Source organism: Hevea brasiliensis, chromosome 17, assembly GCF_030052815.1.
Source record: "Hevea brasiliensis isolate MT/VB/25A 57/8 chromosome 17, ASM3005281v1, whole genome shotgun sequence".
Classification (NCBI taxonomy): domain Eukaryota; kingdom Viridiplantae; phylum Streptophyta; class Magnoliopsida; order Malpighiales; family Euphorbiaceae; genus Hevea; species Hevea brasiliensis.
The window spans coordinates 28,979,538-29,267,895 of record NC_079509.1 but is presented as its reverse complement, the minus strand read 5'-3'; the positions used below and the strand labels follow the sequence as shown (position 1 = coordinate 29,267,895).

The following is a 288,358-nucleotide window of genomic DNA, read 5'->3' as shown; positions in this document are numbered from 1 at the left end:
CTTCAAATTGTGTTTCTCAGTTAACAAGGACTCAGCAAAAGGGAAGGAAACACCGAGTCCAGACCAGGGGGACAGTCATCAGAGATTTGTGCACAACGGCTATTTCTTTTGAATTTTTCAATTGAAATAAATTATGACTATTTGTATATTATTGTTTTAAATTGTGAAAATGTGTTTGGTGGACACTTATTGATTGAAAAACATTGTGAATGGTTTGAAACTGTGAAAAATTGTTTCAATGATATTGATGGATACTTATTGATTGAAAAGCACTGTAAATGGTTTTTGTGGAAATTGAAGTGAATTACGAATTGTGTTGCCATTTTGTGAATGAAATTATAACTTTGGAAATTTATTGGATTCTTACGGATCATTTGAATAAAATGTTTGGAATTGTTTTGACTCACAATTGGCATGACACGGATATTATGTTCCTCCTCCATTAATGGGGTGAGTGTGATTATTCCTCCCTCTTGACTTATCAGTCTGGGGTGAGTATGATTATGTTCCTCCCTCTTTGACTTGCCAGTCTGAGGTGAGTGTGGATGAGTACTCATTAGATAGCTAGCTTCCTCCCTCATTGATTTCGATTATTGGGGTGAGTATGTCTTGTCGTGGTGTACAACACGGCATATATGGAGAAATTTGTGTCATGACCTAAATTGTGTTATTGATTGGCAACATTGTATTGTTCAGTTATTTGATCAATTGTGTTATTGATTTGCAAAAAGGTATTATTCAGTTATTTGATCAAATTGTGCATGAATTGGCAATACGGTATTCTTAAACTATTTGACTAAATTGTGTTATTATGAATTTTGATAATTTGTGAATTGGAGTTTAAATTCCTTATGACATTCATTGTCTTGAATTTAACTATGGTTTTAAGTATCCACTATTGATATGATTTATGAATTGTGAATTAAAATTGTATTTGGTTAATGTTGTGCACCACTGAGACATTGTCTCAAATGATAGCTTTTATTGCCGTCGCAGTAGAGACAGAGCAGGCAGCAGACTAGGCTGCTAATACATCCAGTGAGGGATTACCTGGTATAATGAGTATACCAATATTTTGCATTTTGTACTATAATGTATGACACTGTATGTACATTTTGTTTTTGGTTTTGAGCAGTTGTAAATTAAAATTGTACCTTGAAGTTGTAAATTTATTATGAGTTATTTGACTTATAAAAATTGTATTATATTTCCTTATCTCAGACTTTGAAAAATTTCTATGGAATTGAGTTGAGAAATGTGTTGTATTGAGAAAAATGTTGGAGTTGAGATTTGGAAAATTATTGAAGTGCTTTTTTACAGGTTTTCTGAAGAACTGTTTTATCCAAAATACAAAGGGCACTCTGCCAAAATTTTTACAGAAATTCCAAATAAACCAAATGAGTTAGTTATTTCACTCAGTTCACCAAAGTCTTTAACACCTGTAAATAGTGCTCACCACTGTAAAAGAAGTAAGAAAAGTTTTTAAAATCTCTTGTAGTGTATTTAATGGGTTATCAGTAGACGGAGTTGGTAATTCATTAGGTATACTACGGGATCATGTTATGCCTTACAGAGGGGTAGGGTGTGACACAGCAGATAGGCCTGAGGGCAGACCACTTGCCAGAGCCTATGCCATGAGAGCTCAGGAGGAGCAAGATGCCCCAGACATCATCAGGGGTACGTTCTCCCTCTACAATACATCTGTGCATGTATTGGTGGATCCAGGATCCACTCATTCATATATCTGCATCAACCTACCCGTAGAAAGCGGGATACTAGTAGGGGAGAGTGACCAAGACATCCTAGTCACTAATCCATTGGGCCACAATGTAGTGGTGAATAAAGTGTACAAGGGTTGCTCGTTAAGAATTCAGGGGTATGAATTCTTGGCAGACCTGATTGAGTTACCCTTCCATGAGTTTGACTTGATTTTGGGAATGGACTGGTTGTCATGTCATCAGGCAATGGTTGATTGTAAACTGAAGAGGATTTCTTTGAAAACTCATGAAGGTAATGAGATCATAGTTGTTGGGGAAAGGATAGATTTCTTGTCCAATGTCATCTTAGCCACAGTTACAAGAAAACTGATGAAAAAAGGCTGTGAAGCCTACCTAGCACATGTGGTGGATACTAGGCAGGCTAAGCCAGATCTGTGTGACATACCCATAGTAAAAGACTTCCAAGATGTATTCCCTAAAGAATTGCCTGGCTTGCCACCAGAAAGGGAAGTCGAATTTGCTATTTAGATACTGCCAGGTACAGTACCAATCTCTATTGCTCCTTATAGGATGGCACCCACTGAATTGAAAGAACTGAAAATCCAGTTACAGGAGTTGCTAGATAAGGGGTTCATATGCCCCAATGTGTCACCATGGGGAGCTCCAGTGCTATTTGTGAAAAAGAAGGATGGGACTTTGAGGTTGTGCATCGATTACCGGCAGTTGAATAAGGTGACAGTGAAGAACAAATATCCGTTGCCTAGAATTGATAATCTATTTGATCAGTTGAAGGGAGCAGGAGTATTTTCCAAAATTGATCTCAGATCAGGGTATCATCAGTTGAGGATTGTAATACCCTCCCGGTAACTACTCCGTACATCCTTCTGTTCCGGTGACCGGTGTCGGTCCGGACAGCTAGAACGTCCGGAAAAATATTTAAACTAAAGTCAGGAACCATAATTAACTCAAATATTAATAAGAAACACTTAGTAAAAATTTTAGAAATAAAATACAACCAAGCAAAACGAGCCGGTGCCCAAGCGATGGGTAACCGGAGGGAAGTTGCGGTTCTCGCAACGAGGAGCCCTAGACCCGGGGGAAAAATTATAAAATAATTTTTGGAACTCCAGAGAAGGGTAATTGAGGTTCCCATGGCATTAGAATGCCAAGAAAATACCTAGAAAAATTTTTCAATCGGTACAGACGATTTTGACCCGTTAAGCCAAACGGAGGGCATTTTGGTCATTTCGCCTTCCGAGGTGATTTTTGGCCGACTTGTCCAGTTGAGTAAATAATTAATATGACATAAAATATGAAGAAACATTACTAGAAATTAAATTGAACTTGAGTAGTGGAGGAAAGAAAAGAAAATGAGGAAAAGGGGCATTTATGACATCATGGTGATGTCATTAAGAAAATTTTGACCAATCACACTTAAGCCATTGTTTGACTAACTATTAAAAGAGATTAAAGAAGACCAAAATAACACAAATTGTAGCAGCTATCTCCCTCCCCAAAGGCCAGCCGAAACTGCCCTAGACACCTCCATGGATTTTTTCTTCAATCAAGCTCAATCTCTCCCTTTCTTACACCACTAAACCCTAACCCCTTTCATTAAACCTTGACCATATCACTTGGAGAAGCTCTTGGCAGCCAAGAAGAAGAAGTAAAGTGAGGTTTAGGGGCTTGGAAAATTCTGCCCATTCAAGGTTAGTGCACTTATACCCATTAAACTCTCTATTTCCATGATTTTGGACTTAAACTTAGTAAGATTTGTAGTTTAAATGAACAAAAAAAACCTATGAGTATGAACACTTGAATTTCAGCTACCCTAGTAAAAGAATATGTAGGAATGTTTTTGATGAGCTTGAAGTGAATTAGAAACCATATTTGAAGTTATAAACATATGAGTAATGCCTTAGTAGCTAGCTAAGGTAAATGGCATAAATTATGAATTTGAATTAGGGTTTTGGGGAGTGAAAAATTGATTTGGCTTAGGAAATTGTTAGAGCACATTTTCATGGTCAATTAGTGACCATTTTAGGTATGTTGACCATAATTAGAACTGAAAAATGGTATGGCAAAGTCAAGGTAAAAACTGCCCTAGGACAGCAGCATAGAGACTGAAAATTCAGTCCCTTTGCATCGTCATAACTTGGGCTGTGTTAGTCCAATTGAAGTTTGGCCAATTGGACATGAAACTAGGCTTATAATGACACATTTTTGCTGAAGAAATCATGCCCAAAAGACCAAAGCAAGAGGACCAAAACTTGGCCCCAATCCGGAACCCTGAAACTGATTCTGCAGAATTTGCCAAATGAACAGTAACTGTTCATTTGGCCATAACTCACTGTAGATTTGGTCAATTGACCTGAAATTTTTACAGCAACAAGTTAAGACATAGAAAAACAACTTTTATGAAGGAACCTACCCCAAATTATGGCCATAACCCATCCAACCAAGTGACTCTAGTTACTGTTCATGCACTGTAGATATGGTAATTTTCTGCAGAATGCACATTCGGCCAGCTTGGGTCTTTGGACCATATCTAGAGCTACAAAACTCCAAATGGAGTGATTCAAAAAAGGAAATTCAACTAGACAAAATAAGGAATAACTTTCATGTTTTACATTTCTTCAAATTCCCACAGTAACAGTGTCCAATGGAACAGTGAAGTTGACTCACCAAAACTAAAAATTCTGCTTGTGTTGAGTTACACTTTGAAATGGTATTAACACTTAATGCCAACAAGTTTTAAATACTAAATGTGGTATATTGGGAGTGCCAAAGTCAATGTACATATTTGCTATCAAAAAGTCAACATTTTAGTTGACTATAGAGGTGAATAGTAACACCAAAACTTGAAATTCAAAGATTGAAGAATTTAAAAGTTTCAAATGCCCTAGTATGCCTAACAAGATTGGTTTGGATAGTTTGGCATGCCAATAGGGTTCAGTTAGCAGTACTGCATATGGCAAAAATGCCATTATGTGATTTCATGGCTTTTAGCCATTCTGACTTTGCATTGAGACTTGGCCTTGTGCCTGAGATTATTCTGACTTTGGTAGTCATTGCACACCGGGTGATGCATATGCGACCGATGGTGTGACGGCCCGAGGTACTAGATACCCAGTGCCAGTTTACCCGTTATCCAGTCCAGTCGTCTAGTGTAGGTTACTTGGGCAACCAAATGAATGAAAATGAGCAATGTAGAAGAAATAAATGAATGGATATACAAATACATGACAAACAAAACATTTACATGCAATACATATTTATATCTGTTATTTCTTGTTATTTTATTATTGCACCACTAAGCATTATTGCTTAGCGCGTTGCTTTTGCCACGCGTAGGTACTGGAGATCCTGATCGTGAGCCCAGTAGACCACAGACTGGGTGAGTCCATCCTGCAGTTCTGCGCAGTGTCCGTGTCACCTCACTACCTGCAGTGCATTGGTAGGGCACTAGGTGTCATTTTGTCATTTTGATATTTTGTAGCAGATTTTTATTTTTTTTCATATGTATTTGAACTCATGTAATATATTTTGATGTCCATGTAAATAATGAAAGTTATGACTATGAATGCAAAATTTGAGCATGTATTTATCGCTTGTATATGAGAAATGGATGTTTGTGAAATGAAAAGATTATTGAGAATTTGCTATTGAGAAATATTGTTGAGTTTTTGGATATTGGAGTTTGATATGATGGAATAAAAATATTGGAAGTGTTTTTAACAGGTTCCGAAGAACGGTTTTCTCCATTTTTAGCCGGTACTCTTCCGGACTTTCTTTAAAATTTTCGGAACCTTAAATGAATGATACTTTTGATAAATGGTTTAAATAAATTGTATTTCATAAATTATATGCAAAAGCATGATATAAATTAATTGAGGAATATTAGAGTGTGCCAGTACACCGTGTGGCATTACTTACTCGGGTATCTTGTACGCAGTAAGGGTGTCACATTTAGTGGTATCGAGCACGGTTTAGGCGTTCGGGCTAGATTGAGTCCATACCATGCATTGCATTTGTAAGAGTCGAGGTGACACTAACGCAGATCTGTTTATCCTTCTTATTTTGAATAGGATATGGACCCTTCATCTCAGAGAGCCGTTGAGGAGGAAGTGGAGAGTCATGCTCCACTGCGACAGAATCGAGGCTGGGGCATGAGAGAATCTGCTCCGCCAGCTCAAGCAGAGCCTGCTCAGCCTCCACAGGCTATGTTTCAGCAAATGGCCGACTTTTTTAGACAAATGGCCGGGGTAATGCCAGCACCACCACCACCACCACCAGCTCCACAGCAGAAATCACACCTAGAAAGGCTAAGGAAGTTTGGAGCTGTGGAGTTCTATGGCAAGAGAGAAGATGACTCTGTTGCAGCCGAGAATTGGTTGAACAGAATAGGCAGAGTACTAAAACAACTTCACTACACTCCAGAGAAAAACCTAGAAGCTGCCATCTCTTTACTGCAAGACGATACTTATGAGTGGTGGGACACTGTGTCCAGTGAAGTGCAGCCAGAAGCGGTAACCTGGGACTTCTTCCTCTCTGAATTCAAGAAGAAATATATGGGTACTGTATACCTGGAAGAGAGAAGAAGAGAGTTTATTAACTTGAGGCAGAGACAGTTGTCAGTGACTGAATTGTTAGTAGTATGCCCTAGAGCATATCATTTAGTATGTATCTTGTACATATTTTTAATAATAAAAGGCATTTCCACTTTTCCGTTTACATAATATATTTATGTGTAATAGAAAAGGTCCATTGATATTTTGTTAGAAATATTATTCTTAAGTTGTTAAGAATATGAGTGACAATATTTCTAGCACAAAGTATCATAAATAGGTTCACAATCGAGGATACTTCATAATAAGGACATGACTTATCCAGAAAGATTGTATTCATGTTTGTTCCCAAGTTATTTATATGAGATATAAATAAGATGGAATGGTGAGTCTCATGCCATATAACAAACATGATAGGCACTTATAAATGATAAGTAGGCCGAACCGGTGACACTTATGACAAGCACATGGAGTTTACTCTTGTCAATGTTTTGTCATAAATCATATCAGTGCATATAATCTTTAGACCTGAGATAGCACAGTTATCTTGTATATAGGTAGTTTGAGTTTGATACTGCTTTCATACTTGTACTATGTATGGGTATATGGGCATGTGTTGGCTCCTGCTAGTTATATATGGAGGTAGGTGTTGATCAAGAAGGAATCTGTTCCTCTAAGTAAATAGAGATAAAATCCTATGTTCATTTAATTGTTCTTGATGTTTCAAGTTCCTGGCCAGGACAGATAGATTTATTTCGAAAAGAGTTTCTGATGAGAAAAATCTTTTAATCAAGAACTGGAATTAAAAGAGAACATAATATTCATAGCAAATGGAGTTTGACATAAACCATGACTCCAGCTTGAGTTGGGATTTTGTAACAGAGAGATTCTAGTGCATGGTAATATATGATTATAGGTTCATTTAAGGTAAATCTTATTACTAATTGGGTGGCCATGGCATGCTATGCTAGGTGTTAACCATGGTCTATGAGGTTCATAAAATGATTTAGAGAAATCATTTATGGTAAGAAAGAGTTCTGATGATATTAAGAGTTGATATCATGTCTCATTGCCAATTAGTGATGAGCCTAGTAAGTCACACACATACACAAGTTATCACCTATTTAAATATGATTTAATTAATTAATTAAAGAGTTTAATTGATTAATTAAATAGATTTGGTTTGCAATTAAATTGCAAAGTCCCTAGCATGACTTGAAACCAAATCTAGATTATTGGATGTGTAGTATAAATTAAATTTATATTTAAAGTGTTTAAATATGAATTTAATTGATGAGAAATTAATTAATAGAGATTAATTAATTAATTTATATTTGATATAAATTAATTAGAAGAAGAAAATAATTATTTTGGGTTAAGAACTCAAAATTAAGACACGAGGGCATTTTGGTCATTTTGCGGTGTGACACGTGGCACCATGAGATGGTGACACATGGCATAACACATAAGCTTGCCAAATGTTTTTAATCAGGTAAGATGATTAAAATCAAGATTAAATATAGGTTTGACACTTGGCACAATGTGATTGGGTCACTTAAACCCAGAGCTAATCAAAAGGTGACATGTGGCTAGGGTTTAATGTGTTAACCTAGCTATTTAAGTGGGGTTATGAAAGAAAACACAACCAGCAGCCTCTCCTCTCATATGTCACGCCACTTTGAGCCTCTCCAGCTATTCTTCTTCATCTCTCATCAATTCAAAGAGATTAGCCATCAATCTCTTGAATTAAGAACACTAGAAATTGTTTCTAGTGTCTGTTTGCATCTCTAATCTCTTAAAAGGCAGAACTTGAATTTCTAATTAATAGAAAAGGCTTTAGAAGCTGTTCAAGGACTGCCATAGGTGTTCTTGGTGTGGACAAGCTAGAGGGACAACATCCGGTGTCTGAAGACGAATCTCAAAGCGCGGCAAAGACATCAAGAGGTTAGTGTAATCGTTCTTGATTTAATCTAGGGTTCTAAAATTAATCTGATTAATTTTAAAATCTTAAATGGCAAATACAGATCCAAAAACATATTAAAAGAGTTTTAATATGTTGTTTATCATTGAAATCAAATAGATAAAAATAAATCTTGCATGGTGCATGTGACCCTAGGTGAAAATTTTTGAATTCAATGATATAATCTTGTGTTTTTCACGCCTTCCGTTCCTTCAATTGGTATCGAGAGCCACTATATTTGCCATTTAGATTGTTGATTATATAATTTAATTGTGTGTTTGATCATGAGATCAAGAGATTCATTGCTGGTTGGATCATGAGATGTGGCGTCACACATGGAGAAGCCACCATTGGTGGCGGCAACAATGGTTCCATGGGTGATTCAAGGTTTGGCTTTTAATTCTGCAATTGTTGTATGATCTAAGGCCTATTCTTTGACTAATTAAAGTGTTTAATTAGTTGTTTTAATCACACAATTAAATTATGATTCAAATCAGAATTTTAAAAATGTTTGAATGTGATTCAAATCTGAATTTTAAAAGTTGTTTGAATGAGATTCAAATCTGAATTTTTAAAGTTGTTTGAATCATATTTAAATCTGATTTTTAAAATTGATTCAATAAAATTCAGATCTGATTTTTAAAAATATTTGAATGTGATTCAAATCTGATTTTTTAAAAAATGTTTGAATGTGATTCAAATCTGAATTTTTGAAGTTGTTTGAATGTGATTTAAATCTGAATTTTTAAATTTGTTTGAATGAGATTCAAATCTGAATTTTTAAATTTATTTGAATCATATTCAAATCTGGAATTTTAAGTTGAATATGAGATATTCAATTTAATTTAAGTATGTATGTTTTATTTAATTGTTAAATATTGATATGCATGATGGATGATCATGGACTATAAAAGACCAATGTGATTGGATTTATTTCTTTTATGTTTCTTTGGGCTTGTAAATTAATTAATTTATTTTAATTTATTTTGGGCATGTATTATTAAGTTTGTAATAATTTTTGGGTTGTAATTTCATTTATTTAAGTTCTTGTAAATTCACCTTGGTATGCCAAGGATTACTATGTAATATTGGATTGCAAGAAGTTCAAGGAGGTCAAGAGCATTGGTGGGACCAGTGGGAGGAATTCAATATCAAGTGTTGATTATGTACTCCTTCAACTCTTGTAAAATGAATAAATGAAATGCACCTAGGAATGCCACGATTCAATTCTTGGTGGCTCAATTGAATCCCTTAGAAAGTCCATGATCATACCATATTTAGTGCTTATCCATGAATGCATGAGATGTATGGGAATGTATGCAATTATATGATATATGCATGCTAAATGGATAATGTGCAAAGTGAGACCTTAATAGTAATTAGGATGGCTATAAAATCTTCCAAACAAATGATTAAGTTGGAAATGCTATAATTAAAGTAATTATAACATAAGCCCTCCATTGGGGCAATTATTTTAAGAAATTTTAAATAGTTGCATGAGATGCAATTAATTTAAGAGATTTTCTTAAGAATAATTGTTAAGCATGAGATGTTGTAAATATGTAAATGGTTTGGTGGCCAATATTGGATGTACCTGAGGACATTAAAATTATTTGCATAATTACTGGCTCAATGGGATCAACTTAACTAATGCAAGATAAGTCAATATTGGATGTACATGAGATTTTGAGCATTAGGGGCTAGCAAAAGGATTGAACCTCACATGAGATGTGATGGGCAAGGAGTTGCTCACTTATAGTTTATTGTAATTCCAATAATGGATGTACCTGAGGATGATCAATAGAATTATAAGAATTCAATCACCCACTAGAAATCCATCCAACTAGGATTTCCGTTTTCTACTTTGGAAGTGTAGGATTCGCTAAGTTAGTGGGAGGACCAATTTGATTAAAAGACCATAATCATATTTGGTTAATTACATGATACATTTACTAATTAATCTGGTTATTTCTGCAATTAATTTTCTGATAAAAATGAGCACAAAACAACCACCACCATCCAATATTCTTGCAAGCATACTTGATCACAATAGGTTGACAGGACCTAATCTGTCAGATTAGCTAAGAAAATTGAAACTTGTCCTGAACCTTGAACATATAGGATATGTTCTAGATTCAAATGTTCCTGGTCCCTTACCTCCAGAGGCCACACAAGAGGAACATGAAACTTTGGACAAGTGGAAGGAGCATAATATGAGAGCTAAGTGTTACATGCTTGCTTCCATGAGTAATGAGTTACAGAAGCAGCATGAAACATACAGAGTGCAAGAGAGATCCTCCTTCACCTACAAGAGTTGTATGGTGAGCACAAAGAGAATGCTAGGTATGAGATATCTAGACAGCTATTCCGTATGAGGATGTCTGAGGGACAGAATGTTGGGGATCATGTCCACAAGATGATTCGGCTGATTGAGCAGTTGGAACATCTTGACTTCAACATGGATTTCCAACTACAGACGGATTTGATCCTTCAGTCCCTTCCTGAGTCTTTTGGGAATTTTGTGACAAATTTCCATATGACTAAACAGGAATGCACCTTAGCTGAATTACTCAACATGCTGGTTATTGCCCAAAAGAATATGCCAGGCAATAAAGGAAAAGAGGTAGCTTTGGTTGCATCTTCTTCTACTGGAAAGTCCAACAAGAAGAAGGGCAATAAGAAAAAGAAACCTCAGATTCCTGGTCCTTCCAAGAAAATAGCTAAACAGAAAAGGAAGACTAAAGCTGAAAAAGGCAAAGGAAAGTGTTTCCACTGCCAGCAGGAAAGTGTTTCCATTGCCAATAGGAAAGTGTTTCCATTGCCAGTAAGAAAGTGTTTCCACTGGCCAGAGTATAGCAATAAAAAAGAATACAATGCCATGGTGAAAACCAACTCAAGTTCAAAATATATTTGGCACTTAAGGTTATGTCATGTTGCAGAACATAGGATTGCAAAATTGGAGAAAATGGGGATTCTATCCTCATTGGGCTCTGAGCCTACTCCAACTTGTGAATCTTGCCTTCAAGGCAAAATGACTAGATCACCCTTTGTTGGACAAGGGCTAAGAGCTAAAAATATTTTGGAACTAATACATAGTGATGTATGTGGTCCGTTTAAAGAAATGGCTAGAAGGGGTTTTCATTATTTTATTACCTTTACTGATGATAAATCAAGGTTTGGGTATTTGTATTTGATCAAATACAAACATGAATCCTTTGAAAAGTTTAAAGAATTTAAATCTGAAGTAGAAAATCAAAAAGGAAAAAATATTAAAGCTCTTCGATCAGATCGTGGAGGTGAATATTTGAGTACTGAATTTGATGAATACTTGAGAGAGCATGGCATTGTTTCTCAGCTGACTCCTCCAGGAACGCCACAGCTGAATGGTGTATCTGAAAGGAGAAATCGTACCTTATTGGATATGGTACGTAGTATGATGAGCTATACTGATATGCCAATCTCCTTTTTGGGGATTTGCATTAGAATCAGCTTTATATATTCTGAATAGGATTCCATCAAAATCAGTTTCTTCCACACCTTATGAGATATGGCATGGAAGAAAACCAAGTCTTAAGCATGTTAAGATTTGGGGTTGTCCAGCTTATATCAAAAAGCTGAACACTGATAAATTGGAGACCGGATCGAGAAGAGGTCAATTTGTTGGATATCCAAAAGATAGTTTTGGATATTATTTTTATTTGCCTACTTCACAAAAGGTTGTAATAAGTAGAGATGCCACATTTCTTGAACAACAGTTTGTTCAAGAAGGAGGCAAAGGAAGGCAAATAGAGTTAGAATTGGAGAATTCTAACCAACCAACAGATTATATGGATATAGATCCATCTAGTCAACCTATACCCATTGATGAAACATCTACAGCTGTTCCTCGTAGAACAACCAGGGTATCTCACCCACCAGTGAGATATGGTTTTCTTCATGAAGAAGAACAAGAGTTGTCTACTCATGAAGAAGTAGATCATGGAGATGATCCACTTACCTATGAAGAAGCTATATCAGATATAGACTCTTCAAAATGGATTGATGCTATGAAATCCGAGATTGATTCCATGTATAAGAATCAAGTTTGGGATCTTGTTGACCCACCTGAAGGTATTGTACCTATAGGGAACAAATGGGTTTTCAAGAAGAAAATTGGTTCTGACGGAAAGGTAGAGACCTATAAGGCAAGGCTAGTAGCGAAAGGGTTTCGCCAAAGGCAAGGAATAGACTATGAGGAGACTTTCTCGCCTGTTGCCATGCTTAAATCAATTAGGATTTTATTAGCAATAGCTGCATACTATGATTATGAAATTTGGCAGATGGATGTCAAAGCGACTTTTCTCAATGGATACATTGAAGAAAACATTTTCATGGAACAACCTAAGGGATTTGAATCCCAAGATGGTTCCAAGGTATGCAAGCTAAAGCGATCCATTTATGGGTTGAAACAAGCTTCGAGGAGTTGGAACATCCGTTTTGATGAAGCCATTAAATCTTTTGGTTTTATAAAAAATGAGGATGAGCCATGTGTATATAAGAAGGTTAGTGAGTGCTATCACTTTCCTTGTCTTATATGTGGATGACATCTTGTTGATGGGTAATGATACGGTATGTTGACGACTATAAAGGTATGGTTGTCAAATACATTCTCCATGAAAGACTTAGGGGAGGCAACCTATATTCTTGGGATTCGCATCTATAGAGATAGAGCGAAAAGAATAATTGGTTTATCCCAAAGTCTATACTTGGAAAAGGTGTTAAAGAGATTTAACATGCTTGATTCCAAGAGAGGATTGTTACAGTGAGACATGGTATCCACCTTTCTAAAGAGATGTCTCCAAAGACACGAAGAAAGAGATAAGATGGCAGGATTCCATATGCTTGGCTATTGGAAGTTTAATGTATGCAATGTTGTGTACTAGGCGGATATCGCATATCTCGTTAGTTTGACTAGCGGTATCAATCCAATCCAGGTTTGGAACATCGGATAGTCATCAGAATATTCTTAAGTACTTAAGAAGAACTAAGGATTTATTCTTGATTTATGGAGGTGGAGACTTGCAATTGGATAGTTATCACGATTACGATTTCCAATCGGATATCGATGATAGAAAGTCTACCTCTAGATATGTGTTCATTTGTAATGGAGGTGTAGTCGGTTGGAAGAGTTCCAAGCAGAGCACATTGCAGATTCCACTACAGGTCGAGTATATTCTTGCATCGAGATCTTGCAAAGGAAAGCTATTTGGATAAAGAAGTTCGTGATAGAACTTACAGTAGTTCCTTCCATTGAGTCGTGCAGTTCCACTACCTTTGTGACAACAATGGAGCGATCATCTGAGCTAAGGAACTAAGGTCTCACCCAAAATCCAAACACATAGAAAGGCACTACCACATTATCAGACATATAGTTGGGCAAAGGCGATATAGCCATGCAGAAAAATAACATCAGCTGAAAAACCCGCTGATCCATTCACTAAGCATTTGTCACAAGCTCAGTTAGACCGACATCTTGTGAAGATAGGTCTAAGATATTGTAATGAATGGCTCTAGTGCTAGTGGGAGATTGTTAGTAGTATGCCCTAGAGCATATCATTTAGTATGTATCTTGTACATATTTTTAATAATAAAAGGCATTTCCACTTTTTCGTTTACATAATATATTTATGTGTAATAGAAAAGGTCCATTGATATTTTGTTAGAAATATTATTCTTAAGTTGTTAAGAATATGAGTGACAATATTTCTAGCACAAAGTATCATAAATAGGTTCACAATCGAGGATACTTCATAATAAGGACATGACTTATCCAGAAAGATTGTATTCATGTTTGTTCCCAAGTTATTTATATGAGATATAAATAAGATAGAATGGTGAGTCTCATGCCATATAACAAACATGATAGGCGCTTATAAATGATAAGTAGGCCGAACCAGTGACACTTATGACAAGCACATGGAGTTTACTCTTGTCAATGTTTTGTCATAAATCATATCAGTGCATATAATCTTTAGACACGAGATAGCACGATTATCTTGTATATAGGTAGTTTGAGTTTGATCTGCTTTCATACTTGTACTATGTATGGGTATATGGGCATGTGTTGGCTCTGCTAGTTATATATGGAGGTAGGTGTTGATCAAGAAGGAATCATTCCTCTAAGTAAATAGAGATAAAATCCTATGTTCATTTAATTGTTCTTGATGTTTCAAGTTCTGGCCAGACAGATAGATTTATTAGAAAGAGTTTACGATGAGGAAAATCTTTTAATCAAGAACTGGAATTAAAAGAGAACATAATATTCATAGCAAATGGAGTTTGACATAAACCATGACTCGGCTTGAGTTGGGATTTTGTAAGAGAGATTCTAGTGCATGGTAATATATGATTATAGGTTCATTTAAGGTAAATCTTATTACTAATTGGGTGGCCATGGCATGCTATGCTAGGTGTTAACCATGGTCTATGAGGTTCATAAAATGATTTAGAGAAATCATTTATGGTAAGAAAGAGTTCGATGATATTAAGAGTTGATATCATGTCTCATTGCCAATTAGTGATGAGCCTAGTAAGTCACACACATACACAAGTTATCACCTATTTAAATATGATTTAATTAATTAATTAAAGAGTTTAATTGATTAATTAAATAGATTTGGTTTGCAATTAAATTGCAAAGTCCCTAGCATGACTTGAAACCAAATCTAGATTATTGGATGTGTAGTATAAATTAAATTTATATTTAAAGTGTTTAAATATGAATTTAATTGATGAGAAATTAATTAATAGAGATTAATTAATTAATTTATATTTGATATAAATTAATTAGAAGAAGAAAATAATTATTTTGGGTTAAGAACTCAAAATTAAGACACGAGGCATTTTGGTCATTTTGCGGTGTGACACGTGGCACCATGAGATGGTGACACATGGCATAACACATAAGCTTGCCAAATGTTTTTAATCATGTAAGATGATTAAAATCAAGATTAAATATAGGTTTGACACTTGGCACAATGTGATTGGGTCACTTAAACCTAGAGCTAATCAAAAGGTGACATGTGGCTAGGGTTTAATGTGTTAACCTAGCTATTTAAGTGGGGTTATGAAAAGAAAACACAACCAGCAGCCTCTCCTCTCATATGTCACGCCACTTTGAGCCTCTCCAGCTATTTCTCTTCATCTCTCATCAATTCAAAGAGATTAGCCATCAATCTCTTGAATTAAGAACACTAGAAATTGTTTCTAGTGTCCTGTTTGCATCTCTAATCACTTAAAAGGCAGAACTTGAATTTCTAATTAATAGAAAAGGCTTTAGAAGCTGTTCAAGGACTGCCATAGGTGTTCTTGGTGTGGACAAGCTAGAGGGACAACATCTGGTGTCCTGAAGACGAATCTCAAAGGCGCAGACACGCTGCAGCACATCAAGAGGTTAGTGTAATCGTTCTTGATTTAATCTAGGGTTCTAAAATTAATCTGATTAATTTTAAAATCTTAAATGGCAAATACAGATCCAAAAACATATTAAAAGAGTTTTAATATGTTGTTTATCATTGAAATCAAATAGATAAAAATAAATCTTGCATGGTGCATGTGACCCTAGGTGAAAATTTTTGAATTCAATGATATAATCTTGTGTTTTTCACGCTTCCGTTCCTTCATGAATATGAGAAGGAATTTGTCCGATTGAGCCGTTATGGAAGGGAGATAGTCCCTAATGAAGCTGAAAGATGCAAGAGATTTGAAGAGGGACTAAATGATAACATCAAGATCCAGCTCACTGCCTTGGGAATCACAGAATTTACCAAGTTAGTGGAAGCTACAATAAAGGTGGAAAAAGTAAGAATCAGTGAGCAGACCAGCAGGGATAGACAGCAGAAGAGGGGACCAGGTCAGTCTAGTTCCGCTCCTGGATTTGGGAAGAAGTTTAAGGGTCCTCCTGCACAGAGTTCGGGTCAGCCACAGGGCCGTGGTCACCTCAGGGGCGGGCCACGATTCACCCCTAGGAGAGGTCAGTCCACACCATCAGTGGGCAGCTCTCCAGGGATGGGGTTCAGGGGACCAGCCCCAGCATCTTCTGCGTGTCCACACTGTTAGAAATGGCATAAGGGGGAGTGTTGGAGAGTGACTGGTGCTTGCTTGAGGTGTGGGTCAGCAGAGCATCAGTTGAGAAACTGTCCACGCAGAACTACTACAGCTGCTCCAACACAAGCAGACAGACCTGCTCCTGCACCATAGAGAGGTAGAAAATCTGGCAAGTTTGAGGCTGTTGGACCATCACAGAGGCCTGCATCTGAGCCAGCAGAGAGGCCTGACAGTAGACCACCAGCAAGGGCTTATGCTATTAGAGCTCAGGAGGAGCAAGATGCCCCGGACGTCATAAGGGATACGTTCTTCCTCTACACTACAACTGTGCATGCATTGGTGGATCCAGGATCCACTCATTCCTACATTTGCATCAACCTACCCGTAGAAAGGGGGATACTGATAGGGGAGAGTGACCAAGACATTCTGGTCACTAATCCATTTGGCCACAGTGTAGTGGTGAACAAAGTATACAAGGGTTACCCGTTAAGGATTCAGGGGTATGAATTCTTGGCAGACCTGATTGAGTTGCCTTTCCATGAGTTTGACGTGATTTTGGGAATGGACTGGTTGTCACGTCATCAGGCAATGGTTGATTGCAAATTGAAGAGAATTTCTTTGAAAACCCCTGAGGGTAATGAGATCACAGTTGTGGGGGAAAGGACAGATTTCCTGTCCAATGTCATGTCAGCCACTGTTGCAAGAAGAATGATGAGAAAAGGCTGTGAAGCCTACCTAGCACATGTGGTGGATACTAGGTAGGCTAAGCCAAACTTGAGTGACATACCCACAGTGAGAGACTTCCCAGAAGTATTTCCTTAAGAGTTGCCTGGTTTGCCACCAGAAAGGGAAGTCGAATTTGCTATTGAGACACTGCCGGGTACAGCACCCATTTCCATTGCTCCTTATAGGATGGCACCTACTGAATTGAGGGAGTTGAAAACTCAGTTGCAAGAGTTGCTGGATAAGGGGTTCATACGCCCCAGTGTGTCACCATGGGGAGCTCAGGTCTTTGTTTGTAAAGAAGAAGGATGGGACTTTGAGGCTATGTATTGATTACCGGCAGTTGAATAAAGTGACTGTGAAGAACAAATATCCATTGCCTAGAATTGATGATCTGTTTGATCAGTTGAAGGGAGCAGGAGTATTTTCTAAGATTGATATCAGATTAGGGTATCATCAGTTGAGGGTGAAGGATGCAGATGTGCCAAAGACTGCATTCAGGACCCGATATGGGCATTATGAGTTCTTAGTGATGCCCTTTGGCCTAACAAATGCACCAGCAGCATTCATGGACCTTATGAACCGTATCTTCCATCCATACTTAGATCGGTTCGTAGTGGTCTTTATTGATGATATTTTGGTGTATTCCAAGACCAGGGAAGAACATGATGAGCATTTGAGGATTGTTCTGCAAACCCTGAAAGAAAAGAAGCTGTATGCTAAGTTGTCCAAATGTGACTTTTGGCTGAATGAGATTGCATTCCTTGGACACATAGTGTCAGCTGATGGGATTAGGGTGGATCCCAAGAAAAATAGAAGCAGTGATGGAATGGAAGCCTCCCAGAAACACAACTGAGGTCAGAAGCTTCTTGGGGCTAGCTGGGTATTACAGAAGATTTGTGAAGGGATTTTCCCTAATAGCTGCTCCAATGACCAAGTTGTTACACAAGAATGTCAGATTTGACTGGAATGACAAGTGTCAGACCAGTTTTGAGAAATTGAAGGCTATGTTAACAGAGGCACCAGTGTTAACACAGCCAATGTCCGGAAAGGACTTTGTGGTCTATAGTGATGCCTCACATAATGGGTTAGGGTGTGTATTGATGCAAGAAGGGAAAGTGATCGCCTATGCTTCTAGGCAGCTAAGGCCACATGAGCAGAATTACCCTACCCATGATCTAGAGCTTGCAGCAATTATCTTCGCACTGAAGATATGGAGGCACTACTTGTATGGTGAAAAGTGCTATATTTACACTGATCAGAAAAGCCTGAAATATTTACCAACCCAGGAGCTCAACCTTAGACAGAGGCGATGGATTGAGTTCCTGAAGGATTATGACTGTGTAATTGACTACCATCCTGGGAAGGCAAATGTAGTTGCTGATGCTTTGAGCAGAAAGTCCATCACAGCTTTGAGATCATTGAATGCCCGTCTAACCTTGATTCGAGATGGAGCTATTTTGGCTGAGTTGCAAGTGAGGCCAAACCTGCTACAACAGATACTAGATGGGGCAGAAGGTAGATGAGAAGCTAATGGCTATTATGAGCAAAATCCCAGAGGGAAAAGCAGCTGACTATGAGGTGAAAGCAGACAGGTGTCTGCACTACAAAGGAAGACTGTGTGTACCAGATAACGGGGAATTGAAAGCCAGTATTCTAAAAGAGGCACACACTAGTGTATATGCTATGCACCCAGGAAGTACAAAGATGTATCATGATCTGAAGCTCCAATATTGGTGGCCTGGTATGAAGAAGGACATAGCTGACTACGTGACTAAATGCTTGACATGTCAGCAAGTCAAGGCAGAACATCAAGTTCCATCAGGTTTGCTACAGCTTATACGCATACCTGAATGGAAATGGGATCGGGTCACCATGGATTTTGTAAGTGGGCTACCTCTCACCCGGAAGAAACATGATGCAGCATGGGTGATAGTTGATAGATTGACGAAGTAAGCACACTTTCTGCCAGTTAGGACTGACTACTCACTAGAGAGGTTAGCAGAATTGTATATCAGTGAGATAGTTAGACTGCATGGAATCCCACTTTCCATCATATCTGATCGAGACCCAAGATTTACATCGAGATTTTGGAAGAAGTTGCATGAGTCCTTGTGTACACAACTCCATTTCAGCACAGCTTTCCATCCTCAGACGGATGGGCAATCAGAAAGAGTAATCCAGGTAAACAATTGAAACCCATGAAATTGATACAAATATAGAACTGAAATGATAATAATAACATGAAATATTTGTCAGGTCCTTGAGGATATGCTGAGGAGTTGTGTCATTGAGTTTGAGGGAAGTTGGGATAGATACCTCCCACTGGCAGAATTTGCATACAACAATAGCTACCAAGCTAGTATCCAAATGGCCCCGTATGAAGCACTGTATGGGAGAAAATGTATAACTCCAGTGTGCTGGACTGAATTGGGCGAAGACAAACTGGTAGGGCCAGACCTGGTGAAACAGGCTGAGGAAAAGGTGAAATCAATCAAAGCCAACTTAAAGGTTACCTCAAACAGACATAAATCTTATGCCGACCAGAAGAGGAAAGAAATAGAATATGGGGTTGGCGACAAAGTGTTCCTCAAGGTGTCACCATGGAAGAAGGTATTGAGGTTTGGAAGGAAAGGTAAGTTAATCCCTAGGTTCATTGGCCCATATGAAGTCATTGAACGTGTGGGTCCAGTGGCCTATAGGCTAGCATTACCACCAGAGCTGGACAAGATCCACAATGTGTTCCACGTATCCATGCTTAGAAGATATCGCTCAGACCCTTCACATGTCATCTCCAGAGAAGAAATTGAAATACAACCGGATTTGACATATGAAGAAGAACCTCTACGAATCCTAGCTCGGGAAGTGAAAGAGTTGAGAAACAAGCAAATTCCATTGGTGAAAGTGCTTTGGAAGCACCACAACACCGAGGAGGCAACTTGGGAAAGTGAAGAGATGATGAGGCAACAGTTCCCTCAAATGTTTGCATCAGGTAAATTTCGAGGACGAAATTTAAATTAGAGGGGAAGAGTTGTAACACCCTCCCGGTAACTACTCCGTACATCCTACTGTTCCGGTGACCGGTGTCGGTCCGGACAGCTAAAACGTCCGGAAAAATATTTAAACTAAAGTCAGGAACCATAATTAATTCAAATATTAATAATAAACACTTAGTAAAAATTTTAGAAATAAAATACAACCAAGCAAAAAGAGCCAGTGCCCAAGCGATGGGTAACTGGAGGGAAGTTGCGGTTCTCGCAACGAGGAGCCCTAGACCCGGGGGAAAAATTATAAAATAATTTTTGGAACTCCAGAGAAGGGTAATTGAGGTTCCCATGGCATTAGAATGCCAAGAAAATACCTAGAAAAATTTTTCAATCAAGATGCATTTATTTTGACCCGTTAAGCCAAACGGAGGGCATTTTGGTCATTTCGCCTTCCGAGGTGATTTTTGGCCGGCTTGTCCAGTTGAGTAAATAATTAATATGACATAAAATATGAAGAAACATTACTAGAAATTAAATTGAATTTGAGTAGTGGAGGAAAGAAAAGAAAATGAGGAAAAGGGGCATTTATGACATCATGGTGATGTCATTAAGAAAATTTTGACCAATCACACTTAAGCCATTGTTTGACTAACTATTAAAAGAGAATAAAGAAGACCAAAATAACACAAATTGCAGCAGCTACCTCCCTCCCCAAAGGCCAGCCGAAACTGCCCTAGACACCTCCATGGATTTTTTCTTCAATCAAGCTCAATCTCTCCCTTTCTTACACCACTAAACCCTAACCCCTTTCATTAAACCTTGACCATATCACTTGGAGAAGCTCTTGGCAGCCAAGAAGAAGAAGTAAAGTGAGGTTTAGGGGCTTGGAAAATTCTGCCCATTCAAGGTTAGTGCACTTATACCCATTAAACTCTCTATTTCCAAGATTTTGTACTTGAACTTAGTAAGATTTGTAGTTTAAATGAACAAAAAACCTATGAGTATGAACACTTGAATTTCAGCTGCCCTAGTAAAAGAATATGTAGGAATGTTTTTGATGAGCTTGAAGTGAATTAGAAACCATATTTGAAGTTATAAACATATGAGTAATGCCTTAGTAGCTAGCTAAGGTAAATGGCATAAATTATGAATTTGAATTAGGGTTTTGGGGAGTGAAAAATTGATTTGGCTTAGGAAATTGTTAGAGCACATTTTCGTGGTCAATTAGTGACCATTTTAGGTATGTTGACCATAATTAGAACTGAAAAATGGTATGGCAAAGTCAAGGTATAAACTGCCCTAGGACAGCAGCATAGGGACTGAAAATTCAGTCCCTTTGCACTGTCATAACTTGGGCTGTGTTAGTCCAATTGAAGTTTGGCCAATTGGACATGAAACTAGGCTTATAATGACACATTTTTGCTGAAGAAACCATGCCCAAAAGACCAAAGCAAGAGGACCAAAACTTGGCCCCAATCCGGAACCCTGAAACTGATTCTGCAGAATTTGCCAAATGAACAGTAACTGTTCATTTGGCCATAACTCACTGTAGATTTGGTCAATTGACCTGAAATTTTTACAGCAACAAGTTACGACATAGACAAACAACTTTCATGAAGGAACCTACCCCAAATTATGGCCAGAACCCATCCAACCAAGTGACTCTAGTTACTGTTCATGCACTGTAGATATGGTAATTTTCTGCAGAATGCACATTCGGCCAGCTTGGGTCTTTGGACCATATCTAGAGCTACAAAACTCCAAATGGAGTGATTCAAAAAAGGAAATTCAACTAGACAAAATAAGGAACAACTTTTATGTTTTACATTTCTTCAAATTCCCACAGTAACAGTGTCCAATGGAACAGTGAAGTTGACTCACCAAAACTGAAAATTCTGCTTGTGTTGAGTTACACTTTGAAATGGTATTAACACTTAATGCCAACAAGTTTTAAACACTAAATGCGGTATATTGGGAGTGCCAAAGTCAATGTACATATTTGCTATCAAAAAGTCAACATTTTAGTTGACTATAGAGGTGAATAGTAACACCAAAACTTGAAATTCAAAGATTGAAGAATTTAAAAGTTTCAAATGCCCTAGTATACCTAACAAGATTGGTTTGGATAGTTTTGCATGCCCATAGGGTTCGATTAGCAAGATCGCACATGGCAAAAATGCCATTCTGTGATTTCATGGCTTTTAGCCATTCTGACTTTGCATTGAGACTTGGCCTTGTGCCTGAGATTATTTACAGCTTGGTAGCTGTTCTGTTGCACACCGGGTGATGCATATGCGACCGATGGTGTGATGGCCCGAGGTACTAGATACCCAGTGCCAGTTTACCCGTTATCCAGTCCAGTCGTCTAGTGTAGGTTACTTGGGCAACCAAATGAATGAAAATGAGCAATGCAGAAGAAATAAATGAATGGATATACAAATACATGACAAACAAAACATGTACATGCAATACATATTTATATCTGTTATTTCTTGTTATTTTATTATTGCACCACTAAGCATTATTGCTTAGCGCGTTGCTTTTGCCACGCGTAGGTACTAGAGATCCTGATCATGAGCCCAGTAGACCACAGACTGGGTGAGTCCATCCTGCAGTTCTGCGCAGTGTCCGTGTCACCTCACTACCTGCAGTGCATTGGTAGGGCACTAGGTGTCATTTTGTCATTTTGATATTTTGTAGCAGATTTTTATTTTTTTTCATATGTATTTGAACTCATGTAATATATTTTGATGTCCATGTAAATAATGAAAGTTATGACTATGAATGCAAAATTTGAGCATGTATTTATCGCTTGTATATGAGAAATGGATGTTTGTGAAATGAAAAGATTATTGAGAATTTGCTATTGAGAAATATTGTTGAGTTTTTGGATATTGGAGTTTGAGATGATGGAATAAAAATATTGGAAGTGTTTTTAATAGGTTCCGAAAAACGGTTTTCTCCATTTTTAGCCGGTACTCCGCCGGATTTTCTTTAAAATTTTCGGAACCTTAAATGAATGATACTTTTGATAAATGGTTTAAATAAATTGTATTTCATAAATTATATGCAAAAGCATGATATAAATTAATTGAGGAATATTAGAGTGTGCCGGTACACCATGTGGCATTACTTACTCGGGTATACTGTACACGGGTAAGGGGTGTCACAAGGATGAAGGATGCAGATGTGCCAAATACTGCATTCAGGACCCGGTATGGCCATTATGAGTTTCTGGTGATGCCCATTGGCCTAACAAATGCACCAGCAGCATTCATAGACCTTGTGAACCGTATCTTTCATCCATACCTAGATCAGTTCATAGTGGTCTTTATTGATGATATTTTGGTGTATTCCAAGACTAGTGAAGAACATGATGAGCAGTTGAGGATTATTCTGCAAACCTTGAGAGAAAAGAAGCTGTATGCTAAGTTTTCCAAGTATGACTTTTGGTTGAATGAGATTGCATTCCTTGGACACATAGTGTCAACTGATGGGATTAAGGTGGATCCCAAGAAAATAGAAGCGGTGATGGAATGGAAGCCTCCCAGAAATACAACTGAGGTTAGAACTTTCTTAGGGCTAGCTGGGTATTACAGAAGATTTGTGAAGAGATTTTCATTAATAGCTGCTCCAATGGCTAAGTTGTTACACAAGAATGTCAGATTTGACTGGAATGACAAGTGTCAGGCTAGTTTTGAGAAGTTGAAGGCTATGTTGACAGAGGCACCAGTATTAACACAGTTAGTGTTGGGAAAGGACTTTGTGGTCTACAGTGATGCCACTCATAATGGTTTATGGTGTGTATTGATGCAAGAGGTGAAGGTGGTCGCTTATGCTTCCAGACAGCTAAGGCCACATGAACAGAATTACCTTACCCATGATCTAAAACTTGCAGCAATTATCTTCGCATTGAAGATATGGAGGCACTACTTGTATGGTGAAAAGTGCTACATTTACACAGACCATAAGAGTCTGAAATACTTGCCAACCCAGAAGGAGCTCAACCTTAGACAGAGGCGATGGATTGAGTTCCTAAAGGACTATGATTGTATAATTGACTACCATTCTGGGAAGGCAAATATAGTTGTAGATGCTTTGAGCAGAAAATCCATCACAGCTTTGAGATCATTGAATGGCCGTCTATCCTTGGCTCGAAATGGAGCTATTTTGGCTGAGTTGCAAGTGAGGCTAAACCTGCTACAACAGATTTTAGATGGGCAAAAGGTAAATGGGAAATTAATGACTACTGTGAGTAAAATCTCAGAAGGGAAAACAACTGACTATAAGATGAAAGCAAATGGGTGTCTGTACTATAAAGGATGAGTATGTGTACCAGATGATCGGGAATTGAAAGCCAGTATTCTGAAAGAGGCACACACCAGTATTTATGCTATGCACCAAGGAAGTACAAAAATGTATCATGATCTGAAACTTCAGTATTGGTGGCCTGGTATAAAGAAGGACATAGTTGACTATGTGACTAAATGCTTGACATGTCAGCAAGTCAAGGCAGAACATCAAGTTCCATCGGGTTTGCTACAGCCTATACGCATAATGGAAATGGCATTGGGTCACCATGAATTTTGTAAGTGGCCTACCTCTCACCCAGAAGAAGCATGATGCAGTGTGGGTGATAGTAGATAAATTGACGAAGTCAGCATACTTTCTGCCAATAAGGACTGACTACTCATTGGAGAAGTTAGCAAAATTGTATATCAATGAGATAGTTAGACTGCATGGAATTTCACTTTCCATCATATCTGATTGAGACCCAAGTTTTACATCAAGATTTTGGAAGAAGTTGCATGAGTCCTTGGGTACACAACTCCACTTCAGCACAGCTTTCCATCCTCAGACGGATGGGCAATTAGAAAGAGTAATTCAGGTAAACAATTGAAACCAATTGAACTAATGCACATATTAATCTGAAATTGTAATAATAATGTGGAATATATGTCAGGTCCTTGAGGATATGCTGAGGAGTTGTGTCATTGAATTTGAGGGAAGTTGGGATAGATAACTCTCATTGGCAAAATTTGCATACAACAATAGCTACCAAGCTAGCATCCAAATGGCCTCATATGAAGCACTGTATGGGAGGAAATGTCGAACTCCAGTGTGCTGGACTGAATTGGGCAAAGATAAATTGGTAGGGCCAGACCTAGTGAAACAGACTGAGGAGAAGGTAAAACTAATCAAAGCCAATCTGAAGGTTGTCTCAAACAGATACAAATCTTATGCCGACCTAAAGAGAAAAGAAATAGAATATGCTGTTGGTGAAAAATGTTCCTCAAGGTGTCACCGTGGAAGAAGGTACGAAGGTTTGGAAGAAAAAGTAAGTTAAGCCCTAGGTTCATTGATCCATATGAAGTCATTGAACGTGTGGGTCCAATGGCCTACAGGCTAGCTTTACTGTAACACCCTCCCGGTAACTACTCCGTACATCCTACTGTTCCGGTGACCAGTGTCGGTCCGGATAGCTAGAATGTCCGGAAAAATATTTAAACTAAAGTGAAAAACCATAATCAACTCAAATATTGATAAGAAAAATTTAGTAAAAATTTTAGAATTAAAATACAACCAAATTAAACAAGCCGGTGCCCTAGCGATGGGTAACCAAGAGGGAAGTTGCGGCTCTCGCAACTAGGAGCCCTAGACCCAGGGGAAAAATTATAAAATAATTTTTGGGACTCCAGAGAAGGGTTATTGAGGTTCCCATGGCATTAGAATGCCAATAAAATACTTAGAAAAATTTTTCAATCGGTACAGACAATTTTGACCCGTTAAGCCAAACGGAGGGCATTTTGGTCATTTCGCCTTCAGAGGTGATTTTTGGCCGACTTGTCCAGTTGAGTAAATAATTAATATGACATAAAATATGAATAAACGTTACTAGAAATTAAATTGAAAATGAGTAGTGAAGAAAAGAAAAGAAAATGAGGAAAAAGACTTATTTATGACATCATGATGATGTCATTAAAAGCTATAACCAATTGCATGCAAACAACCAATTCATTAAGTAATAAAAGAGACAAAATGAAGACCAAAATAATCAAAAGCAAACAGCAGCCATCCTCTTCCTCATGCAGCCGAAACCCTTGCACATAGCCCAACCTCCATTGACAACTTCAATCAAAGCTCAATTTCTCTCTTCTTTTCACTATAAACCCTAAACCCCTTTCATTAAAATTTGTCCACTCATCTTGGGAGAGTGTTTGGCAGCCTAGAAAAGGAAAGAAAGTGAAGATTTAACTTAGGAAAAATCTGCCTACAAGAGGTTAGTGCACCTATTTACTTAAAACTCTTATATTCCATGATGGTGACTTGAATTGAGTAAGGATTTGTAACTTAAATGAACAAAAATTATGTGTATACATACCATGGATTTCGGCAGCCCTATTGAAGGAACAATAATGGAGTTTTTTGATGGATTTAAAGTGGATTAGAGATTATGTTTAAACCATGTATGCATGTGGTTAATGAATGAGATAGTTAATTAAAGCATGTTGTGAAAACTCATATGGAAATTAGGGTTTTGAGAAGTGAAAATTTGGCTTGGCTTAGGAAATTGTTAGAGAACATTTTAATGGTCAATTAGTGACCATTTTAGGCAAGTTGACCATAATTTGGGCTGAAATATAGCATGGCAAAGTGAATGAGTATGCTGCCTAGGGACAGCAGCAAAGGTGGCTGTGATTCCAGCCCACTTAGACAGCCATAACTTTGGCTGTGTTGGTCCAATTGGTGTTTGGCCAATTGAACATGAAACTAGGCTTATAATGGCACATTTTTTCTGAAGAAACCATGCCCAAAAGACCAAAGCAAGAGGACCAAAAGTTGGCCCCAATCCTGATACCCTGCAACAGCACCTGCAGAAATGACCAAATGAACAGTAACTGTTCATTTGGCCATAACTCACTGTAGATATGGTCAATTGACCTGAAATTTTTACAGCAACAAGTTAAGACATAGAAAAACAACTTTCATGAAGAAAGCTACCCCAAAGTATGACCAGAACCTAACCCAAATGGCAGTCACAGTCACTGTTCATGGTACTGTAGATTTGGTAATTCTGCAGTTTTGGCAATCCGGCCAGCTGTGGTTTTTGGACCATTTCTGGAGCTAAAAAACTCCAAATGGAGTGATTCAAAAAAATAAATTCAACTAGACAAAATAAGGAATAACTTTCATGTTTGCCATTTCTTCAAATTCCCACTGTAACAGTGCTTAATGGAATAGTAAACTTAGGCTTCGAAAACTGAAATTTCCGCCCTCTTGGTTTTAAGTTAGAAATGGTAATGGTGACCAATTCCAACAAGTTTTAAATGCAAAATGTGGTATGTTTTGGGTGACAAAACCAATGTACCTAATTTCTACCTAAAAGTTAATATTTTTGTTGACCAATGAGGTGAATAGTGATGCCAAAACTTGAAATTCACGAAGTGAAGAATTTAAAAGTTTCAAATGCCCTAGTATACCTAACAAGATTGGTTTGGATAGTTTGGCATGCCAATAGGGTTCAGTTAGCAGTACTGCACATGGCAATATGCCATTCTGTGATTTTATGGCTTTTAGCCATTCTGACCTTGTATTGAGATTTGGCCTTGTGCCTGATGTTATCACAGCTTGTTAGTCATTGCTGCACATCGGGAGATGCATACGTGACCGATGGTGTGACGGCCCGAGGTACTTGATACCCAGTGCCAGTTTACCCGTTTATCTAGTCCAGTCATCTAGTGTAGGTTACTTGGGCAACCAAATGAATGAAAGTGGACAAAGTTATTGATATACAAACTCAAAACAAATAAAACATATACATTCACTACATATTTATTTTCTGCTATTTTCTTTTATTTTATTATTGCACCACTAAGCATTATTGCTTAGCGCGTTGCTTTTGCCACGCGTAGGTACTGGAGATACTGATCGTGAGCCCAGTAGACCGCAGACTGGGTGAGTCCATCCTGCAGTTCTGCACAGTGTCCGTGTCACCTCACCACCTGCAGTGCATTGGTAGGGCACTAGGTGTCATTTTGCCATTTTGTAACTAAATTTTTATTTTCTCATATGTATTTAGAATTATGTAATGTATTTTGATGTTCATGTAAAGTATGAAAATTGTATTTGTGAATGGAAAAGTAAATATCTAATTGTGATTTATATTTGATTATCACATGTGATGGATGATTGAGAACTGAAATTGAGAAATGTTGTTGAGATTTTGATATTGGAATTTGAGATGATGAGACATGAATATTGGAAGTGTTTTTTACAGGTTCCAAAGAACTGTTTTCTCCATTTTTAGCCGGTACTCTGCCGGATTTTCTTTAAAATTTTCGGAACCTCAAATAAATAATACTTTTGATAAATGGCTTAAATAAATTATATTTCATAAACTATATTCAAAACTATGACAAAAATTAATTAAGTTAAAATAGAGGGTGCCGATACACCGTGTGACATTGCTTACTCTGATATACTGTACACGGGTAAGGGGTGTCACATTTAGTGGTATCAGAGCACGGTTTAGGCATTTCTGGGCCTAGATTGAGTCCATACCATGCAATGCATTTGTAAGAGTCGAGGTGACACTAATGCAGATCTGTTTGTCTTGCTTATTTTGAATAGGATATGGACCCTACGTCACAGAGAGCAGTTGAGGAGGAAGTAGAGAGCCATGCTCCACCTGCAGCAGCTGAGACTGGGGGTATGGGAGAACTCGCCCGCCACTCAAGCGAGCTGCTCGGCCTCCACAGCCATGTTCCAAAGAAATGGCCGATTTCTTCAGACAAATGGCTGGAGTAATGCCACCACCACCACCACCAACTCCACAGCAGAAATCACACCTGGAAAGGCTAAGAAAGTTTGGAGCAGTGGACTTTTTCGGTAAGAGAGAAGATGATTCTGTTATAGCCGAGAATTGGTTGAACAGAACAGGCAGAGTTCTAAAACAACTCCACTGCACTCCAGAGCAAAACCTGGAAGCTGCCATATCTTTGTTGCAAGATGATGCCTACGAATGGTGGGATACTGTGTCCAGTGAAGTGCAGCCAGAAGCTATAACTTGGGACTTCTTTCTCTCCGAATTCAAGAAGAAATATGTGGGTACTGTATACCTGGAAGAGAGAAGAAGAGAGTTTATTAACCTGAGGCAGAGATAGTTGTCAGTGGCCGAGTATGAGAAGGAATTTGTCCGATTGAGCCGCTATGGAAGGGAGATAGTCCCTAATGAAGCTGAAAGGTGCAAGAGATTTGAAGAGGGATTAAATGATAACATAAAGATCCAGCTCACTGCCTTGGGAATCACAGAATTTACCAAGTTAGTGGAAGCTGCAATAAAGGTTGAAAAAGTAAGAATCAGTGAGCAGACTAGAAGGGAAAGACAGCAGAAGAGGAGACCGGGTCAGTCTAGTTCATTTCTTGCACCTGGGAAGAGGTTTAAGGGTCCACCTGCACAGAGTTTAGGCCAGCCACAAGGTCAGGGTCAGTCTCAGGGGCCCAGGCCACAGTTTACCCCTAGGAGAGGTCAGTCCACACCATCAGTGGGCAGCTCTCCAGGGATGGGGTTCAGGGGACCAGCCCCAACATCTTCTGCATGTCTACACTGCCTGAAATGGCATAAGGGGGAGTGTTGGAGAGTGACTGGTGCCTGCTTAAGGTGTGGGTCGACAGAGCATCAGTTAAGGAACTGTCCACACAGAACTACTACAGCTGCTCCAACACAAGCAGACAGACCTGCTCCTGCACCACAAAGAGGTAGAAAATCTAGTAAATCTGAGGCTGTTGGACCATCACAGAGGGCTGCATTTGAGCCAGCAGAGAGGCCTAACAGCAGACCACCAGCAAGAGCTTATGCTATTAGAGGTCAGGAGGAGCAAGATGCCCCAGACGTCATTAGGGGTACGTTCTCCCTCTACATTACACTTGTGCATGCATTGGTGGATCCAGGATCCACTCATTCATACATCTGCATCAACCTACCCGTAGAAAGGGGGATACTAGTAGGGGAGAGTGACCAAGACATTTTGGTCACTAATCCATTGGGCTACAGTGTAGTGGTGAACAAAGTATACAAGGGTTGCCCGTTAAGGATTCAGGGGCATGAATTTTTGGCAGACCTAATTGAGTTGCCCTTCCACGAGTTTGACGTGATTTTGGGAATGGACTGGTTGTCACGTCATTAGGCAATAGTTGATTGCAAATTGAAGAGAATTTCTTTAAAAACTTCTGAGGGTAATGAGATCACAGTTGTGGGGGAAAAGACAGATTTCTTGTCCAATGTCATCTCAGCCACAGTTGCAAGAAGAATGATGAGAAAAGGCTGTGAAGCCTACCTAGCACATGTGGTGGATACTAGGCAGGCTAAGCCAAACCTAAATGATATACCCACAGTAAGAGACTTCCCAGAGGTATTTCCTGAAGAATTGCCTGGTTTGCCACCAGAAAGGGAAGTTGAATTTGCTATTGAGACACTGCTGGGTACAGCACCCATTTCCATTGCTCCTTATATGATGGCACCCACTGAATTGAGGGAGTTGAAAACTCAGTTGCAAGAGTTGCTTGATAAAGGGTTCATACGCCCCAGTGTGTCACCGTGGGGAGCTCCAGTGCTGTTTGTGAAAAAGAAGGATGGGACTTTGAGGCTATGCATCGACACGGCGATTGAATAAAGTGACTGTGAAGAACAAATATCCGTTGCCTAGAATTGATGATCTGTTTGATCAGTTGAAGGGAGCAGGAGTATTTTCTAAGATTGATCTCATATCAGGGTACCATCAGTTGAGGGTGAAGGATGTAGATGTGCCCAAGACTGCATTCAGAACCCGATATGGGCATTATGAGTTCCTAGTGATGCCCTTTGCCCTAACAAATGCACCAGCAGCATTCATGGACCTTATGAACCGTATCTTCCATCCACACTTAGATCGGTTCGTAGTGGTCTTTATTGATGATATTTTGGTGTATTCCAAGACCAGGGAAGAACATGATGAGCATTTGAGGATTGTTACGCAAACCACGAGAGAAAAGAAGTCAGATGCTAAGTTGTCCAAGTGTGACTTTTGGTTGAATGAGATTGCATTCCTTGGACACATAGTGTCACTGATGGGATTAGGGTGGATCCCAAGAAAATAGAAGCAGTGATGGAATGGAAGCCTCCCAGAAACACAACTGAGGTCAAAAGCTTCTTGGGGCTAGCTGGGTATTACAGAAGATTTGTGAAGGGATTTTCTTTAATAGCTGCTCCAATGACCAAGTTGTTACACAAGAATGTCATATTTGACTGGAATGACAAGTGTCAGATCAGTTTTGAGAAGTTGAAGGCTATGTTGACAGAGGCACCAGTGTTAACACAGTCAGTGTCAGGAAAGGACTTCGTGGTCTACAGTGATGCCTCTCTTAATGGGTTAGGGTGTGTATTGATGCAAGAGGGGAAGGTGGTCGCCTATGCTTCCAGGCAGCTAAGGCCACATGAATAAAATTACCCTACCCATGATCTAGAGCTTGCAGCAATTATCTTCGTACTGAAGATATGGAGGCATTACTTGTATGGGGAAAAGTGCGACATTTACACAGACCACAAAAGCCTGAAATACTTGCCAACCCAGAAAGAGCTCAACCTTAGACAGAGGCGATGGATTGAGTTCCTGAAGGACTATGATTGTGTAATTGACTACCATCCTGGGAAGGCAAATGTAGTTGCTGATGCTTTGAGCAGAAAGTCCATCACAGCTTTAAGATCATTGAATGCCCGTCTAACTTTGATTCGAGATGGAGCTATTTTGGCTGAGTTGCAAGTGAGGCCAAACCTGCTATAGCAGATTTTAGATGGGCAAAAGGCAGATGAGAAGCTAATGGCTATTATGAGTAAAATCTCAGAGGGAAAAGTAACTGACTATGAGGTGAAAGCAGATGGGTGTCTGTACTATAAGGGAAGACTGTGTGTACCAGATAATGGGGAATTGAAAGCCAGTATTCTGAAAGAGGCACATGCCAGTGTTTATGCTATGCACCCAGGAAGTACAAAAATGTATCATGATCTGAAGCTTCAGTATTAGTGGCCTGGTATGAAGAAGGACATAGCTGACTATGTGACTAAATGCTTTACATGTCAGCAAGTCAAGGCAGAACATCAAGTTCCATCAGGTTTGCTACAGCCTATACGTATACCTGAATGGAAATGGGATCGGGTCACCATGGATTTTGTAAGTGGTCTACCTCTCACCCGAAAGAAACATGATGCAGCATGGGTGATAGTGGACAGATTGACGAAATCAGCACACTTTCTGCCAGTTAGGACTGACTACTCACTGGAGAAGTTAGCAGAATTGTATATCAGTGAGATAGTTAGATTGCATGGAATTCCACTTTCTATCATATCTGATCGAGACCCAAGGTTCACATCGAGATTTTAGAAGAACTTGCATGAGTCCTTGGGTACACAACTCCACTTCAGCACAGCTTTCCATCCTCAGACGGATGGGCAATCAAAAAGAGTAATCCAGGTACTTGAGGATATGCTGAGGAGTTGTGTCATTGAGTTTGAGGGAAGTTGGGATAGATACCTCCCATTGGCAGAATTTGCATACAACAATAGCTACCAAGCTAGCATCCAAATGGCCCCATATAAAGCACTGTATGGGAGAAAATGTAGAACTCCAGTGTGCTAGACTGAATTAGGCGAAGACAAACTAGTAGGGCCAGACCTGGTGAAACAGACAGAGGAGAAAGTAAAACTAATCAAAGCCAATCTGAAGGTTGCCTCAGATAGACAAAAATCCTATGCCGACTTGAAGAGAAAAGAAATAGAATACACAGTTGGCGACAAAGTATTCCTCAAGGTGTCACCGTGGAAGAAAGTATTAAGGTTTGGAAGGAAAGGTAAGTTGAGCCCTAGGTTCATTGGCCCATATGAAGTCATTGACGTGTGGGACCAGTAGCCTACAGGCTAGCTTTACCACCAGAGCTGGACAAGATCCACAATGTGTTCCACGTGTCCATGCTCAGAAGATACCGCTCAGATCCTTCACATGTCATCTCCAGGAAAGAAATTGAAATACAACTGGATTTGACATATGAAGAAGAACCCATACGGATTCTGGCTCGGGAAGTGAAAGAATTGAGGAATAAGCAGATTCCACTGGTGAAAGTGCTTTGGAGGCACCACAACACCGAGGAGGCAACTTGGGAAAGTGAAGAGACGATGAGGCAACAGTTCCCTCAACTGTTTGCATCAGGTAAAATTTCGAGGACAAAATTTAAATTAGAGGGGAAGAGTTGTAACACCCTCCCGGTAACTACTCCGTACATCCTACTGTTCCGGTGACCAGTGTCGGTCCGGATAGCTAGAATGTTCGGAAAAATATTTAAACTAAAGTGAAGAACCATAATCAACTCAAATATTGATAAGAAAAATTTAGTAAAAAATTTAGAATTAAAATACAACCAAATTAAACGAGCCGGTGCCCTAGCGATGGGTAACCCAGAGGGAAGTTACGGCTCTCGCAATTAGGAGCACTAGACTCGGGGGAAAAATTATAAAATAATTTTTGGGACTCCAGAGAAGGGTTATTGAGGTTCCCATGGCATTAGAATGCCAAGAAAATACTTAGAAAAAATTTTTAATTGATACAGACAATTTTGACCCGTTAAGCCAAACGGAGGGCATTTTGGTCATTTCGCCTTCAGAGGTGATTTTTGGTCGACTTGTCCAGTTGAGTAAATAATTAATATGACATAAAATATGAATAAATGTTACTAGAAATTAAATTGAAAATGAGTAGTGAAGAAAAGAAAAGAAAATGAGGAAAAAGGCTTATTTATGACATCATGATGATGTCATTAAAAGCTATAACCAATTGCATTCAAACAACCAATTCATTAAGTAATAAAAGAGACAAAATGAAGACCAAAATAATCAAAAGCAAACAGCAGCCATCCTCTTCCTCATGCAGCCGAAACCCTTGCCCATAGCCTAACCTCCATTGACAACTTCAATCAAAGCTCAATTTCTCTCTTCTTTTCACCATAAACCCTAAACCCCTTTCATTAAAATTTGTCCACTCATCTTGGGAGAGTGTTTGGCAGCCTAGAAAAGGAAAGAAAGTGAAGATTTAACTTGGGAAAAATCTGCCTACAAGAGGTTACTGCACCTATTTACTTAAAACTCTTATATTCCATGATAGTGACTTGAATTGAGTAAGGATTTGTAACTTAAATGAACAAAAATTATGTGTATACATACCATGGATTTCGGCAGCCCTATTGAAGGAACAACAATGGCGTGTTTTGATGGATTTAAAGTGGATTAGAGATTATGTTTAAACCATGTATGCATGTGGTTAGTGAATGAGATAGTTAATTAAAGCATGTTGTGAAAACTCATATGGAAATTAGGGTTTTGAGAAGTGAAAATTTGGCTTGGCTTAGGAAATTGTTAGAGAACATTTTAATGGTCAATTAATGACCATTTTAGGTAAGTTGACCATAATTTGGGCTGAAATATAGCATGGCAAAGTGAATGAGTATGCTGCCTAGGGACAGTAGCAAAGGTGGCTATGATTCCAGCCTACTTAGACAGCCATAACTTTGGCTGTGTAGGTCCAATTGGTGTTTGGCCAATTGGACATGAAACTAGGCTTATAATGGCACATTTTTTTCTGAAGAAACCATGCCCTAAAGACCAAAGCAAGAGGACCAAAAGTTGGCCCCAATCTGGATACCTTGCAACAGCACCTGCAGAAATGATCAAATGAACAGTAACTGTTCATTTGGCCATAACTCACTGTAGATATGGTCAATTGACCTGAAATTTTACAGCAACAAGTTAAGACATAGAAAAACAACTTTCATGAAGAAACCTACCCCAAATTATGACCAGAACCTAACCCAAATGGCAGTCACAGTCACTGTTCATGGTACTATAGATTTGGTAATTCTGCAGTTTTGGCAATCCGGCCAGCTGTGGTTTTTAGACCATATCTGGAGCTAAAAAACTCCAAATGGAGTGATTCAAAAAAGGAAATTCAACTAGACAAAATAAGGAACAACTTTCATGTTTGCCATTTCTTCAAATTCCCACTGTAACAGTGCTTAATGGAACAGTAAACTTAGGCTTCAAAAACTGAAATTTCTGCCCTCTTGGTTTTAAGTTAGAAATGGTAATGGTGACCAATTCCAACAAGTTTTAAATGCAAAATGTGGTATGTTGGGGGTGCCAAAACCAATGTACCTAATTTCTACCTAAAAGTCAACATTTTTGTTTACCAATGAGGTGAATAGTGACGCCAAAACTTGAAATTCACAAAGTGAAGAATTTAAAAGTTTCAAATGCCCTAGTATACGTAACAAGATTGGTTTGGATAGTTTGGCATGCCAATAGGGTTCGATTAGCGATCGCACATGGCAATATGTCATTACGTGATTTTATGGCTTTTAGCCATTCGACATTGTATTGAGATTTGGCCTTATGCTCGATGTTATCACGCTTGTTAGCCGCTACATTACACTGCCGGGAGATGCATACGTGACCGATGGTGTGACGGCCCGAGGTACTTGATATCCAGTGCCAGTTTACCCGTTTATCTAGTCCAGTCATCTAGTGTAGGTTACTTGAGCAACCAAATGAATGAAAGTGGACAAAGTTAATGATATACAAACTCAAAACAAATAAAACATATACATTCACTACATATTTATTTTCTGCTATTTTCTTTTATTTTATTATTGCACAACTAAGCATTATTGCTTAGCGAGTTGCTTTTGCCACGCGTAGGTACTGGAGATACTAATCATGAGCCCAGTAGACCGCAGACTGGGTGAGTCCATCCTGCAGTTCTGCACAGTGTCCGTGTCACCTCACCACCTGCAGTGCATTGGTAGGGCACTAGGTGTCATTTTTCCATTTTGTAACTAAATTTTTATTTTCTCATAAGTATTTAGAATTATGTAATGTATTTTGATGTTCATGTAAATTATGAAAATTGTATTTGTTAATGGAAAAGTAAATATCTAATTGTGATTTATATTTGATTATCACATGTGATGGATGATTGAGAACTAAAATTGAGAAATGTTGTTGAGATTTTGATATTGGAATTTGAGATGATGAGACATGAATATTGGAAGTGTTTTTCACAGGTTCCGAAGAACTGTTTTCTCCATTTTTAGCTGGTACTCTGTCGGATTTTCTTTAAAATTTTCGGAACCTCAAATAAATAATACTTTTGATAAATGGCTTAAATAAATTATATTTCATAAACTATATTCAAAACTATGACAAAAATTAATTAAGTTAAAATAGAGGGTGCCGATACACCGTGTGACTGTTAGTAATATGCCCTAGAGCATATCATTTAGTATGTATCTTGTACATATTTTTATTAATAAAGGCATTTCCACTTTTCCGTTTACATAATATATTTATGTGTAATAGAAAAGGTCCATTGATATTTTGTTAGAAATATTATTCTTAAGTTGTTAAGAATATGAGTGACAATATTTCTAGCACGAAGTATCATAAATAGGTTCACAATCGAGGATACTTCATAATAAGGACATGACTTATCCAGAAAGATTGTATTCATGTTTATTCCCAAGTTATTTATATGAGATATAAATAAGATGGAATGGTGAGTCTCATGCCATATAACAAACATGATAGGCACTTATAAATGTTAAGTAGGCGAACGGTGGCGCTTATGACAAGCACATGGAGTTTACTCTTGTCAATGTTTTGTCATAAATCATATCAGTGCATATAATCTTTAGACCTGAGATAGCACAGTTATCTTGTATATAGGTAGTTTGAGTTTGATACTGCTTTCATACTTGTACTATGTATGGGTATATGGGCATGTGTTGGCTCCTGCTAGTTATATATGGAGGTAGGTGTTGATCAAGATGGAATCTGTTCCTCTAAGTAAATAGAGATAAAATCCTATGTTCATTTAATTGTTCTTGAAGTTTCAAGTTCCTGGACAGTACTGATAGATTTATTCAGAATAGATTGTGTTATTAGAAAAATCTTTTAATATAGTACTGGAATTAAAAGAGTACATAATATTCATAGCAAATGTAGTTTGACTTAAACCATGACTCTAGCTTGAGTTGGGATTTTGTGCAGAGAGATTCTAGTGCATGGTAACATATGATTATAGGTTCATTTAAGGTAAATCTTATTACTAATTGGGTGGCCATAGCATGCTATGCTAGGTGTTAACCATGGTCTATGAGGTTCATAAAATGATTTAGAGAAATCATTTATGGTAAGAAAGAGTTCTGATGATATTAAGAGTTGATATCATGTCTCATTGCCAATTAGTGATGAGCCTAGTAAGTCACACACATACACAAGTTATCACCTATTTAAATATGATTTAATTAATTAATTAAAGAGTTTAATTGATTAATTAAATAGATTTGGTTTGCAATTAAATTGCAAAGTCCCTAGCATGACTTGAAACCAAATCTAGATTATTGGATGTGTAGTATAAATTAAATTTATATTTAAAGTGTTTAAATATGAATTTAATTGATGAGAAATTAATTAATAGAGATTAATTAATTAATTTATATTTGATATAAATTAATTAGAAGAAGAAAATAATTATTTTGGGTTAAGAACTCAAAATTAAGACACAGGGGGCATTTTGGTCATTTTGCAGTGTGACACGTGGCACCATGAGATGGTGACACATGGCATAACACATAAGCTTGCCAAATAATTTTAATCATGTAAGATGATTAAAATCAAGATTAAATATAGGTTTGACACTTGGCACAATGTGATTGGGTCACTTAAACCTAGAGCTAATCAAAAGGTGACATGTGGCTAGGGTTTAATGTGTTAACCTAGCTATTTAAGTGGGGTTATGAAAAGAAAACACAACCAGCAGCCTCTCCTCTCATATGTCACGCCACTTTGAGCCTCTCCAGCTAATTCTCTTCATCTCTCATCAATTCAAAGAGATTAGCCATCAATCTCTTGAATTAAGAACACTAGAAATTGTTTCTAGTGTCCTGTTTGCATCTCTAATCTCTTAAAAGGCAGAACTTGAATTTCTAATTAATAGAAAAGGCTTTAGAAGCTGTTCAAGGGCTGCCATAGGTGTTCTTGGTGTGGACAAGCTAGAGGGACAACATCTGGTGTCCTGAAGACGAATCTCAAAGGCGCAGACACGCTTAAGCACATCAAGAGGTTAGTGTAATCGTTCTTGATTTAATCTAGGGTTCTAAAATTAATCTGATTAATTTTAAAATCTTAAATGGCAAATACAGATCCAAAAACATATTAAAAGAGTTTTAATATGTTGTTTATCATTGAAATCAAATAGATAAAAATAAATCTTGCATGGTGCTTGTGACCCTAGGTGAAAATTTTTGAATTCAATGGTATAATCTTGTGTTTTTCACGCTTCCGTTCCTTCAATTGGTATCAGAGCCACTATATTTGCCATTTAGATTGTTGATTATATGATTTAATTGTGTGATTTGATCATAAGATGATTGATTCATTGCTGGTTGGATTAAGAGGTGTGGCGTCACACATGGTGAAGCCACCAATGGTGGCGGCAACAATGGTTCCATGGGTGATTCAAGGTTTGGCTTTTAATTCTGCAATTGTTGTATGATCTAAGGCCTATTCTTTGACTAATTAAAGTGTTTAATTAGTTGTTTTAATCACACAATTAAATTATGATTCAAATCAGAATTTTAAAAAAATGTTTGAATGTGATTCAAATCTGAATTTTAAAAGTTGTTTGAATGTGATTCAAATCTGAATTTTTAAAGTTGTTTGAATCATATTTAAATCTGATTTTTTAAAATTGATTTAATAAAATTCAGATCTGATTTTTTAAAAAATATTTGAATGTGATTCAAATCTGATTTTTAAAAAAATATTTGAATGTGATTCAAATCTGAATTTTTGAAGTTGTTTGAATGTGATTCAAATCTGAATTTTTAAATTTGTTTGAATGAGATTCAAATCTGAATTTTTAAATTTATTTGAATCATATTCAAATCTGGATTTTTAAGTTGAATATGAGATATTCAATTTAATATAAGTATGTATGTTTTATTTAATTGTTAAATAGTAATATGCATGATGGATGATCATGGACTATAAAAGACCAATGTGATTGGATTTATTTCTTTTATGTTTCTTTGGGATTGTAAATTAATTAATTTATTTTAATTTATTTTGGGCATGTATTATTAAGTTTGTAATATTTTTGGGTTGTAATTTCATTTATTTAAGTTCTTGTAAATTCGCCTTGGTATGCCAAGGATTACTATGTAATATTGGATTGCAAGAAGTTCAAGGAGGTCAAGAGCATTGGTGGGACCAGTGGGAGGAATTCAATATCAAGTGTTGATTATGTACTCCTTCAGCAACTCTTGTAAAATGAATGAATGAAATGCACCTAGGAATGCCCTGATTCAATTCTTGGTGGCTCAGAATTGAATCCCTTAGAAAGTCCATGATCATACCATTTTTACTGTTTATCCATGAATGCATGAGATGTATGGGAATGTATGCAATTATATGATATATGCATGCTAAATGGATAATGTGCAAAGTGAGACCTTAATAGTAAATAGAATGACCATAAAATCTTCCAAACAAATGATTAAGTTGGAAATGCTATAATTAAAGTAATTATAACATAAGCCCTCCATTGGGGCAATTATTTTAAGAAATTTTAAATAGTTGCATGAGATGCAATTAATTTAAGAGATTTTCTTAAGAATAATTGTTAAGCATGAGATGTTGTAAATATGTAAATGGTTTGGTGGCCAATATTGGATGTACCTGAGGACATTAAAATTATTTGCATAATTACTGGCTCAATGGGATCAACTTAACTAATGCAAGATAAGTCAATATTGGATGTACCTGAGATTTTGAGCATTAGGGGTTAGGTAAAGGATTGAACTTCACATGAAATGTGATGGGCAAGGAGTTGCTCACTTATAGTTTATTGTAATTCCAATAATGGATGTACCTGAGGATGATCAATAGAATTATAAGAATTCAATCACCCACTAGAAATCCATCCAACTAGGATTTCCGTTTTCTACTTTGGAAGTGTAGGATTCGCTAAGTTAGTAGGAGGACCAATTTGATTAAAAGACCATAATCATATTTGGTTAATTACATGATACATTTACTAATTAATCTGGTTATTTCTGCAATTAATTTTCTGATAATAATGAGCACAGAACAACCACCACCATCCAATATCCTTGCAAGCATACTTGATCGCAATAGGTTGACAGGACCTAATCATGCGATTGGCTAAGAAATTTGAAACTTGTCTTGAACCTTGAACATATAGGATATGTTCTAGATTCAAATGTTCCTGGTCCCTTACCTCCAGAGGCCACTTAAGAGGAACATGAAACTTTGGACAAGTGGAAGGAGCATGATATGAGAGCTAAGTGTTACATGTTTGCTTCCATGAGTAATGAGTTACAGAAGCAGCATGAAAACTTGCAGAGTGCAAGTGAGATCCTCTATCACCTACAAGAGTTGTATGGTGAGCACAGCAGGAATGCTAGGTATGAGATATCTAGACAACTATTCCGTATGAGGATGTCTGAGAGACAGAATGTTGGGGATCATGTCCATAAGATGATTCGGCTGATTGAGCAGTTGGAACATCTTGACTTCATCATGGATTTCCAACTACAGACGGATTTGATCCTTCAGTCCCTTCCTGGGTCTTTTGGGAAAATTTGTGACAAATTTCCATATGACTAAACAGGAATGCACCTTAGCTGGTTTACTCAACATGCTGGTTATTGCCCAAAAGAATATGCCAGGCAATAAAGGAAAAGAGGTAGCTTTGGTTGCATCTTCTTCTGCTGGAAAGTCCAACAAGAAGAAGGGCAATAAGAAAAAGAAACCTCAGATTCCTGGTCCTTCCAAGAAAATAGCTAAACAGAAAAAGAAGACTAAAGCTGATGAAGGCAAAGGAAAGTGTTTCCACTGCCAACAGGAAAGTGTTTCCATTGCCAATAGGAAAGTGTTTCCATTGCCAGTAAGAAAGTGTTTCCACTGGCCAGAGTATAGCAATCTAAATGAAAGCAATGCCATGGTGAAAACCAACTCAAGTTCAAAATATACTTGGCACTTAAGGTTAGGTCATGTTGCAGAAGATAGGATTGCAAAATTGGAGAAAATGGGGATTCTATCCTCATTGGGCTCTGAGCCTACTCCAACTTGTGAATCTTGCCTTCAGAGCAAAATGACTAGATCATCCTTTGTTGGACAGGGGCTAAGAGCTGAAAATATTTTGGAGCTAATACATAGTGATCTATGTGGTCCATTTAAAGAAATGGCTAGAGGGGGCTTTCATTATTTTATTACCTTTACTGATGATAAATCAAGGTTTGGGTATTTGTATTTGATGAAATACAAACATGAATCTTTTGAAAAGTTCAAAGAATTTAAATCAAGTAGAAAATCAAACAGAAAAAATATTAAAGCTCTTCGATCGGATCGTGGAGGTGAATATTTGAGTCTTGAATTTGATGAATACTTGAGAGAGCATGGCATTGTTTCTCGGTGACTCCTCCGAGGCATACGGTGAATGGTGTATCTGAAAGGAGAAATCGTACCCTATTGGATATGGTGCGTAGTATGATGAGCTATCTTGATATGCCAATCTCCTTTTGGGGATTTGCATTAGAATCGACTTTATATATTCGAATAGGATTCCATCAAAATCGGTTTCTTCCACACCTTATGAGATATGGCATGGAAGAAAACCAAGTCTTAAGCATGTTAAGATTTGGGGTTGTCCACTTATATCAAAAAGTGAACAACGATAAATTGGAGACGGATCGAGAAGAGGTCGATTTGTTGGATATCCAAAAGATAGTTTTGGAGATTATTTTTATTTGCCTACTTCACAAAAGGTTGTGATAAGTAGAGATGCCACATTTCTTGAATAACCGTTTGTTCAAGAAGGAGGCCAAGGAAGGCAAATAGAGTTAGAATTGGAGAATTCGACCAACCAATGCATCGGATGGATATAGATCCATCTAGTCAACCTATACCCATTGATGAAACATCTACGGTGATCCTCGTAGAACAACCGGGGTATCTCACCCACGGTGAGATATGGTTTTCTTCATGAAGAAGAACAAGAGTTGTCTACTCATGAAGAAGTAGATCATGGAGATGATCCACTTACCTATGAAGAAGCTATATCAGATATAGACTCTTCAAAATGGATTGATGCTATGAAATCCGAGATTGATTCCATGTATAAGAATCAAGTTTGGGATCTTGTTGACCCACTTAAAGGTATTGTACCTATAGGGAACAAATGGGTTTTCAAGAAGAAAATTGGTTCTGATGGAAAGGTAGAGACCTATAAGGCAAGGCTAGTAGCGAAAGGGTTTCGCCAAAGGCAAGGAATCGACTATGAGGAGACTTTCTCGCCTGTTGCCATGCTTAAATCAATTAGGATTTTATTAGCAATAGCTGCATGCTATGATTATGAGATTTGGCAGATAGATGTCAAAACAGTTTTTCTCAATGGATACATTGAAGAAAACATTTTCATGGAACAACCTAAGGGATTTGAATCCCAAGATGGTTCCAAGGTATGCAAGCTAAAGCGATCCATTTATGGGTTGAAACAAGCTTCGAGGAGTTGGAACATCCGTTTTGATGAAGCCATTAAATCCTTTAGTTTTATCAAAAATGAGGATGAGCCATGTGTGTATAAGAAGGTTAGTGACAGTGCTATCATTTTCCTTGTCTTATATGTGGATGACATACTGTTGATGGGTAATGATACAGGTATGTTGACGACTATAAAGGTATGGTTGTCAAATACATTCTCCATGAAAGACTTAGGGGAGGCAACCTATATTCTTGGGATTCACATCTATAGAGATAGAGCGAAAAGGATAATTGGTTTATCACAAAGTCTATACTTGGAAAAGGTGTTAAAGAGGTTTAACATGCTTGATTCCAAGAGAGGATTGTTACCAGTGAGACATGGTATCCATCTTTCTAAAGAGATGTCTCCAAAGACATCTGAAGAAAGAGATAAGATGGCCAGGATTCCATATGCTTCGGCTATTGGAAGTTTAATGTATGCAATGTTGTGTACTAGGCCGGATATCGCATATGCTGTTAGTTTGACTAGCAGGTATCAATCCAATCCAGGTTTGGAACATCGGATAGTCACAAGAATATTCTTAAGTACTTAAGAAGAACTAAGGATTTATTCTTGATTTATGGAGGTGGAGACTTGCAATTGGATGGTTATACTGATTCTGATTTCCAATCAGATATCGATGATAGAAAGTCTACCTCTGGATATGTGTTCATTTGTAATGGAGGTGCAGTCAGTTGGAAGAGTTCCAAGCGAGCACGATTGCAGATTCCACTCGAGGCCGAGTATATTGTTGCATCGAATCCGCAAAGGAAAGTCGTTTGGATAAAGAAGTTCGTGAATGAACTTATAGTAGTTCCTTCCATTAAGTCGGTTCCACTAATGTGACAACAATGGAGCAGTCATGCAGGCTAAGGAACTAAGGTCTCACCCAAAATCCAAACACATAGAAAGGCACTACCATATTATCAGGGATATAGTTGGGCAAGGCGATATAGCCATGCAGAAAATATAACATCAGCTAAAAACCAGCTGATCCATTCACTAAGCCTTTGTCATAATCTCAGTTAGACTGACATCTTGAGAAGATGGGTCTAAGATATTGTAATGAATGGCTCTAGTGCTAGTGGGAGATTGTTAGTAATATGCCCTAGAGCATATCATTTAGTATGTATCTTGTACATATTTTTATTAATAAAGGCATTTCCACTTTTCCGTTTACATAATATATTTATGTGTAATAGAAAAGGTCCATTGATATTTTGTTAGAAATATTATTCTTAAGTTGTTAAGAATATGAGTGACAATATTTCTAGCACACAGTATCATAAATAGGTTCACAATCGAGGATACTTCATAATAAGGACATGACTTATCCAGAAAGATTGTATTCATATTTGTTCCCAAGTTATTTATATGAGATATAAATAAGATGGAATGGTGAGTCTCATGCCATATAACAAACATGATAGGCACTTATAAATGTTAAGTAGGCCGAACCAGTGACGCTTATGACAAGCACATGGAGTTTACTCTTGTCAATGTTTTGTCATAAATCATATCAGTGCATATAATCTTTAGACCTGAGATAGCACAGTTATCTTGTATATAGGTAGTTTGAGTTTGATCTCGCTTTCATACTTGTACTATGTATGGGTATATGGGCATGTGTTGGCTCCTGCTAGTTATATATGGAGGTAGGTGTTGATCAAGATGGAATCTGTTCCTCTAAGTAAATAGAGATAAAATCCTATGTTCATTTAATTGTTCTTGAAGTTTCAAGTTCCTGGCCAGGACAGATAGATTTATTCAGAAAAGAGTTTCTGATGAGAAAAATCTTTTAATCAAGAACTGGAATTAAAAGAGAACATAATATTCATAGCAAATGGAGTTTGACATAAACCATGACTCTAGCTTGAGTTGGGATTTTGTAACAGAGAGATTCTAGTGCATGGTAACATATGATTATAGGTTCATTTAAGGTAAATCTTATTACTAATTGGGTGGCCATAGCATGCTATGCTAGGTGTTAACCATGGTCTATGAGGTTCATAAAATGATTTAGAGAAATCATTTATGGTAAGAAAGAGTTCTGATGATATTAAGAGTTGATATCATGTCTCATTGCCAATTAGTGATGAGCCTAGTAAGTCACACACATACACAAGTTATCACCTATTTAAATATGATTTAATTAATTAATTAAAGAGTTTAATTGATTAATTAAATAGATTTGGTTTGCAATTAAATTGCAAAGTCCCTAGCATGACTTGAAACCAAATCTAGATTATTGGATGTGTAGTATAAATTAAATTTATATTTAAAGTGTTTAAATATGAATTTAATTGATGAGAAATTAATTAATAGAGATTAATTAATTAATTTATATTTGATATAAATTAATTAGAAGAAGAAAATAATTATTTTGGGTTAAGAACTCAAAATTAAGACACCGGGGCATTTTGGTCATTTTGCAGTGTGACACGTGGCACCATGAGATGGTGACACATGGCATAACACATAAGCTTGCCAAATAATTTTAATCATGTAAGATGATTAAAATCAAGATTAAATATAGGTTTGACACTTGGCACAATGTGATTGGGTCACTTAAACCTAGAGCTAATCAAAAGGTGACATGTGGCTAGGGTTTAATGTGTTAACCTAGCTATTTAAGTGGGGTTATGAAAAGAAAACACAACCAGCAGCCTCTCCTCTCATATGTCACGCCACTTTGAGCCTCTCCAGCTATTTCTCTTCATCTCTCATCAATTCAAAGAGATTAGCCATCAATCTCTTGAATTAAGAACACTAGAAATTGTTTCTAGTGTCCTGTTTGCATCTCTAATCTCTTAAAAGGCAGAACTTGAATTTCTAATTAATAGAAAAGGCTTTAGAAGCTGTTCAAGGGCTGCCATAGGTGTTCTTGGTGTGGACAAGCTAGAGGACAACATCGGTGTCCTCAAGACGAATCTCAAAGCGCAGACACGCAAAGACATCAAGAGGTTAGTGTAATCGTTCTTGATTTAATCTAGGGTTCTAAAATTAATCTGATTAATTTTAAAATCTTAAATGGCAAATACAGATCCAAAAACATATTAAAAGAGTTTTAATATGTTGTTTATCATTGAAATCAAATAGATAAAAATAAATCTTGCATGGTGCTTGTGACCCTAGGTGAAAATTTTTGAATTCAATGGTATAATCTTGTGTTTTTCACGCTTCCGTTCCTTCAGTGACATTGCTTACTCGGATATACTGTACACGGGTAAGGGGTGTCACATTTACCACCAGAGCTGGACAAGATCCACAATGTGTTCCACGTATCTATGCTAAGAAGATACCGCTCAGATCCTTCACATGTCATTTCCATGGGAGAAATTGAAGTACAACCGGATATGACATATGAAGAAGAACCCATACGGATCCTAGCTCGGGAAGTGAAAGATTTGAGAAATAAGCAGATTCCACTAGTGAAATTGCTTTGGAGGCACCACAACACGGAGGAGGCAACTTGGGAAAGTTAAGAGAAGATGAGGCAATAGTTCCCTCAACTGTTTGCATTAGGTAAATTTCGAGGACGAAATTTAAATTGGAGGAGAAGAGTTGTAACACTCTCCCTGTAGCAACTCTGTACATTCTATTGTTCTGGTGACCAGTGTCGGTCCGAACAGTTAGAACGTCTGGAAAAATATTTAAACTAAAGTAAGGAACCATAATTAACTCAAATATTAATAAGAAAAATTTAGAAAAAATTTTAGAAATAAAATACAACCAAGTTAAATGAGCCGGTGCCCAAGCGATGGGTAACCTAGTAGGAAGTTGCTGTTCTCGCAACTAGAAGCCCTAGACCTAGGGGAAAATTCATAAAATAATTTTTGGGACTCCAGAGAAGGGTCATTGAGGTTTTTATGGCATTAGAATGCCAAGAAAATGCTTAGAAAAATTTTTCAATCGGTACAGACAATTTTAGTCTGTTAAGCCAAATGGAGGGCATTTTGGTCATTTCGTCTTCAGAAATGATTTTTCGCCGGCTTGTCCAGTTAAGTAAATAATTATTATGACACAAAATATGAATAAATATTGCTAAAAATTAAATTGAAAATGAGTAGAGAAGAAAAGGAAAGAAAATGAGATTAAATGACAATTTTGACATCACATGATGTCATCAATCCTTTCCCCACCAATCACAATTAAGCTAGCCTATTAAAAAGGGATAATTTAGACAAAAATAAACAAAAGCAATCAGATTCATCTCCTTCCTCATTTCCAGCTGTTTCCTCTTCCACACCCAAAACACCATTGAAAGCTTGTCAAAGCTTCAATTCCCACCTTAAACCACCTCAAAATCCTAACTTGCCTTCATTAAAAATTATCCCTACCACTAGAGCAAGCTTTGGGCAGCAATTTAAAAGGAAGAAAGTGAAGTTTTTAAGCTTTGGAAAGTGCCTAAGTCAAGGTTAGTGCTAATTTATTCTAAAAATTTTGTGTATGGCTGCCATTGAACATGATGTTGGTGTTGTAAACTATGGATTGTATGTGTATGAAAATTTTAGTTGTTGGAGTAGGGTTTGAGGAATAAAACTTAAATTTTGTTCATGTGTTAGTGAATGAAAGTTTAAATGGTCAATTAGTGACCATTTGGCTGTGTATGATGAGGAAATGAAGAGAGTTGTGGCTTTGTATTTGAGATTGGTAAGCTACCTTGGCTGACCTGCAGGACTGACCATCAGTCCAGCAGGTTTGGACAGCCATAAATAGAGTTGTATAGGTTCAATTGGTACAAGGATAATTGGGCATGAAACTAGACACATAATGGCACAACTTTGGTGAAGAAACCCTACCTAGAAAACCAATCCAAGTTGGCCTAAAAATTACCCTAATCCGAGTGACTTGCATTCTGCCTGGGCAAAATGACTAAATGAATAGTATTTATTCATTTGGTGATAACTCAGGGTAGAAAGGTCCAATTGACCTGAAATTTTATCAGCAAAAAGCTGAGACATAGACCTACAACTTTTATAAAGAACATGGATAAAACAGTTCTTCAGAAAACCTGTAAAAAGCACTTCAATTATTTTCCAAATCTCAACTCCAACATTTTTCTCAATACAACATATTTTTTAACTCAAATCCACAGTGATTTTTCAAAAGCTGAGATATAGGAAATATAATACAATTTTTTACAAGTCAAAATAACTCATAATTATTTTACAACCTCAAGTTACAATTTGAATTTACAACTGCTCAAACCAAAACAATATGTACATACAGTGGTCATACATTACAGTACAAAATGCAAAAAGCGGTATACTCATTATACCCGAAAAATCTCTCGCTGGAGGTACTAGCAGCCTAGTCTGCTGCCCTGTCTATCTGTCTACCTGCGACAGTAATAAAAAGCTATCGCTGAGACAATATCTCAGTGGTGCACAACATTAACCAAATACAACTTTAAATCACAACTCATAAACCATATAAATAGTGGATACGTAAAACCATAGTTAAATTCAAGACAATGAATGTCATAGGGAATTTAAACTCCCATTCACAAATTATCAAAATTCATAATAACACAATATAGTCAAATAATTTAAGAATACCGTATTGCCAATTCATACACAATTTGATCAAAATACTTAATAACACAGTGTTGCCGATCAATATCACAATTTAAGCCAGGACACGATTTTTCCACACATGCCGTGTTGTACACCACGACAAGACATACTCACCTCAATAATCGAAATCAATGAGGGAGGAAGCTAGCTATATAATGAGTACTCATCCATACTCACCTCAGACTGGGAAGTCAAAGAGGAGGAACATAATCATACTCACCCTGCATCGATAAGTCAAAGAGGGAGGAATAATCACACTCACCCCATTAATGGAGAAGGAACATAGTAACAGTGTCATGCCAATTGTGAATCAAAATAATTCCAAACATTTTATTTAAATGATCTGAAGAATCCAATAAATTTCCAAAGTTATAATTTCATTCGCAAAATGGCAACACAATTCGTAATTCACTTCAATTTCCACAAAAACCATTTACAGTGCTTTTCAATCAATAAGTATCCATCAATATCATTCAAACAATTTTTCACAGTTTCAAACCATTCATAATGTTTTTCAATCAATAAGTGTCCATCAAACACATTTCCACAATTTAAAACAATAATATAAAAATAGTCAATATTTATTTCAATTGAAAAATTTAAGAGAAATAGTTGTTGTGCACAAACCTCTGATGACTGTCTTCCTGATCTGGACTCAGTGTTTCCTTCCCTTTCCCTGAGTCTTTAGTAACTGAGAAACGCAATTTGAAGTATTTCAGTACTAAATTAAATTGTCTCTATCGATGGTGTTTGGTAAATAATGCACTGAACTCAATTATTCACTTAATCACCTAATATACCGACCCTCGTTGCGTTTTAGGTAAATTAGGTTTTAGTGTCGTTAATATGTCTCATTCGATAGGGTTTTAGGTTTGGTACATTTTACCAAACTCGTTTCTATGTATACTGCGTTTCCTTGCATTTTATTGCAATTTGTCGGATTCCGGGATACTGGTTTGACCTAGCCGGACGATCTAGTTCCCTCGGTTTTCGGGTCTCGATCGAAACTACAAACTTGTAGATCTAGGTCTTATTGCACGCGGGGCAAAATTTCAGGTCAATCCGAGTTAAGTAGACCAAGTTATGGTCATTATACTATTGCTGGTCAAATGGTACCATTTTAGGTCAATTTTAGGTCAATTTGGTCAACTCTGGTTCGGCCAGTTTTTAGACCCGAACTTTTGTAAGCTTTTTGACTTGCTTCTGGTCATTTCTGGGCTTTGGTGTCTTCATAAGACTTGTAGGTATGGGCCTTAACTATTCGTGGTTAAAATTTCAGGTCAATTGGACCTGGTTTGAGTGAGTTATGGCCTAAACACTCACTGCTGCCCAATTGGTCATTTTTCAGGTCCTAATTGCACCTAATCCGAATTGGTCATTTTCTTAGGTCACCTTGCAAGCAGAATTTTGGTATGTTTTCTCAATGAAAGTTGGCACATTTTGTGCCTAGTTCCACCTCCAATTGGTCTCATACCAATTGAGGTTACACATTTAAACTTATTGGCTAAAATGTACACTGCCCTTGGTTACTTTGCTTAACACACATCAATTACACACATTTACCTTGCAATATGTTTACTTCCCTACCAAATCTGTTTTGGTACATTACCAAAAACACATTCCCCTTTACATTACATCATTTTGGGCAGATTACAATTATCCTCAATACACCAATTAACACTCAATTTACAAGTTCTAAGTACAATCACATACACACCTAACCATTACAAATCTTACATACACTTTTCAATATCAATCTACATACATATCATCAATCCTTCTAGGTCAATATTCTGCCCACACTTCCTTCAACACATACAATTACTCAAGTGTTCCCAAGCTGCCGCAAACTTTCTTCAACATCAAAGTGCCGTCCAATTTACCAATTCCCATCCAAGTGCATAAATCACCATATAAACATGAAATAATTCACTAGGTTACTAAATCACCATGATCAACATTATTTCTCATCAATTATATGCACAAATATCTCATCAAAAACGTGACTCATGGCTGTCCAAAATGAAAACAACAATAACTCTTCAAACTCAAAATTTTCTTTCACCAAACCAACACCCATAACATGCACACAAAACTTAACAAAGGAATTCTCAAAAAATGTAAACTTACCTTTGATTGTAACTTGCTAAACCTTCACCAAATTTCTCAAAATTGGTATCAATATCTTCCTTGTGATGTGTAGAAAAAGTTTAATGAAGAAACCTAAGAGGTTGGAGTTGAAAATGGAGAGTTAAGAAAGCTTGCATGAAAAATGGCTATGGAGTTTCCTCTCACCTTCATTCACGGCAATGTTGAATTCATGTGGAGAAGATGGAGTTTCAGCTGCATATTAAGTGTACACATGTCCCACTATGTGTTTAATTAATTCCCTTAGTGGTCCACTAAAAAATTTAAATCATATTATAAGTTAAACTTTCACTTAATCCCACATTAACCCATGATTTTAGCTATTTACTTTAGGTACCACCAAATTAATTTTTCATTTCATTTTCTAAGTGTAATATTATTTATTTTTAATGGACATTTAGGTCAAAAGACACTTCAGGATGTCAAATGACCATAATGCCTGTTCAGTGGCATTCGATTTTTCAGGTATTCTGGGTTTTGTCTGTTTTTCGATTTCTCACTTTTCTTTGTACTAATTATTTAATTTTTCTTTGATCTTTCTAATGATATTTATTCTTCAATAAGGTTCTATTTAAGTCTTAAAAATGTTTTCCAGGGTTCCCCGCAGTCCAGGGCTAGTCAACGGTCCACGCCGTGGCTTCCCGGTGCGGTCACCCATCGCTAGGGTTTTCGGCTCGCTTAACTTGGTTACATTTCTTTGCTATGATTTTTCCTTTGTTTTTCTTGTATTTTCTTTTCTTGTATTTCATTATTTATGTCTCCTCATTCATATTGAAGTGTGGTTCTAGGCGTCCTAGCTGTCCGGACAGTACTGGTCACCGGAACAGCAGAACGCACTACCGAACTTAGGGGTGTTACAATTCTCCCCCCCTTACATAAATTTCGTCCACGAAATTTTTACCCAGTAGCCATCTTACAATAGTCATACGTTTATTTCTCCTTTCTATATGATCGTATAATCTTCTTTTTCTCAAATTTGTATAAGACTTTTAACAATCTAATACAATGTTTACTTTGTTTGGATAACACCAATCTCCTCTTACTATTGTGTTGTCTAATATTTCGGTTCACCTTCCTTCTTGAATGACTCTTGAGGTCATGTTAGAATCATTTATCAGTCATTGGTCCTCTGACCATTCTAGTCCGTAGTCTTCCTCACATTCGTAATATTTCTTTGTTATATATGAATCAACTGTTCAAATCTCTACTTCCATAACTCTTTTTATCTGTCAATATTCTATAACTTCTTTTTTGTACTGAACTATAACCTTTCGATATTCTAACTTTTAAGTTTTAGATCCCTAAGTAGGATTTTCAAACTTATTTCTAACAATTAAATTATGTCCTGGCATAACTATACAAAAACAGATGCCGTTGGTAACTATTCTTAGCTAGGTATACTATCGGGTAGTACGTAGCTCTACACAATAATCTCAAATCAGTACTGTAATCTGCAGCTTACAGTATAAACATCAAGAACATTGCATAGTTACTACGATACATCCCAATAGATCAAATTTTCCTATCTTTTATCCTTTTTGAATTCACTGATATTCGAATCTTATTCTGATTACAATATCCATTAGCAATTTCTAACAGTAACCTCCTTGCCCTTATCAAGAGCAATTCCATTACTGCATCTTACTTTTATGTCCTCTTGCCTTACATTAAGTAGGCTCACTAATTAGCTTTATAATTTATGGTGTGTTAGAAAATACTTTTCGCCGATAAACTCTTTCAAAACTAATTTCACTTATTATCACAATCCTTATCTTAAGGACTAATCACTAATGCATCAAAATTTATTCCCCTGTAAAGGAATAACAACAGAACATGTAGTTCTAACACTAACATAAAAATATGCAAACTCCAGGTCAAACACTACATATATATATCTTAGTTGCTAATTGAGAAAGTACCAGCAATGATGTCAAAAGTCTCAGTCTCTTTTCTGTCGTATAGCGTATACTCTAGTTGAAGCATCACCCTGTTTTGGCTGATTCACAGTAGTCTGACTTCTAGGTGTACTACCCCTACCTCTACCTTTGCCTCTACTAACTGATGGTGAACTATTTGGGGTAGAAACTTGGGTTGATCCCTTTGGTGTAGTAAATGATCCAGAACGACCTGGATTTACACAATCCCTAGCAAAATGGCCAGTCTCTCCACAGTTAAAACATGCTCCTACGGCTCTATAACATACCCCACTATGTGGTTTACCACAAGTTTCACAAAGTCGATCTGACAGCGCATTCCTGGGTTTCTGTTGAGTTTGCTGATCCGATCGAGGTGGTTTCTGTCCAAAAGATCTATCTCTACCGGACTTCTTACTATCTCTGTCGTATCCCCCAAAGGAACCCCCAAAGTTTTTCCTCTTTCCAGTAGGACCATAAGAACTCTGTTCTGCTGACTTTCCCTCTTTTTCTGTCTTCTCTGATTTCTTTTTCTCAAGAGCCGCTTCAGATTCAATTCTTTCTAATTCTAGTGCTTGAGAAATAAGTTCAGAGAAGTTATTATGTTTGAATTCGACCACTTGTAATCTGATACTAGGCTTCAAGCCGGTTTCAAACCTCTTACATCTCTCCCTACTGGTAGAAAGTTGACTTATTGCATAATGGCTCAGGCGGAAAAATTCCCTTTTATACTCAGCCACTGAACTGCCCCCCTGTTTCAGACTTAGGAATTCTTGCAGCTTCTGGTCTACATAAGCATCAGGGACATATTTTTGCCTGAATTCCCTGAGGAAGTCATTCCATGTTAGCACCGCAGTTCTACGGTGTGGGAATGGTTTTCCACCAATCATAAGCATCCCCCTGTAGCAAAGATACTGAGTACTCAAATCTGAGCTCTTCTGTGCAATGCAGTTTCTTGAATACCCTATCCATCCTTTCTAACCACTGTTCTGCCTCTAGAGGATCTACCGTCCCCTTGAACTCTGTAGCCCCATACTTCATCAATTTGTCATATTGTCTAGCAGAAGACTGTGGTTGTACCACTGGTGTCTGTATTGGGGCTTGAGTAGGCACATTACCATCCATTTGTTGGAATATTGCAGAGTCTGTCACGACCGAGCGAGAGAATAGCGATGCTGCGGGGCTAATCTTCTTGAACCACTAACATTATGTAGGCCTAGGGCATCCCCTTGCACCTCAGCCTCAATAGATTGATCGACTGAACGATCACCCTCTTCCATAGTCAATGCGAGGATCTTAGATCTCCTGAACAAATAACACAAGGAGATTTACTCTCATTAATGCATATTTATACTGTAATGTACTGTATGTATCAAACAATGATGTTGAGCAGTTGTACTACGAAGAAAGAATATTCAAATAACATGTTAAAACAGAATTTAAAAACTTTGCTCTGATACCACTAAAACATGTCACACCCTACCCCTCTATAAGGCATAACATGATCCCGTAGTATACCTAGTGAATTACCAACTCCGTCTACTGATAACCCATTAAATATACTACAAGGGATTTTAAAAACTTTTCTTACTTCTTTTACAGTGGTGAGCACTATTTACAGGTGTTAAAAACCTTTTTGATCTGAAGTGATAGAACTAACACATTTGATTTATTTGGAATTTCTATAAAAATTTTGGCAGAATGCCATCTGTATTTTGGATAAAACAGTTCTTCAGAAAACCTGTAAAAAGCACTTCAATTATTCTCCAAATCTCAACTCCAACATTTTTCTCAATACAACATATTTTTTAACTCAAATCCACAGTGATTTTTCAAAAGCTGAGATATAGGAAATATAATACAATTTTTTACAAGTCAAAATAACTCATAATTATTTTACAACCTCAAGTTACAATTTGAATTTACAACTGCTCAAACCAAAACAATATGTACATACAGTGGTCATACATTACAGTACAAAATGCAAAAAGTGGTATACTCATTATACCCGAAAAATCTCTCGCTGGAGGTACTAGCAGCCTAGTCTGCTGCCCTGTCTATCTGTCTACCTGCGACAGCAATAAAAAGCTATCGCTGAGACAATATCTCAGTGGTGCACAACATTAACCAAATACAACTTTAAATCACAACTCATAAACTATATAAATAGTGGATACGTAAAACCATAGTTAAATTCAAGACAATGAATGTCATAGGGAATTTAAACTCCCATTCACAAATTATCAAAATTCATAATAACACAATATAGTCAAATAATTTAAGAATACCGTATTGCCAATTCATACACAATTTGATCAAAATACTTAATAACACAGTGTTGCCGATCAATATCACAATTTAAGCCAGGACACGATTTTTCCACACATGCCGTGTTGTACACCACGACAAGACATACTCACCTCAATAATCGAAATCAATGAGGGAGGAAGCTAGCTATATAATGAGTACTCATCCATACTCACCTCAGACTGGGAAGTCAAAGAGGGAGGAACATAATCATACTCACCCCAGACTGATAAGTCAAAGAGGGAGGAATAATCACACTCACCCCATTAATGGAGAAGGAACATAGTAACAGTGTCATGCCAATTGTGAATCAAAACAATTCCAAACATTTTATTTAAATGATCTGAAGAATCCAATAAATTTCCAAAGTTATAATTTCATTCGCAAAATGGCAACACAATTCGTAATTCACTTCAATTTCCACAAAAACCATTTACAGTGCTTTTCAATCAATAAGTATCCATCAATATCATTCAAACAATTTTTCACAGTTTCAAACCATTCACAATGTTTTTCAATCAATAAGTGTCCATCAAACACATTTCCACAATTTAAAACAATAATATAAAAATAGTCAATATTTATTTCAATTGAAAAATTCAAGAGAAATAGTTGTTGTGCACAAACCTCTGATGACTGTCTTCCTGATCTGGACTCAGTGTTTCCTTCCCTTTCCCTGAGTCTTTAGTAACTGAGAAACGCAATTTGAAGTATTTCAGTACTAAATTAAATTGTCTCTATCGATGGTGTTTCGTAAATAATGCACTGAACTCAATTATTCACTTAATCACCTAATATACCGACCCTCGTTGCGTTTTAGGTAAATTAGGTTTTAGTGTCGTTAATATGTCTCATTCGATAGGGTTTTAGGTTTGGTACGTTTTACCAAACTCGTTTCTATGTATACTGCGTTTCCTTGCATTTTATTGCAATTTGTCGGATTCCGGGATACTGGTTTGACCTAGCCGGACGATCTAGTTCCCTCGGTTTTCGGGTCTCGATCGAAACTACAAACTTGTAGATCTAGGTCTTATTGCACGCGGGGCAAAATTTCAGGTCAATCCGAGTTAAGTAGACCAAGTTATGGTCATTATACTATTGCTGGTCAAATGGTACCATTTTAGGTCAATTTTAGGTCAATTTGGTCAACTCTGGTTCGGCCAGTTTTTAGACCCGAACTTTTGTAAGCTTTTTGACTTGCTTCTGGTCATTTCTGGGCTTTGGTTTCTTCATAAGACTTGTAGGTATGGGCCTTAACTATTCGTGGTTAAAATTTCAGGTCAATTGGACCTGGTTTGAGTGAGTTATGGCCTAAACACTCACTGCTGCCCAATTAGTCATTTTTCAGGTCCTAATTGCACCTAATCCGAATTGGTCATTTTCTTAGGTCACCTTGCAAGCAGAATTTTGGTATGTTTTCTCAATGAAAGTTGGCACATTTTGTGCCTAGTTCCACCTCCAATTGGTCTCATACCAATTGAGGTTACACATTTAAACTTATTGGCTAAAATGTACACTGCCCTTGGTTACTTTGCTTAACACACATCAATTACACACATTTACCTTGCAATATGTTTACTTCCCTACCAAATCTGTTTTGGTACATTACCAAAAACACATTCCCCTTTACATTACATCATTTTGGGCAGATTACAATTATCCTCAATACACCAATTAACACTCAATTTACAAGTTCTAAGTACAATCACATACACACCTAACCATTACAAATCTTACATACACTTTTCAATATCAATCTACATACATATCATCAATCCTTCTAGGTCAATATTCTGCCCACACTTCCTTCAACACATACAATTACTCAAGTGTTCCCAAGCTGCATAAACTTTCTTCAACATCAAAGTGCCGTCCAATTTACCAATTCCCATCCAAGTGCATAAATCACCATATAAACATGAAATAATTCACTAGGTTACTAAATCACCATGATCAACATTATTTCTCATCAATTATATGCACAAATATCTCATCAAAAACGTGACTCATGGCTGTCCAAAATGAAAACAACAATAACTCTTCAAACTCAAAATTTTCTTTCACCAAACCAACACCCATAACATGCACACAAAACTTAACAAAGGAATTCTCAAAAAATGTAAACTTACCTTTGATTGTAACTTGCTAAACCTTCACCAAATTTCTCAAAATTGGTATCAATATCTTCCTTGTGATGTGTAGAAAAAGTTTAATGAAGAAACCTAAGAGGTTGGAGTTGAAAATGGAGAGTTAAGAAAGCTTGCATGAAAAATGGCTATGGAGTTTCCTCTCACCTTCATTCACGGCAATGTTGAATTCATGTGGAGAAGATGGAGTTTCAGCTGCATATTAAGTGTACACATGTCCCACTATGTGTTTAATTAATTCCCTTAGTGGTCCACTAAAAAATTTAAATCATATTATAAGTTAAACTTTCACTTAATCCCACATTAACCCATGATTTTAGCTATTTACTTTAGGTACCACCAAATTAATTTTTCATTTCATTTTCTAAGTGTAATATTATTTATTTTTAATGGACATTTAGGTCAAAAGACACTTCAGGATGTCAAATGACCATAATGCCCCTGTTCAGGTGGCATTCCCGATTTTTATTATTCAGGGTTTTCTGCATTTTTCGATTTCTCACTTTTCTTTGTACTAATTATTTAATTTTTCTTTGATCTTTCTAATGATATTTATTCTTCAATAAGGTTCTATTTAAGTCTTAAAAATGTTTTCCGTGGTTCCCGCATGATCCAGGGCTAGTCAACGGTCCACGCGTGACTTCGGTCTGATCACCCATCGCTAGGGTTTTATTTCGCTTAACTTGGTTACATTTCTTTGCTATGATTTTTCCTTTGTTTTTCTTGTATTTTCTTTTCTTGTATTTCATTATTTATGTCTCCTCATTCATATTGAAGTGTGGTTCTAGGCATCCTAGCTGTCCGGACAGAACTGGTCACCGGAACAGCAGAACGCACTATCGAACTTAGGGGTGTTACATTATCAGTAGACGGAGTTGGTAATTCATTAGGTATACTACGGGATCATGTTATGCCTTACAGAGGGGTAGGGTGTGACATGTTTTGGTGGTATCAGAGCAAAGTTTTTAAATTCTGTTTTCACCTGTTATTTGAATGTTCTTTCTTCATAGTACAACTGCTCAATGTCATTGTTTGATACTTACAGTACATTACAGTATAAATATGCACTAACGAGAGTAAATATCCTTGTGTTATTTGTTCAGGAAAGCTAAGATCCTCGCATTAACTATGGAAGAGGATGATCGTTTAGTCGATCAATCTATTGAGGCTGAGGTGCAAGGGGATGTCCCAGCTGTACATAATGTCAGTGGTTAGAAGACACCACCCTGCGATCTGATTTCTGCTCGATTCGCTCGTGAGATGGCTGCAATATTCCAACAAATGGCTGGTAATGCACCTACTCAAGTCCCAATACAGACACCAGTGGTACAACCACAGTCTCCTACAAGGCAGTATGACAAATTGATGAAGTATGGGGCTACAGAGTTTAAGGGGACAGTAGATCCTCTAGAAGCTGAACAGTGGTTAGAGAGGATGGATAGGGTGTTCAAGAAACTTCATTGTACAGAGGAGCTTAGACTTGAATACTCAGTATCTTTGCTACAGGGGGATGCTTATGACTGGTGGAAAACCATTCCCCACAGTCTGGTAGAACCTGCAGTGCTAACATGGAATGACTTCCTCAGGGAATTCAGACAGAAATACATCCCTGATGCTTATGTAGACCAGAAACTGCAAGAATTCTTAAGTGCGAAGCAGGGAACAGTCGGTGGTGAGTATGAAAGAGAATTCTCCCGCCTTAGCCACTATGCAGTAAGCTTGCTTGCTACCAGCAGGGAGAGATGCAAGAGGTTTGAAACTGGCTTGAAGCCCAGTATCAGAGTACAAGTGCTCGACTTCAAACACACTAACTTCTCTGAACTTGTTTCTCAAGCCCTAGAGTTGGAAAGAGTTGAGTTTGAGACTACTCTGAGAAAAGAGATCGGAGAAGACAGGTGAAGAGGAAAGTCGGTGAAACGAGTTCGGTGGTCCCTCTGGAAAGAGGAAAAACTATGAGGACACAACAGAGGTGGCAAGAAGTGCAGTAGGGGAGGACATTCGGGATGAAACCTCCTTTATCTAGTCAGCAGAGTACCGGAGGTTCCTACCATTCCCGCCAATGTGAAAATTGTGGAAGATATCATGGTGGGATATGCTATAAGGCTATTGGAGCCCGTTATAACTGTGGAGGCATAGGACACTTTGCCAAGGACTGCACCAGTAGTTGCAGAGTTGGACCACCTCTTACTACTGTAGAAGGGTCGATTCGAGCCACTGTCACGAAGTTCACGACCACCCAGCAGAGGTAGAGCGGGGTAGAGGTAACCCGTGACAGCCAAGGCACAGTAAAACAATCAGAGCAAGATAGTGCTCCAGTCAGAGTCTATGCCATGAGACAGAGGGAAGAGGTAGAGATATCTGATGTTGTGGCTGGTACCTTGTCTGTCAACTTTTAACCAAGATGTGTTTGTGTTAATCGATCTGGGTTCTACCCATTCTTATGTGTGTGCTAGCATCATTGATTGCATTGCTGCTCCATGTACAAAAATGGATTTTGAGGTGCTAGTAACAAGTCCGTTAGGACAGGAGGTCAGGGAAATAAATTTTGATGCATTAGTGATTAGTCCTTTAGGATAAGGATTGTGATAACAAGTGAAATTAGTTTTGGAAGAGTTTATCGGCGAAAAGTATTTGCTGACACACCATAAAATTATAAAGCTAATTGGCGAGCCTACTTAATGTAAGGCAAGAGAACGTAAAAATAAGTTACAGAAATAGAATTGCTCTAGATGAAGGTAGAGATGTTACTGTTAGTAATTATTAATGGATATTGTAATCAGAATAAGTTCGGATATCAGTGAATTCGAAAAGGATAAAAGATAGGATAGTTTGATCTATTGAATAAGTTGTAGATTACAGTACTAACTTGAGATTATTCTGTAGAGCTACGTACTACCCGATAGTACACCTAGATGAGAATAGTTGCCAACGGCATCTGTTTTTTGTATAGTTATGCCAGGACAGAATTTAATTGTTAGAACTAAGTTTGAAAATCCTACTTAGGGATCTAAAACTCAAAAGTTAGAATATCGAAAGGTTATAGTTCAGTACAAAAAGAAGTTATAGAATATTGACAGATAAAAAGAGTTATGGAAGTAGAAATTTGAACAGTTGATTCATATATAACAAAGAAATATTACGAATGTGAGGAATACTATGGATTAGAATGGTCAGAGGACCCATGACTGATGAATGATTCTAACATGACCTCAATTGTCATTCAAGAAGCAACGTGAACCGAAATATTAGACAGCATAATAGTAAGAGGAGATTGGTGTTATCCAAACAAATTAAACATTGTATTAGATTGTTAAAAGACTTATACAAATTTGAGAAAAAGAAGATTATATGATGGTATAGAAAGGAGAAAATAAACGTATGGCTATTGTAAGATGGCTATTGGGTAAAATTTCGAGACGAAATTTATTTAAGGGGGGGAGAATTGTAACACCCCTAAGTTCGGTAGTGCGTTCTACTGCTCCGGTGACCAGTGCTGTCCGGACAGTTAGGATGCCTAGAACTACACTTCAATATGAATGAGGAGACATAAATAATGAAATACAAGAAAAGAAAATACAAGAAAAACAAAGGAAAAATCATAGCAAAGAAATGTAACCAAGTTAAGCGAGCCGAAAACCCTAGCGATGGGTGACAGCACCGGGAAGTCACGGCGTGGACTGTTGACTAGCCTTGGACTGCGGGGAACCCTGGAAAACATTTTTAGGACTTAAATAGACCCTTATTAAAGAATAAATATCATTAGAAAGATCAAAGAAAAATTAAATAATTAGTACAAAGAAAAGTGAAAAATCGAAAAACAGACAAAACCCGGTATCTGAAAAATCGGAATGCAACGAGCAGGGCATTATGGTCATTTGACATCCCGAATTGTCTTTTGACCTAAATTTCCATTAAAAATAAATAATATTACACTTAGAAAATAAAATGAAAAATTAGTTTAGTGGTACCTAAAGTAAATAGCAAAAATGAAGGGTTTAATGTGGAATAAGTGGAAATTCAACATATTATATGATTTAAAGTAAATAAGTGGACCACTAAGAATCATAAAATGAATTAAAAATAAGCATAAGTGGGCAGATTGCTCCACTAAAAGATAATCTTCAACATTGAAACCTCCATTTGCCGTGAATGAAAAACTCCCCAAAATCCTCCATGGCCATTTTTCAATCAAGCTCCATGCACTCCTCCATTTCAACTCCAATCACCTAGGGTTCTTCATTAAAGTTTTTCTACACATCACAAGGAAGAGTTTGATACCAAATTTAAGAAGTTTAAGCAAGGTTTAACAAGCTCCAACCATAAGGTAAGTTAGAATTTTTGAAGATTTCTTTGATAAACTTTGTATACATGTTATGGGTGTTGGTTTTATGAAGGAAATTTTTAAGTTTGAAGAGTATTGAGATATCCATTTTTCGGCAGCCATGTAATCATGTATTGATGAAGTAATTGTACATATATTTGATGAGAATTATGTTAGTTATGATGATTTAATAAACCTAGTGAATTACTTCAAATTTATATGGTGATTTTTGGCACTTGGATGAGAATTGATGAATTGTAGGGCAATTTGGTGTTGAAGAAGATTTTCGGCAGCTTGGGGACACTTGAATAAATGTATGTATTGATGGAAGTGTTGGCAGAATGTTGACATAGAAGAATGGATGAATGTGTATGTAAATTAGTAGTGGAAATTATATGTAATGATTAGGTGTATTTATGTACATATATTGCTAAATTTGGACTTTGTGGTTTAGGGTTGTATTTGATGTATTGAGAATATTTGTATTCTGTCCAAATTGACCATAGTAAGAAGTGATAAATGAATATGGAATGGTATAAATTCAGAATTAGGTATGGGGATTTAAAGTAGAGCAAGTTAAATGTGTGTTTGAATTGGGGTTTGAAAGGCATATAGAGGGCAGTGTGCAAATAGACCAATAAGTTTAAATGTGTAACCTCAATTGGTATGAGACCAATTGGAGGTGAAACTAGGCACAAAATGTGCCAACTTTCATTGAGAAAACATACCAAAATTCTGCTTGCAAGGTGACCTAAGAAAATGACCAATTCGGATTAGGTGCAATTAGGACCTGAAAAATGACCAATTGGGCAGCAGTGAGTGTTTAGGCCATAACTCACTCAAAACAGGTCCAATTGACCTGAAATGTTAACCATGAATAGTTAAGACCCATACCTACAAGTCTTATGAAGACACCAAAGCCCAGAAATGACCATAAGCAAGTCAAAAAGCTTGCACAAGTGCGGGTCCAAAAACTGGCCGAACCAAAGTTGACCAAATTGACCAAAAAAATGACCTAAATTGATACCATTTGACCAGCAATAGTATAATGACCATAACTCGGTCTACTTAACTCGGATTGACCTGAAATTTTGCCCCGCGTGCAATAAGACCTAGATCTACAAGTTTGTAGTTTTGGCCGAAGCCCGAAAACCGAGGGAACTAAGCCGTCCGGCTAGGTCAAACTAGTATCCCGGATTCCAGCAAGTTGCATTAGAATGCACTAAACAAGGAAACGAGTTTGGCAAAACGTACCAAACCTAAAACCCTATCGAGTGTGACATATTAATGACACTAAAACCTAATTTACCTAGAAAACATCGAGGGTCGGTATATTAGGTGACTTAGCAAATAAAGGTATTCAGTGAATTGTTTATCGAACATTATCGTTAGAGGCAAATTAATTTAGCACTGAAACACTTCAAATTGTGTTTCTCAGTTAACAAGGACTCAGCAAAAGGGAAAGAAATACTGAGTCAGGACCAGGAGACAAATATCAGAGGTTTGTGCACAACTAGTTTTCAACTGATTTTACTCTGAATAAGATTTCATATGATTAATTGTATGTTATTGATTTAAATTGTGTTTGTGCACAACAACTATTTCTTTTGAATTTTTCAATTGAAATAAATATTGACTATTTGTACATTATTGTTTTAAATTGTGGAAATGTCTTTGAATGGGTATTTATTGCTTGAAAAGCATTGTAAATGATTTGAAACTGTGAGAAATTGTTTGAATGATATTGATGGATACTTATTGCTTAAAAGCATTGTAAATGGTTTGAAATTATGGGAAAATTAGTTTAGTGTGATTTGTGAAAATCGAAGTTAATTATGAATTGTGTTGCCATTTTGTGAATGAAATTATAACTTTGGAAATTTATTGGATTCTCACGAATCATTTGAATAAAATGTTTGGAATTGATTTTGTGTTCACACTTAGCATGACAGTATCGTATCATTCCTTCTCCAATTATGGGGTTGTGATCGTTTATTTCCTTCTCCATTTATGGAGTCGTGATCGTTTATTTTTCCCTCTCTGGTTTACCAGTGAGGTGATCGGATGAGTACTCATTATATAGCTAGCTCCCCTTCCTCATTGATTTCGATTAGTGGGGTTGTGATTGCTTTGTCGTGGTGTACAACACGGCATTGATCGGAAATTTGTGTCATGGCTTAAGTTGTGAATGAATTGGCAACACTGTATCCTTAAATTATTCGACTAAATTGCATTATTATGTATTGTGAGATTGTGAAATTGATTTAAATTCTCATTGACATATACTGTCTTTTGAATTCAAACATGATCTGACTTATGGAAAATTATTGTGATATTGACAAATGGAGTTTAAATTCTTGTTGACATTTATTGTCTTGAATTTAACTATGATTTTAAGTATCCACTATTTACATGACTTATGAATTGTGATTTAAATTGTATTTGGTTAATGTTGTGCACCACTGAGACATTGTCTCAGCGATAGCTTTTTAATTGCTGTCGCAGGTAGAGAGACAGACAGGGCAGCAGACTAGGCTGCATATACCTCCAGCGAGAGATTTTTCGGGTATAATGAGTATACCAATATTTTGCATTTTGTACTGTAATGTATGACACTGTATGTACATATTGTTTTTGGTTTTGAGCAGTTGTAAATTAAATTGTACCTTGAAGTTGTAAAATAATTATGAGCTATTTTGACTTGTAAAAGCTGTATTATATTTCCTTATCTCAGACTTTGAAAAATTTCTATGAAATTGAGTTGATAAATTGTTGTGTTGAGAAATATATTGTGTTGAGAAAAATGTGGAGTTGAGATTTGGAAATTTATTGAAGTGATTTTTTTTTACAGGTTTTCTGAAGAACTGTTTTATCCAAAATACAGATGGCACTCTGCCAAAATTTTTACAGAAATTCCAAATAAACCAAATGAGTTAGTTATTTCACTTCAGTTCACCAAAGTCTTTAACACCTGTAAATAGTGCTCACCACTGCAAAAGAAGTAAGAAAAGTTTTTAAAATCCCTTGTAGTGTATTTAATGGGTTATCAGTAGACGGAGTTGGTAATTCATTAGGTATACTACGGGATCATGTTATGCCTTACAGAGGGGTAGGGTGTGACACATAACATGATCCCATAGTATACCTAATGAATTACCAAACTTCGTCTACTGATAACCCATTAAATACACTACAAGGGATTTTAAACCTTTTCTTATTTCTTTTTACAGTGGTGAGCACTTTTGACAGGTGTTAAAAGTTTTTTTACTAAAGTGAAACCAAATAACAAATCTGAGTATTCGTAATTTCTATAAAAATTTTAGTAGAGTGCCATTTGTATTTTGAATAAAACAGTTCTTTATAAACCTGTAAAAAGTACTTATAATATTTTTGTTCAATCCCAAACTCCAATATGGTTCAACACAAATTAATTTCTCAACATTTGTCAAACTCAATTCAACATCAATTTCTAGTATTTCCAAAGATAGACTACAAAATGACTAAGTAGTTCAAAAGCTGAGATAAGAAATAAATATATTACAACTTTAGTTTACAACTGCTCAATACCAAGTACAATATATACATACAGTGCACATACATTATAACAAAAATTATAAAAATATGTTATACTCAATATACCTGGCAAAATCCCAAAATGAAGCACAAGCAGCCTACTCTGCTGCTCTGTCTGTTTGTCTACCTGCGACAGCAATGAAAAAGCTATTGCTGAGCCAATGTCCCAGTGGTACACAACATTAAGAAGATGCAAATTAAAACCATAAACCATAAATCATATAAAGTGTGGATACTTAAAATCATAGTTGAATTCAAAAGACAGTGAATGTCATAAAGAATTAAACTCCATTTCACAATATCATAATAAAAATCAATAAATCACACAAACAACTTAATCATGATTCCATAGTCCAATTCATCCCAAAAGTCGATGGCTAGTGAGGAATAACATAGCTAGCTAGCAATTATATGAGTATCATCCTATTCGTCATCAACTGGCACACACCTCAACACTTCAGCCACAGAGAGAATTCAAAGTCAATTCGTCCCACTAGACAAGCTAGAAAGGAATTCAATCAAATATACATGATAGCTGTGGTTTCAAACCATTTGCAATATTTTTTAATCAATAAGTATCCATCAAATATCATTCAAAAAAAATTTTTCACAATTTAAGCAATAACCATACATTTTGTCATAATTTATTTCAATTGAAAATCAAAAGAAATAACTGTTGTGCATAAACCTCTGGTAAATGCCTCTTGGCCTTGACTCCATGGTTCCTTCTCCTTCTCTAAGTCTTTGCTAACTGAAACACACAATTTAAAGTATTTCAGAACTCTTTTAAATTGTTTCTAATAATAAAGTTCAATAATTAAATTTATTTAATACTATTGCTTTCCTTAGTCAACCTATAATGTTGAACTTTGATGCACTCTAGGGGTATTAATTTTAGTGTTACCAATATTTCACATTTTATAGTCATTTAGTGTTGGTATATGTTACCAATTTCATTTTCAAGTGCATTGCATTTTATTGCAATTTATCGAAATTCAGTATGTTGTTTTGACCTAGCAGGATGACCTAGTTCCCTCGGTTTTCGAGTTCTGGTCAAAATTACTAACTTGTAAGTCTATGTCATAGTGAACTTTTGCCACAAATTTTAGGTCATTTGGAGTTTACTATACCAAGTTATGGTCATTTTATTATTGTTGGACAGATTGCACTAAAATGGCAAACTTAGGTCATTTTTAGGTCATTTTCGATTCTGGCAGTTTTTATACCCGAATTTGTGCAAGCATTTTGACTTGCTTATGGTCATTTATAGGTTTTGGTGCCTTTATAATAGTTGTAGTTCGATGTCTAAGCTATCCATGGTATAAATTTCAGGTCATTTGGATCTGTTGTGAGTGAGTTATGACCAAAACACTGACTGCTGTCCAAATGGTCAATTTTCAGGTTTGCAAAGTCACTAATCCGGATTTTGTCAATTCTCATGTCACTTTTAGGACAGAATTTAGGTAAGCTTTCTCCTTGAAAGTTACCACATTTTGTGTCTAGTTTCACCTCCAATTAGCCTTATACCAATTGGAGTCACACACTTAGGATTATAGGCTCATTTGCATACTGCCCTTACATGTCTCTCAAATACCAAACCCATCACACCTTCACCAAATATGTCTTTACTTCCCAAACCATTCTGCACTTGTACCATACCATACCCATTCATTAGTTGCATTATAGCAACTTTGGGCATAATACAATGAGCTTACATATACCAAATATAACTCCTAATTTACAATATCCAATTCTAAATAATTTTCCACATAATACTCCTAACCAATACACACAATTTACACTACCAAATTACATACATTATCATCACTATTTTATATACATATGCTGCCATTTTTTTGTACCATAACTCAAAAACTTTTCATGAACTTAAACATTACCAATCCTCACCATGAGGCTACCGAAGTAACACATTCAAACCAAACTTCCATTTTCAATTTATAACTTACAATTCAAACTATATAAATGGAAATCAACTTCTATACATTTAAGCACTTAAATCAATACCCCAAACTACCATTTACATGAAAAAAACTACTTAAAATGTTGAACTTCCATGGCTGCCAAAATGTAACATCACCCTAACTCACCAAACCTCAACAGTTCTTCCATAATTCCACTCACCACAACACCCACACAAGCTTTAATGAAGAAAGGATGAAGAAATGGACATGTACCTCTAGTGAAACTTGTCAAACCTCTTCAAATCTCTCCCTTCTTGATCCCAAACTGCTGCCCAAGGTGTATACTCTAACTTTAATGAAGAACTCTTAAGGAAATGGTGGCTTGAAATTGGTGGATTGGCCACTGCATGTGGACGGCCATGGGAGAGTTGGGAGAGCAACTTAGTTTTAGCAATGAAGAAAAAAAATGGAGAAGAAAGTGACTTAGTGGAGATGGCTGTCCAAAGGCTTACATATGTGTCATATAACATGAGTTAGTGGAGCACGAACTATTATTTAAGAGTTAATAATTCAAAGTTTCACAATTTCCACATTTTACCTCATTTCTTTTACTATTCCTATAATGTATCACAATTTTAATTTTCATAATATTTTCAAAGTTTAATATCATTTATTTTTAATGGATGTTTAGGCCAAAAGACAACTCGGGGTCTTAAATGACCACAATGCCCCTATTCAGGTTGTATTCCCGATTTTTCGGTAACACGGATTTTTGTCAGTTTCTCAATTTCTTATTTTTCATTGCACTAATTAATTAATTTTTCTTTGACATTTATAATGTCATTTATACTTCAATAGATGTTTATTTAAGTCTTAAAAATATTTTTCAGGGTTCCCCGTGATCCAGGGCTAGTCAACGGTCTACGCCACAACTTTCCGGTGCAGTCACCCATCGCTACGGTTTTTGGCTCGTTTATTTTCTTGTATTTTTAGTTACATTTTCTCTCTTTTATTTTTCCTTAATTTTTCTTGTATTTTCTTTTATTATATTTCGTTATTTTATGTCTCCTCACTAACATTTAAGTGTAGTTCTAGGCATTTTAGCTGTCCGGACAGACACTGGTCACCAGAACAGTAGAACGCACTACCGAATATAGGGGTGTTACAATTCTCCCCCACCCCCCCCCCCCCCCTTAAAATAAATTTCATCTCAAAATTTTTACCTGGCATCAGTCTCTGAACAGCTGTGGGTGCTGTCTCCTCATGTCCTCTTCACGTTCCCAAGTAGCTTCCTGGCCTGAATGATGGTTCCACAGCACTTTAACCAGGGGTATCTGCTCATTCCTCAGCTGCTTCACCTCATGTGCTAGAATTTCTATGGGTTCTTCCTCATATGAGAGGTCTAGATTTACTTCAATCTCTTCAACTGATAGAACATGAGATGGGTAAGATCTGTACTTCCTTAACATGGACACATGGAAGACACTATGTATCCTTTCTAGCTCTGGAGGTAATGCCAACCGATATGCTAAAGGACCCACTATTTCCAGATCCTCATATGGTCCGATAAAATGAGGACTCAATTTTCCCTTTCTGCCAAATCTCATAATCCTCTTCCAAGGAGAAACTTCGAGGAATACCTTATCACCCACTACATATTCAAGATCTCTTCTTTTTAAATCAATATAGGACTTCTGACAGTTTGATGCAGCCTTGAGTCGATCTTTGATCAATCTGATATTTTCCTCTATGTGCTAAACGATTTCTAGCCCAATCATCTTTCTTTCACCTACTTCATCCCAACATAGTGGAGTTCTGCACTTTCTACCATACAAAGCTTCATATGGAGGCACCCCAATGCTTGATTGGTAGCTGTTGCTATAAGCAAACTCAATCAAAGGCAAGTGTGTATCCCAACTACCTTCAAACTCAATCACACAAGCTCATAGCATATCCTCCAAGATCTGAATTACCCTCTCAGACTGGCCATCTGTCTGTGGGTGGAATGCCATGTTGAAGTTCAATCTAGTTCCTAGGGCTCTCTGAAGACTACCCCAGAATCTAGAAGTGAACCTAGGATCTCTGTTAGATATAATCGATACTGGCACTCCATACAGTCTTACAATCTCATCTATGTATAATCTGGCCAATCTTTCTAGGCTATAATCCATTTGAACTGGCAGAAAGTAAGCAGACTTGGTCAATCTGTCAACTATAACCCATACTGGATCATGACTATTCTGTGTCCTCGGAAGTCCCATCATAAAATCCACAGTTATCCATTCCCATTTCCACTCTGGTACTGGCAATGGATGTAATAAACCAACTGGTACTTGATGTTCTGCCTTCACTTATTGACAAGTTAGGCATTTGGAGACAAAATCAGCTACATCGCTTTTCATACCCATCCACCAGAAATGCTCTTTTAGCCCTCTGTACATTTGAGTTCCACCAGGGTGCATAGCAAAAGGAGACTCATGTGCTTCCTTCATAATGATCTATCTCAAGTTAACATCATTAGGAGCGCACATTCTGTTAGTAGTATGCCCTAGACCACATCATTTAGTATGTATCTTGTACATAATTTTATTAATAAAAGGCATTTCCACTTTTCCATTTACATAATATTTATGTGTAATAGAAAAGGTCCATTGATATTTTGTTAGAAATATGATTCTTAAGTTGTTAAGAATATGAGTGATAATATTTCTAGCACAAAGTATCATAAATAGGTTCACAATCGAGGATACTTCATAATAAGGACATGACTTATCCAGAAAGATTGCATTCATGTTTGTTCCCAAGTTATTTATATGAGATATAAATAAGATGGAATGGTGAGTCTCATGCCATATAACAAACATGATAGGCACTTATAAATGATAAGTAGGCCGAACCAGTGACACTTATGACAAGCACATGGAGTTTACTCTTATCAATGTTTTGTGATAAATCATATCAGTGCATATAATCTTTAGACCTGAGATAGCACAGTTATCTTGTATATAGGTGGTTTGAGTTTGATACTGCTTTCATACTTGTACTATGTATGGGTATATGGGCATGTGTTGGCTCCTACTAGTTATATATGGAGGTAGGTGTTGATCAAGATGGAATCTGTTGCTCTAAGTAAATAGAGATAAAATCCTATGTTCATTTAATTGTTCTTGATGTTTCAAGTTCCTGGCCAGGACAGATAGATTTATACAGAAAAGAGTTTCTGATGAGAAAATCTTTTAATCAAGAACTGGAATTAAAAGAGAACATAATATTCATAGCAAATGGTGTTTGACATAAACCATGACTCCAGCTTGAGTTGGGATTTTTGTAACAGAGAGATTCTAGTGCATGGTAACATATGATTATAGGTTCATTTAAGGTAAACCTTATTACTAATTGGGTGGCCATGGCATGCTATGCTAGGTGTTAACCATGGTCTATGAGGTGCATAAAATGATTTAGAGAAATCATTTATGGTAAGAAAGAGTTCTGATGATATTAAGAGTTAATATCATGTCTCATTGCCAATTAGTGATGAGCCTAGTAAGTCACACACATACACAAGTTATCACCTATTTAAATATGATTTAATTAATTAATTAAAGAGTTTAATTGATTAATTAAATAGGTTTGGTTTGCAATGAAATTGCAAAGTCCCTAGCATGACTTGAAACCAAATCTAGATTATTGGATGTATAGTATAAGTTAAATTTATATTTAAAGTGTTTAAATATGAATTTAATTAATGAGAAATTAATTAATAGAGATTAATTAATTAATTTATATTTGATATAAATTGATTAGAAGAAGAAAAATAATTATTTTGGGTTAAGAACTCAAAATTAAGACATAGGGGCATTTTGGTCATTTCACAGTGTGACAAGTGGCACCATGAGATTGTGACTCATGGGATTACACATAAGCTTGCCAAATGTTTTTTAATCATGTAAGATGATTAAAATCAAGATCAAATATAGGTTTGACACTTGGCACAATGTGATTGGGTCACTTAAACCTAGAGCTAATCAAAGGGTGACATGCGGCAAGGGTTTAATGTGTTAACCTAGCTATTTAAGCGTGGTTATGAAAAGAAAAATAACCAGCAGCCACTCCTCTCCTTTGTCACGCCACTTTAAGGCTTTTCATCTCTTCTTCTTCATCTCTCATCAATTCAAAGAGATTAGCCATCAATCTCTTGAATTAAGAACACTAGAAATTGTTTCTAGTGTCCTGTTTACATCTCTAATCTCTTAAAAGGCAGAACTTGAATTTCTAATTAATAGAAAAAGCTTTAGAAGCTGTTCAAAGGCTGCCATAGGTGTTCTTGGTGTGGACAAGCTAGAGGGACAACATCTGGTGTCCTGAAGACGAATCTCAAAGGCGCAGACACGCTGTAGTGCATCAAGAGCTTAGTGTAATCGTTCTTGATTTAACCTAGGGTTCTAAAATTAATCTGATTAATTTTAAAATCTTAAATGGAAAATACAAATCCAAAAACATATTAAAAGAGTTTTAATATGTTGTTTATTATTGAAATTAAAAAGATAAAAATAAATCTTGCATGATGCATGTGACCCTAGGTGAAAATTTTTTAATTCAATAGTATAAACTTGTGTTTTTCACACTTCCGTTCCTTCAATTGGTATCAGAGCCACTATATTTGCCATTTAGATTGTAGATTATATGATTTAATTGTGTGATTTGATCTTGAGATGATTGATCCATTGCTGGTTGCAATGGATGTGTGGCGGCACACATGGTGAAGCCACCATTGGTGGCGGGAACAATGGTTCTTCAAGGTGGCGCAAGGTTTGCTTTTTAATTTACGATTGTTGTATGATCTAAAAGCTCATCCTATGTCTAATTAAATTGTTTAATTAGAATTTTAATCACACAATTAAATTATGATTCAAATCAGAATTTTAAAAATTGTTTGAATGTGATTCAAATCTGAATTTTAAAAGTTGTTTGAATGTGATTCAAATCTGATTTTTTAAAATTGATTGAATATAATTCAGATCTGATTTTTTAAAAAATGTTTGAATGTGATTCAAATCTGAATTTTTAAAGTTGTTTGAATGTGATTCAAATCTGAATTTTTTAATTTGTTTGAATGAGATTCAAATCTGAATTTTTAAATTTATTTGAATCATATTCAAATCTGGATTTTTAAGTTGAATATGAGATATTCAATTTAATTTAAGTATGTATGTTTTATTTAATTGTTAAATAGTGATATGCATGATGGATGATCATGGACTATAAAAAACCAATGTGATTGGATTTATTTCTTTATGTTTCTTTGGGATTGTAAATTAATTAATTTATTTTAATTTATTTTGGGTATGTATTATTAAGTTTGTAATAACTTTTGGGTTGTAATTTCATTTATTTAAGTTCTTGTGGATTCACCTTGGTATGCCAAGGAATACCATGTAATATTGGATTGCAAGAAGTTCAAGGAGGTCAAGAGCATTGGTGGGACCAGTGGGAGGAATTCAAGATCAAGTGTTGATTATGTACCCCCTCAGCAACTCTTGTAAAATGAATGAATGAATGAAATGCACCTAGGAATGCCCTGATTCAATTCTTGGTGGCTCAGAATTGAATCCCTTAGAAAGTCCATGATCATACCATATTTATTGCTTATCCATGAATGCATGAGATGTATGGGAATGTATGCTATTATATGATATATGCATGCTAATTGGATAATGTGCAAAGTGAGACATTAATAGTAATTATAATGACCATAAAATCTTCCAAACAAATGATTAAGTTGGAAATGCTATAATTAAAGTAATTATAATATAGGGCTTCCATTGGCACAATTATTTTAAGACATTTTAAATAGTTGCATAAGATGCAATTAATTTAAGAGATTTTCTTAAGAATAATTGTTAAGCATGAGATGTTGTAAATATGTAAATGGTTTAGTGGCCAATATTGGATGTACCTGAGGACATTAAAATTATTTGCATAATTACTGGCTCAATGGGATCAACTTAACTAATGCAAGATAAGTCAATAATGGATGTACCTTAGATTTTGAGCATTAGGGGCTAGGTAAAGGATTGAACCTCATATGAGATGTGATGGGCAAGGAGTTGCTCACTTATAGTTTATTGTAATTCCAATAATGGATGTACCTGAGGATGATCAATAGAACTATAAGAATTCAATCACCCACTAGAAATCCATCCAACTAGGATTTCCGTTTTCTACTTTGGAAGTGTAGGATTCGCTAAGTTAGTGGGAGGACCAATTTGATTAAAAGACCATAATCATTTTGGTTAATTACATGATACATTTACTAATTAATCTGGTTATTTTTTGCAGCTAATTTTCTGATAAAAATAAGCACAAAACAACCACCACCGTCCAATATCCTTGCAAGCATACTTGATCACAATAGGTTGACAGGACCTAATCTGTCTGATTGGCTAAGAAATTTGAAACTTGTCCTGAACCTTGAACATATAGGATATGTTCTAGATTCAAATGTTCCTGGTCCCTTACCTCTAGAGGCCACACAAGAGGAACATTAAACTTTGGATAAGTGGAAGGAGCATGATATGAGAGCTAAGTGTTACATGCTTGCTTCCATGAGTAATGAGTTACAGAAGCAACATGAGAACATGCAGAGTGCGAGTGAGATCCTCCTTCACCTACAAGAGTTGTGTGGTGAGCACAGCAGGAATGCTAGGTATGAGATATCTAGACAGCTATTCTGTATGAGGATGTCTAAGGGACAGAATGTTGGGGATAATATCCACAAGATGATTCGGCTGATTGAGCAGTTGGAACATCTTGACTTCAACATGGATTTCCAACTGCAAACGGATTTGATCCTTCAGTCCCTTCCTGAGTCTTTTGGGAATTTTGTGACAAATTTCCATATGACTAAACAGGAATGCACCTTAGCTAGTTTACTCAACATACTGGTTATTGCCTAAAAGAATATGCCAGGCAATAAAGGAAAAGAGGTAGCTTTGGTTGCATCTTCTTATGCTGGAAAGTCCAACAAGAAGAAGGGCAATAAGAAAAAGAAACCTCAGATTCCTGGTCCTTCTAAGAAAATAGCTAAACAGAAAAGGAAGACTAAAGCTGATGGAGGCAAAGGAAAGTGTTTCCACTACCAAAAGGATGGGCACTGGAAAAGGAATTGCCCAGAGTATCTTGCTTCTCTGAAGGACAAGAAGGATACACTTTTGGAAGGTATGTCCATATCTTGTTATTTAGATTCTGATGATACTTATAGTTCATCTACAGCTTGGGTTTTAGATACTGGCGCCAGTTCTCACATTTCTAATGATATGCAGGAACTAGCAAATAGTAGCAGCTTGCGTTCTCAAGATATTAGAGTCCGGATTGGCAATGGCTCAACTGTTGAAGCTTTAGCCATAGGATCTAAATCTTTTTGCACGTTTGGACATGTTTTGTGTTTAGATAATATTTTATATGTACCTGATGCTTTTAAGAACATCATTTCTATATCTAGTTTGACTAGAAATGGCTATGAATTTCAGTTCACAGATGATGTTTGCAATATTTATTTTGAAAATAAATATGTTGGTTCGGGTTATATGAATGATGGTCTTTATTATTTGGATAATAATGACAAACACAAATTGAATGCAAGTGATCTAAAAGAATGTAATGCCATGGTGAAAACCAACTCAAGTCCAAAATATATTTGGCACTTAAGGTTATGTCATGTTGCAAAAGATAGGATTGCAAAACTGGAGAAAATAGGGATTCTATCCTCATTGGGCTCTGAGCCTACTCCAACTTGTGAATCTTGCCTTGTGGCAAATGACTAGATCACCCTTTGTTGGACAAGGGCTAAGAGCTGAAAATATTTTGGAGCTAATACATAGTGATGTATGTGGTCCATTTAAAGAAATGGCTAGAGGGGGTTTTCATTATTTTATTACCTTTACTGATGATAAATCAAGGTTTGGGTATTTGTATTTGATGAAATACAAACATGAATCTTTTGAAAAGTTCAAAGAATTTAAATCTGAAGTAGAAAATCAAACAGGAAAGAGTATTAAAGCTCTTCGATCAGATCATGGAGATGAATATCTGAGTACTAAATTTGATGAATACTTGAGAGAGCATGGCATTGTTTCTCAGCTGACTCCTCCAGGAACGCCACAACTGAATGGTGTATCTGAAAGGAGAAATTGTATCCTATTGGATATGGTACGTAGTATGATGAGCTATACTGATATGCCAATCTTCTTTTGGGGATTTGCATTCGAATCAACTTTGTATATTCTGAATAGGATTCCATCAAAATCAGTTTCTTCCACACCTTATGAGATATGGCATGGAAGAAAATCAAGTCTTAAGCATGTTAAGATTTGGGGTTGTCCAGCTTATATCAAAAAGCTGAACACTGATAAATTGGAGACCAGATCAGAAAAAGGTCGATTTGTTGGATATCCAAAAGATAGTTTTGGATATTATTTTTATTTGCCTACTTCACAAAAGGTTGTGATAAGTAGAGATGCCACATTTCTTGAACAACAGTTTGTTCAAGAAGGAGGCAAAGGAAGGCAAATAGAGTTAGAATTGGAGAATTCGACCAACCAATGCATCGATGGATATAGATCCATCTAGTCAACCTATACCTGTTGATGAAACATCTACAGCTGTTCCTCGTAGAATAACCAGGGTATCTCACCCACCAGTGAGATATGGTTTTCTTCATGAAGAAGAACAAGAGTTGTCTACTCATGAAGAAGTAGATCATGGAGATGATCCACTTACTTATGAAGAAGCTATATCAGATATAGACTCTTCAAAATGGATTGATGCTATGAAATCCGAGATTGATTCCATGTATAAGAATCAGGTTTGGGATCTTGTTGACCCACCTGAAGGTATTGTATGTAACACCCGTATGTTCGGTAGTGCGTTCTACTGTTCCGGTGGCCAGTGTTGTCCGGACAGCTAGGATGCCTAGAACTACACTTAGATATGGATGAGGAGACATAGAATAATGAAATACAAGAAAAGAAAAGACAAGAAAAACAAAGGAAAATTAATAGTAAAGAAATGCAACCAAGTTAAGCTAGCCGAGAACCCTAGCGATGGGTGACCGCACCGGGAAGTCACGGCGTGGACCGTTGACTAGCCCTGGACCGCGGGGAACCCTGGAAAATATTTTTTGGACTTAAATAGACCCCTATTGAGGTATAAATACCATAAGAAATATTAAATAAAAATTAAATAATTTGTACAAAGAAAAGTGAGAAATCAAAAAACGGACAAAACCCAGTGTTACCGAAAAATCGGGAATGCAACCCGAACAGGGGCATTGTGGTCATTTGACACCCCGAGTTGTCTTTTGACCTAAATGTCCATTAAAAATAAATAATATTACAGTTGGAAAATATAATGACAAATTAATTTAGTGGTACCTAATGTAAATAACAAAAATGGAGTGTAAATGGAGTAATTATCACTTAAAGTTATTAAATGATTATCCTAGCATGAGTGGAGCACTATGGGAATTAAAAATTCACTAAGTGGGCAAATGTAAACCCACTAAATTCATCTTCAACCTTCATTCACTCCCATTGCCGAAATGAAGTTCCAAGGTTCTCCCATGGCCGCCCAAATGCATGACTCTTTACACCCATTTTCAAGCTAGATTTTCTTTACTTGTCTTCATTAATTTTGATCCTCACACCATGGGCAGTAGATAGGCAATAAGAAAGGAAAGTTTTTTTGGAGTTTTGAATAATTTCCAAAGTGGTAAGTTTGTGTTTTTTATTATTATTTAATTAAAGTTTGTAAGGATGTTATGGGTGTTTGATTTATGGAGAGATTTTTGAGGTTTGATGTTGAATGGGAAAGTGTATTTTTGGCAGCCATGAAAACACCTTGAAGACAGTTTATTTTTTGCTTGTAAATGGTGAATTAAAGGATTGATTAAATGTATATTGTGTAGGAAATCATTTGGGTGATTATACTTAGTATATGTAAATGTGTATTGAAATTTGAAGCTTAGAAATTAATGGAATGTAAATGTATCATTGCGGCAGTTTGTTGACTCTTGAAGAACGCTGGAATTCATACTTGGTTTATGGTACATTAATGTTGAATTGTGTTGGATGTTAGGGCAGTTTGAGTGTATATAGGTTTGACACTTGGCACAATGTGATTGTGTCACTTAAACCTAGAGCTAATCAAAGGGTGACATGTGGCAAGGGTTTAATGTGTTAACCTAGCTATTTAAGTGTGGTTATGAAAAGAAAAATAACCAGCAGCCACTCCTCTCCTTTGTCACGCCACTTTGAGGCTTTTCATCTCTTCTTCTTCATCTCTCATCAATTCAAAGAGATTAGCCATCAATCTCTTGAATTAAGAACACTAGAAATTGTTTCTAGTGTCCTGTTTACATCTCCAATCTCTTAAAAGGCAGAACTTGAATTTCTAATTAATATAAAAAGCTTTAAAAGCTGTTCAAGGGCTGCCATAGGTGTTCTTGGTGTGGACAAGCTAGAGGGACAACATCTGGTGTCCTGAAGATGAATCTCAAAGGCGCAGACACGCTGCAGTGCATCAAGAGTTTAGTGTAATCGTTCTTGATTTAACCTAGGGTTCTAAAATTAATCTGATTAATTTTAAAATCTTAAATGGCAAATACAGATCCAAAAACATATTAAAAGAGTTTTAATATGTTGTTTATCATTGAAATCAAATAGATAAAAATAAATCTTGCATGATGCATGTGACCCTAGGTGAAAATTTTTGAATTCAATGGTATAAACTTGTATTTTTCATGCTTCCTTTCCTTCACATTCTGCCCTGATGTAGCAATAAACCATCATTTCTCACAGAGAATTCAGATTTCTTGCCTTGCTAGACTTCTTTCAGTAGCTTCTGATATTTTTCATCATTTTGAGCAGCTATTTTGATCTGATCAATCAACACTGGCTGTATATGCCATGCAACTACTGTCTGTCCCTCATCATCAATCTCTAAACTGGCATGCTGTGCTTTCAACTCATGCACCATGGGCAAAGGAGAAACTCTGAGACTTGCCATAGTCTTGCGATTTAAGGCGTCAGCCACTACATTTGCTTTCCTTGGCCGATAGTCTATTAAGCAATCATAGTCTTTAATCAATTCTAACCAACTCCTCTGCCTCAAATTCAATTCCTTCTGAGTGCCTAGGTACTTCAAGCTCTTATGATCTGTGTAGATGTAGTATTTCTCCCAATACAAATAGTGTCTCCAAATCTTCAGAGCAAAAACAATAGCTGCATGCTCCAAGTCATGTGTCGGGTGGTTCCTCTCATGCGGTTTCAGCTGGCGTGATGCATAGGCAACGACATTCTGATTTTGCATTAGTACACAGCCTAACCCATTGTGATAAGCATCACTATAAACTGTGTATTCTTCACCCAGTGTAGGTAAAGTAAGAACTGGAGCTTCAGTCAAACACCTCTTCAACTCATTAAAACTCTACTGGCATTTATCCATCCACTAAAATTTTATATCTTTCTGAAGCAGCTTGGTCAGTGGAGAAGCCAACATAGAAAACTCTTTCACAAATCGATTGTAATATCCAGTTAAACCCATAAAACTGCCAATTTCTGTGATATTCCTGGGTGGCTTCCAATTAAGGATAGCTTCTACCTTGCTGGAATCTACCTTGATCCCTTCAGCTGACACAACATGTCCCAAGAAAGAGATTTCTTTCAGCTAAAATTCACATTTCGATAATTTGGCGTATAGCTGTTTCTCCCTCAAGGTCTGTAGTACAATCTATAGATGTCTGTCATGCTCCTTTACATTCCTCGAATATATCAAAATATCATCAATAAACACCACTATAAATTGGTCAAGGTATGGTCTAAAGATAGTGTTCATCAGATCCATAAAAGCAGCTGGAGTATTAGTTAATCCAAATGGCATTACCAGAAACTTATAGTGGCCATATCGAGTTCTGAAAGCAGTTTTTGGAATACTCAACTCTTGCACTTTCAACTGATAATAGTCAGATCATAAATCAATTTTGGAGAACACAGCTGCACCCTTCAAATGATCAAATAGATCATCAATGCGAGGCAATGGATATCTGTTCTTTATTGTCACCTTATTCAACTGTCGGTAAGCGAAGAGTGCCATCTTTCTTCTTAACAAACAATACTGGTGCTCCCCAAGGTGACACACTAGGATGGATAAAGCCCTTTTCAAGTAGTTCTTGCAATTGTACCTTCAACTCCTTCAATTTTGCTGGTGCCATTCTATATAGTGTTATGGAGATCGGATCCACACCAAGCATAACATTAATCTCAAACTGCACCTCTCTTTCTGGAGGTAATCCTGGCAATTCATTAGGAAACACATCTGGAAAGTTATATGCTGTAGGGATGTCCCTCAATGCTGGGCTCCCCACTTGGGTTTCTACCACATGTGCCAAGTATGCTTCATACCCCTTTCTGATCATTTTTCTGGCTAGTACAGTGCAGCCAAAATGATGTTTGATGGCAATAACTACCTCTCCCCATGTATTACCACATCATTGTACTGAGGGAGACCAAAAGCGACTGTCTTCAATCTACAGTCAATCATGGCGTGATGCCTAGCTAACCAATCCATGCCCAAGATAATATCATAATCTCTGAAGGGCATTTCAATGAGATTAGATAGAAAAGTATGTCCTTGTATCACTAAAGGACAATCCCTATACATTCTATTGACCCTGACCTCTTGTCCTAGTGGAATTGTTACTAGCACCTCAAAGTCCATTTTTTTACACGGAAAAACAATGCAATCAATGATGCTAGCACTCTCATAGGAGTGGGTAGAACCCGGATCAAATAACACAGATACATCTTGATTAAAAGTTGAGAAGGTGCCAGCCACAATATCAGATGTCTCAGCCTCTTCTCTCTGTCTCATTGTGTAGACTTTGACTAAAGCACTGCCTTGCTCTGGTTGATTTACTGTGCCTTGGCTACCTGCTGGACTACCTCTACCCTTGCCTCTACCTCTGCTAGGTGGTTGTGAAACGCTGGTGGCAGGATTCTGAACTGACCCTTCTGCAGTAGTAGGAGGTGGCCCAATTCTACGGGCACTAGTGTAGACTTTAGCAAAGTTTCCTATGCCTCCATAGTTATAACAAGCTCCTGTGGCCTTTTAGCATACCCCACCATGATTTCTACCACAAGTTTCACATTAGCGGGGAGGGTAGGTGTAACACCCCAAAGTTCGGTAGTGCGTTCTGCTGTTCCGGTGACCAGTGCTGTCCAGACAGCTAGGATGCCTAGAACTACACTTTGACACGAGGGAGGAGACATAAAATAATGAAATACATGAAAAGAAAATACAAGAAAAACAAAGAAAAAATAATAGCAAAGAAATGTGATCAAGTTAAGCGAGCCGGGAAACCTAGCGATGGGTGACCGCACCGGGAAGTCACGGCGTGGACCGTTGACTAGCCCTGGACTGCGAGGAACCCTGGAAAACATTTTTAGGACTTAAATAGACCCTTGTTGAAGAATAAATATCATTAGAAATATCAAAGAAAAATTAAATAATTAGTACAAAGAAAAGTGAGAAATCGAAAAACAGACAAAACCGGTATACTGAAAAATCGAACGTAACGACAGGGGCATTATGGTCATTTGACACCCCGAATTGTCTTTTGACCTAAATGTCCATTAAAAATAAATAGTATTACACTTAGAAAATAAAAGGAAAAATTAATTTAGTGGTACCTAAAGTAAATAGCTAAAATCATGGGTTAAATGTGGAATAAATGAACAATTACCTTATTATATGATTACTTTGAGTGAGTGGGCCACTATAGGATAAATTAAACATAAAATGGGCAGGTGTAGGTTCATTAAACAATCTGCAATTCATCTTCCTCAATTGAAAAGTCCCATTGCCGTGAATGAAACTCTCAAACCTCTCCCATGGCCACCCACCTTCAAACCATTACAACTCCATGATCAAGCCTCCTTTTCCCACACCTATCTTCATGAAAGTTTGTCTACACATCATAAGGAAGATATTGATACCAATTTTGAGAAGTTTGGTGAAGGTTTAGCAAGTTACAATTAAAGGTAAGTTTGCATTTTTGAGAATTTCTTTGTTAAAGTTTATGTTCATGTTATGGGTGTTAGATTGGTGAAGGAAAATTTTGAGTTTGAAGGGTTATTGTTGTTTTCATTTTGGACAGCCATGAGTCACGTTTTTGATGAGGTATTTGTGCATATAATTGATGAGAAATAATGTTAATCATGGTGATTTAGTAACTTAGTGAATTATTTAATGTTTATATGGTGAATTATGCACTTTGATGGGAATTGGTATATGGGACGGCAATGTGATGTTGAAGAATGGTTTGTGGCAGCTTGTGGACACTTGAGTAATGGTATATATTGAAGGAAGTGTGGGCAGAATATTGACCTAGAAAGATTGATGATATGTATGTAAATTAACATTGTAAAGTGTATGTAAAGTTTGTAATGTTTAGGTGTGTTTGTAATAGTACTTAGAAATTGTAATTGTGAATGATTATTGGTGTGTTGAAGGTGATTGGAATCTGCCCAAAATAATGCTAATGTAATGTAGAAAATGCTTTTGGTAATGTGCCAAAACAGTTTGGTAGGTAAGTAAACAAATGGCAAAGGTAAGTGTGTGTTTGAAGTTGGGGTGTGAAATGCATATTGAGGGCAGTGTATATTTTAGCCTATAACCTTGAATGTGTAACCTCAATTGGTATGAGACCAATTTGAGGTGAAACTAGGCACAAAATGTGCCAACTTTCATTGAGAAACCATGCCAAAATTCTGCTTGCAAGGTGACCTAAAAAAATGACCAATTCGGATTAGGTGCAATTAGGACCTGAAAAATGACCAATTGGGCAGCAGTGAGTGTTTAGGCCATAACTCACTCAAACCAGGTCCAATTGACCTGAAATTTTGACCAAGAATAGTTAAGACCCATAACTACAAGTCTTATGAAGACACCAAAGCCCAGAAATGACCATAAGCAAGTCAAACAACTTGCACAAGTTCGGGTCCAAAAACTGGCCGAACCAGAATTGACCAATTTGACCTAAAATTGTCCTAAAATGGTACCATTTGACCAGCAAGAGTGTAATGACCATAACTTGGTCTACTTAACTCGGATTGACCTAAAATTTTGCACCGTGGTCCATAAGACCTAAATCTACAAGTTTGTAGTTTCGACCGAGACCCGAAAAATGAGGGAACTAGATCGTCCGGTTAGGTCAAACCAGTGTCTCGGAATCCAGCAATTTGCACTAAAATGCACTAAAGAAGGAACTGACTTTGGTAAAACGTACCAAACCTAAAACCCTATCGAATGTGACATATTAACGACACTAAGACCTAATTTACCTAAAATGCATCGAGGGTCGGTATATTAGGTGATTAAGCAAATAATAGCTTTCAGTGCATTATTTACCAAACACTATCGATAGAGACAGTTTAATTTAGTACTGAAATACTTCAAATTGTGTTTCTCAGTTACCAAAGACTCAGGAAAAGGGAAGGAAACACTGAGTCCAGACCAGGAGACAAGTATCAAAGGTTTGTGCACAACTAGTTTTTAACTGATTTTGTTTGAATATTTCATATGATTAAATGACATACTTTCTTATGTATTATGTTTAATAAGCATTGGATTTAATTCAATGATTATTGAAATTTTTATAGTATATATGAATTTAGCTTTGTGAAATGGTATTTCCACAAGTATTAAGCATTGTTATGGATTGAATAAATTATGTTTTGGAAAATTGTGATAGAACATGTTTTGAATTGTGATGGTAATTTTCATGGAAAAATGCAAATTTATGATTTGAATTGTGTTGAGCATAAAAAATTATTGGATATTGGAATTGACTTTGAATCGAATTATATTGTGATTTATGCTCACTAAAAGGATTGTGATATTGTTTTATATCTCACTATAGATGCTTGACTAGGTTATTAACAGTCTCTCTCATTTGTTGAGAAGACAATGGAGTTAGTTGTGTTTTGATTACCATGGTACGTGCACATGCTTAGATTTTCCTCTGATTTGAGGTTAGATCTAAGTTTATTTTATCGTTATGGCCCTTGCGGAAGATTCGTTATTGTGATGGTACTGTGCACGATGATTCGACCTCCCCGACCATAGGGAGTTAGAATCGGTCGACCTCCCGACCATAGGGAGTTAGAATCACATCGAATATGGCCCTTTCGGATTAGTCTTGCATAGTTAGTGAGATAAAGATTGATTTTTGAGATACAACATGGTTTTGAGATGCATAATGACTTTTGAGATCTGATATGATTTTGAGATACAAAATGATTTTGAGATCTGTAATGGCTTTTGAATGGTAAGGAATGGTGATTTCAATTATGGTTTGTGTGTAATTGATTTTCTTGGAATTACTTAAATGGATAGTCAAGATTTGATAAATTGAATTTTGTGCTCCAAGTTATTTATACAAATGATTTACATTATTGGCAATGAATATTTTGAGTTGTGAAATTTGATCACTATTCAGATACTAAAATTATTTACTAAAAAATTTGTCAATGTATATTGTACTATGTTTTAAATTATAGTTGTGCACCACTGAGTTCACCACTCAGCGATAGCTTTGTATGCTGTCGCAGGTAAGCAGAGCATAGAGCAGTGATTAAGTTGCTTTGAGGATACATTCAGATCAGCTCCAGGTATATCATAGATATACCCATGTACATAGGTTTTGATGTAAGCATGTAATAATATGTATGTAAATTATTTGAGCAGTTGTATAGAAACTCTTGTAAAATATTTTGGTATGTAATTAAATGTAAATTATCGTGAATGTAAATCTGAGATTTCATTTACTTAAATAGTTTTGTATTATATTTCTTGTATCTCAGTCTTTGAAAATTCACTATGGATTTGAATTGAGAAATATGTTGTGTTGAGAAATATATTGGAGTTGAGATTTGCAAATATATATTGAAGTGCTTTTTACAGGTTTTCTGAAGAACTGTTTTATCCAAAATACAGATGGCACTCTGCCAAAATTTTTACAGAAACTCCAATTAAGTCAAATGTGTCAGTTTTATCACTTGATTCAAAAGGTTTTTAACACCTGTAAATAGTGCTCACCACTGTAAAAGAAGTAAGAAAAGTTTTGAAAATCCCTTGTAGTGTATTTAATGGGTTATCAATAGACGGAGTTGGTAATTCATTAGGTATACTACGGGATCATGTTATGCCTTACAGAGGGGTAGGGTGTGACATGTTTTAGTGGTATCAGAGCAATGGTTTTAAAGTAAATTTCGAACTGTGAATTTGAAATCTTTTTGTCGGTAACTACAACTGCTCAAATGTTTGATACATATAATACATTTACATCATAAATATGAACTAATGGAGAGGAATCTCCTTATGTGGGTTGTACAGGAATAGAAAATTCTGTGAGAAAAGATATGGAAGAGAAGAATGAGACAATAGAACAGTCTGTGATGGCAGGAGAACAAGTTGAGGCCCCAGCTCCACAAAATGTCGAAGGCCTGACTGTACCAGTTTTACCGGTACAAATTACTGCACAAATGGCCCAGCAAATGGCCACTTTCTTCCAACAAATGGCTGATAATCTGTCAGCCCAAGCCCAAGTACAGACCCAACCCCCACAAGGGCAACATGAAATAGAGAAGAGGGAGAAACCTATGGGTCAGAGCTCAAGCAGTAATTTGAGAAAGAGAAAAGAAATTAAGGAACCCCGAGCTCAGGGATATGATAGAGGTGGATCAGTAAGACAGAGACCATCAAGGTCCAGTCGTCGAACAACTAGAAGTTCCTACCCTTCCCGCCAATGTGAAACTTGTAGAAGATATCATGGTGGGATATGCTATAAGGCGTCTGGAGCCTGCTACAATTGTGGAAAACTTGGACACTTTGCTAAAGATTGTACTAAACCACCTCGATCTGCTCTCTGGATTTCACAGACCGTCAGTCAGAGTCAAGATAGAAATAGAGTTGGTACTCCTCACCACTATAACACAGTGAATCAACCCGAATATGGTAGCACACCAGTCAGAGCGTCCACTATGCGCCAAGGAGAAAGAGCGAAACTTGGATGTAGCTGCTGGTAAGTTCTTAATTTTTGAAAGAAACAATTAGTTATTATTTGATCCCAGCACTACTTAGTTGTGTGTTAGTGTCAGAACTATATGTTCTGTTGTTATTCCTTTACATGGAAATGAATTTTGATGTATTAGTGACTAGTCCTTTAGGATAATAACTACAATGACAAGTATGATTGACATTAATTTTGGAAGAATTATTAGCTAAAAGTATTTTCTAACATACCATAAATTATAAGGCTAATTGGCAAGCCCACTTAATGTAAGGCAAGAGGACCTAAAAGTAAGTTACAGTAATAGAATTGCTCTAGATGAGGGCAAAGATGTTACTGTTAGTAATTGTCAAAGGAAATTGTAATCAGAATCGGTTTGGGATATTAGTGGATTCGAGAAAGATAAGATGTTAGAAAACCTAGTCCATGAGGTTATAACGTAGTGACTATATAATGTTCTCGATGTTTGTATTGTAAGCTACAGATTACAGTACCGACAATGGATTATTGTGTAGAGCTACGTGTTTCCTCGTGGTACAATAAGTAAGAATAATTGTAAGTAATCTATAAATTGATACAGTTGCACCCGAATAGGGTACTATTACTGGAATTAAATGTGAAAATTTTAGTCAGAAATTTAAAACTTCAGAACTAGCCTGTCGAAAGACTACACTTGTAAGGTAGCTGGAGTCAGTAACTCGGTTATAATAGTGTGAACTACCAGTACCACAGTAATTGCTATAAGCTTAGAGATATCAGTACAACGTATCATCCTCAGACAGATGGACAATTGAAACAAGTAATTCAGGTAAATTCGGAAACTCATTGAGTTCCTATAAATAATGAAATGAAATGATAATAATAACCTGTAATACATGATAAGCCCTCGAGAATATACTGAGAACTTGTGTCGTTGAATCCGAGGGGAGATGGGACAGATAAATCCCACTAATAGAATTTGTATACATTAATAAGTGTCAAGCTAGCATACAAGTGGCACCCTATGAAAACATTATAAGGGAATAGATAACTATGGATTTTGTGATGAGACTTCCGAGGACACAGAATAGTCATGATGCAGTATGGGTTATAATTGATAGACTAACCAAGTCTACTCACTTTTTGCCATTCTAAATGGACTATAGTTGGAGAGATTGGCCAGATTTTTACATATATGAAATTGTAAAATTGCATGGAGTGCGATGATCGATTATATCTTATAGAGATCCTTTGTTCACTTCTAGATTAGGGTAGTCTTGAGAGAGCCCTAGGAACTAGATTGAACTTCAAAGACAGATTCCACCCACGCATGCATGGCCAACCTGAAAGAGTTATTCAGATATTGGAGGATATGCTACGGGCTTGTGTGATTGAATTTGAAGGTAGTTGGGATACACACTTGCCTTTGATTGAGTTTGCTTATAACAATAGCTACCAATCAAGCATTGGGATGCCTCCATATGAAGCTTTGTATGGCAGAAAGTGCAGAACTCCCCTATGTTGGGATGAAATTGGTGAAAGAAAGATGATTGGGCCAGAAATTGTTCAGCAGACATAGGAAAAGATCAAATTGATCAGAGATAGACTCAAGGCTGCGTCAGACCGTCAGAAGTCCTATGTTGATCTGAAGAGAAGAGATATTGGATATGCAGTGGGTGATAAAGTATTCCTCAAAGTTTCTCCTTGGAAGAGGATTATGAGATTTGGCAGAAAGGGGAAACTGAGTCCTCGTTTCATCGGATCATATGAGGTTTTGGAAAGAGTGGGTCCTTTGGCATATCGGTTGGCATTACCTCCAGAGTTAGCAAGGATACACAATGTCTTCCATGTGTCCATATTAAGGAGGTACAGATCAGACCTATCTCATGTACTGTCAGTTGAAGAGATTGAAGTAAATCCAGACCTCTCATATGAGGAAGAACCCATAAAAATTCTGGCTTATGAGGTGAAGCAGCTGAGAAACAAACAGATACCCACGTTAAAGTCTTTGTGGAACCATCATTCAAAGTAGGAAGCTACTTGGGAACGTGAAGAGGATATGAGGAGACAGACCCACACTGTTCAGAGACTAATGCTGTAAAATTTCGAGACGAAATTTATTTAAGGGGGAGAATTGTAACACCCCAAAGTTCTAGAGTGCTGCTCATTGCTCCGGTGACTCTTTGTCCTGGACAGCTAGGATTCCTAGAACTTCTCTTTGTCACGAGGGAGGAGTCATAACATAATGAAATACAAGAAAAGATTATACTAGAAAAACTACCGAAAAATAATAGCTCAGAAATGTGATCTAGTTAAGCGTAGGAAACCTAGCGATGGGTGATCAGACCGAAGTCACGGCGTGGACCGTTGACTAGCCACGGATCGCGAGGAACCCCGGAAAACATTATTAGGACTTAAATAGACCCTTGTTGAAGAATAAATATCATAAGAAATATCAAAGAAAAATTAAATACTTAGTACAAAGAAAAGTGAGAACTCGACAAACAGACAAAACTCAGAATACCAAAAAATCGAACGAATCTAACAGGGGGCATTATGGTCATTTGACACGAATTGTCTTTTGACCTAAATGTCCATTAAAAATAAATAGTATTACACTTAGAAAATAAAAGGAAAAATTAATTTAGTGGTACCTAAAGTAAATAGCTAAAATCATGGGTTAAATGTGGAATAAATGAACAATTACCTTATTATATGATTACTTTGAGTGAGTGGGCCACTATAGGATAAATTAAACATAAAATGGTCAGGTGTAGGTTCATTAAACAATCTGCAATTCATCTTCCTCAATTGAAAAGTCCCATTGCCGTGAATGAAACTCTCAAACCTCTCCCATGGCCACCCACCTTCAAACCATTACAACTCCATGATCAAGCCTCCTTTTCCCACACCTATCTTCATGAAAGTTTGTCTACACATCATAAGGAAGATATTGATACCAATTTTGAGAAGTTTGGTGAAGGTTTAGCAAGTTACAATTAAAGGTAAGTTTGCATTTTTGAGAATTTCTTTGTTAAAGTTTATGTTCATGTTATGGGTGTTAGATTGGTGAAGGAAAATTTTGAGTTTGAAGGGTTATTGTTGTTTTCATTTTGGACAGCCATGAGTCACGTTTTTGATGAGGTATTTGTGCATATAATTGATGAGAAATAATGTTAATCATGGTGATTTAGTAACTTAGTGAATTATTTAATGTTTATATGGTGAATTATGCACTTTGATGGGAATTGGTATATGGGACGGCAATGTGATGTTGAAGAATGGTTTGTGGCAGCTTGTGGACACTTGAGTAATGGTATATATTGAAGGAAGTGTGGGCAGAATATTTGTCACACCCTACCCCTCTGTAAGGCATAACATGATCCCGTAGTATACCTAATGAATTACCTACTCCGTCTACTGATAACCCATTAAGTACACTACAAGGGATTTTAAAAACTTTTCTTACTTCTTTTATAGTGGTGAGCACTATTTACAGGTGTTAAAGACTTTGATGAACTGAAGTGAAACAACTAACTCATTTGGTTTATTTGGAATTTCTATAAAAATTTTGGCAGAGTGCCATCTATATTTTGGACAAAACAGTTCTTCAGAAAATCTGTAAAAAAGTACTTCAATATGTATTTGCAAATCTTGTAACACCCCGAAGTTCGGTAGTGCGTTCTACTGCTCCGATGACCAGTGTTGTCCGGACAGCTAGGATGCCTAGAACTACACTTTGACATGAGGGAGGAGATATAAAATAATGAAATACAAGAAAAGAAAATACAAGAAAAACAAAGGAAAAACAATAGCAAAGAAATGTGATCAAGTTAAGCTTAGAAACCTAGCGATGGTGATCATGACCGGGAAGTCACGGCGTGGACCGTTGACTAGCCCTGGATTGCGGGGAACCCTGGAAAACATTTTTAGGAAATAAATAGACCCTTGTTGAAGAATAAATCTCATTAGAAATATCAAAGAAAAATTAAATAAATAGTACAAAGAAAAGTGAGAAATCGAAAAACAGACAAAACCCGGTAATACCGAAAAATCGGGAACGTAACCCGAACAGGGGCATTATGGTCATTTGACATCCCGAATTGTCTTTTGACCTAAATGTCCATTAAAAATAAATAATATTACACTTAGAAAATGAAATGAAAAATTAATTTGGTGGTACCTAAAGTAAATAGCTAAAATCATGGGTTAATGTGGGATTAAGTGAAAGTTTAACTTATAAAATGATTTAATTTTTTAGTGGACCACTAAGGGAATTAATTAAACACATAGTGGGACATGTGTACACTTAAAATGCAGCTGAATAATTCAGCTTCCTCATTTGCATTCAACATTGCCGTGAATGAGGTGAGAGGAAACTCTATAGCCATTTTTCATGCAAGCTTTCTTAACCTCCCATTTTCAACTCCAATCCTTTAAGTTCCTTCACAAAAAATGGTCTACACATCTCAAGGAAGATATTGATACCAATTTTGAGAAGTTTGGTGAAGGTTTAGCAAGTTACAATTAAAGGTAAGTTTGCATTTTTGAGAATTTCCTTGTTAAACTTTATGTTTATGTTATGGGTGTTAGTTTTGTGAAGGAAATTTTGAAGTTTAAATAGTTATTGAGATAGCCATTTTTAGACAGCCATGGGGTCACACATTTGATGATTTATTATGCATATAATTGATGAGAAATAATGTTGATCATGGTAAATTAATATCCTAATGAATTGTTTCACATATATATGGTGATTTTGGCACTTGGATGGGAATTGATGGATTGTAGGGCAATGTGGTGTTGAAGGACAATTTCGGCAGCCTTGGGGACACTTGAATAAATGTGTATATTCATGGGAGTGTTGGCAGAATTGTGGCATTAAGGAATGAAGGATATGTGTATGAAATTATTGTGTAAAGTGTATGTGAGAATTAGTGGTGTTTAGGTGTGTATGTAATGGTATTGAGATATTGTAAATGTGAATTATATTTGGTGTGTTGAGGGTGATGGTAATCTGCCCAAAATAATGTTAATGTAAAGTAGATTATATTGTGGTTAATGTACCAAAACAGATTGGTAGGGTATGGAAGTAAACTTTGCAAGGTAAATATGTGTTTGAAGTGGGGTGTGAAAGGCATAGTGAGGGCAGTGTACATTTTAGCCTATAACCTTAAATGTGTAACCTCAATTGGTATGAGACCAATTGGAGGTGAAACTAGGCACAAAATGTGCCAACTTTCATTGAGAAAACATACCAAAATTCTGCTTGCAAGGTGACCTAAGAAAATGACCAATTCGGATTAGGTGCAATTAGGACCTGAAAAATGACCAATTGGGCAGCAGTGAGTGTTTAGGCCATAACTCACTCAAACCAGGTCCAATTGACCTGAAATTTTGACCAAGAATAGTTGAGACCCATACCTACAAGTCTTATGAAGACACCAAAGCCCAGAAATGACCATAAGCAAGTCAAACAACTTGCACAAGTTCGGGTCCAAAAACTGGCCGAACCAGAATTGACCAATTTGACCTAAAATTGACCTAAAATGGTACCACTTGACCAGCAATAGTGTAATGACCATAACTTGGTCTACTTAACTCGGATTGACCTGAAATTTTGCACCGCGTGCAATAAGACCTAGATCTACAAGTTTGTAGTTTCGACCGAGACCCGAAAACCGAGGGAACTAGATCGTCCGGTTAGGTCAAACCAGTGTTCCGGAATCCAGCAATTTGCATTAAAATGCACTAAACAAGGAAATGACTTTGGTAAAACGTACCAAACCTAAAACCCTATCGAATGTGACATATTAACGACACTAAAACCTAATTTACCTAAAACGCAATGAGGGTCGGTATATTAGGTGATTAAGTGAATAATTGAGTTCAGTGCATTATTTACCAAACACCATCGATAGAGACAGTTTAATTTAGCACTGAAACACTTCAAATTGTGTTTCTCAGCTAACAAGGACTCAGCAAAAGGGAAGGAAACACTGAGTCCAGATCAGGGAGACAGTCATCAGAGGTTTGTGCACAACTAGTTTTTAATTGATTTTGTTTTGAATATTTCATATGATTAAATGACATATTTTTCTTATGTATTATGTTTAACAAGCATTGGATTTAATTCAATGATTATTGAAATTGTTATAGTATGTATGAATTTAGCTTTGTGAAATGGTATTTCCACAAGTATTAAGCATTGTTATGGATTGAATAAATTATATTTTGGAAAATTATGATAGAACATGTTTTGAATTGTGCAGGTAATTTTCATGGAAAAATGCAAATTTATGATTTGAATTGTGATGAGCATAAAAAAAATTATTGGATATTGAAATTGAATTTGAATCGAATTATATTGTGATTTATGCTCACTAAAAGGATTGTGATATTGTTTTATATCTCACTATAGATGCTTGACTAGGTTATTACCCGTCTCTCTCATTTGTTGAGAAGACAATGGAGTGAGTTGTGTTTTGATTACCATGGTACGTGCACAGGCTTAGATTTTCCTCTGATTTGAGGTTAGATCTAAGTTTATTTTATCGTTATGGCCCTTGCGGAAGATTCATTATTGTGATGGTACTGTGCACGATGATTCGACCTTCCCGACCATAGGGAGTTAGAATCAGATTCGACCTCCCCGACCATAGGGAGTTAGAATCACATCGAATATGGCCCTTTCGGATTAGTCTTGCATATTAGTGAGATAAAGATTGATTTTTGAGATACAGTATGATTTTTGAGATACAGTATGATTTTTGAGATACATAATGATTTTTGAGATACAGAATGGCTTTTGAATGGTAAGGAATGGTGATTTCAATTATGGTTTATGTATAATTGATTTTGTTGGAATTACTTAAATGGATAGTCATGATTTGATAAATTGAATTTTGTGCTCCAAGTCATTTATACAAATGATTTACATTATTGGCAATGAGTATTTTGAGTTGTGAAATTTGATCAGTATTCAGATTCTCAAATTATTTACTGTAAAATTTGTCAATGTATATTGTACTATGTTTTAAATTATAGTTGTGTACCACTGAGTTCACCAGTCAGCGATAGCTTTGTATCTTTATCAGTAAGAAGAGCATAGAGCGATAAGTAAATTTCGTTGAAGATATATTCGGATAAGCTCCAGGTATATCATAGGTATACCCATGTACATAGGTTTTGATGTAAGCATGTAATAATATGTATGTAAATTATTTGAGCAGTTGTATATAAAACTCTTGTAAAATATTTTGGTATGTAATCAAATGTAAATTATTATAAATGTAAATTTGGGATTTCAATTATCTGAATAGTTTGTAATATACATTTTGAGTCTTGAAATGAATGAGATATTTCTTTATGATGGGATTAGTTTGAAAATGAATTGATTGTGTATTGAGAATTGAATTGTGAATTGAATTGAAGTTACTGAAGTTGTATTTGAGAAAACATATTGGGAGCATTTTTCTTTTGCAGGATTGAAGAACTATTTTCTCAAAATACAGCCGGCACTTTGCCGAAATTTTGAAAAAAATTTTATAACACCAGATTTTAATCGATGATTTAAATTGCACGAAATTGTTTTAAAATCCCTTGTAGTGTATCTAATGGGTTATCAGTAGACGGAGTTGGTAATTCATTAGGTGTACTACGGGATCATGTTACATCTTACAGAGGAGTAGGGTGTGACATGTTTTGTGGTATCAGAGCAATGGTTTTAAAGTAAATTTCGAACTGTGAATTTGAAATCTTTTTGTCAGAATTACAACTGCTCAAATGTTTGATACATATAGTACATTTACATCATAAATATGAACTAATGGAGAGGAATCTCCTTATGTTGGTTGTACAGGAATAGAGAATCTTGTGGAAAGATATGGAAGAGAAAAATGAGACCGTAGAACAGTCCATGATGGCAGAAGTACAAGTTGAGGCCCCAGCTCCACAAAGTATTGAAGGCCCGACTGTACAGCTTTTACCAAGACAAATTATCGCACAAATGGCCCAAAGAATGGCCACTTTCTTCCAACAAATGGTCGATAATCACACCAAGCCCAATCTGCACTCCAACCCCACAAGGGCAATGTGAAATGGAAAAGAGGGAGAAACCTATGGGTCAGAGCTCGAACAGTAATTTGAGAAAGAGAAAAGAATTTGAGGAACCCCGAGCTCAAGGATATGATAGAGGTGGATCATTAAGACAGAGACCACCAAGGTCCAGTCGTCGAACAATTAGAAGTTCCTACCCTTCCCGCCTATGTGAAACTTGTGGAAAATATCATGGTGGGATATGCTATAAGACCTCTGGAGCCTGCTACAATTGTGGAAAACTTGGACACTTTGCTAAAAATTGTACTAAACCACCTCGATCCGCTCTCCAGAGTTCACGGACCGTCGATCGAGTCAAGATAGAAATAGAGTTAGTACTCCTCACCACTATAACACGTTGAATCAACCCGAATATGGTAGTGCACGATCGGAGCGTCCACTGTGCGCCAAGGAGAAAGAGCAGAAACTTCAGATGTAGCTACTAGTAAGTTCTTAAATTTTGAAAGAAACAATTAGTTATTATTTGATCCCAGCACTACTTAGTTGTGTGTTAGTGTCAGAACTATATGTCCTGTTGTTATTCCTTTACATGGGAATGAATTTTGATGTATTAGTGACTAGTCTTTTAGGATAATAATTGTAATAACAAGTATGATTGACATTAATTTTGGAAGAATTTTAGCTAAAAGTATTTTCTAACATACCGTAAATTATAAAGCTAATTGGCGAGCCTACTAATGTAAGGCAAGAGGACCTAAAAGTAAGTTACAGTAATAGAATTACTCTAGATGAGGGCAAAAATGTTACTATTAGTAATTGTCAAAGGAAATTGTAATCAGAATCAGTTTGGGATATTAGTGGATTCGAGAAGGATAAGATGTTAGAAAACCTAGTCCATGAGGTTATAACGTAGTGACTATGTAATGTTCTCGATGTTTGTATTGTAAGCTGCAGATTACAGTACCGACACGGGATTATTGTGTAGAGCTACATGCTTCCTCGTGGTATAATAAATTAAGAATAATTGTAAGTAACCTGTAAATTGATACAGTTGCACCCGAATAGAGTACTATTACTGGAAATAAATGTGGAAATTTTAGTCAGAAATTTAAAACTTCAGAACTAGCCTATCAAACGACTACACTTGTAAGGTAGCTAGAGTCAGTGACTCAGTTACATTAGTGTGAATTACCTGTACCACAGTAATTGCTATAAGCTTAGAGATATCAGTACGACTTATTATCCTCAGATGGATGGACAGTCGAAACAAGTGATTCAGGTAAATTTTGAAACTCATTGGATTTCTGTAAATAATGAAATGAAATGATAATAATAACCTGTAAAATGTAATAAACCCTCGAGAATATACTGAGAGCTTCTGTCATTGAATCCGTGGGGAGATGGGACAGATACATTCCACTAATAGAATTTGTATACATTAATAAGTGTCAAGCTAGCATACAAGTGGCACCCTATGAAACATTGTAAGGGAATAGATAACTATGGATTTTGTGATGAGATTTCCGAGGACATAGAATAGTCATGATACAGTATAGGTTATAATTGACAGACTAACCAAGTCTGCTCACTTTTTGCCAGTCCGGATGGACTATAGCCTGGAAAGATTGGCCAGATTGTACATATATGAGATTGTAAAATTGCATGGAGTGCCAGTATCAATTGTATCTGACAGAGATCCTAGGTTCACTTCTAGATTCTGGGGTAGTCTTCAGAGAGCCCTAGGAACTAGATTGAACTTCAGCACAGCATTCCACCCACAGACAGATGGCCAGTCTGAAAGGGTTATTCAGATATTGGAGGATATGCTACGGGCTTGTGTGATTGAATTTGAAGGTAGTTGGGATACACACTTGCCTTTGATTGAGTTTGCTTATAACAACAGCTACCAATCAAGCATTGGGATGCCTCCATATGAAGCTTTGTATGGTAGAAAGTGCAGAACTCCCCTATGTTGGGATGAGGTAGGTGAAAGGAAGATGATTGGGCCAGAAATTGTCCAGCAGACAGAGGAAAAGATCAGATTGATCAGAGATAGACTCAAGGCTGCATCAGACCGTCAGAAGTCCTATGTTGATATGAAAAGAAGAGATATTGAGTACGCAGTGGGTGATAAGGTATTCCTCAAAGTTTCTCCTTGGAAGAGAATTATGAGATTTAGCAGAAAGAGGAAACTGAGTCCTCGTTTCATTGGACCATATGAAGTTCTGGAAAGAGTGGGTCCTTTGGCATATCGGTTGGCATTACCTCCAGAGTTAGCAAGGATACACAATGTCTTCCATGTGTCCATGTTAAGGAGGTACAGATGAGACCCATCTCATGTACTATCAGTTGAAGAGATTGAAGTAAATCCAGACCTTTCATATGAGGAAGAACCCATAAAAATTATGGCTTATGAGGTGAAGCAGCTGAGGAACAAACAGATACACCTGGTAAAAGTGCTGTGGAACCATCATTCAGGCCAGGAAGCTACTTGGGAACGTGAAAAGGATATGAGGAGACAGCACCCACAACTGTTCAGAGATTAATGCCAGGTAAAATTTCGAGACGAAATTTATTTAAGGGGGGGAGAATTGTAACACCCCGAAGTTCGGTAGTGCGTTCTACTGCTCCGATGACCAGTGTTGTCCGGACAGCTAGGATGCCTAGAACTACACTTTGACATGAGGGAGGAGATATAAAATAATGAAATACAAGAAAAGAAAATACAAGAAAAACAAAGGAAAAACAATAGCAAAGAAATGTGATCAAGTTAAGCGTAGGAAACCTAGCAATGGTGATCAGACGGAAGTCACGGCGTGGACCGTTGACTAGCTACAGGCTGGAACCCGGAAAACATTTTTAGGAAATAAATAGACCCTTGTTGAAGAATAAATCTCATTAGAAATATCAAAGAAAAATTAAATAAATAGTACAAAGAAAAGTGAGAAATCGAAAAACAGACAAAACCCTAGTATCTGAAAAATCGAACGTAATCGAACAGGCATTATGGTCATTTGACATCCCGAATTGTCTTTTGACCTAAATGTCCATTAAAAATAAATAATATTACACTTAGAAAATGAAATGAAAAATTAATTTGGTGGTACCTAAAGTAAATAGCTAAAATCATGGGTTAATGTGGGATTAAGTGAAAGTTTAACTTATAAAATGATTTAATTTTTTAGTGGACCACTAAGGGAATTAATTAAACACATAGTGGGACATGTGTACACTTAAAATGTAGCTGAATAATTCAGCTTCCTCATTTGCATTCAACATTGCCGTGAATGAGGTGAGAGGAAACTCCATAGCCATTTTTCATGCAAGCTTTCTTAACCTCCCATTTTCAACTCCAATCCTTTAAGTTCCTTCACAAAAAATGGTCTACACATCTCAAGGAAGATATTGATACCAATTTTGAGAAGTTTGGTGAAGGTTTAGCAAGTTACAATTAAAGGTAAGTTTGCATTTTTGAGAATTTCCTTGTTAAACTTTATGTTTATGTTATGGGTGTTAGTTTTGTGAAGGAAATTTTGAAGTTTAAATAGTTATTGAGATAGCCATTTTTAGACAGCCATGGGGTCACACATTTGATGATTTATTATGCATATAATTGATGAGAAATAATGTTGATCATGGTAAATTAATATCCTAATGAATTGTTTCACATATATATGGTGATTTTGGCACTTGGATGGGAATTGATGGATTGTAGGGCAATGTGGTGTTGAAGGACAATTTCGGCAGCCTTGGGGACACTTGAATAAATGTGTATATTCATGGGAGTGTTGGCAGAATTGTGGCATTAAGGAATGAAGGATATGTGTATGAAATTATTGTGTAAAGTGTATGTGAGAATTAGTGGTGTTTAGGTGTGTATGTAATGGTATTGAGATATTGTAAATGTGAATTATATTTGGTGTGTTGAGGGTGATGGTAATCTGCCCAAAATAATGTTAATGTAAAGTAGATTATATTGTGGTTAATGTACCAAAACAGATTGGTAGGGTATGGAAGTAAACTTTGCAAGGTAAATATGTGTTTGAAGTGGGGTGTGAAAGGCATAGTGAGGGCAGTGTACATTTTAGCCTATAACCTTAAATGTGTAACCTCAATTGGTATGAGACCAATTGGAGGTGAAACTAGGCACAAAATGTGCCAACTTTCATTGAGAAAACATACCAAAATTCTGCTTGCAAGGTGACCTAAGAAAATGACCAATTCGGATTAGGTGCAATTAGGACCTGAAAAATGACCAATTGGGCAGCAGTGAGTGTTTAGGCCATAACTCACTCAAACCAGGTCCAATTGACCTGAAATTTTGACCAAGAATAGTTGAGACCCATACCTACAAGTCTTATGAAGACACCAAAGCCCAGAAATGACCATAAGCAAGTCAAACAACTTGCACAAGTTCGGGTCCAAAAACTGGCCGAACCAGAATTGACCAATTTGACCTAAAATTGACCTAAAATGGTACCACTTGACCAGCAATAGTGTAATGACCATAACTTGGTCTACTTAACTCGGATTGACCTGAAATTTTGCACCGCGTGCAATAAGACCTAGATCTACAAGTTTGTAGTTTCGACCGAGACTCGAAAACCGAGGAACTAGATCGTCCGGTTAGGTCAAACCAGTGTTCGAATCGACAATTTGCATTAAAATGCACTAAACAAGGAAATGACTTTGGTAAACGTACCAAACCTAAAACCCTATCGAATGTGACATATTAACGACACTAAAACCTAATTTACCTAAAACGCAATGAGGGTCGGTATATTAGGTGATTAAGTGAATAATTGAGTTCAGTGCATTATTTACCAAACACCATCGATAGAGACAGTTTAATTTAGCACTGAAACACTTCAAATTGTGTTTCTCAGCTAACAAGGACTCAGCAAAAGGGAAGGAAACACTGAGTCCAGATCAGGGAGACAGTCATCAGAGGTTTGTGCACAACTAGTTTTTAATTGATTTTGTTTTGAATATTTCATATGATTAAATGACATATTTTTCTTATGTATTATGTTTAACAAGCATTGGATTTAATTCAATGATTATTGAAATTGTTATAGTATGTATGAATTTAGCTTTGTGAAATGGTATTTCCACAAGTATTAAGCATTGTTATGGATTGAATAAATTATATTTTGGAAAATTATGATAGAACATGTTTTGAATTGTGCAGGTAATTTTCATGGAAAAATGCAAATTTATGATTTGAATTGTGATGAGCATAAAAAAAATTATTGGATATTGAAATTGAATTTGAATCGAATTATATTGTGATTTATGCTCACTAAAAGGATTGTGATATTGTTTTATATCTCACTATAGATGCTTGACTAGGTTATTACCCGTCTCTCTCATTTGTTGAGAAGACAATGGAGTGAGTTGTGTTTTGATTACCATGGTACGTGCACAGGCTTAGATTTTCCTCTGATTTGAGGTTAGATCTAAGTTTATTTTATCGTTATGGCCCTTGCGGAAGATTCATTATTGTGATGGTACTGTGCACGATGATTCGACCTCCCCGACCATAGGGAGTTAGAATCTGATTCGACCTCCCCGACCATAGGGAGTTAGAATCACATCGAATATGGCCCTTTCGGATTAGTCTTGCATATTAGTGAGATAAAGATTGATTTTTGAGATATAGTATGATTTTTGAGATACAGTATGATTTTTGAGATACATAATGATTTTTGAGATACAGAATGGCTTTTGAATGGTAAGGAATGGTGATTTCAATTATGGTTTATGTATAATTGATTTTGTTGGAATTACTTAAATGGATAGTCATGATTTGATAAATTGAATTTTGTGCTCCAAGTCATTTATACAAATGATTTACATTATTGGCAATGAGTATTTTGAGTTGTGAAATTTGATCAGTATTCAGATTCTCAAATTATTTATCAGAAATTTGTCAATGTATATTGTACTATGTTTTAAATTATAGTTGTGCACCATCGAGTTCACCACTCAATGATAGCTTTGTATGTCGTCGCAGTAAGAAGAGCATAGAGCGATAAGTAAATTTCGTTGAAGATATATTCGATAAGCTCTGTATATCATAGGTATACCCATGTACATAGGTTTTGATGTAAGCATGTAATAATATGTATGTAAATTATTTGAGCAGTTGTATATAAAACTCTTGTAAAATATTTTGGTATGTAATCAAATGTAAATTATTATAAATGTAAATTTGGGATTTCAATTATCTGAATAGTTTGTAATATACATTTTGAGTCTTGAAATGAATGAGATATTTCTTTATGATGGGATTAGTTTGAAAATGAATTGATTGTGTATTGAGAATTGAATTGTGAATTGAATTGAAGTTACTGAAGTTGTATTTGAGAAAACATATTGGGAGCATTTTTCTTTTGCAGGATTGAAGAACTATTTTCTCAAAATACAGCCGGCACTTTGCCGAAATTTTGAAAAAAATTTTATAACACCAGATTTTAATCGATGATTTAAATTGCACGAAATTGTTTTAAAATCCCTTGTAGTGTATCTAATGGGTTATCAGTAGACGGAGTTGGTAATTCATTAGGTGTACTACGGGATCATGTTACATCTTACAGAGGAGTAGGGTGTGACAAATCTCAACTCCAACAATTTTTCAACACAACATATTTCTCAACTCAAATCCATAGTGATTTTTCGAAGACTGAGATAAAGGAAATATAATACAAAACTATTCAAGTAAATGAAATCTCAAATTTACATTTACAATAATTTACATTTAATTACATACCAAAATGTTTTACAAGAGTTTTTATACAACTGCTCAAATAATTTACATACATATTATTACATGCTTACATCAAAACCTATGTACATGGGTATATCTATGATATACCTGGGGCTGATCTGAATGTATCCTCAAAGCAACTTAATCACTGCTCTATGCTCTTCTTACTCATGATGAAAGATACAAAGCTATCATTGAGTGGTGAACTCATGGTGCACAACTATAATTTAAAACATAGTACAATATATATATTGACAAAATTTACAAGAATTAATTTGGAAATCAATACTCATCAAATTCCACAACTCAAAATATTCATTGCCAATAATGTAAATCATTTGTATAAATGACTTGGATCACAAAATTCAATTTATCAAATCTTGACTATCCATTTAAGTAATTCCAACAAAATCAATTATACATAAACCATAATTGAAATCACCATTTCTTACCATTCAAAAGCCATTCTCAGATCTCAAAATCAAGTCAGATCTCAAAAATCATGTTTTATCTCAAAAATCATACTGTATTTCAAAAATCATACTGTATCTCAAAACTCATTCTTTATCTCACTAACTATGCAAGACTAATCCGAAAGGGCCATATTCGATGTGATTCTAACTCCCTATGGTCGGGGAGGTCGAATCAGATTCTAACTCCCTATGGTCGGGGAGGTCGAATCATCGTACGCACCATCACAATAATGAATCTTCCGCAAGGGCCATAACGATAAAATAAACTTAGATCTAACCTCAAATCAGAGGAAAATCTAAGCCTGTGCACGTACCATGGTAATCAAAACACAACTATCTCCATTGTCTTCTCAACAAATGAGTGAGACGGGTAATAACCTAGTCAAGCATCTATAGTGAGATGTAAAACAATATTACAATCCATTTAGTGAGCATAAATCACAATACAATTCGATTCAAAGTCAATTCCAATATCCAATAATTTTTATGCTCATCACAATTCAAATCATAAATTTGCATTTTTCCATGAAAATTACCATCACAATTCAAAACATGTTCTATCACAATTTTCCAAAACATAATTTATTCAATCCATAACAATGCTTAATACCTGTGGAAATACCATTTCGCAAAGCTAAATTCATACATACTATAACAGTTTCAATAATCATTGAATTAAATCCAATGCTTGCTGAACATAATACATAAGAAAAATATGTCATTTAATCATATGAAATATTCAAAACAAAATCAGTTAAAAACTAGTTGTGCACAAACACAATTTAAAACAATAATGTACAATAGTCATAATTCATTTCAATTGAAAAATTCAAAAGAAATAGCCGTTGTGCACAAACCTCTGATATTTGTCTCCTGGTCTTGACTCAGTATTTCTTTCCCTTTTCGAGTCTCATAATCGAGAAACACAATTTGAAGTGTTTCAAGATTAAATTAAATCGTCTCTATCGATGGTGTTTGGTAAATAATGCACTGAACTCAATTATTCACTTAATCACCTAATATACCGACCCTCATTGCGTTTTAGGTAAATTAGGTTTTAGTGTCGTTAATATGTCACATTCGATAGGGTTTTAGGTTTGGTACGTTTTACCAAAGTCATTTCCTTGTTTAGTGCATTTTAATGCAAATTGTCGATTCGAACACCGGTTTGACCTAACCGACGATCTAGTTCCCTTGGTTTTCGGTCTCGGTCGAAACTACAAACTTGTAGATCTAGGTCTTATTGCACGCGGTGCAAAATTTCAGGTCAATCCGAGTCAAGTAGACCAAGTTATGGTCATTACACTATTGCTGGTCAAGTGGTACCATTTTAGGTCAATTTTAGGTCAAATTGGTCAATTCTGGTTCGGCCAGTTTTTGGACCCGAACTTGTGCAAGTTGTTTGACTTGCTTATGGTCATTTCTGGGCTTTGGTGTCTTCATAAGACTTGTAGGTATGGGTCTTAACTATTCTTGGTCAAAATTTCAGGTCAATTGGACCTGGTTTGAGTGAGTTATGGCCTAAACACTCACTGCTGCCCAATTGGTCATTTTTCAGGTCCTAATTGCACCTAATCCGAATTGGTCATTTTTTTAGGTCACCTTGCAAGCAGAATTTTGGCATGTTTTCTCAATGAAAGTTGGAACATTTTGTGCCTAGTTTCACCTCAAATTGGTCTCATACCAATTGAGGTTACACATTCAAGGTTATAGTCTAAAATACACACTGCCCTCAATATGCATTTCACACCCCAACTTCAAACACACACTTACCTTTGCCATTTGTTTACTTACCTACCAAACTGTTTTGGCACATTACCAAAAGCATTTTCTACATTACATTAGCATGATTTTGGGCAGATTACCATTACCCTCAACACACCAAATATCATTCACAATTACAATTTCTAAGTACCATTACAAACACACCAAAACATTACAAACTTTACATACCCTTTACAATGTTAATTTACATACATATCATCAATCCTTCTAGGTCAATATTCTGCCCACACTTCCTTCAATATATACCATTCCTCAAGTGTCCACAAGCTGCCACAAACCATTCTTCAACATCACATTGCCGCATAATCCATCAATTCTCATTCAAATGCCAAAATCACCATGTATATGTGAAACAATTCATTAGGATATTAATTTACCATGATCAACATTATTTCTCATCAATTATATGCATAATAAATCATCAAATGTGTGACCCCATGGCTGCCCAAAAATGGCTATCTCAATAACTATTTAAACTTCAAAATTTCCTTCACAAAACTAACACCCATAACATAAACATAAAGTTTAACAAGGAAATTCTCAAAAATGCAAACTTACCTTTAATTGTAACTTGCTAAACCTTCACCAAACTTCTCAAAATTGGTATCAATATCTTCCTTGTGATGTGTAGACCATTTTTGTGAAGGAACTTAAAGGATTGGAGTTGAAAATGGGAGGTTAAGAGAGCTTGCATGAAAAATGGCCATGGTGTTTTTCATTTCCTCTCAATTCGGCAACTTTGGTTGTTTTGGAGAAGATGACTATTTCTGCTGATTTAGTGGAGTTACAGCTGCCCTATTATGTATTTAATTTATGCATTAGTGGTCCACTCACAAATTTAATCATTTTATAAACTTAACTCCCACTTATTCCACATTTAACCCATGATTTTAGTTATTTACTTTAGGTACCACCCAATTAATTTTTCATTTCATTTTCTAAGTGTAATATTATTTATTTTTAATGGACATTTAGGTCAAAAGATACTTCGGGATGTCAAATAACCATAATGCCCTGTTCTGGTGGCATTCCCGATTTTTCGGTATTATCGGGTTTTGTCTGTTTTTCGATTTCTCACTTTTCTTTGTACTAATTATTTAATTTTTCTTTGATATTTCTAATGATATTTATACTTCAATAAATATTTATTGGAGTCCTAAAAATATTTTTTCAGGGTTCCATGATCCGAGCTAGTCAACGGTCCACGCCGTGACTTCCTGCTGATCACCCATCGCTAGGGTTCTCGCTTAACTTGGTTACATTTCTTTGCTATTATTTTTCCTTTGTTTTTCTTGTATTTTCTTTTCTTGTATTTCATTATTTTATGTCTCCTCACTCACATTGAAGTGTGGTTCTAGGCATCCTAGCTGTCCGACAAAGACAGTCACCGGAGCAATGAGAACGCACTCCGAACTTTGGGGTGTTACAATTCTCCCCCTTAAATAAATTTCGTCTCGAAATTTTACTCGCATTAGTCTCTCGAACAGCTGTGGGTGCTGTCTCCTCATATCCTCTTCACGTTCCCAAGTAGCTTCCTGGCCTGAATGATGGTTCCACAGCACTTTAACCAGGTGTATCTGTTTGTTCCTCAGCTGTTTCACCTCATAAGCCATAATTTTTATGGGTTCTTCCTCATATGAGAGGTCTGGATTTACTTCAATCTCTTCAACTGACAATACATGAGATGGGTCTGATCTGTACCTCCTTAACATGGACACATAGAAGACACTGTGTATCCTTACTAATTCTAGAGGTAATGCTAACCGATATGCGGAGGACCCACTCTTTCCAGAACTTCATATGGTCCGATGAAACGAGGACTCAGTTTCCCCTTTCTGCCAAATCTCATAATTCTCTTCCAAGGAGAAACTTTGAGGAATACCTTATCACCCACTGCGTACTCAATATCTCTTCTTTTCATATCAACATAGGACTTCTGACGGTCTGATGCAGCCTTGAGTCTATCTCTGATCAATCTGATCTTTTTCTCTATCTGCTAAACAATTTCTAGCCCAATCATCCTCCTTTCACCTACTTCGTCCTAACATAAGGGAGTTTTGCACTTTCTACCATACAAAGCTTCATATGGAGGCATCCCAATGCTTGATTGGTAGCTGTTGTTATAAGCAAACTCAATCAAAGGCAAGTGTGTATCCCAACTACCTTCAAATTCAATCACACAAGCCCGTAGCATATCCTCCAGTATCTGAATAACCCTCTCAGACTGGCCATCTGTCTGTGGTGGAATGCCGTGCTAAAGTTCAATCTAGTTCTTAGGGCTCTCTGAAGACTACCCCAGAATCTAGAAGTGAACCTAGGATCTCTGTCAGACACAATTGATACTGGCACTCCATGCAATTTGACAATCTCATATATGTACAATCTGGCCAATCTTTCTAGGCTATAGTCCATCCGAATTGGCAAAAAGTAAGCAGACTTGGTTAGTCTGATAACTATGATCTATACTGCATCATGACTATTCTGTGTCCTCAGAAATCTCATCACAAAATCCATAGTTATCCGTTCTCTTACTCTGTTTCATAGGGTGCTATTTGTATGCTAGCTCGACACTTATTATTGTATACAAATTCTGTTAGTGGGATGTATCTGTCCCATCTCCCCTCGGATTCAAGGACACAAGTTCTCAGTATATTCTCGAGGGCTTATCACGTATTACAGGTTATTATTATCATTTCATTTCATTATTTATAGGAACTCAATGAGTTTCCGAATTCACCTGAATCACTTGTTTCAATTGTCCATCTGTCTGAAGATGATACGTTGTACTGATATCTCTAAGCTTATAGCAATTACTGGGGTACAGGTAATTCACATTAATGTAACTGAGTCACTGACTCTAGCTACCTTACAAGTGTAGTCGTTTGATAGACTAGTTCTGAAGTCTTAAATTTCTGACTAAAATTTTCATATTTATTTCCAGTACTAGTACTCTATTCGGGTGCAACTGTATCAATTTATAGATTACTTACAAATATTCTTAATTTACTGTATCACGAGGAAGTACGTAGCTCTACACAATAATCCAGATCGATCAGAATCTGTAGCTTACAATACAAACATTGAGAACATTATATAGTCACTATGTTATAACCTCATGGACTAGGTTTTCTAACATCTTATCTTACTCGAATCCACAAATATCCTAAACCAATTCTAATTACAATATCCATTAATAATTACTAACAGTAATATCTTTGCCCTCATCTAGAGCGATTCTATTCTTGTAACTTACTTTTAGGTCCTCTTGCCTTACATTAAGTAGGCTTGCCAATTAGCTTTATAGTTTATGGTATGTTAGAAAATACTTTTAGCTAGCAATTCTTCCAAGATTAATGTCAATCATACTTGTTATTGTAGTTTTGATTCTAAAAGACTAGTCACTAACGCATCAAATTTATTCCCCTTGGAAAGGAATAGCAACAAAACATATAGTTCTAATACTAACACACAACTAAGTAGTGCTGGGATCAAATAATAACTAATTGTTTCCTTCAAAAATTAAAAACTTACCAGCAGCTACATCCGAAGCTTCTGCTCTTTCTCCTTGGCGCATAGTGGACGCTCTGACTGGTGCGCTACTATATTCGGGTTGATTCACTGTGTTATAGTGGTGAGGAGTACCAACTCTATTTCTATCTTGACTCTGACTGACGGTCTGTGAAATCCGGAGAGCAGATCGAGGTGGTTTAGTACAATCTTTAGCAAAGTGTCCAAGTTTTCCACAATTGTAGCAGGCTCCAGACGCCTTATAGCATATCCCACCATGATATTTTCCACAAGTTTCAAATTTGCGGGAATGGTAGGATCTTCTTGTTGTTAGACGATCGACCTTGATGGTCTTTGTCTTACTGATCCACCTCTATCATATCCCTGAGCTCGGGGTTCCTCAAATTCTTTTCTCTTTCTCAAATTACTGTTCGAGCTCTGACCCATAGGTTTCTCCCTCTTTTCCATTTCACACTGCCCTTGTGGGGTTGGAGTGCAGATTGGGCTTGGTGGCGTGATTATCAGCCATTTGTTGGAAGAAAGTGGCCATTCTTTGGGCCATTTGTGCGATAATTTGTACCAGTAAAAACTGCAGTCGGGCCTTCGACATTTTGTGGAGTGGGCCTCAACTTGTTCTTCTGCCATCACTGCATTTCTATTGTCTCATTCTTCTCTTCCATATCTTTTCACAAGATTTTCTATTCCTGTACAACCAACATAAGGAGATTCCTCTCTATTAGTTCACATTTATGATGTAAATGTACTATATGTATCAAACATTTGAGCAGTTGTAGTTACCGACAAAAAGATTTCAAATTCACAGTTCGAAATTTACTTTAAAACCATTGCTCTGATACCACTAAAACATGTCACACCCTACCCCTCTGTAAGGCATAACATGATCCCGTAGTATACCTAATGAATTACCTACTCCGTCTACTGATAACCCATTAAGTACACTGATGCGTCCCAACCGCAAGTGCACGGGTCGTACAAGTAGTATAGAAAAATATCGATCCCACGAGGAGTTGTGTTAATGATTGAATTTTCGATATAAAAGTTGACTAAATTGAAGTATTTACGAGATTAAAATGATGAATTAATGGGTAATGGGGTGTGAAATCTAAATGTGCAAAATTAATATTCTATTCAACAATGTATTAATTAAACTAAAATTGCATCAAATAGAAATAAGCAAGTTCAAATATGGCAATATTTAAATTGGCAAATGATTAAATTCGATTAGAAATTAACAATGGTAAAAAAGGCGATTCCGGAGTTCGGGATTTCATATTCGAGCTATTTTGGGATTTTAAATTGGTTATCCAATCTTGTGATACTAATGGGTTTTAAGGAGATTAATTCTTAAATCCTTTGAATTCCCTTTCGAGTGAGACAAAGAGTGCCTTAATCAAACTAATCCTACTTTCGTGGAGTTAGAATTAATTAAGACCCATTAAGTTCTTTAATTAATCTATGAATCCTCTTAATCCTTAGCCTATTTCTAGGTCTAAGTTAATTAAGTCCAATTTCCTGATTATCTATCACAAGGCCTTCTCCTTTCGGTGCTTCAACCATGGATTAAGAACATTACTCAATGGGATCCTACATTAAGCATGTCATTAAGCATACAAGAAATGAATAAAACTCATTAAGACCACAAAATATAGATTACCCAATCAAAATCCACAAAATATCTCAAATATTACAACCCTTACTCCAGAATCAAAAGTAAACTACTCACTATCCATAATGCTTACAAGATATGATGAGTTTAAATGGAAATAAAGCTTTAATCTAAGCTAAGAAGTAAGTAATTAAACACTAGAAGTGTAGAAAAGTGTAAAGAAAGAAAGAAATCTGCAAATCTTAGTTGAAAATGGTGTGGAAGGTGAAATGACTCCTCAAATTCTGCTTAGCCTCCTCCTTTCTTCCTTTGCTCCTTGCCTCCCCTCTAAAATGAGAAAATGGGACTATATATATCATTTTTCTGACATGGAGCCCTAAAATAGTATGTTCTAGGAGGAATACATTAAGGGAATCTTCTGCCAGCTCATTAATGAACTCTTTATGGACTGCATAAGTGGACTGCATAAGTTATGCAGTCCCTTATGCACATTTCGGCTGATTCTGGGTTACTTATGCGAAGCTGCATGACTTGGTGCATAGGTTATGCACAATTTCATGAATCTGCATAAGGGAGGTGAGAATGTGCATAAGCTGTGCAGTCTCCTTATGCACATTTCGGCTGGTTCTGGAACAGTGTTCTTCCTCCTTATGCAGAACTGCATAGCTTATGCGGCAAGTTATGCACAGTTTGGTCAATGCATATTTCAGCTTGAAAACTTGTTTTTGGCATCTTTTTGCTGTAGAAGACACTCCTCAATGGCAAAATTCTCTTTAGTCCTTCAAAAACACCATTTTTCCTACAAAACAAAGTAAAAATTACAAATTAGTGCAAAATTGACAACTATGGAAAACTAACTAATTAACTAATGAAATTAGCTGAAAAAATGACTAATAACCAAATAAAATGATTATGAAATTAGACCTAAATGACTATGCAAAATGTGTGCATCAAATACCCCCAAACTCAAGCTTTTGCTTGTCCTCAAGCAAACTTTAAAATGTGATGCAAAGTTTTTAGGGGTGCCTTATCCAAAGAGTTATGAAAATCACTCATTAAGGTAACTTAACACACCTTTAGCCATACCAACAATCCATATACCCATCCTTCAAAATGCAAAGAATTTAATGCTTATCCAAGCTTTCACCGCTTAGCCATCAAGTCAATTATCATTCAAATCCCCAAACCAACTAATCAAAAGAGAGTCATGCTCAAAAGGAATTCTAGGACAATTGATAACCAAAGTATCTCAACATGGAATGATAGAATTGAATGAATAGATGAATAGTTTTCCAATCCCATAGGCAAATTCCCTACTCCTATCTCCACTAATGTAGCAAGTACTATCAAGAGATCAAAGGTCTTTTTAGGGATGTAGTGGGGCCATGGGGTTCAAAATGAGACTAAGAAGAAAGATAGGTAAAAAGGATTCAAAGCATGAGAATATTTTCAATTTTGAAACATAAGGTACACTTTATTATATATATATATATTTTTTTATATGGGAGAGAAGAATACACAATGAGGATTGTCAAGTGCTAGCATAGTTTACAAAACACATAAAATGGAGGGACATTTTGATACTTTAACTTGTATTTTGTATTTTCTTTTGATGATTGTCCCTAAAATTGCCACCCCCAAACTCATTTCTTTTGATACTTTGGGTGGATTTCTTTCATTTTGAATGGCAATAGTGAAAAGCACATATACTAGCACTTTTACAAGGTGACAAGTATTTCTTCTCCCTTTTATTGTATTTTTTTCTTTTCTTTTCTTTTTCTCTCTTTTTTTTTTTTTTTTTTTTTATGTACCTAATATTGTAAATAATTATTCTCATGAAAAGGGTTGGAGTGTTTGGTTCATTGGCTAGGTAACAATAAGGATTTCAAGAAAAATTAGAGGTAAAAAGGCTCAAAGGGGTTTGCAAGGGTCAATTTTAATTAGGAAAAGGGCCAAAGGTTTAAAATGAGAAGGTTTAAATCAATGAATGCCTAATCATCTCTCTTTTCAAGTACAAGCTGGTATTTCGCCTTGAAAGGTTTAGAAAATTTGTTCTAGGATTGGTGAGACATCATTTGACTACCTTATATCCAATAATTCCCTCTAAACACTTCCATCTCCAAATGACTAGTTGGGTGGCTTTTTGGCTAAGAAGATATAGGCAAGGGATAGACACTTCAAAACCTTGCACCTTTTAGGAAACTTTCAATCCACAAACCCAACTAAAAGGTGAGTCAAATCACTTTCATAGGCACATTTTCAATACTCAAGGGATTTGGCAAAAGATTTTAATGCATGGTGTATGATTCCTAAAATGAGTAATGCATGAACTAAATGGAGGAAGTCTATTTGTATGCAATTTGTACAATTTCTAAGTGATGTATAATGTGTGTGTAAATGTGTAATGAATATGTATGGATGGATGTATATGTAAAATATTTACAATATATGTAAATGAAATGGGATGAGATGCTCTTATACTCAAAATGTAAAAAAAATAAAGCTAAAAATCAAAATGTGCACCCCCAAACTCAAAATTGGACATTGTCCTCAATGTCTCAAACAGTAGATATCCAAAACTCAAAGCAAATAATATTGTAAAAATAAGAACAAAAAGAAAGAGTTACCTGGTATGAGAATTCAAGGTAAAGGGATGCATAAGAAGCTGCACAGGTTATGCGGAGTTAAGTGCTGTCCAGAACATGTGCATAGGTAAGGTGCATAAGCCATGCAGTGCTGCATAAGAGGCAATAGATGTGGCATAGGCTATGCAGGACAGTTGCATAAGGGAAATACAACACATGCGATTCTGAAGTAGCGAAAAGGGTTGCATGAGCTATGCAAAGGTTATGCATGAGGAAATTCATAGTCATGCAGTGTATACTGACTTTGCATGGGAATTGGCAAGGGGAAATGTACAACCAGCAGTAAAAGTATGGAAATATAGACAGAGTATGGGCAAATATGTACAAAAAGGCAATAAGTGCAATAAAAATCAAAGAAGACAAATGTAATAGCTATTCAATAAAACTTCAAAGGAAACAGAATTTAAAAGAAACTAATTCAGAACAAATCAACAAAATCCAAAACAAAGTATAAATGTTTGAACATATTTACAAAGAAAAGGTCCTACAAGATTGAACAAAAGTAAACTAAACACTAATCTATGTCTATTGTTTTTCCTTTGTCCAAGGATGTTGCTATAACAGTGGTCACTGTACCATCGAAATGATGGTGCAGAGGAGGTGATGGAGGTGGGGTGGCATGCCCAGGAAAATCATTAGATGCTTCACCATTTACTACAGTTCATACAGTTAGTCCCTGGTTTCCATGACAAGGTCAAACAGTTTCTCATCACGATCCTTTACAGTATCAAGACCACTGACAAGCTTACTATCCAAAAAGTAGATATCATCACTAAGCTGTCGAGGTAGGTGAATAAGGCTTTAGTGTTGAATGGAGGAGGTGCTGTGGATGAGGTAGGTTCAGCTGTAGGAGGAATGGGCTGAGCAGAGGTAGCTGGAGTGTCCTGAGTAGGCTGAGGGGGTGGGGTAGGGGTAGTAGGGTGCTGTGGGGCTGGTGTGAAAGGTTGGGTTTCTGGTTGTGCAATAGGCTCAGTTTCGGCTGCAGGGTGGCCAGTGTCATCAAAATATGATAAATGGAACCCTGTTTTGGTTAAGTGTGCAGTATCAAAATAGGAAGTGTCCTCAAGTGCTGGGATTGAGTGCTCTGCAGGATTAAAGCCAAAATGTTTGGCTATGACAGTGATGAGTCCACCCAAAACAATGTCACCAATGGATTTGGTGGCAATATGCAGCACATGTTCGCAAAAGAAGTAACCTGGAGACACCTTAACTTTGTGAAATGCACACCATAACATAAAAAGTTCAGATTTGCCCACAGCACCAGAACTAGTCCCTCTGCCCAATATGGTGCTAGCCATCAACCTATGAATAAACCTAAGTGCAGGGTCAAGGATTTGGGATGTTTTGGACCTACCAGCAGAGAAGGTTTGGGGTTGGTTTGTTATGATTCTCCAAAATTGGGCAGGATTCCAGATGCCCTTATTGGCTACCTCTACTCCAGTATGTGGTACTCTAAAGAACCCATCAATTGCAAAACCAAAAATGCTATGAAATTGATCCAATGACAGCTCTCTATTTTGCCCCAAGCATCTAAATGTCATAATTGGCTTATGGTCTACATCATGCAAGTTGAGGGTAGCAGAGAATGAAGAAATAAACTCCAAAACTAGAATTGGATAAACTACCTCTTGCTTATGCACAAATTCTGTCCAACCCATACCGTCAAGAAATGCAACTACATTATCAAATAAACCCAGAGATTGTAGAGCATCAGCAGATATATACCTAGTAGGTTGTACCCTTCTATCTTTGAGTCTTTTGAAAGCAGCTTTTTGAATTGTATCAGGGAGAGGCCAGGGTAGCTTTGATACAAATGGGGTTGCTGAAACTGTCCTTTTGCTGGAAGAAGGTGTAGAGGCTGGAGCTTTTGGCTTTTTAGGAGGTGGCTCCGAAAATGGGGTGGGTGGGTCTTTGCGTTTGGACAGAGGAGGAGCAGAGGGCATGGGTCGCGCAGTTTGGATCGGATTTTGCGTTTGTATGTGGTTGATGGAGGTGGTGGTGGTGTCGTTTGTGGTGGAGGATTGGAAGGGGGATGTATCGAAGACAATGGAGAGACTTCAAGAGGAGAGGCGGGGCGGGAATGTGGAGGGGAATCCATGGTCGATTGGAGTAGAGATGGAAATGTAGGGGGATTTAGGGTTTCGTGATGAGAGCGCTGATGGAGAAGATGGGAGAGAGATGGCGAGAATGCCGAAAAGAAATGGAGGATGAAGGGCGGTCGTGGGGTTCAAGAGTCGGGAAGTGGAGGTGGTGGGAATGGCTTTTGCTGAAAATGAATTTGAATCGGGTTGTAGGAGATTGCATAAGGAGAAAATGATTTATGCATAACTTGTGCGTGTTTCAAAAAGGATTTATATTTCAGAAAAGTGCTTATGCACAAGTGCATAGGTTATGCACTGTCCTTATGCATGTTTCGGTGACCCTGAAATGGTGAGGAGCGAAGTCATGCGGGAGTGCATAAGTTATGCACTCCCCTTATGCATCTCTCGGCAAGAATTGTTTTTCAGAAACTTGGGTCATGCAGATGTGCATAGGCTATGCACTCTGCTTATGCACTCTGCGGCAATTTTTGGGATTTTGGAATTTTGGTTATGCAGAAGTGCATAGGCTATGCACATTGCTTATGCAGGTCTCGGTAACTTTTGGGGTTTTCTGTTTTCTGGTTATGCAGGAGTGCATAGGCTATGCACTCTGCTTATGCACTCTTCGGCTGAATTGATTTTTTTGGAGATCTTGGTTATGCAGAAGTGCATAGGTTATGCACTCTGCTTATGCAACCTTCGGCAGAATTGGAGCTGTGGAATTTTGGTTATGCAGAAGTGCATAGCTTATGCACCTTCCTTATGCAAACTTCGGCAGAGAGAGAAAATGAAGGATTTGAAGTTATGCAATTGTGCATAGGTCATGCACTCACCTTATGCAAGTTTTGACAGATATGAATTTTGACAAAATGAGGTTATGCAGGGTTGCATAAGCTATGCACTCTCCTTATGCACTTGCAATAAAGGTGAAAAATGGCAAGAATTTTGGTCATGCAGGATTGCATAAGCTATGCAGTTGCTTATGCACAAGTTTAACAAGATCAAGAATGCAATAGAACATGGATTGCAAGTGTGAAAGATACCCTGGAATGATGAAATATAATTCTATGAAGCACAAACCATGAGAAATTTTCACCAAAAACATATCAATATATTCAAAATTCATCAAAAGTGCATCACATAAGCATGTAAAAATGGATCCTACATAAAAGACCTTTGAGAGCTATGCCATTTTGACTCAAATTCTGCAAATCAACATTTAGCACATAAAACTCCATAAAAATCTGTATAAAGTTGCATCAAACCACAAATGAGAAATGAAATCTCCAAGATTTGCCAAGAAAATTCAACATTTCTACTTTGAATCCTACAACCCAAAGAAGCTCAAAACTGCAAAAATGACTCACTTACCACCATAATATCATTATAAGCACAAATATTAGAAAATTACCCACCCAACCTCACCAAAAACACATGTAATCTGCTGCAGATTCTATTGTTCTGTTCTGCATAAACCAGATAGCAATTTCAGCAGTTCACCAACCTTTCTCCATTGATATACATCCAACCTCATCAAAAATACAAGTCATTGGCTGCAGACACCCCTTTTTGCTGCAGATTTTATTTTTCCTCTGCATGAACTAGATTGCAGCTCCTGCACAGATTATGCAGGAACAGCTTATCTGTTCTTTTGAAGGACTAAATTTGTCAAGTTAAGAATTACTTCCCCAATAGTTCACCAATTTCTTCTTCATTTAATTACATCTACAAGAGACAAAATTTAACAATGTCAAAAATTGAATTTGGGGAGATTTAAGATAAAAACAAAATTAATGAAAATGAAAGTAAATCAACAAAAGCAAAATAAAAGGACTTGGGATGCCTCCCAAGAGGGCTAATTTATAGTCCTTAGTGGACTTTTCATGAATTTATTTGAAAAGAGGTGAGGGATTGGAGAGCTTGTAACTTGCTCCTAGTATTGGGTCTCCGGTTATGTAATGCTTCAATCTATGCCCATTGACCTTAAAATTCCCAGATTTTTCACTCCAAATTTCTATTGCTCCATAAGGGAAAACCTTAGAAACTCTATATGGACCAGTCCACCTTGACTTGAGTTTTCCAGGGAACAATTTCAATCTCGAGTTGAACAACAAAACTGAATCACCTTCTTTGAATTCCTTTTTCCTCAGATGCTTATCATGCCAAACCTTAGTTCTTTCTTTGTAAATACGGGCACTTTCATAAGCATCCATCCTCAATTCCTCAAGCTCATTAAGTTGTAACAACCTTTTCTCACCAGCTTGCTTAAGATCAAAATTCAAGGTCTGAATGGCCCAATATGCTCTATGTTCTAGCTCCACAGGTAAATGACAAGACTTACCATACACCAACCTAAAGGGAGTAGTTCCTATAGGTGTTTTGTAGGCAGTCCTATATGCCCATAAAGCATCATCTAGTTTGATAGACCAATCTTTCCTAGAATTGTTCACTGTTTTCTCCAAAATATGCTTGAGCTCTCTGTTAGAAATTTCAACTTGTCCTGAAGTTTGAGGATGGTATGGGGTAGCTATCTTGTGCACTACACCATACTTCCTCATTAAGCTCTCAAATTGCTTATTACAAAAATGGGAACCCCCATCACTAATTATAGCCCTAGGAGCTCCAAATGCTCAAGACAAATTTTTCAAAATTTTACTACCACTCTAGCATCATTAGTTGGAGTTGCAATAGCTTCCACCCACTTTGACACATAGTCAACCCCAACTAAGATGTATCTATTACCATATGAAGGAGGGAATGGCCCCATAAAATCTATTCCCCAAACATCAAATAATTCCACTTCAAGAATATTATTTAGTGGCATTTGATCTCCTTTTGACAAATTTCAACTCCTTTGTCATTTATCACAATCCAACACAAATTTCCTCACATCCTTAAAAGATTTGGCCAAAAGAAACCAGCTTGCAAAATTTTACTAGCTGTCTTAGAGATGCCAAAATGTCCTCCATAATCAGAAGCATGGCAATGATGCAAAATACTCTGGATTTCCTCTTCAGGAATACATCTTCTAATTAGACCATCACAACATCTCCTAAAGAGTAAAGGATCATCCCATCTATAAAACTTCACTTCATGCAAGAACTTTTTCTTTTGTTGCCATGTCATACCTAGAGGTAATATTCCACAAGATAGATAATTCACAAAATCTGCATACCAAGGTAGTTTAGCAACAAGAGAGAAAAGTTGTTCATCCAAGAAAAACTCATCAATAGGATTTCATCCAATTCTTCACCATCCAATTTCAACCGACTAAGATTGTCAGCAACTACATTTTCAGCTCCTTTCTTATCTCTAATCTCCAAATCAAATTCTTGTAGCATCAGAATCCACCTAATGAGCCTCGGTTTGGCCTCCTTTTACTGAGCAAATACCGATGGCCGCATGATCCAAAATATAACCACCTTTGAGTCAATAATGTAAGGTCCGAACTTTTCCAATGCAAAGACAATTGCCAAAAATTCCTTTCGCTTGTTGCATAATTTGTTTGAGCATCATCCTTTGTTCTAGTAGCATAATTAATAGGTTAAGCCTTTTTGTCCTTTCTTTGACCAAGAACACCCAATTGCATAGTTGCTAGCATCACACATAATTTCAAAAGGTAGGCTCCAATCGTGGTTGCATGATTGGTGCTGATGAGAGCTTGCTTCGACTGCAAAAGGCATCCAAACACTCTTGGTCAAATACAAATGGTGATTCATTACTTAACAAATTAGACAAAGGTTTAGATATTTTAGAAAAATCCTTAATAAAGCGTCAGAGAACCCGCATGTCCTAGGAAACTTCGAATTCCTTGACATTGGTAGGATGACCCATCTTCTCTATCACTTCAACTTTGGCTTTATCAACCTCTATTCCTCTGTTAGACACCAAATGTCCAAGCACTATCCCTTCCTGAACCATAAAATGACACTTTTCCCAGTTTAACACAAGGTCAGTATCTGCACATCGCTGCAAAATTTTAGAAAGGTTAGCCAAGCATATATCAAAAGAAGATCCATAAACAGAAAAATCGTCCATAAAAACCTCCATTATGTCTTCAATGAAATCTGAGAAGATTGCCATCATGCACCTCTGAAAAGTGGCTGGTGCATTACACAACCCAAATGGCATCCTTCTATAAGCAAAGGTTCCATATGGGCAAGTAAAAGTGGTTTTCTCTTGATCATTTGGATGGATAGGGATTTGAAAAAAACCTGAATATCCATCTAAATAGCAAAAGTAAGAATGCCTAGCTAGTCTTTCCAACATTTGATCAATGAAGGGAAGTGGAAAATGATCTTTTCTAGTGGCAACATTTAATTTTCTGTAATCTATGCACATTCGCCAACTAGTCACCGTTCTAGTGGGAATTAATTCATTATTTTCATTTTTGACCACTGTCATTCCACCCTTCTTTGGGACAACATGTACTGGGCTTACCCAAGTACTGTCTGAGATGGGATATATGATCCCTGCATCAAGCAACTTCAAAATCTCCTTTTTAACAACTTCTTTCATATTTGGGTTCAACCTCCTTTGATGTTCAATAGATGGTTTACAATTTTCTTCCAAACTGATTCTATGCATGCAAAAATGTGGGCTTATTCCTTTAATGTCATCTATGGTGTATCCCAAAACTTTCCTAAATTTTCTCAACACTCTTAACAACTTATCAGCCTCTAAAGTACTCAAGTTTGCATTTACAATTACTGGATAAGTGTTATTAGTGCCAAGAAATTCATACCTGAGCTGAGAAGGAAGTTGCTTAAGTTCTACCTTAGGTGCATCTTCTTCCTTGAATGATGATTGCTTAAATTCAGCTTTTTCCTTTTGTGTGAGTTGAAAAACTGGAGCAGAAATGAATGGTGGACTTCCCTCTAAGTGTTGAGTATATGCAGCTACATGAGGGTTGTCATAGTCTATGCCTCCTCCATGAACCAAACAATTTTCAAGTGGATCTTCTGGATATTTCTTTCTGAAGTGTTCTTCAACCAGCTCATCAATAATATCAACTCTCAAGCAAGTATCAGCTTCAGAATGATGCTTTTTCATAGTGTTATTGATATTGAAAATTAACTGCTCTTCACCAACTCTAAGAGTAAGCTTTTCTCCTTTCACATCAATCAATGCTCCATTGTAGCTAGAAAGGGTCTCCCCAAGATAATTGGAATATTAGAATCTTCCTCCATGTCCAAGATGACAAAGTCAACAGGTATATAGAACTTTCCAACCTTCAGGGGCACATTCTCCAAAATCCCTTCAGGATACTTGATTGTTCTGTCAGCTAACTGAAGAGAAATGTGGGTTGGCTTTAGATCTCCCATGTTGAGCTTTTCATAGATAGAAAGGGGCATAAGGCTAACGCTGGCCCCTAAATCACATAGAGCTTTTGTAGAACAAGACTCTCCAATGTGGCATGGAATTGAAAACTCCTGGATCCTTAAGCTTTGGAGGAAGTTTCCTCCGGAGGATAGCACTACATTCTTCCACAAAGCTACAGCTTTCATCATCTTTAAGTTTTCTTATTTGAGAGAATTTCTTTCAAGAATTTTGCATAAGAGGGCATTTGTGAAAGAGCATCAACAAAAGGCACATTTATGTAAAGTTTCTTCAAAACCTCTAAGAACTTCCCAAATTGCCTATCAAGCTTGGCTTTGTGAAATCTTTGAGGAAAGGGAAGTTGTGGCTTGTAGGGCTCAGGAGGTATATACTTCTCTTCTTTTCTTCAAATTTCTCCTTACATTTTTCTCGCACTCTCTTGTTTTCCACTCTCACGCTTCCTTTCTCATTTTCTCTCTTCTCACTATTTTCACTCTTCTCATCATTTATAACTTTACCACTTCTTAAAGTAATAGCTTGACAATGCTCTCTTGGATTTTCTGGTTGACTTGGAAGCTTTCCAAAAGATTTGGCACTTGAGGAAGATGCTTGTTGTGCAACTGGTTTTCCAAAGATTCTGTTGTGTGTTTGCATTTGTTCCAGCCTTGCTTTCACCTCTCTCATCTCCTCATCATGCTTATTTTGATTGGCAAGAATCTGCAATAAAGCTTCATGGTGGAATTTCGTTCTTGCCGCTTTTGGTGGGGGTTCATATTTTTCACTGAAAATTGGGCAATGGTTGCCTATTTTGCGATATGGAACTTGACTTTCTCGTTGTGGTTGAAAATTCTGATTTTGAACTTGATTTTCCTGATTGCCCCATGAAAAGTTGGGATGATTCCTCCAATTTCGATTATAAGTTTGAGAATAAGGATAACCCATTTTCTTGTTTCCATAATAACCAACATATGAAGATTGTTCTCCATAATCTACTCCATACCGTAGTTTCCTCTGCATAAGCCACTTGTTGTGAACTTCCAGCTGATGATGTTGAACTAACCAACATACTCAAATCTTCCATCTTCTTAGCAAGAACATTTGTAAGTGCATCAAACTTTGCATTAATCATGTTGAATGGATCAAGATCATACATCCCGAAATTGCCTTTTCTCGAGTTGGAGTGGTCCTCTTGGACTACTCCAAAGATGAGTATTCTTTGCAATTTTCTCTAATAACTCATAAGCTTCATCTTCATGCTTAATGATGAATTCTCCTCCTGTTTTGAGATCAAATAATCCTCTGATTTGCAGGAGTGACATTTGTGTAGAAATTCTGATTTATCATCCATTTTGGAATGGCATGATGTGGGCATAATCTTTCCAATTCCTTCCATCTCATCCATGATTCATAGAGAGTTTCATCTTCTCTTGGTCTGAAAGATGTCATTTGATTCCTCAGCTCTTGAGTTTTTCCAGGTGGAAAATATTGTGCAAGAAATGCATCAGTTAGTTGCTCCCAATTTGTAATGGAGTTGTGAGGTAAAGAATCAAGCCAATCCAATGCTCTATCTTTCAAAGAGAATGGGAATAGCTTCAATCTTGCTGCATCATCAGACACTCCAGGTTGTTTTTGCATGTCGCAAATCATAGCAAACTTCTTCAGGTGTGTGTGTGGATTTTCAGAAGGATGTCCTCCAAATTGAGAGTTTTGGATCATTTGAAGAACTCCAAAATCCATTTTGTATCTGTCGCATCAATCCTTGGTCTTGCTATGCTCTCTCTCAAGTCATCAAAACGAGGAAAAGCATGATCCATCATACTTCCCCTAGGCACGTTTGCATTAACAACTTCTTCTCCTTGGGCTTCATTTTCATTGTTTTGACCATTTCCAGCATTACCAACACCAATTCTAATTCTTTCATCAGCCATATTTGCTTCAATTTCGGTTTCTCTCTCAGCTTCCTTCCTTTTTCTGGTTTCTTTCTTGTTGGCCTTGCAAAATTTCTCAATTTCAGGATTGAAAAGTAAGGTTGTGTCACTTGAGCTTCTAGCTCTTCTCATAAAAGATTAAAGTACCTGAAAAAGAACAAACAAACACAAAATGAAAAGATAACAAAGATAAAACTAAAAACAACTAAAATAATCAAGAATTCAATCTTAAACAAACAACTCCCCGGCAACGGCGCCAAAAACTTGATGCGTCCCAACCGCAAGTGCACGGGTCGCATAAGTAGTATAGAAAATATCGATCCCACGAGGAGTTGTGTTAATGATTGAATTTTCGATATAAAAGTTGACTAAATTGAAGTATTTACTTAGATTAAAATGATGAATTAATGGGTAATGGGGTGTGAAATCTAAATGTGCAAAATTAATATTCTATTCAACAATGTATTAATTAAACTAAAATTGCATCAAATAGAAATAAGCAAGTTCAAATATGGCAATATTTAAATTGGCAAATGATTAAATTCGATTAGAAATTAACAATGGTAAAAAGGCGATTAAGTAGTTCGTGATTTCATATTCGAGCTATTTTGGGATTTTAAATTGGTTATCCAATCTTGTGATACTAATGGGTTTTAAGGAGATTAATTCTTAAATCCTTTGAATTCCCTTTCGAGTGAGACAAAGAGTGCCTTAATCAAACTAATCCTACTTTCGTGGAGTTTGAATTAATTAAGACCCATTAAGTTCTTTAATTAATCTATGAATCCTCTTAATCCTTAGCCTATTTCTAGGTCTAAGTTAATTAAGTCCAATTTCCTGATTATCTATCACAAGGCCTTCTCCTTTCTGCTTCAACCATGGATTAAGAACATTACTCAATGGGATCCTACATTAAGCATGTCATTAAGCATACAAGAAATGAATAAAACTCATTAAGACCACAAAATATAGATTACCCAATCAAAATCCACAAAATATCTCAAATATTACAACCCTTACTCCAGAATCAAAAGTAAACTACTCACTATCCATAATGCTTACAAGATATGATGAGTTTAAATGGAAATAAAGCTTTAATCTAAGCTAAGAAGTAAGTAATTAAACACTAGAAGTGTAGAAAAGTGTAAAGAAAGAAAGAAATCTGCAAATCTTAGTTGAAAATGGTGTGGAAGGTGAAATGACTCTCAAATTCCGCTTAGCCTCCTCCTTTCTTCCTTTGCTCCTTGCCTCCCTCTAAAATGAGAAAATGGGACTATATATATCATTTTTCCGACATGGAGCCCTAAAATAGTATGTTCTAGGAGGAATACATTAAGGGAATCTTCTCACACTCATTAATGAACTCTTTATGGATCAGATAAGTGGATCGCATAAGTTATGCAGTCCCTTATGCACATTTCGGCTGATTCTGGGTTACTTAAGCGAAGCTGCATGACTTGGTGCATAGGTTATGCACAATTTCGTGAATCTGCATAAGGGAGGTGAGAATGTGCATAAGTCGTGCGCCTCCTTATGCACATTTCGCCGGTTCTCGAATGTTGTTCTTCCTCCTTATGCAGAACTGCATAGCTTATGCGGCAAGTTATGCACAGTTTGGTCAATGCATATTTCAGCTTGAAAACTTGTTTTTGGCATCTTTTTGCTGTAGAAGACACTCCTCAATGGCAAAATTCTCTTTAGTCCTTCAAAAACACCATTTTTCCTACAAAACAAAGTAAAAATTACAAATTAGTGCAAAATTGACAACTATGGAAAACTAACTAATTAACTAATGAAATTAGCTGAAAAAATGACTAATAACCAAATAAAATGATTATGAAATTAGACCTAAATGACTATGCAAAATGTGTGCATCATACACTACAAGGAATTTTAAAAACTTTTCTTACTTCTTTTACAGTGGTGAGCACTATTTACAGGTGTTAAAGACTTTGATGAACTGAAGTGAAACAACTAACTCATTTGGTTTATTTGGAATTTCTGTAAAAATTTTGGCAGAGTGCCATCTATATTTTGAACAAAACAGTTCTTCAGAAAATCTGTAAAAAAGTACTTCAATATGTATTTGCAAATCTCAACTCCAACAATTTTTCAACACAACATATTTCTCAACTCAAATCCATAGTGATTTTTCGAAGACTGAGATAAAGGAAATATAATACAAAACTATTCAAGTAAATGAAATCTCAAATTTACATTTACAATAATTTACATTTAATTACATACCAAAATGTTTTACAAGAGTTTTTATACAACTGCTCAAATAATTTACATACATATTATTACATGCTTACATCAAAACCTATGTACATGGGTATATCTATGATATACACAATGATCTGAATGTATCCTCAAAGCAACTTAATCATCGCTCTATGCTCTTCTTACTGCGACAAGATACAAAGCTATCACGAGTGGTGAACCTGGTGCACAACTATAATTTAAAACATAGTACAATATATATATTGACAAAATTTACAGTAATTAATTTGGAAATCTGAATACTTATCAAATTCCACAACTCAAAATATTCATTGCCAATAATGTAAATCATTTGTATAAATGACTTGGATCACAAAATTCAATTTATCAAATCTTGACTATCCATTTAAGTAATTCCAACAAAATCAATTATACATAAACCATAATTGAAATCACCATTTCTTACCATTCAAAAGCCATTCTGTATCTCAAAAATCAAGCTGTATCTCAAAAATCATGTTTTATCTCAAAAATCATAATCAGATTTCAAAAATCATATCAGATCTCAAAACTCATTCTTTATCTCACTAACTATGCAAGACTAATCCGAAAGGGCCATATTCGATGTGATTCTAACTCCCTATGGTCGGGGAGGTCGAATCAGATTCTAACTCCCTATGGTCGGGGAGGTCGAATCATCGTGCACAGTACCATCACAATAATGAATCTTCCGCAAGGGCCATAACGATAAAATAAACTTAGATCTAACCTCAAATCAGAGGAAAATCTAAGCCTGTGCACGTACCATGGTAATCAAAACACAACTATCTCCATTGTCTTCTCAACAAATGAGTGAGACGGGTAATAACCTAGTCAAGCATCTATAGTGAGATGTAAAACAATATTACAATCCATTTAGTGAGCATAAATCACAATACAATTCGATTAAAGTCAATTCCAATATCCAATAATTTTTATGCTCATCACAATTCAAATCATAAATTTGCATTTTTCCATGAAAATTACCATCACAATTCAAAACATGTTCTATCACAATTTTCCAAAACATAATTTATTCAATCCATAACAATGCTTAATACCTGTGGAAATACCATTTCGCAAAGCTAAATTCATACATACTATAACAGTTTCAATAATCATTGAATTAAATCCAATGCTTGCTGAACATAATATATAAGAAAAATATGTCATTTAATCATATGAAATATTCAAAACAAAATCAGTTAAAAACTAGTTGTGCACAAACACAATTTAAAACAATAATGTACAATAGTCATAATTCATTTCAATTGAAAAATTCAAAAGAAATAGCCGTTGTGCACAAACCTCTGATATTTGTCTCCTGGTCTTGACTCAGTATTTCTTTCCCTTTTGCTGAGTCCTTGCTAACTGAGAAACACAATTTGAAGTGTTTCAGTACTAAATTAAACTGTCTCTATCGATGGTGTTTGGTAAATAATGCACTGAACTCAATTATTCACTTAATCACCTAATATACCGACCCTCATTGCGTTTTAGGTAAATTAGGTTTTAGTGTCGTTAATATGTCACATTCGATAGGGTTTTAGGTTTGGTACGTTTTACCAAAGTCATTTCCTTGTTTAGTGCATTTTAATGCAAATTGCTGGATTCCGGAACACTGGTTTGACCTAACCGGACGATCTAGTTCCCTTGGTTTTCGGGTCTCGGTCGAAACTACAAACTTGTAGATCTAGGTCTTATTGCACGCGGTGCAAAATTTCAGGTCAATCCGAGTCAAGTAGACCAAGTTATGGTCATTACACTATTGCTGGTCAAGTGGTACCATTTTAGGTCAATTTTAGGTCAAATTGGTCAATTCTGGTTCGGCCAGTTTTTGGACCCGAACTTGTGCAAGTTGTTTGACTTGCTTATGGTCATTTCTGGGCTTTGGTGTCTTCATAAGACTTGTAGGTATGGGTCTTAACTATTCTTGGTCAAAATTTCAGGTCAATTGGACCTGGTTTGAGTGAGTTATGGCCTAAACACTCACTGCTGCCCAATTGGTCATTTTTCAGGTCCTAATTGCACCTAATCCGAATTGGTCATTTTTTTAGGTCACCTTGCAAGCAGAATTTTGGCATGTTTTCTCAATGAAAGTTGGAACATTTTGTGCCTAGTTTCACCTCAAATTGGTCTCATACCAATTGAGGTTACACATTCAAGGTTATAGGCTAAAATACACACTGCCCTCAATATGCATTTCACACCCCAACTTCAAACACACACTTACCTTTGCCATTTGTTTACTTACCTACCAAACTGTTTTGGCACATTACCAAAAGCATTTTCTACATTACATTAGCATGATTTTGGGCAGATTACCATTACCCTCAACACACCAAATATCATTCACAATTACAATTTCTAAGTACCATTACAAACACACCAAAACATTACAAACTTTACATACCCTTTACAATGTTAATTTACATACATATCATCAATCCTTCTAGGTCAATATTCTGCCCACACTTCCTTCAATATATACCATTCCTCAAGTGTCCACAAGCTGCCACAAACCATTCTTCAAAATCTCATTGCAGTAAAATACATCAATTCTCATTCAAATGCCAAAATCACCATGTATATGTGAAACAATTCATTAGGATATTAATTTACCATGATCAACATTATTTCTCATCAATTATATGCATAATAAATCATCAAATGTGTGACCCCATGGCTGCCCAAAAATGGCTATCTCAATAACTATTTAAACTTCAAAATTTCCTTCACAAAACTAACACCCATAACATAAACATAAAGTTTAACAAGGAAATTCTCAAAAATGCAAACTTACCTTTAATTGTAACTTGCTAAACCTTCACCAAACTTCTCAAAATTGGTATCAATATCTTCCTTGTGATGTGTAGACCATTTTTTGTGAAGGAACTTAAAGGATTGGAGTTGAAAATGGGAGGTTAAGAGAGCTTGCATGAAAAATGGCCATGGTGTTTTTCATTTCCTCTCAATTCGGCAACTTTGGTTGTTTTGGAGAAGATGACTATTTCTGCTGATTTAGTGGAGTTACAGCTGCCCTATTATGTATTTAATTTATGCATTAGTGGTCCACTCACAAATTTAATCATTTTATAAACTTAACTCCCACTTATTCCACATTTAACCCATGATTTTAGTTATTTACTTTAGGTACCACCCAATTAATTTTTCATTTCATTTTCTAAGTGTAATATTATTTATTTTTAATGGACATTTAGGTCAAAAGATACTTCGGGATGTCAAATGACCATAATGCCACTGTCGGGTGGCATTCCGATTTTTCAGATTATCGGTTTTGTCTGCTTTTTCGATTTCTCACTTTTCTTTGTACTAATTATTTAATTTTTCTTTGATATTTCTAATGATATTTATACTTCAATAAATATTTATTGGAGTCCTAAAATATTTTTTCGTGGTTCCCGCAGTCGTAGCTAGTCAACGGTCCACGCCGTGACTTCCCAAGGGTCACCCATCGCTAGGGTTCTCGGCTCGCTTAACTTGGTTACATTTCTTTGCTATTATTTTTCCTTTGTTTTTCTTGTATTTTCTTTTCTTGTATTTCATTATTTTATGTCTCCTCACTCACATTGAAGTGTGGTTCTAGGCATCCTAGCTGTCCGGACAGCACTGGTCACCGGAACAGCAGAACGCACTACCGAACTTTGGGGTGTTACAATATTGACCTATAAAGATTGATGATATGTATGTAAATTAACATTGTAAAGTGTATGTAAAGTTTGTAATGTTTAGGTGTGTTTGTAATAGTACTTAGAAATTGTAATTGTGAATGATTATTGGTGTGTTGAAGGTGATTGGAATCTGCCCAAAATAATGCTAATGTAATGTAGAAAATGCTTTTGGTAATGTGCCAAAACAGTTTGGTAGGTAAGTAAACAAATGGCAAAGGTAAGTGTGTGTTTGAAGTTGGGGTGTGAAATGCATATTGAGGGCAGTGTATATTTTAGCCTATAACCTTGAATGTGTAACCTCAATTGGTATGAGACCAATTTGAGGTGAAACTAGGCACAAAATGTGCCAACTTTCATTGAGAAACCATGCCAAAATTCTGCTTGCAAGGTGACCTAAAAAAATGACCAATTCGGATTAGGTGCAATTAGGACCTGAAAAATGACCAATTGGGCAGCAGTGAGTGTTTAGGCCATAACTCACTCAAACCAGGTCCAATTGACCTGAAATTTTGACCAAGAATAGTTAAGACCCATACCTACAAGTCTTATGAAGACACCAAAGCCCAGAAATGACCATAAGCAAGTCAAACAACTTGCACAAGTTCGGGTCCAAAAACTGGCCGAACCAGAATTGACCAATTTGACCTAAAATTGTCCTAAAATGGTACCATTTGACCAGCAAGAGTGTAATGACCATAACTTGGTCTACTTAACTCGGATTGACCTAAAATTTTGCACCGTGGTCCATAAGACCTAAATCTACAAGTTTGTAGTTTCGACCGAGACCCGAAAAATGAGGGAACTAGATCGTCCGGTTAGGTCAAACCAGTGTCTCGGAATCCAGCAATTTGCACTAAAATGCACTAAACAAGGAACTGACTTTGGTAAAACGTACCAAACCTAAAACCCTATCGAATGTGACATATTAACGACATTAAGACCTAATTTACCTAAAATGCATCGAGGGTCGGTATATTAGGTGATTAAGCAAATAATAGCTTTTAGTGCATTATTTACCAAACACTATCGATAGAGACAGTTTAATTTAGTACTGAAACACTTCAAATTGTGTTTCTCAGTTACCAAAGACTCAGGAAAAGGGAAGGAAACACTGAGTCCAGACCAGGAGACAAGTATCAAAGGTTTGTGCACAACTAGTTTTTAACTGATTTTGTTTGAATATTTCATATGATTAAATGACATACTTTCTTATGTATTATGTTTAATAAGCATTGGATTTAATTCAATGATTATTGAAATTTTTATAGTATATATGAATTTAGCTTTGTGAAATGGTATTTCCACAAGTATTAAGCATTGTTATGGATTGAATAAATTATGTTTTGGAAAATTGTGATAGAACATGTTTTGAATTGTGATGGTAATTTTCATGGAAAAATGCAAATTTATGATTTGAATTGTGTTGAGCATAAAAATTATTGGATATTGGAATTGACTTTGAATCGAATTATATTGTGATTTATGCTCACTAAAAGGATTGTGATATTGTTTTATATCTCACTATAGATGCTTGACTAGGTTATTACCCGTCTCTCTCATTTGTTGAGAAGACAATGGAGTTAGTTGTGTTTTGATTACCATGGTACGTGCACAGGCTTAGATTTTCCTCTGATTTGAGGTTAGATCTAAGTTTATTTTATCGTTATGGCCCTTGCGGAAGATTCGTTATTGTGATGGTACTGTGCACGATGATTCGACCTCCCCGACCATAGGGAGTTAGAATCAGATTCGACCTCCCCGACCATAGGGAGTTAGAATCACATCGAATATGGCCCTTTCGGATTAGTCTTGCATAGTTAGTGAGATAAAGATTGATTTTTGAGATACAACATGGTTTTTGAGATGCATAATGACTTTTGAGATACAGTATGATTTTTGAGATACAAAATGATTTTGAGATACAGAATGGCTTTTGAATGGTAAGGAATGGTGATTTCAATTATGGTTTGTGTGTAATTGATTTTCTTGGAATTACTTAAATGGATAGTCAAGATTTGATAAATTGAATTTTGTGCTCCAAGTTATTTATACAAATGATTTACATTATTGGCAATGAATATTTTGAGTTGTGAAATTTGATCAGTATTCAGATTCTCAAATTATTTATCAGAAATTTGTCAATGTATATTGTACTATGTTTTAAATTATAGTTGTGCACCATCGAGTTCACCACTCAATGATAGCTTTGTATGTCCGCAGTAAGCAGAGCATAGAGCGTTGATTAAGTTGCTTTGAGGATACATTCAGATCACCTGTGTATATCATAGATATACCCATGTACATAGGTTTTGATGTAAGCATGTAATAATATGTATGTAAATTATTTGAGCAGTTGTATAGAAACTCTTGTAAAATATTTTGGTATGTAATTAAATGTAAATTATCGTGAATGTAAATCTGAGATTTCATTTACTTAAATAGTTTTGTATTATATTTCTTGTATCTCAGTCTTTGAAAATTCACTATGGATTTGAATTGAGAAATATGTTGTGTTGAGAAATATATTGGAGTTGAGATTTGCAAATATATATTGAAGTGCTTTTACAGTGTTTTCAAGAACTGCTTTATCCAAAATACAGATGGCACTCGCCAAAATTTTTACAGAAACTCCAATTAAGTCAAATGTGTCGCTTTATCACTTGATTCAAAAAGGTTTTTAACACTGTAAATAGTGCTCACCATCAGAAAAGAAGTAAGAAAAGTTTTGAAAATCCCTTGTAGTGTATTTAATGGGTTATCAGTAGACGGAGTTGGTAATTCATTAGGTATACTACGGGATCATGTTATGCCTTACAGAGGGGTAGGGTGTGACAGTAGGAATTTCTGGTAGTCTGCTGACCAGATGGAGGAGGTCTCTGTCCTGAAAATCTTCCCCTACTAGACTTTTTACCATCTCTATTGTGTCCCCCAAAGTTCTTCCTCTTCCTAGTAGGACCACTGGAACTCTGATCTACTGACTTTCCCTTTTTTTTCTTTTTCTGTCTTATCTGATTTCTTTTTCTCTGGGGCTGCTTTTGACTCAATTCTCTCTAATTCAAGTGCTTGAGAAATAAGCTCAAAGAAGTTAGTATGTTTGAATCCGACCACTTGTAGTCTGAGACTGGGCTTCAACCCGGTTTCAAACCTTTTACATCTTTCCCTGCTAGTAGAAAGGAGACCTCCTACGCAGTGGCTCAGGCAGGAAAACTCCCTTTTATATTCTGCCACTGATCTACTTCGCTGTTTTAGACTTAAGAACTTCTGTAGCTTCTGGTCCACATAGGCATCTGGGACATATTTTTATCTGAACTCCCACAGAAAGTCATCCCAGATTAGGACTGGATGTTCCACCAAACTATGAGGAATGGTTTTCCACCAGTCATATGCATCCCCCTGTAGTAGTGACACTGAATACTCAAATCTCAGCTCTTCTGTGCAGTGCAGTTTCTTGAACACCCTATCCATTCTCTCTAACCATTGTTTTGCCTTTAGTGGATCTACAGTCCCCTTCAACTCAGTAGCCCCGTATTTAATCAGCTTGTCATACTGCCTAGCTGAAGGCTATGGTTGTACCACTGGTGTCTGCAGTGGGGCTTGAGTAAGCATGTTACCAGCCATCTGTTGGAATATTGTAGCTATCTGCTGAGCAAACTAAGTAGGAAACTGCGGTACTGAGGGGCTGGTGTGGTTGATCCACTCACATTGTGAAGGGCTGGGGCTTCCCCTTGAACCTCAGCCTCTATTGATTGATCGACTAAATGGTCCCCTTCTTCCATAGTCAATTAGAGGATATTATACCTCCTAAACAAATAACACAAGGAGATTTCCTCCCGTTAGTGCATATTTATAATGTAATGTACTGTATGTATCAAACCATGACATTGAGCAGTTATACTATAAAGAAAGAATATTCAAATTATAGGTCAAAACAGAATTTAAAAAACTAGCTCTGATACCACTAAAACATGTCACACCCTACCCCTCCGTAAGGCATAACATCATCCCGTAGTATACCTAATGAATTACCAAACTTCGTCTACTGATAACCCATTAAATACACTACATGGGATTTTAAACCTTTTCTTATTTCTTTTTACAGTGGTTAGCAATTTTGATAGGTGTTAAATTTTTTTTTTTGAAGTGAAACCAAATAACAAATTTGAGTATCAGTAATTTTTATAAAAATTTTGGCAGAGTGCCATCTGTATTTTGAATAAAATAGTTCTTCAAAAACCTATAAAAAACACTTCTAATATTTTTGTTCAATCCCAAACTCCAATATGGTTCAACACAAATTAATTTCTCAATATTTGTCAAACTCAATTCAACATCAATTTCCAGTATTTCCAAAGATAAACTACTAAGTAGTTCAAAAGCTGAGATAAGAAATAAATATATTACAACTTTAGTTTACAACTGCTCAAGACCAAGTACAATATATACAACAGTGCACATACATTACAACAAAAATTATAAAAATATGGTATACTCAATATACCCGGCAAAATCCCAAAATGTAGCACAAGCAGCCTACTCTGCTGCTCTGTCTGTCTGTCTACCTGCGACAGCAATGAAAAAGCTATCGCTGAGCCAATATCTCAGTGGTACACAACATTGAGATGCAAATTAAAACCATAAACCATAAATCATATAAAGTGTGGATACTTAAAATCATAGTTAAATTCAAAAGACAGTGAATGTCATAAAGAATTAAACTCCATTTCACAATATTATAATAAATATCAATAAATCACACGCACAGCTTAATCATGATTCCATAGTCTAATTCGTCCCAAAAGCCGATGGCTAGTGAGGAATAAGATAGCTAGCTAGCAATTATATGAGTACTCATCCTATTCGTCCTCAACTGGCACACACCTCAACACTTCAGCCAGAGAGGGAATTCAAAGCCAATTCATCCCACTAGACAAGCTAGTGAGGAATTCAATCAAACATACATGATAGCTGTGGTTTCAAACCATTTGCAATATTTTTCAATCAATAAGTATCCATCAAATATCATTCAAACAAAATTTTTCACAATTTAAGCAATAACCATACAATTTTTCATAATTTATTTCAATTGAAAATTAAAAGAAATAACTGTTGTGCATAAACCTCTGGTAAATGCCTCTTGCCCTTGACTCAGTGGTTCCTTCTCCTTCTCTGAGTCTTTGCTAACTGAAACACACAATTTGAAGTTTTTTCAGAACTCTTTTAAATTGTTTCTAATAATAAAGTTCAATAATTAAATTTATTTAATACTATTGCTTTCCTTAGTCAACCTATAATGTTGAACTTCGATGCACTCTAGGGGTATTAAATTTAATGTTACTAATATGCCACATTTTATAGTCCTTTAGTGTTGGTATATGTTACCAATTTTATTTTCAAGTGTATTGCATTTTATTACAATTTATCGAATTTCGGTATGTTGTTTTGACCTAGCCGGATGACCTAGTTCCCTCAGTTTTTAGGTTCTGGTCAAAATTACTAACTTGTAGGTCCATGTCTTAGTGAACTTTCGCTACAAATTTTAGGTCATTTGGAGTTTACTGGACCAAGTTATGGTCATTTTACTATTGCTGGACAGATTACACTAAAATGGCAAACTTAGGTCATTTTTAGGTCATTTTTGATTCTGGCAGTTTTTATACCCGAACTTGTGCAAGCATTTTGACTTGCTTATGGTCATTTCTGGGTTTTGGTGTCTCATAAGAGTTGTAGCTCTATGTCTAATCTATCCATGGTATAAATTTCAGGTCATTTGGACCTGTTTTGAGTGAGTTATGGCCAAAAAAATGACTACTGCCCAAATAGTCAATTTTCAGGTTTGCAAAGTCACTAATCCGGATTTGGTCAATTCTCATATCAGTTTTTGGAAAGAATTTAGGTAGGCTTTCTTCATGAAAGTTGGCACATTTTGTGCCTAGTTTCGCCTCCAATTGGCCTCATACCAATTGGAGTCACACACTTAGGGTTATAGGCTCATTTGCATACTGCCCTTACATGTCTCTCAAATACCAAACCCATCACACATTCACCAAATATGTCTTTACTTCCCAAACTATTATGCACTTATACCATACCATACCCATTCATTAGTTTGTATTATAGCAACTTTGGTCAGAATACAATGAGCTTATATACACCAAATATAACTCCTAATTTACAGTATCCAATTCTAAACAATTTTCCACATAATACTCCTAACCAATACATACAATTTACACTACCAAATTACATACAATGTCATCACTATTTCATATACATATGCTGCCATTTTTTTGTACCATAACTCAATAACTTTTATGAACTTAAACATTACCAATCCTCACCATGAGGCTGCCCAAGTAACACATTCACACCAAACTTCCATTTTCAATTTATAACTTATAATTCAAACTATATACATGAAAATCAACTTCGATACATTTAAGCACTTAAATCAACACCCCAAACTACCATTTACATGAAAAAAACAAGTTAACATGTTGAACTTCCATGGCTGCCAAAATGTAACATCACCCTAACTCACCAAACCTCAACATTTCTTCCATAATTCCACTCGCCACAACACCCACACAAGCTTTAATGAAGAAAGGATGAAGAAATGGATATGTACCTCAAGTGGAACTTGTTAAACCTCTTCAAATCTCTCCCTTCTTGCTCCCAAACTTCTGCCCAAGTTGTATACTCCAACTTTAATGAAGAACTCTTAAGGAAATGGTGGCTTGAAGATGGTGGATTGGCCATTGCATGTGGACGGCCATGGGAGAGTTGGGAGAGCAACTTAGTTTCGGTAATGAAGAAAAAGAATGGAGAAGAAGGTGACTTAGTGGAGATGGCTGTCCAAAGGCTTACATATGTGTCATATAACATGAGTTAGTGGAGCACTAACTATTATTTAAGAGTTAATAATTCAAAGTTTCACAATTCCCATATTTTACCTTATTTCTTTTACTATTCCTATAAGGTATCACAATTTTAATTTTCATGATATTTTCAAAGTTTAATATCATTTTTTTTAATAGACATTTAGGTCAAAAGGCAACTCGGGGTGTCAAATGACCACAATGCTCCTATTCGGGTTGTATTCCCTATTTTTCGGTAACACCGATTTTTGTCAGTTTCTCGATTTCTCGTTTTTCTTTACACTAATTAATTAATTTTTCTTTGACATTTCTAATGTCATTTATACTTCAATAGATGTTTATTTAAGTCTTAAAAATATTTTTTAGGGTTCCTCACAGTCCAGGGCTAGTCAACAGTCCACGCCACAACTTTCCGGTACGGTCACCTATTGCTGCGGTTTTTGGCTCATTTAACTTAGTTTCATTTTCTCTCTTTTATTTTCCTTAATTTTTCTTGTATTTTTTTTTTTATTGTATTTCATTATTTTATGTCTCCTCACTAACATTTAAGTGTAGTTCTAGGCATTCTAGCTGTCTGAACAGACACTGGTCACCAGAACAGTAGAATGCACTACTGAATATAGGGGTGTTACACTTCCAAACCTTCCACCTCGACCTCTGCTAGGTCCCCCAAATTTCTTCTTCTTCCCAGAGGTACCACTAGGACTTTGTTCTACTGGCTTTTCCTCTTTATCTTTCCCTGATCTCTCAGTTTTCTCTGATTTTTCTTTTACTGGGGTCGCTTCTGATTCAATTCTTTCCAACTCAAGTGCCTGAGAAATGAGCTTAGAGAAGTTACTGTGTCTGAATCCTACTACTTGCATCCTCAAACTGGGCTTCAAATCAGTATCAAATCTCTTGCACCTTTCCTTGCTGGTAGACAGGAGACTCCCACATAGTGGCTTAAGCGGGAGAACTCCCTCTCATATTATGCCACTGTTCTGTTGCCTTGCTTCAAACTCAAAAATTATTGTAGCTTCTAATCCACATATGCATCTGGGACGTATTTCTATCTAAACCCTCTGATGAAGTCACCCCAGGTCAGTACTGGTGGTTCAACCAAGCTGTGGGAGATGGTCTTTCACCAATCATAAGCATCCCCTTATAGGAAAGATACCGAATATTCAAATTTCAGTTCATCTTGGCAGTGCAATTTCTTGAATACTCTGTCCATTCTTTCCAGCCATTGCTCAGCCTCTAGGGGGTCTCCATCAGACTTAAATTCCTCGCCCCATACTTCAACAAATTTGTCATACTGTCTCGATCGAGCTTGAGGTTGCACCACGTGTCCGGGTGGAGCTTGAGCAGAGCATACCTGACCATCTGTTGAAACATTGCCGCCACTTGCCGTGGTGAACTGTAGGAAATCATGCATTTGTGGAATGGTGCATCGACCCACTGACATTTTGTAGAGCTGGGGCTTCCCCTTGTGCCTCAGCTGCAACAGATAGCTCAATAGAGTGATCCCCTTCTTCCATATCAGTCTGGAATAGGATATCTCCTGAACAATTAACACAAGGAGATTTCCCTCCGTTAGTTCATATTTATGATGTAATGCACTGTATGTAACAAATAAGGACATTAAACAATTGTACTTAGTAAAGAAAAGACACAAATTCACAAGTTAAAACATACATTAAAAACCTAGCTCTGATACCACTAAAACATGTCACACTTTACCCCTTTGTAAGGTATAACATGATCCCGTAGAATACCTAATGAACTACCGAATTTCACCTGCCAATAACTCATTAAGTACCCTACAAGGGATTTTAAAATCATTTTCTTACTTTTTAGAAGTGGTGAGCATTTTCTAATAGGTGTTAAAACATTTAATTAGAGTTTGAAAACTAGTTAAAATTTTTGTCCCTTTTTATTTTTTCACAAATTTTAGAAAAATTCCGGCAGAGTACTGTCTGTATTTTGATAAAACAATTCTTCAAATACCTAAAAAAAAAAAAAAAACACTTCCAATAATTTATCTCATCGACTCAATAACTTCAACATCCACCACAATAAATTTCAAAATCATTTCTCAAATTCCAAAATTCAAATCAATAATTTCCAATTCAATATCATCCAAAATAAAACTAAGTAATTTCATTTAAGTTAAAACAAAATAATTTCATTCCCAATTTCATTAAAGTTAAAACAATTTACGTTCAGCAATCCAGAATTTACATTAGAAAAATTCAAACTAATATTATTACAAACTTTATACAACTGCTCATGACCAGTTCTACATGTACATATATTTACATACATCAAAATAATTATTACAATCAGGGTATAAAATATACCCGATAGAACTTCAGGGAAGGTGGCTCCACAATCCTTAGCAGCTCACTTTGCTGCTCCTCTAGTCTCAATATCTGTGATAGCAATAATAGCCATCACTGAGTACTATGACTCAGTGATGCACAACATACTAGAATAACATTTATGCAAAATTTAAATTATATTTATTCAAAAACTGAACTGAATATGAGAAATAAATATAAAACATGATTTATAAGCTTTTAATCCAAACAATTTCATTTCGAAAGTCTCAAAACAAATTTCATCAAAACACACAGTTATATCATGTCATTCAAAACAATAATCATCTCAATAGCTAGAGGCTTATGAGAGTCACATCACTAGGCTAGCTAGCTCAAATATATGGATATCCATTCAATTTCTTCTTCTACTGGCACACACCTCAACACTTCAACCAGAGAAGGAATCAAAATTCGAAACTAATTTCCCCCACTGGTAATGCTAATGAGGCATTCAAATATATGATCATGACATTGTGGTTTCAAAACTATCTTAACAATTTATCAAACATTTATTGCCATTTCAAACACATATAAGTAAACTTTCAACAATTTAAGTCAAAAGCATAATAAACATTTCATGCACTTTCTAAATGAATTTTAAAGAATATTGATTTTGTGCACAAACCTTATATGAGTCGCCTCTTGGCCTTGACTCGATGTCTCAGGTTCTTTCCCGGTATTATTTTCCACTGAAACACAAAGTTTCATAGTGTTTCAGTATCACAACTTATCATAAATCCAAAAATAAATTCAAATCTACTTATACCTAGCTTTAATATTCTAAACTTGACGTTATTTAAAATTTGTATTTTGGAGTTACTATTCACAATACTATTCAAGTCAATTTGTTGACTTTCTAATGCTTAATAGGTATGGGAATTCTAATTTCAACCACATACCACATTTTGGTTACCTAATTTGTTAGTTTTGGTGTCCTATTTTATACTGTTCCATTTGTCATGTTGCTGATAGAATTTGGCTAAGTTTTCTTCATATAAGTAGTTCCTTATTGTCTTAAATTTATTTTCCTTTTTAAATCACTCCATTTTGAGTTTTGTAGCCCAAGTTATAGCCATTTGAACATGGCTGGCCGGATTGGTCTAACCCAGATTTTCTGGGCACCTAATTTGGTTCTGGTAGTTTTGGGTCACTAAATTTGGGTGGCTAAATGACTTGGTTAAGGGCATAATTTGGACTTGTGTTCTTCATAAAAGTTGTAGGGCTCTGTCTCAAATTTCTACTGGTAAAATTTCAGGTCATTTGGACCTGCCTAGCCCAAGTTATGGCCACTGTTCATTTGGTCATTTTTTGTACAGGTCAGTTTGCCTAATCCGGATTTGGCCAATTTGTTCACTAAGTTATAGTCACTTTTTGGGCATGATTCCTAAATTAAAAATGTGCCATTTTGTGTCTAGTTTCATTCACAATTGGCCTCACACCAATTGGGTTAGTAAATTTTTAGTTTTGGTCCCTGAAAGGTACCTTGGTCATGCTGTCTACAATTTGACCATAACCAATCCAAATTTCAATTTGGTTCCAACACTTCCTACACAGCACAATTGGCCATAAATGACCATTTTTCAACTCAATTAAGGTCAGCCACATCATTTGGCTAATTCTCACATTCTTCTCTCTGAAACCCTAGGTGCCAAAACCCTAATTTTCATAAAATTCAAATCTAATGCATTCTAAACACCTATCTATAGTCTACATACATAATTGAACCTAAACAACCATTCAAATGCATCAAATTCACTCATTTCAAGCCCTAACCTATTGCTGGCTAAATTTCTATTTGGCCCCCCAAGGATAGTTTTCTTTTAATTTTAAGTATATTTCTAAGTTAATTAAACTAAGAACATAAACATTTAACTAAAATATTCAAGTTTAGATTACTAACCTCAAACTTTGACTTTCAAATTTTCCAAATATTCAATTCCTTCCTTTTCTTTGTCCTCCAATCTTCTTTTCTACTTGAGTTAGCAAGGTTTTATGAAGAAATTTGGGAGAAATTAGAGGCATGTGCATGGAAATCAAGCTTGAAACCAAGCTTTAATGGAGTTTTTCAATGGTGAATTTGGAAGAGAGGAGCCGACCAAGCTAATGGAGAAGACAAAAATAATTTTTTTTCTTTTTTTTTATGTATTTTAAAGTCTTAATTAATACACAATTATCCTATAGTTTCAATTTTTAATTATTAAATTTATTGCATCATGCATGATGTAAGTAACTTTTTTTTCCAACTTTTTCTTTTTCCTTTTTCTTTCATTTATTTTCCCTTAGTTCTTTAATTTAATTCTTGATCCTGAAATTTTCTTTTCTCCGATTTTATTGCACAGTTAGGTCAGGAGTCAGCTCTAGGGGTGAATTGACCAAATTGCCCCTCGCCAGTTCGATCCGGTTTGTAAATAATTCAATATTTCTTCTGTATCTCTGACCTAATTATTTGACCAGCTTAACAATTCTTTTTCGTGATTTTCTCTTTTCCACTGCGTTCGTAATAGTCCTAAGGACTGCGACGTCACATTTTACGGTTAGAAATTTGAGTTTAAATTGACCTTGCAGTCCTTTCCGAGAACGTTACCCATCGCTGTAACTCTCGGCTCATTTAACTTCTTGTATTCTATTTTTCTTATTTATACTTAACTATTTGATAATTACTAATTATTTGTGTTCAAGGCTTAACTAGTTGTCTTAGATGTGGTTCTAATCCCCTTAATTATCAGGACAGACACCGGCTACCGGAACAGTGAAATATACCAGGCTATACAAATAGGGGTATTACAATAATGACTTACCTCACTAACTCTCTTTTATGGTGCTTCATGCCTAGTGCCAAATTGTTGAGAATTAGCAGCCATATTTGTAATCTAGTTCCTAGTAGCTTTAGGTGTCTTATCAACCAAGGCACCACCACTTACAGCATCAATCATGCTTCTATCAGTTGGGAAAAGTCCTTCACAGAAGTACTGGATAAGTAACTGATCACTAATTTGATGATGGGGGCAATTAACACATAATTTCTTAAACCTCTCCCAATACTCATGTAAGGTTTCTCTATTATATTGCATGATGCCACAAATTTCCTTTCCTATAATAGCAGCTTTAGAGTTTGGAAAGTATTTCTCTAAGAAAAGCCTGTTCATGTCATTCCATGAGGTAATAGATCCCGATGGTAAATAATAGAGCCAATCCTTAGCTAAATCAGCTAGAGAGAAAGGAAGAGCTCTAAGCTGTTAGTAGTATGCCTTAGAGCATATCATTTTTGTATATATCTTGTATATATATTTTATTAATAAAAGGCAATTTCACTTTTTTGTTTACATAATCTATTTATGTATAATTGAAAATGTCCATTGATATTTTGTTAGAAATTCTATTCTTAAGTTGTTAAGAATATGAGTGACAGCATTTTTAGCACAAAGTATCATAAATTGGTTCACAATTAAGAATACTTCACAAAGGACATGACTTATCCAGAAAGATTGCAATCATGTTTGTTCCCAAAGTAATAATATGAGATATAAATAAGTTGGAGTGGTGAGTCTCATGCCACATAACAAACATGATAGGCACTTATACATGATAAGTACGCCGAACCAGTGACGCTTATGATAAGCACATTGAGTTTACTCTTGTCAATGCATTGTCATATATTATATTAGTGCATATAATCTTTAGACCTGAGATAACACAGTTACCTTGTATATAGGTGGTTTGAGTTTGATACTGCTTTCATACTTGTACTATGTATGGGTATATGGGCTTGTGTTGGCTCCTACTAGTTATATATGGAGATAGGTATTTATCAAGATGGAATTCATTACCCCAAGTAAATAGGGATGAAATCCTATGTTTATTTAATTATTCTTAATGATTTAAATTCCTGTCCAGGACAGATAGATTTAGTCAGGAAAGAGTTTTTGACAAGAAAATCTAATTAATAAAGAATTAGAATTAAAAGAGAACATAATATTCATAGCGAATGGAATTTGACATTAACCATGACTCCAGCTGGAATTGGGATTTTGTAATGGAGAGATTCTAGTGCATGGTAACATATGATTAAAGGTTCATTTAAGGTATTCCTTATTACTGATTGGGTGGCCATGGCATGTTATGCTAAGTGTCAACCATGGTCTATGATATGCCTAAAATGATTTAGAGAGATAATTTAAGGTAAGAAATAGTTCTAATGATATTATGGGATAATATCATTTATCATTGCCAATAAGTAATGAGCCTAGTAAGTCACACATCTACACAAGTTAATCACCAATTAAAATGTGATTTAATTGATTAATTAAAGAGTTTAATTAATTAATTAAATAGGTTTGATTTGCAATAAGATTACAAAGTCCCTAGCATGACTTAAAACCAAATCTAGGTTATTTGATGTATAGCATAAATCAAATTTATATTTAATTATTTAAATATGAATTTAATTGTGAGAAATTCATTAATGAAGATTAATTAATTAATTAATTAATATTTGATATAAATTAATTTGAAGAGGAGAAATTATAATTTTGGGTTGAGAACTCAAATTAAAAGTAAGGATAAATTGGTAATTTTACATGGTGACATGTGGCACCATGAGATAGTGACACATGGCACCATATGAGCTTGCCATTTATCTTCCAATCATGAAAGATGATAAAAGTCAAGATTTAACCTGCCTTTGACACTTGGCTTAATGAGATTAAGTCATCAAAAGTAAGATTAAATCAAGTGGTGACATGTGGCAAGGGAGTTAGTGAGACTTTTGACCTAAGTATAAAAGGAAAAGAAAGAAGAAACAAAACTCACTCTTCCTCTCTTCAAGGTAGATGATAGCCAGTGTTTCCCTCTCCTCTTCTTGCTTTTTCAATTAATTCAAAGAAAATTCCTTCATTTCCTTTGAATTAAATTTGCTAGAAAGTGTTTCTAGTCTTCCATACATTCATACACCCTCACAAAAGCATTAACCCCAAATTTCAAGTGGTTGGCAAGGCTTGGGAAGTCAAATTGGGCCTGCCATTGGTGTTCTTGTGGTGGACAAGCTAGAGAGACAACATTTGGGGTCCTAAGAGCATCCTAAGAGTGGGAATTGCATCAATTGTTTATCAAGATGTTAGTACTCAAAATCTCTCTATTTAATTAGGGATTAATGAATTAATTTATTAATTCACAATCTTCAATGGCAAATGAAGATTTTAATCCATGCCAAAATGAGTTTGGTATGCTTATGAGCATTGAAATTGATTGGGCACATAAAACATATGGTATGTTGCATGTAACCCTAGATAAAGTTTTAAATTTTAATGCTTAAATGCCTTAATTCCCATGCTTCCATGCCTTCATAAGCTTAATTTGCTCTTCTTATTGATTTCATGATAGAGCGAACCACATGGAACTCGTTTAAGTGTTTATAAGGGTCTTCACCTACAAGACCATGAAAAGAAGGCAAAAGATGTATTAGTCTAGATTTTAATTCAAAAGGTACTATTAAAGTAGGATGCTTAATACACAATGGTTATTAGTTTATGTTAGGAGCAGTGGACTCCTTTAAAGTAGGATTGGCATTTTGATTCGCAGCCATTGGTAGTGTTTTAGATTCTTGCACGAAAGATTGGATGAAAGGATTTTCAAAAGGGATGTTTTGAGATGAGCTTGTACATTCTGATTGAAGTTTCAAAAAATCATTAATGCGTTGAAGCCTTATGTTGATACCCCTCCAAACATTCAACCTAAAAGAGAATACTAAAACAAACTTTAAACACACTTGAATTTAGATTTACTAATTAATGCAAAATTATTCCCCGACAATGACACCAAAATTTGATGCGTGCCAAATTTGCCAATTAAATAAAGTACTATACTAGACTAACTAACTTATAGTAAAAGCAAGTAGAGGTCTATCCCATTGAGAATAATTGACCAATTAGCAAAGTGAACTCAAGTATTCACACACTAACAATAAAAAAATAGGAGATTTTGAATTTTATTAATTCTAAAGAAACAAAACTAATCAAGTTAACCTAAAAGCTAAAAGTATTAAGAATGCAACTAACACAATATGATAATGGCTTAGTAAAAAGATATGTATCCACCACAAAAATTAAGTATCAATCATTGATACTATTGTAATAATTCATTCACTTAAACAAATTGGCTGTAGAAACCAAACAAGCGTCAATTTCCTTATTTCGCCTTACTTATTATATTAATCAAAGAAAAGTGTCTAATTAACCCCTAACCAATTGAACAACCTTAGTTAAGCGCAAGATTTAGCTCAATGGTAGCTTTAGCATACTAGAGAAACATCACCAATTCTAGATAACACTTATAAAACAAGAAGCATAATCATTTAACCTAGACTATTAATCTTTAAGCAATATAATGAATTCACACAATGTCACCTTTGCTACTGGTGTAAAGTTAATTAAGTAATTACAAACTTAATCAACTATACTAGCATTAGACATACATGAATAATTAAGGAATAGGCCTCTTAAATAATTAAACAAGCCATCTTTTCATGAATTATAAGAGAAACATAGATATTCAAGTGAAGAAAATACTGACTTAATCAATAGCTCAAAATAGTCTCATAACAATTATTCCATGGTTTCAACAATCCTCTCTATTGAACAAGAAAACTACTCACTCATGGTAACAAAAGAAAAAATAATCAAAATGACAAAGAAAAACATATTGCCCTTTTTGAATGGAATTGGAACTGTGACACCCCTTACCCGTCTACAGTGTAGCTGAGCAAGATATGCCACGCAGTGTATCGGAACACCCTATTTTATTTCAATCATTTTTCTTTCCTAATTTATTATTATTATTATTATTATTATTTCATAATTATGAAGTAAAATTTATGAAATATAATTCATTTAAGTCATTTATTGAAATTATAATTTATTTGAGGTTCTGAAAATTTTATAGAAAATCCGGCAGAGTACCGGCTAAAAATGGAGAAACACTTCCAAAATTTTCAACCAATCCCAAACTCCATTTCATCATCAAAATCTCATTATCTTTCAACAACATTTCCATTTCTCAATCATTCATTTCTCATGGTATTCATATACAAGCAATAAATAAATACTCAATTTTCCATTCATAAACACAATTTCCACTATTTACATTAACATCAAAATACATTACATAAGTCTCAATTACACAAGAGAAAAATAAAAGTTAGTTACAAAATACCAAAATGAAACCTAGTGTCCTACCAATGCACTGAAGATGGTGAGGTGACACGGATACTATGCAGAGCGGCAGGAGGTCTCACCCAGTCAGTGGTCTACTGGGCTCTCGGTCAGTATCTCCAGAACCTACGCATGGCAAAAGTAATGCGCTAAGCAATAATGCTTAGTGGTGCCAATAATAAAATAAAAAGAAATAACAGAAAATAAATATGCAGTGAATATATTGATGTCTCATTGCAAATAAATTTTCGATGATTATATGTAGTCATACTTATTTTGTACTGGTTATATTCATTATTTCATTAAATTTATCCACTTTCATTTTTGATTGCCCAAGTAACCTATACTGGACGACTGGACTGGATAAACGGGTAAATTGGCACTGGGTATCAAGTACCTTGGGCCGTCACACCATCGGTCACATAAGTGTCTTCCGGCAGGCAATGACTAATAAGTCGTAATAACATTAGGCACAAGGCCAAGTATCAACATAATGTCGAATGGCTAAAAGCCATGAAATCACGAATGGCATAATGCCATGTGCGATCGCTAATCGAACCCTATTGGCATGCCAAGCTATCCAAACCAATCTTGTTAGGTATACTAGGGCATTTTACACTTTTGAGTTTTATAATTTTTGAATTTCAAGTTTTGGTGTTACTATTCACTTCATTAGTCAACCAAAATGTTGACTTTTGCATAAACAATAGGTACATTGATTTTAATTCTCCCAACATACCATATTTTGCATTCAAAATTTGTTGGTATTGGTTGCCAATACCATTTCTAAGCTTAAAGTTAATTGAGCAGAATTTTCAGTTTTCATGCTTATATTTACTGTTTCATTAGTCATTTTTGTAGTGGGAATTTGACAAAATGATCAACATGAAAGTTGTTCCTTATTTTGTCTAGTTGAATTTCCTTTTTTGAATCACTCCATTTGGAGTTTTGTATGTCAGGTTATGGTCCAAAAACCACAACTGGCTGGATTGGAATTTTTCTGGACTAACCATATCTACAGTGCAGTGAACAGTGACTGCAACTCACTTGTTGGATAGGTTCTGGTAATAATTTGGGTTAGGTTTCTTCATGAAAGTTGTTGGCATATATCTAAACTTGTTGCTGGTAAAATTTCAGGTCAATTGGACCATTCTACACTGAGTTACGGCTAAATGAACAATTACTGTTCATTTAGTCATTCTGCAGAAACAGACTGCAGGTCACCCGGATTTGGGCAAGCTTTTGGTCCACTTGGTTTGGTTTTATGGGCATAGTTTCTACACCAAAGTTGTGCCACTATGTGTCTAGTTTCATTTCCAATTATCCTTGCACCAATTGAACCTCTACAGTTCACGTTATGGCTGCCTAAACCTGCTGGACTCATGTCCAATTCTGCAGGTCACCTAGGGCAGCCACACTAAACCTAAATCCCATCACTAAACACACTTCATTTCTTGTTTACCAATAACCAAATGGTCACTAATTGACCATTAAAATCTTCCTACACTAATATAGGAGCTAAACTCCAATTTGCTCAAAACCCTACAATTCAATGTGCTAAATGTTAAGTTCATATCAAGGGCAGCTTATATACTCATTTAATCCAAAGAAATCATCAAAACTCTAATAAATCCATAGCTGCCAAAAATTTAAGGTGAGTACATCAAAGGTTTTCATTTGAATATCTTATAAATTTCAAGTTAAATCAACTTTCTAGTCATGAATTTAAAGAGAGAGGAAGATATTGAACACTAACCTTATTAAAGCTCCCACTTGAGCTTGTCAATCTTCAAGATTTCTCCCTCTAATGGCTGTCTAAATATGATTTAGGGTATGAGGATAAATTTTAGTGAAGTGAGGATGAGGTTTTATGGTGTAAAGGGTGAGGTTTTAGCAAGAAAAAGAGAAAGCTTTAATGGAGATAGTGAGGGAAAGAGGGGCTGCCGGAAATTGAAGGAGATGAGCAGAAATTTTTTTCAATTTTTGTCCTTTTTAATTGATTTAAAGGTGCTTGTTAAAAGATGATTGGTGGAGCCCTTTTTAAAGACATCATATGATGTCATAATTAAGTATTTTCTTTCATTTTCCTTTCTTCTTTTCTCGACTCATTTTCAATTTAATTTTTAGCAATATTTATTCACATTTTATATTATAATAATTATTTACTTAACTGGACAAGTCGGCCAAAAATCATCTCTGAAGACGAAATGACCAAAATGCCCTCCGTTTAGCTTAAAGGGCCAAAATTGTCTGTACTGATTGAAAAAATTTTCTAAGTATTTTCTTGGCATTCTAATGCCATAGAAACCTCAATGACCCTTCTTTGGAGTCTCAAAAATTATTTTATGAATTTCCCCCAGGTCTTGGGCTCCTAGTTACGAGAACCGCAACTTCCTACTAGGTTACCCATCGCTTGGGCACCGGCTCATTTAACTTGGTTGTATTTTATTTCTAAAATTTTTTCTAAATTTTTCTTATTTATATTTAAGTTAATTATGGTTCCTCACTTTAGTTTAAATATTTTTCCAGACGTTCTAGCTGTCCGGACCGACACCGATCACCGGAATAGTAGAATGTACGGAATTGCTACAGGGAGGGTGTTACAACTCTTCCCCTCTAATTTAAATTTTGTCCTCCAAATTTACCTGATGCAAATAGTTGAGGGAACTGTTGCCTCATCGTCTCTTCACTTTTCCAAGTTGACTCCCCGGTGTTGTGGTGCTTCCAAAGCACTTTCACCGGTGGAATCTGCTTATTTCTCAACTCTTTCACTTCCCGAGCCAGGATCCGTATGGGTTCTTCTTGATATGTCAAATCCGGTTGTACTTCAATTTCTTCCATGGAGATGACATGTGAAGGATCTGAGTGGTATCTTCTTAGCATAGACACGTGGAACACATTGTGGATCTTGTCCAGCTCTGGTGGTAAAGCTAGCCTGTAAGCTACTGGTCCCACACGTTCAATGGCTTCATATGGGCCAATGAACCTAGGGCTCAACTTACCTTTTCTTCCAAACCTCAATACCTTCTTCCACGATGACACCTTGAGGAACACTTTGTCGCCAACCGCATATTCTATTTCTTTTCTCTTTTGGTCGGCATAAGATTTCTGTCTATCTGAGGCAACCTTCAGATTGGCTTTGATTAGTTTTACTTTCTCCTCAGTCTGTTTCACTAGGTCTGGCCCTACTAGTTTGTCTTTGCCCAATTCAGTCCAGCACACTGGAGTTCTACATTTCCTCCCATACAGTGCTTCATACGGGGCCATTTGGATGCTAGCTTGGTAGCTATTATTGTATGCAAATTCTGCCAGAGGAAGATATCTATCCCAACTTCCCTCAAACTCAATGACACAACTCCTCAGCATATCCTCAAGGACCTGACATATATTTCACATTATTATTACCATTTCAGTTCAATATGTACATTAGTTTAATTAGTTTCAATTGTTTACCTAGATTACTCTTTCTGATTGCCCATCCGTCTGAGGATGGAAAGCTGTGCTGAAGTGGAGTTGTGTACCCAAGGACTCATGCAACTTCTTCCAGAATCTCGATGCAAACCTTGGGTCTCGATCAGATATGATGGAAAGTGGAATTCCATGCAGTCTAACTATCTCACTGATATTGTAACACCCTCCGGTAATCATTTCGTACATTCTACTGTTCCGGTGACCGGTGTCGGTCCGGACAGCTAGAACGTCCGGAAAAATAATTAAACTAAAGTCAGGAACCATAATTAACTCAAATATTAATAAGAAAAATTTAGTAAAAATTTTTAAAAAATAAAATACAACCAAGTTAAACGAGCCGGTGCCCTAGCGATGGGTAACCAGAGGCAAGTTGCGGTTCTCACAACGAGGAGCCCTAGACCCGGGGAAAAAATTATAAAATAATTTTTGGGACTCCAGAGAAGGGTCATTGAGGTTCCTATGGCATTAGAATGCCAAGAAAATACCTAGAAAAATTTTTCTATCGGTACAGACGATTTTGACCCGTTAAGCCAAACGGAGGGCATTTTGGTCATTTCGCCTTCATAGGTGATTTTTGGCCGACTTGTCCAGTTGAGTAAATAATTAATATAACATAAAATATGAATAAACATTACTAGAAATTAAATTGAAATTGAGTAGTGATGAAAAGAAAAAGAAAATACACTAAAATGCCAAATATGACATCATTATGATGTCATGTGAAAGTCTCCACCAATTATAATTTAACAACCGTTTAAATAAACAATAAAAGAGGCTAAATGAAGACCAAAATAACTAAAATTTCCAGCAGCCCTCACCTTCACAAAGCTTACCCGTAGCTCTCAAATTCCATAGCCAAACCTCCATTGATTTTCAACCAAAGCTTACTTTCTCTCTTCTTTTCACCATAAACCCTAAACCCCTTTCATTAAAAGTTGTCCACTCATCTTGGGAGAGTGTTTGGCAGCCTAGAAAGTGAAGGAAAGTGAAGTTTTGAGTGGGGAAAAATCTGCCCTAATCAAGGTTAGTGCATTAGACACTTAAAGCTTCTTATTTTCATGAATTGTAACTTGTATTGAGTGAGAATTGCAACTAAAATGAACAAGAATTATGTGTATACATAATATGAATTTTTGGCAGCCCTTGTGAAGGAATTATTTTGATTGTTTTGATGGACTTAAAGTGGGCTATAGATCAAGTTTAAACCATGTGTGCATGTGATTATTGAAGGAGCTAGTATTTAAAGTGTTGTGAAAACCTATAATGGAACTAGGGTTTTGAAGAGTGAAAAATTGACTTGGCTTAGGAAAATGTTAGAGCACATTTTAATGGTCAATTAGTGACCATTTTAGGTATGTTGACCATAAAATGGACTGAAAAATAGGATAGGCAAGTGAATGTGTAGGCTGCCTTGTTAGTGCAGCAGAGGGACTGAAAATTCAGTCCACTTGCACAGCCATAACTTTGGCTGTGTTAGTCCAATTGGTGTTTGGCCAATTGGACATGAAACTAGGCTTATAATGGCACATTTTTGCTGAAGAAACCATGCCCAAAAGACCAAAGCAAGAGGACCAAAACTTGGCCCCAATCCGGACACCCTGCACTGATTCTGCAGAATTGACCAAATGAACAGTTCATTTGGCCATAACTCACTGTAGATATGGTCAATTGACCTGAAATTTTTACAGCAACAAGTTAAGACATAGACAAACAACTTTCATGAAGGAACCTACCCCAAATTATGGCCAGAACCTAACCCAAATGGTAGTGGAAGTTACTGTTCTCAAGTATTGTAGATATGGTATTTTCTGCAGAATGGGAATCCGGCCAGCTGTGGTTTTTGGACCATATCTGGAGCTACAAAACTCAAAATGGAGTGATTCAAAAAAGGAAATTCAACTAGACAAAATAAGGAACAACTTTCATGTTTTACATTTCTTCAAATTCCCACAGTAACAGTGTCCAATGGAACAGTGAAGTTGACTCACCAAAACTGAAAATTCTGTTTGTGTTGGGTTACACTTTGAAATGATATTAACACTTAATGCCAACAAGTTTTAAACACCAAATGTGGTATGTTGGGAGTGCCAAAGTCAATGAACATATTTTCTATCCAAAAGTCAACATTTTTGTTGACCAATGAGGTGAATAGTAACACCAAAACATGAAATTTACAAATTGAAGAATTTAAAAGTTTCAAATGCCCTAGTATACCTAACAAGATTGGTTTGGATAGTTTGGCATGCCAATAGGGTTCAGTTAGCGATCGCACATGGCAAAAATGCCATTCTGTGATTTCATGGCTTTTAGCCATTCTGACTTTGCATTGAGACTTGGCCTTGTGCCTGAGATTATTTACAGCTTGGTAGCTGTTCTGTTGCACGCCGGGTGATGCATATGCGACCGATGGTGTGACGGCCCGAGGTATTAGATACCCAGTGCCAGTTTACCCGTTATCCAGTCCGGTCGTCTAGTGTAGGTTACTTGGGGCAACCAAATAAATAAAGATGAACAAAGTTAATGAAATAATGAATATACCAATACCAAACAAAGAAAGCCTACACATTCTATACACATTTATTTTCTTGCTATTTTCTTTTATTATATTATTGCACCACTAAGCATTATTGCTTAGCGCGTTGCTTTTGCCACGCGTAGGTACTGGAGATCCTGATCATGAGCCCAGTAGACCACAGACTGGGTGAGTCTGTTCTGCAGTTCTGCACTGTGTCGTCGTCACCTCGTCACCTGCAGTGCATTGGTAGGACACTAGATGTCATTTTGTCATTTTGTAATTAACTTTTTATTTTCTCATATGTATTTGGGATTTATGTAATGTATTTTGAGGTTCATGTAAATAATAAAGATTTATGGTTATGTATGGAAGTAATTTGAGTATTTAATTGTTATTTATATATATGAGAACCCTGAGAAATGGATGTTTGAGAAATGAAAAAGCTATTGAGAACTGAAATTGAGAAATATTGTTGAGTTTTTGATATTGAGACTCTGTTGATGAATTGAAGTTGGGTTTGTTTGAAAATTATTTGGAAGTGTTTTCATAGGTTCCGAAGAACGGTTTTCTCCATTTTTAGCCGGTACTCCGCCGAATTTTCTTTAAAATTTTCGGAACCTTAAATGAATAATACTTTTGATAAATGGCTTAAATAAATTGTATTTCATAAATTATATGCAAAAGCATGATATAAATTAATTGAGGAATATTAGAGTGTGCCGGTACACCATGTGGCATTACTTACTCGGGTATACTGTACACGGGCAAGGGGTGTCACATTTAGTGGTATCAGAGCACGGTTTAGGCGTTTCTGGGCCTAGATTGAGTCTATACCATGCATTGCATTTGTAAGAGTCGAGGTGACACTAACGCAGATCTGTTTATCTTTCTTATTTTGAATAGGATATGGATCCTTCATCTCAGAGAGCCGTTGAGGAGGAAGTGGAGAGTCATGCTCCACCTGCAGCAGCTGAGACTGGGGGCATGAGAGAATCTGCTCCGCCAGCTCAAGCAGAGCCTGCTCAGCCTCCACAGGCCATGTTCCAACAAATGGCTGACTTCTTTAGACAAATGGCTGGGGTAATGCCAGCACCACCACCACCACCACCACCAGCTCCACAGCAGAAATCACACCTGGAAAGACTAAGAAAGTTTGGAGCTGTGGACTTCTATGGCAAGAGAGAAGATGACTCTGTTGCAGCCGAGAATTGGTTGAACAGAACAGGCAGAGTCCTAAAACAACTCCACTGCACTTCAGAGCAAAACCTGGAAGCTGCCATATCTTTGCTGCAAGACGATACATATGAGTGGTGGGACACTGTGTCCAGTGAAGTGCAGCTAGAAGCTGTAACTTGGGACTTCTTTCTTTCAGAATTTAAGAAGAAATATGTGGGTACTGTATATCTGGAAGAGAGAAGAAGAGAGTTTATTAACCTGAGGCAGAGACAGCTGTCAGTGGCCGAATATGAGAAGGAGTTTGTTCGATTAAGCCGCTACGGAAGGGAGATAGTCCCTAATGAAGCTGAAAGATGTAAGAGATTTGAAGAGGGACTAAATGACAACATCAAGATCCAGCTCACTGCCTTGGGAATCACAGAATTTAGTAAGTTAGTGGAAGCTGCAATAAAGGTGGAAAAAGTAAGAATCAGTGAGCAGACCAGAAGGGATAGACAGCAGAAGAGGGGACCGGGTCAGTCTAGTTCAGCCCCTGCATTTGGGAAGAAGTTCAAGGGTCCTCCTGCACAGAGTTCGGGTCAACCACAGGGTCAGGGTCAGTCTCAGGGGCCCAGGCCACAGTTCACCCCTAGGAGAGGTCAGTCCACACCATCAGTGGGCAGCTCTCCAGGGATGGAGTTCAGGGGACCAGCCCCAACATCTTCTGCATGTCCGCATTGCCTGAAATGGCACAAGGGAGAGTGTTGGAGAGTAACTGGTGCCTGTTTAAGATGTGGGTCAACAGAGCACCAGTTAAGGAACTGTCCACGCAGAACTACTACAACTGCTCCAACACAAGCAGACAGACCTGCTCCTGCACCACCAAGGGGTAGAAGGTCCGTAAATCTGCCGTGGGACCATCTCGCAGGCTCAGATTCGAGCCAGAGAGGCGGATAATGAACCACCTGCCAGAAATTATGCCCTGAGAGCTCAGGAGGAGCAAGATGCCCCGTACGTCATCAGGGGTACGTTCTCCCTCTACACTACACCTGTGCATGCATTGGTGGATCCAGGATCCACTCATTCCTACATTTGCATTAACCTACCCGTAGAAAGGGGGATATTGGTAGGGGAGAGTGACCAAAACATTCTGGTCACTAATCCATTGGGCCACAGTGTGGTAGTGAACAAAGTATACAAGGGTTGCCCGTTGAGGATTCAGGGGTATGAATTCTTGGCAGACCTGATTGATTTGCCTTTCCATGACTTTGACGTGATTTTGGGAATGGACTAGTTGTCATGTCATCAGGCAATAGTTGATTGCAAATTGAAGAGAATTTCTCTAAAAACTTCAGAGGGTAATGAGATCACAGTTGTGGGGGAAAGGACAGATTTCTTGTCCAATGTCATCTCAGCCACAGTTGCAAGAAGAATGATGAGAAAAGGTTGTGAAGCCTACCTAGCACATGTGGTGGATACTAGGCAGGCTAAGCCAAACTTGAGTGACATACCCACAGTGAGAGACTTCCGTAAGTATTTCTGAAGAATTGCCCGTTTGCCACCGTAAAGGGAAGTCGAATTTGCTATTGAGACAACTGCACAAAGACCCATTTCCATTGCTCCTTATAGGATGGCACCCACTGAATTGAGGGAGTTGAAAACTCAGTTGCAAGAGTTGCTGGATAAGGGGTTCATACGCCCCAGTGTGTCACCATGGGGAGCTCCAGTGCTGTTTGTAAAGAAGAAGGATGGGACTTTGAGGTTTTGTATTGATTACCGGCAGTTGAATAAAGTGACTGTGAAGAACAAATATCCGTTGCCTAGAATTGATGATCTGTTTGATCAGTTGAAGGGAGCAGGAGTATTTTCTAAGATTGATCTCAGATCAGGGTATCATCAACTGAGGGTGAAGGATGTAGATGTGCCCAAGACTGCATTCAGGACCCGGTATGGGCATTATGAGTTTCTGGTGATGCCCTTTGGCCTAACTAATGCACCAGCGGCATTCATGGACCTTATGAACCGTATCTTCCATCTATACCTAGATCGGTTCGTAGTGGTCTTTATTGATGATATTTTGGTGTATTCCAAGACCAGGGAAGAACATGATGAGCATTTGAGGATTGTTCTGCAAACCCTGAAAGAAAAGAAGCTGTATGCTAAGTTGTCCAAGTGACTTTTGGATGAATGAGATTGCATTCCTTGGACACATAGTGTCAGCTGATGGGATTAGGGTGGATCCCAAGAAAATAGAAGCAGTGATGGAATGGAAGCCTTCTAGGAATACAACTGAGGTCAGAAGTTTCTTGGGGCTAGCTGGGTATTACAGGAGATTTTTGAAGGGATTTTCCCTAATAGCTGCTCCAATGACCAAGTTGTTACACAAGAATGTCATATTTGACTGGAATGACAAGTGTCACTGGGCTTTGAGAAGTTGAAGGCTATGTTGACAGAGGCACCAGCAGCACACCAATGTCGTCGAAAGGACTTCGTGGTCTACAGTGATGCCTCACATAGTAGGTTAGGGTGTGTATTGATGCAAGAGGGGAAAGCGATCGCCTATGCTTCCAGGCAGCTAAGGCCACATGAACAGAATTACCCTACCCATGATCTAGAGCTCGCGGCAATTATCTTCGCACTGAAGATATGGAGGCATTACTTGTATGGTGAAAAGTGCTACATTTACACAGACCACAAAAGCCTGAAATATTTGCCAACCCAGAAGGAGCTCAACCTTAGACAAAGGCGATGGATTGAGTTCCTGAAGGATTATGACTGTGTAATTGACTACCATCCTGGGAAGGCAAATGTAGTTGCTGATGCTTTAAGCAGAAAATCCATGACAGCCTTGAGATCATTGAATGCCCGTCTATCTTTGGTTCGAGATGGAGCTATTTTGGCTGAGTTACAAGTGAGGCCAAACCTGCTACAGCAGATTTTAGATGGGCAAAAGGCAGATGAGAAGTTAATGGCTATTATGAGCAAGATCTCAGAGGGAAAAGCAACTGACTATGAGGTGAAAGCAGATGGGTGTCTGTACTACAAAGGAAGACTGTGTGTACCAGATGATGGGGAATTGAAGACCAGTATTCTAAAAGAGGCACACACCAGTGTGTATGCTATGCACCCAGGAAGTACAAAGATGTATCATGATCTGAAGCTTCAGTATTGGTGGCCTGGTATGAAAAAGGACATAGCTGACTATGTGACTAAATGCTTGACATGTCAGCAAGTCAAGGCAGAACACCAAGTTCCATCGGGTTTGCTACAGCCTATACGCATACCTGAATGGAAATGGGATCGGGTCACCATGGATTTTGTAAGTGGGCTACCTCTCACCCGGAAGAAACATGATGCAGCATGGGTGATAGTTGATAGATTGACAAAGTCGACACTTTCTCGCGATTAGGACTGACTACTCACTGGAGAAGTTAGCAGAATTGTATATCAGTGAGATAGTTAGACTGCATGGAATTCCACTTTCCATCATATCTGATCGAGACCCAAGATTTACATCGAGATTTTGGAAGAAGTTGCATGAATCCTTGGGTACACAACTCCATTTCAGCACAGCTTTCCATCCTCAGACGGATGGGCAATCCGAAAGAGTAATCCAGGTAAACAATTTAAACCAATGAAATTGATATAAATATTGAATTGAAATGATAGTAATGACATGAAAAAAATTTGTCAGGTCCTTGAGGATATGCTGAGGAGTTGTGTCATTGAGTTTGAGGGAAGTTGGGATAGATACCTCCCACTGGCAGAATTTACATACAACAATAGCTACCAAGCTAGTATCCAAATGGCCCCGTATGAAGCGCTGTATGGGAGAAAATGTAGAACTCCAGTGTGCTGGACTGAATTGGGCGAAGACAAATTGGTGGGGCTAGACTTGGTGAAACAGACTGAGGAAAAGGTAAAATTAATCAAAGCAAATCTCAAGGTTGCCTCAGACAGACAGAAATCCTATGCCGACCTAAAGAGAAAAGAAATAGAATATTTGGTTGGCGACAAGGTGTTCCTCAAGGTGTCACCATGGAAAAAGGTATTGAGGTTTGGAAGGAAAGGTAAGTTGAGCCCTAGGTTCATTGGCCCATATGAAATCATCGAACGTGTGGGTCCAGTGGCCTATAGGCTAGCTTTACCACCAGAGCTGGGCAAGATCCACAATGTGTTCCACGTGTCTATGCTCAGAAGATACCGTTCAGATCCTTCACATGCCATCTCCAGAGAAGAAATTGAAATACAGCTGGATTTGACATATGAAGAAGAACCTCTACGGATCCTGGCTCGGGAAGTAAAAGAGTTGAGGAATAAGCAGATTCCACTGGTGAAAGTGCTTTGGAGGCACCACAACACCGAAGAGGCAACTTGGGAAAGTGAAGAGATGATGAGGCAACAGTTCCCTCAACTGTTTGCATCAGGTAAATTTCGAGGACGAAATTTAAATTAGAGGGGAAGAGTTGTAACACCCTCCCGGTAATCATTCCGTACATTCTACTGTTCCGGTGATCGGTGTCAGTCCGGATAGCTAGAACGTCCGGAAAAATAATTAAACTTAAGTCAGGAACCATAATTAACTCAAATATTAATAAGAAAAATTTAGTAAAAATTTTAAAAAAATAAAATACAACCAAGTTAAACGAGCCGGTGCCCTAGCGATGGGTAACCAGAGGGAAGTTGCGGTTCTCGCAACGAGGAGCCCTAGACCCGGGGAAAAAATTATAAAATAATTTTTGGGACTCCAGAGAAGGGTCATTGAGGTTCCTATGGCATTAGAATGCCAAGAAAATACATAGAAAAATTTTTCTATCGGTACAGACGATTTTAACCCGTTAAGCCAAATGGAGGGCATTTTGGTCATTTCGCCTTCAGAGGTGATTTTTGGCCGACTTGTCTAGTTGAGTAAATAATTAATATGACATAAAATATGAATAAACATTACTAGAAATTAAATTGAAATTGAGTAGTGATGAAAAGAAAAAGAAAATACACTAAAATGCCAAATATGACATCATTATGATGTCATGTGAAAGTCTCCACCAATTATAATTTAACAACCATTTAAATAAACAATAAAAGAGGCTAAATGAAGACCAAAATAACTAAAATTTCCAGCAGCCCTCGCCTTCACAAAGCTTACCCGTAGCTCTCAAATTCCATAGCCAAACCTCCATTGATTTTCAACCAAAGCTTACTTTCTCTCTTCTTTTCACCATAAACCCTAAACCCCTTTCATTAAAAGTTGTCCACTCATCTTGGGAGAGTGTTTGGCAGCCTAGAAAGTGAAGGAAAGTGAAGTTTTGAGTGGGGAAAAATCTTCCCTAATCAAGGTTAGTGCATTAGACACATTAGACACTTGAAGCTTCTTATTTTCATGAATTGTAACTTGTATTGAGTGAGAATTGCAACTAAAATGAACAAGAATTATGTGTATACATACTATGAATTTTTGGCAGCCCTTGTGAAGGAATTATTTTCATTGTTTTGATGGACTTAAAGTGGGCTATAGATCAAGTTTAAACCATGTGTGCATGTGATTATTGAAGGAGCTAGTATTTAAGGTGTTGTGAAAACCTATAATGGAACTAGGGTTTTGAAGAGTGAAAAATTGACTTGGCTTAGGAAAATGTTAGAGCACATTTTAATGGTCAATTAGTGACCATTTTAGGTATGTTGACCATAAAATGGACTGAAAAATAGGATAGGCAAGTGAATGTGTAGGCTGCCTTGTTAGTGCAGCAGAGGGACTGAAAATTCAGTCCACTTGCACAGCCATAACTTTGGCTGTGTTAGTCCAATTGGTGTTTGGCCAATTGGACATGAAACTAGGCTTATAATGGCACATTTTTGCTGAAGAAACCATGCCCAAAAGACCAAAGCAAGAGGACCAAAACTTGGCCCCAATCCGGACACCCTGCACTGATTCTGCAGAATTGACCAAATGAATAGTAACTGTTCATTTGGCCATAACTCACTGTATATATGGTCAATTGATCTGAAATTTTTACAGCAACAAGTTAAGACATAGACAAACAACTTTCATGAAGGAACCTACCCCAAATTATGTTCAGAACCTAACCCAAATGGTAGTGGAAGTTACTGTTCCTGTTACTATAGATATGGTATTTTCTGCAGAATGGGAATCCGGCCAGCTGTGGTTTTTGGACCATATCTGGAGCTACAAGACTCAAAATGGAGTGATTCAAAAAAAGAAATTCAACTAGACAAAATAAGGAACAACTTTCATGTTTTACATTTCTTCAAATTCCCACAGTAACAGTATCCAATGGAACAGTGAAGTTGACTCACCAAAACTGAAAATTCTGTTTGTGTTGGGTTACACTTTGAAATGATATTAACACTTAATGCCAACAAGTTTTAAACACCAAATGTGGTATGTTGGGAGTGCCAAAGTCAATGAACATATTTTCTATCCAAAAGTCAACATTTTTGTTGACCAATGAGGTGAATAGTAACACCAAAACATGAAATTTACAAATTGAAGAATTTAAAAGTTTCAAATGCCCTAGTATACCTAACAAGATTGGTTTGGATAGTTTGGCATGCCAATAGGGTTCGATTAGCAAGATCGCACATGGCAAAAATGCCATTCGTGATTTCATGGCTTTTAGCCATTCGACTTTGCATTGAGACTTGGCCTTGTGCTCGAGATTATTCTGACTTGGTAGCTGTTACATTTGCACGGGTGATGCATATGCGACCGATGGTGTGACGGCCCGAGGTATTAGATACCCAGTGCCAGTTTACCCGTTATCCAGTCCGGTCGTCTAGTGTAGGTTACTTGGGGCAACCAAATGAATAAAGATGAACAAAGTTAATGAAATAATGAATATACCAATACCAAACAAAGAAAGTCTACACATTCTATACACATTTATTTTCTTGCTATTTTCTTTTATTATATTATTGCACCACTAAGCATTATTGCTTAGCGCGTTGCTTTTGCCACGCGTAGGTACTTGAGATCCTGATCGTGAGCCCAGTAGACCACAGACTGGATGAGTCTGTTCTGCAGTTCTGCACTGTGTCGTCGTCACCTCGTCACCTGCAGTGCATTGGTAGGACACTAGATGTCATTTTGTCATTTTGTAATTAACTTTTTATTTTCTCATATGTATTTGGGATTTATGTAATGTATTTTGAGGTTCATGTAAATAATAAAGATTTATGGTTATGTATGGAAGTAATTTGAGTATTTAATTGTTATTTATATATATGAGAACCCTGAGAAATGGATGTTTGAGAAATGAAAAGGCTATTGAGAACTGAAATTGAGAAATATTGTTGAGTTTTTGATATTGAGACTCTGTTGATGAATTGAAGTTGAGTTTGTTTGAAAATTATTTGGAAGTGTTTTCATAGGTTCCGAAGAACGGTTTTCTCCATTTTTAGCCGGTACTCCGCCGGATTTTCTTTAAAATTTTCGAAACCTTAAATGAATAATACTTTTGATAAATGGCTTAAATAAATTGTATTTCATAAATTATATACAAAAGCATGATATAAATTAATTGAGGAATATTAGAGTGTGCCGGTACACCATGTGGCATTACTTACTCGGGTATACTGTACACGGGCAAGGGGTGTCACAGATATACAATTTTGCTAACTTCTCCAGTGAGTAGTAGTCCTAACTGGCAGAAAGTATGCTGACTTCGTCAATCTATCTACTATCACCCATACTGTATCATGCTTCTTTTGGGTGAGAGGTAGACCATTTACAAAATTCATGGTGACCCGATCCCATTTCCATTCAGGTATGCGTATAGGCTGTAGCAAACCTGATGGAACTTGATGTTCTGCCTTAACTTGCTGACATGTCAAGCATTTAGTCACATAGTCAGCTATGTCCTTCTTCATACCAGGCCACCAATACTGAAGCTTCAGATCATGATACATTTTTGTACTTCCTGGGTGTATAGCATATACACTGGTGTGTGCCTCTTTTAGAATACTGGCCTTCAATTCCCCATCATCTGGGACGCACAGTCTTCCTTTGTAGTATAGACACCCATCTGTTTTCATTTCATAGTCAGTTTCTTTCCCTTCTAGGATTTTTCTCATAATAGCCTTTAGCTTCTCATCTACCTTCTGCCCATCTAAAATCTGCTGTAATAGGTTTGGCCTCACTTGCAACTCAGTCAAAATAGCTCCATCTCGAACCAAAGATAGACGGGCATTCAATGATCTCAAAGCTGTGATGGATTTTCTGCTCAAAGCATCAGCAACTACATTTGCCTTCCCAGGATGGCAGTTAATTACACAATCATAGTCCTTCAGGAACTCAATCCATCGCCTCTGTCTAAGGTTGAGCTCCTTCTGGGTTGGCAAGTATTTCAGGCTTTTGTGATTTGTGTAAATGTAGCACTTTTCACCATACAAGTAATGCCTCCATATCTTCAGTGCGAAGATAATTGCTACAAGTTCTAAATCATGGGCAGGGTAATTCTGTTCATGTGGCCTTAGCTGCCTGGAAGCATAAGCGACCACCTTCCCCTCTTGCATCAATACACACCCTAGCCCATTATGTGAGGCATCACTGTAGACCACAAAGTCTTTCCTGACACTAGCTGTGTTAACACTGGTGCTTCTGTCAGCATTGTAACACCCCTATTTGTATAGCCTGGTATATTTCACTGTTCCGATGACCAGTGTTGGTACGGACAATTAAGGGAATTAGAACCACACTTAAGACAACTAAAGAAGCCATAAATACAAATAATTAGTAATTGCCAATTAGTTAAGTATAAATAAGAAAAACAGAATATAAGAAGTTAAACGAGCCGAGAATCACAGCGATGGGTGACCTTCTCGGGAACGATTGCGAAGTCGTTTTAAACTCAAATTTTGAACTGTAAAATGTGACGCCGCATTCCTTAGGATCCTTATGAACACAATGGAAAAGAGAAAATCACAAAAAAGAACTGTTAAGTCAGTCAAATAATTAGGTCAGGGAGCCGGAAGAAATATTGAATTATTTGCAAACTGGGATGAATCAGCGAGGGGCAATTTGGTCAATTGACCCCAAGAGCTGACTCCTAACCTAACTGTCAAATAAAATAGGAGAAAAGAAAATTTTGGAATCGAGAATTAAATTAAAGAACTAATAGAAAAATAAACAAAAAATAAAAGAAAATAAAAAAGTGTAGGGAGATGACATCATGCATGACATCATGCATGATGCCATAAAAGTAATAATTAATGTATTTAATTAATTAGATTTTTTGGGGTCTTCCATAAGCCAAAATAGATAAATGAAAAGAAAAGAAAAAAAAATATGTGGGGAGGACCAAACTGAAATTTCGGCCAGCCATGGATGTATGAGAGTATGATGTGTTTTGAATGAATTAAATGTATTAGTAAGCATGATGAAAGTGGTAGTAAGAATGAAATACTTAAATGTGATTAAATGCAACAATTTAGTGTGGTTAGGGTTTGGAGACCTAGGGTTTTGAGGCAAAAATTTGGAGAAATGAGTAAATGATATGTTTAACCTATTGTGAAGTGAAAAATGGTCATTTGTGACCAAATGAGTTGTGTTGGAATGGTTGGAACTAAAATCAAATTCGGAGGGAGTGTGGTCATGCTGCTGGCAGCATGACCAAGTCAACTTTGAAGGACCAAAAATGAAATTTTACAAGTCCAATTGGTATGAAACCAATTGGGGATGAAAATAGACACTAAATGACACAATTTTCATTTAGGAAGCATTCCCAAAAAGTGACCAAAACCTAGTAAACAAATTGACCAAAGTTGAAAAATTTTACTAGGCAGGTCAAAATGACCTGAAATTTACCAGTGGTTAGATGAGATATAGACCTAAAACTTTCATGAAGAACACAGACCCGAATTCTGCCAGCAACCAAGTCATTTGGCCACCCCAAGTTGGTGACCCAAAACTGCCAGCACCAAATTTGCCTAGAAAATCTGGGTTGTTTCCAATCCGGTAGCCATTGTTCAAATGGCCATAACTTGAGTTACAAAACTCCAATTGGGGTGATTCAAAAATGAGAATAAACTTAAGACATTAAGGAACATTTTCTATGTAGGAAGTTTTGCCAAATTCCAACAGTAAAATTACCAGTGGAACAGTGCAACTAAGGACACCAAAACTGAAAATTTGACAATTTTACCTAAAGGACTTTAGTTTTGAGAAAATGACCAAAACCAACAAATTTAATGACCAAAATGTGGTATGTGGGTGAAGTTGGAATTTCCATACCTATTAAGCCTTAAAAAGTCAACAATTTGACTTGAATAGTGTAGTGAATAGTAACCCAAAACACAAAAACTTCGAGAACGTCGAATTTAGCACGTTAGAGCTAGGTAAAAGTGAAGTTAAATTTATTTTTGGATTTATGCTAAGATATGGTACTGAAACACTATGAAACTATGTGTTTCAGCTGAAAAAGACTTGGAAGCTCGGAGAGACTGAGTCAAGGCCTAGAGGCGACTCACGTCAGGTCTGTGCACAGTAATTTTTGTTTAAATATATGATTCTTGAATTTTGATTTATTTTTTTTTTTTGAGTTAATTATAAATTGTGTTGCCATTTATGATTGTGAATATGACTTTGAAAATTGACCAAATTTCTCATAAATTATTTGAATAAATTGTTTTGAATTGATTTTGTATTCACACTTAGCATGACGGTATCACATTATTCCTCCTCCATTTATGGGGTTGAGATCGTTCATTTTCCTCCCTCTCTGGCTTGCCAGTTGAGGTTGAGATCGAATGAGTACTCATTAGCTAGCTAGCCACCTCCCTCATTGATTTTGATTAATGGGGTTGTAGATTGCTTTGTCGTGGTGTACAACACGGCATTGATCGGAAATTTTGTGCCATGGCTTAAGTTGTTTATGAATTGGCAATACTGTGTTTCTTAAATTATTTGACTAAATTGTGTTATTATGAGCTCTGATAGTTTGCGAAATGTGATTGAGAAATATTTAAACTTTGTTTTGATAATGAATGATTTATGTATTGCATTTTAAATTTTTATTGTGCACCACTGAGTATTTTTATACTCAGCAACAGCTTATTTTGCTGTCGCAGATAAGAGCAACGAGAAAGCAGCAGAGTGAGCTGCTATTGAATAGAGAACTACACCGGTCTTTTTATACGGGTATTATTTTATACCCTTGTATTTAATTTTGATGTAAATATAGAAATGTTATATGTATCAATGTAAAGTTGAGCAGTTGTAAAATAAATTGTAATAATATCATTTTTGGATTTCCTTCTATAAATTAATATTTGTACTTGTGAATTTCATACTTTATGCCTTGTGAATGAAGTTATTAAATAATTTGAGATGATAAATTTTGATTTGGATTGTGGAATTATTTTGAAGTGAATTGATTTGAGATTTATTGGAGGTTGGGAGTTGAGAAACTTTTTAAAAGTGTTTTTTTTTAGGTATTTGAAGAACTGTTTTCTCCAATTGCAAACTGAACTCTGTCAAAATTTTTATAAAATTTGCGGCAAAATTTAATATGGACAAAATTTTTACTAGTATTTAAACTTCGAATAAATGGTTTTTAATTCCTACCAAAATGTGGTGACCACTTCCAAAATATAAGAAAATTGTTTTAAAATCCCTTGTAGTGTACTTAATGAATTATCAGTAGGTGAAGTTCGGTAGTTCATTAGGTATTCTACGGGATCATGTCATGCCTTACAGAGGGGTGAGGTGTGACATGTTTTAGTGGTATCAGAGCATGGTTTTTCAATAAATTTTGACTATGTGTATGAGTATTTCTTTGATAAGTACAACTGCTCAAGTGTCTTTAATTGATACATATGACGTATTTACATCATGAATATACACTAACGGAGGTCAACCTCCTTATGTTTGATCTCAGGAAGTAAAAAATTTGGGAAAACGGAATGGAAGGAGGAGATCATTCCGAAGAACAATCTATTGAGGCTGAGGTTCAAGGGGAAGCCCCAGCACTCCAGAACATGAGTGGGTCAGCCACTCCAGCACTGCAGTTCCCTGCTCAGTTTGTACAGCAGATGGCTGCGATTTTCCAGCAAATGGCGGGTAATGTGCCCCCCAAAGCTTAAATGCAAGTACCTGTAGCACAACCACAGCCCTCAGCTAGACAATATGAAAAGTTGATGAAATTTGGGGCCACCGAGTTCAAAGGCACTGTGGATCCACTAGAGGCAGAACAGTGATTGAAAAGAATGGAACGGGTTTTCAGAAAGCTGCAGTGTACTGAAGAATTAAAATTTGAGTATTCAGTATCTCTTCTCCAAGGGGATGCGTATGAATGGTAGAAGGCCATCCCCCACAGCCTGGTTGAGCCACCCGTATTAACCTGGTCAGACTTTTTGAGGGAGTTTCGACAGAAGTGGGTTCCCGATGCATATGTGGATATGAAATTACAAGAATTCTTGAGTTTGAAACAAGGGGACAGAACCATAGCAGAATATGAGAGAGACTTCTCTCGACTGAGCCACTACGCTGGAAGCTTAGTCTCCACCCTCAGAGATAGATGTAAGAGGTTTGAGTCCGGGTTAAGGCCGAATCTGAGGATACAAGTCGTGGGTTTCCGACATCAGAATTTCACTGAGTTGATTTCACAAGCCCTGGAATTGGAAAGAATAGAATCAGAAGGGGCAGTGAAGAAGGGTACACAAGAGAAAGAGAAGACTGAAAAGAATATGGGACAAGCATCTGAGAGTGGTTCTGGAAAGAGAAAACAGTTTGGGGGATCCAACTCCCGTAGATCTGGCAGAGGCAGATTTTCTGGCCAAAGACCACCCTAGTCTGGTCAGCAGACCCAGCCGGCACCCCGAGGAGCTCTATCAGTACGGCAATGTGAAACTTGTGGTAGAACTCATAGTGTGGTTTGTTTCAAAGCTACCGATGCATGTTTTAACTGTGGAGGGAGCGGACATTTCTCTAAGGATTGCACTAGTCCGCGCCGGTCTGGACCTTCTGCTACATCTGAAGGATTAGCCCAAGTCTCTGCACCTAGAGGGTCACAGTCAGTTGCTAGAGGTAGAGGCAGAGGTAGTAGTCCTCGTAACACTCCTGGAAGTCAAAGCACTGTTAACCAGCCAGTATCCAGTGGCGCTCCAGTTAGAGTGTATACCATGCGTTAGAGGGAGGAGGCTGAAACATCAGACGTTGTAGCTGGTAATTTTTCCATCCTTGACCAAGATGTACATGTGTTATTTGATCCTGGCTCCACACATTCGTATGTTAGTGCTAGTGTGATGTGTTCTACTGCTATTCAGTGTGTACCAATGGACTATGATGTGCTAGTAACTAGTCCATTAGGACAGGAGGTCAGGGTAAATAGGCTATATAGGGACTGTCCTTTGGTGATCCAAGAACACATTTTTCTGTTTGATTTGATTGAAATGCCCTTCAGAGATTATGACATTATCTTGGGCATTTAGCCAGACATCATGCGATGATTGACTGTAGACTGAAGACAGTCACTTTTGGTCTTCATCATTATGGTGATGTAGTAATACACAGGGAGAGGCAGTTATTACCTTCAAACATCATTTTAGCTGCACTGGATAGAAAAATGATTAGAAAAGGGTATGAGGCGTACTTGGCACATGTGATAGACACCCAAGTGGGGAGTCCAGCACTGAAGGACATTCCTACTGTATGTGACTTTTCGGATGTATTTTCCGATGAATTGCCAGGATTACCTCCAGAAAGAGAAGTGCAGTTTGAAATTGATGTTATGCCTGGTGTGGAACCAATCTCCATAACACCATACAGAATGGCACCTGCAGAATTGAAGGAATTGAAAGTGCAATTGCAAGAATTGCTTGACAAGGGCTTTATCTGCCCTAGTGTGTCACCTTGGGGAGCGCCAGTGTTGTTTGTTAAGAAGAAAGATGGCACTCTCCGGTTATGCATTGATTATCGGCAGTTGAATAAGGTGACAATAAAGAACAGATACCCATTGTCCCACATTAATGACTTATTTGATCAGTTGAGGGGTGTAGCTGTGTTCTCCAAAATTGACCTGAGATCAGGTTATTATCAGTTGAAAGTACAAGAGCATAGTATTCCTAAAACTACCTTCAGAACCCTCTATGGCCATTATGAGTTCTTGGTCATGCCATTCGGGTTAACTAATGCTCCGGCTGCTTTTATGAATCTAATGAACACTATCTTCAGACCGTACCTCGACTAGTTTGTTATGGTATTTATTGATGATATATTAGTCTATTCGAGGAATGCAGAAGAGCATGATAGACATCTGCGGATTGTACTGCAGACTTTGAGGGAGAAACAGCTATGCGCCAAATTGTCGAAATATGAATTTTGGCTGAAAGAGATATCCTTTTTGGGGCACATAGTATTAGCAAAGGGTATTAAGGTAGATCCTAGCAAGATTAAAGCTGTCCTTAATTGGAAGCCACCCAGAAATGTCACAGAGATTCGCAGTTTTCTGGGATTAGCTGGATACTACCGTCGATTTGTGAAGGGATTTTCCATGTTGGCATCTCCATTGACCAGGCTACTTAGAAAGGATGTGAAATTTCAGTGGACGGATAAATGCCAGCAAAGTTTTGAGGAATTGAAAAGATGTTTGACTGAGGCTCCAGTCCAGACTTTACCTATACCGAGTAAAGAATATACAATTTACAGCGATGCTTCTCACAATGGGTTAGTTTGTGTGTTGATGCAAGATCGAAATGTCATTGCCTATGCATCACGCCAACTAAAACCGCATGAGAGGAATTATCCGACACATGACTTAGAGCTTGCAACTATTGTGTTTGCTCTTAAGATCTGGAGACATTATTTATATGGGAAGAAGTGCTACATCTACACAGATCATAAGAGTTTGAAGTATTTGGGCACTCAGAAAGAGTTGAATTTGAGACAGAGGAGATGGTTAGAGTTGATAAAAGACTATGATTGCCTGATAGACTATCAGCCAGGGAAAGCTAATGTTGTAACTGACGCCCTAAGTCGCAAGACTATGGCAAGTCTACGGGTTACTCCTTTATCTTTGGTACATGAGTTGAGATCATTACATGCCAGTTTAGATATTAATGATGAGGGGCAGACAGTAGTTGCATGGCATGTACAGCCAGTGTTGATTGATCAGATCAAAATGGCTGCTCAGAATGATGAAAGGTATCAGAAGTTATTAGAAGAAGTTCAGAGGGGCAAGAAACCCGAATTCTCAATTAGAAATGACGGTCTATTACTACACCAGGGCAGAATGTGTGTTCCTAATGATGTTTATTTGAGGCAGATCATTTTGAAGGAAGCACATGAATCTCCTTTTACAATGCACCCTGGTGGTACAAAAATGTATAGAGGGCTAAAGGAGCATTACTGGTGGATGGGTATGAAGAGAGATGTGGCAGAGTTCGTATCCAAATGCCTAACTTGTTAGCAAGTAAAGGTAGAGCATCAAGTACCCACTGGGTTGTTACATCCACTGTCAGTGCCAGAATGGAAATGGGAAAGAATAACTATGGATTTTGTGATGGGACTTTCGAAGACACAGAAGAGTCATGATGCAATATGGGTCATTGTCGATAGACTGACTAAGTCTGCTGATTTTCTGCCAGTCCGAATGGACTACAGTCTAGACAGATTGGCCAGGTTGTACATCGATGAGATTGTGAGACAGCATAGAGTGCCAGTATCCATTGTATCAGACAGAGATCCTAGGTTCACTTCTAGATTCTGGGGTAGTCTTCAGAGAGCCCTAGGAACTGGATTGAACTTCAGTACGACATTCCACCCACAGACAGATGGCCAGTCTGAGAGGGTAATTCAGATCTTGGAGGACCTACTACGGGCTTATGTGATTGAGTTTGAGGGTAGTTGGGATACACACTTGCCTTTGATTGAGTTTGCTTACAACAACAGCTACCAATCAAGCATTGGGATGCCTCCATATGAAGCTTTGTATGGCAGAAAATGTAGAACCCCGTTGTGTTGGGATGACGTGGGTGAAAGAAAGATGATTGGACCTGAAATTGTTCAGCAAACTGAGGAGAAGATCAGGGTAATCAGAGATCGACTTAAGACTGCATCAGACCATCAGAAGTCCTATATTGATTTAAAAAGAAGAGATATTGAGTATGTAGTGGGTGAGAAAGTTTTCCTCAAGGTTTCTCCTTGGAAGAGAATTATGAGATTTGGCAGAAAGGGGAAACTAAGTCCTCGTTTTATCGGGCCATATGAGGTTCTGGAAAGAGTGGGTCCTTTGGCATATCGATTGGCACTACCTCCAGAGTTGGAGAAGATACATAATGTCTTTCATGTGTCTATGTTGAGAAGGTATCGATCAGACCCATCTCGTAGAAGAAATTGAAGTAAATCCAGACCTCACATATGAGGAAGAACCCATAAAGATTCTGGCTTATGAGGTGAAGCAGCTACGAAACAAGCAGATACCATTGGTAAAAGTGTTGTGGAACCATCATTCGGGCCAAGGAGCTACTTGGGAACGAGAGGAGGACATGAGGAGACAGTACCCACAGCTGTTCAGAGATTGATACCAGGTAAAATTTTGAGACGAAATTTATTTAAGGGGGGGAGAATTGTAACACCCCTATTTGTATAACCTGGTATATTTCACTATTCTGATGACCGGTGTCGGTCTGAATAATTAAGGGGATTAGAACCACACTTAAGACAACTAAAGAAGTCATAAATACAAATAATTAGTAATTGCCAATTAGTTAAGTGTAAATAAGAAAAACAGAATATAAGAAGTTAAACGAGCCGAGAGTCACAGCGATGGGTGACCTTCTCGGGAATGATTGCGAAGTCGTTTTAAACTCAAATTTCGAACCGTAAAATGTGACGCCGCGGTCCTTAGGATCGTTATGAACACTGTGGAAAAGAGAAAATCACGAAAAAGAACTGTTAAGTCAGTCAAATAATTAGGTCAGGGAGCCGGAAGAAATATTGAATTATTTGCAAACCGGGATGAATCAGCGATGGGCAATTTGGTCAATTGACCCCGAGAGCTGACTCCTGACCTAACTGTCAAATAAAATCAGAGAAAAAAAAATTTTGGAATCGAGAATTAAATTAAAGAACTAATAGAAAAAAAAAAAAAGGAAAATGAAAAAGTGTAGGGAGATGACATCATGCATGATGCCATAAAAGTAATAATTAATGTATTTAATTAATTAGATTTTTTGGGGTCTTCCATAAGCCAAAATAGATAAATGAAAAGAAAAGAAAAAAAAATAAAAATATGTGGGGAGGACCAAACTGAAATTTCGGCCAGCCATGGATGTATGAGAGTATGATGTGTTTTGAATGAATTAAATGTGTTAGTAAGCTTGTATGAAAGTGGTAGTAAGATTGAAATGCTTAAATGTGATTAAATGCAACAATTTAGTGTGGTTAGGGTTTGGAGACCTAGGGTTTTGAGGCAAAAATTTGGAGAAATGAGTAAATGATATGTTTAACCTATTGTGAAGTGAAAAATGGTCATTTGTGACCAAATGAGTTGTGTTGGAATGGTTGGAACTAAAATCAAATTCGGAGGGAGTGTGGTCATGCTGCTGGCAGCATGACCAAGTCAACTTTGAAGGACCAAAAATGAAATTTTACAAGTCCAATTGGTATGGAACCAATTGGGGATGAAAATAGACACTAAATGACACAATTTTCATTTAGGAAGCATGCCCAAAAAGTGACCAAAACCTAGTGAACAAATTGACCAAAGTTCAAAAATTTTAGGTTGCCCTGTACAAACTAACCAAATGAACAGTGTTTGTTCATTTAGTCATAACTCGATCTAGGAAGGTCAAAATGACCTGAAATTTTACCAGTGGTTAGATGAGATATAGACCTAAAACTTTAATGAAGAACACAGACCCAAATTCTGCCAGCAACCAAGTCATTTGGCCACCCCAAGTTGGTGACCCAAAACTGCCAGCACCAAATTTGCCCAGAAAATCTGGGTTGTTTCCAATCCGGCAGCCATGGTTCAAATGGCCATAACTTGAGCTACAAAACTCCAATTGGGGTGATTCAAAAATGAGAATAAGATTAAGACATTAAGGAACATTTTCTATGAAGGAAGGTTTGCCAAATTCCAACAGTAAAATTACTAATGGAACAATGCAACTAGGGACACCAAAACTGAAAATTTGACAATTTTACCTAAAGGACTTAAGCTTTGAGAAAATGACTAAAACCAACAAATTTAATGACCAAAATGTGGTATGTGGGTGAAGTTGGAATTCCCATACCTATTAAGCCTTAAAAAGTCAACTATTTGACTTGAATAGTGTAGTGAATAGTAACCCGAAACACAAAAACTTCGAGAACGTCAAATTTAGTATGTTAGAGCTAGGTAAAAGTGAAGTTAAATTTATTTTTGGATGTATGCTAAGATATTGCACTGAAACACTATAAAACTGTGTGTTTCAGCTGAAAAAGACTTGGAAGCTCGGAGAGACTGAGTCAAGGCCTAGAGGTGACTCACGTCAGGTCTGTGCACAGTAATTTTTGTTTAAATATATGATTCTTGAAAATTTGATTTTTTTTTTTTAGTTAATTATAAATTGTGTTGCCATTTATGATTGTGAATATGACTTTAAAAATTGACCAGATTTCTCATAAATTATTTGAATAAATTGTTTTGAATTGATTTTGTATTCACACTTAGCATGACATTATCACATTATTCCTCCTCCATTTATGGGGTTGAGATCATTCATTTTCCTCCCTCTCTGGCTTGCCAATTGAGGTTGAGATCGGATGAGTACTCATTAGCTAGCTAGCCACCTCCCTCATTGATTTCGATTAATGGGGTTGTAGATTGCTTTGTCGTGGTGTACAACACAGCATTGATCGGAAATTTTATGTCATGGCTTAAGTTGTATATAAATTGGCAACACTGTGTTTCTTAAATTATTTGACTAAATTGTATTATTATGAGCTCTGATAGTTTGCGAAATGTGATTGAGAAATATTTAAATTGTGTTTTGATAATGAATGATTTATGTATTGCATTTAAAATTTTTATTGTGCACCACTGAGTATTTTTATACTCAACGATAGCTTATTTTGCTGTCGCAGATAAGAGCAAGGAGAAAGCAGCAGAGTGAGCTGCTATTGAATTGAGAACTACACCGGTCTTTTTGTACAGGTATTATTTTATACCCTTGTATTTAATTTTGATGTAAATATATAAATGTTGTATGTATCAATGTAAAGTTGAGCAGTTGTAAAATTAATTGTAATAATATTATTTTTGGATTTCCTTCTGTAAATTAATATTTGTACTTGTGAATTTCATACTTTATGCCTTGTGAATGAAGTTATTAAATAATTTGATATGATAAATTTTGATTTGGATTGTGGAATTATTTTGAAGTGAATTGATTTGAATTGATTTGAGATTTATTGGAGCTTGGGAGTTGCGAAACTTATTAGAAGTGTTTTTTTTTTTTAGGTATTTGAAGAACTGTTTTCTCCAATTGCAAACGAAACTCTGTCAAAATTTTTATAAAATTTGCGGCAAAATTTAAAATGGTCAAAATTTTTACTAGTATTTAAACTTTGAATAAATGGTTTTTAATTCCTACCAAAATGCTCGCCACTTCTAAAATGTAAGAAAATTGTTTTAAAATCCCTTGTAGTGTACTTAATTAATTATCAGTAGGTGAAGTTCGGTAGTTCATTAGGTATTCTACGGGATCATGTCATGCCTTACAGAGGGGTGAGGTGTGACAAGCATAGCCTTCAACTTCTCAAAACTAGTCTAACACTTATCATTCCAGTCAAATCTGACATTCTTGTGTAACAACTTGGTCATTTGAGCAGCTATTAAAGAAAATCCCTTCACAAATCTTCTGTAATACCCTGCTAGCCCCAAGAAACTTCTGACCTCAGTTGTATTTTTGGGAGGCTTCCATTCCATCACCACTTTTATTTTCTTGGGATCCACTCTAATCCCATCAGCTGACACTATGTGTCCAAGGAATGCAATCTCATTTAACAAGAAGTCACACTTGGACAACTTAGTATACAGCTTCTTTTCTCTCAGGGTTTGCAGAACAATCCTCAAATGCTCATCATATTCTTCATTGGTCTTTGAATACACCAAAATATCATCAATAAAGACCACTACGAACTGATCTAGGTGTGGATGGAAGATACAGTTCATAAGGTCCATGAATGCTGCTGGTGCATTTGTTAGGCCAAAGGGCATCACCAAAAACTCATAATGCCCATATCGAGTCCTAAATGCAGTCTTTGGCACATCTGCATCTTTCACTCTCAACTGATGACACCCTGATCTGAGATCAATTTTGGAAAATACCCATGCTCCCTTCAACTGATCAAACAGATCATTAATTCTAGGTAATGGATACTTTTTCTTCACAGTCACTTTATTCAACTGCCGATAATCAAAGCATAACCTCAAAGTCCTATCCTTATTTTTCACAAACAGCACTGGAGCTCCCCATGGTGACACACTGGGGCATATGAACCCCTTATCCAGCAACTCCTGTAACTGGATTTTCAGTTCTTTTAATTCTGTGGGTGCCATCCTATAAGGAGCAATAGAGATTGGTGTTGTACCTGGCAGTATCTTAATAGCAAATTCGACTTTCCTTTCTGGTGGCAAGCTAGGCAATTCTTCAGGGAACACATCTGGGAAGTCTTTTATTGTGGGTATGTCACACATGTAACACCCTCCCGGTAGCAATTCCATACATTCTACTGTTCCGGTGATCGGTGTCAGTCCGGACAGCTAGAACGTCCGGAAAATTATTTAAACTAAAGTTAAGAACCAAAATTAACTCAAATATTAATAAGAAAAATTTAGGAAAAATTTTAAAAATAAAATACAACCAAGTCAAATGAGCCAGTGCCCAAGCGATGGCTAACCCAGAGGGAAGTTGTGGTTCTCGCAACGAGGAGCCCTAGACCCGGGAAAAATTTCATAAAATAATTTTTGGGACTCCAGAGAAGGGTCATTGAGGTTCCTATGGCATTAGAATGCCAAGAAAATATTTAGAAAAATTTTACAATCGGTACAGACAATTTTGACCCGTTAAACCAAACGGAGGGCATTTTGGTCATTTCGCCTTCAGAGACGATTTTTGGCCGACTTGTCCAGTTGAGTAAATAATTATTATGACATAAAATATGAATTAATATTGATGAAAAATTAATTGAAAGTTAGTAGAAAAGAAAAGAAAAGAAAATACAATAAAATGCCAAATATGACATATTGTGATGTCATTTAAAAAGCTTCCTCCAATCACAATTAAACAACCCTTTAATTAACTAATAAAAGAGACCAAAGGAGACCAAAAATTCTGGTCATCTTCTTCTTCTTCTTCAGCCAAAATGTGACCTCCCCTTTTCCATAACCCTCCATGAAAGTTTCCTTTAATTTCTTCCATTTCCCATGAAATTCCACTACTAAACCCTAAGTCACCTTCACTAAAACATGTCCCCACATCACAAGGCAACTCTAGGCAGCCACAAAGAGGAGAAATTCTAGAGTTTTCACAAGCTCAATAAGTTGAGCAAAGAGGATAGTGCTTAATTATGCATGTATATCTCTTGTTCCATGTTAAGGACTTAAAAATGAGTATGAAATTGTGGATTAAATGAATGAAACTTATGGGTATGTATGCCATGGATTTCGGCTGCCCTAAGGAAGGAATAGGATTGAGTGTTTGTGATGGACTTGAAGTGAACTAGAAACCATGTTTAAAGTGTATAAATATAAGGATAATGAACTAGTAGTTAATTAAGGTAAGTTGTGAAAATTCATAATGGGAATTAGGGTTTTAAGGGTGAAAATTGGACTTGGCATTTGAATTGATTAATGGACATTCTAGTGGTCAATTAGTGACCATTTAAGGCAAGTTAATCATAATTTGAAGTGAGTTAATGCATGGCAAAGTGGAATGGTATGCTGCCTAGGGGCAGCAGCAGGGTGACTGAAATTTCAGTCCACTTGGACTGCCATATCTTTGGTTGTGTTGGTCCAATTGGTGTTTGGCCAATTGGACATGAAACTAGGCTTATAATGGCACATTTTTGCTGAAGAAACCATGCCTAAAAGACTAAAGCAAGTGGACCAAAAGTTGGCCCCAATCCGGATACCCTGCAACAGCACCTGCAGAAATGACCAAATGAACAGTAACTGTTCATTTGGCCATAACTCACTGTAGATATGGTCAATTGACCTGAAATATTTACAGCAACAAGATAGGATATAGACAAACAACTTTCATGAAGAACATTACCTCAAATTATGCCATTAACCCATTCAAATTATTCGGCAAAGTTAAGTTATCAAACCTGCAACTCTGCAGATTTTCACTTGAGCAGTAATGTTTGGAGGACTATAACTCTCTCTAGAAAACTCGGATTTAGGCGATTCTTGAACCGATGGAAACCTAAGGTATGGTAGAACATTTCATATGAAGAAAGTTAGACCAAATTATGAACTTAACTTGATCAAATTACTGACCAAAATTGGACCAAAATCTGCCAAAACCCAAAATTTCAGCATGAACAGTACACGTGAACAGTAAACTTATTTTGGCCATAACTTGAGCTACAAAACTCCAAATGGAGTGATTCAAAAAAAGAAATTCAACTAGACAAAATAAGGAACAACTTTCATGTTTACCATTTCCTCAAATTCCTACTGTAACAGTGCTTAATGGAATAGTAAAGTTAAGCTTCAAAAATTGAAAATTTTGTTTCCCTTGGTTTAAGCCTAGAAATGGTAATGGTAATCAATTCCAACAAGTTTTAAATACAAAATGTGGTATGTTTGGGGTGTTAAAACCAATACACCTATTTTATATCCAAAAGTCAACATTTTTGTTGACCAATGAGGTGAATAGGGACACCAAAACTTGAAATTCAAAATTTGAAAAATTTAAAAGTATCAAATGCCCTAGTATACCTAACTAGATTGGTTTGGATAGTTTGGCATGCCAATAGGGTATTGTTTTAGCAGTACTGCGAAAGGAAAGGCTTTGTGCCTGTATCCATGGCTTTTATGCCCGTATTCATGGCTTTTATGCCCGATTATGTGATATCATAGCTTTTAGCTATATTGACTGCATACGTGGTTGACGTTCTGTGTCCCATGGTATGACGGCCCGAGGCACCGCGGTGCCCAGTGCCAACGACCCGTTATCCAGTCCAGTCATCCAGTATAGGTTACTTGGGCAATCAAATGAATGGAAAAGTATAACTGTGAACTGATTATTAAAGAAAATACAAAAATTAAGTATCAGGAATGATTACAAAAATACAAGGAAGCTCAATATCATGAAAAAAATAATTAACGAAATGCATGAAGAAGTTAATATCATAAAACATGATTAGCCCTCGACTAAACAATAAGTTAATAATTACTCATTTCTTATGAACACAATAGCAAGGAAATTATTATTTTTATTTGCATATTATATTTTCTTGTATTATTGGCACCACTAAGCTTTATGCTTAGCGCGTCGCTTTTGCAACGCGTGAGTGCGAAGATTTGGACAGAGGGCCCGGTAGACCCAGATTCGGTAAGGCGGTTCACGATTACGCATAGTGTCCGTGTCACCTCACCGTCTCTGATTGCATTGGTCGGACACGAGGCTTCATTTTGGTATTTTGTAAATGATTTTTATTTTCCTTTGTGTAAATGAAACTTATGTAATGTATTTTGATTTTCATGTAAATAATGCAAAATTGTGTTTGTAAATGGAAAAGTGAATATTGATCTGTGACTGTTATATGACTATCAAATGTGATGAATGATTGAGAAACGAATGGTTGAAAAATATTGAGATTTTGATATTGGAGTTTGTGAATAGATGAATATGATTATTAGAAGTGTTTTTCATAGGTTCCGAAGAAATGTTTTCTCCATTTTTAGCCGGTACTCCGCCGGATTTTCTTTAAAATTTTCGGAACCTCAAATAAATTACAATTTCAATAAATGAATTATATTTCATAAGTTATTTTCAAAACTATGATAAAAATGAATTAAGATAAAAATAGAGTGCTCCGGCACACTGAGTGGCATAACTTGCTCGGCTACACTGTAGTCGGGTAAGGGGTGTCACAACACAGGTCTGGCTTAGCCTGCCTGGTATCCACCACAAGTGCTAGGAAGGCTTCACAGCCTTTTCTCATCAGTTTTCTTGCAACTGTGGCTGAGATGACATTGGATAAGAAATCTGTCATTTCCCCCATAACTGTAATCTCATTACCCTCAGGAGTTTTCAAAGAAATTCTCTTCAACTTACAATCAACTATTGCCTGATGACGTGATAACTAGTCCATTCCCAAAATCACGTCAAACTCATGGAAAGGCAACTCAATCAGGTCTGCCAAGAATTCATACCCCTGAATCCTTAACAGGCAACATTTGTACACTTTATTCACCACTACACTATGGCCCAATGGATTAGTGACCAGAATGTCTTGGTCACTCTCCCCTACTAGTATCCCCCTCTCTACGGGTAGGTTGATGCAGATGTATGAATGAGTGGATCCTGGATCCACTAATGCATGCACAGATGTATTATAGAGGGAGAACGTACCCCTGATGACGTCTGGGGCATCTTGCTCCTCCTAAGCTCTCATGGCATAGGCTCTGGCAGGTGGTCTGCCCTCAGGCCTCTCTGCTGGCTCAGATGCAGGCCTATGTGATGGTCCCATTGCCTCAGATTTGCCAGATTTCCTACCCCTTTGTGGTGCAGGAGCAGGTCTTTCTGCTTGTGTTGGAGCAGTTGTAGTAGTTCTGCGTGGACAGTTCCTCAGCTGATGCTCTGTCGACCCACACCTTAAGCAGGCACCAGTCACTCTCCAACACTCCCCCTTATACCACTTCAGGCAATGTGGACATGCAAAAGATGCTGGGGCTGGTCCCTTGAACCCCATCCCTAGAGAGCTGCCCACTGATGGTGTGGACTGGCCTCTCTTAGGGGTAAACTGTGGCCTGGGCCCCTGAGACTGACCCTGACTTTGTGGTTGACCTGAACTCTGTGTAGGTGGACCTTTGAATTTCTTTCCAGGTGTAGGAGATGAACTAGACTGACCCAAGCCCCTCTTCTGCTGTCTCTCCCTTCTAGTCTGCTCACTTATTCTTACTTTTTCAACTTTTATTGCAGCTTCCACTAACTTGGTGAAGTCTGTGATTTCCAAGACAGTGATCATGATCTTTATGTTGTCATTTAATTCCTCTTTAAATCTCTTACACCTTTCAGCCTCATTAAGGACTATCTCCCTTCCGTAGCGGCTCAATCTGACAATTTCCTTTTCATACTCGGCCACTGTCAGCTATTTCTGCCTCAGGTTAATGAACTCTCTTCTTCTCTCTTCCGGGTATAGACTACCCACATATTTCTTCTTGAATTCTGAGAGGAAGAAGTCCCAAGTTATTACTTCTGGTTGCACTTCACTAGACACCGTATCCCACCATTCATATGCATCATCTTGCAACAGAGATATGGCAGCTTATAGGTTTTGCTCTAGAGTGCAGTGGAGTTGTTTTAAAACCCTTCCTGTTCTGTTCAACCAATTTTCAGCTGCAACAGAATCATCTTCTCTCTTGCCAAAGAAATCCACTACTCCAAAATTTCTTATTTTTTCCAGGTGTGATTTCTGCCATGGAAGTGGTGGTGGTGGTGGCATTACCCCAGCCATTTGTTTCAACAATTCGGCCATTTGCTGGAACACGACCTATGGAGGCTGAGCAGGCTCTGCTGGAGCTGGTGGAGCAGGTTCTCCCCTACCCCCAGTCTCAGCTACTACAGGTGGAGCATGACTCTCCACTTCCTCAACAACTGCCCTCTGAGATGTGGGGTCCATATCCTAATCAAAATAACAAAGACAAACAGATCTGCATTAGTGTCACCTCGACTCTTACAAATGCAATACATGGTATGGACTCAATCTAGGCCCAGAAACGCTTAAACCGTGCTCTGACACCACTAAATGTGACAACCCTTACCCGCCTACAGTGTAGCCAAGCAAGATATGCCACGCAGTGTATCGGAACACCCTATTTTAATTCAATCATTTTTCTTTCCTAATTTATTATTATTATTTTTTTTTCATAGTTATGAAGTAAAATTTATGAAATATAATTCATTTAAGTCATTTATTAAAATTATAATTTATTTGAGGTTCCAAAAATTTTATAAAAAATCCGGCAGAGTACTGGCTAAAAATGGAGAAAATAGTTCTTCAGAACCTGTGAAAAACACTTCCAAAATTTTCAACCAATCCCAAACTCTATTTCATCATCAAAATCTAAATATTTTTCAACAACATTTCCATTTCTCAATCATTCATTTCTCATGGTATTCATATACAAGCAATAAATAAATACTTAATTTTCCATTCATAAACACAATTTCCACTATTTACATTAACATCAAAATATATTACATAAGTCTCAATTACACAAGAGAAAATAAAAGTTAGTTACAAAATACCAAAATGAAACCTAGTATCCTACCAATGCACTGAAGATGGTGAGGTGACACGGACACTATGCAGAGCTGCAGGAGCTCTCACCCAGTCTGTGGTCTACTGGGCTCTTGATCAGTATCTCCAGAACCTACGCGTGGCAAAAGCAACGCGCTAAGCAATAATACTTAGTGGTGCCAATAATAAAATAAAAAGAAATAATAAAAAATAAATATGCAGTGAATATATTGATGTCTCATTGCAAATAAATTTTCGATGAGTATTTGTAGTCATACTTATTTTGTACTGGTTATATTTATTATTTCATCAAATTTATCCACTTTCATTTTTGGTTGCCCAAGTAACCTATACTGGATGACTGGACTGGATAAATGGGTAAACTGGCACTGGGTATCAAGTATTTTGGGCCGTCACACGATCGGTCACATATGTGTCTTCCAGTGTGCAACAGAACAGCTAATAAGCTGTAATAACATTAGGCACAAGGCCAAGTATCAACATAATGTCAAAATGGCTAAAAGCCATGAAATCACAGAATGGCATAATGCCATGTGCAGTATTGCTAACTGGCATGCCAAGCTATCCAAACTAATCTTGTTAGGTATACTCGGGCATTTTACACTTTTGAGTTTTACAATTTTTGAATTTCAAGTTTTGGTGTTACTATTCACTTCATTAGTCATCCAAAATATTGACTTTTACATAGACAATAGGTACATTGGTTTTAATACTCCCAACATACCATATTTTGCATTCAAAACTTGTTGGTATTGGTTGCCAATACCATTTCTAAGCTTAAAGTTAATTGAGCAGAATTTTCAGTTTTCATACCTTATTTTTACTGTTCCATTAGTCATTTTTGCAGTGGGAATTTGGCAAAATGATCAGCATGAAAGTTGTTCCTTATTTTGTCTAGTTGAATTTCCTTTTTTGAATCACTCCATTTGGAGTTTTTTAGCTCAAGTTATGGTCCTAATACCACAACTGGCTGGATTGGAATTTTTCTGGACTGACCATATCTATAGTGCAGTGAACAGTGACTGTAACTAACTTGTTGGACAGGTTCTGGTTATAATTTGGGTTAGGTTTCTTCATTAAAGTTGTTGGCCTATATCTAAACTTGTTGCTGGTAAAATTTCAGGTCAATTGGACCATTCTACACTGAGTTATGGCCAAATGAATAATCACTGTTCATTTGGTTATTTTGCAGAAACAGACTGCAGGTCACCCGAATTGGGGCAAGCTTTTGGTCCACTTGGTTTGGTTTTATGGGCATGGTTTCTTCACCAAAGTTGTGTCATTATGTGTCTAGTTTCATGTCCAATTGGCCTTGCACCAATTGAACCTCTACAGTTCAAGTTATGGCTGCCCAAACCTGCTGGACTCATGCCTAATTCTGCAGGTCACCTAGGGCAGCCACACTAAACCTAAATCCCCTCCCTAAACACACTTCATTTCTTGTTTACCTGTCACACCCAACCCCTCTGTAAGGCATAACATGATCCCGTAGTATACCTAATGAATTACCAACTTCGTCTACTGATAACCCATTAAATACACTACAAGGGATTTTAAAACTTTTCTTACTTCTTTTTACAGTGGTGAGCACTATTTACAGGTGTTAAATTTTATTTTTTTTGAACTAAAGTGAAAGAACTAATAGATTTGAATTATTAGGAATTTTTGTAAAAATTTTGGCAGAGTACCCTCTGTATTTTGAATAAAACAGTTCTTCAGAAAACCTGTAAAAAGCACTTCAAATAGATTTCTCAATCTCAACTCCAACAGTTAAACAACACAATATATTTCTCAACTCAAATCCACAATAATTTTTTATAGGCTGAGATAAAAGAAATACAGTACAAATTTTACAAGCCAAAATAACTCATACTTTATTTTACAACTTCAATGTATAATTTTAATATACAACTGCTCAAAACCAAGAACAATATATACATACAGTGGACATACATTATAGTATAAAATGCAAAATGTGGTATACTCAATATACCCGATGATCTCTCGCTGGATGTATTAGCAGCCTAGTCTGCTACCCTGTCCGTCTGTCTACCTACGATAGCAATGAAAAGTTATCGCTGAGACAATGTCTCAGTGGTGCACAACATTAACCAAACACAACTTTAAATCACAAATCACAAGTTATATAAATAGTGGATACTTAAAACTATAGTTAAATTCAAGACAGTAAATGTCAACAAGAATTTAAACTCCATTTCATAATATCACAATAAATCTCAACAATTAAAACATAGTTAAATTTAAAAGACAGTGAATGTCAATAAGAATTTAAACTCCATTTCACAATATCACAATGAATCTCAATAAATAACGCACAGCTTAATCATGTTCCAAAGTTCAATTCGTCCCAAAAGCTGATGGCTAATGAGGTATTCAATTCGTCCCAAAAGCCGATGGCTAATGAGGAATAACATAGCTAGCTAGCAATAATATGAGTAATCATTCTATTCGTTCTCAACAGGCACACACCTCAACACTTCAGCCAAAGAGGGAATTCAATTCGTCCCACTAGACAAGCTAGCGAGGAATACAATCAATATACATGATAGCTGTCGTTTCAAACCATTTCCAATGCTTTTCAATCAATAAGTATCCATCAATATCATTCAAACAATTTCTCACAGTTTCAAACCATTTACAATACTTTTCAAGCAATAAGTATCCATTCAAACACATTTCCACAATTTAAAACAATAATGTGCAAATAGTCATAATACATTTCAATTGAAAAATTCAAAAGAAATAGCTATTGTGCACAAACCTCTAATAATTGTCTCCTGACCTTGACTCATTGTTTCCTTCCCTTTCCCTGAGTCTTTGCTAACTGAGAAACACAATTTGAAGTGTTTCAGTACTCATTTAAACTGTTTCTAACGATAATGCTTGATAATTAATTCACTGAATTCTATTATTTGCTTAGTCAACCAAATATGTCGACCCTCAATGCATTCTAGGTAAATTAGGTTTTAATGTTACTAATATGTCACATTCAATAGTCTTTTAGGGTTGGTACATGTTACCAAATTCATTTCCATGTATTTTGCGTTTTCTTGCAATTTGCTGGATTCTGGGATATTAGTTTGACCTAGCCGGACGACCTAGTTCCCTCGGTTTTCGGATTTTGGTCAAAACTACAAACTTGTAGATCTATGTCTTATTGCACGCGGAGCAAAATTTTAGATCATTCTGAGTTATGTGGACCAAGTTATTGTCATTTTACTATTGCTGGTCAAAATGCATCAAAATTGGTCACTTTAGGTCATTTTAGGTCAATTTTGGTTCGGCCAGTTTTTGGATCTGAATTTGTGCAAGCTGTTTGACTTGCTTATGGTCATTTCTGGGTTTTGGTGTCTTCATAAGACTTGTAGATATGGGTCTTAGCTATTCATGGTCAAAATTTTAGGTCAATTGGACCTATTTTGAGTGAGTTATGGCCTAAACACTAACTGCTGCCCAAATAGTAAATTTTCAGGCCTTAATTGCACTAATCCGGATTTGGTCATTTTTCAAGTTACTTTAAAAGCAGAATTTTGGCATGCTTTCTTCATGAAAGTTGGCACAATTTGTGCCTAGTTTCACCTTCAATTGGTTTCATACCAATTGGAGCCACACACTTAAGGTTCTAAGCCCAAAACACAAACTACCCTATTGCATTTTGTTTATACTCATCAAAAATCACCTTTAACACTTACCAAACTTCACCTTCATGTCAATTCTGGTTTGTAACCTAACCTAAACATATTTCAAAACATATTATTGATCATTTTGGCAGCTTACAATCACTTTCAACATACACCACAAAGTGCAGAATTTGTCAAACTCGATTACCATAATTTAATCACTTAATCATGCTTATTTACATGTCCACTATCATAACATATATCTTCACTACTAATTTACATAAATATTTGGCAAACTTTAGGACCACAATTCATTAAACAACTTCATGAATTCCAGCATCCTTTAAAGAGTTAACAAGCTGCCATATTTGTCAAGCCTCCATAATTGCCTTCAAACTCAATTTCCACTTAGTCCACCATTACATATGCATGAAGTTAACTTACCAACACTTTAAATCACATTAGTTAACATTAATTCTTCACAATACATGTAATAATATTTCATTTAGTGTACAATTTCATGGCTATCTATTTAGGCACTCACGCATAGAATTTTAAATTCAACAAAATTTCCAACTCAAGTGCTCAACTTTAACATACACCAAGAGTTAACCTACTAAAACTTTTATTCACTTTTATCAACATCAATACCCATCAATTGCATGTGAAAATAATTCAAAATATTTAAGTACCATGGCTGCCTAACTAGTGCATAATAACAACTCAGCAAAATGTCAAATTTTCTTCATCAATTTGTTCATCTCAAGCTTCCCATAAACTTTACTTAAGAAATAAATCAATTTAAACACTTACCTATTGTTGGGGCTTGTTAAATCTTCACCAAACTCCCTTAAATTTAGTATCTACTTCTTCCTTGTGAGGTGGGGATCAAAATTAGTGAAGAAACTTTGGTGTTTGGAGGTGGAAATGATGGAGATTAAGAAGCTTGAACCAAATTCGGCCATGGTGGATTGGGAGAGTTTCATTTCGGCATGGGTAAGGAATGAAGGTTGAAGATGAGTTTACAGATTTGTTAGTGGATTTACACCTACCCATTTAATGGTTGTTTAACCCCATAGTGCTCCATTCACACTAAGATAATGATTTAATATGTTTTAAATGTTTATTACTCAATTTACACTCCATTTTTGCTATTTACATTAGGTACCACTAATTTAATTTTTCATTATATTTTCCAAGTGTAAAATCATGTGTTTTTAATGGACATTTAGGTCAAAATACAACTCGGGGTGTCAAATGACTACAATGCCCCTGTTTGGGTTGCATTCCTGATTTTTCGGTAACACCGGGTTTTGTCCGTTTTTCAATTTCTCACTTTTCTTTGTACTAATTAATTAATTTTTCTTTGATATTTCTAATGAAATTTATACTTCAATTGATGTCTCTTTAAGTCTTAAAAATATTTTTTAGGGTTCCCCGCAGTCTAAGGCTAGTCAAAGGTCCACGCCGTGACTTCCCGGTACGGTCACCCATCGCTAGGGTTCTCGGCTCGCTTAACTTGGTTACATTTATTTGCTATTATTTTTCCTTTATTTTTCTCGTATTTTCTTTTCTTGTATTTCATTATTTTATGTCTCCTCACTCATATCGAAGTGTAGTTCTAGGCATTCTAGCTGTCCGGACAACACTGGTCATTGGAACAGTAGAATGCACTACCGAACATAGGGGTGTTACAATTCTCCCCCCCTTAAAATAGATTTCGTCTAGAAATTTTACTTGGCATTAGTCTCTGAACAGCTGTGGGTGTTGTCCCCTCATATCCTCTTCACGTTCCCAAGTAGCTTCCTAGCCTGAATGATGGTTCCACAGCACTTTAACCAGGTGTATCTATTTGTTCCTCAGCTGCTTCACCTTATATGCCAGAATTTCTATGGGTTCTTTCTCATATGAGAGGTCTAGATTTACCTCAATCTCTTCAACAGATAGTACATGAGATGGGTCAGATCTGTACCTCCTTAACATGGACACATGGAAGACACTGTGTATCCTTGCTAGCTCTGGAGGTAATGCCAACCGATATGCCAAAGGACCCACTCTTTCCAGAACCTCATATGGTCCGATGAAACGAGGACTCAGTTCCCCTTTCTGCCAAATCTCATAATCCTCTTCTAAGGAGAAACTTTGAGGAATACTTTATCACCCACTGCATATTCAATATCTCTTCTCTTCAGATCAACATAGGACTTCTAACGGTCTGATGCAGCCTTAAGTCTATCTCTGATCAATCTGATCTTTTCCTTTGTCTGCTGAACAATTTCTGGCCCAGTCATCTTCCTTTCACCTACTTCATCCCAACATAAGGGAGTTCTACACTTTCTGCCATACAAAGCTTCATATGGAGGCATCCCAATGCTTGATTGGTAGCCGTTTTTATAAGCAAACTCAATCAAAGGCAAGTATGTATCCCAACTACCTTTAAACTCAATCACACAAGCCCGTAGCGTATCCTCTAATATCTAAATTACCCTTTCAGGTGGCCATCATGCATGGGTGGAATCTTTGTCTTTGAAGTTCAATCTAGTTCCTAAGGCTCTCTGAAGACTACTCCAGAATCTAGAAGTGAACCTAGGATCTCTGTTAGACACAATTGATACTGGCACTCCATGCAATTTTACAATCTCATATATGTACAATTTGGCCAATCTTTCCAGGCTATAGTCCATCCGAACTGGCAAAAAGTGAACAGACTTGGTCAGTTTGTCAACTATAACCCATACTGCATCATGACTATTATGTATCCTTGGAAGTCCTGTAACAAAATCCATAGTTATTCGTTCCCATTTCCACTCTGGTACTGACAAAGGATGTAACAAACCAGTTGGAACTTAATGTTCTGCCTTTACTTGCTTATAAGTTAGGCATTTGGAAACAAACTCAGCTATATCCCTCTTCATACCCATCCACCAGTAATGCTCTTTCAGCCCTCTGTACATTTTAGTTCCACCAGGGTGCATAGCAAAAGGAGACTCATGTGCTTCCTTCATAATGATTTGTCTCAATTCCACATTATTAGGAACGCACATTCTGCCCTGATGTAGTAATAACCCATCATCTCTCACAAAGAATTCAGGTTTCTTTCCTTACTGGACTTCTTTCAGTAACTTCTGATATTTATCATCACTCTGAGCAGCCATTCTGATCTGATCAATCAACACTGGCTATACATGCTATCCAACTACTGTCTGTCCCTCATCATCAATCTCTAAACTGGCATGCTGTGCTTTCAATTCATATACCATGGACAAAGGAGAAACTCTGAGACTTGCCATAATCTTGTGACTTAAGGCGTCAGCCACCACATTTGCTTTCCCTGGCTGATAGTCTATTAAATAATCATAGTCTTTAATCAGTTTTAACCATTTCCTCTGCCTCAAATTCAATTCCTTCTGGGTGCCTAAGTACTTCAAGCTCTTGTGATCTATGTAAATGTAGCATTTCTCCCTATACAAATAGTGTCTTTAAATCTTAAGAGCAAAAACAATAGCTGCAAGCTCCAGATCATGTGTTGGGTAGTTTCTCTCATGCGGTTTCAGCTGGCGTGATGCATAAGCAATGACATTCCGATCTTGCATCAGTACACAGCCTAACCCATTATGAGAAGCATCACTATAAACTATGTATTCTTTACCCGGAGTAGGTAAAGTGAGAACTGGAGCTTCAGTCAAACACCTCTTCAACTCATCAAAACTCTGCTGACATTTACTGTCCACTGAAATTTTACATCTTTCCGAAGCAGCTTGGTCTGTGGAGAAGATAACATAGAAAACCGTTTCACAAACTGACGGTAATATCGGCTAAACCTAAAAGCGAAAATTTACGTGATATTCTGGCGGCTTCCAATTAAGGATAGCTTCTACCTTCTGGAATCGCCTTGATCCCTTCAGGTGACACAACATGTCCTAAAAGGAGATTTCTTTCACCAAAATTCACATTTCGGCAGTTTGGCGTATAAGCTGTTTCTCCCTTAAAGTCTGTGATACAATCCGAGATGTCTGTCATGCTCCTCTGCATTCCTCGAATATATCAAAATGTCATCAATAAAAACCACCACAAATTGGTGAGATATGGTGCGAAGATAGTGTTCATCGGATCCATAAAAGCGGTGGAGCATTTGTTAACCCGAATGGCATTACTAGAAACTCATAGTGGCCATACCGAGTTCTAAAAGCGCTTTTGGAATACTCGCTCTTGCACCTTCAATCGATAATAACGGATCGCAAATCAATTTTGGAGAATACAGCTGCACCCTTCAACTGATCAAACAGATCATCAATGCGAGGCAATGGATATCTGTTCTTTACTGTCACCTTATTCAACTGTCGATAATCAATACATAAGTGGAGGGTGCCATTTTTCTTCTTAACAAAAAATACTGGCGCTCCCCAAAGTGATGTTAGTAGTATGCCCTAGAGCATATCATTTAGTATGTATCTTGTACATATTTTTATTAATAAAAGGCATTTCCACTTTTCTGTTTACATAATATATTTATGTGTAATAGAAAAGGTCCATTGATATTTTGTTAGAAATATTATTCTTAAGTTGTTAAGAATATGAGTGACAATATTTCTAGCACGAAGTATCATAAATAGGTTCACAATCGAGGATACTTCATAATAAGGACATGACTTATCTAGAAAGATTGTATTCATGTTTGTTCCCAAGTTATTTATATGAGATATAAATAAGATGGAATGGTGAGTCTCATGCCATATAACAAACATGATAGGCACTTATAAATGATAAGTAGGCCGAACCAGTGACACTTATGATAAGCACATGGAGTTTACTCTTGTCAATGTTTTGTTAGAAATCATATCAGTGTATATAATCTTTAGACCTGAGATAGCACAGTTATCTTGTATATAGGTAGTTTGAGTTTGATACTGCTTTCATACTTGTACCGTGTATGAGTATATGGGCATGTGTTGGCTCCTACTAGTTATATATGGAGGTAGGTGTTGATCAAGATGGAATCTGTTCCTCTAAGTAAATAGAGATAAAATCCTATGTTCATTTAATCGTTCTTGATGTTTCAAGTTCCTGGCCAGGACGGATAGATTTATTCAGAAAAGAGTTTCTGATGAGAAAATCTTTTTAATCAAGAACTGGAATTAAAAGAGAACATAATATTCATAGCAAATGGAGTTTGACATAAACCATGACTCCAGCTTGAGTTGGGATTTTGTAACAGAGAGATTCTAGTGCATGGTAACATATGATTATAGGTTCATTTAAGGTAAACCTTATTACTAATTGGGTGGCCATGGCATGCTATGCTAGGTGTTAACCATGGTCTATGAGGTTCATAAAATGATTTAGAGAAATCATTTATGGTAAGAAAGAGTTCTGATGATATTAAGAGTTGATATCATGTCTCATTGCCAATTAGTGATGAGCCTAGTAAGTCACACACATACACAAGTTATCACCTAATTAAATATGATTTAATTAATTAATTAAAGAGTTTAAATTGATTAATTAAATAGGTTTGGTTTGCAATTAGATTGCAAAGTCCCTAGCATGACTTGAAACCAAATCTAGATTATTGGATGTATAATATAAGTTAAATTTATATTTAAAGTGTTTAAATATGAATTTAATTAATGAGAAATTAATTAATAGAGATTAATTAATTAATTTATATTTGATATAAATTAATTAGAAGAAGAAAATAATTATTTTGGGTTAAGAACTCAAAATTAAGACACAGGGGCATTTTGGTCATTTTGCAGTGTGACACGTGGCACCATGAGATGGTGACACATGGCATAACACATAAGCTAGCGAATGAAGGAACGGAAGCGTGAAAAACACAAGTTTATACCATTGAATTCAAAAATTTTCACCTAGGGTCACATGCACCATGCAAGATTTATTTTTATCTATTTGATTTCAATGATAAACAACATATTAAAACTCTTTTAATATGTTTTTGGATCTATATTTGCCATTTAAGATTTTAAAATTTATCAGATTAATTTTAGAACCCTAGATTAAATCAAGAACGATTACACTAACCTCTTGATGTGCTGCAGCGTATCTGCGCCTTTGAGATTCGTCTTTAGGGCGCCAGATGTTGTCCCTCTAGCTTGTCCACACCAAGAACACCTATGGCAGCCCTTGAATGGCTTGTAAAGCTTTTTCTATTAATTAGAAAATCAAGTTCTGCCTTTTAAGAGATTAAAGATGTTAACAGGACACTAGAAACAATTTCTAGTGTTCTTAATTCAAGAGATTGATGGCTAATCTCTTTGAATTGATGAGAGATGAAGAGAAATAACTGGAGAGGCTCAAAGTGGCGTGACATATGAGAGGAGAGGCTGCTGGTTATGTTTTCTTTTCATAACCACACTTAAATAGCTAGGTTAACACATTAAACCCTAGCTACATGTCACCTTTTGATTAGCTCTAGGTTTAAGTGACCCAATCACATTGTGCCAAGTGTCAAACCTATATTTAATCTTGATTTTAATCATCTTACATGATTAAAAAACATTTGGCAAGCTTATGTGTTATGCCATGTGTCACCATCTCATGGTGCCACGTGTCACACTGTGAAATGACCAAAATGCCCCTGTGTATTAATTTTGAGTTCTTATCGCAAAATAATTATTTTCTTCTTCTTATTAATTTATATCATATATAATTTAATTAATTTATATCTATTTATTAATTTCTCATCAATTAAATTCATATTTAAACACTTTAAATATAAATTTAATTTATACTACATCCAATAATCTAGATTTGGTTTCAAGTCATGCTAGGGACTTTGCAATTTAATTGCAAACCAAATCTATTTAATTAATCAATTAAACTCTTTAATTAATTAATTAAATCATATTTAAATAGGTGATAACTTGTGTATGTGTGTGACTTACTAGGCTCATCACTAATTGGCAATGAGACATGATATCAACTCTTAATATCATCGAACTCTTTCTTACCATAAATGATTTCTCTAAATCATTTTATGAACCTCATAGACCATGGTTAACACCTAGCATAGCATGCCACGGCCACCCAATTAGTAATAAGATTTACCTTAAATGAACCTATAATCATATGTTACCATGCACTAGAATCTCTCTGTTACAAAATCCCAACTCAAGCTGGAGTCATGGTTTATGTCAAACTCCATTTGCTATGAATATTATGTTCTCTTTTAATTCCAGTTCTTGATTAAAAGATTTTTCTCATCGTAAACTCTTTTCGAATAAATCTATCTGTCTGGCCAGAACTTGAAACATCAAGAACAATTAAATGAACATAGGATTTTATCTCTATTTACTTAGAGGAACAGATTCCATCTTGATCAACACCTACCTCCATATATAACTAGCAGGAGCCAACACATGCCCATATACCCATACATAGTACAAGTATGAAAGCGAGATCAAACTCAAACTACCTATATACAAGATAACTGTGCTATCTCAGGTCTAAAGATTATATGCACTGATATGATTTATGACAAAACATTGACAAGAGTAAACTCCATGTGCTTGTCATAAGTGTCACTGGTTCGGCCTACTTATCATTTATAAGTGCCTATCATATTTGTTATATGGCATGAGACTCACCATTCCATCTTATTTATATCTCATATAAATAACTTGGGAATAAATATGAATACAATCTTTCTGGATAAGTCATGTCCTTATTATGAAGTATCCTCGATTGTGAACCTATTTATGATACTTTGTACTAGAAATATTGTCACTCATATTCTTAACAACTTAAGAATAATATTTCTAACAAAATATCAATGGACCTTTTCTATTACACATAAATATATTATGTAAACGGAAAAGTGGAAATGCCTTTTATTAATAAAATTATGTACAAGATACATACTAAATGATATGCTCTAGGGCATATTACTAACAGCCAAATGTTTTTTAATCATGTAAGATGATTAAAATCAAGATTAAATATAGGTTTGACACTTGGCACAATGTGATTGGGTCACTTAAACCTAGAGCTAATCAAAGGGTGACATGTGGCAAGGGTTTAATGTGTTAACCTAGCTATTTAAGTGTTGTTATGAGAAAATAAAACACAACCAGCAGCCACACTCCTTTGTCACACCACTTTGAGGGTTTTCATCTCTTCTTCTTCATCTCTTATCAATTCAAAGAAATTAGCCATCAATCTCTTGAATTAAGAACACTAGAAATTGTTTCTAGTGTCCTGTTTACATCTTTAATCTCTTAAAAGGCAGAACTTGATTTTCTAATTAATAGAAAAAGCTTTAGAAGCTATTCAAGGGCTGCCATAGGTGTTCTTGGTGTGGACAAGCTAGAGGGACAACATCCGTGTCCTCAAGACGAATCTCAAAGGCGCAGACGCTGCAAAGGCATCAAGAGGTTAGTGTAATCGTTCTTGAATTAATCTAGGGTTCTAAAATTAATCTGATTAATTTTAAAATCTTAAATGGCAAATACAGATCCAAAAACATATTAAAAGAGTTTTAATATGTTGTTTATCATTGAAATCAGATAGATAAAAATAAATCTTGCATGATGCATGTGACCCTAGGCGAAAATTTTTGAATTCAATGGTATAAACTTGTGTTTTTCACGCTTCCGTTCCTTCAATTGGTATCAGAGCCACTATATTTGCCATTTAGATTGATGTTTATATGATTTAATTGTGTGTTTGATAATGAGATCAAGAGTTTATTGCTGGTTGCAAAGTCAAAGTGGCGGCACAAATGATGAACACCATGGTGCGCATGGTTGATGCATCACAATGGTGTGCAAAGATAAATGGATGGTGAATGTGCAATTGTTGTATGATTTAAGATCCATTTTATGTCTAATTAAATTGTTTAATTAGAATTTTTATCACACAATTAAATTATGATTCAAATCAGAATTTTAAAAATTGTTTGAATGTGATTCAAATCTGAATTTTAAAAGTTGTTTGAATGTGATTCAAATCTGAATTTTTAAAGTTGTTTGAATCATATTTAAATCTGATTTTTTAAAATTGATTGAATAAAATTCAGATCTGATTTTTTTTAAAAAAATATTTGAATGTGATTCAAATCTGATTTTTTAAAAAATGTTTGAATGAGATTCAAATCTGAATTTTTGAAGTTGTTTGAATGTGATTCAAATCTGAATTTTTAAATTTGTTTGAATGAGATTCAAATCTGAATTTTTAAATTTATTTGAATCATATTCAAATCTGGATTTTTAAGTTGAATATGAGATATTCAATTTAATTTAAGTATGTATGTTTTATTTAATTGTTAAATAGTGATATGCATGATGGATGATCATGGACCATAAAAGACCAATGTGATTGGATTTATTTCTTTTATGTTTCTTTGGGATTGTAAATTAATTAATTTATTTTAATTTATTTTGGGCATGTATTATTAAGTTTGTAATAATTTTTGGGTTGTAATTTCATTTATTTAAATTCTTGTAAATTCGCCTTGGTATGCCAAGGATTACTATGTAATATTGGATTGCAAGAAGTTCAAGGAGGTCAAGAGCATTGGTGGGACCAGTGCGAGGAATTCAAGATCAAGTGTTGATTATGTACTCCTTCAGCAACTCTTGTAAAATGAATGAATGAAATGCACCTAGGAATGCCCTGATTCAATTCTTGGTGGCTCAGAATTGAATCCCTTAGAAAGTCCATGATCATACCATATTTACTGCTTATCCATGAATGCATGAGATGTATGGGAATGTATGCAATTATATGATATATGCATGCTAAATGGATAATGTGCAAAGTGAGACCTTAATAGTAAACAAGATGAGACCATAAAATCTTCCAAACAAATGATTAAGTTGGAAATGCTATAATTAAAGTAATTATAACATAGACCCTCCATTGGGGCAATTATTTTAAGAAATTTTAAATAGTTGCATAAGATGCAATTTATTTAAGAGATTTTCTTAAGAATAATTGTTAAGCATGAGATGTTGTAAATATGTAAATGGTTTAGTGGCCAATATTGGATGTACCTGAGGACATTAAAATTATTTGCATAATTACTGGCTCAATGGGATCAACTTAACTAATGCAAGATAAGTCAATAATGGATGTACCTGAGATTTTGAGCATTAGGGGCTAGGTAAAGGATTGAACCTCACATGAGATGTGATGGGCAAGGAGTTGCTCACTTATAGTTTATTGTAATTCCAATAATGGATGTACCTGAGGATGATCAATAGAATTATAAGAATTCAATCACCCACTAGAAATCCATCCAACTAGGATTTCCGTTTTCTACTTTGGAAGTGTAGGATTCGCTAAGTTAGTGGGAGGACCAATTTGATTAAAAGACCATAATCATTTTGGTTAATTACATGATACATTTACTAATTAATCTGGCTATTTTCTGTAATTAATTTTCTGATAAAAATGAGCACAAAACAACCACCACCATCCAATATCCTTGCAAGCATACTTGATCACAATAGGTTGACAGGACCTAATCTGTCTGATTGGCTAAGAAATTTGAAACTTGTCCTTAACCTTGAACATATAGGATATGTTCTAGATTCAAATGTTCCTGGTCCCTTACCTCCAGAGGCCACACAAGAGGAACATGAAACTTTGGACAAGTGGAAGGAGCATGATATGAGAGCTAAGTGTTACATGCTTGCTTCCATGAGTAATGAGTTACAGAAGCAACATGAGAACATGCAGAGTGCGAGTGAGATCCTCCTTCACCTACAAGAGTTGTATGGTGAGCACAGCAGGAATGCTAGGTATGAGATATCTAGACAGCTATTCCGTATGAGGATGTCTGAGGAACAGAATGTTGGGGATCATGTCCACAAGATGATTCGGCTGATTGAGCAGTTGGAACATCTTAACTTCAACATGGATTTCCAACTACAGACGGATTTGATCCTTCAGTCCCTTCCTGAGCCTTTTGGGAATTTTGTGACAAATTTCCATATGACTAAACAGGAATGCACCTTAGCTGGTTTACTCAACGTGCTGGTTATTGCCCAAAAGAATATGCCAGGCAATAAAGGAAAAGAGATAGCTTTGGTTGCATCTTCTTCTGCTGGAAAGTCCAACAAGAAGAAGGGCAATAAGAAAAAGAAACCTCAGATTCCTGGTCCTTCAAAGAAAATAGCTAAACAGAAAGGGAAGACCAAAGCTGACAAAGGCAAAGAAAAGTGTTTCACTGCCAACAGGAAAGTGTTTCCATTGCCAGTAAGAAAGTGTTTCCACTGGCCAGAGTATAGCAATCTAAAAGAATGCAATGCCATGGTGAAAACCAACTCAAGTTCAAAACATATTTGGCACTTAAGGTTATGTCATGTTGCAGAAGATAGGATTGCAAAACTGGAGAAAATGGGGATTCTATCCTCATTGGGCTCTGAGCCTACTCCAACTTGTGAATCTTGCCTTCAGGGCAAAATGACTAGATCACCCTTTGTTGGACAAGGGCTAAGAGCTGAAAATATTTTAGAGCTAATACATAGTGATGTATGTGGTCCATTTAAAGAAATGGCTAGAGGGGGTTTTCATTATTTTATTACCTTTACTGATGATAAATCAAGGTTTGGGTATTTGTATTTGATGAAATACAAACATGAATCTTTTGAAAAGTTCAAAGAATTTAAATCTGAAGTAGAAAATCAAACAGGAAAGAATATTAAAGCTCTTCGATCAGATTGTGGAGGTGAATATTTGAGTACTGAATTTGATGAATACTTGAGAGAGCATGGCATTGTTTCTCAGCTGACTCCTCCTGGAACGCCACAGCTGAATGGTGTATCTGAAAGGAGAAATTGTACCCTATTGGATATGGTACGTTGTATGATGAGCTATACTGATATGCCAATCTCCTTTTGGGGATTTGCATTAGAATCAGCTTTGTATATTCTGAATAGGATTCCATCAAAATCAGTTTCTTCCACACCTTATGAGATATGGCATGGAAGAAAACCAAGTCTTAAGCATGTTAAGATTTGGGGTTGTCCAGCTTATATCAAAAAGCTGAACACTGATAAATTGGAGACCAGATCAGAAAAAGGTCGATTTGTTGGATATCCAAAAGATAGTTTTGGATATTATTTTTATTTTCCTACTTCACAAAAGGTTGTGATAAGTAGAGATGCCACATTTCTTGAACAACAGTTTGTTCAAGAAGGAGGCAAAGGAAGGCAAATAGAGTTAGAATTGGAGAATTCTGACCAACCAACAGATCAGATGGATATAGATCCATCTAGTCAACCAATACCCGTTGATGAAACATCTACAGCTGTTCCTCGTAGAACAACCAGGGTATCTCACCCACCAGTGAGATATGGTTTTCTTCATGAAGAAGAACAAGAGTTGTCTACACATGAAGAAGTAGATCATGGAGATGATCCACTTACCTATGAAGAAGCTATATCAGATATAGACTCTTCAGAATGGATTGAAGCTATGAAATCCGAGATTGATTCCATGTATAAGAATCAAGTTTGGGATCTTGTTGACCCACCTGAAGGTATTATACCTATAGGGAACAAATGGGTTTTCAAGAAGAAAATTGGTTCTGATGGAAAGGTAGAGACCTATAAGGCAAGGCTAGTAGCGAAAGGGTTTCGCCAAAGGCAAGGAATCGACTATGAGGAGACTTTCTCGCCTGTTGCCATGCTTAAATCAATTAGGATTTTATTAGCAATAGCTGCGTACTATGATTATGAGATTTGGCAGATGGATGTCAAAACAGCTTTTCTCAATGGATACATTGAAGAAAACATTTTCATGGAACAACCTAAGGGATTTGAATCCCAAGATGGTTCCAAGGTATGCAAGCTAAAGCGATCCATTTATGGGTTGAAACAAGCTTCGAGGAGTTGGAACATCCGTTTTGATGAAGCCATTAAATCCTTTGGTTTTATCAAAAATGAGGATGAGCCATGTGTATATAAGAAGGTTAGTGACGGTGCTATCACTTTCCTTGTCTTATATGTGGATGACATACTTTTGATGGGTAATGACATAGGTATGTTGACGACTATAAAGGTATGGTTGTCAAATACATTCTCCATGAAAGACTTAGGGGAGGCAACCTATATTCTTGGGATTCGCATCTATAGAGATAGAGCGAAAAGAATAATTGGTTTATCCCAAAGTCTATACTTGGAAAAGGTGTTAAAGAGGTTTAACATGCTTGATTCCAAGAGAGGATTGTTACCAGTGAGACATGGTATCCACCTTTCTAAAGAGATGTCTCCAAAGACACCTGAAGAAAGAGATAAGATGGCCAAGATTCCATATGCTTCGGCTATTGGAAATTTAATGTATGCAATGTTGTGTACTAGGCCGGATATGGCATATACTGTTAGTTTGACTAGCAGGTATCAATCCAATCCAGGTTTGGAACACTGGATAGCTTTCAAGAATATTCTTAAGTACTTGAGAAGAACTAAGGATTTATTCTTGATTTATGGAGGTGGAGACTTGCAATTGGATGGTTATACTGATTCTGATTTCCAATCAGATATCGATGATAGAAAGTCTACCTCTGGATATGTGTTCATTTGTAATGGAGGTGCGATCGGTTGGAAGAGTTCCAAGCAGAGCACGCATCGCAGATTCCACTACAGAGGTCGAGTATATTCTTTGCATCGATGTCGCAAAGGAAGTTGTTTGGATAAAGAAGTTCGTGACAGAACTTATAGTAGTTCCTTCCATTGAGTCAGCAGTTCCACTACACTGTGAAAACAATGGAGCAGTCATACAGGCTAAGGAACTAAGGTCTCACCCAAAATCCAAACACATAGAAAGGCACTACCACATTATCAGACATATAGTTGGGCAAGGCAATATAGCCATGCAGAAAATTGCATCAGCTGAAAATCCAGCTGATCCATTCACTAAGCCTATGTCACAGACTCAGTTAGACCGACATCTTGAGAAGATAGGTCTAAGATATTGTAATGAATGGCTCTAGTGCTAGTGGGAGATTGTTAGTAGTATGCCCTAGAGCATATCATTTAGTATGTATCTTGTACATATTTTTATTAATAAAAGGCATTTCCACTTTTCCGTTTACATAATATATTTATGTGTAATAGAAAAGGTCCATTGATATTTTGTTAGAAATATTATTCTTAAGTTGTTAAGAATATGAGTGACAATATTTCTAGCACGAAGTATCATAAATAGGTTCACAATCTAGGATACTTCATAATAAGGACATGACTTATCCAGAAAGATTGTATTCATGTTTGTTCCCAAGTTATTTATATGAGATATAAATAAGATGGAATGGTGAGTCTCATGCCATATAACAAACATGATAGGCACTTATAAATGATAAGTAGGCCGAACCAGTGACACTTATGACAAGCACATGGAGTTTACTCTTGTCAATGTTTTGTTAGAAATCATATCAGTGCATATAATCTTTAGACCTGAGATAGCATAGTTATCTTGTATATAGGTAGTTTGAGTTTGATACTGCTTTCATACTTGTACTGTGTATGAGTATATGGGCATGTGTTGGCTCCTACTAGTTATATATAGAGGTAGGTGTTGATCAAGATGGAATCTGTTCCTCTAAGTAAATAGAGATAAAATCCTATGTTCATTTAATTGTTCTTGATGTTTGAAGTTCCTGGCCAGGACAGATAGATTTATTCAGAAAAGAGTTTCTGATGAGAAAATCTTTTTAATCAAGAACTGGAATTAAAAGAGAACATAAACCATGACTCCAGCTTGAGTTGGGATTTTGTAACAGAGAGATTCTAGTGCATGGTAACATATGATTATAGGTTCATTTAAGGTAAACCTTATTACTAATTGGGTGGCCATGGCATGCTATGCTAGGTGTTAACCATGGTCTATGAGGTTCATAAAATGATTTAGAGAAATCATTTATGGTAAGAAAGAGTTCTGATGATATTAAGAGTTGATATCATGTCTCATTGCCAATTAGTGATGAGCCTAGTAAGTCACACACATACACAAGTTATCACCTAATTAAATATGATTTAATTAATTAATTAAAGAGTTTAAATTGATTAATTAAATAGGTTTGGTTTGCAATTAGATTGCAAAGTCCCTAGCATGACTTGAAACCAAATCTAGATTATTGGATGTATAATATAAGTTAAATTTATATTTAAAGTGTTTAAATATGAATTTAATTAATGAGAAATTAATTAATAGAGATTAATTAATTAATTTATATTTGATATAAATTAATTAGAAGAAGAAAATAATTATTTTGGGTTAAGAACTCAAAATTAAGACACAGGGGCATTTTGGTCATTTTGCAGTGTGACACGTGGCACCATGAGATGGTGACACATGGCATAACACATAAGCTAGCCAAATGTTTTTTAATCATGTAAGATGATTAAAATAAAGATTAAATATAGGTTTGACACTTGGCACAATATGATTGGGTCACTTAAACCTAGAGCTAATCAAAGGGTGACATGTGGCAGGGGTTTAATGTGTTAACCTAGCTATTTAAGTGTTGTTATGAGAAAATAAAACACAACCAGCAGCCACACTCCTTTGTCACGCCACTTTGAAGGTTTTCATCTCTTCTTCTTCATCTCTTATCAATTCAAAGAGATTAGCCATCAATCTCTTGAATTAAGAACACTAGAAATTGTTTCTAGTGTCCTGTTTACATCTTTAATCTCTTAAAAGACAGAACTTGATTTTCTAATTAATAGAAAAAGCTTTAGAAGCTATTCAAGGGCTGCCATAGGTGTTCTTGGTGTGGACAAGCTAGAGGGACAACATCTGGTGTCCTGAAGATGAATCTCAAAGGCGCAGACACGCTGCAGTGCATCAAGAGGTTAGTGTAATCGTTCTTGAATTAATCTAGGGTTCTAAAATTAATCTGATTAATTTTAAAATCTTAAATGGCAAATACAGATCCAAAAACATATTAAAAGAGTTTTAATATGTTGTTTATCATTGAAATCAGATAGATAAAAATAAATCTTGCATGATGCATGTGACCCTAGGCGAAAATTTTTGAATTCAATGGTATAAACTTGTGTTTTTCACGCTTCCGTTCCTTCAGGTAACACATTAGGGCAGATGAAGCCCTTTTCAAGTAGTTCTTGCAATTGTGCCTTCAACTCCTTCAATTCTGCTGGTGCCATTCTATATGGTGTTATGGAGATTGGATCCATGCCAGGTATAACATTAATTTCAAATTGCACTTCTCTTTCTGGAGGTAATCCTAGCAATTCATCAGGAAACACATCTGGAAAGTCACATACAGTGGGGATGTCCTTCAATGCTGGACTCTCCACTTGGGTGTCTACCACATGTGCCAAGTATGCTTCACACCCCCTTTCTGATCATTTTTTTGGCTAGTGCAGCTGAAATGATGTTTTATAGCAATAACTGCCTCTCCCCATGTATTACCACATCACTGTACTGAGGGAGGCCAAAAGTGACTGTCTTCAGCCTACAATCAATCATGGCATGATGCCTGGCTAACCAATCCATGCCCAAGATGATATCATAATCTCTGAAGGGCATTTCAATGAAATCAGATAGAAAAGTGTTTCCTTAGATCACCAAAGGACAATCTCTATAGATTCTATTAACCCTGCCCTCCTGTCCTAACGGACTTGTTACTAGCACCTCAAAGTCCATTTTTGTACATGGAACAGCAATGCAATCAATGATGCTACCACTCACATAAGAATAGGTAGAGCCCGGATCAAATAATACAAACACATCTTGATTAAAAGTTGAGAAGGTACTAGCCACAACATCAGATGTCTCGGCCTCTTCTCTCTGTCTCATTGCATAGACTCTTACTGGAGCACTGTCTTGCTCTGATTGTTTTACTGTGCCTTGGCTGCCTGCTGGGCTACCTCTACCCCTGCCTTGACCTCCGTTGGGTGGTTGTGAACTTCTGGTGACAGGGCTCTGAACTGACCCTTCTGCAGTAGTAAGAGGTGGTCCAACTCTGCGACTACTGGTGCAGTCCTTGGCAAAGTGTCCTGTGCCTCCACAGTTATAACAGGCTCCAATAGCCTTATAGCATATCCCACCATGATTTCTTCCACAAGTTTCACATTGGCAGGGAGGGTAGGAACCTCTGGTACTCTGCTGACCAGATAGAGGAGGCTTCTGTCCTAAATATCTTCCCCTACCAGACTTCTTGCCACCTCTACTGTGTCCCCCATGGTTCTTCCTCTTTCCAATAGGACCATTGGAACTCTGTTCTACTGATTTTCCCTCTTTCTCTATCTTCTCTGATTTCTTTTCCTCAGGAGCTGCTTCAGACTCAATTCTTTCCAACTCTAGGGCTTGAGAAATAGGTTCAGAGAGGTTAGTGTGTTTGAATCCGACTACTTATAATCTGATACTGGGCTTCAAGCTGGTTTCAAACTTCTTGCATCTCTCCTTGCTGGTAGAAAGTAGACTTACTGCATAATGGCTTAGGCAGGAAAATTCTCTTTCATACTCAGCCACTGATCTGCTCCCCTGTTTCAGACTTAGGAACTCTTGTAGCTTCTGGTCTACATAAGCATCAGGGACATATTTTTGTCTGAATTCCCTGAGAAAGTCATTCCATGTTAGCATTGCAGGTTCTACCAGACTGTGGGGAATGGTTTTCCACCAGTCATAAGCATCCCGCTGTAGTAAAGATACTGAGTATTCAAATCTGAGTTCCTCCATGCAATGCAGTTTCTTGAATACCCTATCCATCCTCTCTAACCACTGTTCAGCCTCTAGAGGACTACTGTCCCCTTGAACTCTGTAGCCCCATATTTTATCAATTTGTCATACTGCCTAGCAGGAGACTGTGGTTGTATCATTGGTGTCTGTATTGGGACTTGAGTAGGCACATTACCAGCCATTTGTTGGAACATTGCAGCCATCTCTTTGAGTGAATCGAGCAGAAACTATGGCATCGGGCTGGTGCTGCTGAACCACTGACATTGTGTAGGGCTGGGGCATCCCCTTGCACCTCAGCCTCTATAGATTGATCGACTGAACGATCACCCTCTTCCATAGTCAATGCGAGGATCTTAAACCTCCTGAACAAATAACACAAGGAGATTTCCTCCTGTTAGTGCATATTTATAATGTAATGTACTGTATGTATCAAACAATGATATTGAGCAGTTGTACTATAAAGAAAGAATATTCAAGTAACAGGTGAAAACAAAATTTAAAAACTAGCTCTGATACCACTAAAACATGTCACACCCTACCCCTCTGTAAGGCATAACATGATCCCGTAGTATACCTAATGAATTACCAACTTCGTTTACTGGTAACCCATTAAACACACTACAAGGGATTTTAAAACTTTTCTTACTTTTTTTTACAGTGGTGAGCACTACTTACAGGTGTTAAATTTTTTTTTTTTTTTTTTGAACTCAAGTGAAAGAGCTAACACATTTGAATTATTAGGAATTTCTGTAAAAATTTTGGCAGAGTGCCCTCTGTATTTTGAATAAAACAGTTCTTCAGAAAACCTGTAAAAAGCACTTCAAATAGATTTCTCAATCTCAACTCCAACAGTTAAACAACACAATATATTTCTCAACTCAAAGCTACAATAATTTTTCAAAGGCTGAGATAAAAGAAATACAGTACAAATTTTACAAGCCAAAATAACTCATACCCTTTTTTACAATTTTAATGTATAATTTTAATATACAACTGCTCAAAACCAAGAACAATATATACATACAGTGGACATACATTACAGTACAAAATGCAAAATGTGGTATACTCAATATACCCAATGATCTCTCGCTGGATGTACTAGCAGCCTAGTCTGCTGCCCTGTCCGTCTGTCTACCTGCGACAGCAATGAAAAGCTATCGCTGAGACAATGTCTCAGTGGTGCACAACATTAATCGAATACAACTTTAAATCACAAATCACAAGTTATATAAATAGTGGATACTAAAAACCATAGTTAAATTCAAGACAGTAAATGTCAACAAGAATTTAAGCTTCATTTCACAATATCACAATAAATCTCAATAATCAAAACATAGTTAAATTCAAAAGACAGTGAATGTCAATAAGAATTTAAACTCCATTTCACAATATCACAATTAATCTCAATAAATCACACATAGCTTAATCATGTTCCAAAGTTCAATTCGTCCCAAAAGCCGATGGCTAATGAGGTATTCAATTCGTCCCAAAAGCCGATGGCTAATGAGGAATAACATAGCTAGCTAGCAATAATATGAGTGCTCATTCTATTCGTCCTCAACAGGCACACACCTCAACACTTCAACCAGAGAGGGAATTCAATTTGTCCCACTAGACAAGCTAGCGAGTAATACAATCAATATACATGATAGCTATGGTTTCAAACCATTTCCAATGCTTTTCAATCAATAAGTATCCATCAATATCATTCAAACAATTTTTCACAGTTTCAAACCATTTACAATGCTTTTCAAGCAATAAGTATCCATTCAAACACATTTCCACAATTTAAAACAATAATGTACAAATAGTCATAATTCATTTCAATTGAAAAATTCAAAAGAAATAGCTATTGTGCACAAACCTCTGATAATTATCTCCTGACCTTGACTCAGTGTTTCCTTCCCTTTCCCTGAGTCTTTGCTAACTGAGAAACACAATTTGAAGTGTTTCAGTACTCATTTAAACTGTCTCTAACGATAATGCTTGATAATTAATTCACTGAATTCTATTATTTGCTTAGTCAACCTAATATGTCGACCCTCGATGCATTCTAGATAAATAAGGTTTTAATGTTACTAATATGTCACATTCAATAGTCTTTTAGGATTGGTACATGTTACCAAATTCATTTCCATGTATTTTGCGTTTTCTTGCAATTTGCTGGATTCCGGGTTACTAGTTTGACCTAGCCAGACGACCTAGTTCTCTCGGTTTTCGGATTTCGGTCAAAACTACAAACTTGTAGATCTATGTCTTATTGCACGCGGGGCAAAATTTCAGGTCATTCTGAGTTATGTAGACTAAGTTATGGTCATTTTACTATTGCTGGTCAAAATGCATCAAAATTGGTCACTTTAGATCATTTTAGGTCAATTTTGGTTCGGCTAGTTTTTGGACCCTAATTTGTGCAGGCTGTTTGACTTGCTTATGGTCATTTCAAGGTTTTGGTGTCTTCATAAGACTTGTAGAGATGGGTCTTATCTATTCATGGTCAAAATTTCAGGTCAATTGGACTTGTTTTGAGTGAGTTATGGCCTAAAAACTAACTGCTGCCCAAATGGTAAATTTTCAGTCCTTAATTGCACTAATCTGGATTTGGTCATTTTTCAAGTTACTTTAAAAGTAGAATTTTGGCATACTTCCTTCATGAAAGTTGGCACATTTTGTGCCTAGTTTCACCTCCAATTGGTTTCATACCAATTGGAGCCACACACTTAAGGTTCTAAGCCTAAAACACAAACTACCCTATTGCATTTTGTTTATACTCATCAAAAATCACCGTTAACACTTACCAAACTTTACCTTCATGCCAATTCTGGTTTGTACCCTAACCTAAACATATTTTACAACATGTTATTGATCATTTTGACAGCTTACAATCACTTTCAACATACACCATAAAGCGCATAATTTGTCAAACTCAATTACCACAATTTAATCACTTAATCATGCTCATTTACATATCCACTATCATAACATATATCTTCCCTACTAATTTACATACATATTTGGCAAACTTTAGGACCACAATTCATTAAACAACTTCATGAATTCAGCATCCTTTAAAGAGTTAACAAGCTGCCATATTTGTCAAGCCTCCATAATTGCCTTCAAACTCAATTTCCAATTGGTCCACCATTACATATGCATGAAGTTAACTTACCAACACTTTAAATCACATTAGTCAACATTAATTCTTCACAATACATGTAATAATATTTCATTTAGTGTATAATTTCATGGCTATCCATTTAGGCACTCACGCATAGAATTTTAAATTTAACAAAATTTCCAACTCAAGTGCTCAACTTTAATATACACCAAGAATTAACCTACTAAAACTTTTATTCACTTTTATCAACATCAATACCCATCAATTGCATGTGAAAATAATTCAAAATATTTAAGTACCATGGCTGCCTAACTAGTGCATAATAACAACTCACCAAAACCTCAAATTTTCTTCATCAATTTGTTCATCTCAAGCTTCCCATAAACTTTACTTAAGAAATAAATCAATTTAAACACTTACCTATTGTTGGGGCTTGTTAAATCTTCACCAAACTCCCTTGAATTTAGTATCTACTTCTTCCTTGTGAGGTGGGGATCAAAATTAGTGAAGAAACTTTGGTGTTTGGAGGTGGAAATGATGGAGATTAGGAAGCTTGAACCAAATTCGGCCATGGTGGATTGGGAGAGTTTCATTTCGGCATGGGTAAAGAATGAAGGTTGAAAATGAGTTTATAGATTTGTTAGTAGATTTACACCTGCCCATTTAATTGTTGTTTAACCCCATAGTGCTCCACTCACACTAAGATAATGATTTAATATGTTTTAAGTGTTTATTACTCAATTTACACTTCATTTTTGCTATTTACATTAGGTACCACTAATTTAATTTTTCATTATATTTTTCAAGTGTAATATCATGTATTTTTAATGGACATTTAGGTCAAAAGACAACTTGGAGTGTCAAATGACCACAATGCCCCTGTTCGGGTTGCATTCCTGATTTTTCGGTAACACCGGGTTTTGTCCGTTTTTCGATTTCTCACTTTTCTTTGATATTTCTAATGATATTTATACTTCAATTGATGTATCTTTAAGTCCTAAAAATATTTTTCAGGGTTCCCCGTAGTCCAGGGCTAGTCAACGGTCCACGCCGTGACTTCCCGGTGCGGTCACCCATCGCTAGGGTTCTCGGCTCGCTTAACTTGGTTACATTTCTTTGCTGTTATTTTTCCTTTGTTTTTCTTGTATTTTCTTTTCTTGTATTTCATTATTTTATGTCTCCTCACTCATATCGAAGTGTAGTTCTAGGCATTCTAGCTGTTCGGATAACACTGGTCATTGGAACAGTAGAACGCGCTATCGAACATAGGGGTGTTACATTACCAATAACCAAATGGTCACTAATTGACCATTAAAATGTTCCTACACCATTATAGGAGCTAAACTCCAATTTGCTCAAAACCCTAAATTCTCAATTTCTCTACTCTTCCATTAACCTATAATTCAATGTGCTATATGTTAAGTTCATATCAAGGGCAGCTTATATACTCATTCAATCCAATGAAATCATCAAACTCTAATAAATCATGGCTGCCAAAAATATAAAAAGAGAGTACATCAAAGGTTTTCATTTGAATTTCTTATAAATTTCAAGTTAAATCAACTTTCTAGTCATGAATTTAAAGAGAGAGGAAGATATTGGACACTAACCTTATTAAAGCTCCCACTTGAGCTTGTCAATCTTCAAGATTTCTCCCTCTAATGGCTGTCTAAATATGATTTAGGGTGTAAGGATAAATTTTAGTGAAGTGAGGATGAGGTTTTATGGTGTAAAGGGTGAGGTTTTAGCAAGAAAAAGAGAAAGCTTTAATGGAGATAGTGAGGGAAAGAGGGGTTGCCGGAAATTGAAGGAGATGAGCAGAAAATTTTTTTCAATTTTTAACTCCTTTTTGTCCTTTTTAATTGATTTAAAGGTGCTTGTTAAAAGATGATTGGTGGAGCTCTTTTTAAAGACATCATATGATGTCATAATTAAGTATTTTCTTTCATTTTCTTTTCTTCTTTTCTCAACTCATTTTCAATTTGATTTTTAGCAATATTTATTCATATTTTATATTATAATAATTATTTACTTAACTGGACAAGTTGGCCAAAAATCATCTCTGAAGACGAAATGACCAAAATGCCCTTCGTTTGGCTTAACGGGCCAAAATTATCTGTACCAATTGAAAAAATTTTCTAAGTATTTTCTTGGCATTCTAATGCCATAGAAACCTCAATGACCCTTCTTTGGAGTCCTAAAAATTATTTTTTGAATTTTTCCCCAGGTCTAGGGCTCCTAGTTGCGAGAACCGCAACTTCCTACTAGGTTAGCCATCACTTGGGCACCAGCTCATTTAACTTGGTTGTATTTTATTTCTAAAATTTTTCCTAAATTTTTCTTATTAATATTTGAGTTAATTATGGTTCCTCACTTTAGTTTAAATATTTTTCTAGATGTTCTAGCTGTCCGGATCGACACCGATCACCGAAATAGTAGAATGTACAGAATTGCTACAGGTAGGGTGTTACAGGAACAGCTTGAATCTGATGTTGATGATGATACCACATGCTCCAAAGGGATGTATAAGTGCTCCACAGGCCAAAAAGAAAAAGAAGTCTCACTAGCAACTAGATCAAGCAACCAATACCTTTAAATGCACAAAGAGGGAATTTTGCCACTCTTAGTAGAAGAGAATTAAAAAGCTCCATATTTGTATTTTGAACCCTTCTTATAGAGAAAAATAGGTTAACTAAAACTCTAGATCTGATTTAGAAGTCTTAGTTGCATTTTGACTTAAAACTCTCTTAAAAATCCTAGTTAAAATAGGAAAACAAGTTAAAAACAACTCTCCTTGTATAGATCTACCACTTGCATGACCTTAGAGACTCACACACCTTTATTTTATTTATTTTGGGCCTTAAATAAAATAATTAGACCTACCAATTGAGGCCCAAACTTCTGGTCCCACATAACTCAACATAAAGAGCTCAAACACACTCAATATGTGACCTTTATTGTAATTTAACCTAATTGCTCTCATTTTTAAAATATCATCTCAAAATACGTCAATTAAGGTCCATTTAATCCCATAAGGTTAGATTTACGCTCTAAATAGTGGATCACATACAAGCTCCATTAAGATCGTATAAAGAAGCTCAACATGACTTAATATCCGAATCTATTCATTTTTTACCATTAGCCTCCAAATTCCATGAATAAGACTCCCCTAAGCTCATTTTGTCATTGGCTAAGTCCTCATCAAAATCGCAGCTTTATTATGCCTTAAAGTGCTTGATGTGTGTTTTACCTCTTTTTGTGCTCAATTCATCTCTTTATGCTTCATAAGCTTTTACATGCTCTTGTAAACACCTAATAATATAAAAATAAGCAATAACAAGCTAATTAAAAAAGAAACAAACTCAAAACACTAAGTATTCAATGATAAAGATATAACATTTTAAGCAACTATGACATCCATTGCAATTGAAGCAAATTAACTCAATCAACATGAAGAACCCATTACAATCACAAAACCCATTACAAAAATTAGCATAAAAATCAAAATAATCATAAAATCCATTACAGTAATTAAAACAAGAACTCATTATATATGGATTTAAAAACTCAATACATTGCTAGTCTTCCACGAAGAGATGGTTACACTGTTGGATTGGGTTTTTGAGTGTCTATGTAATATGCTCATGGTTTTATGCTTCAGAGAGAACATGCAATCATAGAACCCATTACAGCATAAATATGGTGGTTGATGGTTTGATGTCACTTATAGAGAGAGAAAAGGAATGTTATCTATATATAAAAGATGCATCTAGAAGAAGGAGGATGATGAGGAGGAGAAAGAGGAGGATGATGGAAGAAGAGTCAGGATTAAGAGTGAGAGAGAACTGAAGGATGCAGGAGCCAAGGGTAAAATGACTAAATGGCTGAGAGAGAGAATGGGAAAATAATAAGTAATCTCAAAACACAATGTTTAGTACTTATCGATTCAATTCGATTTTATCAAATTTTTTTCCCAAAAATAGAACCGAAATAAGTGAAAATCCTAAAATTTAAAATGAACTATATCAAAATACAGTATAAACCAAACCAAATTATCTAATTGAGTTAATTTAGTTAGTTTATTTAGTTTAGAATGATTACTGCAAAGCCCTATATAAAACCCACCTTACCTTGCCTAAACCCTAAAAATGAATTACCTTTTAAGCTACCACAATGTTATCCTCAATCTAGTAGCCTGAAACAAAGTTAGATTGAGCTAGACTAATTAACACTAAGAGAAGACTCTTTAGCCTATTAATGATAACCTTAGTAATAGCCCTATAAACAACATTGCAAAAATTTATTTGTTTGAATTGAGTCATATTTATTGACTTCTGTACTTTAGGAATAAGAACCAACAAGGTCTTATTCATCTACCCATCAATTCACCTTCCATCGTACACTCTACAAACTTCCTCACAAACTGACTAACTCATTATAGCCCATTGATTCTAATAAAAGCCCGTATAAAAGCCATCAACTCTAAAAGCCTTCTATGGCTTCACGCTGAAATTGTAGTATGAAATTCCTCGAAACTAACCGTGTTAGTTCTCATCCACAGTAGGGAAACGAAAAAAATAAGGTTGATTGCTAACCTCCTCCTTATACACCTTTTTATAAAAAGAAATGGCCAAACTTTTCAACTCTTCCTAAACTTCTACCCATGTACATCATCTACTTGTAAGTATTCCATACGATTCTATTTCCTTCTCCTAAGAGTTATTTGATGAAATAATTTTGTGTTTTGGTCCTTCATTGAGTTTGTTCACTATGAAACTTTTGAAACTAGAGCAGCTCTTCCCTATATAAAGTGAGCTCCAGCTCTCTCTTTAACTCCACCACCAACTTATAAGTCACTTGATTGTCTAAGGCGTCCCAAACTAATGAATATTGCATTATTAATTGTATTTGCAAGAAATTAATAAATAACTAATGGAAACATTGGATATTAATTGGAATTACTATAAAAATAAAAAGTATTTACCACTAATTTTTAATTTGGAACAAAAGGAAGGGAAAGTTTTTTCTTCTTTTCTTATCTTATGTAGCTCAATGTGCATAATTATAGAATTTATATATTAAAAATAAAGAAAATAGAAAAAGCAAGGAAAAAAAAAGAACTTCATTATCTATATAATTTACATATGTTGCAAACATTAATGATTGTAATTAAATTTTGGTTACAAGGAAAAACAATATGATTTATTAATGTAACTTACATACAATGTTAAGAGTAGAAAATTGCTTTAGTATACAAATAATATTCTTTTGATTAATTACTTTATTTATTTATATGAATATGAATTAAATTAGACATGTCCAATCTAATAAATATAAAGCACAAATCTATATCTATATAATATAATAAATATATAATAGTAAAGGACATGTCAATTTTCTTACTCCTACTTGGCTGCTCCTATGAATTTCAAAATTTTTTTTAGAAATTTTTGAATTTTTTTTCTATTTTTCGACGTTTTGAGTGGGTCAATTAACATATTTATTTTAAATTTAAAAAATGATATTTATTTATAATTGATTACGACTTTAAAATCTATGTATCGTTAAATATTAAAAGTTGATATATCACTAATTTTCTATTTTGTGATTTTTAATATTTCAAATATACTTAAAAAACTGTTTAATTTAACAAATTTAATATATAATTTTCATATAATTAATTAATTAATATTATAGTCTAAAAAATATAATTATCACATATTTTTAACTATTTTATATCCAATGCATATACCACATAATTATTAAACTGACATAATGCACCTATTGAGTAAAATACTTTTTATCAAAATATTATGCATGTACATAATTCAAATATCTTTGTCAATATGATTATTTTTGTCTATAAAAAATCTATTAAATTAAATTGTTAATAATGTAAATCCACCCAATAAGCGCACGTACTACTAGTTGAACATTATTCCTGACACATCACTATATGATTACAAAATTAAATTGATCTTAAATTTATTCAAAATTACAAAAAAAAACTAAATTAGACATACTAATGAGTACATGAGGCAAATTAAGCATTATACCATTTATAATTTATAAAACTTACACGAGAAACACAAGAATTCAACTAGTTTACAATAAAATCAACACAAGATATAAAATTTAGAAAAATTAAATTGTTTTAATATTCAAAAATCAAAGTGAGGGTTTCTTGTCTCTCGTTTCTTTTCTCTTTGTCTCTGAGTTTGTCAATTCGTATTGCCTTTTAGAAGCCTCCTCTATCCCTTTTGGGCATGGGAGGTCTCCCCTCAATTTGAAAATGTAACACCCCTATTTGCATAGCCTGGTATATTTCACTATTCCGATGATCGGTATCGGTCCGGATAATTAAGGGAATTAAAACCACATCTAAGATAACTAGATAAGCCCTGAACACAAATAATTAGTAATTATCAATTAGTTAAGTATAAATAAGAAAAACAAAACATAAGATGTTAAATGAGCCAAGAGTCACAGTGATGGGTAACCTTCTCGAGAAGGACTGCGAGGTCGATAACTCGAATTTCAAACTGTAAAATGTGATGCTGCAGTGCTTAAGACTATTGTGAACACAGTGAAAAAGAGAAAATCACGAAAAAGAATTGTTAAGCCGGTCAAATAATTAGGTCAGGGATCCGAAATAAATATTGAATTATTTGAAAACCAGGTAGAACCGGCGAGGGGCAATTTGGTTAATTGACCGCTAGAGCTGACTCCTGACATGACTGTCAAATAAAATCGGAGAAAAGAAAATTTTAGAATTGGGAATTAAATTAAAGAATTAATGGAAAAATAAAAAAGAAAGAAAAAGAAAAAGTGAAAAAGTTATTACATCATGCATGATGCAATAAACTTAATCATTAAATATTAAAAAAAATGTGGGATAATTATGTAGTAATTAATTCAAAATTTTTAAAAGAAAAGAAAAAAGAAAGGTTGTCTTCCTCACCCATATTGCCGGCTCACTCTCTCTCACCCTCTCCCTCTCAAAACCTCCAGGAAAGCTCATTTTTGAGCTTGAAGAAACCAAAAATTTAACCATAAAAATTGCAAATTCCTTAGTTAAACCTTGTTTGGGCCACTTGAAAAGGAGTTTGAGCAAGAAAAGCAAAGAATAAAAGGAAGGATTTGGGTGGTTGAATTTCAAAGAGAAGGTTAGTAAGCTAAACTTTGAATTTCTAGTTGAATTATTGTGTTTATAGTTGAATAAACCTAGAAATATAATTAAAATGAAAAGAAAACATCTTTGGAGGACTATGTGTGAATTCGGCTAGCTAGGGTTTAAGTTGAGAAGGCATGAGTTTGATTGAATTAAACATATTAGAAAGCTTGAATGAATTGAGAAAGTATGTTTGTATGCTTGGAATTAATAAAATGTAATAAATTAGTGAGTTAGGGTTTTGGACTTAGGGTTTGGGAGATAAAATTTTGAGAATTGCTCAAATGGTGTGTTTGAGCTTATTTGAGCTGAAAAATGGTCATATATAACCAATTGTGGTATGTTGGAAGTGTTGGAATCAATGATTCGGATTGGATATAGTCATTATGCAGGCAGCATGACCAAGGTCCCTTTCAGGGACCAAAACCAAAAATTTACCAATCCAATTGGTATGAGGCCAATTGGGAATGAAACTAGACACAAAATGACACATTTTTCATTCAAGAATCATGCCCAAAAAGTGACCATAGCATAGTGAACAAATTGGACAAATCCGGAATTGGGTGTTCTGCCCTGTACAAAAATGACCAAATAAACAGTGTTTGTTCATTTGGCCATATCTTGGGCTAAGCAGGTCCAAGTGACCTAAACTTTTACCAGTAGAAAGCTGAGATATAGATCTAGAATTTTCATGAAGAACAAAAACCCAAATTATGCCCTTAACCAAGTCATTTAGCCACCCAAATTTAGTGACCTAAAATTGCCAGAACAATTTTGGTGCCCAGAAAATCTGGGTTAGGCCTATCCGGCCAGCCATGTTCAAATGGCTAAAACTTGAGCTACAAAACTCCAAATGGAGTGATTCAAAAAGGGAAATAAAGTTAAGACAATAAAGAATAATTTCTATGAAGAAAAATTGGCCAAATTCTAACAGCAACATAACCAATGGAATAGTGCAAAATAGGTCACCAAAACTGAAAATTTGAAAGTTTGCCTAAAAGACTTAAGTTTTGAGAAAATGACCAAAATCAATAAGTTAGGTAAATAAAATGTGGCATGTGGATATAATTGGATTTTTCATACCTTTTAAGTATAAGAAAGTCAATATTTTAACTTGAATAGTACCATGAATAGTAAGCCCAACATGAAAATTTTTAAGAATGTAAGTTTAAGCATATTGTGATTAATTATTGAAATTATTGTGAGGCAAAGATACTGAAACACTATAAATTTCGTGTTTAAGCCGAAAAAGACTTGAAAGGTCTAAGAGACTAAGTCAAGGCTTAGAGGCGACTCACGTCAGGTTTGTGCACAATAAACCCTATTTAAGCATTTTCTCATTGAAAATTTGATTTAGTATGCACTATAAAATTTCCGTGTTAATTATGAGTTTAAGAACTTTTATGTTGCCACTTTGTGAATGAAAATGTGACTTTGGAAATTGATTTGATTTTGCATGCAATATTTGAATAAATTTTTTCAAATTGATTTCTGATTCACACTTAGCATGACAGTATCTTATTATTCCTCCTTCATTTATGGGGTTGAGATCGATTATTTTCCTCCCTCTCTGGTTTACCAATTGAGATTGTAGATCGGATGAGTACTCATTAACTAGCTAGCCACCTCCCTCATTGATTTCGATCAGTGGGGTTGTAAATTGCTTTGTCGTGGTGTACAACTCGGCATTGATCGAAAATTTTGTATCATGGCTTCAATTGTGTATGAATTGGCAACACTATGTTTATTAAATTATTTGACCAAAATTGTGCTATAATGAGTTTTGATCATTGTGAAATATTTAAATTGTGATTTGTCAATGAATGTTTTATGCATTACATTTCAAATTTTTATTGTGCACCACTGAGTATATTTATACTCAGCGATAGCTTATTTTACTGTCGCAGATAAGGGCAAAGAAAAAGCAGCAGGGTGAGCTGCTGAATTGACAAGGACTTCACTGGTCTTTTTGTATGGGTATTTATTTATACCCTTGTAGTTATTTGATGTAAATATTGTAATTTCATATGTAGTAATGTAAAGTTGAGCAGTTGTACAGTAAATTATAATGATGTTATTTTTTATTTTCTTTTTATAAATTAAGATATGTATTTGCAAATTAAGTACTATATGCAATGTGAATAAATTAGTGAAGTATTTTGAGATGACAAATTTTTGGTTGAGTTGTGGAATTAAATTAAATTGTGTTGACTTGAGTTGATTTGGGTTGGGAGTTGTGAAAACAATTGTTGGAAGTATTTTTACAGGTTTTTGAAGAACTGTTTTCTCAAAATACAAATGGCACTCTGTTGAAATTTTTATAAAATTTGCGGAAAAATAAAAATAGATAAAAATTTTAACTAATTAATAAACTTTAATTAAATGTTTAATACCTATTAGAAAATGCTCACCACTACCAAAAAGTAGGAAAATTGTTTTAAAATCCCTTATAGGGTACTTAATGAGTTATTGGTAGGTGAAGTTCGATAGTTCATTAGGTATTCTACGGGATTATGTTATACCTTACAGAGGGGTAAGGTGTGATAGAAAAATTGAGTTTGTCCACCCTATTTTTTGGGTTGGGTTATAAATACTTTTATTGGTTCTTTTGGCAGCAGATTTGTGGGAATGGTTGAAAGGTTTGTTCTATCTGCTTAGCTTGTTATTGTTAGAGCTGTGTGAAATGCTTTTCCATGTTTCTTTTCTACTATGAGTGTTTGGTTGTTACAAGCATTATGGATGTTCAGAATCATCATAGGGCAACGCTTGGTTTAGACAGTGAAAGGAAGAGAAACTTCAACAGGTGGTGTCATGTGGGGTACCTGTAATTTGCTTAGAAGGCGCGAATGAGTCGCAAAAGAGCTCCACCATCTCTTTCCATGGCTGATTATCTATGGTGTTCTAAGGCTTCCAAAAGTTTCTTCATTGCGGGCTAGATTGATTTCCTTAAAAGTTTAGAGATGATATTGCCTTTAAGGTTCCTTTAAAGTGTAGGTGGACCTAAAACCATGCATGGTGTCTTGTGTTGAATCCCTCTATTTTTGCTAGCTTTGGGTTGTCATCTCCAACAACTTAGAAAGTGTACCTTGGCAATTGGCACTATAATGGAGCAAGGTGCCTAGAATATGTCGAGTCATGCTTCACAAGTTGAAATCTAGTTTTTATAGGGTTCTTTATGGGCTTGGTTCTTTTTCTTTTTTTTTTTTTTTAAGGGTACTCGAGTAGTTAAGAATTTTGATCTGGGTTTTTTTTTTAATCCATTAAAAAAAAAGTGGTTTTAATATAACTGGTTTTCTAAATATATATTGCGCGTTGTCTCTAATCGTACTATGTACCTGTGACTTAATTTTTTTTTTATATGTAGTTTTCTATTAATTTTGGTCTATGATATAATATTATCATAATATATTAATTTTCAATAATCGATTAAATTTAATTTATTTCCATAATATTAATTACTATGATGCTTAATTAAAATTGATTTATATATTTTTAATTTTTATATGTTTAATTTATTAGTCCTTAATAAATAGTTAATTTACTTTTAAAATTACCTAGGTTGACATATAACAATAATGTTTTTCTCACTATTAACAATAATATTGGTGTTTTTATATTAATAATGTAACACTCCTCACTCGACTACAATGTAGCCGAGCGAAGTGTACTACATTCGGTGCTGGGGCACCCTATCTTTTCTTACTTTATTATTTTAATAATTTGATCTCGTTATATTTTAATATTAATTATTTTTTTACGGATAAACCAGCGGAGTTTTCACTATTTTATTATCAGTTGACGTATTTCACTATTCACCTGCTTGAAAATTTCAATAATATTTTATAATAAAAATATCATTCATGCTCATCATATTCATCTCACATTCAATTCTTGTAATTCACATACTCATTTGTACAAATCTATTCATACTCAATTCGTATGTAAACATTCTCAAATTACATAAGCATAATTTTCAAATTTCTTTAATTTACATAATTTATAAAATAATTACATAATTTCATAATTTACATGATCTACAAATTAATTACAGTTCTATAATTTATATTTCAATATACAATTCATAGTTTACATTACAAATAATAACTAATTATAATGTACAAAATACATAATATGATATATATGGGCCCTATCTACATGTATTGCTGAGGAGGTGACAACCTTGAACACTCTGCAGATCAGAACTCCAAAATCTCTGTTTGGTATTCACTGGACTTTAACTTCAGTACCTGAACGAGGAAACAAATCTATCGCGCTAAGCATTGCTGTTTAATGGTGCAATAATATAACAAGGAAATAATATAACAAGTAAAAATAATTAGAGCATATTTTCTATACTCAAGAATTTTACTGGGTTCATATGAAATTTTCTATACAATATATCTTTCGTCATTTATGTTTCTCTCTAGAATCACTTCTTTCATAAGTTTACAATAATCATTTATATAATGTACAAATAAATTTAAAATTTATACTTATATTCTTATGAAAGTGACATTTTTAATGTTATTTAAGTTATAATTCTTCTACTAGTCTTTTTATCACTTCTTTGATACTTTCTAAGTTGTTTACAATTATTTCGTAATATTTAAAATTTTTAGAACTAGTTTAATGTACTTCAAATCATTCTAAGGAATAAATTTTTGGAGCTAATATAATTTATTTCAGAACTTCTTCTCACTTATTCACATTCTAGCATTTTTAATTGCTAATATTCATAACTTATTTTAATAAATTAGACTACCAAAGTAACCTATAACAGGCTGACTAAACTGGATAATAGGTCATTAGCACTGGACACCGCAGTGCCTCGGGCTGTTATACTATGGGACGCAGAACGTCAACTACGTATGCAGTCAGTATGGCTAAAAAGCCATGATAACACATAATCGGGCATTAAGCCATGAGTGCGGGCATAAATGTCACACCCTACTCCCCCATAAGATGTAACATGATCCCATAGTACACCTAATGAATTACCGTACTTCGCCTACCGATAACCTATTAAATATACTACAAGGGATTTTAAATCAATTTTTGTGAAATTTAAATCATTGATTAAAATCTGGTGTTATAAAAATTTTTCAAAATTTGGGCATAGTGCCTGCTTTATTTTGAGAAAACAGTTCTTCAAAACCAGCAAAGAAACACACTTCCAATATGGTTTCTTAAATACAACTCTAATAAACTTCATTTCATCTCACAATTCAATCTCAATAATCAAATCAATTTATTTGCAAACCAACCTCATCATAAAAGAAACATTTCATTGATTACAAGACTCAAAAATTAATATTACAAAACTATTCAGGTAAATGAAACCTCAAAAATACATTTACAATAATTTACATTTAATTACATACCAAAATATTTTACAAGAGTTTTTATACAATTGCTCAAATAATTTACAAACATATTATTACATGCATACATCAAAACCTGTGTACATGGGTATACCTGGAGCTGATCTGAATGTCTCTTCAAAGAAGCTTACTCAATTGTTCTATGCTCTTTTCACCTGCGACAACATACAAAGCTATCGCTGAGTGGTGAACTTAGTGGTGTACAACTATAACTTAAAACATAGTTTAATATACCTTAGCAAAATTTCAGCAAATAATTTGGAAATTAGGATACTCATCAAATTCCAAAATCAAATTATTCATTGCCAATAACATAAATCATTTGTATGAAATGACTTTGATCGCAAAATTCAATTTATCAAATCACAACCAAACATTTAAGGTAATTCCAACAAAATCAATTATACATAAATCATAATTGAAATCACAATTCTTTACTATTCAAAACCATTCTTTATCTCACTAACTACGCAAGACTAATCCGCAAGGGCCATCTTCGGGGTGATTCTAACTCCCTATGGTCGAGGAGGTCAAATCGGATTCTAACTCCCTATGGTCGGGGAGGTCGAATCATCGTACACAGTACACATCACAATAATGAATCTTCCAAAAGGGCCATAACATAAAAAACTTAGATCTAACCTCTAATAAGAAGAGAATCTAAGCCTGTGCACATACCATGGTAATCAAAACACAACTAACTCTATTGTCTTCTCAACAAATGAGAGAGACAGGTAATAACATGGTCAAGCATCTATAGTGAGATATAAAACAATATCACAATTCTTTTAGTGAGCATAAATCACAATATAAATCTATTCAAAGTCAACTCCAATATCTAATAATTTTTATGCTCATCACAATCCAAATCATAAATTCGCATTTTTCCATGCAAATTGCCCATCACAATTCAAAACATGTTCTATCACAATTTTTCAAAACATAATTTATTCAATCCACAACAATGCTTAATACTTGTGGAAATACCATTTCACAAAGCTAAATTCATACATACTATAACAATTTCAATAATCATTGAATTAAATCCAATGCTTGTTAAACATAATACATAAGAAAAATATGTCATTTAATCATATGAAATATTCATAATAAAATCAGTTAAAAACTAGTTGTATACAAACCTGATTTGAGTCGCTCCTAGGCCTTGACTCAATGTTCTTTATGCTTCTCAATATTCTTATCAACTGAAACACACAATTTAAAGTGTTTCAGTACTCAATGAATTTGTTTCCAACCATCAAATCCAATATCTAAATTTTCTTGGTACTATTCCCTTTAATTTATTTCATTAGTCAACTTATAATGTTGACCCTTGATGCACTCTAAGCGAGTCAATTCCAATGTTACCAAATTTATTTTCAAGTGTATTGCATTTTATTGCAATTTACTGGATTTCGGTGTACTATTTTGACCTAGCCGGACGACCTAGTTCCCTTAGTTTTCGGGTTTTGGTCCAAACTACAAACTTGTAGGTCTATGTCTTATTGCACGCGGGGCAAAATTTCAGGTCATTCTGAGTTGTGTAGACCAAGTTATGGTCAATTTACCAATGCTGGATAGAATGTATCAAAATGGTAACTTTAGGTCATTTTTAGGTCACTTTTGGTTCGGCCAGTTTTGGTACCTGAACTTGTGCAAGCTATTTGGCTTGGTTCTGGCCATTTCAACGCTTTGGTGTCTTCATAAGAATTGTAGACCTATGTTTAAACTATTCATGGTAAAAATTTAAGTCATTTGGACCTGTTTTGAGTAAGTTATAGTCAAAACACTAACTGCTGCCCAAATAGTCAATTTTCAGGCTTCCAAGTCACTAATCCGGATTTGGTCATTTTTCAAGTTACCTTCCAGGCAGAATTTAGGTAAGCTTCCTTCATGAAAGTTGGCACATTTTGTACCTAGTTTCGCCTCCAATTGGTCTCATACCAATTGGAGTCACACACTTAAAGTTCTAAGCCAAAACATACACTGCCCTACTACACACTCCTCATCACTTACCAATTACATATTCAACACTTACCAACTTACTTCCTTCATGCCAATTCTGGTTTGTACCTTACCATTAACACCTTTAACAACACATTTTTGGTCATTTTAGATAGCTTGTAACCATTCTCAATATGCACACTATAATACGTAATTTTCCAAAGTCCATTTACATCATTTAACCACATGAACATACCCCATTTACATACCCAATTCCAAACCATTATACACATATCCATGCTGCCATCAATAACAACATTTTAAACAACCATAAACAAGTAAAAAAAAGCTACATATACTGAATTTCCATGGCTGCCAAAATGTACATTTCTATTGAAATATCAAACTTTAAAAATTCTTCCATAAATCAACTACCCACAACCTTGGTTACACTTTTAATGAAACAAGAATTGAAAGCACTCACTTACCACTTTTGAAGTTCTTCAAAACCTCACCCAAAATTCTTCTTTTCGCCACCAATGTTTTCCCCAAGCTGAGTATGCAAGGTTTAATGAAGTATTTATGGTGAAAGAAAGCTTGAATCATGGATGCATGGGTGTGGATGTGAGTTTGGCCATGGAGTCTCCCATGGAGTTCATTTTGGCCACTCTTCCAAAGGTTGAAGATGACAGAATTTTCTATCCAAAGGTTCATTAAAGGTCCACTTAAGTGATGTTAGTAGAGCACTAATTGATTAAAAATCTATTTTAATGTTAAACTTTCCAATTTTTGCAATTTGGCCACCACACTTTCACTATTTACATAATGTACCTCATTTTAATTTTTCATGGTATTTTCAAAGTTTAATATCATTTATTTTTAATGGAAATTTAGGGTAAAAGATAACTCGGGATGTCAAATGACCACAATGCCCCTATTAAGGTTGCATTCCTGATTTTTCGATAATACCGAGTTTCGTCGTTTTCTCGATTTCTCGTTTTTCTTTGTACTAATTAATTAATTTTTTTTTATATTTCTAATGACATTTATACTTCAATAGACGTTTATTTAAGTCCTAAAAATATTTTTCAGGGTTTCCCGCGGTCCAAGGCTAGTCAACGGTCCATGCCGCAACTTCCCGGTGCGGTCACCCATCGCCATGGTTTTCGGCTCGTTTAACTTGGTTACATTTCATTGCTATTATTTTTCCTTTATTTTTTCTTGTATTTTCTTTTCTTGTATTTCATTATTTTATATCTCCTCACCCATATCTAAGTGTAATTCTAGGCATCCTAGTCATGCATTGCAAGCACGAATAAAGAGAACGCACTACCGAACATAGGGGTGTTACAATAAAGCCATGAATGCAGGCACAAAGCCATGAATACGGGCATAAAGCCATAAATACAGGCATAAAGCCTTGCGCAGTACTGCTAAACAATACCCTATTGGTATGCCAATCTATCCAATCTGACACACATGTCTAGGCAATACAAGGGCACATAATATCATTAAATATTAATATATTGTGTTTAATGACTTCATTATTTTATGATAAATTCCATAATTTATACATTCATCATAATATTCATACATTCCTTACAACATTCATATTGATCACAATTCATATTTAAAACATCTTTCCTTTCTCTCTTGATGGGAACCTAAATCCCAAATGACACTTTTATCACATTTATTCATTCAACAATCTATTCGTGTAAAGTATATTCCACACTTCAAGTTGTATTTCTAATATATTATGAACTCCATTAGTATTGGGAGTATAAGTCTCAACAATCCATCTAGGTTAATTTCATTTCATATTCAAGTGATATCATTCATGTTTTATTAGACCTACTAATAATGGAAATATAAATCTTAATTATATATTCACATAACTTAAATGTTCATTAAGTCATTTAGGTAAATTACTATTTCTATTCCAAGTAATCCATGAACATTTCATGGATTTCAAATTTCATACCTTAATTTCCTCTACCAATTTAGTTCTTACACTTTGTGTCTTTGTACTACTATTCACATTACTATTCACTCAAATTGTTGACTTTTTAATACATAATAAATTTATTGAACCTAAGTTCTCCAAAATACCACATTTTGCATTTTATTTTTATTGGTATTGATTTCCAATACCATTTCAAAGCTTATCTTATGTTATTCAAAATTTTCAGACTTCATACTCTAGGTTTACTGTTTCGTTGGTCATTTGTACAGTAGGAATTTGACAAAATTGTATTCATGAAAGTTGTTCCTTATTGTGTCTAGTTACATTTCTTTTTTTGAATCACTCCATTTGGAGCTTTGTAGCTCAAGTTATGGTCATTTTACCATAACTGGCCGGATTGACCTGTACCTAGAATTTCTAAGCAATTTGGTTCTGCTAGATTTGGTGACCTAAGTTTGATTGGCAATGTAACACCCCTAAGTTCGGTAGTGCATTCTGCTGTTCCGGTGACCAGTGCTGTCCGGACAGCTAGGATGCCTAGAACCACACTTCAATATGAATTAGGAGACATAAATAATGAAATACAAGAAAAGAAAATACAAGAAAAACAAAGGAAAAATCATAGCAAAGAAATGTAACCAAGTTAAGCGAGCCGAAAACCCTAGCGATGGGTGACCGCACCTGGAAGACACGGCGTGGACCGTTGATCGTACTGCGGGAACCACTGAAAACATTTTTGGGACATAAATAGACCCTTGTTGAAGAATAAATATCATTAGAAATATCAAAGAAAAATTAAATAAATAGTACAAAGAAAAGTGAGAAATCGAAAAACAGACAAAACCCTATCTAAAAATCGAACATAACGAGCAGGGCATTATGGTCATTTGACATCCCGAATTGTCTTTTGACCTAAATGTCCATTAAAAATAAATAATATTACACTTAGAAAATAAAATGAAAAATTAGTTTAGTGGTACCTAATGCAAATAACCAAAAATGGAGTGAAAATTGTGTAATTAGCACTTTAAGCTTATAATTTGTTTTAAATGTGGGGGGTGGACCACTAGGGACTGAATTAAGGACTAAAGGGCAGGTGTACACCCATTATACAATCTGCCATTTCATCTTCAAGCTTGGGAATTGCCATGGCGTATGAATTTCTCCAAAAACCTCCATGGCATAAATTGAAAAAGCTCCATTAACCACCTTCATTTCACCTCCAATCACCTAAGTGGCTTCATCAAAAATGGTCTACACATCACAAGGAAGATATGGATACCAAATTTGAGAAGTTTGGTGAGGGTTTAGCAAGTTACAATCAAAGGTAAGTTTACATTTTTTGAGAATTCCTTTGTTAAGTTTTGTGTGCATGTTATGGGTGTTGGTTTGGTGAAGGAAAATTTTGAGTTTGAAGAGTTATTGTTGTTTTCATTTTGGACAGCCATGAGTCACGTTTTTGATGAGATAGTTGTGCATATAATTGATGAGAAATAATGTTGATCATGGTGATTTAGTAACCTAGTGAATTATTTCATGTTTATATGGTGATTTATACACCGGATGGGAATTGGTAAATTGGACGGCACTTTGATGTTGAAGAAGGTTTGCGGCAGCTTGGGAACACTTGAGTAATTGTATGTATTGAAGGAAGTGTGGGCAGAATATTGACCTAGAAGGATTGATGATATGTATGTAGATTGGTATTGAAAAGTGTATGTAAGATTTGTAATGGTTAGGTGTGTATGTAATGGTACTTAGAAATTGTAAATGTGAATTATACTTGGTGTGTTGAAGGTAATGGTAATCTGCCCAAAGTAATGTTGATGTAATGTAGAAAATGCTTTTGGTAATGTACCAAAACAGATTGGTAGGTAAGTAAACAAATTGCAAAGGTAAATGTGTGTTTGAAGTGGGGTGTGAAAGGCATATTGAGGGCAGTGTATATTTTAGCCTATATCCTTATATGTGTAACCTGAATTTGTTTGAGACCAATTTGTGGTGTAACTAGGCACAAATGTGCCAACTTTCATTGAGAAACCATACCAAAATTCTGCTTGCAAGGTGACCTAAGAAAATGACCAATTCGGATTAGGTGTAATTAGGACCTGAAAAATGACCAATTGGGCAGCAGTGAGTGTTTAGGCCATAACTCACTCAAACAGGTCCAATTGACCTGAAATTTTGACCAAGAATAGTTAAGACCCATACCTACAAGTCTTATGAAGACACCAAAGCCCAGAAATGACCATAAGCAAGTCAAACAACTTGCACAAGTTCGGGTCCAAAACTGGCCGAACCAGAATTGACCAATTTGACCTAAAATTGACCTAAAATGATACCATTTGACCAGCAATAGTATCATGACCATAACTTGGTCTACTTAACTCGGATTGACCTGAAATTTTTCCCCGCGTGCAATAAGACCTAGATCTACAAGTTTGTAGTTTTGACCGAAACCCGAAAACCGAGGAACTAGGCCGTCCGGCTAGGTCAAACCAGTATCCCTAATCCAAAGAATTTGCATTAAAGTGCACTAAGCAAGGAAATGACTTTGGTAAAACATACCAAACCTAAAACCCTATCGAGTGTGACATATTAACGACACTAAAACCTAATTTACCTAAAACGCATCGAGGGTCAGTATATTAGGTGATTAAGTGAATAATTGAGTTCGATGCATTATTTACCAAACACCATCGATCTGCATAATTTAATTTAGTATCAAACACTTCAAATTGTGTTTCCCGATTAACAAGGACTCAAAGAAAAGGGAAAGAAATCGAGTTAGGACCAGAGACAAATATCGAGGTTTGTGCACAACAACTATTTCTCTTGAATTTTCAATTGAAATAAATATTGACTATTTGTATATTATTGTTTTAAATTGTGGAAATGTGTTTGATGGACATTTATTGATTGAAAAACATTGTGAATGGTTTGAAATCGTGAAAATTATTTGAATGATATTGATGGATACTTATTGATTGAAAAGCACGTAAATGGTTTTGTGGAAATTGAAGTGAATTACGAATTGTGTTGCCATTTTGTGAATGAAATTATAACATTGGAAATTTATTGGATTCTTACGGATCAGTTGAATAAAATGTTTGGAATTGTTTTGACTCACAATTTGCATGAAACTGATACTATGTTCCTCCTCCATTAATGGGGTGAGTGTGATGATTCCTCTCTCTTTGACTTATCAGTCTGGGGTGAGTATGATTATGTTCCTCCCTCTTTGACTTGTCAGTCAGAGGTGAGTATGGATGAGTACTCATTATATAGCTAGCTTCCTCCCTCATTGATTTCGATTATTGGGGTGAGTATGTCTTGTCGTGGTGTACAACACGGCATATATGGAAAAATTTGTGTCATGACCTAAATTGTGATATTGATACGCAACATTGAATTGTTAAATTATTTGATCCAAAGGTGTAATTGATTTGCAAAACGATATTATACAGTTATTTGATCAATATTCATAATGATTTGCAAAACGAAATTAATAATATATTTGATCAATTGTGTTATTGATTTGCAAAACGATATTATTCAGTTATTTGATCAATTGTGTTATTGATTTGCAAAATGATATTATTCAGTTATTTGATCAAATTGTGTATGAATTGGCAATACGGTATTCTTAAGCTATTTGACTAAATTGTGTTATTATGAATTTTGATAATTTGTGAATTGGAGTTTAAATTCCTTATGACATTCATTGTCTTGAATTTAACTATGGTTTTAAGTATCCACTATTGATATGATTTATGAATTGTGATTTAAAATTTGTATTTAGTTAATGTTGTGCACCACTGAGACATTGTCTCAAATGATAGCTTTATTGCCGCGCAGTAGAGAGATAAACAGGCGTGAGACTAGGTCGCTAGTACCACTTGAGTAGAGATTTTGGGTATAGTGAGTATACCACATGTGGCATTTTGTCAGAATGTATATTCACCGTATGTATATTTTGATCTTAGTTTTGAGCAGTTGTAAATTTAAGTTGTACAGTAAAGTTGTAAAATAATTATGAGTTATTTGGCTTGTAAAAATTGTGTTATATTTTTGTATCTTAGTCTTTGAAAATCACTGTAGATTTGACTTGAGAAATGTGTTGTGTTGATAAAAAGGTTGGAGTTGAGATTTGAAAATATATTGAAGTGCTTTTACAGTTTTCAAGAACTGCTTTGTCCAAAATACAAATGGCACCTTGCCAAAATTTTCTGAGATATTCCAAATAAATCAAATGAGTTAGTTGTTTCACTTGATTCACCAAAGTCTTTCACACTGTAAATAGTGCTCACCATCGTAAAAGAAGTAAGAAAGTTTTTAAAATCCCTTGTAGTGTATTTAATGAATTATCGTGAGACGGAGTTGGTAATTCATTAGGTATACTACGATCATGTTATGCCTTACAGAGGGGTGTGACATGTTTTAGTGGTATCGAGCAATGTTTTTAAATTCTGTTTTCACATGTTATTTGAATATTCTTTCTTCACAGTACAACTGCTCAATATCATTGTTTGATACATACAGTACATTACATTATAAAAATGCACTAACGGGAGGAAATCTCCTTGTATTATTATACAGGAGGTCTAGAATCCTCGCATTGATTATGGAAGAGGGTGATCGTTCATCGATCAATCTATAAAGGTCGAGGTGCAAAGGGATGCCCTAGCCGTACATAATGTTAGTGGTTCAAAGACACCAGCCCCTACAAGATTTCTGCTCGATTCGCTCGTGATAGATGGTCAATGTCCCAACAAATGGTGGTAATGTGCCTACTCAAGTCCCAATACAGACACCAGTGGTACAACCACAGTCTTCTGCAAGACAATATGACAAATTGATGAAGTATGGGGCTACAGAGTTTAAGGTGACAGTAGATCCTCTAGAAACTGAACATTGGTTAGAGAGGATGGATAGGGTATTCAAGAAGCTGCATTGTACGTAAGAGCTCGGTTGAGTACTCGGTATCCTTACTACAGGGAGATGCTTATGATGGTGGAAAACCATTCCCCATGATGCAGTAGAACTGCGTGCTAACATGGAATGACTTCTCGGGAATTCAGGCAAAAATATGTCCCGATGCTTATGTAGACCGGAAGTGCAAGAATTCCTAAGTCCAAAACAGGCGGATCGGTGGTGAGTATGAAAGGAATTCTCCCGCTAAGCCATTATGCAAGAAGTCTACTTTCTACCAAAGGGGAGAGATGTAAGAGGTTTGAAACCGGCTTGAAGCCTAGTATCAGTTACAAGTGGTCGGATTCAAATATAACAACTTATCCGAACTTATTTCTCAAGCACTAGAATTAGAAAGAATTGAATCAAGCGTTTCTTGAGAAAAAGAAATCGGATAAGGCGAGAAAAAGAGGAAAGTCGTAACGAGTTCTAGTGGTCCCTCTTGGAAGAGGAAAAACTTTGGGGATCTGACGGAGATAGTAAGAAGTCAGGTAGAGATAGATCTTTTGGATGAAACCACCTCGATCCGATCAGCAAACTCAACGAAACCCGTAAATGCGCTGTCGGATCGACTTTGTGAAACTTGTGGTAAACCACATAGTGGGGTATGTTATAGAGCCGTAGGAGCATGTTTTAACGTGGAGAGACTGGTCATTTTGCTAGGGATTGTGTAAATCCAGTCGCTCGGATCATTTACTACACCAAAGGGATCAACCCAAGTTTCTACCACCAGACGTTCACCATCAGTTAGTAGAGGCAAAGGCAGAGGTAGGGGTAGTACACCTAGAAGTCGACTCATCGTGAATCACCAAAACAGGTGATGCTTCAACTAGAGTATACGCTATCTGACGTAAAAGAGACGAGACTTTTGACATCATTCTGGTACTTTCTCAATTAGCAACTAAGATATATATATGTATTGTTTGACACAGGTTTGCATACTTTTATGTTAGTGTTAGAACTACATGTTCTGTTGTTATTCCTTTACAGGAATAAATTTTGATGCATTAGTGATTAGTCCTTGAGATAAGGATTGTGATAATAAGTGAAATTACTTTTGAAAGAGTTTATCGTGAAAAGTATTTTCTAACACACCATAAATTATAAAGCTAATTGGCGAGCCTACTTAATGTAAGGCAAGAGGACGTAAAAGTAAGATGCAAGAATGGAATTGCTCTAGATGAGGGCAAGGAGGTTCTTGTTAGAAATTGCTAATGGATATTGTAATCGAATAAGATTCGAATATCGTGAATTCAAAAAGAATAAAAGATAACAAAGTTTGATCTATTGGGATGTATCGTAGTAACTATGCAATGTTCTTGATGTTTATCTTTGTAAGTCACAGATTCTGATCGACTTGAGATTATTGTGTAGAGCTACGTACCCGATAGTACACCTAGATAAGAATAGTTGCCAACGACATCTGTTTTGGTATAGTTATGCCATGACAGAATTTAATTGTTAGAAATAAGTTTGAAAATCCTACTTAGGGATCTAAAACTCAAAAGTTAAAATATCGAAAGGTTATAGTTCAGTACAAAAGGAAGTAAGTTATAGAATATTGACAGATAAAAATAGTTATGAAAGTAGAGAATTGAACAGTTGATTCATATATAACAAAGAAATATTACGAATGTGAGGAAAACTATGGATTAGAATGGTCAAAGGACCAATGACTGAGGAATGATTCTAACATGACCTCAAGGGTCATTCAAGAAGCAACGTGAACCAAAATATTAGACAGCATAATAGTAAGAGGAGATTGGTGTTATCCAAACAAATTAAACATTGTATTAGATTGTTAAAAGTCTTAAGATCATATAGAAAGGAGAAATAAACGTATGACTATTGTAAGATGGCTACTGGGTAAAAATTTCGTGGACGAAATTTATTTAAGGGGGGGAGAATTGTAACACCCCTAAGTTCGGTAGTGCATTCTGCTGTTCCGGTGACCAGTGCTGTCCGGACAGCTAGGATGCCTATAACCACACTTCAATATGAATTAGGAGACATAAATAATGAAATACAAGAAAAGAAAATACAAGAAAAACAAAGGAAAAATCATAGCAAAGAAATGTAACCAAGTTAAGCGAAAAACCCTAGCGATGGGTGATCAGACCGAAGTCACGGCGTGGACCGTTGATCTGCTCGGATCATGGGAACCTGAAAACATTTTTGGGACATAAATAGACCCTTGTTGAAGAATAAATATCATTAGAAATATCAAAGAAAAATTAAATAAATAGTACAAAGAAAAGTGAGAAATCGAAAAACAGACAAAACCCTAGAAAAATCGGAACATAACTTGAACAGTGGCATTATGGTCATTTGACATCCAGAATTGTCTTTTGACCTAAATGTCCTTTAAAAATAAATAATATTACACTTAGAAAATAAAATGAAAAATTAGTTTAGTGGTACCTAATGCAAATAACCAAAAATGGAGTGAAAATTGTGTAATTAGCACTTTAAGCTTATAATATGATTTAAATGTGGTGAGTGGACCACTAGGGAATTAATTAAGGACTAAAGGGGCAGGTGTACACCCATTATACAATCTGCCATTTCATCTTCAAGCTTGGGAATTGCCATGGCCGTATGAATTTCTCCAAAAACCTCCATGGCCGCAAATTGAAAAAGCTCCATTAACCACCTTCATTTCACCTCCAATCACCTAAGTGGCTTCATTAAAAATGGTCTACACATCACAAGGAAGATATGGATACCAAATTTGAGAAGTTTGGTGAGGGTTTAGCAAGTTACAATCAAAGGTAAGTTTACATTTTTTGAGAATTCCTTTGTTATGTTTTGTGTGCATGTTATGGGTGTTGGTTTGGTGAAGGAAAATTTTGAGTTTGAAGAGTTATTGTTGTTTTCATTTTGGACAGCCATGAGTCACGTTTTTGATGAGATAGTTGTGCATATAATTGATGAGAAATAATGTTGATCATGGTGATTTAGTAACCTAGTGAATTATTTCATGTTTATATGGTGATTTATACACTTGGATGGGAATTGGTAAATTGGACGGCACTTTGATGTTGAAGAAGGTTTGCGGCAGCTTGGGAACACTTGAGTAATTGTATGTATTGAAGGAAGTGTGGGCAGAATATTGACCTAGAAGGATTGATGATATGTATGTAGATTGGTATTGAAAAGTGTATGTAAGATTTGTAATGGTTAGGTGTGTATGTAATGGTACTTAGAAATTGTAAATGTGAATTATACTTGGTGTGTTGAAGGTAATGGTAATCTGCCCAAAGTAATGTTGATGTAATGTAGAAAATGCTTTTGGTAATGTACCAAAACAGATTGGTAGGTAAGTAAACAAATTGCAAAGGTAAATGTGTGTTTGAAGTGGGGTGTGAAAGGCATATTGAGGGCAGTGTATATTTTAGCCTATAACCTTAAATGTGTAACCTCAATTGGTATGAGACCAATTTGAAGTGAAACTAGGCACAAAATGTGCCAACTTTCATTGAGAAACCATACCAAAATTCTGCTTGCAAGGTGACCTAAGAAAATGACCAATTCGGATTAGGTGAAATTAGGACCTGAAAAATGACCAATTGGGCAGCAGTGAGTGTTTAGGCCATAACTCACTCAAAACAGGTCCAATTGACCTGAAATTTTAACCAAGAATAGTTAAGACCCATACCTACAAGTCTTATGAAGACACCAAAGCCCATAAATGACCATAAGCAAGTCAAACAACTTGCACAAGTTCGGGTCCAAAAACTGGCCGAACCAGAATTGACCAATTTGACCTAAAATTGACCTAAAATGATACCATTTGACCAGCAATAGTATAATGACCATAACTTGGTCTACTTAACTCGGATTGACCTGAAATTTTTCCCCGCGTGCAATAAGACCTAGATCTACAAGTTTGTAGTTTTGACCGAAACCCGAAAACCGAGGAACTAGGCCGTCCGTCTAGGTAAAACCAGTATCCCTAAATCCAGAAATTTGCATTAAAGTGCACTAAGCAAGGAAATGACTTTGGTAAAACATACCAAACCTAAAACCCTATCGAGTGTGACATATTAACGACACTAAAACCTAATTTACCTAAAACGCATCGAGGGTCAGTATATTAGGTGATTAAGTGAATAATTGAGTTCAGTGCATTATTTACCAAACACCATCGATACAGACAATTTAATTTGGTACTGAAACACTTCAAATTGTGTTTCCCAGTTAACAAGGACTCAGCAAAAGGGAAAGAAATACTGAGTTAGGACCAGGAGACAAATATCAGAGGTTTGTGCACAACAACTATTTCTCTTGAATTTTTCAATTGAAATAAATATTGACTATTTGTATATTATTGTTTTAAATTGTGGAAATGTGTTTGATGGACATTTATTGATTGAAAAACATTGTGAATGGTTTGAAACTGTGAAAAATTATTTGAATGATATTGATGGATACTTATTGATTGAAAAGCATCAGAAATGGTTTTGTGGAAATTGAAGTGAATTACGAATTGTGTTGCCATTTTGTGAATGAAATTATAACTTTGGAAATTTATTGGATTCTTACGGATCATTTGAATAAAATGTTTGGAATTGTTTTGACTCACAATTGGCATGACACTGATACTATGTTCCTCCTCCATTAATGGGGTGAGTGTGATGATTCCTCTCTCTTTGACTTATCAGTCTGGGGTGAGTATGATTATGTTCCTCCCTCTTTGACTTGTCAGTCAGAGGTGAGTATGGATGAGTACTCATTATATAGCTAGCTTCCTCCCTCATTGATTTCGATTATTGGGGTGAGTATGTCTTGTCGTGGTGTACAACACGGCATATATGGAAAAACTTGTGTCATGACCTAAATTGTGTTATTGATTGGCAACATTGTATTGTTCAATTATTTGATCGAATGGTGTTATTGATTTGCAAAACGATATTATTCAGTTATTTGATCAATTGTGTTATTGATTTGCAAAACGATATTATTCAGTTATTTGATCAATTGTGTTATTGATTTGCAAAACGATATTATTCAGTTATTTGATCAATTGTGTTATTGATTTGCAAAACGATATTATTCAGTTATTTGATCAAATTGTGTATGAATTGGCAATACGGTATTCTTAAGCTATTTGACTAAATTGTGTTATTATGAATTTTGATAATTTGTGAATTGGAGTTTAAATTCCTTATGACATTCATTGTCTTGAATTTAACTATGGTTTTAAGTATCCACTATTGATATGATTTATGAATTGTGATTTAAAATTTGTATTTAGTTAATGTTGTGCACCACTGAGACATTGTCTCAGCGATAGCTTTTTATTGCTGTCGCAGGTAGAGAGATAAACAGGGCAGCAGACTAGGCTGCTAGTACCGCCAGCGAGAGATTTTGGGTATAGTGAGTATACCACATGTGGCATTTTGTACTGTAATGTATATTCACTGTATGTATATTTTGTTCTTAGTTTTGAGCAGTTGTAAATTTAAGTTGTACAGTAAAGTTGTAAAATAATTATGAGTTATTTGGCTTGTAAAAATTGTGTTATATTTTTGTATCTTAGTCTTTGAAAATCACTGTAGATTTGACTTGAGAAATGTGTTGTGTTGATAAAAAGGTTGGAGTTGAGATTTGAAAATATATTGAAGTGCTTTTACAGTTTTTCAAGAACTGCTTTGTCCAAAATACAAATGGCACCTTGCCAAAATTTTTACAGATATTCCAAATAAATCAAATGAGTTAGTTGTTTCACTTGATTCACCAAAGTCTTTCACACTGTAAATAGTGCTCACCATTGTAAAGAAGTAAGAAAAGTTTTAAAATCCCTTGTAGTGTATTTAATGAATTATCGATGACGGAGTTGGTAATTCATTAGGTATACTACTGGGATCATGTTATGCCTTACAGAGGGTAGGGTGTGACATGTTTTAGTGGTATCGAGCAAAGTTTTTAAATTCTGTTTTCACATGTTATTTGAATATTCTTTCTTCACAAGCATAACCGCTCAATATCATTGTTTGATACATACAGTACATTACATTATAAAAATGCACTAACGGGAGGAAATCTCCTTGTATTATTATACAGGAGGTCTAGAATCCTCGCATTGATTATGGAAGAGGGTGATCGTTCAGTCGATCAATCTATAAAGGCTGAGGTGCAAAGGGATGCCCTAGCCGTACATAATGTTAGTGGTTCGAAAGACCAGCCCCTACAAGATGGCAGCTTTCTGCTCGGTTAAGCTCGATGGTCGCAATGTCCCAACAAATGGCTGGTAATGTGCCTACTCAAGTCCCAATACAGACACCAGTGGTACAACCACAGTCTTCTGCAAGACAATATGACAAATTGATGAAGTATGGGGCTACAGAGTTTAAGGTGACAGTAGATCCTCTAGAAACTGAACATTGGTTAGAGAGGATGGATAGGGTATTCAAGAAGCTGCATTGTACAGAAGAGCTCAGATTTGAGTACTCAGTATCCTTACTACAGGGAGATGCTTATGACTGGTGGAAAACCATTCCCCACGATGCAGTAGAACTGCAGTGCTAACATGGAATGACTTCCTCGGAATTCAGCAAAAATATGTCCCCGATGCTTATGTAGACCGTGTCGCAAGAATTCCTAAGTCCAAACAAAGCGCATCGCTGGTGAGTATGAAAGGGAATTCTCCCGCCTAAGCCATTATGCAGTAAGTCTACTTTCTACCAGCAGGGAGAGATGTAAGAGGTTTGAAACCGGCTTGAAGCCTAGTATCAGATTACAAGTGGTCGGATTCAAACATAACAACTTATCTGAACTTATTTCTCAAGCACTAGAATTAGAAAGAATTGAATCTGAAGCAGCTCTTGAGAAAAAGAAATCAGATAAGGCAGAAAAAGAGTGAAAGTCAGTGACGAGTTCTAGTGGTCCCTCTGGAAAGAGGAAAAACTTTGGGGATACGCGGAGATAGTAAGAAGTCCGGTAGAGATAGATCTTTGGACGAAACCACCTCGATCCGATCAGCAAACTCAACGAAACCCGTAAATGCGCTGTCGGATCGACTTTGTGAAACTTGTGGTAAACCACATAGTGGGGTATGTTATAGAGCCGTAGGAGCATGTTTTAACCGTGGAGAGACTGGTCATTTTGCTAGGGATTGTGTAAATCCAGGTCGCTCGGATCATTTACTACACCAAAGGGATCAACCCAAGTTTCTACCCCAAAGAGTTCACCATCGTTAGTAGAGGCAAAGGTAGAGGTAGGGTAGTACACCTAGAAGTCGACTCATCGTGAATCAGCCAAAAGCAGTGATGCTTCAACTAGAGTATACGCTATACGAGAAAAGAGACTGAGACTTTTGACATCATTGTCGGTACTTTCTCAATTAGCAACTAAGATATATATATGTATTGTTTGACACAGGTTTGCATACTTTTATGTTAGTGTTAGAACTACATGTTCTGTTGTTATTCCTTTACAGGAATAAATTTTGATGCATTAGTGATTAGTCCTTGAGATAAGGATTGTGATAATAAGTGAAATTACTTTTGAAAGAGTTTATCGTGAAAAGTATTTTCTAACACACCATAAATTATAAAGCTAATTGGCGAGCCTACTTAATGTAAGGCAAGAGGACGTAAAAGTAAGATGCGATAATGGAATTGCTCTAGATGAGGGCAAGGAGGTTATCATAGAAATTGCTAATGGATATTGTAATCGAATAAGATTCGAATATCGCTGAATTCAAAAAGAATAAAAGATAACAAAGTTTGATCTATTGGGATGTATCGTAGTAACTATGCAATGTTCTTGATGTTTATCGTAAGTCGCAGATTACTGATCTTGAGATTATTGTGTAGAGCCACGCACTACCCGATAGTACACCTAGATAAGAATAGTTGCCAACGACATCTGCTTTGGTATAGTTATGCCATGTGTAATTTAATTGTTAGAAATAAGTTTGAAAATCCTACTTAGGGATCTAAAACTCAAAAGTTAAAATATCGAAAGGTTATAGTTCAAGATAAAAGGAAGTAAGTTATAGAATATTGACAGATAAAAATAGTTATGAAAGTAGAGAATTGAACAGTTGATTCATATATAACAAAGAAATATTACGAATGTGAGGAAAACTATGGATTAGAATGGTCAAAGGACCAATGACTGAGGAATGATTCTAACATGACCTCAAGGGTCATTCAAGAAGCAACGTGAACCAAAATATTAGACAGCATAATAGTAAGAGGAGATTGGTGTTATCCAAACAAATTAAACATTGTATTAGATTGTTAAAAGTCTTAAGATCATATAGAAAGGAGAAATAAACGTATGACTATTGTAAGATGGCTACTGGGTAAAAATTTCGTGGACGAAATTTATTTAAGGGGGGGAGAATTGTAACACCCCTAAGTTCGGTAGTGCATTCTGCTGTTCCGGTGACCAGTGCTGTCCGGACAGCTAGGATGCCTATAACCACACTTCAATATGAATTAGGAGACATAAATAATGAAATACAAGAAAAGAAAATACAAGAAAAACAAAGGAAAAATCATAGCAAAGAAATGTAACCAAGTTAAGCGAGCCGAAAACCCTAGCGATGGGTGACCGCACCGGGAAGTCACGGCGTGGACCGTTGATCGCCCGGATCATGGAACCCCGAAAACATTTTGGGACATAAAAACACCATAGATGAATAATAAATATCATTATAAATATCAAAGAAAAATTAAATAAATAGTACAAAGAAAAGTGAGAAATCGAAAAACAGACAAAACCCGGTAAGACCGAAAAATCGGGAACATAACCCGAACAGGGGCATTATGGTCATTTGACATCCCGAATTGTCTTTTGACCTAAATGTCCATTAAAAATAAATAATATTACACTTAGAAAATAAAATGAAAAATTAGTTTAGTGGTACCTAATGCAAATAACCAAAAATGGAGTGAAAATTGTGTAATTAGCACTTTAAGCTTATAATATGATTTAAATGTGGTGAGTGGACCACTAGGGAATTAATTAAGGACTAAAGGGGCAGGTGTACACCCATTATACAATCTGCCATTTCATCTTCAAGCTTGGGAATTGCCATGGCCGTATGAATTTCTCCAAAAACCTCCATGGCCGCAAATTGAAAAAGCTCCATTAACCACCTTCATTTCACCTCCAATCACCTAAGTGGCTTCATTAAAAATGGTCTACACATCACAAGGAAGATATGGATACCAAATTTGAGAAGTTTGGTGAGGGTTTAGCAAGTTACAATCAAAGGTAAGTTTACATTTTTGAGAATTCCTTTGTTATGTTTTGTGTGCATGTTATGGGTGTTGGTTTGGTGAAGGAAAATTTTGAGTTTGAAGAGTTATTGTTGTTTTCATTTTGGACAGCCATGAGTCACGTTTTTGATGAGATAGTTGTGCATATAATTGATGAGAAATAATGTTGATCATGGTGATTTAGTAACCTAGTGAATTATTTCATGTTTATATGGTGATTTATACACTTGGATGGGAATTGGTAAATTGGACGGCACTTTGATGTTGAAGAAGGTTTATGGCAGCTTGGGAACACTTGAGTAATTGTATGTATTGAAGGAAGTGTGGGCAGAATATTGACCTAGAAGGATTGATGATATGTATGTAGATTGGTATTGAAAAGTGTATGTAAGATTTGTAATGGTTAGGTGTGTATGTAATGGTACTTAGAAATTGTAAATGTGAATTATACTTGGTGTGTTGAAGGTAATGGTAATCTGCCCAAAGTAATGTTGATGTAATGTAGAAAATGCTTTTGGTAATGTACCAAAACAGATTGGTAGGTAAGTAAACAAATTGCAAAGGTAAATGTGTGTTTGAAGTGGGGTGTGAAAGGCATATTGAGGGCAGTGTATATTTTAGCCTATAACCTTAAATGTGTAACCTCAATTGGTATGAGACCAATTTGAAGTGAAACTAGGCACAAAATGTGCCAACTTTCATTGAGAAACCATACCAAAATTCTGCTTGCAAGGTGACCTAAGAAAATGACCAATTCGGATTAGGTGAAATTAGGACCTGAAAATGACCAATTGGGCAGCAGTGAGTGTTTAGGCCATAACTCACTCAAAACAGGTCCAATTGACCTGAAATTTTAACCAAGAATAGTTAAGACCCATACCTACAAGTCTTATGAAGACACCAAAGCCCATAAATGACCATAAGCAAGTCAAACAACTTGCACAAGTTCGGGTCCAAAACTGGCTGAACCAGAATTGACCAATTTGACCTAAAATTGACCTAAAATGATACCATTTGACCAGCAATAGTATAATGACCATAACTTGGTCTACTTAACTCGGATTGACCTGAAATTTTTCGCCGCGTGCAATAAGACCTAGATCTACAAGTTTGTAGTTTTGACCGAAACCCGAAAACCGAGGAACTAGATCGTCCGGCTAGGTCAAACCAGTATCCCTAATCCAAAGAATTTGCATTAAAGTGCACTAAGCAAGGAAATGACTTTGATAAAACATACCAAACCTAAAACCCTATCGAGTGTGACATATTAACGACACTAAAACCTAATTTACCTAAAACGCATCGAGGGTCGGTATATTAGGTGATTAAGTGAATAATTGAGTTCAGTGCATTATTTACCAAACACCATCGATACAATTTAATTTAATTTGGTACTGAATCACTTCAAATTGTGTTTCCCAGTTAACAAGGACTCAGCAAAAGGGAAAGAAATACTGAGTTAGGACCAGGAGACAAATATCAGAGGTTTGTGCACAACAACTATTTCTCTTGAATTTTTCAATTGAAATAAATATAGACAATTTGTATATTATTGTTTTAAATTGTGGAAATGTGTTTGATGGACATTTATTGATTGAAAAACATTGTGAATGGTTTGAAATCGTGTAAAATTATTTGAATGTTATTGATGGATACTTATTCATTTAAAATCACTGTAAATGGTTTTTGTGGAATTTGAAGTGAATTTCGAATTTTGTTGCCATTTTGTGAATGAAATTATAACTTTGGAAATTTATTGGATTCTTACGGATCATTTGTATAAAATGTTTGGAATTGTTTTGACTCACAATTGGCATGACACTGATACTATGTTCCTCCTCCATTAATGGGGTGAGTGTGATGATTCCTCTCTCTTTGACTTATCAGTCTGGGGTGAGTATGATTATGTTCCTCCCTCTTTGACTTGTCATGAGGTGAGTATGGATGAGTACTCATTATATAGCTAGCTTCCTCCTCATTGATTTCGATTATTGGGGTGATTATGTCTTGTCGTGGTTTACAACACGGCATATATGGAAAAACTTGTGTCATGACCTAAATTGTGTTATTGATTGGCAACATTGTATTGTTCAATTATTTGATCGAATGGTGTTATTGATTTGCAAAACGATATTATTCAGTTATTTGATCAATTGTGTTATTGATTTGCAAAACGATATTATTCATTATTTGATCAATTGTGTTATTGATTTGCAAAACGATATTATTCAGTTATTTGATCAATTGTGTTATTGATTTGCAAAACGATATTATTCAGTTATTTGATCAATTGTGTTATTGATTTGCAAAATGATATTATTCAGTTATTTGATCAAATTGTGTATGAATTGGCAATACGGTATTCTTAAGCTATTTGACCAAATTGTGTTATTATGAATTTTGATAATTTGTGAATTGGAGTTTAAATTCCTTATGACATTCATTGTCTTGAATTTAACTATGGTTTTAAGTATCCACTATTGATATGATTTATGAATTGTGATTTAAAATTTGTATTTAGTTAATGTTGTGCACCACTGAGACATTGTCTCAGCGATAGCTTTTTCTTGCTGTCGCAGGTAGAGAGATAAACAGGCAAAGCAGACTAGGTCGCCAGCGAGAGATTTTGGGTATAGTGAGTATACCACATGTGGCATTTTGTACTGTAATGTATATTCACTGTATGTATATTTTGTTCTTAGTTTTGAGCAGTTGTAAATTTAAGTTGTACAGTAAAGTTGTAAAATAATTATGAGTTATTTGGCTTGTAAAAATTGTGTTATATTTTTGTATCTTAGTCTTTGAAAATCACTGTAGATTTGACTTGAGAAATGTGTTGTGTTGATAAAAAGGTTGGAGTTGAGATTTGAAAATATATTGAAGTGCTTTTTACAGGTTTTCTGAAGAACTGTTTTGTCCAAAATACAAATGGCACCTTGCCAAAATTTTTACAGATATTCCAAATAAATCAAATGAGTTAGTTGTTTCACTTCAGTTCACCAAAGTCTTTCACACCTGTAAATAGTGCTCACCACTGTAAAAGAAGTAAGAAAAGTTTTTAAAATCCCTTGTAGTGTATTTAATGAATTATCAGTAGACGGAGTTGGTAATTCATTAGGTATACTACGGGATCATGTTATGCCTTACAGAGGGGTAGGGTGTGACAGGCAATTTGACTAGGTTATGGTCAGAATTTGGATTTGTGTTCTTCATGAAAGTTGTAGGGCTATCTCAGCTTTCTTCTAGTAAAATTGCATATCAATTGAACTTTTCTACACTGAGTTATGACCATTTGGAAAAACACTGTTCATTTAGTCATTTTCTAGGGACAGCATGTTGATCACCCAGATTGGGGCAGTTTTTAGGTTATCCTAAGTTGGTTTTTTGGGCATGGTTTCTTCACCAAAAATTGTCATTATGTCCTAAGTTTAATGTCCAATTGGTCTCACACCAATTGGAGTAACCTAACTCTATTCATGGTCACATTTAGGTACTGGACTCAAAGTCCAGAAAATCCTGCATGAATACAACACTTCCAACACCCCCCCATTCCATACTACTACCAACTTCAATCACATTTAATACACTTCAAATACTCCATAATTAATCTCAACACATCAATTTATCAACATAACATCAAATTCCCAATTTAGCAAAACCTAAATCAATTTGGTATAACTTTAAAATCGAAAGGAATTGATAGCACTAACCTTGGTCCCTTGGCTTCAAACAACCTTTAATCACCCTTCACATCAATCAAACTCCACTTCCCCCTTGTATTCCACTTCTGGCTAGATTTCTCACTTGGAAATTTAGTGTGTTTTCTTCACTTCAAGGCTGGATATGAAGTTCCCTCAGGGTTTCCAACAATTTTGGTGAAGAGAGGGTGGTGGTTTGAAAGCTTGGAATGGTGGATCTATGGTGGAAATGAAGAAAATTGAGAGAGAATGGAGAGGAGGAATTGGGATGGTAGAATGCTAGCTGAAGAGGAAGGAAATCATTTTTAATTTAGATAACAAAGATAAGTTGTCTAATTTCTATTTAATGTTAGCTTTTATTAGGTCATGCTTATGTCATGCATATATCATAATTAATTTTCTTTCTTTCATTTCTTTTCTTTTTCTACTTATTTCTAATTTAATTTTCATTACTTCTTATTCACATTTCATGTCATAATAATTATTTACTTAACTGGACAAGTCGGTAAAAAATCATCTATGAAAACGAAATGACCAAAATGCTCTTCGTTTGGCTTATTGAGTCAAAATCATCTGTACCGATCAACAAATTTTTCTAAGCTTTTTCTTGGCATTCTAATGCCATAGAAACCTCAATGACTCTTCTCTGGAGTCTCAAAAATTATTTCATGAATTTTCTCCCTGGTTTAGGGCTTTTAGTTGCAAAGACCGCAACTTCCCACTGGGTTACCTATCACTAGGGCACCAGCTCATTTAACTTGATTGTATTTTATTTAAAATTTTTTTTCTAAATTTTTCTTATTATTATTTTAGTTATTTATGACTCCTCACTCTAGCCTAAATATTTTTCTAAATGTTCTAACTATCCAGACCGACACCGGTCACTGAAACAGTAGAATGTATGGAATTACTACAGCGAGGGCGTCACAAATAATGACTTTAATATAGTAATTCATCATAAAAAAAATAATAATATAAAACAAATAAATAAATGATCTTTTAGAGAATAAATTATATAAAAAGAAATAAATTAATAATGCAAGCATCACTTGAATCTCTGGGAGCTCAATCATCATCCTTCCATGGACAACATGAAAATAGAAATCTTTGTCACGTTGCATATTCTGTTGTATAAGATGCTTCATCTACCATTTTTTGTGTGTTGGGTTCATCTTATGATATATTCAATAGTATGGATGAATTAAGTAGTCAAATGAATCTTATGAATCATGGTAGTGTGCTGTCACTGGAACTGGAATTAATATAAGAATTTGCCAACCTCATATGCACCCATATGCAAATAACTTTGCCACTCAAGGCATTACCACAAGAAGGCTCCATTTGCATGTGGAATTTTCTGCTATTTCTCCTGGAAATAGAGTGGAGAGAGACATAAATCACAAAAAAGATGAAGATAAAGTGAAATAAACTATAATAGAATAAGTGTTGTATAGTGATGGTATGTCAAAAGTCATTCGAAATGCACACATATTGGTCCAATCCAATCATTCGCATTTAACTTTAAAAAGGTGATCAAAAGGAACCTAATAACATCTATAACAACTTTTAGAGGATCTTTACAGGAAATAACAATAGAGAGAATAAAAGAAGCTATTCAATGGTGTTAATAAACACACAAACATGTAGCTAACAATAGCATAAACATGCAACAAGCATTCATTTGTATGTGAGGTTTGTGCAAGGAATTTATTATTTATAACATATAAGCTCAAGAAAAAAAAATCCAAAATTAAGTCTTTGCGTATATAATACCTCATCCCACATTCTATAACCTTGTAAGAAAATATCACCATTTATATGTTTTAAGATAAACTCTGTTTTAACAATTTGCAAGCATGTCATCATACAGTTGCATATTTTAATGGTGAAAGTGATGTAGCTTCCTTCTAAAGAAAACTATCACACCTCAATTTAGTTGGCATATTAACACATAATGATTTACTTCATAATTAATAAAGCATAAATGAAAATAAACAAGAATATCCAATATATAGCACATCTCTCACCTCTAGATTCATCCCAAAATCTTCATGCAGCACTTATTGTATCCTCCTCTAGCAACTAGACATATATATTTTAGGTTACTTAGGTAAGTCACATATCACACTCTACCCCTCTGTAAGGTATGACATGATCCTGTAGTATACCTAATAAATTACCAAACTTTGCCTACCGATAATCTATTAAATATACTACAAGGGATTTTGACAAAACAAATGCATTTTCAAAATTAGCGTGATGCTATAAACTTTATCTGAAATTAATTTAACCTTTAAAAATTTTATAAAAATTATGGCAGAGCACCGGCTAAAAATTTAGAAAACAGTTCTTTAAAACCTGCAGAAAAACACTTCCAATATGTAATAAATCCACAACTCCAATTTTTCTCAACACCATTTGATCTCAATCAACTCAATGTCAAGCAAACTTAATATTTGTAGAATTCTAAATCAAATTTAACTACTGTATTTATAAAAAAATATATAAAAAAATTTATATTACAAAAATTGAGATTTGACCAAAATGACAGTACTAACTTTTATACAACTGCTCAACATTCTTACATATAAATAGTTACATAATTACATCAAAATTTAATGTCTAGAGGTATACCTACAATATACTCAAAATTTATCCCAACCTGTCTTCAAGTCACAGCTTCAAGTGATCTCACTCAGCTGCTTTGTCCTTCCTTTCACCTGCGACAGCATACAGAGCTATCGCTGAGCAATGAACTCAGTGGTGCACAACTATAATTTCAAATGTAATATTCTATACATTGACAAAATCATAGCAAACAATTTAGAAATATTTAATCTCATCATAATTCATAAAATCAAAATCAATGCTTCCAATAATGTAAATCATTTGTTTAAATGACATTGATCAATAATTATAATTTACTAATGTAACGCCCCTAAGTTCGGTAGTGCGTTCTACTGCTCCTGTGACTAGTGTTGTCCGGATAGCTAGGATGCCTAGAACTACACTACAAGAAAAGAAAATACAAGAAAAACAAAGGAAAAGTAATAGCAAAGAAATGTAACCAAGTAAAGCGAGCCGAGCACCCTAGCGATGGGTGACCGCACCGGGAAGTCGCGGCGTGAACCATTAACTAGCCCTGGAATGTGGGGAACCCTGAAAAATATTTTTAGGACTTAAATAGACCCCTATTGAAGTATAAATACCATTAGAAATATCAAACAAAAATTAATTAATTAGTACAAAGAAAAGTGAGAAATCGAAAAACGGACAAAACCCGGTGTTACCGAAAAAAAGAGAATGCAACCCAAAAATTAATTAATTTGACACCCCGAGTTGTCTTTTGACCTAAATGTACATTAAAAATAAATAATATTACACTTTGAAAATGTCATGAAAAATTAAATTAGTGGTACCTAATATAAATAGCAAAAATGGGGTATAATTTGAGTCATTAACACTTTAAACATATAATATTATTAACTTATGGTGAGTGGAGCACTTTGGGGTTAAATAATCTATTAAGTGGGCAGGTGTAAATCCACTAACACTTCATCTTCAACCTTAACCACCTCCATGCCGAAATGAAGCTCTCCAAAACCTCCATAACCGAAATGGTTCAAGCTTCCTAAACCTCCTCCATTTCCAACTTAAACACCAAAGTCACTTCACTAAATTTGATCCCCACATCACAAGGAAGAAATAGATACTAAATTCAAGGGATTTTGGTGAAGATTTAACAAGCCCCAACAATAGGTAAGTGTTTAAATTGTTTTCTTTCTTAACTAAAGTTTATGGGAAGCTTGAGATGAATAAGTTGATGAAGAAATTTTGAGTTTTTGGTGAGTTATGATTATGTATTAGATTAGGCAGCCATGGTAATTAAAGAGTTTGAATTATTTTCACATGAAATTGATGGGTATTGATGTTGATTAAAGTGAATAAAAGTTTTAGTAGGTTAATTATTGATGTATATTAAAGTTGAGCACTTGAGTTGAAAATTATGTTGAATTTGAAATTCTATGCTTAAATGTCTAAATGGATAGCCATGAAATTGTATACTAAATGAAATATTCTTACATATATTGTGGAGAATTAATGTTGACTAATATGGTTTAAAATTTTAGTAAGTTAACCTCATGTATATGTGATGGTGGACCAAGTGAAAATTTGAGCTTGAAGGCAATTATGGAAGCTTTACAAATTTGGCAGCTTATTAACTTCTTGAAGAGTGCTGGAATTCATGAAGTTATTTGATGAATTATGGTCTAAAGTTTGCCAAATGTGTATGTAAGATAGTGAAGTTATATGTTATAATAGTGGAGAAGTTATATGTTATGATTAGGTGATTAAATTGTTGTAATTGAGTTTGAAAAATTCTGCACTATATGGAGCACGTTGAGTGTGATTGTAAGCTACTAAAATGACCAACAATATGTTGTGAATTGTGTTTAGGTTATGGTACAAACCAAAATTGGCATGAATGTGGAGTTTGGTAAATGCTAAAAGTGACCTTTGATGAGTAATGAAGAAAATGCAATAGGGCAATTTAGGTTTTGAGCCTAGAACCTTAAGTGTGTGGCTCCAATTGGTATGAGACCAATTGGTGGTGAAACTAAGCACAAAATGTGCCAACTTTCATGAAGGAAGCTTGCCAAAATTCTGCTTGTAAGGTAACTTGAAAAAAGACCAAATCCGGATTAGTGCAATTAAGGCCTGAAAATTGACCATTTAGGCAGCAGTTAGTGTTTAGGCCATAACTCACTCAAAACAGGTCCAATTGACCTAAACTTTTAACCATGAATAGTGAAGACATATATCTACAAGTCTTATGAAGACACCAAAGCCCAGAAATGACGATAAGCAAGTCAAACAGCTTGCACAAGTTTGGGTCCAAAAACTGGCCGAACCTAAAATGACCTAAAAATGACCTAAAGTGACCAATTTTGATGCATTTTGACCAGCAATAGTAAAATGACCATAACTTGGTCTAAATAACTCAGAATGACCTGAAATTTCACCCCGCATGCAATAAGACATAGATCTACAAGTTTGTAGTTTTGACCGAAACCCGAAAACCAATGGAACTAGGTCGTCCGGCTAGGTCAAACTAGTATCCCGGAATCTAGCAAATTGCAAAAAAATGCAATATACATGGAAATGAGTTTGGTAACATGTACCAACCCTAAAAGAATATTGAATGTGACATATTAGTAACATTAAAACCTAATTTACCTAGAATGCATTGAGGGTCAACATATTAGGTTGACTAAGCAAATAATAGAATTCAGTGAATTAATTATCAAGCATTATCGTTAGAGACAGTTTAAATGAGTACTGAAACACTTCAAATTGTGTTTCTCAGTTAGCAAACACTCAGGGAAAGGGAAGAAAACACTGAGTCAAGGCCAGGAGACAATTATCAGAGGTTTGTGCACAACAGCTATTTCTTTTGAATTTTTCAATTGAAATGAATTATGACTATTTGTACATTATTGTTTTAAATTGTGGAAATGTGTTTGAATGGATACTTATTGCTTGAAAAACATTGTAAATGGTTTTAAACTGTGAAAAATTGTTTGAATGATATTGATGGATACTATTGATTGAAAAACATTGAAAATGGTTTAAGACCGCAGCTATCATGTATATTGATTGTATTCCTCGCTAGCTTGTCTAGTGGGACGAATTGAATTCCCTATCTGGCTGAAGTGTTGAGGTGTGTGCCTGTTGATGACGAATAGAATGAGTAATCATATTGTTGCTAGCTAGCTATGTTATTCCTCATTAGCCATCAGCTTTTGGGACGAATTGAATACCTCATTAGCCATCGGCTTTTGGGACGAATTGAACTTTGGAACATGATTAAACTGTGTGTGATTTATTGATATGTATTGTGAGATTGTGAAATGGAGTTTAAATTCTTATTGACATTCACTGTCTTTTGAATTTAACTATGTTTTGATTATTGAGATTTATTTTGATATTGTGAAATAGAGTTTAAATTCCTTATGACATTTATTGTCTCGAATTTAACTATGGTTTTACGTATCCACTATTTATATGATTTAATGATTTGTGATTTAAAGTTATATTTGGTTAATGTTGTGCACCACTAAGACATTATAATTTATGGTGTGTTAGAAAATACTTTTCGCTGATAAACTCTTCCAAAACTAATTTCACTTATTATCACATTCCTTATCTTATAGGACTAATCACTAATTCATCAAAATTTATTCCCCTGATGATCCGCCTCCATCATATTCCTGAGCTCGAGGCTCCTCAAATTCTTTTCTCTTCCCCAAATTACTGCTCGAGCTCTGACCCATAAGTTTCTCCCTCTTCTCTATTTCATGTTGCGCTTGTGGGGGTTGGGTCTGTACTTAAGCTTGAGCTGATAGAGTATCAACCATTTGTTGAAAGAAAGTGGCCATTTGTTTGGCCATTTGTGCAGTAATTTGTACTAGTAAAACTAGTACAGTCGAGCCTTCGACATTTTGTGGAGCTGGGGCCTCAACTTGTACTTCTGCTATCACATACTATTATATTGTCTCATTTTTCTCTTCCATATCTTTTCACAGGATTTTCTATTTCCTATACAACCAACACAAGGAGATTTCCTCCTGTTAGTGTATATTTATAATGTAATGTACTGTATGTATCAAACAATGACATTGAGCAGTTGTACTATGAAGAAAGAATATTCAAATTACAGGTCAAAATAGAATTTAAAAACATGCTCTGATACTACTTAAACATGTCACACCCTACCCCTCCATAAGGAATAATATGATCCCGTAGTATACCTAATGAATTACCAACTTCGTCTACTGATAATCCATTAAATACACTACAAGGGATTTTAAACCTTTTCTTACTTCTTTTTACAGTGGTGAGCACTATTTACAGGTGTTAAAAAGTTTTTTTTAACTGAAGTGAAACCAGATAACACATTTGAAGTATTAACAATTCCTGTAAAAATTTTGGCAGAATGCCATCTGTATTTTGAATAAAACAGTTCTTCAAAAACCTGTAAAAACCACTTCAAATATGTAATTCCTCAATCCCAAACTCCAATAATTTGTTCAACACAATAAATTTCTCAACATTATCAACTCAGTTCAACAATCAATTTTCCAGTGTTTCCAAAAAACTGAGATAAGATAAATTTATCACAATACTTTTACAGGCTAAATAGTTTACAATTTTAGTTTATAACTACTCAAGACCAAGAACAATATATACATATAGTGCACATATATTACAATAAAAACTACACAATATGGTATACTTGATATACCCGGTAAAATCTCAAAATGTAGCACAAGCAACCTAGTCTGCTGCCCTATCAATCTGTCTACCTGCGACAGCAATGAATAGCCATCGCTGAGTAAAATTTACTCAGTGGTGCACAATAACAATTTAAAATGTGTTATGTAAAACTTTTGTTGACAATTTATAATCCAAACAATTCATAATTTTTCAAAGCTCATATAACACAAATTTGATCAAACAATTGAATAACACAATGTTGCCAATCAATAACACAATTTGATCAAATAACTGAGTAACACAGTTTTGCCAATCAATAACACAATTTGATCAAATAACTGAGTAACACAGTGTTGCTAATCAATAACACTATTTGATCAAATAACTGAATTACACAGTTTTGGTCATGACACAAAATTTTTCCACACATGCTGTGTTGTACACCACGACAAGACACACTCACCCCAATAATCGAAATCAATGAGGGAGGAAGCTAGCTAGATAATGAGAACTCATCCACACTCACCTCAGACTGACAAGTCAAAGGGGGAGGAATATAATCACACTCACCCCATAAATGGAGGAGGAACATAGTAACATTGTCATGCCAAGTGTGAATCAAAATAATTCCAAATCACAATATTTCATACAAACCACAAATCACATTTTAACTTAAATTTCCATTTGCAAAGTAGGAAACACAATAATTTCCAAATAAAAATCCCAAAGCCAAAACAATCAAATATTATTCATAACTCATTTCACCAAATAAATTTTCTAGTAAAAACAGTGAATATAAAAGTATTGTGCACAGACACAACTTAAAACTATAATGTTCAAATAAATTTTTAAGTAGAAAATAAGAAATCAAAATCATTGTGCATAAACACAATTTAAAACAATAACATACAAATAATCATAATTTATTTCAATTGAAAAATTCAAAAGAAATAACTATTGTGCACAAACCTCTGATATATGCCTCTTGGCCCTGACTTAGTGTTCCTTATGCTTCTTAATGTCCTTTTCAACTGAAACACACAATTTAAAGTGTTTCAGTACTCAATAAATTTGTTTCTAACAATAAATCTAATATTTAAATTTTCTTGGTACTATTCCCTTCAATTCATTTCATTAGTCAACCTATAATGTTGACCCTTGATGTACTCTAAGTGAGTCAATTCTAATATTACCAATATGTCACATTTTATAGCCCTTTAGTGTTGGCATATGTTACCAATTTCATTTCTAAGTGTATTGCATTTTATTGTAATTTACCGGATTTCGGTATACTATTTTGACCTAGCCGGATGACCTAGTTCCCTCAGCTTTTGGGTTTCGGTCCAAACTACAAACTTGTAGGTCTATGTCTTATTGCATGTGGGGAAAAATTTCAGGTCATTCTGAGTTGTGTAGACCAAGATATGGTCAATTTACAATTGTTGGACAGAATGCACTAAAATGGTAGGCTTAGGTCATTTTTAGGTCACTTTTGGTTCGGCCAGTTTTGGTACCTAAACTTATGCAAGCTATTTGGCTTGGTTCTAGCCATTTCTGGGCTTTAGTGTCTTCATAAGAATTGTAGATATATGTCTAAACTATTCATGGTAAAAATTTCAGGTCAATTGGACTTGTTTTGAGTGAGTTATGGTCAAAACACTAACTACTGCTCAAATGGTTAATTTTCAGGCTTTCAAGTCACTAATCCGGATTTGGTCATTTTTCAAGTTACTTTCTAGGCAGAATTTAGGTAACATTTCTAAATAAAAGTTGGCCTATTTGGTGTCTAGTTTCACCCTCCATTGGCCTCATACCAATTGAGTTCACAGTTTGGCACTTATGACCTAATTTAAGTACTGCCATCAATATACAACCTGCACAAAACACTTACACTTCTAATTTGATATTCCTTCTCCTCCTCATTTCTTCAATATTCAATCAATGGTACTTCCATATATATATTGTACACAATTCTAGCAAGCATATTGGGCAGAAAACTCAAGTGTTCAATGTGCACAATTCACCATTCAAGCTCAACATTCACTTCCACCAAAATTCAACATATCTCAATATCAATATTACACATACACTTCAATATACTCATACTTCAATATCACTTACACATGCTACCCACAATTTAACACTATCATATTTCATTAATAAACTTCATATTCACACACAAATTCATGATATTATAGGCTGCCAAACATGGCAGTTTGCCAAAGCATCAAGGTCCTATTTCAAACCCTTAATTCAAACACTAACATGTAAATACTTGGACATTAACCTACTACAACTTTTATTTGAGTTAATCAACCTTAATTTGTTAGTAGTATGCCCTAGAGCATATCATTTAGTATGTATCTTGTACATATTTTATTAATAAAAGGCATTACCACTTTTCCGTTTCCATAATATATTTATGTGTAATAGAAAAGGTCCATTGATATTTTGTTAGAAATATTATTCTTAAGTTGTTAAGAATATGAGTGACAATATTTCTAGCACAAAGTATCATAAATAGGTTCACAATCAAGGATACTTCATAATAAGGACATGACTTATCCAGAAAGATTGTATTCATGTTTGTTCCCAAGTTATTTATATGAGATATAAATAAGATGGAATGGTGAGTCTCATGCCATATAACAAATATGATAGGCACTTATAAATGATAAGTAGGCCGAACCAGTGACACTTATGACAAGCACATGGAGTTTACTCTTGTCAATGTTTTGTCATAAATCATATTAGTGCATATAATCTTTAGACCTGAGATATCACAGTTATCTTGTATATAGGTAGTTTGAGTTTGATACTGCTTTCATACTTGTACTGTGTATGGGTATATAGGCATCTATTGGCTCGTACTACTTATATATAGAGGTAGGTGTTGATCAAGATGGAATCTGTTCCTCTAAGTAAATAGAGATAAAATCCTATGTTCATTTAATTGTTCTTGATGTTTCAAGTTCCTGGCCAGGACAGATAGATTTATTCAGAAAAGAGTTTCTGATGAGAAAATCTTTTTAATCAAGAACCGGAATTAAAAGAGAACATAATATTCATAGCAAATGGAGTTTGACATAAACCATGACTCCAGCTTGAGTTGGGATTTTGTAACAGAGAGATTCTAGTGCATGGTAACATATGATTATAGGTTCATTTAAGGTAAACCTTATTACTAATTGGGTGGCCATGGCATGCTATGCTAGGTGTTAACCATGGTCTATGAGGTTCATAAAATGATTTAGAGAAATCATTTATGGTAAGAAAGAGTTCTGATGATATTAAGAGTTGATATCATGTCTCATTGTCAATTAGTGATAAGCCTAGTAAGTCACACACATACACAAGTTATCACCTAATTAAATATGATTTAATTAATTAATTAAAGAGTTTAATTGATTAATTAAATAGGTTTGGTTTGCAATTAGATTGCAAAGTCCCTAGCATGACTTAAAACCAAATCAAGATTATTGGATGTGTAGTATAAATTAAATTTATATTTAAAGTGTTTAAATATGAATTTAATTAATGAGAAATTAATTAATAGAGATTAATTAATTAATTTATATTTGATATAAATTAATTAGAAGAAGAAAATAATTATTTTGGGTTAAGAACTCAAAATTAAGACACAGGGGCATTTTGGTCATTTCACAGTGTGACACGTGGCATCATGAGATGGTGACACATGGGATTACACATAAGCTTGCCAAATGTTTTTTAATCATGTAAGATGATTAAAATCAAGATTAAATATAGGTTTGACACTTGGCACAATGTGATTGGGTCACTTAAACCTAGAGCTAATCAAAGGGTGACATGTGGCAAGGGTTTAATGTGTTAACCTAGCTATTTAAGTGTTGTTATGAGAAAATAAAATACAACCAGCAGCCACACTCCTTTGTCACGCCACTTTGAAGGTTTTTATCTCTTCTTCTTCATCTCTTATCAATTCAAAGAGATTAGCCATCAATCTGTTGAATTAAGAACACTAGAAATTATTTCTAGTGTCCTGTTTACATCTTTAATCTCTTAAAAGGCAGAACTTGATTTTCTAAATAATAGAAAAAGCTTTAGAAGCTATTTAAGGGCTGCCATAGGTGTTCTTGGTGTGGACAAGCTAGAGGGACAACATCTAGTGTCCTGAAGATGAATCTCAAAGGCGCAGACACGCTGCAGTGCATCAAGAGGTTAGTGTAATCGTTCTTGATTTAATCTAGGGTTCTAAAATTAATCTGATTAATTTTAAAATCTTAAATGGCAAATACAGATCCAAAAACATATTAAAAGATTTTTAATATGTTGTTTATCATTGGAATCAAATAGATAAAAATAAATTTTGCATGATGCATGTGACCCTAGGTGAAAATTTTTGAATTCAATGGTATAAACTTGTGTTTTTCACGCTTCCGTTCCTTTAATTGGGATCAGAGCCACTATATTTTCCATTTAGATTGATGATTATATGATTTAATTGTGTGTTTGATCATGAGATCAAAAGTTTATTGCTGGTTGCAAAGTCAAAGTGGCGGCACAAATGATGAACACCATGGTGCGCATGGTTGATGCATCACAATGGTGTGCAAAGGTAAATGGATGGTGAATGTGCAATTGTTGTATGATTTAAGATCCATTTTATGTCTAATTAAATTGTTTAATTAGAATTTTTATCACACAATTAAATTATGATTCAAATCAGAATTTTAAAAATTGTTTGAATGTGATTCAAATCTGAATTTTAAAAGTTGTTTGAATGTGATTCAAATCTGAATTTTTAAAATTGTTTGAATCATATTTAAATCTGATTTTTTAAAATTGATTGAATAAAATTCAGATCTGATTTTTTAAAAAATATTTGAATGTGATTCAAATCTGATTTTTTAAAAAATATTTGAATGTGATTCAAATCTGAATTTTTAAAGTTGTTTGAATGTGATTCAAATCTGAATTTTTAAATTTGTTTGAATGAGATTCAAATCTGAATTTTTAAATTTATTTGAATCATATTCAAATATGGATTTTTAAGTTGAATATGAGATATTCAATTTAATTTAAGTATGTATGTTTTATTTAATTGTTAAATAGTGATATGCATGATGGATGATCATGGACTATAAAAGACCAATATGATTGGATTTATTTCTTTTATGTTTCTTTGGTATTGTAAATTAATTAATTTATTTTAATTTATTTTGGGCATGTATTATTAAGTTTGTAATAATTTTTGGGTTGTAATTTCATTTATTTAAGTTCTTGTAAATTCGCCTTGGTATGCCAAGGATTACCATGTAATATTGGATTGCAAGAAGTTCAAGGAGGTCAAGAGCATTGGTGGGACCAGTGAGAGGAATTCAAGATCAAGTGTTGATTATGTACTCCTTCAGCAACTCTTGTAAAATGAATGAATGAATGAAATGCACCTAGGAATGCCCTGATTCAATTCTTGGTGGCTCAGAATTGAATCCCTTAGAAAGTCCATGATCATACCATATTTACTGCTTATCCATGAATGCATGAGATGTATGGGAATGTATGCAATTATATGATATATGCATGCTAAATGGATAATGTGCAAAATGAGACCTTAATAGTAATTAGAATGACCATAAAATCTTCCAAACAAATGATTAAGTTAGAAATGCTATAATTAAAGTAATTATAACATAGGCCCTCCATTGGGGCAATTATTTTAAGAAATTTTAAATAGTTGCATGAGATGCAATTAATTTAAGAGATTTTCTTAAGAATAATTGTTAAAGCATGAGATGTTGTAAATATGTAAATGGTTTAGTGGCCAATATTAGATGTACCTGAGGACATTAAAATTATTTGCATAATTACTGGCTCAATGGGATCAACTTAACTAATGCAAGATAAGTCAATAATGGATGTACCTGAGATTTTGAGCATTAGGGGCTAGGTAAAGGATTGAACCTCACATGAGATGTGATGGGCAAGGAGTTGCTCACTTATAGTTTATTGTAATTCCAATAATGGATGTACCTGAGGATGATCAATAGAATTATAAGAATTCAATCACCCACTAGAAATCCATCCAACTAGGATTTCCGTTTTCTACTTTGGAAGTGTAGGATTCGCTAAGTTAGTGGGAGGACCAATTTGATTAAAAGACCATAATCATATTTGGTTAATTACATGATACATTTACTAATTAATCTGATTATTTCTGCAATTAATTTTCTGATAATAATGAGCACAGAACAACCACCACCATCCAATATCCTTGCAAGCATACTTGATCGCAATAGGTTGACAAGACCTAATCTGTCTGATTGGCTAAGAAATTTGAAACTTGTCTTGAACCTTGAACATATAGGATATGTTCTAGATTCAAATGTTCCTGGTCCCTTACCTCCAGAGGCCTCTTAAGAGGAACATGAAACTTTGGACAAGTGGAAGGAGCATGATATGAGAGCTAAGTGTTACATGTTTGCTTCCATGAGTAATGAGTTACAGAAGCAGCATGAAAACTTGCAGAGTGCAAGTGAGATCCTCCTTCACCTACAAGAGTTGTATGGTGAGCACAGTAGGAATGCTAGGTATGAGATATCTAGGCAGCTGTTCCGCATGAGGATGTCTGAGGGACAGAATGTTGGGGATCATGTCCACAAGATGATTCGGCTGATTGAGCAGTTGGAATATCTTGACTTCAACATGGATTTCCAACTACAGACGGATTTGATCCTTCAGTCCCTTCCTGAGTCTTTTGGGAATTTTGTGACAAATTTCCATATGACTCAACAGGAATGCACCTTAGCTGGTTTACTCAACATGCTGGTTATTGCCCAAAAGAATATGCCAGGCAATAAAGGAAAAGAGGTAGCTTTGGTTGCATCTTCTTCTACTAGAAAGTCCAACAAGAAGAAAGGCAATAAGAAAAAGAAACTTCAGATTCCTGGTCCTTCCAAGAAAATAGCTAAACAGAAAGGGAAGACCAAAGCTGACAAAGGCAAAGGAAAGTGTTTCCACTGCCAACAGGAAAGTGTTTCCATTGCCAATAAGAAAGTGTTTCCATTGCCAGTAAGAAAGTGTTTCCACTGGCCAGAGTATAGCAATCTAAATGAAAGCAATGCCGTGGTGAAAACCAACTCAAGTTCAAAATATATTTGGCACTTAAGGTTATGTCATGTTACAGAAGATAGGATTACAAAATTGGAGAAAATGGGGATTCTATCCTTATTGGACTCTGAGCCTACTCCAACTTGTGAATCTTGCCTTCAGGGCAAAATGACTAGATCACCCTTTGTTGGACAGGGGCTAAGAGCTGAAAATATTTTGGAGCTAATACATAGTGATGTATGTGGTCCATTTAAAGAAATGGCTAGAGGGGGCTTTCATTATTTTATTACCTTTACTGATGATAAATCAAGGTTTGGGTATTTGTATTTGATGAAATACAAACATGAATCTTTTGAAAAGTTCAACGAATTTAAATCTGAAGTAGAAAATCAAACAGGAAAGAGTATTAAAGCTCTTCGATCAGATCGTGGAGGTGAATATTTGAGTACTGAATTTGATGAATACTTGAGAGAGCATGGCATTGTTTCTCAGCTGACTCCTCCAGGAACGCCACAACTAAATGGTGTATCTGAAAGGAGAAATTGTACCCTATTGGATATGGTACGTAGTATGATAAGCTATACTGATATGCCAATCTCCTTTTGGGGATTTGCATTAGAATCAGCTTTGTATATTCTGAATAGGATTCCATCAAAATCAGTTTCTTCCACACCTTATGAGATATGGCATGGAAGAAAACCAAGTCTTAAGCATGTTAAGATTTGGGGTTATCCAGCTTATATCAAAAAGCTGAACACTGATAAATTGGAGACCAGATCAGAAAAAGTCGATTTGTTGGATATCCAAAAGATAGTTTTGGATATTATTTTATTTGCCTACTTCACAAAAGTTGTTATAAGTAGAGATGCCACATTTCTTGAACAACAATTTGTCCAAGAAGGAGGCAAAGGAAGGCAAATAGAGTTAGAATTGGAGAATTCTGACCAACCAATAGATCAGATGGATATAGATCCATTTAGTCAACCTATATCCGTTGATGAAACATCTACAGATGTTCCTCGTAGAACAACCAGGGTATCTCACCCACCAGTGAGATATGGTTTTCTTCATGAAGAAGAACAAGAGTTGTCTACTCATGAAGAAGTAGATTATGGAGATGATCCACTTACCTATGAAGAAGCTATATCAGATATAGACTCTTCAAAATGGATTGATGCTATGAAATCTGAGATTGATTCCATGTATAAGAATCAAGTTTGGGATCTTGTTGACCCACCTGAAGGTATTGTACCTATAAGGAACAAATGGGTTTTCAAGAAGAAAATTGGTTCTGATGGAAAGGTAGAGACCTATAAAGCAAGGCTAGTAGCGAAAGGGTTTTACCAAAGGCAAGGAATCGACTATGAGGAGATTTTCTCGCCTGTTGCCATGCTTAAATCAATTAGGATTTTATTAGCAATAGCTGCGTACTATGATTATGAGATTTGGCAGATGAATGTCAAAACAGCTTTTCTCAATGGATACATTGAAGAAAACATTTTCATGGAACAACCTAAGGGTTTTGAATCCCAAGATGGTTCCAAGGTATGCAAGCTAAAGCGATCTATTTATGGGTTGAAACAAGCTTCGAGGAGTTGGAACATCCGTTTTGATGAAGCCATTAAATCCTTTGGTTTTATCAAAAATGAGGGTGAGCCATGTGTATATAAGAAGGTTACTGACAGTGCTATCACTTTCCTTGTCTTATATGTGGATGACATACTGTTGATGGGTAATGACACAGGTATGTTGACGACTATAAAGTTATGGTTGTCAAATACATTCTCCATGAAAGACTTAGGGGAGGCAACCTATATTCTTGGGATTCACATCTATAGAGATAGAGCGAAACGAATAATTGGTTTATCCCAAAGTCTATACTTGGAAAAGGTGTTAAAGAGGTTTAACATGCTTGATTCCAAGAGAGGATTGTTACCAGTGAGACATGGTATCCATCTTTCTAAAGAGATGTCTCCAAAGACACCTGAAGAAAGAGATAAGATGGCCAGGATTCCATATGCTTCGGCTATTGGAAGTTTAATGTATGCAATGTTGTGTACTAGGCCGGATATCGCATATGCTGTTAGTTTGACTAGCAGGTATCAATCCAATGCAGGTTTGGAACACTGGATAGCTGTCAAGAATATTCTTAAGTACTTGAGAAGAACTAAGGATTTATTCTTGATTTATGGAGGTGGAGACTTGCAATTGGATGGTTATACTGATTCTGATTTCCAATCAGATATCGATGATAGAAAGTCTACCTCTGGATATGTGTTCATTTGTAATGGAGGTGCGATCGGTTGGAAGAGTTCCAAGCGAGCATGACCGCATATTCCACTCTGAGGTGAGTATATTGATGCATCGAGATCTTGCAAAGGAAGTCGTTTGGATAAAGAAGTTCGTTCTGAGAACTTACAGTAGTTCCTTCCATTGAGTCGCTAGTTCCACTACCTTTGTGACAACAATGGAGCGATCATCTGAGCTAAGGAACTAAGGTCTCACCCAAAATCTAGACACATAGAAAGGCACTACCACATTATCAGATATATAGTTGGGCAAAGGCGATATAGCCATGCAGAAAAATAACATCAGCTGAAAAAATTCAGCTGATCCATGCACTAAGCCTTTGTCAAAAGCTCGATTATCGACATCTTGAGAATATGGTTCTTAGGTATTGTAATGAATGGCTCTTGTGCTAGTGGGAGATTGTTAGTAGTATGCCCTAGAGCATATCATTTAGTATGTATCTTGTACATATTTTATTAATAAAAGGCATTACCACTTTTCCGTTTACATAATATATTTATGTGTAATAGAAAAGGTCCATTGATATTTTGTTAGAAATATTATTCTTAAGTTGTTAAGAATATGAGTGACAATATTTCTAGCACAAAGTATCATAAATAGGTTCACAATCAAGGATACTTCATAATAAGGACATGACTTATCCAGAAAGATTGTATTCATGTTTGTTCCCAAGTTATTTATATGAGATATAAATAAGATGGAATGGTGAGTCTCATGCCATATAACAAATATGATAGGCACTTATAAATGATAAGTAGGTAGAACCGGTGACACTTATGACAAGCACATGGAGTTTACTCTTGTCAATGTTTTGTCATAAATCATATCAATGCATATAATCTTTAGACCTGAGATAGCACAGTTATCTTGTATATAGGTAGTTTGAGTTTGATACTGCTTTCATACTTGTACTGTGTATGGGTATATGGGCATCTGTTGGCTCCTACTAGTTATATATGGAGGTAGGTGTTGATCAAGATGGAATCTGTTCCTCTAAGTAAATAGAGATAAAATCCTATGTTCATTTAATTGTTCTTGATGTTTCAAGTTCTGGCCAGATCGATAGATTTATTCGTAAAAGAGTTTCGATGAGAAAATCTTTTAATCAAGAACCTAATTAAAAGAGAACATAATATTCATAGCAAATGGAGTTTGACATAAACCATGACTCCAGCTTGAGTTGGGATTTTGTAACAGAGAGATTTTAGTGCATGGTAACATATGATTATAGGTTCATTTAAGGTAAACCTTATTACTAATTGGGTGGCCATGGCATGCTATGCTAGGTGTTAACCATGGTCTATGAGGTTCATAAAATGATTTAGAGAAATCATTTATGGTAAGAAAGAGTTCTGATGATATTAAGAGTTGATATCATGTCTCATTGCCAATTAGTGATGAGCCTAGTAAGTCACACACATACACAAGTTATCACCTAATTAAATATGATTTAATTAATTAATTAAAGAGTTTAATTGATTAATTAAATAGGTTTGGTTTGCAATTAGATTGCAAAGTCCCTAGCATGACTTGAAACCAAATCAAGATTATTGGATGTGTAGTATAAATTAAATTTATATTTAAAGTGTTTAAATATGAATTTAATTAATGAGAAATTAATTAATAGAGATTAATTAATTAATTTATATTTGATATAAATTAATTAGAAGAAGAAAATAATTATTTTGGGTTAAGAACTCAAAATTAAGACACAGGGGCATTTTGGCCATTTCACAGTGTGACACGTGGCACCATGAGATGGTGACACATGGGATTACACATAAGCTTTCCAAATGTTTTTTAATCATGTAAGATGATTAAAATCAAGATTAAATATAGGTTTGAGATTTGGCACAATGTGATTGGGTCACTTAAACCTAGAGCTAATCAAAGGGTGACATGTGGCAAGGGTTTAATGTGTTAACCTAGCTATTTAAGTGTTGTTATGAGAAAATAAAATATAACCAGCAGCCACACTCCTTTGTCACGCCACTTTGAGGGTTTTTATCTCTTCTTCTTCTTCATCTCTTATCAATTCAAAGAGATTAGCCATCAATCTGTTGAATTAAGAACACTAGAAATTATTTATAGTGTCCTGTTTACATCTTTAATCTCTTAAAAGGCAAAACTTGATTTTCTAATTAACAGAAAAAGCTTTAGAAGCTATTCAAGGGCTGCCATAGGTGTTCTTGGTGTGGACAAGCTAGAGGGACAACATCTGGTGTCCTGAAGACGAATCTCAAAGGTGCAGACATGCTGCAGTGCATCAAGAGGTTAGTGTAATCGTTCTTTATTTAATCTAGGGTTCTAAAATTAATCTGATTAATTTTAAAATCTTAAATGGCAAATACAGATCCAAAAACATATTAAAAGATTTTTAATATGTTGTTTATCATTGAAATCAAATAGATAAAAATAAATTTTGCATGATGTATGTGACCCTAGGTGAAAATTTTTGAATTCAATGGTATAAACTTGTGTTTTTCACGCTTCCGTTCCTTCATAATTCCCATCTAATATATATAAGAATAAGTCACTAACCCTGCATTTCCATGGCTGCCAAAATTAAGGTTCACCAATACTCATCATTTCCTTAATTTTTCTTAGCAATTCAACTTACCCAAAGCTCAACACAAGGATTATTGAAGTAAAATGGAAAGATTAAGCACTAACCTCAACTTGAGCTTGACAAATCCTTGAAATTTCCTCTCCTTTTTACTACCTATAGGTTGCCCATGGTGTAAGGTTCATTTTTCATGAAGGAAGCTTGAAGAAATAATGGCTTGATCATGGAGAACTTGAGCTCATGCATGAAATGGCCATGGTGAATTTGGGAGGATTTCATTTCGGCCATGGATGAAAGCTTGAAGAAAATGAGATGGTTAGTGGAACAATCTGTCCCAATTACTCATATAGGTGGCTCAAGATAAGAGTTAGTGGAGCACTTAAGAATAATTTAATGGTTATTTATTTAAAGTTTCCAATTTTTGTAATTTGGCCACCATACTTTCATTATTTACATAATGTATCTCCTTTTAATTTTTCATGACATTTTGAAAGTGTAATATCATTTATTTTTAATGCACATTTAGGTCAAAAGGCAACTCGGGATGTCAAATGACCACAATGCCCCTATTCGGGTTACATTCCTGGTTTCTCGGTAATACCGAGTTTTGTCGTTTTCTCGATTTCTCGTTTTTCTTTGTACTAATTACTTAATTTTTCTTTGACATTTCTAATGTCATTTATATTTCAATAGATGTTTATTTAGGTCTTAAAAATATTTTCCAGGGTTTCCTGCGGTCCAGGGCTAGTCAACGGTCCACGCTGCAACTTCCCAGTAAGGTCACCCATCGCTATGGTTTTCGGCTCGTTTAACTTAGTTTCATTTCATTGCTATTATTTTTTCTATGTTTTTCTTATATTTTCATTTCTTGTATTTCATTATTTTATGTCTCCTCACTAACATTTAAATGTAGTTCTGGGCATCCTATGTAACACCTCTATTTGTATAGCCTGCTATATTTCACTGTTCCAGTGACCAGAGACAGTCCGGACAATTAAGGGGATTAGAACCACTCTTAAGACAACTAGATAAGCTATAAACACAAATAATTTGTAATTGTCAATTATTTAAGTATAAATAAGAAAAACATAACATAAAAAGTTAAACGAGCCGAGAGTCACAGCGATGGGTGACCTTATCGGGAACGACTGCGAAGTCGATTTAAACTCAAATTTTGAACCGTAAAATGTGACGCCGCGGTCCTTAAGACTATTACAAACATAGTGGAAAAGAGAAAATCACAAAAAAGAACTGTTAAGCCAGTCAAATAATTAGGTCAAGGAGCAGGAAGAAATATTGAATTATTTGCAAATCGGGTTGAACCGGCGAGGGGCAATTTGGTCAATTGACCCCGAGAGCTGACTCCTGACCTAACTGTCAAATAAAATCAGAGAAAAGAAAATTTCGGAATCGAGAATTAAATTAAAGAACTAATAGAAAAATAAATAAAAAAAAAGAAAAATGAAAAAGTGAAGGGAGATGACATCATGCATGATGCCATAAATATTATAATTAATAAATTTAATTAAATTGATTTATGGTCTTCCTAAGACATAAAAAAGAAAAGAAAAGAAAAAAAATAAAAAATAAAAGTCTTCTTCTTCTTTCCCTAAGTGCCGCCTCACTCTCACTCTCACTCTCCCTCTCCATTTCTAAAACTCCATTAAAACTTGCTTCAAGCTTTTAAATCCCTACTAAACCCCAATTTCTCCCATAATTACTTTATAAAACCTTAACACTCTCACTTGAGAAGGAGATTTAGCAAAGAAGGAAGAAAAAGAGGAAATTGAAGAAGGGAACATCCAAATTAAGGTTAGTGATTTAAGTTTAAAAAATTCAGTTTATACTTTGTGTGTTTAGCTCAACTAACTTAGAAATAAACTTAAAATGAAATAAAAACAATTGTAGAGGACCAAAGTGAAAATTTGGCCAGCTAGGGTTACTATGCATATGCTTGTGTTTGATTGAATTTAATATGTTAGGCAAGCTTGTATGAATGTGGTAGTGAGATTGATATGCATTGAATTGGTTAAATGCAATTAATTGGTGAACTAGGGTTTTGGACACCTAGGGTTTGGGAGACAAAATGTGGAGAAATGGTGAAATGATGTGATTGACCTAGTTTGAGATAAGAGACCAAATGAAGTGTGTTGAAACTTTTGGAGTTGAGGTTAAATTCAGATTCCAGGTGGTCATGCTGATGGCAGTAGGACCAAGGTCCATTTGAGGGACCAAAACTAAAAATTTACAAGTCCAATTGGTATGAGACCAGTTGGGAATGAAAATAGGCACTAAATGACACAATTTTCATTTAGGAATTATGCCCAAAAAGTGACCAAAACCTAGTGAACAAATTGACTAAATCCGTAAATGCCCAAAAAGTCTGCCCTATACAAACTAACCAAATGAACAGTATTTGTTCATTTGGCCATAACTTGAGCTAGGCAGGTCTAAATGACCTGAAATTTTACCAGTGGACAGATGAGATATAGACCTAAAACTTCCATGAAGAACACAAACCCAAATTATGCTATTAACTAAGTCATTTGGCCACCCAAATTTGGTGACCTAAAACTGCCAGAACCAAAATTTGCCTAGAAATTCTGGGTTAAGTCCAATCTGGCAGCCATGGTTCAAATGACTATAACTTGAGCTAAAAAACTCCAATTGGAGTGATTCAAAAAGGAGAATAAATTTAAGACAATAAGAAACATTTTCTATGAAGAAAGTTTTGCCAAATTCTAATAGAAAAATGACCAATGGAACAGTGCAACATAAGACACCAAAACTAAAAATTTGCAAATTTGCCTAAAAGACTTAGAATTTGAATAAACAACCAAAACCAACAAATTTAGTTACCAAAATGTGGTATGTGGATGAAGTTAGAATTCCCATACCTATTAAGCCTTAGAAAGTTAAAATTGACTTGAATAGTGTAGTGAATAGTAACCCCAAAACACAAAATTTAAAGAACGTCAAGTTTAGCACATTAGAGATAGGTAAAAGTGAATTTAAATTTATTTTTGGATTTATGTTAAGTTATGATACTGAAACACTGTGAAACTGTGCGTTTCAGTGGAAAAGAATACCAGGAAGGAACCCGAGACATCGAGTCAAGGCCAAGAGGCGACTCATATAAGGTTTGTGCACAACTAACTCTTTTGTTATTTTTTTTACTTCTAAATTGATTTGAACAAGTTTATTTTGTGACTTATGATTTTGTTGTGTTGAGAATTTTAACTTATTGAATGAAATTGTATAATTTAAATAAAAATTTTCTTATGCATTTAAGGACTTATTGCATAGTTTTGAGAATTGTAAATTTTAAGTTTGATGTGTTGCCAACCTTGAGCTTGAATTTATGATGATTTGTAAACACTTTGTAAGTAGTAATTGTTTTGAATATGATTTGAAACCACAGTTGATATGGCAAAATTTTTTTTGAATTCTCATTAGCTTGTCTAGTGAGATATCTCCTCCACTAGATGGGGCGAGTTCCTTTCTCTCTAGCTTGCCAGTTGGGGAAGAGTTTGAATGAGTACTCATATATACTAACTAGTATTTGTTCCTCCATTTTAGCCTCGGTTATTGGAAGAGTGTGAAATGTCGTGGTATACAACACGGCATCTATTTGAATTTTGGGTCATGGGTTCAACTGTGTGAATTGTTAGCAACGCCCTTTAAATTATGCATAGTTTGATAAATTGTGGTTGAAATAAATAATTTATTAGTGATTCAAAATATTTTCGTATTGTTTCAGGATTTAAAAGAAATATAGATAAATAGTTACTATTTGATCAAAATGTTATTCAAATGAATAATTTGCATGAATGAAAATATTGATTTCTAAACGTTATGAATTTTGAAGAATTTAGAAATTTTAAATTTTTATTTATTATGAATTGTCAAGCATAACTTGTATCAAGTTTTAAATTATTAGTTTGTGCACCACTGAGTTCACCACTTAGTGATAGCTTTGTATGCTATCTCAGGTAAAAGAAAATATAAAGCAGCTGAGCAAGATTACTGAAAGGCATAGTAAGACTATCTTCTGGTATATCATAGGTATACCCTTGCACTTTAGATTTTCATGTAATTCTGTAATTATATGTATGAAATTTCCTTTGAGCAGTTGTACCAACTCTTTTGTAATATATTTTTGGATTGTAATGAAATAAAAATTATTATAAGGTTATCTTGAGATTTTATGTATTTATAAAGTTTTGCACTACTAAATTTTTAATGATCCCATGATTGTAAATATTAATTTTGTTACCTTAATGAGAGGTTTCAATGTTTGATTTAATTTAAACTGTGTATTGAGTTGCTTGTGCTGATTTGTGAAATGAAATTGATTAATGAAGTTGTGATTGAGAAATATATTAGGAGTGTCTTTATTTTCAGGTTTTGAAGAACTGTTTTCTTAAAATACAGACGGCACTCTGCCGAAATTTCTATAAAATTTGCGAAAAAATAAAATGGAACAAAAATTTTTATTAGTTTTAAAACTTCAAATAAATGATTTCAATATCCATTAGAAAATGCTCACCACTTATAAAAGTAAGAAAATTGTTTTAAAATCCCTTGTAATATATTTAATAGGTTACCGGTAGGCGAAGTACAGTAATTCATTAGGTGTACTACGGGAGCATGTTACATCTTACGAGGAGTAAGGTGTGACATGTTTTAGTGGTATCAGAGCAAAGGTTTTAAATTATATTTTGAACTGTGAATTTGAAATATTTTTCGATAAGTACAACTACTCGAATGTTTCATACATATAGTACATTTACATCATAAATATGAACTAACGGGGAGAAATCTCCTTGTGTTGGTTGTACAGAAAAAAAAAATCCTGTGAATAGATATGGACAAGGGGGATAAAATAGTAGAGCAGTCTGATACAGCTAACGTACAAGGAGAGGCCCTAGTTTCGCTGAGCGTTGGAGGTCCAACTGCACCAGTCCCTGCTATACAAATTACTGCACAAACGGCTTAGCAGATGGCCATGTTCTTTCAGCAAATGGCTGATAATCTATCAGCCCAGACCCAAGTACAAACCCAACCCCCTCAAGAGCAGCATGAAAAAGAGAAAAGTGGGAAACTTATCGGTCAAAGTTCGGGTAGTAATTTGGGAAAGAGAAAAGATTTTGAGGGACCCCAAGCTCCTAAGTATGATAGAGGCGGATCTTCAGGGCGGAAGTAATCAAGAACCATTCGTCAAAGAACCAGAAGTTCCTACCCTATCTGTGATGTTTATGGAAAATTACACGGGGGTATATGCCATAGGGTCACTGGAGCCTGCTTCAATTGTGGCGGAATTGGACATTTCACCCGAGATTGTACTAGCGCATATCGATTTATGCCACATACTATACTAGAGGAATCAGTTCAAGATTCTAATTTTAGAGGCTCATTAATAGTTAGTAGGGGCAAAGGTAGAAGTAGAGACAGCACTTCGGGTAATCCTCGCACAATGGACCAACCCGAGCAGAGGAATACATTAGAAAGAAGGAACACCTTGCATCGAGGGGAAGAAGCAGAGACTTCAGATGTAGTTGCTGGTATGTTCTTAACTTGTGAAAGGAATAATTATGTACTATTTGATTCCGGCTTTACTTATTTATATGCTAATGCCAAAATTATATGTTCTACTGCTATTCCCTTGCATGGAGATAAATTTTAATGTGTTAGTAATTAGTCTTTTAGGATAAGAATTATGATAATAAGCGTGAATGGAATTAATTTTGGAAAAGTTTCTAGTGAGAGACATCTCCTATACTACGATAAATTATAAAGTTAATTAGTAAGCCTAATTAGGAAGGCAAGAGGACCAAAAAGTAAGTTATAGCAATATATCTGCCCTAGATGGAAGTAAAGGTACTACTGTTAATAGATGTCAGTAAATACCATAATCAAAATAAGTTTAAGATATTAGTAGATTTGAAAGAAATAAGACATAGGGAAGTTTGATATATTGGGGTGTATCGTAGTAACTATGCAATATTCTTGATGTTTGTGCTGTAAGCTGCAGATTACAGTACTGACTTGAGATTTATTGTGTAGAGCTATGTACTACCCAATGGTACATAAGGATAAGAATAGTTATAAATGACTTTCGCTCTAGTACAAATATACCAGAATAGAGTTTTATTACTAGAACTGAGTTTGAAAATCCTAATTCGAGATTTAAAACTCTATAATTAGAATATCAAAAGATCATGGTTACAAGGTAGTGAGAGTTAAAGACTCCGTTACCCTAGCATGAATTACAGTACATCAAGAATTGTTATGGGACTAGAGATTTTAGCATGCTAAAAATTTAAAAATAACACCTATAGGGCTAAGTCATCCAGTCTCTGATATGGGGTTTATAGTTGTTCTGGTATTACAATGGATCTTTTGCTCAAAGTTTAGTAAGGAACAGTATTCTATTTGTGTAGCAGTAATATACAAAATATAATTTTGTTCCCCTAGAAGAGACAGGATGCTATGGATGACAATTATAACTTATAAAACAGTTAAGAAATGATATTCTACTGATAACAGTAATTCGATAGGAACTAGTTGGCCAGGTATTCTTTACGAAGAGCATAATTTTATTGTGCGGATCATAAGGATTAGATTAGAATTCAAGCGAAACTTTTGAATAGCATGGGAAACAGGAGAGTCTGGTAGACTCCCTTTTTAAGATTAAAGAATTGTTTATGGTTGAAAAAAAAAAGGGGTTAATGATCGCAAACCAGCAGAAAATAAGCTATAGAATATTGATAGATAAAAGAGTTGTGGAAGTAAAAATTAGAATAGTTAGTGCGAATTTAATAAAGAAACGTTATGAATATTTGTTAAAGTGTTGACTAGAATGGTCAGAGGACCAAATCAAAGTAATATTGAAGTATAGTGGATTTATTAGGGACGATAAGAGGTGTTAAATTATGACTCAACAGTCAAGTTAAAGAAGAAGATAAGATTGAGGAATAAAATAATTAAAGTTAAGTTATGGAATAAAAAAAAAAAGAAGAAACAAATAGAACAGTAAGAAATGAGAAAAACACTAGATGAGGAATTGCCACCAGGGCAAACAACCTACTTAAGACACGTAACAATATCCTGAACTATTTTATTAAGAAGGAAATAAGTTAAAAAAAAAAAAAGCAAATAAGATAGTGCAAAATGGCACATAGGCCTTGGTTATAAATGGAGATGGTAAGATAATGGTTATGGACCTATGGCCAACAAAGAGATAAATAGTTCATATATGACCAACAAGGTCATTAAAAAAAAAAAGACTACAAAGGAAAATAATTGCTAAAACAACAGCAAGAAAAGACTAAAATATTCTAAACTAAACTGAAGGTTGCATCAAATGATCAAGAGATTTGATAAGAAAAGAGTAAAACTAAGTTCTCACCCATAGGATCGTACGAGGTCCTAGAAAGATTGGATCCACTAGCACACAGATTTGCTTACCTCTGAAATTGAAATGAATTTGAATCTAACTTATGACAGAAGCTCATAAGAAACTTGGCACGCGAGGTGAGCAATCGATGAGTAAATAGTATTGGTTAAAGTGCTAAGGAACTATCATTCAGGCCAGGAAGTTACTTAGGAGCGTGAATAGGACATGAGGAGACAGCACCCACAATTGTTCAGAGACTGATACCAGGTAAAATTTCAAGGATGAAATTATTTTAAGAGGGGGGGGGGGGGGGAGAATTATAACACCTCTATTTGTATAGCCTGGTATATTTCACTGTTCCGGTGACCGGAATTGGTCCGTACAATTAAGAGGATTAGAACCACTCTTAAGATAACTAGATAAGCTATAAACACAAATAATTAGTAATTGTCAATTAGTTAAGTATAAATAAGAAAAACATAACATAAAAAGTTAAACAAGCCGAAAGTCACAACGATGGGTGACCTTCTCGAGAACGACTGCGAAGTCGATTTAAACTCAAATTTTGAACCATAAAATGTGACGCCACGGTCCTTAAGACCATTACAAACACAGTGGAAAAGAGAAAATCACGAAAAAGAACTATTAAGCCAGTCAAATAATTAGGTCAGGGAGCTGGAAGAAATATTGAATTATTTGCAAACGGGGTTGAACCAGCGAGGGGCAATTTGGTCAATTGACCTCAAGAGCTAACTCCTGACCTAACTGTCAAATAAAATTAGAGAAAAGAAAATTTCGAAGTCAGGAATTAAATTAAAAAACTAATAGAAAAATGAATTAAAAAAAAAGAAAATGAAAAAGTGAAGGGAGATGACATCATGCATGATGCCATAAATATTATAATTAATAAATTTAATTAAATTGATTATGGTCTTCCTAAGACATAAAAAAAGAAAAGAAAAGAAAAAAAATAAAAAATAAAAGTCTTCTTCTTCTTTCCCTAAGTGCCGCCTCACTCTCACTGTCACACCCTACCCCTCTGTAAGGCATAACATGATCCCGTAGTATACCTAATGAATTACCAACTCCGTCTACTGATAACCCATTAAATACACTACAAGGGATTTTAAAAACTTTTCTTACTTCTTTTACAGTGGTGAGCACTATTTACAGGTATTAAAAACTTTGGTGGACTGAAGTGAAACCACTAACTCATTTGGTTTATTTGGAATTTCGTAGAAAATTTTGGCAGAGTGCCATCCGTATTTTGGACAAAACAGTTCTTGAAAACTGTAAAAGCACTTCAATAATTTTCCCAAATCTCAACTCCAATACATTTCTCAACACAACAATTTATCAACTCAATTCCATAGAAACTTTTCAAAGTCTGAGATAAGGAAATATAATACAACTTTTACAATCCAAAACACTCATAATTAATTTACAACTTCAATGTACAATTTAATTTACAACTGCTCAAAACCAAAAAGAAAATATACATACAGTGTCATACATTACAGTACATAAAGCATAAGGGGTATACTCAATATACTGTAATCCCTCATTTGGATGTATATGCGGCCTAGTCTGCCTATCTCTCTACTGCGGCAATAAAAGCTATCGAGACAATGTCTCATGGTGCACAACATTAACCAAATCCAATTTAAATCACAATTCATAAGTCATGTAAATAGTGGATACTTAAAATCATAATTAAATTCAAGACAATAATTGTCAACAAGAATTTAAACTCCATTTCTCAATATCACAATAATTTTCCATAAGTCAGATCAGTTTGAATTCAAAAGACCGTTTATGTCAATGAGAGTTTAAATCCATTTCACAATCTCACAATACACATCAATAAATCACACACAGCTTAATCATGATCCATAATTCAATTCATCCCAAAAGCCGATGGCTAATGAGGTATTCAATTCATCCCAAAAGTCGATGACTAATGAGGAATAACATGGCTAGCTAGCAAAAATATGAGTACTCATTCTATTCGTCCTCAACAGGCACACACCTCAACACTTCACCAGAGAGGAATTCAATTCATCCCACTAGACAAGCTAGAGAGGAATACAATCAATATACATGATAGCTGTGGTTTCAAACCATTTCTAATGCTTTTTAATCAATAAGTATCCATCAATGTCATTCAAACCATTTTTCACAGTTTCAAACTATTCACAATATTTTTCAATCAATAAATATTCCTCAAACACATTTCCACAATTTAAAATAATGATATACAAATAATCAATATTTATTTCCATTGAAAATAATTCAAAAGAAACAGTTGTTGTGCACAAACCTCGGATATTTGTCTCTGGTCTTGACTCAGATTTCTTTCCCTTGAGTCCTTGTTAATCGAGAAACACAATTTGAAGTGTTTCAGCATCAAATTAAACTGCTCTATCGATGGGGTTTGGTAAATAATGCATCAACTCAATTATTCACTAAGTCACCTAATATACCGACCCTCATTGCGTTTTAGGTAAATTAGGTTTTAGTGTCGTTAATATGTCACATTCGATAAGGTTTTAGATTTGGTATGTTTTACCAAAGTCATTTCCTTGCTTAGTGCATTTTAATGCAAATTGCTGGATTCTGGAACACTGGTTTGACCTAACCGGACGATCTAGTTCCCTCGGTTTTCGGGTCTCGGTCGAAACTACAAACTTGTAGATCTAGGTCTTATTGCACGCGGTGCAAAATTTCAGGTCAATCCGAGTTAAGTAGACCAAGTTATGGTCATTACACTATTGCTGGTCAAGTGGTACCATTTTAGGTCAATTTTAGGTCAAATTGGTCAATTCTGGTTCGGCCAGTTTTTGGACCCGAACTTGTGCAAGTTGTTTGACTTGCTTATGGCCATTTCTGGGCTTTGGTGTCTTCATAAGACTTGTAGGTATGGGTCTTAACTATTCTTGGTCAAAATTTCAGGTCAATTGGACCTGGTTTGAGTGAGTTATGGCCTAAACACTCACTGCTGCCCAATTGGTCATTTTTCAGGTCCTAATTGCACCTAATCCGAATTGGTCATTTTTTTAGGTCACCTTGCAAGCAGAATTTTGGCATGGTTTCTCAATGAAAGTTGGCACATTTTGTGCCTAGTTTCACCTCAAATTGGTCTCATACCAATTGAGGTTACACATTCAAGGTTATAGGCTAAAATATACACTGCCCTCAATATGCAATTCACATCCCAACTTCAAACACACACTTACCTTTGCAAGGTTTACTTCCATACCCTACCAAACTGTTTTGGCACATTACCAACAACATTTTCTACATAACATTAGCATTATTTTGGGCAGATTCCAATCACCCTCAACACACCAAATATCATTCACAATTACAATTTCTAAGTACCATTACAAACACACCTAAACATTACAAACTTTACATACACTTTACAATGTAAATTGACATACATATCATCAATCCTTCTAGGTCAATATGCTGCCCACACTCCCTTCAATATACACCATTATTCAAGTGTCCACAAGCTGCCACAATTCATTCATCAACATCACATTGCCGTACCATATGCCAATTCCCATCAAAGTGCATCATTCACCATATATACATGCATTAAATCACTAGGTTACTAAATCACCTTGATTAACATTATTTCTCATCAATTATATACACAAATACCTCATCATAAACGTGACCCATGGCTGTCCAAAATGAAAATAACAATAACCTTTCAAACTTAAAATTTTCCTTCACCAAACTAATACCCATAACATGCACAAAAACTTTAACAAAGGATTTCTCAAAAATGCAAACTTACCTTTATTTGTAACTTGCTAAACCTTCACCAAACTTCTCAAATTGGGTGTTAATATCTTCCTTGTGATGTGTAGACAAAGTTTAATGAAGGAACTCAAGTGTTTGGAGTTGAAATGGAAGGAGGGATCAAGCTTGCATGAAAATGTCCATGGAGTTTTCTCTCCCTTCATTCACGGCTTGGATGGTAAATGAAGAAGATGAAGTGGCTGCTGGACATAGTGGACTTACATCAGCCCCATAATGTGTTTATTTTATTCCCTTAGTGGTCCACTTACTCTAATTAATTCATATTATAAGTTACTTTCACTTAATCCCACATTAAACCCTTAATTCTCACTATTTACTTTAGGTACCACCAATTTAATTTTTCATTTCATTTTCTAAGTGTAATATTATTTATTTTTAATGGAAATTTAGGTCAAAAGACACTTCGGGATGTCAAATGACCATAATGCCCCGATTTTTCAAGAAACCGTATTTTGTCTGTTTTTTCGATTTCTCACTTTTCTTTGTACTAATTATTTAATTTTTCTTTAATCTTTCTAATGAGATTTATACTTCAATAAGGTTCTATTTAAGTCCTAAAATATTTTCCGTGGTTCCGCTAGTCAACGGTCCACGCCGTGACTTCTCACCCAATGCTAGGTTTCTACCACTTACTCGGTTACATTTCTTTGCTATGATTTTTCCTTTGTTTTTGTTTTATTGTATTTCATTATATTATGAATCCTCAATCATATTGAGGTTCTAGGCATCCTAGCTGTCCGACAACAGTCACCGAGAACGCACTACCGAACTTTGGGGTGTTACAATTCTCCCCCCCTTAAATAAATTTCGTCTCGAAATTTTACCTGGCATTAGTCTCTGAATAGCTGTGGGTGTTGTCTCCTCATATCCTCTTCACGTTCCCAAGTAGCTTCCTGGCCTGAATGATGGTTCCACAACACTTTAACCAGGTGTATCTGTTTGTTCCTCAGCTGCTTCACCTCATATGCCAGAATTTTTATGGGTTCTTCCTCATATGAAAGGTCTGGATTTACTTCAATCTCTTCAACTGTTAGTACATGAGATGGGTCTGACCTGTACCTCCTTAACATGGACACATGGAAGACACTGTGTATCCTTGCTAGCTCGGGAGGTAATGCCAACCTATGCTAAAGGACCCACTCTTTCCGTAACTTCATATGGTCCGATGAAACGAGGACTTAGTTTCCCTTTCGCCAAATCTCATAATCCTCTTCCAAGGAGAAACTTTGAGGAATACCTTATCACCCATCGCATACTCAATATCTCTTCTCTTGAGATCAACATAGGACTGGTCCGATGCACCTTGAGTCTATCTCTCGATCAACTGATCTTTTCCTCTGTCACTGGACAATTTCTGGTCCAATCATCGTCCTTTCACCTACTTCATCCCCACATAAGGGAGTTCTACACTTTCTGCCATACAAAGCTTCATATGGAGGCATCCCTATGCTTGATTGGTAGCTGTTGTTATAAGCAAACTCAATCAAAGGCAAGTGTGTATCCCAACTACCTTCAAATTCAATCACACAAGCCCGTAGCATATCCTCCAATATCCGAATAACCCTCTCGATCGCCATCCGTCTGTGGGTGGAATGTCTTGAAGTTCAATCTAGTTCCTAGGGCTCTCAAGACTACCCTAATCTAGAAGTGAACCTAGGATCTCTCAGACACAATTGCTACCGCACTCCATGCGCTTTTACAATCTCATATATGTACAATCTGCCAATCTTTCTAGGCTATAGTCCATCCGAATCGCAAAAAGTGAGCAGACTTGGTCAATCACAACTATAACCCATATCGCATCATGACTACTCCGTGTCCTTGGAAGTCCTGTAACAAAATCCATAGTTATCCGCTCCCATTTCCACTGCATCGACAAAGGATGTAACAAACCTGGAACTTGATGTTCGCCTTTACTTGCCGACAAGTTAGGCATTTGGAAACGAATTCACTATATCTCTTTTCATGCCCATCCACCAAGAATGCTCTTTCACCCTCTGACATTTTAGTTCCACGGTGCATAGCAAATGGAGACTCATGTGCTTCCTTCAAAATGGTTTGTCTCAATTCCACATCACTAGAACGCACATTCTACTCGATGTAGCAATAAACCATCATCTCTCACAGAGAATTCGGTTTCTTGCCCCGTTGGACTTCTTTTAGTAGCTTCGATATTTTTCATCACTGTGCAGCCATTACGACCGATCAATCAACACTGTACATGCCATGCAACTACCGTCCCACATCATCAACCTCTAAACCGGCATGTTGTGCTTTCAATTCATATACCATGGACAAAGGAGAAACTCGAGACTTGCCATAGTCTTGCGACTTAAGGCGCACCACCACATTTGCTTTTCTGGTGATAGTCTATTAAGCAATCATAATCTTTAATGAGTTCTAGCCATCTCCTCGCCTCAAATTCAATTCCTTCGGTACCTAAGTACTTCAAGCTCTTGTGATCTGTGAAGATGTAGCATTTCTCTCCATACAGATAGTGTCTCCAGATCTTTAGAGCAAAAACAATAGCTGCTAACTCCAGATCATGTGTTGGGTAGTTCCTCTCATGCGGTTTCAGCTGGCGTGATGCATAAGCAATGACATTCCGATCTTGCATCAGTACACAGCCTAACCCATTGTGAGAAGCATCACTATAAATCGTATTCTTTACCTGAGTAGGTAAAGTGAGAACTGGAGCTTGATTAAGCACCTCTTCAACTCATTAAAACTCTATCGACATTTATCACCCACCGAAATTTTACATCTTTCCGGCTTGGTGGAGAAGATAACATAGAAAACCCCTTCACAAACCGTAATATCCACTAAACCTAAACGAATTTACGTGATGTTCCCGGCGGCTTCCAATTAAGGATAGCTTCTACCTTGCTGGTTTCTACCTTGATCCCTTCAGGTGAATCAACATGTCCCAAAATGGATATTTCCTTCATCCAAAATTAACATTTCGACAATTTGGCGCATGCTTCTTTCTCCCTTAAAATCTGCATAATCCGCAGATGTCTATCATGCTCCTCTGCACTCCTCGAGTATATCAAAATGTCATCAATAAACACCACCACAAATTGATCAAGATATGGTCTGAAGATAGTGTTCATCGATCCATAAAAGCGGTGGAGCATTTGTTAACCCGAATGGCATTACTAGAAACTCATAGTGGCCATACCGAAGTTAAAGCGCTTTTGGAATACTCGCTTGCACCTTCAATCGATGATAACCAGATCGCAAATCAATTTTGGAGAATATCGCTGCACTTCAATCGATCGAATGGATCATCAATGCGAGGCAATGGATATACATTCTTATTGTCACCCTATTCAACGCTCGTAGTCAATGCATAAGCGGAGAGTACCATCCTTCTTCTTAACAAACAACACCGGTGCTCCCCAAGGTGACACACTAGGGCGGATGAAGCCCTTTTCAAGTAATTCTTGTAATCGTATCTTGACTCCTTCAACTCACTGGTGCCATTCGTATGGCGTTATGGAGATTGGATCCACACCAGAACATTAATTTCAAATCGCACTTCTCTTTCCGAGGTAATCCCGAAATTCATCAGAAACACATCCGAAAGTCATATCTGTAGGGATGTCCTTCAATGCCGGACTCCACTTGGGTGTCTACTACGTATGCCAAGTATACTTCACACCCTTCCGATCATTTTTCCGCTAGTGCAAATTAAATGATGGTTGATGGCAATAATCGCCTCTCCCTTGTATTACCACATCATCAGCATCGAGGAGACCAAAAGTGATCTTCACCTCTACGTCAATCATGGCATGATGTCTAGCTAACCAATCCATGCCCAAGATGATATCATAATCTCTGAAGGGCATTTCAATGAGATCGGACAGAAAAGTGTGTCCTTGGATCACCAAAGGACAATCTCTATACATTCTGTTAACCCTGACCTCCTGTCCTAGGGGACTTGTTACTAGCACCTCAAAGTCCATTTTTGTACATGGAACAGCAATGCAATCAATGATGCTAGCACTCACATAAGAAAGGGTAGACCCCGGATCAAATAGCACAAATACATTCTCGTTAAAAGTTGAGAAGGTACCACAACATCGATGTCTCGCCTCTTCTCTCTGTCTCATGGCATAGACTCGATCGAGCAATCGCCTTGTTCTCGACTGCTTTCTGTGCCTTGGCTGCTCGGGTTACCTCTACCCCGCCTCTACCTCTGCTAGGTGGTTGTGAGCTTCGTGACAGTGGCTCAATCGACCCTTCTGCAGTAGTAGGAGGTGGTCCAACTCGCGATCATGGTGCGTCCTTGGCAAGTGTCCGGTGCCTCCACAGCTATAACAGCTCCAATAGCCTTGTAATAGATTCCACCATGATTCTTTCCACAAGTTTCACATTGGCGGAGGGTAGGAACTTCGGTACTCACGACTGCATGGGGAGGTCTCGTCCGAATATCTTCCCTTCCGGACTTCTTGCCACCTCTACCATGTCCCCATAGTTCTTCCTCTTTCCAGATGACCACCGAACTCGATCGATTTTCCTCTTTCTCTGTCTTCTCCGACCTCTTCTTCTCGTGAGCTCTTAAACTCAACTCTTTCCAACTCTAGGGCTTGAGAAACAAGTTCAGAGAAGTTAGTGTGTTTGAAGTCGAGTACTTGTACTCTGATACTGGGCTTCAAGCCAGTTTCAAACCTCTTGCATCTTTCCCTGCTGGTAGCAAGCAAACTTACTGCATAGTGGCTAAGGCGGGAGAATTCTCTTTCATACTCACACCGATCCGCCTCTGCTTTCAAACTTAAGAATTCTTGTAGCTTCGGTCTACATAAGCATCGTGGATGTATTTCATCAATTCCCGAGGAAGTCATTCCAGTCAAGATCGCAGTTCTACTGCATCGTGGGGAATGGTTTTCCACCACCATAAGCATCCCCTTGTAGTAAGGATACCGAGTATTCAAGTCCGAGCTCGTGCATAATGAAGTTTCTTGAACACCCTATCCATCCTCTCTAACCACTGCTCACCTTCTATAGGATCTGTCCCTTAAACTCAGAGCCCCATACTTCATCAATTTATCATCGCCTTTGTAGGAGATCGTGGTTGTACCATGGGTGTCCGAATTGGGACTTGAGTAGGCGCATTACACACCATTTATTGGAATATTGCAGCCATCTCACGAGCGAATCGAGCAGAAATCAAGATCGCAGAACCACTAACATTTTGTAGGCACGGGCATCCTTGCACCTCACCTCAATAGATCGACGATCAACGATCACCCTCTTCCATATTCAATGCGAGGATCTTAGCTTTCCTGAATAATAACAAAAAAATATTCACTCTCGTTAGTTCATGTTTATACTGTAATGTTTTGTATGTATCAGACAATGATATTGAGCAGTTGTACTATGCAAATAGATCATTCAAATAACAGTGAAAACGGAATTTAAAAACTTTGCTCGATACCACCAAAACATGTCACACCCTACCCTCTGTAAGGCATAACATGATCCCGTAGTATACCTAATGAATTACCAACTCGCTTCATCGATAACCCATTAAATACACTACAAGGGATTTTAAAACTTTTCTTACTTCTTTTACAAGGTGAGCACTATTTACAGTGTATTAAAAACTTTGGTGGATCAAGTGAAACCACTAACTCATTTGGTTTATTTGGAATTTCAGAAAATTTTGGCAGAGTGCCATCCGTATTTTGACAAAACAGCTTCTTGAAAACTCAGAAAAGCACTTCAATAATTTTCCCAAATCTCAACTCCAATACATTTCTCAACACAACAATTTATCAACTCAATTCCATAGAAACTTTTCAAAGTCCGAGATAAGGAAATATAATACAACTTTTACAATCCAAAACACTCATAATTAATTTACAACTTCAAGGTACAATTTAATTTACAACGCTCAAAACCAAAAAGAAAATATACATACAAAGGTCATACATTACAAGATAAAAAGCAAAAGCGGTATACTCAATATACTGTAATCCTCATTGATGTATATGCAGCCTAGTCCGCCTGTCTATCTCTCTACTGCGATAAAGAATAAAGCTATCACGAGACAATGTCTCATGGTGCACAACATTAACCAAATCCAATTTAAATCACAATTCATAAGTCATGTAAATAGTGGATACTTAAAATCATAATTAAATTCAAGACAATAATTGTCAACAAGAATTTAAACTCCATTTCTCAATATCACAATAATTTTCCATAAGTCGATCAGTTTGAATTCAAAAGACAGATATGTCAATGAGAGTTTAAATCCATTTCACAATCTCACAATACACATCAATAAATCACACACCTTAATCATGATCCATAATTCAATTCATCCCAAAAGCCGATGGCTAATGAGGTATTCAATTCATCCCAAAAGTCGATGACTAATGAGGAATAACATGGCTAGCTAGCAAAAATATGAGTACTCATTCTATTCGTCCTCAACAGCACACACCTCAACACTTCGAAGGGAATTCAATTCATCCCACTAGACAAGCTAGAGAGGAATACAATCAATATACATGATAGTGTGGTTTCAAACCATTTCTAATGCTTTTAATCAATAAGTATCCATCAATGTCATTCAAACCATTTTTCACAGCTTTCAAACTATTCACAATATTTTTCAATCAATAAATATTCCTCAAACACATTTCCACAATTTAAAATAATGATATACAAATAATCAATATTTATTTCCATTGAAAATAATTCAAAAGAAACAGCTTGTTGTGCACAAACCTTTGATATTTGTCTCTGGTCTTGACTCAGATTTCTTTCCCTTTCTTTGAGTCCTTGTTAATCGAGAAACACAATTTGAAGTGTTTCAGTCAAATTAAATCTCTATCGATGGGGTTTGGTAAATAATGCTGAACTCAATTATTCACTAAGTCACCTAATATACCGACCCTCATTGCTTTTAAGTTAAATTAGGTTTTAGTGTCGTTAATATGTCACAATCGATAAGGTTTTAGAATTGGTCTGTTTTACCAAAGTCATTTCTTGCTTAGTGCATTTTAATGCAAATTCTCGGATTCTGAACACCGGTTTGACCTAACCGACGATCTAGTTCCTCGGTTTTCGGTCTCGGTCGAAACTACAAACTTGTAGATCTAGGTCTTATTGCACGCGTGCAAAATTTCAGGTCAATCCGAGTTAAGTAGACCAAGTTATGGTCATTACACTATTTGTTGTGATGTGGTACGATTGTAGGTCTATTTTTGGTCAATTTGGTCATTTCTGGTTCGGCCAGTTTTGGACCCGAACTTGTGCAAGTTGTTTGACTTGCTTATGGCCATTTCTGGGCTTTGGTGTCTTCATAAGACTTGTAGGTATGGGTCTTAACTATTCTTGGTCAAAATTTCAGGTCAATTGGACCTGGTTTGAGTGAGTTATGGCCTAAACACTCACTGCTGCCCAATTGGTCATTTTTCAGGTCCTAATTGCACCTAATCCGAATTGGTCATTTATTTAGGTCACCTTGCAAGCAGAATTTTGGCATGGTTTCTCAATGAAAGTTGGCACATTTTGTGCCTAGTTTCACCTCAAATTGGTCTCATACCAATTGAGGTTACACATTCAAGGTTATAGGCTAAAATATACACTGCCCTCAATATGCAATTCACATCCCAACTTCAAACACACACTTACCTTTGCAAGGTTTACTTCCATACCCTACCAAACTGTTTTGGCACATTACCAACAACATTTTCTACATAACATTAGCATTATTTTGGGCAGATTCCAATCACCCTCAACACACCAAATATCATTCACAATTACAATTTCTAAGTACCATTACAAACACACCTAAACATTACAAACTTTACATACACTTTACAATGTAAATTGACATACATATCATCAATCCTTCTAGGTCAATATGCTGCCCACACTCCCTTCAATATACACCATTATTCAAGTGTCCACAAGCTGCCACAATTCATTCATCAACATCACATTGCCGTACCATATGCCAATTCCCATCAAAGTGCATCATTCACCATATATACATGCATTAAATCACTAGGTTACTAAATCACCATGATTAACATTATTTCTCATCAATTATATACACAAATACCTCATCATAAACGTGACCCATGGCTGTCCAAAATGAAAATAACAATAACCTTTCAAACTTAAAATTTTCCTTCACCAAACTAATACCCATAACATGCACAAAATCTTTAACAAAGGATTTCTCAAAAATGCAAACTTACCTTTATTTGTAACTTGCTAAACCTTCACCAAACTTCTCAAATTGGGTGTCAATATCTTCCTTGTGATGTGTAGACAAAGTTTAATGAAGGAACTCAAGTGTTTGGAGTTGAAATGGAAGGAGGGATCAAGCTTGCATGAAAATGTCCATGGAGTTTTCTCTCCCTTCATTCACGGCTTGGATGGTAAATGAAGAAGATGAAGTGGCTGCTGGACATAGTGGACTTACATCAGCCCCATAATGTGTTTATTTTATTCCCTTAGTGGTCCACTTACTCTAATTAATTCATATTATAAGTTACTTTCACTTAATCCCACATTAAACCCTTAATTCTCACTATTTACTTTAGGTACCACCAATTTAATTTTTCATTTTATTTTCTAAGTGTAATATTATTTATTTTTAATGGAAATTTAGGTCAAAAGACACTTCGGGATGTCAAATGACCATAATGCCCCTGTTCGGGTTACGTTCCCGATTTTTCGGTAAAACCGTATTTTGTCTGTTTTTTCGATTTCTCACTTTTCTTTGTACTAATTATTTAATTTTTCTTTAATCTTTCTAATGAGATTTATACTTCAATAAGGTTCTATTTAAGTCCTAAAAATATTTTCCAGGGTTCCCCGCAGTCCAGGGCTAGTCAACGGTCCACGCCGTGACTTCCCGGTGCGGTCACCCAACGCTAGGTTTCTCGGCTCACTTACTCGGTTACATTTCTTTGCTATGATTTTTCCTTTGTTTTTCTTTTATTGTATTTCATTATTTTATGTCTCCTCACTCATATTGAGGTACGGTTCTAGGCATCCTAGCTGTCCGGACAACACTGGTCACCGGAGCAGCAGAACGCACTACCGAACTTTGGGGTGTTACACTCACTCTCCCTCTCCATTTCTAAAACACCATTAAAGCTTGCTTCAAGCTTTTAAATCCCTACTAAACCCCAATTTCTCCCATAATTACTTTATAAAACCTTACCACCCTCACTTGAGAAGGAGATTTAGCAAAGAAAGAAGGAAGAAAAAGAGGAAATTGAAGAAGGGAACATCCAAATTAAGGTTAGTGATTTAAGTTTAAAAAATTCAGTTTATACTTTGTGTGTTTAGCTCAACTAACTTAGAAATAAACTTAAAATGAAATAAAATCAATTGTAGAGGACCAAACTGAAAATTTGGCCAGCTAGGGTTACTATGCATATGCTTGTGTTTGATTGAATTTAATATGTTAGGCAAGCTTGTATGAATGTGGTAGTAAGATTGATATGCATTGAATTGGTTAAATGCAATTAATTAGTGAACTAGGGTTTCGGACACCTAGGGTTTGGGAGACAAAATGTGGAGAAATAGTGAAATGATGTGGATGACCTAGTTTGGGGTGATAAATGGTCATTTTGACCAAATGAAGTGTGTTGGAAGTGTTGGAGTTGAGGTTAAATTCAGATTCCAGGTGGTCATGCTACTGGTAGCAGGACTAAGGTCCCTTTGAGGGACCAAAACTGAAACTTTACAAGTCCAATTGGTATGAGACCAATTGGGAATGAAAATAGACACTAAATGACACAATTTTTATTTAGGAAGCATGCCCAAAAAGTGACCAAAACCTAGTGAACAAATTGACCAAATTCGGAAATTCTCAGTCTACCCTGTACAAACTGACCAAATAAACAGCATTTGTTCATTTGGCCATAACTTGACCTAGGCAGGTCTAAATGACCTGAAATTTTACCAACGGACAGATGAGATATAGACATAAAACTTCCATGAAGAATACAAACCCAAATTATGCCATTAACCAATTCATTTGGCCATCCAAATATGGTGACCTAAAACTGTGAACCAAAATTTGCCCAGAAATTCTGGGTTAAGTCCAATCCGGCAGCTATGGTTCAAATGGCTATAACTTGAGCTACAAAAATCCAATTGGAGTAATTCAAAAAGGAGAATAAAGTTGAGACAATAGAGAACATTTTCTATGAAGAAAGTTTTACCAAATTCTAATAGAAAAATGACCAATAGAACAGTGCAACATAAGACACCAAAACTGAAAATTTGCAAATTTGCCTAAAAGACTTAGAATTTGAGTAAACAACCAAAACCAACAAATTTAGTTACCAAAATGTGGTATGTGGGTGAAGTTAGAATTCCCATACCTATTAAGCCTTAGAAAGTCAACAAATTGACTTGAATAGTGTAGTGAATAGTAACTCCAAAATACAAAATTTAAAGAACGTCAAGTTTAGCACATTAGAGATAGATAAAATTGAATTTAAATTTATTTTTGGATTTATGTTAAGTTATGATACTGAAACACTATGAAACTGTGTGTTTCAGTGGAAAAGAATACCGGAAAGGAACCCGAGACATTGAGTCAAGGCCAAGAGGCGACTCGTATAAGATTTGTGCACAACTAACTCTTTTGTTATTTTTTTTTTACTTCTAAATTGATTTGAATAAGTTTATTTTGTGACTTATGATTTTGTTGTGTTGAGAATTTTAACTTATTGAATGAAATTGTATAATTTAAATATAAATTTTCTTATGCATTTAAGGACTTATTGCATGGTGTTGAGAATTGTAAATTTTAAGTTTGATGTGTTGCCAACCTTGAGCATGAATTTATTATGATTAAATATGTTGATGATTTATAAACACTTTGTAAATAGAAATTATTTTGAATATGATTTGAACCCACAGTTGACATGGCAAAATATGTTGTAAATTCTCATTAGCTTGTCTAGTGAGATATCTCCTCCACTAGATGGGGCGAGTTCCTTCCTCTCTAGCTTGCCAGTTGGGGAAGAGTTTGAATGAGTACTCATATATACTAGCTAGTCTTTGTTCCTCTCTTGTAGCCTTGGTTATTGGGAGAGTGTGAAATGTCATGGTGTACAATACGGCATCTATTTGAATTTTGGGTAATGGGTTCAACTGTGTAAATTGTTGGCAACGCCTTTTAAATTATGCATAGTTTGATAAATTGTGATTGAAATAAATAATTTGTCAGTGATTCAAAATATTTTCGTATTATTTCGGGATTTAAAAGAAATGTAGATAAATAGTTACTATTTGATCAAAATGTTATTCAAATGAATAATTTGCATGAATAAAAATATTGATTTCTGAACGTTATGAATTTTAAAGAATTTAGAAATTTTTAATTTTTATTCATTATGAATTGTTAAGGATAATTTGTATTAAGTTTTAAATTATTAGTTTGTGCACCACTGAGTTCACCACTCAGCGATAGCTTTGTATGCTATCGCAGGTGAAAGAAAATATAGAGCAGCTGAGCGAGGTTACTAAAAGACACGGTGAGATTATCCTTGGGTATATCATAGGTATACCCTTATACATTAACTTTTGATGTAATTCTATAATTATATGTATAAATTTTCCTTTGAGCAGTTGTACCGACACTTTTGTAATATATATATTTTGATTGTAATCAAATACAAATTGTTGTAATATTATCTCGAGATTTTATATACTTATAAAGTTTTGCACTATTAAATTTTAATGCACCCATGAATGTGAAAATTAATTTGTTTACCTCAATGAGATGTTTTAATATTTGATTTAATTTACACTGTGTATTGAGTGATTTATGCGGATTTGTGAAATGAGATTGAATAATGGTGTTGGAATTGAGAAATATATTGGGAGTGTCTTTATTTTCAGGTTTTGAAGAACTGTTTTCTCTAAATACAGACGGCATTCTGCTGAAATTTTTGTAAAAATTGCAGAGATTTTAAATATCTAAAAATTAGATTTATGTTGGACTTTAAATAAAGGTTTTTAATATTTGAGAAAAAATTTTACCCACCAATTTAAAAATGAACGAAAATTGTTTTAAAATCCCTTGTAGTATATTTAATGGATTACCGGTAGGCGAAGTACGATAATTCATTAGGTGTTCTACGGGAGCATGTTACATCTTACGAGGAGTAGGGTGTGAATCCTAGCTGTCCGGACAGACATTGGTCACCAGAACAGTAGAACGCACTACCGAACATAGGGGTGTTACATAGATTCTCCCCTTATTAGAGGTTAGATCTCAGTTATGTTATGGCCCTTGCGAAAGATTCATTATTATGATGTGTACTGTGCACGATGATTCAACCTCCTCGACCATAGGGAGTTAGAATCGGATTCGACCTCCCCGACCATAAGGAGTTAGAATCACCCCGAAGATGGCCCTTGCAGATTAGTCTTGCATAGTTAGTGAGATAAAGAATGGTTTTTGAATAGTAAAGAATTGTGATTTCAATTATGATTTATGTATAATTGATTTTGTTGGAATTACCTTAAATGGTTAGTTATGATTTGATAAATTGAATTTCGTGATCAAAGTCATTTTATACAAATGATTTATATTATTGGCAATGAATATTTTGAGTTTTGGAATTTGATGAGTATCCAGATTTTCAAATTATTTGCTGTAACTTTTGTTAAGGTATATTGTACTATGTTTTAAATTATAGTTGTGCACCACTGAGTTCACTACTCAGCGATTGTTTTGTATGCTGTCGCAGGTGAAAAGAGCATAGAGCAATTGAGTAAGCTTCTTTGAAGAGACATTCAGATTAGCTCCAGGTATACCCATGTACACAGGTTTTGATGTATGCATATAATAATATGTATGTAAATTATTTAAGCAGTTGTATAAAAACTCTTGTAAAATATTTTGGTATGTAATTAAATGTAAATTATTGTAAATGAAAATTTAAGATTTCATTTACCTGAATAGTTTTGTAATATTAATTTTGAGTCTTATAATCAATGAAATGTTTCTTTTATGATGAGGTTGGTTTGGAAATAAATTGATTTGATTATTGAGATTGGATTGTGAGATGAAAAAAAGTTTATTGGAGTTGTATTTGAGAAAACATACGGGGAGTGTTTTCCTTTTCAGGTTTGAAGAACTGTTTTCTCAAAATATAGCTGGCACTTTATCGAAATTTTGAAAAAAAAATTTATAACACTAGATTTTAATCGATGATTTAAATTTCACGAAAATTATTTTAAAATCCCTTGTAGTATATCTAATGAGTTATCGGTAGGCGAAGTACGGTAATTCATTAGGTGTACTACGGGATCATGTTACATCTTACAGAGGAGTAGGGTGTGACATATACTACAAAGGATTTTAAAATAATTTTCTTATTTTTTGAAAGTGGTGAGCTTTTATAGCAGGTGTTAAAAACATTTACTTGAAGTTTAAAGACTAGTTAAAATTTGTATCCATTTTTATTTTTATGCAAATTTTGGAAAAATTTCGACAGAGTGCCGTCTATATTTGGAAAAAATAGTTTTTCAAACACCTGTAAAAACACTTCTAATAATTCATTTTATCAAAATCAATTACTACCACAACACAAATCAACATCATTCTCCCAACTCCATAATTCAAAACAATTCTCAATTCAATTGTCTTAAAAAATAATACTAAATAACTTTATTCATATTTCATTAATGAAAAATCAATTTACATTCATCAATCCAAATTTACATTAGAAAATCCAAAATAATATTAGTACAAAATCTATACAACTGCTCAAGACCAGTTTATACATGTACATACGATTACATATACAAATATAAACATTACAATCAGGGTATAAAATTATATCCGGTAAAATCTCAGGGATATAGCTCCAAGATCCTCAGCAGCTCACTTTACTGCTCCTCTAGTCTCTCTATATGCGACAGCAATAACAGCCATCGCTGAGTACTATGACTCAGTGGTGCACAACATACTAAAATAACATTTTATGCATAATTCAAATCACATTTAATCAAATACAGTATTGAAAATGAAAAACAGATATAAAACACAATTTACAATTTTAGTCAAACAGTCTCATTTCGGAAGTCTCAAAACAATTTCATAAAAACACACAGTTATATCATGCCATTCAGAATCATATTCATCTCAATAGCCGAAGACTTATGAGATCACAAGGCTAGTTAGCTCAATCTATGGGTACCCATTCAATTTCTTCCTCTACTGGCATACACCTCAACACTTCAGCCAGAGAAGGAATCAAAATTCAAAACTAATTCTTTTCACTAGTCATGCTAGTGAGGCATTTAAATATATGGTCATGACACTGTGGTTTCAAAACGTCTTAGTAATTTACTAAACATTTATTGCCATTTCAAACACATACAAGTAAACTTTCAACAATTTAAGTCAAAAGCATAATATACATTTCAATCACCATTTTGCAATATAATTAGATCACAATTCATTTCATGCACTTTGCAAAGGAATTTTAAAGAATATTTATGTTGTGCACAAACCTTATGTGAGTCGCCTCTTGGCCTTGACTCGATGCCTCGGGTTCTTTCTCGGTATTCTTTTCGAATGAAACACATAATTTTACAGTGTTTCAGTATCATAATTTATGTTAAGTCCAAAAATAAATTCAAATCTATTTATATCTAGCTTTAATATGCTAAACTTGATGTTCTTTAAAATTTACACTTTGGGTTTACTATTCATGATACTATTCAAGTCAAATTGTTGACTTTTTCATGCTTAATAGGTATATGAATTTCAATTTCACCCACATACCATATTTTGGTTACCTAATTTTTTGGTTTTGGTTATTTCCTCAAATCCTAAGTCTCTTAGGTGAAATTTCAAAATTTTAGATTTGGTGTCTTGTTTTGCATTGTTCCATTGGTCAAGATGTTGTTGAAATTTGGCTAAGTTTTCTTCACAGAAGTTGTTCCTTATTGTCTTAAATTTATTTTCCCTTTTTGAATCACTCCATTTGGAGTTTTTTAGCCCAAGTTGTGGCCTTTTGAACATGACTGGCCGGATTTGGTGTTACCCAGAATTCTGGATATTTTCTGAATATTGGCAATTTTTGGTGTGCTTATTGCAGGTGAGTTTTTGGATAGGTTATGGTTAAAATTTGGGTTTGTTTTCTTCATGAAAGTTGTAGGGCTATGTCTCATCTTTCAATTGGTATAAAATTCAGGTCATTTGAACCTTCCTAGGCTAAGTTATGGTTATTTATGTAACTACTATTTATTTGGTCATTTTTGTACAGGGCAGTGTGCCCATTTTCGGATTTGGCCTAATTGTTCACTAAGTTATGGTCATTTTCAGCGATAGCTTTTCATTGCTGTCGCAGGTAGACAGACGGACAGGGCAGCAGACTAGGCTGCTAATATATTCAGCGAGAGATCATCGGGTATATTGAGTATACCACATTTTGCATTTTGTACTGTAATGTATGCTCACTGTATGTATATATTGTTCTTGGTTTTGAGCAGTTGTAAATTAAAATGTACATTGAAGTTGTAAAATAAATTATGATTTATTTTGGCTTGTAAAATTTATACTGTATTTCTTTATCTCAGCCTTTAAAAAATTATTGTGGATTTGAGTTGAGAAACATGTTGTGTTGAATTATGTTGGAATTTGAGATTGAGAAATATATTTGAAGTGCATTTTACAGGTTTTTGAAGAACTGTTTTATTCAAAATACAGAGGGCACTCAGCCAAAATTTTTACAAAAATTACCACTAATTCAAATGTATTAGCTACTTCACTTCAGTTCAAAAAAAAAATTTAACACCTATAAATAGTGCTCACCACTGTAAAAAGAAGTAAGAAAAGTTTTGAAATCCCTGGTAGTGTATTTAATGGGTTATCAGTAGATGAAGTGGGTAATTCATTAGGTATACTATGGGATCATGTTATGCCTTACAGAGGGGTGGGTGTGACAACTAAATCATAAATGGACATTTGAAATATTCCTATCAATTTATGGAAATATATATTAAATTTCACTAAATAGGGAAAAACATAAAAAATATAAACCAACTAAATAAATAAGCTCTTTTAAATCATTTATGCATAAGATATCACTTGGAAAACATGATTGCCTACTTTCAAATCCATTCTTATTCTCACTAACTTAATGCAAGACTAATCTACAAGGGGCTATCTTCGAAGTGATTCTCACTCCCTATAGTAGGGGAGATCGAATTGTGCACATTCCATGTAACACCCCTCACCCGTCTACAGTGTATTTGAGCAAGGTGTGCCACACGGCATGCTAGAGCACCAAGTCTGTGATTATCTTATTTTCTAAATACTCAATTGGGTTTAGGAACCTGTTGTGTGAAATTCACATCATGATTGTTTATTATTTTATTTGTTAATAAAATTGGTGTTGCACAATTTTTAATACAACTCTAGCAAAGTACCGTCTATATTTCGGACAAACAGTCTTTCTACACCTGTTAAAAATAATTTCAATATAATAATCCCATTTATTCACATTCAATATTTCTCAATACTTCAGTCACATTCACATTAATCTCATAGTCTTATACAGTCCATAAATTTTCAAATACATGAAGAGATACTCAATATTATTTAAATACAACATATACAAATAGTACATAATTCATGATTTTACAAGTAAGTGGCAAGGTCCCAAAACTATACAAAATACATAGTACAAAATGCACCTACGGTCCTACCATGCAATGCAGTGCAGATGACTCTATTAGTAGTATACCCTAGAGCATATCATTTAGCATGTATCTTGTACATGTTTTATTAATAAAAGGCATTTTTACTTTTCCATTTACATAATATATTTATGTGTAATAGAAAAGGTCCATTGATATTTTGTTAGAAATTCTATTCTTAAGTTGTTAAGAATATGAGTGACAGTATTTCTAACACAAAGTATCATAAATAGTTTCACAATCGAGGATACTTCACAATAAGGACATCACTTATCCAAAAAGATTGTAATCATATCCGTTCCCAAGTTATTTATATGAGATATAAATAAGATGGAATGGTGAGACTTGTCACACCCTACCCCTCTGTAAGGCATAATATGATCCCGTAGTATACCTAATGAATTACCAACTCCATCTACTGATAACCCATTAAATACACTACAAGGGATTTTAAAAACTTTTCTTACTTCTTTTACAGTGGTGAGCACTATTTACAGTTGTTAAAAACCTTTTTGAACTGAAGTGATAGAACTAACACATTTGAATTATTTGGAATTTTTGTAAAAATTTTTGGCAGAGTGCCATCTATATTTTGGATAAAACAGTTCTTCAGAAAAACCTGTAAAAAGCACTTCAATATATATTTCCAAATCTCAACTCCAACATGTTTCTCAACACAAATCCACAATAATTTTTCAAAGACTGAGATACAAGAAATATAATACAATTTTTACAAGTCCAAATAACTCATAATTTATTTTACAACTTTAATGTACAATTTTAATTTACAACTGCTCAAAACTAAGAACACTATATACATACAGTGAACATACATTACAATATAAAATGCAGAATATGGTATACTCAATATACCCGATGATTTCTCGCTGAATGTACTAGCAGCCTAGTCTGCTGCCCTGTCAGTCTGTCTACCTGCGACAGCAATGAAAAGCTATCGCTGAGTAAAATTTACTTAGTGGTGCACAATGTAACACCCTCCCGGTAACAACTCCATACATTCTACTGTTCCGGTGACCGGTGTCGGTCCGGACAGCTAGAACGTCCGGAAAAATAATTAAACTTAAGTGAGGGACCATAATTAACTCAAATATTAATAAGAAAAATTTAGTAAAAATTTTAGAAATAAAATGCAACCAAGTTAAACGAGCCGGTGCCCTAGCGAGGGGTAACCTAGAGGAAAGTTGCGGTTCTCGTAACGAGGAGCCCTAGACCCGGGGGAAAAATTATAAAATAATTTTTGGGACTCCAGAGAAGGGTTATTGAGGTTCCTATGGCATTAGAATGCCAAGAAAATACCTAGAAAAATTTTTCAATTGGTACAGACAATTTTGACCCGTTAAGCCAAACGGAGGGCATTTTGGTCATTTCGCCTTCAGAGGTGATTTTTGGCCGACTTGTCCAGTTGAGTAAATAATTAATATGACATAAAATATGAATAAACATTACTAAAAATTGAATTGAAATCAAGTAGAAAAGAAAAGAAAAGAAAAATGAAAAAATGGGACTTTTGACATCACATGATGTCATTAAACTTTCTCTCCACCAATGACAATCAAGCAATTTCATTAAAAAGGGAAAATGAGGCAAAATTGAAACAAAAATTCTGTTCTTCTTCCTTCATCAAACGGCAGCCTCTCTCTCCCTCTCTCAACCTCCATTAAACCTCACTTCTCAAGCTTGATTTCTACTTTGTTTCACCACAAAACCCTAACCTATCTTCATTAAAATTTTACCCCACACCTTAAAAAACCTTTTGACAGCCTAGGAAGTGAAGGAAAGTGAAGTTTAGAGTTGGGAAAAATCTGCCCTATTCAAGGTTAGTGCATCTATATCCCCAAAACTCTTTAATTTCATGATTTGGGACTTGAACTTACTAAGAAATTGTAATCTAAATGGACAAAAACTCATGTGTATGTGTACATGAATTTCGACTGCCCTAGCTATGGAATAGGAGGGAGTATTTTTGATGAGCTTGAAGTGAACTAGAATCATGTTGGAAGTTTATAAACATAAGAATAATGAATTAAAAGCTAACTAAGGTAAATTGTATAAAACATGAATTTGAATTAGGGTTTTGGGAGCAAAATGTGAACTTGGTTTATGAAATTGTTAGAGAACATTTTAATGGTCAATTAGTGACCATTTTAGGTAAGTTGACCATAATTTGGACTGAAAAAGAGTATGGCAAAGTGAAGGTGTAAGCTGCCCTAGGACAGCAGCAATGGATTGAAATTTCAGTCCAATTACACAGCCATAACTTTGGCTGTGTTGGTCCAATTGGTGTTTGGCCAATTGGACATGAAACTAGGCTTATAATGGCACATTTTTGCTGAAGAAACGATGCCCAAAAGACCAAAGCAAGAGGACCAAAACTTGGCCCCAATCCGGATACCCTGCAACTGATTCTGCAGAATTGACCAAATGAATAGTAACTGTTCATTTGGCCATAACTCACTGTAGATATGGTCAATTGATCTGAAATGTTTACAGCAATAAGTTAAGACATAGAAAAACAACTTTCATGAAGGAACCTACCCCAAATTATGGCCAGAACCCATCCAACCAAGTGATTCTAGTCACTGTTCATGTTACTGTAGATATGGTAATTCTGCAGTTTTGGCAATCCGGCCAGCTTGGGTTTTTGGACCATATCTGGAGCTACAAAACTCCAAATGGAGTGATTCAAAAAAGGATATTCAACTAGACAAAAAAAGAAACAACTTTCATGTTTACCATTTCCTCAAATTCCCACTACAACAGGGCCCAATGGAACAGTAAAGTTGGGTCTCAAAAACTGAAATTTCTGCCCTCTTAGAATTAAGTTGAGAAATGGAAATGGCAATCAATTCCAACAAGTTTTAAATACAAAATGTGGTATGTTTGGGGTGTTAAAACCAATACACCTATTTTCTATCCAAAAGTCAACATTTTTGTTGATCAATGAGGTGAATAGTGGCATCAAAACTTGAAATTCACAAATTGAAGAATTTAAAAGTTTCAGATGCCCTAGTATACCTAACAAGATTGGTTTGGATAGTTTGGCATGCCAATAGGGTTCAGTTAGCAGTACTGCACATGGCAATATGCCATTCCGTGATTTTATGGCTTTTAACCATTCTGACCTTGCATTGAGATTTGGCCTTCTGCCTGATGTATTTACAGCTTGTTAGCTGTTACATTTGCCTGGGAGATGCATATGTGACCGATGGTGTGGCGGCCCGAGTACTAGGTACCCGGTGCGGTTACCGTTTATCGATCCGATCATCTAGTGTAGGTTATTTGGGCAACCAAATGAATGAAGGTGAACAAAGTTAATAAAATGATGGATATGCCAATACCAAATAAACAAATCATACACATTCTATACATATTTAATTTCTTGCTATTTTCTTTTATTATATTATTGCACCACTAAGCATTATTGCTTAGCGCGTTGCTTTTGCCACGCGTAGGTACTGGAGATACAGATCGTGAGCCCAATAGACCACAGACTGGGTGAGTCCATCCTGCAGCTCTGCACAGTGTCCGTGTCACCTCAACTTCTACAGTGCATTGGTAGGACACTAGGTGTCATTTTAACATTTTGTAACTTAATTTTGATTTTCTAATATGTAATTAAACTTGTGTAATGTATATTGAGGTTTATGTAAATTATGAAAATTGTATTTGTGAATGGAAAAGTAAATGGTTATTTATGATTTATATGTGATCATCACATGTGATGGATGATTGAGAATTGAAATTGAAATGTTGAGATCTTGATATTGAGTTTTGTGATGATATTGGAGTTGAGAATGAATGAATTTGTTTATTAGAAGTGTTTTTCACAGGTTCCGAAGAACTGTTTTCTCCATTTTTAGCCGGTACTTTGCCGGATTTTCTTTAAAATTTACGAAACCTCAAATAAATTATGTGTAACACCCTCCCGATAACCACTCCGTACATCCTACTGTTTCGGTGACCGGTGTCGGCCCGGACAGCTAGAATGTCCAGAAAAATATTTAAACTAAAGTCAGGAACCATAATTAACTCAAATATTAATAAGAAAAATTTAGTAAAAATTTTAGGAATAAAATACAACCGAGTTAAACGAGCCGGTGCCCAAGCGATGGGTAACCAGAGGGAAGTTGCGGTTCTCACAACGAGGAGCCCTAGACCAGGGAGAAAAATTATAAAATAATTTTTGAAACTCCAGAGAAGGGTTACTGAGGTTCCCATGGCATTAGAATGCCAAGAAAATACCTAGAAAAATTTTTCAATCATTACAGACAATTTTGACCCGTTAAGCCAAACGGAGGGCATTTTGGTCATTTCGCCTTCAGAGGTGATTTTTGGCCGACTTGTCCAGTTGAGTAAATAATTAATATGACATAAAATATGAATAAACATTACTAAAAATGAAATTGGAAATGAGTAGTGAAAGAAAAGAAAAGAAAATGAAAAATAATGCAAATAATGACATGTTATGATGTCATTCAAGATTTTCCACCAATCACCATTAAGCCCTCATTTGACTAACTATTAAAATGGACTAAAAGAAGGCCAAAATAATAAACATTGCAGCAGCTACTTCCCTCCCCAAAAGCAAGCCGAAAATTGCCCTAGACACCTCCATTGATTTTTTTCAATCAAGCTTGATTTTTCCCTTGTTTACACCACAAAACTCTAACTTCTCTTCATTAAAGCTTTACTCCACATCTTAAACAAGCTCTTGGCAGCCAAGAAGAAGAAAGAAAGTGAAGCTTTCTCAAGCTTGGATTGGCATACAACAAGGTTAGTGCATATATGTAATTAAAGTTCATTAATTCCATGATTTAGGCTTGTAATGAATTAGAAATTGTGAAATAATGAAACAAATTCAATGTATATCTCCACCAAAGAATTCGGCAGCCCTAATAGAGGAATGGTTTTGGATGTTTTTAATGGACTTAGCATGAATTGGAGGTTATGTTTAAGCTATATACCTATATAGATGTTGAACTAGGGTGCTAATTGAGGTTTATGGGTAAATTGCATTGGATATTAGGGTTTTGAGGCATGAAAAATTGACTTGACTTACTAAACTGTTAAAGAACAATCTAATGGTCAATAAGTGACCATTTGAGGTATGTTGAATACAATTTGGACTGAAAAATGGTATGGCAAAGTCAAGGTATAAACTGCCCTAGGACAGCAGCATAGGGACTGAAAATTCAGTCCCTTTGCACTGCCATAACTTGGGCTGTGTTAGTCCAATTGAAGTTTGGCCAATTGGACATGAAACTAGGCTTATAATGACACATTTTTTCTGAAGAAACCATGCCCAAAAGACCAAAGCAAGAGGACCAAAACTTGGCCCCAATCCGGATACCCTGAAACTGATTCTGCAGAATTGACCAAATGAACAGTAACTGTTCATTTGGCCATAACTCACTGTAGATTTAGTAAATTGACCTGAAATTTTTACAGCAACAAGTTAAGACATAGACAAACAACTTTCATGAAGGAACCTACCCCAAATTATGGCCAGAACCCATCCAACCAAGTGACTCTAGTTACTGTTCCTGTTACTGTAGATATGGTCAATTCTGCAGATTGGCAATCCGGCCAGCTGTGGTTTTTGAGCCATATCTGGAGCTACAAAACTCCAAATGGAGTGATTCAAAAAAAGAAATTCAACTAGACAAAATAAGGAACAACTTTCATGTTTTACATTTCTTCAAATTTCCACAGTAACAGTGTCCAATGGAACAGTGAAGTTGACTCACCAAAACTGAAAATTCTGCTTGTGTTGGTTTAAACTTTGAAATGGTATAAATGCTTAATGCCAACAAGCTTGGAATGCCAAATGTGGTATGTTGGGAGTGCCAAAGTCAATGTACATATTTTTTTTCTAAAAGTCAACATTTTTGTTGACCAATAAGATGAATAGTGACACTAAAAATTTGAAATTCACAAATTAAAGAATTTAAAAGTTTCAAATGCCCTAGTATACCTAACAAGATTGGTTTGGATAGTTTGGCATGCCAATAGGGTTCAGTTAGTAGTACTGCACATGGCAATATGCCGTTCTGTGATTTCATGGCTTTTAGCCATTCTGACCTTGCATTGAGACTTGGCCTTGTGCCTGAGATTATTTACAGCTTGGTAGCTGTTCTGTTGCACACCGGGTGATGCATATGCGACCGATGGTGTGACGGCCCGAGGTATTAGATACCCAGTGCCAGTTTACCCGTTATCCAGTCCAGTCGTCTAGTGTAGGTTACTTGGGGCAACCAAATGAATAAAAGTGAACAACGTTAACGAAATAATGGATATACCAATACCAAACAAAGAAAGCATACACATTCTATACACATTCATTTTCTTGCTATTTTCTTCTATTATATTATTGCACCACTAAGCATTATTGCTTAGCGCGTTGCTTTTGCCACGCGTAGGTACTGGAGATCCCGATCGTGAGCCCAGTAGACCGCAGACTGGGTGAGTTCATCCTGTAGATCTGCACAGTGTCCGTGTCACCTCACTACCTGCAGTGCATTGGTAGGGCACTAGGTGTCATTTTGTCATTTTGTAATTAAATTTTTATTTTCTCATATGTATTTGGGATTATGTAATGTATTTTGAGGTTCATGTAAATAATAAAGATTTATGGTTATGTATGGAAGTAATTTGAGCTTTTAATTGTTATTTATATATATGAGAACCCTGAGAAATGGATGTTTGAGAAATGAAAAGGCTATTGAGAACTGAAATTGAGAAATATTGTTGAGTTTTTGATATTGAGACTCTGTTGATGAATTGAAGTTGGGTTTGTTTGAAAATTATTTGGAAGTGTTTTCACAGGTTCCGAAGAACGGTTTTCTCCATTTTTAGCCGGTACTCCGCCGGATTTTCTTTAAAATTTTCGGAACCTTAAATGAATAATACTTTTGATAAATGGCTTAAATAAATTGTATTTCATAAATTATATGCAAAAGCATGATATAAATTAATTGAGGAATATTAGAGTGTGCCGGTACACCGTGTGGCATTACTTACTCGGGTATACTGTACACGGGCAAGGGGTGTCACATTTAGTGTTATCAGAGCACGGTTTAGGCGTTTCTGGGCCTAGATTGAGTCCATACCATGCATTGCATTTGTAAGAGTCGAGGTGACACTAATGCAGATCTGTTTGTCTTTCTTATTTTGAATAGGATATGGACCCTTCATCACAGAGAGCAGTCGAGGAGGAAGTGGAGAGTCATGCTCCACCTGCAGCAGCTGAGATTGGGGGCATGGGAGAACCTGCTCCACCAGCTCAAGCAGAGCACCTTTCGGCCTCCATAGGCCATGTTTGACAAATGGCCGATTTCTTTAGACAAATGGCGGAGTAATGCCGGCACCACCACCACCACGGCTCCACGG

General features: G+C 35.7%; 2 non-coding genes across 2 annotated transcripts; both read left to right on the top strand.

The window, feature by feature from the left end:
• Positions 1-118,357: 118,357 nt before the first annotated feature.
• On the top strand, positions 118,358-118,464 carry LOC131175655 (small nucleolar RNA R71). Its single transcript, XR_009145847.1, has one exon. It is a non-coding gene; the product is annotated as a small nucleolar RNA R71 (small nucleolar RNA).
• Positions 118,465-137,111: 18,647 nt separating this feature from the next.
• On the top strand, positions 137,112-137,218 carry LOC131175631 (small nucleolar RNA R71). Its single transcript, XR_009145825.1, has one exon. It is a non-coding gene; the product is annotated as a small nucleolar RNA R71 (small nucleolar RNA).
• The last annotated feature ends 151,140 nt before the right edge of the window (positions 137,219-288,358 follow it).